Source organism: Carcharhinus amblyrhynchos, chromosome 18 (assembly GCF_965287045.1).
Source record: "Carcharhinus amblyrhynchos chromosome 18, sCarAmb.v2.hapA, whole genome shotgun sequence".
Classification (NCBI taxonomy): domain Eukaryota; kingdom Metazoa; phylum Chordata; class Chondrichthyes; order Carcharhiniformes; family Carcharhinidae; genus Carcharhinus; species Carcharhinus amblyrhynchos.
This window is the reverse complement of record NC_137341.1, coordinates 9,945,540-10,233,897: the sequence shown is the minus strand read 5'-3', so window position 1 is coordinate 10,233,897 and position 288,358 is coordinate 9,945,540. Positions and strand designations below refer to the sequence as shown.

Sequence of the window (288,358 nt, the reverse complement as noted above, 5' to 3'; positions counted from 1 at the left end):
CAGGGGCACAGTCTCAGAATGAGGGGCCAATCTTTTGGACTAAGATGTGGAGAAATCACTTCACTCAACGGTTTGTGAAATTTTGTACTCCTGAGGGTTGTGGATGCCCCATGTTTGAATATATTTCAGACTTGTTTAGACAGATTTTTGATCTCCTGGGGAATTAAGTGTTATGGATGGGCGGGGCAAGGGGGGTGCTGGTGGAGTGGCAGGCATGAAAGTGTAGTTGAAGCTCAAGACCAGCCATGATCATATTGAATGCCAGAGTAGTCTCCATGGGCTGGGGGTCCACTACTCTTGTTTCTTATGTTCTTACAAGCACCATGCTATCAATAAAATGATGCGCAGAATCTGAGTCTAGGAACACCATTCCACAGGAATGTTTCACTGCTCACCTCAAAGGTTATTTAAGTAGTTACAGATGGCATTGTACGATGTGAATATTGACCTAATCATCCATTCAAGAATCTAATCTGTGTCAGCATGATTTCATAATAACATATGATACCAACATCAATTCACATCTAACAACTTTGCTTTTAGTAACTTGATTAAATTTGTTGTACGTTTTTTACGCCCTTGGCAAGGGTTTGGTGCACCAATGTTCTTAAAGACTAACTAACTTAATAACTGACTCCTTTGCAGTTTGCCAAACTCTCTTGTTTGCTTTGTTCTTGGCACTGACGTACTTAAATCCTTGAGTGTGCAACAAGCTCTGGCTGTAATTGGAAAGTTTAACGAAGTCTGTGGGCCCAACTCTTCATCTAACGTAACTGGCAGTGCATCAATTCTAAGAGATGAAGAACGAAAGGTAAATAGAAAAATATCTTTGAAACAAATTAGTTTTGAATGAGTCGGTCTTATTTATATTAATATAGAAGCAAGGGCTGTTATCATTTAAAATTCGGGAAATTTGTTTCAAAATTGAAAATCCTTTTACTAAGCTTAAAATTGGGCTATTGGAGGCAGAGGTGGTAAAGCTTAGGTAGAACATTGTATATTCAGTTATTCATATTCAATCCCGAGATTGAAGTTGATTGTTCCATATAGTCATCTGAACCAAGACAGTTTATTGAAGAAACACATCTGAATGAGTGTAGCACTCATCTGATTAAGTTACCAGTTACAGCCTTTTTGGATAAAGAAGTTTCTCCTAAACCCCCCCCCCCCCCACTGGAAATATTTGTTAATACATTGTATTTATAGCCCATAGTTTGGCCTCCCTTCAAGTAGAAATACTTTCTCTAAAGCTATCCCATCAAACCCTTTCAAAATCTTAAAACTTCAATCGTGTCATCCTCAGTCTCCACTTCTCTAGGAGGTTCGGTATTTCTTGATGGGTATAACCTCTCAGTTCTGACACAATCTTTGTGAATCTTTTTTGCACTTCAGAAATAACCCTGATCAGAAGTTAATATGGGCACCAGAACAGTGTACAATGCTTCCAAGCGTGGTCTAATCCAGGTTCCATAAATGTTTAACAAAATTCTATTTTTCAATTCTATTCCAAAATAATTCTCCAGTATGCCTTTTTGATGACCTTATAACGTACATTTCTGCATCTGGTGATTTGTATTGAAACCAGATCCCTTTGCTGTCTGCCTCATTTAGACTGATTTTCGAAGAGGTAGTGACCTTCTTATTCTTTCTACCAAAATGTAGCAACTCATGCTTATCTTAAAATTCATTTGCTCTTCTCAAGTTTATTAATGACATACTGTATTTTTTAACGGTCCTCTCTGTGTTACCTGTACCCACAATTTGGTGATATATGCAAGTGTTGATATTGTACTTCTGAATCCTGACACCAGCTGTAATTGCTTGTTATTGGGTCTTAAACCTTTCAAAGCTGTAGTTGACTTGTAAGCATTTGGGTGCATTTTCAAAGCTGTTGGTCAGCTTTGACATGTTTTTCAGGTTATGATGTGTATGACCAGTGTTATTGCTAACCAACCTCCTGATTTTCAGTTTCATACTCCTACAAAATTTTTTTTAAAGGATTGACTGCATTGACACTGAAGGACAGCATGCGTGCCACCAATCTATTAATCTGATCGAGTTTCAATAGTTTATTTATTAGTGTCACAAGGAGGCTTACATTAACATTGCAATGAAGTTATTGTGAAAATCTCCTAGTCGCCACATTCCGGTGCCTATTCAGGTGCATTAAGGGAGAATGTAGCATGGCCAATGCACCTAACCAGGACGTGTTTCGGACTGTGGGAAGAAAGCAGAGAAAATCCACACAGACAGTGACCCAAGTGGGAACTGAATCCGGGTCCCAGGTCCCTTAAAGTTGCCTACACCCACTTTATTCTTCACATTGTAATATTTTCACATCCTTACAAAACATTATACTTTCTGACTTATCAAAAACAGTGTCATGGAAGATTCACTGGTACAAAGTAAGTATTGCCAGTTTATTCCCTGGAATAATCTCTGGAATTCTCTGCCTGTTGAAGTGGTGGAGGCTACCTTGCTAAATATGTTTAAGTCACGGGTAGATAGGTTTTTGAAAGACAGGGGAATTGAGGGTTATGGGGAGAAAGTGGGAAAGTGGAACTGATCCACTTCAGATCAGCCATGATCTTATTGAATGGCAGGGCAGGCTCGAAGGGCTAGATGGCCTACTCCTGCTCCTGTTTCTTATGTTCTTATTCGAAAAGTATGTTTTTCAAGACTACAAGTATTAATGTTATCCTTTTTTCTTGCAGCTTTCAATAATCTTAGTGAGCAAAATTGACAACTTTTCAGTCAGCATTCTGAATAGTTTGGGACAAACAGCAGTTGGACTGTCATTATCACAGATTAGTGGTATTGATGGGAACATTCTCCAGGAAGCTTTGCCAAACCTGGGTGAGGTCAAAGGGTGGAATCTTGGCCAGGCTAAAGCAATTGTAGACAAGTTACTCAAAAGTGGCTTCCAGGTAAGGGCTGAATCAACCGGAAACGAATGTATTATCTGATGTACAGTTCAATAAATTTGATGAAGATAACACATCTTTTTATTGTACTGAGTCTGATTGTATTATATGGTTAGTGCATTTTGATATAACTTGGGTATAATTTTAACTTGGAGTCATGATATAAAACACTGTTTTGCCTGATTTTCCTTTGCATAAATTTGAGTGAAAAGGAAAATTTGTTAGGGTTTTTATTGGTGACTATCAGCAAAAGTTTAAATTGCCCATTTTTTCCATATTAGGATGTAGTTCACTCAGCAGTTATAGAAAGAGATTGTATTTTTAATGTCATCACAATTTTCTCAAGCAATTCTTTATTTAAACAGTAGCACATGTTTTCAGAGATTGTAGATGTGCAGTCTCTGAATTTGAAATTTTTGGGGCTAAATGGGAGCAAATAGTTTGTTCAAAAGCCTTAAAGTCAGCAAATGGTCTTTCAGTATCAATTCTAAAGAACTCTAGGGAGCAGCTCACAAATATGACAACCATTGTGACTAGTATCAGAAGTGTGTCATGTGTGTTATTGATGCCATTTGAATATCTATTGGGACTGTAAACACCCATTCAGTGGTCACCCCTCAGATGAGGGATAGGATTTTCCACATGTCCCACTGTGTGTTTCATGGCAGATGAGGCAGCTCACCATTGCCAGTGGCGGGAGCTTCTGGTCCCACCATTGTCAATGGGATTTCCCATTGAATGTGTGATAACTCAGAAAACCCATCTGGAAAGGAACATACTTTATTACAGAATGCAAAGTAAAACCACTATTGTGGTGTACAGATACTAGCTCCTGTCTGGGATAGTTTAGTAGGCTCAGTCCTGGACCTGCCTTTGTAAAAGACTCAGATAATGAGTTCCAGCTAGGCAGGCCACTGCCTGTTACCAGGGGAACGCAACTAGCCCAACAGGGTGATCAATCAGTGATTTCCTATGGGCCTCATGGAGGTTATCATACCCCTCCCTCTGCTGAGTCCAGGGGTTCACCATCACTCCCTTCTGGTTTTCTGACAAGTTTTGCATGGCTTGACCAGATTTTTGACCTCACTATTCATGGTTGGCCAACAAGCATAACCCCTTGTGAGCACTTTCGTCTTAGGAGTCCCTGGGTGGCCATTGTGCAATTCTTTGAAGTATTTAAAGATCAAGAGGATAACCAGGGAGAGGGTTGGCCCACCCAAGGACAAGGGAGGGAATCTGTGCACGGAGCCAGAGGAAATGTTCGAGGTATTAAATGAGTACTTTGCATCAGTATTCACAAAAGAGAAGGACTTGGTGGATGATGAATCTGGGAAAGGGTGTGTAGATAGTTTGAGACATGTTGAGATCAAAAAGGAGGTGGTATTGGGGTTCTTGAGAAACGCTAAGGTAGCCAAGTCCCCAGGGCCTGATGGAATATACCCTAGAATACTGAGAGAGGCAAGGGAAGAAATTGCTGGGGCCTTGAGAGAAATCTTTGTTTCCTCACTGGCTACAGGGTAAGTCCCAGAGGACTGGAGAATAGCCGATGTTGTTCCTTTGTTTAAGAAGGGTAGTAAGAATAATCCAGGTAATTACAGGCCGGTGGTGGGGAAATTATTGGAGAAGATTCTTTGAGACAGGCTATATTCCCATTTGGAAATAAGTGGATGTATTAGTGAGAGGCAACGTGGTTTTGTGACGGGGAGCTCGTGTCTCACAAACTTGATTGATTTTTTTTTGAGGAAGTGACGAAGATGATTGATGAAGGTAGGGCAATGGATGTTGTCGACGTGGACTTCAGTAAGGCCTTTGACAAGGTCCCTCATGGCAGACTGGTGCAGAAGATGAAGTCGCATCAGAGATGAGCTGGCAAGATGGATACAAAACTGGCTCGGTCAAAGAAGACCGGGGGGGGTAGCAGTGGAAGGGTGCGTTTCTGAATGGAGGGCTGTGACAAGTGGTGTTCCTCACTGGGACCTTTGCTGTTTGTAATATATATAAATGTTTTGGAGGAAAGTGTAACTGGATTGATTAGTAAGTTTGTGGATGACACAAAGGTTGGTGGATTTGCGGATAGCGATGAGAACCATTAGAGGATACAGCAGGATACTTGGGCGGAGAGATGGCAGATGGAGTTTAATCTGGACAAATGTGAGGTAATGCATTTTGGAAGGTCTAATACAGATAGGAAATATACAGTAAATGGCAGAACCCTTAAAAGTATTGATCAGCAAAGAGATCTGGGTGTACAGGTACGTAGGTCATTGAAAGTGGCAATGCAGGTGGAGAAAGTAGTCAGGAAGGCATATGGCATGCATGCCTTCATCAGCCAGGGTATTGAGTTTAAAAATTGGCATTTGCAGTTGTAAAGAACCTTAGTTAGGCTGCACTTGGAATATAATGTTCAATTCTGGTTGCCACACCACACTACCGGGGGGATGTGGAGGCTTTGGAGAAGATATAGAAAAAGATTTACCAGGATATTGCCTGGTAGGGAGGGCATTAGCTATGAGGAGATATTGGAGAAACTTGGTTTGTTCTCACTGGAGTGATGGAGATTAAGGGGAGATGTGGTAGAAGTCTTCAAGATTGAGAGGCATGGACAGAGTGGATAGTCAGAAGCTTTTTCCTAATGTGGAAGAGTCAATTACTAGGGGGCATTGGTTTAAGATGCGAGGGGCAAGGTTTAAAGGAGATGTATGAGGCAGATCTTTCACACAGAGCAGTGGGTGCCTGGAACCCGTTGCTAGGGGAGAGAGCGGAAGTGGATATGGTAGTGACTTTTAAGGGGTGTCTTGACAACTACATGAATAGGATGGGAATAGAGGTATATGGTCCCCAGAAGGGTAGGAAGTTGTAGTTAAGCCAGGCCGCATGGTTGGTGCAGGCTTGGAGGGCCGAAGGACCTGTTCCTGTGCTGTAATTTTCTTTGTTCTTTGTTCTTCTATTGTTCTTTATTGGTCACTGCTCTGGAAGTGGAATTACCCAGGCCCACGACAAGATAATGCCATCTTCTATACTCAATTCCTGACACTTAGAGATAAGATTTCAAATCCTACATAGGAAGGCCTTGAGATCCGCAACTTAGGACAACTTGATGTAGTTTTCCCCCGCATAAAGTCCTTTTGGATCCATGCCTGGACTTGCTTGGCAGATACTGGCAGAGAGTCCATGCGGTTCAGTGTCATGATGATTTCATCCATCTTCAGAGGAGACAGTAGGCTGGGGTAGCGGGAGGTGGCTCAAGACATTTGTTTTGGCTATATGTCTCCCTGGATAATGTTCTATGCTATAATCATAGGCATCTAATAGCAGTACCAAACATTGGATCTCAGCTGATGCAATAGGAGGAATCGTCTTGTTTTTCTTGAAGAGGCCCGATAGAGGTTTGTGATCAGTTAGTCTGATGAAATATTGAATGTAGACGTACTGGCAGAACTTTTTCATGATGAATACCATGGCCAAACCCTGTTTTTTTTTTGGATTTGGACATACTTCCTCTCTGCATCTGCCAGAGTTCATGATGCATACATGATTGGATGTACTGTCTCATCATCCCAACAGTGTGATAATACAGCTCCTATCGTATAGGGGGAGGGATCATAGGTTACAATGAGTGTTTTCAGGGCATCATAATGAGCTAGTATATTTGTTGATAGCAATTGTTGTTTGACATTTGCAAAAATCTTCTTTTGTGGCGTTTGCCACAACCATTTCTGATTTTTCTTTAAATCGGATGCCATCATTTAAAAAAAAATAAAGACCTCCTCCAAGCTCTCCAATGTTTCTTCGCAGTAACTCTTGAGATTAAAATGTCGCCCAGACAGATTGCAATTCTGGGCATCCCTTGAAGGATGTCCTCCAACCCCAAGGGGAAAATCAGTATACTAATACATTGCTTTGTGAGTATTTGTGGTGACTACTGGCACAGCCCATTCAGAAAAATATACCAGACATATAGTACCAAGTTCCTTTAGATATTCTACTTCGGCTTTTCCTTCATGTAGGGCATAGGGGACCAGTCGTGCCTTGAAGTATTTAGGTTGGGCCTCGGCTCCACGTAGATCTTGGCCCTCACACCTCTAACCTTCTCGAGGCTTTCTTGGAGCACTTTAGAGTACTTCCCAATGATTTTGTATAAATTGCCAGTACTCATTTTAAAGTTCTGCTGCCAATCCAGATGGATTTTCTGTAAAATGTCCCTTCCCAAAAGGCTGGGCCCTTGTCTTACACCACTGTTAGGGGGATTTGGATTGTCTGTTGCCCATGCATAACTGGGCTTACACTGGTCCCAATATTACCTAAGGCTCCACAGTGTATGTGGTCACTATAGCCTTGGTGTCTCACCGTCTTAAAGGCAAGATGCCCAATTGGAGTTGCTAAAGGTTTGCTCCCCATAATACACATAGCGACTCCTGTATTTACAGCTGTGTCTTGGGTGGCCATTTGCCTGGAGTTTAATGTTCATTGGAATCACTTTGGGTGTGGCAATGTAATTTAGCTGCATCATCTCCTCATTCTTGAGCTGGTTTATTCACAAAGCTCTGTCCTGAGCTGACTTTGCCCTTCGGCCTGGATGGTACATGTTTTGGTAGCCTCGTCTGGGCTGATCCTATGACTACAAGTGATGACAGTTTCATGGTTACTATTACAAAGAATAGCTTTCAATTTTAAATGTTATTAATTGTAGTTAAATCCCACCAGCTGACATGTTACGATTTGAACCAATATCCCCAGAGCATTAACTTGAGACTTTATACTACCAATCCAGTGACATTGCCACTATGCCACCATTGCCCTTGTATTGGACAGTTAGAAGACACATGTTTCAAATCAAGTATGAGACTTGAAATTGGAAGTTTCATTACAGAATGATGGTATGCAACAGACTCTCGAGAAAAGGGACACCTGTACTCTGAGAATAAGTATTCAAAACAAGTCCTTGATAAGGCAGATTGTCATGTTTTGCAAAAACTTTGAGCAGCTTTTCTTTCCATGTTCTGTACTGACATCCAGGCTGTTTTAATTGCTTTTCTATTCTATGTAACTGTTCCATACGGAAGTCTAAAATCAAAGGGGTGCGAGTGATAGTTATAGAAATAGTTGTATGTCAGTAGCCCTTCTTGCATTTAACTGCAAAAACACTACTGCAGGTTCATTTGTGATTTGAAAATGCAGCTTTGACTTTAACTCTGGATTAATTTTAGTTGTTGTTTTGCATATATGTTTGGAAATCCAGGATCTACTTTCCTCAGTGTCAGTCATTGTCTTGTTGTGTTATGAATGATGTCCTTCATCAAGTTTGCAGTAGCTCTTTGAAATCCCCTTCTTATGATATTTATTTCTGCAGATATAATGTAAAGTGGAGACTAACAACATCTTTCCAAGCTTCAAAACAAGGACTATTTTATTGCTAATTGAAGTAAAGATACTTTTTATTTTGAATCTAATCCCTCACACCTGATCCTGATGGTCTTGATATTATGTATTGTGCCAAAGCTCCTTTAAATTGGAAGAATTATTTCATGTTATGTTCCATCAGTTTTGAATTGACTTTTCATTGTTCCTTTCTTTTTTTCAAAAATTAGGTCAGTAACACACAGAATTTGCTAAAACTGGGAAACTTGTTATCTGGTATTCCTAGCAGCGTATTCCAACGCATTGAGCCTAGAGTGTTCATTGATGTAATCTCAAATCCAACATTTGTTGCAAGTATTGGAGCAGCACCTCAACCTATACAGTTTATCTGTGTTATGCAGGTGAGTGACATGGAATGCGTTAGAGTAGTATAAAATTGATCTGACTTCTGCCTATAGTTTTTCAAAGTTAATGCTTTTGTGTCCAGACTGTTTTCATCTCCAGGTGGTGCTCACAGGGTGTTGCATATTTTAGTTTGAATTCTATTCTGTTTCACTTTAACTCAGGTGTTGCAGAATGTAGCTGACCCTGTAACAACAGTGAAGAACATTCCATCTGTTCTAGCCAAATGGGTCCCACCTGTGCTGTTAACTTCAAACTTGGGTCTCAGCAACATCAATAATAAAGAATGGCTCCCCAGTCAGGTAAATTATGATGCTTTCTTAAAATGTGAAATGATGCTTAGTGAAAAAAAAATTGAACTGTAACAGATGTTTCTTTGTTCATTTGAATGATTTCAGTCAATTTCTCACACTCTAAGTTAAATTTCTGCAATATGGTCATACAGAAGTAGTAAATGGAAAAAAGCAAATAATAAGTTATCAAGATTACATTGGTAACTAAAAAAGGATTTAAAATATATATACATATACTTCATGGCATCTGGGTGTCACTCGCTGGACCAGCGCTTATTGCCCATCCCTAATGGCCTTTGAATTGAGTGGCTTGCTAGGCCGTTTCAGAAGGCATTGTAAGACTCAACCGCATTGCTGTGGATCTGGTGTCACATATAGGCCGCATCAGCTAAGGATGGCAGATTTCCTTTCCTGAAAGACAATTGACAGTGGTTTCAGGGTCATCATTAGATTTTTAATTCCAGATGTTTATTGAATTCAAATTTCTCCATTTGCCATGGTGAGCTTTGAACCCTGGTCTACAGGACATTATCCTGGATCTCTACTCCAGTGATAATACCATGACCACCACTTCCCTGAAAGCAGTAACGTGGGAGCTGTCAAAGGTGAAACTAGGTAGTTTTGAATAGACAAAGCAGGAGGGCTCAAGGCAGATTTGATTGGAAGAGCAAAGTTCAATAAAGGCAGAATGTAAGTATTTTGTACTCAGAAGTGTTTATCCACTTCACCCCCCATCACTGGCATATAGTGGCAACAATGTATGCCATCTACAAATACTGCAGGAATTTACCAAGGTTTCTTAGACAGCACCTTCTAAACCCACAACCACTACCATCTAGGAGGACAAGGGCAACAGACACATGGGAACACCTGACTTGGAAATATATCATCATTTCTTCACTGTCACTGGGTCAAGATCCTAGAACCTCCTCCTTAACAACACTGTGAGTGTACCTAAAATTCAAGGACATCACCAGTCCAAGAAGGCAGCTCATCACCTTCTCAAGGGTAACTAGGGACGAGCAATGATATAAAATATATAAAAAAAACTTTGGTCTCCATTTTTGAGCTAGAAGATTCAATAAAATATTTGCAAAAGAGGGAAATCTCTCCAAGGATTGCTTTTATGCCTCAAAATCCTGCAAATTTCTGTAGGTTGTAAACCAATTGGATTTATTGGAAGAAAGAGCTGTATTTTTTATTTGCAGTTAGGACCCACATTTCATCCTAACCCTGCACCATGTGTGAAATAGTTACCTAATACAGTCCTTGCAAGATTGGTCATACAATGTCCAGTGGATGCTCATCATCCAATTAAGGATGCAGGTGAATTCCTGATGCTAGAGGTCCATTGGGAACGGCAGCCTATTGATGTAGTAAAGAGTGAGGGTGCCACAAGCTGAAGTGGAAGAACTTTGCAAGGTTTTAAAGTAGTATTTATATCATGCTTTACACAACCTCAAGACATCCTAAAATGCTTCATCACTGATTAAATATTTTTGAAGTGTACTCACTGTTGTAATGTAGGAAATGCAACAGCCAAATTGCACACAGCATTGTCTCTCAAATAGGAGTGAGTTAATGGCTAGGTAGTCTGTTGACAGGGCTAAATACTGGCCAGGACAATACAGACTTCTTTGAAATAATGTTGCCGCCAGTGTCCACCTGTGAAATTGTAAAGGGCCTTGTTTAATTTCTTATCTATCTTCCTGCTAGTGCAGCACCCTGTCAGTACTGAGCACAGCATCTGTCAATACAACATCGAAGTGCTAATCTAGAAGATTATGTGCTCAAGTCTCTGGAGCGGATGTTAATTCGCATCTTCTGACTCCGACATGATTGACAATCTTGAGCAAACCATCTGCACTTTTTTAAACCATCTAGTTTGAACCAGATCGTACTAGCAGGACCTCAGAAGCTTCAGTTTCATCCATATGCTTACAACTTGCATGTTGTGCTGTAGACATGGTTGTCCCCATCTGAGAAATTCAGGCATTTATCTGTTCAAAAACATGAAATTAATTTGCGTGAACGAATTCCAAGAGGTCTCAGTAAAACTTTGCATGCTAAATTCTAAAGTACGTATGTGCTGAAGTAGTGAATAATTTAGTATTTTAATATTTCTTATGCTTTGACCCTCAGGCTGCTGTGTTTTTTGAAAGCGTTGTGAAAAGTAGTAACAGTTATAACACGTGAGTAATATCTGCATGTATGTTTGTAGATTATATATCTGCCATCAGATATCTGCCATATATCTGGAATTATAGGTTATATGAACAAGAGCATGGAGTACAGAAATAAAGAGGCAATCCTAAACCTATACGGATCATTGGTTAGATTGCAATTTGAAAATTATGACCAAGGACATGGTGGGGATAGGGAAGTGATTTACTGAAGTGATAACATGGTAAAAAATCTACTGTTCTGTGGAGAAATGAATTAAACTCTGAATCTTTTCATTAGAAGTTACGTTAAATTTTTAGGACCCTGGTCGGATCACGAGATCACATTTAAGAGCATTGTACACAGTTCTGGTCTTCACACTCTGAAAAGGACAAAGTGCAAAAAAAATTTACAAGGGTAGTATTAGAACTGAGAGATAAAAGCTAATGGAAAGATTGAACAGCTAGAGGTTTTTTTTGAAAATAGATGATTTACAGGTGAACTGATCAAATTCTTTAGAATTATGAATGGGGATGGATCGAGTTCATGTAGAAATAATATTTCCATTTGTGAGAGAATCCAAAAGTATATCAATGGGAATGGATGGAGAATCTTGCACAAACCATTTGCACTTTTTAAACCCCCTTCTCCCCCACAACCACCCAAGATGCTGATAGTGAGGTTTTCAGTGATGGTAATATCATTGAATGTCAAGACATGATGATTAGATGTTCTCTTGTTGGAGGTCATTACTTGACATTCATGTAATGCAAATATTACAAGAGGGCACTAGATGATTAGTCAAATAGAAACAATATACAGGGGTATGGGGAAAAGGCAGGGGAATGGCACAAATTCGTAATGCTCAGTTGGAGAGCTGGTATAGATACAATAGGCCGAGTGGCCTTCTTCCTCACCATAACATTTCTATGATTCTGTGTGGGGTATAAGTATCAACACAGACCAGTTAGGCCAAAAAAACTGTTTCTGTGCTGTGTGTGCTATGTAATTTTATGTGCTATAGCAGACTTAAGTCTGACTAAGTTGTTCTGACTATTCTGGTGGGTAAAGTGCAATAAAGTCTATGTAGAATCTTTCAATGGATGAGTGGAATTAAAACTTAAAGGGTACTGGTGTTGTGAAGGGAGACAACTTGATTCCTGTTTGAATAAGTGTGATATTTAAAAATGACTTAATGATGCTATTATTTATTTCAGATTCTCACCCTCTGTCCTGCAAGGCTTCAGTTGTAATGCAGTGAAGGGCCTGAATTTTAAGACATTCCTCCTGCTTGTTCAAGCAATGAAGGGTAAAGGGGCCATGTTTGATCAAAGTCAGGTGAGGTCATTCATAAAAATCTCATTGAAAGAATGCATTGTTGCATTTGCATTCCTTATGTGTTAACTCTGGTTAAGTATAAAAAAAATTGTCGAAGTGAGGTTGTCACACAGGCACAAGATGGTGTGCTTGACAGATATGCAGATAGGACAGGAAAGTGAAGTTAAAGTAGGGGATCAACCATGTTCATATTGAATGACCGGCAGGCTTAATGGGCCATAAGGTGTAGTCCTGCTCCTATTTTGTTTTGAAAACTGGAAAGATGGGCTAAGACAAAGCACAAAGATGTATACAGCACACAAATAAGACAGTATATGTTTGCAGTTCTCTGTTTGGAAAGTTTGACATGAATAAACCAGTAACTAGATATTCCAATTAGAATGAAATCCCACCAGGTGGGATGGTGTTTGCATTGCCCATCTTCTCATGTGCTCAGTAAGGAATAAAAGCACTTAACAGTTTATTCAAACAATATGTAGTCAGGAGCTTGTGAAGGTACAATAAAAGAGATTTAAAATTCACAGCCATTTTTCTGCACTCCTGATATAATCAGATAGTTTCCACAAGACTTTGCATTTTTAAAATGTATTAATGGGATGTGAGCATCACCAGCTGGTCCAGTATTTATTGCTCATTCCCAGTTGGCCTTGAGAAAGTGAGCTGGCTTCTTGAAATGTGTGGAATGTATATATGCCCATGATGCTGTTAGGGAAGGAGTTCCAGGATGTTGATCAAGCAACAATGAATGAATGGCAATACAGTTCCAAATTAGGATGGTGTGTGACTTGGAGGGGAACATGGATAGTGTTCCCAAGCATCTGTTGGCCTTATTCTCTTAGGTGGTTGTAAGACCTAAGCCAGAACCGGCAAATTATTTCATGAAGTTAGCCTGGATCCTAAGTTTTACAATTGATTTTGGCATGGCATGGGTGAGCATAAGGTGCTTCATTTTACGTATGATTCAAGTGATTCAGCAGGAAGCTTTTATCAAACAAAGTTTATTTAAGAACATAGTTAAGATATAAGAACATAAGAAATAGGAGCAGGAGTAGGCCATTTAGCCCTTCGAGCCTGCCCCGCCATTCAATACGATCATGGCTGATCTGTCGTGGCTCAGTTCCACCTTCCCGCCCTCTCCCCACAACCCTTAACCCCCTTGCCTATTAAAAACCTATCAACCCGCATCTTAAATATATTTAGCGAGGCAGCCTCCACCACTTCAATGGGCAGAGAATTCCAGAGATTCACCACCCTTTTTTGAGTGAAGAAGTTCCTCCTCAACTCTGTTCTAAACTGCCCCCCCTTTATCTTGAGGCTGTGCCCTCTAGTCCTGCTGTCCTTTCTGAGCGGGAAGAGCCTCTCCACCTCTATCCTATCCATCCCATTCATCATCTTATATGTCTCAATGAGATGTCCCCTCATTCTTCTAAACTCTGACGAGTACAAGCCTAGTTTATTCAGCCTCTCCTCATAGTTCAACCCCCTCAACTCCGGTATCAGCCTAGTAAACCTCCTCTGCACTCCCTCCAAGGCCAAAATATCCTTGCGTAAGTGCGGCCACCAAAACTGCACACAGTACTCCAGCTGCGGCCTCACCAGTGCCCTGTACAGTTGCAGCAAGATCTCCCTACTTTTATATTCAATCCCCCTCGCGATGAAGGCCAGCATCCCATTAGCCTTCTGGACCACCTGCTGCACCTGCAGGCTGGGTTTTTGCGACTCATGCACAAGGACCCTGAGGTCCCTCTGCACCGTTGCATGCTGCAGTTTTTCACCCTGTAAGTAATAGTCCTTCCTACCATTATTCCTACCAAAGTGGACAACTTCACATTGCCAACATTAAATTCCATTTGCCAGCTCCTGGCCCATTCGCCCAGCCTATCTAGATCCTTCTGCAGACTTTCCACACCCTCCGCACAATTTGCCGTTCCACCAATCTTGGTGGAACAAAAAGAACTAGCATAACTTTTACCAATTACAAAATTTAATCAAGACACAGCTAGCTATCAATGTAGTTCCAAATTAAACACCATCCCACAGACACACCCTTCCCAAACTTAGCACAAAAAGTAAATATGCCTACGTGATGCTACTGGCTAATTAGCCACTTCATCCCTTGAACAAACAACAACATTACTTGCTGGCATGATTGGATCAGGCAGTAACACTGGCTTTTGTGATGGCTTTGGCCTTTTGAAAAGTTCTCCGTGTTTCTTTACTAACTTGTCTTGCGCTTTCACCTCACAAAACAGTGGCCCTGTTCTGTTCACCACAGCTCCTGAGATCCCATTTGTTCTGCTTCTAAAATTCTTCATAAAGACTGGATATTCTATCTCAAAAGCTCTTTCTACTTTTGCCACCCTCCCTGCCAAATTGGAAACGACCAGGCTCAACCTGGTTGTTAAGCTGTGTCCCATCAGCAGCTCAGCTGGAGTTATTCTGGTAGTGGTATGTGGGGTGGTTCTATAGGCTAACAGGAACTGTGCTATCTTAGCCCCTTGTGATGCAGGTGGTTGTTTCTTCATACCATTCTTGAAAGCCTGAACTGCATGTTCAGATGAAAACGTCCCAATGAGTTTGACAGGAGGATTATCAGACAAAATTTGACACCAAAACATATGATTATAATTAAGGGAGCTGACCAAAAATTTGGCTTAAGTGGTGGATTTTAAGGAGTAACTTGGAACAGATAGGCAAGGTATAGAGGAGAACAAGTTTACAGAGGGAATTCTCAAGTTTATGGCCGAGTGAGCAGAAACCACGGCCACTAATGAGAGAGCAGTTAAAATTGGCCATGTGCAAGAAGCCGAATTGGATGAGTCCAGAAAGGTTGTCGGGCTGGAGGAGGTTACAAAGGCAGGGAGGTCATGGCTATGGAGTGATTTGAACACCTAAGAGTGAGAATTTTAAAATTGAGGCATTGTCAGTACAGTAGCCAAAGAAGCACAAAAATGATGAATGATAGACATTTGGTGCAAGTTGGGATACAGGAAGTAAAGCTTTGTTTCATTGATTTTTACATAATAAGGAGAGGGTGCGAGTTACACTCTGATTTGTAAGTCTCCTCGGATAGTATAGGTTCTCCAGTAATCAAGTATTATTTTCTTTTCCAGCTCAGTTGCATGTTTTTTAGAATAACTTCTAATGGAAAACCATCAGCCATTGACACTTTACCTGTGGATGTTCTGCTGTATTTTAAGTAAGTTGTAATTCTTGCATGTCAAAGGCCTCATCAAGCGCATCCTGCTTGTATTCCAACTCTCCTATCTTAGCCAGTAGATAATCTAAATTTGTAATACTTGGAATGAAAGTTTGAGACAGTAAATATTTAAAATTTTGAGTTATTGTGTCATGCAAGTTGGTTAGAAAAAGAAAAACATTACAGCAAACTGAAAGTTAACTATAAGATTAATAATCGATACTAAGATATGGAGAAATAAGTTATGTGGCTGAAATGCAGAATATGGGAGTTTGTGGACTGTGCGACTATCCCAAGTGAACACATTTGCAATCAATCGATGTCTCTGTTCTGAATCTCTCTAGATCAGAGTCATTGAGGAATGGGGTTTGGCATGAGGGTGGAAACACCATGTGGACATTTGCTCAAGATTTCAATCACCATTTATTAAGAGGTTCGGGTTAGAATGGGGTTAGTGTGATTAGGAATGTGCAGAGGAAGCTGAACCCAGGTGAGATTAAGAACAAAGAACCACAGAAACTGATCCTGACTGAGATACAACGTATATCTGAATCATGTTGGCATCAGTGTCATAGCTATGACTGGGATAAGGACTTCAAACTAGTAAATTGAGAAGGTTGATCAGGTGGAACACACAATAGTTTTAAAGCAACATAATGGAAGAGAGTGGAATAACAGTCAGAAATTGTGAAATAAAAATACAAAATGTTGGCATGCTCAGCAGGCCAGAGAGAATCTGCGGAGAGGGAAGCTTCTTCACAAATGCTTTCAGATTTTGTTCAGTATTGCCATCGTTTTCTGTATCTGTTTCAAATTTCCAGCAGTCATAGTATTTTGCTTGAATCAGAAATTGTGCTTGGCATTATACCAGGAAAAACACAGTAAATGTGTGAGGGACGCAGTGTCACAGTGATATTATCACTGAACTAGTAATCCAGAGACCCAGGACAATGCCCTGAGGACCCTAGTTTGAATCCCATAATGGCAGATGGTGAAACTTGAATTCAATAACAATCTGGAATTAAAAGTCTAATGATGACCAGACAAAGCGTTGTTCAATTAAAGGCACATTATTAATCTAGCTAGGAAATTAGCTGAGTGGAAGGGGACATAGTGGAAGCCATGTGGCACAGTGGATAGTGTCTGTGCCTTTGAACCAGAAGCTCCGGGTTTCAGTACTACCCCAGGACTTATTTGGCCAAAGTTCATAACCTGGTCAACCAGGTTGTGTGTCAAGCTGCAAATACTTCCAAACATGCCAGTGGCTGACGGTAAGAGCGCAGGAGACTCCTGGTCACATTTGATGTGGACTGGTGCCCCTCACACTATAAGCCCCTGGTGACAGACTACCAACTTGTTCCAGGAATTTCTACCTATGGAAACAGATAGTAGTCTGCCGTAGTCACCATTAGGTGAGGGGAGAAAGTAAAAAAGAAGACGTAGGGCAGGATACTCTTTGTGAAGAAGCTTCCCTCTCCGCAGATTCTCTCTGGCCTGCTGAGCATTCCAACATTTTGTATTTTTATTTCACAATGTCTGACTGTTATTCCACTCGCTTCCATTATGTTGCTTTAAAACACCTGATCAACCTTCTCAATTTACTAGCTTGAAATCCTTATCCCAGTCATAGTTATGACCCGGATGCCAACGTGATTCAGATATACCTTGTATCTAGGTCAGGATCAGTTTCTGTGGTTCTTTGTTCTTAATCTCACCTGGGTTCAGCTTACTCTGCACATTGCTAATCATACTAACCGCATTCTAACCCGAACCTCTCAATAAGTGGTGACTGAAGTCAGGAGCAAAGTGTCCACATGGTGTTTCCACCCTCGTGCTAAACCCCATTCCTCAATGACTAATCGGTAGGAATTGACTCGTGATGCGCTGTGAGGACGTATGTCAACTCCTCAACTATTCACTATATTAATAACTTGAACAATGGAATAGAGCTAAAGTCCAAATTTGCTGATGATGCAAACATTTGCAGCGTGGTAAGTAATGTAGATGGATTGTAAATTCATAGAGGTATTTATAGATTAAGTGAATGGGCAAAACTGCAATGAATGGATTTCAGTGTCTGAAAATGAGAGGTCATCCACTTTGGATCTGAAAAGGATAGAACAGGATAATTTATAATTGGTGAAAATATAAAAATGACGGAGGCTCAACAAGGTTTGTTGGGAGGGGGTGGGAGCGGTGTTGTTGATCTAAATCATTAAAATGTCATGGACAGAAGATAATCGTAAAAGTGAACGGAATGCTGGCTGTTACATTTTGAGGAATAGAATATAAGAGAATAGAAGTCATGCTTTAGCTATACACAGCTTTTGTTGGAACACATCTTGGATATTATGAATGGCTCTGAGCACCAGGCCTTGGAGGAACTGCAGCACAGTCTTAATAGAATGATACTTGGACTTCAAACGTTAAGCTAAAAGGAGATATTTAAATGAACTAGAGCTGTGTCCCATGGAATTTTGAATTGTGGGGAAATTGGATTAAATTTTTCAAGATATTGAGGGGAACAGATAGGATAGGTAAGCATTTTTGCTATCTCTGAGCCAAGGAATAGAGAACACAGTGAAAAAATGAGAACAAGACTTTTCAAGACTGAAGTTAGGAAACACTTCTTTATGTAAATTGCAGGAGAAACTTGGAACTCTATTCTGCAAACAACAGTTAATGGTTGATCATTGGTGGAACACGCTTGAGGGGCAAATGGTATACTCTTGTTCCTATTCAAATGTTCCTATTGTATAAATTTTTGTTTCTTTTCCTGAAACTGGTTTTAACTTAAATGTTCACTAACTTAAATTGACATGCTGTTCTTCTGACATAAAGTAATATTCTGGGTATCCTTAGCATTTTAAGAAAAGCTGTCAATTATGTATAGTAAATGTAATTCAAATTTTTCACATTTAAGCTCTAAGGATTTCAGAACATCACAAGACTGCAAGGTGTTCTTCAAGGGTGTTGGAAAATCAAATATTCATATCCTACCAAAAGGATCATTAAGAAGACAAAATCTATTGGAAGATGCCAGAACCTGTTTGGTAAGGAAAGTATGCTCTATAGGTACAAACTAGGGATTGACTCTTCCAGTACCTTGGATGGCATTAATTGAAAAATGATTTAACTCTCCCAGTCAATCATAAATTGCCATTATTGTGGATATCTCAAGGAACAGTCTTCTATTTCTATCTTTGTTTTAAAGCGAAACATGGTGATTCATTACAAAATAAAATGAAATGCCGAACTGTAATGAATTAATCCTAATTAGGTTTTACTCGCCTTGTCTTGCATTTCTTTCCTCCTATGTACACACAGTTATTTGACATAGATTCATAGATATAGGCTGTTAGTCCTGCCTGGGGAGTCTAGAAGTAGGGGGACATGTGGTAGTTACAGGATAAGGGATGAACCATTTCAAAATGAATTTCCACATTCAGACATGAATCTTTGGAATTCTCTGTCCCTGAGGAGTCTGGATGAGTTGGATATATTGGAGGCAATTTTCCCAAAAGATTTCTAAGTGAAAACAGGAATCCTCATGCCAGTCTTTCGGACCAGCTTTGCACTCCAATCATCTGGCACTCTGTCAATTTCTTTGACAGCTGGGAGTTTTGTGCTGGTCTTGGAGATGGATGGAGCGTAAATACATAGGTGGAGTTGGCTTCAGAGCACTTGGGAGCCATTACACAGGGTTTCCCGATCTGTTAGTGAACTGGAATCAAAAATATCAGACAACATTGCTTCCAATAGGAAGCAGACCATCAAGGCAGCAGTGTAAGAAGAGATGCTTTTACTTGAAGGACAAACTTTTGTAACTCGATTCATGACCTGGAGAAGCCATTTTCACAATTTCTCACTAAATTTATGCATGTGAGTAATTAGATGCAATGTTAATTCATGGGACATAGGCATCAGTGCTCACCAGTATTTGTTGCCCTTGGAGGGCAGACCAGGTATGGACAGTGGATCTCCTTCCCGAAAAAATATTAGTGAACCAGATGGGTTTTCCAACATTTGACAATAGTTTCATGGTCATCAATAGATTCTTAATTTCAGACATTTTATTGAATTCAAATGCCACCGTCTGTCATGGCAGGATTCAAACCAAAGTCCCTGGAACATCAGCCGAGTTTCTGGATTAATAGTCTAGTAATAATACCACTAAACCATCACCTTCCCTGCTCTGTTTGGGTGTTTTAACATTAATGTTTTGTTAGTAAATAATGAAATGGATTATCAAAATTGTCTCTACCTTTTCAAGCCTGTTAAAGGGTAAAGGATTTATCCAACAGACAATAAAACTTTTTTTGAGCAAAGTGTACGTCTTCCATCATGTTTCTTGTTAAAACTTAAGAGCCAAACTGTTTAATGATGCCTCAACCTCGTTGTATTGGATCAAGAGGGTGAATTTATTTGAGAATTGCCTGGGCATTGTGTGAAAATGATGATGAAACCGCATTTGTACAATCCCTCTGTTCAATTTGGTTTCTGCTAAAATCGTTGCTTTTAACCTGTGTCCAAAATCCTAAAATCAATAATTCTAAAGCCAAAATGTCCTTTTGACTTTTTAGTTTCTGTAATACCTTACCAAATTTGACTCCATTGTCCCCAAATTGTAAATGTTTACGACTTTCTCAATAATGTCGATGAATTATGGCCTTGTCATTTCAAGCAAATATTATGGCCTTCAATGGTAAAAAATTAAATTGTGCTTTATGTGGTAAAAAAACTTTCAATTGTTGGATTAATAATACTCTTTTGAATCAACTTTAGGGAATTGATGGCAGAAATCTGACAAAAGAGAATGTGGCAGTTCTGGGTGGATTGGTGTGTGACCTTGATGGATCTGTTATCACTGAATCTGATATTTCAATCTTGGATGCCTTGAAGAAGTGTACCTCATATTCCGAGAATCAAAAGAGAGCAATTGAAGCTCTCCTTAAAAATGGAGACAACATCTATGGGTGAGGTTTAAAATTGTATGGAGGAAACATTGGATTTGCACTCAAAATGGGCAGCAAAACACTCTGGTCTGTGTCGGCTGGTGTCAAATTGGGCATCAGGCCTCATCTGAAAGATACACTGAGCTGGGATGCCAAATGATCCTGATGCTTGCTGTTGCAGCTTGATAAATTCTGTCCATTTCCAGAGTAAAACGATATTAGCGGAATGAAAGATGCCCCAAGGGTAGATTGGTGCAGGAACAAGCTGACTCTGGAACTAACCAATCAGTAATATTTTTGTGGTGTCAGTAAGAGCATTCTTGCTGCTTCTGGCTTCACAGAAATTTTGGCTTTAAGCAAGTTTTGTGGTAGATTTTTTTTAGCTGACCTTCAGTGGTTTCTTTAAGACCAGTGATTAGGCCACTCCAGATCTAGTACAAATTGGATGACGATTGTGCAACACAACGTCTGCCTATTTGTATCTTTAATTTTACAACGATACCTGATAATTGGTCTAGTACTTCAATTTACACGAAAAGGTACACTTCCACCTCTTTCATGCATGTGGGCCCATCAGAATATGGCATCAGGTAGACTTGGTCATCAGTGCTATAGGCTGAGGTGCTCACACTTCATTTGAAACTCTTGGCTGCCCATTTTTCAAGTGCAGTTGAAAATTACTTGAATTAATTTCCCTTTACTTTTTAAATGCATCCTATCATGCTTTATTTTTTCATGTGTTCTTATGAAATGCAAAACTGGAATTTTGGTACTATTTACACTATCTGTGGAGCAATAATATAGTGTGGCTACAGGTTTCTTAGTGAATCGTAGTAGTACTGTGGGAAAAGAATGGCTTAATCGGGGCAGCATGTTGGCATAGCAGTTAGCACTGCTGCCTCACAGTGCCAGAGACCCAGGTTCGATTCCTGGCTTGGGTCACTACCTGTGCGGAATCTTCACGTTTGCCTTGTGTCTGCATGGGTTTCGTCCAGGTGCTCTGGTTTCCTCCCACAGTCCGAAAGACGTGCTGGTTAGGTGCATTGGCCTTGCTAAATTCTCCCCAGTGTACCCGAGGAGGTGCCGGAGTGTGGGGACTAGGGGATTTTCACAGTAACTTCATTGCAGTGTTAATGTAAGCCTACTTGTGACACTAATAAATAAACTTTAAAATAATGTCAATTAGTGATCAATTTGCACAAAGTTAATGTGAAGGTTATATGACTTGCTGAGGCAGTACTGTAGCCATTTAAAATGGGCCAGTACACTGTCGCAATTCTGATGGAATAATTTCTAGATGGTTTTTGTAGGGAGCCATTTTTGTGTTAGAACATGGGTAAATTAATCTGCCATGTATAGCAATGTGTCCTTGAATACTGAGTTTCTTGTTTGCCTGCAGCATTCCTTCATCATGGTCATCATCCACAATAAATGAGCTTGGAAATCTTCCTTTGGCCTTGACCGACACATGGAGTCAGTTAAACAGGGTATGCTTTGCTTTATGTTGTTGTAAGTCAGGTAACAAGTTAAATCCGTGTCTATAAAACCCATTTGCACTTCACTGAATCTTCAGTTAAAGTTTTTCAGTCATCGCTTTTGACCTTTAAACCTCAACATTTTGGACAAACCTTCGGTTACCCATTCTAATGTCCCCTTTGGTTCAATGTCTGATGTCTTTGCATCTCTGAAATGCCTTAAGTCATTTTTCTACCTAAATGACGCCTTACAACAACTAATCAGTCACAATAAGCTGAAAATAACACAGGTTCACCTTTGGGATCGTAAATTACCATTTTTTTATTGAATAAGACTGCGACATCTGACAAACGGCAAGATTCTGTAGCCTCCCCCCAACATTTTTCTTGGCTGGGGGGAGGTGGTGCACCATCTGCTGGTGGCTGGATCCTCTCATTCTGCCACTGTCAATGGGAATTCCCACTGGAGCCACTGCACATTGCTGGGAAACCTGCGGCTGTGGGTGCACCGCTGGCGGGACCGGAGAATTCTCTTGGCATGAACGGCTGGAGAATTTTGGCCGAAGATTTGTTTTGGACTTGTCTACATTCAATATTATGATGTAGCTAAGCCATGAGTAAATTTGGTTTAAAACATGTAATTATTTGTTTTCAAAGTGCTTTCATATCAATTGAGAGTAAGATCTTTTCTCCCCTGGTTGCAATATAAATGTTTTTAGGGAAGTGTTTTTTACTCATTCTAGAAAATTGTATGGAATATATTTTGTCTTTCCTCATTGAGTATAATGCATAGCACACATCGTAGGGAAGAAATTAAGATGGAGTGGATCATGTACACATTGGGGTCTGCTGGATTTACCTCCTGTGTTCTATTCAGATAATAACTTTGGTACCAAGCAAATAGGTACCAAGAATAGGCAAAAATGAAGATATTTATATTTGTAATTTCACAAATTATGATATTGCTCTACATAGTGACCAATGAAAATCTTACCCCTGTTCATGTATATGAATCTTGATTTGAACTTGGTCTTCATAAGTAGGCTTGTGCCTCAGATGATCAGAAAGATGAACCTTAATGCATGTAACATATGAAAATACCTGTCTCAGAATTACCAGAGCAATCTCTCAGCAGTGGTATTATAGGCTAACCCATCCTCCCCTGATATATTTCTGGCCTGTCCAACAGACTGAAAGGACTATGGCTCTCAAAACCTGCAGGCAGACTCATCGTGGCGTAACTGTCAACATGTACTTACCCATTTGGTCTCCCAGAGATCCTGCCAAAGCCTCTGGAGACAGGGGTAACTTAGTCATAAATTCAACAGAGACGTCCTCAACCTCATCCTGATCCCTGACACCCAGAAAAGAGACTGTAAAATCTGCTGAAAAGTCTGGCCTGTGTGTCAGATTCTCATTTCCTTGAAAAACACTGAGGTTCCCTTGTGTCACGGCACTTCTTAAGAGGTCCAGCGCGTGATCCTGACCTGAATCCTCAGATGGGACCTCTAATCTGTACCTTAGCTGGATGGTTAAGTTGAATTCACCAGCTATGAAGGACCAAAGCATGGCCACTCTAATGTTCAGAGTTTTCCTTATCTAACCCAGTCAGTACCCTTCTAAGGGGCACACTGTCAACATACATAATCAGCCAAGAGTTCAGGTTAGATTGAACTAAAACCAGTAACTTTGGGCTTGTAGGCAGGCAATGGATGGTGAAATTGTGTCACTTTCCAAGATGTACATGTATTTCAATGCTCAAATCTCATTCCAAATGTACATCATGCAGTAAACTAGCAGTAACAGGCTTTTTACTGCTAGGAGCTGGAAAATCTGGATGTTTCTCTGTGGAGCTGGGCAAGATCTAAAGGCTTATATGGGGCATGCCTTTATGGGAGAGGGTCATTCCCACCAATGGGCAGATTTGGCTTCCTTTGTTCAGCCCTACAAATAATTTTTTTCAAAATCTCTTCCCACCTTTCTTCCAGTCCCTGCTGCTCACAACTGCAAGCAGGGTCTCATTTTTGTACGTAGTTGATCAAGACAACTTATAACTGTAACAATTGCTCATTACTTTGTGCTAGAATTTTCATTGAGGTTCCTGGCTAATTACATTTGTGATTAATTAGTAACTGCCTATGATTAGATTGTAATTTTGGAACATTTTAAAAGTGATTTGCATTGTGTTCTATACAGGCTGTCCTTAAAGAAGCTCTCCCAAGATTCATCAAGAAAATAAAAAGATTCATACCACCCAATGATGTGTTAGCGTTTATAAATCACATCGACATTTGGAAAAATTCAGACAACATAGCAAGTATGTAATCAGGATAAGTGTACAGTGTGTGATTGAAAAAAATAGCATTTCATTTCTACGAGGATGTGGGTATTGCTGGCTGGGATTGCATCTATTGCCCATCCCTTACCGCTCTCCATTTCAGATGGCATTTGAGAGTCAATTACATTGCTATAAATGTGTATGTGGAGCAAATGTTTCCATGCTGTAAATCTAAGTCCACGAGTCAACATGACTCTGACAGAATACATCATGCATCATATTTGTTGAGATGTTTTACCTACCTATCCAGTAACAAATATGAATGTATTGTGGGAGTGATGAAATGTTCTACTTTGCATCTTGATGCCCTAGGGGAATTGAGTATTTCCCTAAGCTGCAAAGGTCTGATAAACGGTGTACAGGTAGACAAAGAAAAACTATTCTCATTAGCTGATGGTATGGGGAATAGGGGACACAGATTCAAGATATTGGGCTAGAGTTGCTAGGGGAATGTGAGTAAGAAGTTTTTTTACATAAGGAGTAGTAATGACCTGCAATCTGAGGCCCATAAGGTGTTGGAAACAAAAACAATCAGGAAGAACTTGGATGGGCACTTGAAGGAAAAAAAAACTTGCATTGCTTTAGAGATAGAATGGGGAAATGAGACTGACTAGATTGCTGCATAAAGGGTTGGGATCGAATCAGTGTGTTAAACGGCGACTTATTATTTATTCATTCATGAGATGTCGATGTCGCTGGCTGGGCTAGTATTTCTGGCCTATCTCTAACTGCCCTTCAACTGAGTGGCTTGCTAGGCCATTTCAGAGGCCTGTGGATCTGGAGTCCTTCCCTAAAGGACATTAGCAAACCAGATGGGTTTTTACGACATTTACCAATGGTTTCATTGTCATCATTAGGTTTTAAATTCCATCATCTGTCATGGTGGGATTAGAACCTGTGTCCTCAGAGCAATAACCTGGATTTCTGGATTACAAGTATAGTGACAATATCATTCCACTACTGCCTCCTTTTCTGTGTTGTAAATGACTTTATAACCCTACGTTGGATGAAATAATCTACCTGTCTAGATATGGTATGCTTAACATCTGAACTATGTCGCGTTGGACGGATTAATATTACTGGTTCAGATTTTGTCACTATTGATTGCAAAAGTGTTGTTGCTTGCTGCCATTACTCCATGAAATTGATAAAACCTTCTATTGTCCACAATAGAAGGAATCCAGAAGATGTTGTCTGTGATTCCCTGATCCTCCAAAAGGTATACTGCAGAAGCCTACATGGAGGAAATCAATTAGAAATTACTGAATTGACACAAACTTTTACTTTCCACACTATTATGCCCATTGCAGAAACTCTTGAAAAATGAATGTACTGTTAAATAAAGTGTGATTTGTTTATAATAGCATTCTCAGTCAGGATTATTACTGAAAAACCTACCTGGCCTTGAAAAGCAAATTTTCCATTTGTGGAAAGTCATCTCCATTTCATGATAAAACTTCTATAATTCTAAAATAATAAAAATTATTGGCATTAAATGTTTATGATATTTCAGCTTCTTTCTTAATCCCATTTTTACATTCCAATCTTTGTTTTACTTTCTTTAAAATTATATAAGGGAATGATAAAATCTGCTTGTTTTGTCTTGGTTTGCTGTCAAAATTCTCCAAAGCAGTTGTAATTCGGTAAATTACATTACTACCACTAGATATTGGAGGTAGCTGGTGCCAAAATTATATTCCACAGCACAGAGTTAATTAGATCTTTATAAGCAACTTTGTTTGGGGTGACCAATGTCAATTCACTGTTGATCACAAAAATCCACGTCAACATGATTATTAAAGTTGGGTAAAGAACCTATGTTTATTTTATGTTTAGATTTTGGTAGCTAAAGCCTACCATGCTACATTTCTTGGTGGAGGCAATAAACTGAGACCCCTCTTAGGTGGGCATAACACATCCCATTTCGAAAAAGAGCAGAGGAGTTATCTCTGCTGCACGGCATAAATATCATTATTGCATGACTATTTGTGAGAGTTTGCTATGGGTAAATTGGCTGTTGTGTTTTCTGCATTACAGCAATGACCATACATCAAAAGTATTTCATTGGTTGTAAAATGCTTGGGAAATCCTGAGGTCATGAAGGGTGGCGTATGTATATGCCAGTTTTTTTTCCCTTCTGTTTCTCACCAACAACTTGTTCACTGAGGAATAGCCTTGTAGGAGTAATCTTATTGAGTATTAAGTTTAATCAGAAAACTGAAACACCAAATCTTTACACTTACACAGACTGTACAGCAGGACTATTAGCAGCAGAAGACATTAATGACCTGACGCCTGCAATATATGATGCAACACAGTTAAACCTCTGTTTGCGTGATGTTGTGCTGAAAGACAATGTCTTCCAACTGGGATCTCTTGCCTTTGATTCTACTCAGCTGAAAGTTCTGAAAAAGAAGCTATTGCAGGTAACAAGCGTGGTGTGATATTTCCACTGAGAAGCTACCATCATCTTTGTAATAGATCAATTGTAATAAATTCATACATTCAAAAACACTGATTTTAAAAACAGTAAGAATATAATTAAAAGCATTCTTGTCAGCTATTTGAATTATATAATGTGAAGACTGGAATGAAAATTTCCTCTTACCATTTTAGTGTTTTTCTCCATTAGTCTCTCTATGTTGCCTCCTGTTTTTACTCTGGCAGTTGTGTTTCCGACATTACAGCAATGATCGCATGTCAGAAGTATTTCATTGGCAGTAATTGCTTGGGATGTCCTGAGATCATGAAGGGTGGTATATATAAGCCAGTCTTTTTTTTCCCCTTCTGTATCTCACCAACAACTTGTTCACTGAGGAAAAGCCTTGTAGAAGTAACTTTATAGAGGATTAAGTTTAATCCATAACTCCATTCACCTATCAACTATCATAAAGGAAGGCAGAGAAGTATAGGAAGAGAACTTCAGAGCCCAGGACACAAGCACCACAAGTGGTGCAGCAATTTAATACCTGAGATACTCAAGAGGCTGAAATTAAATAAGCACAGGCGTCTTGGAACTCTGTAGGGCTAGAGGAATTCATAGAGATAGGGTGGGGTGAGGCCATGGAGACGAGATTCATTGAGTTACAAGAATGCGACTTTTAAAATTGAACGAGATCATTGAGCATAAGATGATGGTAAACTGGATTTAATGCAAGTTAGAATAATGACAGCAGAGTTTGAATGAACTGATGGTAGGCTGGATCTGAGAAGATTAGAATAATTGAGTTTAAAGTTAGCAAAGGAATGGATGGGAGTGATGTTATAGTGGCAGAAATAAGTTGTTTTGATGATTGAGAGAACCGGGTTGGAAACTAAGTTCAAGGTGAATAGAGTATTAAGATCGTAAATAATCAGGTTCAGCCTCAGACAGTGGCCAAGGAGAAGAATCACCTAACCCTAATCCCATGCCTCATCTGTGTTACATACCTAATATCATTTTGGAATGTATGTGCCCAAATTGGAGGTGACCTCAGTGCCCAACTGTTGGTGCTTAGTGTCTTCAGAAGGCAGATCTGTTGCAGAACAGGAGAAGCAAAGGCAGACAACAGGCATAGATGGAATCTGCCTTTGCCTTGCAGAAGAGTTAAGGCCACACTTCAGAGGTTCAGCAGACTCACCGAGCATCAAAGTGATCAAACAGTGAAAAAGAAGTTTGAACACACAATCTGGCGTAAAGTCTCCCATCTCTCAAATTTTTTGATATTCTAAAATGTTTAACCATTGCCTGCTTTGAACTTAACAAGTACTGAACTCTTCAGGCTCGGTGACTTTCACTTGGAAAATTACCTTATCGCTCTCCCTGGCTGATAAGCTCCTTGAGGTGCTTAATATGCCATAACTTTCACATTCTAACCACCCAGCAAAAAGGTTCCTTCTGAATTTTTGGTTCAATCTATCAGTAACTAGCTTAATTTATGGCCTGTAGTTCTAGTCTTCTCCCAGAAACATCTCTATATCAATTCTTTCATAATCTGAAAGATGTGTATCAACTCACCTCTGAGTCTTCTCCCAAAAAAAAATCACAACTTGTTCAATCTTTCTTGATAGGTACAACTTCTCAGTTGTGATGTCATCCTGGTGGATCTTTATTATGCTTTTTTTGTGCCTCTTCCATTTTCATCATGCAGAATACTGCAAATATGACAGGGTTCTGTACAAATATATCATCATATCACTGCTTTTCAATTCTATCCCTCTCGCAATGAACCCTGGTATGTTGTTTGCTTATTTGACTTTCCAAGTAACCTGTACTGTGTCAACACCTTTCCCCCATTTAGACTATTAATTTTTTAAGGGCTACATGGTCTTCTTTGTTCTTCTTACCTAAATCTTTTACATGTCTATGTTATAGTTAATTTGTCAAAATACATACCATTGGAGTGTAAGGAACAGTTATTGGGTCAATCGGATAACAGATATTCTAAATGCAACAAAATACCTAATTTTTATTCTGGAAATTTGTCTTATTAATTTACTGTGTTTTCTTCTTTTGGTTTTCCTGAAACAGATTTACCCCAATGGGCTACCAGAAAACCAAATTCAACTGCTGGGGAACATTTCCATTGTGTTTAATGTGACAGAAGTCAGCAGCTGGAATATCACTGAAGTTGAGACACTTTCTGCATTAATGATGCAAAAGCTGGAAAACATCACGGTACTGAAATCTGGAGAATGTAAAAATATTTATGATTTGCTAATCTGAGGATTTTGTTCTTAAAAAATTATTACCTGACTCAAATTCCAACTAGTTTTTGGTGCAGATTTGGTACAACTTGAACAAGGAGTGAGTAATTTGTTCCGACTGGCATTCCACCCATTTTTAGCTACATGGATTAATTTTAAAAGATGGATTGTGAACCCTTACTTCAGTCACAATGTTATTTTGAAGATGATTCTGGCAGATGTTAGGTTTCCTTGGAAGCTCTGCAAATTTCTCTAATGTCGTGCTTGTGATATCAGAGATTATGATAGCCATTTGGAGACCATAATATCAGGATGACATCAATAACACAATGAAAATTTGTGTTCAACATTCAGACCACATTGCCTTGTTCCTCATCCTCAGTGGAGTCCCACAGGCACCACCTCCCGCCCCTGAATGACTTGGTTTATTGAAGCGCTGGTCAAAAAGAAGGAGGAAACATATGACTGGCAGCTGGGATCAAGTGGATACCTTGAAGTGTATAGTGAGGGTTGAAGTAGAATTCAGAGAGAAATTAGGAGGGCAAAAAGAGGACACAAGATTGCTTTGGCGGATAAGGCAAAGGAGAGTCAAAAGAGCTTCTACAAATACATAAAGGGTAAAAGAGCAAATTAGGGAGAGAGTAGGGCCTCTTAAGGATCGGCAAGGTCATGTATGCGCAATGCGGATCCACAAGAGATTGGTGAGATCTGAAATGAATATTTCTCATCAGTATTTACTGCTGAGAAAGAAATGGATGTTAAGAAACTTGGGGAACTGCCTTGAAAAGTGTACATATTACTGAAAAGGTGGTGTTGGAAGTCTTAAAGTGCATCAACGTAGATAAATCTAGCAAAAAAATAGGGGCAACACAATGGTTAGCACTGCTGCTTCGTAGTGCCAATGACCCAGGTTCGATTCCAGTCTTGAGTGACTGTGTACAGTTTGCAAGCTTACCCAATAGCTATGAGAGTTTCCTCCGGGAGGTCCAGTTTCCTTCCACAGTCCAGTGGTGGATTGACTCTTAATGTCCAAAGATGAATAGGGTAAGTCGATTAGTCATGATAAATGCACAAGGATGGGGGGGGGCACAGGATAAGATGCTCCTTTTGGAGTGTCTGTGCAGATTCAATAGACCAAATGGCCTCTTTTGCATTATATGGATTCTGTGGTCTTCTACGGTCTATTGCATCTATGTCGTTCTGGTAGAATTCAGTTAATTTCTTACTGCAGCCTCTCTTAAGATTCTTATCCAAACTTCTGTTGAAAAGCACAGAAAATAATTCAATTGTTTTCTTCAGAGATGGACTTCTACTCTGCGATGCACCATTATAGTGTCACAAATAACACTGACAGTCTCAACAATAATGTTTTCTTTCCCTTCAAAAGTGATTTAATTGTCTCTAGTTCCATCAAAAAATAACTGCCTGTGTCTTAGAATCATAGTATCTCGACAGTGCAGAAGGAGGCTGTTTGGCCCATCAAGCCTGCACCAATGACGATCCCACCCAGCCCCTATCCCCGCTACCCCACGTATTTATCCCACTAATCATCCTAACCTACACACCTTGGAATACTAAGGGACAATTTAACATGGCCAATCTACCTAACCCTCATGTCTTTGGATGCTTCTCATCATCAGAGGGACCTGAATCCTTTGTTAATGTTGTGCCTGTGCTTCCACTGATATATAGGGCAATTTTCTTGTCCCACCTGTCACAGAAATCATAATGGGCTGTGGGGAGTAGTAGTGGTGGTGGTGGTTGGGGGGCGGTGGCGTGGCAGGGAAGAGAGTGGCGGCAGACCATGTAAAGGTCTGTTGACCTCAGGCGAGATTTTCTGGTTTTGGAAAATGCGCCACTGGAAAATCCACCTTTAGTCATTTCGAACTTCCATGACAAGAGGCAAATAATTGTGAAACATTCAATAAAGTTGTGTCAATATTTTGCAGCGATTTGTTGATGGCATTGATTCTGATGACAGAAATTGAGCCATGTGAAGATTTTCAAACTGCTTTTGGCATCAAACCTCAAATTCTTTTCTCAAATTTTCAACATTACCTACGTTCTCTGGTCTATTTATTACAAAATATTCAGTCATACTCAGTTTTGGCCATAAAGCATTGTCTTTCATGTAGGCTTCTTCCCTCATTTTAGTTGCAGAAGAATGAGCCTGAGCAGTAGTTTCATTCTCATTCAGAGTCCACTTCTAGCTCAAGACTTTCAGAGGGTGTGGTGACCCCAGAAATCGACAAATTGAAGTCATCAGACAGGTCGCCAAAACTTTTCATGAATGTGCAGTTCAAACCTTTTAAAGCAAAGTGCCAAACTGTCCCCTTGCCTAGCCTCAAATTCAAGCCTCGACTTCAACTTGGAGCTTTTGATTGCCAGATTCATAGTGTTGCTTAATATTGATTGACCTGTCGATTTCAACAAATATGAATTTTCAGCAAGATCAGGCTTCTACCCTCATCAGCCCTGGCTTCAAGTTTCCCGTTCTGACCTTGACCACCTCACCTCATTGCTGGCTTAGGCTGCCTAGCTATGTTTTAAGTTTATTTATTAGTGTCACAAATAGGCTTACATTAACACTGCAATGAAGTTACATCTCCTAGTCGCTACACTCTGGCACCTGTTCAGGCACACTGAGGGAGAATGTAGCATGGTCAGTGCACCTAAATAGCATGTCTTGGACTGTGGGAGGAAACTGGAGCACCCAGAGGAAACTCACATAGACACGAGGAGAACATGCAGACTCCACACAGACAGTGACCCAAGCTGGGAATCGAACCTGGGTCCATGGTGCTCTGAGGAGACAGTGCTAACTACTGTGCCATCCTTTAAAAGGAAGCGTTAACTATTCCTGAATTAACAAGTGCGAGTTCATTCTCCACCACCTCATCCTCACCTGCTCAGCCCTGCCCTTGGTAGTTGTCACCCCTGCAACTGCTCCCGTCAACTACCTAAGGTTTAGCGGTGGCTCATTGGCTGCTGTTGCTGGCCATCTGGCCTGTCCTCTGCTCTTGCCCTCGCTGATCTGGTTGCTCAGTCCTCCTCATTCTCAAACCTGGCCTTTGATCAAGTCACCCTGCTGCTCCCTGAAAACCATGGAGCACTTGCTTTGCTCTTGCACCTCCAACTGCTCACCTCTCATTTGGGTGGCTGAGTCTCGAGGCTCAATGACCACATGTTCTCCTGGCTCACTGTCTGGATGCTGTTGGCTTATCTGACCTGTGCTGGCCTGGCCTTTGTTCTTTAGTTAATTGTCCTCCCTCCCTCCCTCAGCCCTGGCCTGGAGGTCAAGAGTCTTTCACTGCTCCATTTGATGGCTGTTGGTCAGTGCCTCCTCCTTGGCCCTCGCTGAAGGCTTCGCAGGCCTTACATCCCAATGTAAGGTCAATGACTTCACTGTTGCCTTAAGCTTCTGAGTCCAAATGTTGGCATCCTCATTGCTATCTTACTAATGGAAAGTTCAGAAACTTCAAACCAGAGAATCAGTCTGAAATTTCCTCAACTTGCTCTCAAATTACCACCACCTCTCAAAACTGGGACTATATTTTACTGCTGTAAGGGCACTAACATCAGCGGAGCCTGATATTGCTCTGCATTGACTGTTGATGAGCCTGTCTGCAAATTCAGAGCTACCAGGCTGTCAGTATGGAATTCCCCCATTGGTTGCGGTCCTGCAGTACAAGTGTTGTTCGTTTCATTGCAAGTCCGCCTCTGCTGTGAATGACCGGTTATTGAGTCCTTTTTCAAAACAAACTGACTTAAACACTGATGGAGACAGCGGATATGGGGATAGGGTGGAAAAGGGGAGTTAGCCATGATCATACTGAATGGCAGAGCAGTCTCAAGGAATCATATGATCCACTCCAGCTAATTCTTTTGTGTCTTTTATCCCTGGGCCTGGACTTGAATCCAATCCCAACTCAATAATCAAGAGCTAATTTCTCTGTGGACTTTGAATAAATTGAGATAAATTTTGACATTGTAGAAAGTGTTAAATTGATTCCAGCAAATCAGCATCAATGTTCACATCTCTTCCAGTTTTTGTTTTGAGTGAAGTCAATACAATTTTAGGAATATATTGAAATATTATTCAGGTATATATTTGGTAAAAGTAAGCAATCAGAAAATATCTGTATATGCTCTTTGTAAAAATTGACTTTTGAATTGTTCTTTAAATTCCTCTCAATAGGTGAAATCTATCATTGAAAGATATCTCCAATTAGATGGAATTCTAAATGCAGTTTCTTTGAAAGCTATTGGTGGGGCAAATATATGTCTTCTGAATGAAAGCTCGTTGGTGAAAATTTCAAACTTAACGTAAGTGTTGAATCCTTCTTTTACTAGTTTGCTGATGACATCTACTTGCATTTATGTTGCAGTGTTTAATGTAGAAAATCATCCAAAGCACTTCACTGTTGGTGTTCAAACCCTAGCAGAGGTCTGAAGAAATTAAGGAATTGATTAGAGACCAGATCAAGAAAATGGGTTTTCAGGAAACTGTTTAAAATAGAAAGAGATGTGGTAAAGTGGAGATGTTCAGGGAGAGAACTCCAGATTATGGGGCTAAGATTGTTCAAAGTTTTATCAGTGATTGTGGATCAAAGTGAAATAAAAGATTGTACAATTGAACCAAATCAGAAGAATGGAAAATAAGAACCAGGATGGAGGCCTGGGAGAGATTTCTGAACAGCAAAATCATCAAAGGTTTTGTAGATAAGGATGAGTGTGTGAGAAGGCAAGAGGTATGAGTGCTAATTTGGGAATTTGGTATGAATCCAGTACAGAGAGGGAAGGAATGGTTGCATTTAATACCTTTTATTTGGCATCCAGCAGCTACTAAATGTTCAAGGCTTTAATTAGATGAACAGCTAGATGTTCATCTGGATGCTGATACAAGGAAAACAGAAAGTTAGCACAACAAGCAATTAGGAAGACAGATATCAAATTAGCCTTTATTGCAAGAGGATTGAAGTACAGGAATAAAGAAGTCCTGTTATAATTGCACATAGCTTTGCGAGATCACATCTAGAATAATGTGTGCAATTTTGGTTTCTATATTTATTTGCATTGGAAGTGAATATTCACTAAATTGGTCCCTGAGATGAGAAGGTTGTCCCTATGATGACAGGTTGCATAAATTGGGTTTGTCGTCTCTGGAGTTTAGAAGAATGAGAGGTGATTTCATTGAAACACATGATGCTGAAGGAGCTTGATAGGGTAAACACTGAAAGCTTCGCTGGTTGCAGAATTTAAAACATGGGGACGCAGCCTCAGCACAAGGTGCTGATACTTATGACTCCCAGTTGAGAAGAAATTTCTTTCCTCAAAGGGTTTATGAATCATTGTAATTCTGTACCCCAGCGGATTGTGGATGAATGCATTTAAGGCTGGGATAGACAAATTTGTTGGTGTCTCAGTGAATCAAGAGAAATGAGAGAGTTGAAGCCACACGTCAGCCATGATCATCCTAAATCATGGCACAGGCTTGACAGGCTCCTGTCACTCGTCCTTGGGCTATGGAGTGAATTTAAAATCACAAGCTCAAGGACCTAAGGATTGTCAGTCTGAGTCTTAGTAAGCATCCACGATAGGTCTTGAATCAGGGTTAAGGAATTAACTTTTAATGCTGGATGAAAAACTTGGTGCTTTCACCACCAAAGCTGATTTGCAGAAAATCTGTTCCTCTTTGCTTTAAGATCGGGCTGGAAGCTGAATAGTATAATGACCTACATGAATTTGAAAACGGTGGTGAAGAAGTACCTTTGCCATACATTTAAAATTTTTCTGCCTGCTGGGATAATTTGGGGATGGTAGTAGAAGCAGAAGAATAGGCCAAGGATACAAACATTTATGCAACAGTAGTGCCTGTGCAGTCATAGGAGAAGGAACAGTATCAATGCATGTTCTGACTGTGTTAGGATTGGAACCATGTGAAGGCAGTTGCTGCTGTATCAAACATTTTCATGTCACAAATTGTCACTTGCAACATTCACTCGAATCAAATCTAGCCATGTAACATGCAATACTAGAGTTCAGTTTTTATGCAGCATGACTTGTTGGAATCAGCCTTGAGCAATATCACCATTCTGAAATAGCCTCCATTAACTCGCAAAGGGCAGCATGTTTTCAAGAGAATTCTGTTGGGACTTGAGTCCCACAAATAACACCAAGTAATTACTAGAAGAGGCAAGTTGCAACCAGAGTTGGCAAGGTTAGTTGGTCCTTCGATAAACATGTTGAAATACCTATGCTGCTTTAGAGTCAAATTATTCCACACATATTATAAACCAAAATATCTCTGAAAAATGCAGTTTAGAAGTTAAACAATCAGCATTGAATATTCTTAAAAAAAAAGACATTGAAGGAGCTGTATTTCTCTATTTAATTGTATGTAAAACCTTTTAAATGCAAATATAATGTGTACTCACTTTTCTGGACAATTTTTGTTTTACTTTCCAGTTGGCCCATCATTTTTGTCTGCATCAAATAAGATGATTAACATGGTAGCGGGCCTATCTGACCTAACTGTACATAGATTGCTTGGGAGTAGTATCTTGGTGCATTTGAACTGAAATGTGGAACCTGGCTTATAAAGGTGAGCCTGGAGTGAAGTTTAATATTGTCAATTTTCTCTCACAGGGATGCAGGAGCCCTTGATCTATCTACGTGTACACAGTCAAAGAAAAATCTGCTATATCGGCGAGCGTTATCTGCACTTAGATCTCAGCAAAGTAACCCAAGCATGTACTTTCAACTAATGAAGCCGTATCTAGGTAAATAAAAATTGCTTGTCTTATTTACATTTAAACTTAGAAATAACAATTGATAGAGTCATAGAGGTTTACAGCATGGAAACAGCCCTTCGGTCCAACTTGTCCATGCTGCCCTTTTTTTTGAAAACCCCTAAGTTAATCCCAATTGCCCGCAGTTGGCCCATATCCCGCTGTACGCATTGTACCCATATAACTGTCTAAATGCTTTTTAAAACAAAATTGTACCCACCTCTCCTACTACCTCTGGCAACTTGTTCCAGATACTCACCACCGTCTGTGTGAAAAAATTGCCCCTCTGGACACTTTTGCATCTCTCCCCTCTCACTTTAAACCTGTGCTCTTAAGTTTTAGATTCCCCTACCTTTGGGAAAAGATATTGACTATCTACTGTGTCTATGCCCCTCATTATTTTGTAGACCTCTATAAGGTCACTCTTCAGCCTCCTACACGCCAGAGAAAAAAGCCCTGGTCTATTCAGCCTCTTCTTATAACTCAATCCATCAAGTCCCGGTAACATCCTCGTAAAAGATATCAACTGTTAATGTTAAATTAGATAAGGGGTTTTTTTTTCATTCATCCATGGGATGTGGGCATTGCTGGCCAGGCCAGCATTTGTTGCCCATCTCTAATTGCCCTTGAACTGAGCTCAGAGGGTATTTAAGAGCCAATCACATTGCTGTGGGTATGGAGTCACATGTCGGCCAGATCAGGTAAGGAGGGCAAATTTCCTTCCCTAAAGGACATTCGTGAACCACGTGAGTTATTACAACAATGTTTTCCTGATCACTTTAAACAGTTTTTAAAATTTAAGATTTTTTTTACTTAATTCAAATTTCACCATGGTGGGATTTGAACCTAGTTCCACAGAGCAATACTCTAGGTCTCTGGATTACGAGTGATAATACCATTATCATGGCCTTCTTTTTGTCCAATAATATTAACACCTGAAGTAAATGTTAGCATTACAGTAGTGGATGTCTTAGAGATATATTTGCAAATATTAACAGCAGTTCGTTGGGCTTTTGCCTTAGACTATTTGGACTTTTTAAAAAAAAATCCAATTCTTGCTAAATTGAGCAATTCCACTGGGACTACTGCCCCTTTAAAGGACAATACCCCACATCTAGGAATTAGTCACAGCAGCATCAACAGGAGCAGTGGCCATTCCTTTTGATTGTCGCTCTGCTTTAGATGGACGTGTAAGGTTTCGACTCCTAAGTCTCTTTTAACTTCATTTTTTGGTTATTTTTGCACCTCTCACGAAGTATATAGGTCTTCCAGCTTTTCTTTTTATGCACAAAGCTCCAGATTCGTTTGCCTTTAATGCAATTTCTGCCCTTATTTAGATTGTGGGGAGAATTTCTGCAGAGATATTAGATGCATTAATTATAATCATATAAAATTCCCTGGATTCCAGAAAGGTCCCAGTATATTAGAAAACCATAAAAAAAACCTCTGTTCAAGAAAGGACGGTGACAGAAAATAAGTCAACGTGGCTTTTATTAAAGGGAAATTATGTTTGACAAATTTATTAAAATTCTTTGAGGATGTAATAAACCGGGTGGATAAAGGAAAAGCAGTAGACATGGTGGCTGGAATTTTACCGCCACACCTGCCCCAATTCCGGGGCAGGCGAGACTCACAGAACAACGTTCTCCATTGGCCTCAGGCGGGATCTTACAAGCCTGAGGTGGGGCGAGGTGGTAAAATTTCATGAGTGTATTTGAATTTCTGAAAGGCATTCAATAAATTGTCACATGCAAGTTTACTATATAAAATAAAAGGTCATGATTTTTTTGAGTGTCATATTCATATTATTAGAGACGTGGCTAATAAGCAGAAAATCAGAACGACTGTGTCATTTTCAGCTTGGCAATTTGTAACTCGAGGAGTGCTGGAGGGATCAGTGCTGGGGCCTGAAATATTTACAATCCATATTAATGACTTGTATGAAGGGACAGAGTGTATTGTAGCCAAATTTGCTGCTGATGCAAAGATGGCTTGAAATCAAGTTGTGAGGAAGATGCAAAGGCTCTGCAAGTGTATTAAAAAATACTTAAGATAGTTGGAAAAACTTGGCGAAAGGCGTATAATGTTGGGAAAAAATGTTGAGGTTGTCCACTTTGACAGAAAGAATGGAAAAACAGGATCTTGGGCCATAAGCACAGCTCCCCAGCATCGGATTTAGGGGAATCCCAAAGATGGATTGTGGATGAATCCCACTCATAATTTTACAGTTAAAGTTTGCATGGCAGTTTCCCAGAGTGCCAGCTTTTCTGCAGTTGCTCTGCATTGGGAACCTCCAAAAACATGATTTACATCACAAATGTTTGGACGGCACCAACAGGCTTACATCCCCATGATTTTCCCCACCACACCGATTCCACCCCCCCTCCCCACTGCGTGCACTGCTAACCTTGATAAACCACTACCCCAACACACCATCCCCTGACTTCCAACACCCTCAACTACCAAATCCCATCCACTTACAAACAAACAAAGAAAATTACAGCACAGGAACAGGCCCTTTAGCCCTCCAAGCCTGTACCAACCATGCTGCCCGACTTAACTAAAACCTCCTACTCTTCCGGGGACCATACTCCTCCATTCCCACCCTAGTCATGTATTTGTCAAGACGCTCCTTAAAAGTCACTACCGTATCTGCCTCCACCACCTGCCCTGGCAGCGAGTTCCAGGCACCCACCATCCTCTGTGTAAAAATCTGCCCCATACATCTCCTTTAAACCTTGTCCATCGCACCTTAAACCTGTGCCCCCTAGTAATTGACTCTTCCACTCTGGGAAAAGCTTCTGACTATCCACTCTGTCCATGCCTCTTTAATCTTGTAGACTTCTATCAGGTTGCCCCTCAACCTCTGTCGTTCCAATGAGAACAAACCAAGTTTCTCCAACCTCTCCTCATAGCTAATGCCCTCCATACCAGGCAACATCCTGGTAAATTTTTCCTGTACCCTCTCCAAAGTCTCCATATCCTCCTGGTAGTGTGGCGACCAGAATTTAACACTATATTCCAAGTGTGACCTAAAAATCCAGATTTCTTTGCTCTTAAGGGTTCTGACATTTACTGTATTATTTCCTATCCGTATTAGACCTTCCAAAATGCATTACCTCACATTTGTCCAGATTAAACTCTATCTGCCATTTCTCTGCCCAAGTCTCCAACCGATCTATATCCTGCTGTATCCTCTGATGATCCTCGTCGCTATCCAGAAGTCCACCAACCTTTGTGTCGTCCGCAAACTTACTAATCAAACCAGTTACGTTTTCCTCCAAATCATTTATAGATATTACAAACAGCAAAGGTCCCAGAACTGATCCCTGACGAATGCCACTTGTCACAGCCCTCCATTCAGAAACGTACCCTTCCACTGCTACCCTCTGTCTTCTTTGACCAAGCCAGTTTTATATCCACCTTGCCAGAACACCACTGATCCCATGTGACTTCTCCTTCTGCAGCAGTCTGCTATGAGGGACCTTGTCAAAAGCCTTACTGAAGTACGTGTAGACAATATCCACTGCCCTACCCTCATCAATCAACTTCGTCACTTCCTCGAAAAACTCAATCAAGTTCGTGAGACACGACCTCCCCTTAACAAAACCATGTTGCCTCTTGCTAATATGTCCGCTTATTCCCAAGTCGGAATAAATCCTGTCTCGAAGAAACCTCTCCAATAATTTCCCTACTACTGACATAAGGCTCACCAGCCTGTAGTTACCTGGATTATTCTTGCTCCCCTCCTTAAACAAAGGAACAACATTGGCTATTCTCCAATCCTTTGGAACCTGACCTGTGAGGATACAAAAATTTTTCTCAAGGCCCCAGCAATTTCCTCCCTTGCCTTTCTCCATATGACTGAGAGGACACTTAGCCTCTCTGTGGCCTGCCAATTTCACTGGGCCTTGAAAGTTACCTGCTTTATGGAAGCTCGTGCAGTTAAAAACAAAAAGTGGGCATGGCTTGCTTAAATCTGCCAGAGCTGGACTTCGGTGGAACCTTTTAAGGAGTCTTTTGATGCAGGCCTCAAGAACCTCCAACAGAATGTTGCAATACAGAGGGGTCTAATGAATCACAAAATTATGCAAATACGGTAAATAAATAGGAAGACAAATAGAATGTTGACCTTTGTTGAAAGAGGATATAGTTTGAAGGAGTTACCTTATGAGGAAAAGCAGAGTAGGTTGGGCAAAATTAATTGGGGATAAAAGAATGAGAGATGATCTTACTGAAAAATTAAAGATTTTGAGGGGGCTACACAATTAAAGAATGTTTTCCATCGTGGGGGAATCTAGAACTATGGTATATAATGTCAAAATAAGGCGTGTCCCATTCATGACAGAGATGAGAAGGAATTTCTCTCTGAGGCTTGTTAATCTTTGGAATTTTCTACCCCGAGAGTCATGGCAGCTGGGTGACTGAATATATTCGAGGCTGAATTAGACATGTTTGATCTGCAAGTTCAAGTGGGTAAGTGGTGGCGATAGGCTAAAATGTGGAATTAAAGCTACAATCAAATTAGCTATTTTGTTGAAAGGTAAAGTAGCCTTGAAGGCTGAGTGGTTTATTTTTGTCACATTTATTACATCCTTATGAATGATGTCCCCTCTATTTCAGGTGGTAGCTCATTGAATGATCTTGAAACTCTTGCAAATTACACAGTAAACATGGATTTGGCAACCTTTGTCAGCCTGAATCCACAGGAAGTAAAGGTATGCACATTCTTCTTATTAAACTGCTGTTTGAGATCTGATTGCAGAGTTGCACATTTTCTTTGAGAAGAATTTTCACTACTAACTAGTTTCCAGCAGGGAATTGTGTTAATGTGTTAATTTACTGATTGTTAACATCACATGAGGTGTATCTGATTTTAACCACTGAGCCTTATTTCGTGGGCAGCGGTGATAAATAATAACGCAGATAGGTGATTGGATTGAGTTACTGGGATCTAATGTTCTGAAAGGTGGATTCTGAGGCTAGGGAGAGAACAACAAACACTCTCCTCAGTATCTTTTAGAATTGATCCTCTTCTGTTACAGGGTTAACTGTGCACACAAGAAATAGAAGCAGGAAGAGGCCTCCAGGCCCTTCAAGCCTTCTCCTCATTCAATACAATCATGGTTGATCTATACTGGCCTCAACCTCCTTTTCTGTACATCTCGTCATAGCCCTCTATTCCTCGCTCCATCGAGTATTTATCCACCTCCACTTTAAATGGTTCCAATGATCCAGCCTGCCCTGTGGGGCAGAGAATTCCAGAGATTCACCACCCTTTGCAGGCAGAAATTTCTACGTACCCCAGTTTCAAAGTTTCCCAGAGGGACCTCGGGGTCCTTGTGCATGAGTTGCAAAAACCCAGCTTGCAGGTGCAGCAGGTGGTCAGGAAGGCGAATGGGATGCTGGCCTTCATAGCGAGGGGGATTGAATATAAAAGTAGGGAGGTCTTGCTGCGGCTATATAGGGCATTGGTGAGGCCGCAGCTGGAGTACTGTGTGCAGTTTTGGGCGCCGCACCTGCGCAAAGATATTTTGGCCTTGGAGGGAGTGCAGAGGAGGTTTACTAGGCTGATACCGGAGTTGAGGGGGTTGAGCTATGAGGAGAGGCTGAATAAACTGGGCTTGTACTCATTAGAGTTTAGAAGAATGAGGGGAGATCTCATTTGAGACGTATAAGATGATGAATGGGATGGATAAGATAGAGGTGGAAAGACTCTTCCCGCTTAACAAAGACAGTAGGACTAGGGGGCACAGCCTCAAGATAAAAGGGGGGCGGTTTAGAACGGAGTTGAGGAGGAACTTCTTCAGTCAAAGGGTGGTGAATCTCTGGAATTCTCTGCCCGTTGAAGTGGTGGAGGCTGCCTCGCTAAATATTTTTAAGACGCGGGTTGATGGGTTTTTGATAAGAGAGGGGATTAAGGGTTATGGGGAGAGGGCGGGAAAGTGGAACTGAGCAGTGACAGATCAGCCATGATCTTATTGAATGGCGGGGCAGGCTCGAAGGGCTGGATGGCCTACTCCTGCTCCTATTTCTTATGTTCTTATGTTCTTAAATGACCGGCTCTTTATTGAAGTCCCCTCTCTCTCTCTCTCCGCATCCTTTATTGCAACCTCATTGCTCCCTCTCCTAGTGCAGTTTATTGAAGTCCTGTCCCTCTTTCCGTGCTCTTTATTGAAATCTTGTCTCTCTGTCCCTGGGCTCTTTATTGATGTCCCATAGATTGAACAGCTGGAAATTACAATAACTAGTCTAAAATATGCCAATTGCGTACCTTAGGATTTGTCCTATTCTGCAAGACTTTAATGAAGGACTCTGTTCTGTTGCAATGTGAAAACTAATGCTTGTTCGTTTATCAATTGTTTTTTCTTCTCAGAATTTGACTGCTCAGAACCTGATTGACTTGCTTGGATATAATCTTCAAGCTCTTCAAAGTGCAATAAATGAAACAGTAGTGTGGGTTTGGGTGAATGCGCATTTCGAATCTGAAGTCAGGAAATTGGGGTTGGCTGGAGGAATTCCAGATCCTACACCAAGTATGAATCTTGTTTAAGGAAACGGAAGTACTGTACACACATTCATTAATTCCCAGCTGAATACCTATTTATAGTAATGTTTGACTATTTGCATTCTAATTTGTTTTGAATAATATGGCTGTGCATAACTTTTATTATTAGTTTTGCCCCTTCAATCTATTTCCTAAACAATCCAATCGTAATTTCTAGTTTCATGCAGTTCAGTGTTTTTTATGTCTTGATTTTTTTTGTTTATTTTTGTGTCGTAAGTATGCATTTCTCATAGATATTTTTCTCTTACTTTTCAGGGTCAATATTTTGTGCAGACAAAAGCAGGTAAGAATTTAAGGGAAAGCTTACTTTGTTTCTTAGAAACCAATCCCTCTGTCAATGCATTTGTTCTCGCCTAGAAAATCTTTGGGAAACCATTTATCGCTCAGATTCGGTCAAAATGAAACCACAGCTGGAATGTTATGGCTGTTCATGCAGGTAGCATTTTCCCATCCCTCTGCAGTGAACAGAGATTTGGCTGGGCATCAAATTCTCTGACTTTGCTGCAGCAAGAGTGTCATGTGAATGGCTGCTAAGATCATACCCCACATAAGTTGTTGAATATTTAGGAATATTTTATTTTAGTTGACTACTGTTGCTCTGGTAGAGTTTGTGCACAGATCCATTTTATAATTCACAAATTGTATACTGTCCAAGTGCAGTCTGTGAGCTTAAACTAAGAGAATATATTTATTTTCAATGAGGCTATTATTGGGATATCTTAAGTAAATGTGCTTCCTCACAGAATGCTAACTTGTGAGATCTTTGCACTTTCCTCTTTCTAATGACGAATATTGGTTCAAAATGAAACATTTTGGTCGATCTCATAATCCAATTGCCTTAAGACAATAAAATCATCCATATAGTTGACCAAAATCATGTCAAATAAATCTGTATTTGGAAAATTGCCCTTGTGGAAGTCGCACTGTAAGCATTTTTGCACATACATTAATCACTGCAAAATCAAGATGGCCATTGTTCAGATATATCAGTTTCCATGCTCCATTCCCCTATTAAGTAAAACTCTGGGACTAAAGCCTTGTATCATTTATCTTAAAGTTCCTACAGGGTACTTACTCCTCTCAGGGCTGTCAATACATGTAATTCCCTGGACATAGTCCCTGCTTTTCATAAGTAAAGATAACAATGAAATGTTTTGAATATTTGGGTTTGAAGCTGAGATATTTTTAAAAATCCCAGTAGAATGATTTTGATTTCCTTCCTACAGCTCAGCTCTTAATACTTTCCTGGCTGATGTTAATCAGGACCGATTGTGCAACTTTGACGTTACAGAATATGCGTGCTCTGAGGTAAGATGTGTCATGGTGCAAAGTTACATGAGAATGAAGCATATGGATATATATTTCAATTGGTGAAGTAAATCAGGCTTATTTTGCACTCTTTTTATTAAGTTATTTTATTATTGGATTAACACTGCTTTAAAATACCACACAGAGATAAGCAATATGAGCTGTCAAGCATTCATTCATAAATTTTACTAATAGTAAAATATGCCCTGCAAGTGTTATCCATTCAACGTTTGTGTAAATTAAACAAGAATTCCAATTGTTTATCCCCATTTCAAAGAATTGTTTCAATGAGCATGACCATCAAATTATGTAACACTGTTTTAAGTTTAGTAAGTGATTTGTTGAATTTTATTGTGACGGTTTTAGTGATGTTTAATACTAGAATATAGGGCCCTGTTTCACCCTTATGATGTCAGTTCAGTTGCTGAACCTCTGCATCAAGAGTGTAGGACCCTGCCAATGACTGCATTAAAGTACTGTTAACATGCAATTACCATGATTATTGGGATCAATTTGTGGAATAAGATAATTGTGCAATGAGAGGAACCAAGGAGGATTACTTTAACCAATTTGGAATTTGGAAAAGTTGTGGTCACTGCCCATGATTCCTCAGTGTGCAATATGGTGGATGGGACTTGCCACCACCAGTCAATTGATCCCAGAAGGAAAAAAAACATGAAAACTGTAGATTTACAAACAGATAATGAAAATAATGTGATCACATAAATGTTATGACATATATTAATCATTTTAAAATGATCAATTATCATTCAATCAGCTAAGTTTCATGTGCTATTAGTTTGTGGTAGACATATTTTGACGGTAACAGTACTATTTTAGAGATAAACCATGAGTGTTATTTAATGGAGGTGATGGAGATCTCGCACAAAGCTCTGAATCACCACTTTCAGGGAAGTCCCACAAAATACACCACGCAGGCACATAACTGGACAGTGACAGCCCTTCAAGGGATCAAGGACTTTGAGAGCAGAACTCCTGTCCACTAAGAGGAATAAACCAATTCGTGACCAGCAGCTCAATTGAACAGCAGTGTTACTGGCAAGGTGGTGGCTGCTGCTGATATAACACCCACCCATGGCGTGGTATGGCTGCTGGATCCCAGACTACAGGCGAGTGGTAATGAGAGGGGTGTGGTGTGGGGGCAACTTCTCAATGGCATATCCCTCGATCGTGTGTTTGCTTATCATGCTCCTCATGACGAGCCCCTGCACAGCATTTGGTTAATATCAGCAGTGACAACATGAAGGCATTAATTGTCCATTTCATGGCCTAAATTATAGAGTAGCAGGGATTGTCTTCCATGGGCCTTCCTGTCACAAATGTAATTAGAGTGGTGACGGGAAGGCAACAAGGCCCCAACTGCCACCGCCTTCCTGATTAAATGCCCTCCCTTCACCAAACTCTTTGGGGAATAGGGCATTAGGTTCAAACACATAAAGAGCAATCATTGCCATAAACTACAATCCAATCCTGGGCACCACCTGTAGGAATGTGGGAACAGTCATAGGCCATTCACCCATCGAATCTGCTCCACCATTCAAAATAATCATGTTTGATCAGACAAACACTTCATTATCTTTTATCCACACTAAAATCCTTTACATCATTGTTAATCAGAGATTTATCAATCTCTTTCTTAAATACACAAAATGTCTAAGCTTCCAGAGCCCTTTGGGGTAGAGAATTCCAAGCATTCACAACCCTTTGGGTAAACCAATTGCTCCACGTCTCGGCCCTAAGTGGCATCCCGTTTTATTTTGAAATTGTGCCTTGGAAAAGACTCCCCAGCCAAGGAAAACATCTTACGTGTATCTATCCTGAATTTTATATCACCTCTCATTCTTCGAAACTGTAGAGAATACAGGCCCAGTTTGCCCAATCCCTCTTCATAAGACAGTCCCGTCATCCCCAGAACCTTTGTTGCATTCCCTCTGCTTTCTGAACTAAAAAGAGCAGAACTTGACATAGTACTCTTGGTGCAGTCTAATCAAGTTCCAATGCATTTGAAGCAAGACTCCTCCTGTACTTGAATTCCCTTGTTCTAAAGGCTAACATTCCAATAGCTTGCTACACCTGCATGCCGGCCTTCAGTGACTTATGGACACAGACACACAGGTCCCTTTGTACCTCTACACTTTCTAAGTTCTTACCATTTAGGAAAAACTCCGCACATCTGTTCCTTCTACCAAAATGGGTCATCTCTCATTTTCTACATATTTCCCTTCCTGTGGGACTTTATCGAAAGGTTTCTGAAAAACCAAATATACTACGTCCATCGACTTTTCTTATCAATTTTGTTAATAACATCCTCTTAAAAAAACTTGTCAAACATGATTTCCCGTTTGTAAATCCATGCTGATTATGTCCAATTAGATTCTGTCTATCTATCACATCCTTTATAATGGATTCTAGCATTTTCCCATGTACTGACATAAAGCCAACAGGTCTGTGGTTCCTTGTTTTAGCAACATAAGAACTTGGAGTAGACAATTTAGCCCCTCAAGCCTGCTCCACCATTTAATATGAGCATGGCTGACTTCATCTCAGCTTCAGCTCCACTTACTTGCCTGTTCAAAATAGCCCTTCAAACCCTTACTAACTAAAAATATGTCAATTCTATTTTTTACTTTCCGTTCCTTCTTAGACAGTGGGGTGACATTTGCTACTTCTCTATCTTCAGCAACCATTCCAGAATGAATAGAATTTTGGAAGATGATCACCAGTGCATCCACTTTCCCTTTAGCAACCTCCTTCAACACTTTGGGATGCATAACACCAGGTCCAGGGGATGTATCAACTTTTAGTCCCATTTAAGTTGTCTAATACAATCTTGTTATGCTAATTTCCTTCAACTGTCCCTAGTCCCTTGGATCTCTACATTTTGAAGATGTCCTGTATCTTCCTGAGTGAGAGCTGATGCAAAGTAATCAGTTAGCTTTATTCCCCACTGTGAATTCTCCTGACTCGTAATGGACCCATATTTATCTTAGCCAAACACTTATTTTTTGCAGACCTAGAGAAGCTTTTAAAATTTGTTTTATGTTTTTGCTAGATTGCATTATATTCCATTCTCCTTTCTTTATCAGTTTTTTGGGCGTCTTTAGCTGTATTCTAAAATCCTCCCAATGCTTCGGCTTACTACTATTTCTGGTAACTTTATAAGCTTTTTCTCTTAATTTTGTACAATCCTTAACTTCTCCTCGTTTCTCACTTTATTTGGCAAACCAGCTATTGGGCATCTGCCTGGCCTCTCAGAGACTAGAACTCCAAAAACACTGGGATTGGAAGTTCCTCCTCACATCTGATATCCTCTGGCATAGTGTCATGTTTCTGGGCAGAGATGCTGTCTCCAGAAGGCCACAGGAAACTCTCAGGCAAGATTCTGTGCTGCTGGGTCCCAGTCTAATTTGTGATGCTTCAATCCTGTTTAAAATAAACTGAATGAGTGAAAGATTTTCAGTCGCAGTGAACTTGGGCTGTTCTTTCTCATTCTGGATCATGTTGTATTTTGAAGGATTCACTAAATTTTCACAATCAGGATTGCCACTTTGGGGGGAGAAGTCGATGGCCCTTAAACTGGAGACTGTAGGGTGTTCTTTATTGTTCATTTGAAGAGCGCTTATTTTTTTTTCCCCCCGCAATAGTATGCTGCTGAATCCAGTGATCAACAAAAGGAATTATGTTCTGTGTGATAAATTAGATGAATAAAGTATTTTAACTGACGGCTTAATCCATGTTAATTTTCAAAATGATTTATTTGCAGACCAATCTACTGATGGCAGGTTTAAACAGCGATGCGTTGGCTCTTATATTTGACTGCTTCATTGGCCCAAAGGCTCTGAATACTTCAGATGAAATAGCATTGACCATTTTTCTTCAGCTGTTTGACAAAACTACACTGAATGATGCACTGGAGAAGTTCAACAAGAAGGTAACTAACTTTTAGTTGCTTACACGTGTTTGTATTTCCTTGAGGATCATTTCAAGGTATTTAAATGTTCAAAGGATTTGATAGGGTTATTACAGAGAAATATTTTCCTTGATGGAACGAACAAGAATGAAGATAATGTTAAGATTTGAATTGGCCATTTAGGGCACTTTTTCCACACAGAAGGAAATGGAAATTAGTAATTCTCTCTCCCTTTTTCCTGTAGCCCTGCAAATTTTTCCTTATCAGAAAATGGTACAATTCTCTCTCGATACCCACAACTGAATTTCCCTCCACTACATTCTCAGTGCATTCCAGATCCAGACCATTCCAGAGGTGAAATGTAGAATATGTATTGTTGGCTTATCCAATCCTTAGTCACAATTTACATGATGGTTTCTGGTAGCAGGAAAGAGTTCAACAGAAACTGAGTAGTCCATTCACTCCTGCCCGTGCCATCTCAATTCACCAATCAAGCATCACACGGGCAATTAGCAGCCATCTGGTAGGAATGTAGTTATAAAATTGTGATAAAATGGGGGCTTCTGCTCTCAATGTAGGCCAGAAGGTCAGGCTGGAGAGGGGTTACTCCATGAGCAGGAAGTCAGTCACAGCCCCAACTTAGAGGCTCCCTTGCCCCCACAATCTCTGTATTTCATATGGCAGGCTCAAAACAGTGAATTAATGAAGTCAAAAACAAACAAGCAGGGCCACTTTCACCAGTAGACTCTATGCAGAGCTATGGATTCTTTTTCAGCCTTTTTCTTCCTTTGTGCCACCTCCTCATACCTGGCGTAAAGCATGCTGAAAACCTTTCTTGTCTGATGCCTGTTGAAGTGGTGGAGGCTACCTCGCTAAATATATTTAAGTCACGGGTCGATAGGTTTCTGATAGACAGGGGAATTAAAGGTTATGGGGAGAAAGCGGGAAAATGGAACTGATCCACTTCAGATCAGCCATGATCTTATTGAATGGTGGGGCAGGCTCAAAGGGCTAGATGGCCTACTCCTGCTCCTATTTCTTTATGTTCTTATGTTCTTATGTTCTTATGAACCTGATCTAACCTGGGTGAACAGGTCAGGAGACTTGCAATGGATTTGACTCCCGGTGAGAATTTGATTTTGGGTGTCTCATCTGATCCAGTGGGCCAGCGGGAATTCCCAGTAGGGCTAACGACCCCAGGGAATCACCCTATTATGTCTGGATTTTTCCTTAAATGCGGTTTCCCTCCCAATGTGGTTAACAGGACACTCAGGACTACGATAGAGTTTCCCCTGTCCTTAATATATACCCCACTAGCCTCTGCCATTTCTGCCAGCTCTAGCATAATGCCCCAACTATACGTATCTTCCCCTCACCCCAACCCCTGTCAGCATTCTGCAGGGTCCGTTCCCTCTGACATCCTGGTCCACTCTTCCAACAAGGCCAACCTTCCCTTGCAATTGCAAAAGGTGCAATACCTGCCCCTTTCACTCACCGCCCAAGACCCCAAACACTCCTTTCAGGTTAAGCAGCATTTCACTTGCACCTCCTTCAAATTGGTTTCTTGTATTCACTGCTCCCAATGCAGTCTCCTGTACGTTAGGGAGACTAAACACAGACTGGATGACCGCTTTATGGAACACTTCCACTCAGTCTGCAAGCATGACCTCGACCTTCCATTTTAATTTGGCAGCTTGCTCTCATGTCCACATGTCCATCCTTGACCTGCTGCAGTGCTCCAGTGAAACGCAATTCAAGCTGGAGAAATGGCATCTCAACTTCCAGTTGGACATATTGTAGTCCTTGCGGTTTGACGTTGAGTTTGGCAGCTTTAGATTGTGACCATTCCCTACATGTATTACCTGTATGCAAAGCACCCCTCCTGCTCCTCACACCAGACCATCTGTCATTTGTTCTTAAAGTTGCTACTTTTCATTGCAGCTTCCTTCGCCCTAATATTCTCTCTTTTCAGTTCTTCAAAGGGTCTATGACTCAAAATGTTAATTCTGTTTTTCTTCTATAGATGCTGGCAGACCTGCTGAGTTTTTCCAGTGTCCTCTGTTCTTGATTCAGATTCCTGCAGCCACAGCATTTTGATTATTTTATACGTATTTTGGTTTGTTTCAGGTCTGGAACACATCATCAATTCCTCTGATGACTAAGATTACATTCATGAATGCTCTGTGGGAAATTGTGAAGGCCAATGAAAACTTAACCAATGCAGATTTCTTGAGAAAATGGTTCCAGGAGCATTTCCGGCCTTTCATTGCTGGCATTTCGGAGTCAGTACTGAGCAGCTCTCTGATAAGAAATATAACTTGTGATGGTTACCAAGCAATGTGAGTAAATCATTCTCTTTTACAATAATCCATTACTGTATGCTGAATTGGAAGAGCAACGCTGTCTCAATGTTGTATCATATTACCTATTATTAAATGACTTACAATATAATTATAAATTTTTGTTTTCATTTTAATAGTTAATAATACAAATTATTTTTGTTTTTGAGCTTAACACATTGAAGTCCTGACTTCATGCCTCATTGTTTTCATTTTTCTTTGTATTATAATATTACAGATATTATATTAAACATCTCAGAAAAATGCTTTAATTGACACAACTAGATTCCCCACCTATAGAATTGTGATTGTGATCGAAAATCTGGCCACAATATGCACTTTTGATCCCAGATATTTGGAATGTTTCAGAGCTGGTCTGGGAGTGACTGAAATGATTGGGCTTTGTCAATATGTCACTTCAAACAATTACAACCATCTACTGAAATTAGATCCACATTTAATTTTGAAATGCAGATGCTATACTGCTGTTCAAATCAGTGCCATTGTTTGGAGCTTTTGTTAGTTCTACGGCAACAACATTAGTCTGGCAATCTTAAGCTTCCAGTGCACAGAGAAGATTGAGAAGGGATTCAAATAGAAGGGATCAAACATATCTGTCGTGTACTCCTTTTTAAAGAATCTTATGAAATCCAGGGCCCTAATTAACAGGTGAACAAATTGCCACGTACTTTGAAAAAAATCAACTTTTTTGCACTAAAGCATGAAAATTATTTATTAACTTGAATTAAGCAGCTTTGAAATAAAGGTATATTGCACTTAAAAATGCACACCAGTGTTCGATTCCAAGGATACGGGATCACTATAGATCTGACATAAAATCAATGATTTTCTTTTTTTTCTATGTTAGTGTAAAAGGACTTCGTAATGGATTTGGGGAAATGCCACGGGAAACAATAATGACATTGCTGCATAAGTGGATCCCTAATTACCTCAAAACCACAGGTAAGCTTTAAAGCCAACCGTGAGCATTCAGCATGGTGCAAATAATTATGAAGTAAGTGTTGGTAAAATCTGCCATCATGTTTAAAAGTTTTCATTTTATTGGATACACGTTGAGTAAGTTTAATAAGATGGTATTTTATACTCTTGAAGAATTGAGGTCTTGTGGAAGAGTGCATAGTATCCCAGCCTCTGACTCAGGTTCACAGAAACATAAAAGATAGGAACAGGAGGAAGCCATTTGGCCCTTTGAGCCTGCTCCGCCATTCATTACGATCATGGTTGATCATCCAAATCAATAGCCTAATCCTGCTTTTTTCTCATAACCTTTGGTCCCATTCACCCCAAGTGCTATATCTAGCCACCTCTTGAATTACATTCAACGTTTTGGCATCAACTTCTTCCTGTGATAATGAGTTCCACAGGTTTTTGAGTGGAGAAATGTCTCCTCGCCTCCATCCTAAATAGTCTACTCTGAATACTCAGACTGTCACCTCTGGTTCTGGATTCCCCTACCATTGGGAACATCCTCCCTGGCTAGTCCTGTTAGAATTTTATAAGTCTCTGAGATCCCCCCTCGTTTGTCTGAACTACAGCAAAAACAATCCTAACCTAGTCAATCTCTCCTCATACATCAGTCCCGCTATCCCTGCAATCAGCCTGGTAAACCTTCGCTGTACTTCCTTGAAAGCAAGAACACCCTTTCTCAGAAAAAAGGAGACCAAAACTGCACACAATACTCTCGGTGTGGCCTCACTGAGGCCCTGTATAATTGCAACAACACATTCCTGCTCCTGTACTCAAAACCTCTTGCAATGAAGGCCAACATGCCATTTGCCTTTTTTCCTGCCTGCTGCATCAGCATGCTTACCTTCAGTGATTGATGCACAAAGACACCCAGGTCCCGCTGCACACTCTCCTCTCCCAATTCACAGCCATTCAGGTAATAATCTGCCTTTTTGTTTTTGCTTCCAAAGTGAATAACCTCACATTTATCCAAATTATACTGCATCTGCCATTGATTTGCCCACTCACCCAACCTGTCCAGATCATTCTGAAGGATCCCTGCATCTTCATCACAGCTCACCCTCCCACCCAATTTAGTACCATCTGCAAACTTTGAGATGTTACATTTTGTTCTCTCATCCAAATCAGTAATATATATTATGAATAGTTCAAGTTACTATCCAGGATTTGATGGTGTATCAATGTATGCTTATAACAAGGCCAAACAGATTGAGTATTAACTTGTCAATCCTACCAATGTATGTGACTGACAGGTGATAATTGACAGGGAAAGATTCTTGATCAGCCATATGGGGGAAAGAAGTTGAAGCCTCTACCATACCATCCAGTGCATTAAAATGTAGGTTGGTACCACAACTCTGACCTCTTGGGGGTCCTGTTGGCTGGATGGTTGGTCTGGATCAGATTGGTACAAATAACAAGGGATTTGATCCAAGTTCTGGCTGGGGTGGATTCAGGACCTGCCTCCTTGTCGGGCCCATCATGGAGATTGTGCACAATGGGTCAAGCCTGTCTTAGAGCAGAGAACTTGAGGAGAAGTAAAAATTTCCAGATGTTTTTATTAGCATTGAAAATTTATGGTCAGAAGAAAGCCATTTTACCTATTGTGTCTCCATTGATTGAAAAGAAGTTAGCCAGTTTAATCTGATTTTCCAGCTCTGGGTCCATAGCTCTGAGCTTAAGGCACTTTGCTCTTCAAAAAAAAACTTGGAAATGCACTCAATGGGGTTTCTGCCTCTACCACTCTTTCCAGCAGAACTCCACACCCCCATTTCCCTTTGGGTTATAACATTTTCTGCAAATATATTTTAATCCCTTTACCAATTACATTAAATCAATAGCCTCTTGCTATTGGCCTCTCTGCTGAGGGGAAATATGTATTTTGGGCCAATCAGATAAATTTTCATTCAGTGACTTCTGTTCTAAATGAAAGAACCGAGGCTTTTCCAATCTTATATCTAAAATTGTCCATTCCTCGCAGCATCTTTGTAAGTCTCCTTAGTACCTTTATTGCTTTAAGTTTAAAGTTTATTAATTAGTGTCACAAGTAGGCTTACATTAACACTGCCACAAAGTTACTGTGAAAACCCCCTTGTCACCTGTTCAGGTATACTGAGGAAGAATTTAGCATGGCCAGTACACCTAACCAGCATGTCCTTTGAACTGTGGGGGGAAACCAGAACACCCGCAGCCACAAGTAGAACATGCAGACTCTGCACAGACAGTGATCCAAGCCAGGAATTGAACCCAGGTCCCTGGCGCTGTGAGGCATTAGTGTTAACCACTGTGCCACTGTGACTGCCCAATTGCAATCACATCTCTCTAGTAATGCAGTGACCAGAACCAGTACTCTGGCTGCATCCTAACTAATGTGTGACCGATTCTAATGTAGCCGTCCTGCTCTTATACAATTTGCCTCTGCTAATAAAGGAAAGTATCCTGAATGCCTTCTATCTGTCATGCTGCCTCAAATGATCTGTGGACACACAGTCCATGATCTTTCTTCTACACTTCTCAATATCTTACAATTTATTACGTGTTTGCTTGCATCGTTTGTCTTCATCAAGCGCATAACTTCACTTCTTTGGAATTAATTCCATTTGTCACTTTCCTGCCTACCTGACCAGTCCATTGATAGTCTACATCGTTCCACCTCAATAGCAACGACACGGACAATTTTTGTACCATCTGTGAACTTCCTTAACGTGCCTCCTGCATTTAAGACTTACACTTCGAACAGCAAAGGACCCAATACTGAGTCCTGCAGTACCTGTTTGAAAGCAGTCTTCCAGTCACAAGTGCACCTTGATTTGATTTTATTATTGCCACGTGTATTAGCATACAGTGAAAAGTATTGTTTCTTACACACTATACAGACAAAGCATATTGTTCATAGAGAAGGAAATGAGAGTGTGCAGAATGTAATGCTACAGTCATAGCTAGGGTGTAGAGAAAGATCAACTTAATGCAAGGTAGGTCCATTCAGAAGTTTGATGGCAGCAGGGAAGAAGCTGTCCTTGAATCGTTTGGTACGTGACCTCAGACTTTTGAATCTTTTTTCCGATGGAAGAAGGTAGAAGAGAGAATGTCCGGGATGCATAGAATCCTTAATTATGCTGGCTGCTTTGCCGAGGCAGCGCAAAGTGTAGACAGAGTCAATGGGTAGGAAACTGGTTTGTGTGATGGATTGGGCTACATTCCCGACCTTTTGTAGTTTCTTGCGGTCTTGGGTAGAGCAGAAGCCATACCAACCTGTGATACAACCAGAAAGAATGCTTCCTATGGTGCATTTGTAAAGGTTGGTGAGAGTTGCAGCTGACATGCCAGCTTTCCTTTGTCTTCTGAGAAAGTAGAGGCATTGGTGGGCTTTCTTAACTATAGTGTCCGCATAGGGGGACCAAGACAGGTTGTTGTTGATTTGGATACCTAAAAACTTGAAGGTCTCAACCCTTTCTATTTCATCCCCGTTGATGTCTCCTTTTACACTTCCTGAAGTTGATGACAATCTCCTTTGTTTTTTTGACATTGAGGGAGAGATTATTGTCACTGCACCGGTTCACCAGATTCTCTATCTCACTCTTGTACTCTGTCTTGTCATCCGACCCACTATGGTGGTGTCGTCAGCAAACTTGAAAATCAAGTTGGAGGGGAATTTGGCCACAGAGTCATAGATGTTTTAGGAGTAGAGTAGGGAGCTGAGAACACAGTTTGAAAGGAGCATTAGGCTTTGATGGCAGATAAGTAAAGAAGGGGCAATTAAATATTTGAACTTAAAGTAAAAAATGTCAGGCCTGCCTGGAGAACTGGCCTGTCAACAGAAGACTATCTCCAGGCAGCTAGCTGTTTCCCTGCTTTTGGGAACCTTATGCTAATTGAAAACTCCCAACTGACTTTCTTTATTTGGCTCTGATAAGCTCTTCATTGGTATAATTAATTAGCTACTCACCTGTTGTCCTGCCAGTTGCCCACATCTTACGGCTGTGAGTGGCCTGAGGGTAGGTTGCAGTAGCCAGAGAACCATCATTACTATTTGTAGGACCTGTCCATGTCCATTCCCAGCGCCATGAGTCCTAAAGATTAAAACTCTGTTTCTGAAGGCACTTTAAGACAATTAAAAGTAAGCAATACATACTGCTCAAGAAAAATAACTAGTTCAAAAAAAGACCAGCTAGTTGAGCAGAAATTATCACCGAAACATTGCTTCTACTTGAAGTCTCAACAGAGGCTTCAAAACAGAATTTTAGAAAATCTTGGTTAATATTTCAAGCTACTTTAATGATTTTGCCATCCTTTGTTAGGAATTTGATTAATTTTTATCCTTTTGTTTTATCATTTTACATGAACCTGGCTTTCAGGTGTTCATGACAAGTTAATTTCTTTTGTGTAAGTGGGATAATTGAAAAATAGTTGAATACTTTCTGTTTTTTTTTATATAGCGTTCATTCTTAACTGTTATCAAAGCAACAGTTTTGTTCAGTTCTTGGGGAGGTTATTTCAAAGCTACACCCAGTTTCTAACTCTGAAGGATATGTCTGCATTGGTTCCTGCTGACCAAGTAGATAAGGTAAAATGATTTCTCTTCTGAAGTAAGGTGTATGTCATTTAAGACTAACTTTTGTTCTTTGATCTGCCTCTAGTTAGCATAATTTGGCAAATTTCGTAATGATTGTTCAATCCAGCCCTGGAACTCTCCAAATTCAATTGCAATGCTATAAAGCAAAAAGAAAAATACATCTTCTGTGTCCTTGTGTGTGCAATTTCCTCAGGTGGCATAGCTTAATTTCTGTAGCTGAATATGATTTCAATTACAATTCAGAGCCAGAACTCCTGTATCCACCGCTTGCAATGTCTGGAGTAGTGTTTGAAAGCTGCACCACTCTGACCCAGGTAGAAATGCTATCATTACAGCAAACAATAGGTACAGAACTTCTATTCATTATATTTAATTACTAAAATTATGCTATCCTGTCATTGGTGTTCTGACTTTGATATACAATAGAGATCCTTTCACAAATCTGCATCTGTCCAAGTGAAATAAGTATGAAAACTACAGTCATAAATACATACCTTTTTATATTACCTGCACCAATTTTTAAACAAAGCTATGTTGAGTAATATTAATGTGAGTAACACACACAGAAAATGCACCTTTGATAAACATTGAAGCAGAAACCAAAATGGAGAACATTTGAAGATACCTGGAAGCTGCAAATCATAGTATCGGCTGAATGTTTTTGGCATAGGAGTATGAATCATTTCTTCAAATACCAGGCAGTGTAAAATTACAGCTGAGCAGAGACTTTTTAAACCTTCTTTGCTGAGTAAAATTCTGGCTTCAACCTGCTGTGTATAAATTGTAACCATTACAAAACGAGGAATTTATTTCCTCTGGTTTCATCACTCTCAGTAGTCCTAGCTCCCACCTCCATTAAGCCCTGGCCACACTCTGCTAGATGCATGAATCGACTGTCCTGTTAACTCCAGTTGTAGCTAACATCAATATTTCTGCCATAAGCATCTCCCCCTCCCCTATAAGAATTGGTTGCCTTCTACGATCTGTTCTTCTGCAGATCAGTAGAAGTGACGATGATCATATTGGCTACAAGCAAGTGACCTAACGTGAAGAACATCAACCAGCCATCCAAAGGTCAATAGGGAGGGCCTCATAGCAGCAGTGGACTTGGGAATATGCCTTCTGGGCTGATCATTTGGGTGAAAGATAACTGGAAGACAATCATTCTGCCTGCAGTGTGGGTCTCAGAGTTTCAAGGTCTGCATTGACAGAATGCCATTGATATGGAAGATGCCTAAATTATTTGAATGTTTTTCAATGCTGCATTAAGGGAGAGGAGAAAAACATCACAAAGGGTTGATTCTTGGTCCCTGGCCTGGGCCTGGATTGGAGGCAGGAGCTATGAATAGCCCTGCTGTCCAGCATGCTGGTTCCCCAGCTCTATTCCTCTTCTGTGCCTCTTTTGCAGAGGTGAAATTGGGGATTGGCAGTGTTGTGTACCCATGCACCATGGATAGCCAATCTAGCCAATTCAAAGTCTATTTTCTTCACTCTAGTAATTTTAGATTTAATTTATTTCACCCAGTCTACTTCAAGCTATTTACATGTCATGTTTCTGCAGTTGTTGAATGGCACAGATCCCAGAGAACTGGCTAAAGCATTGAGCAGACCTGGATTCATTAATGACTATGAAGCACTGACCATCATTTTAATCAACATCCATCCCATCCAGAATCTGGCTACACTTCTAGATCAATTCATCATTGAAACCCAAGATGTGAGATTCAAATGTTATTTGTACTTTTGGGGAAAGCTGTATATTGCAGATTAGGTCTAGTGCATCTCCCAATATGATGTGTTCTATCAGAGCAGTGTACCTGCAGTTTGTGGTGCTCAAATATTTATCTAAAGTCTGAATGCATCATTAAAAGGAGGACAAGTAAATGAATCTCTCACCTGTACACTAAAAGGTAGATAACCTGACTGGGCACAAAGGATTGTGAAATTTTGTTCCTTTCTGCTATTTCAAATTCACAGCAACGTGAAAATGGAGAATTTGTGATGATAATTGGCTGCAGAGTCCAGTTTTCCAGCCAATGCATGTTTTAAACTGTTGATTGAATTATCAGGATCTTTGGATCAAATCAGTTGTTTACATGCAAATTGTGTGTTGACTGAGTGATCTAACCTGTAACATTGCCAGTGAGATCGCACCTTGACAAAGACTCACCTGCAGATGTGAGATGTCAATGGGTAGGAGGAGTTGATCATAATTTAAAATGGAGTATCATGATCATTGAATGATAATTTAATTCCCACTAAAACCTAACTCTAATTGTAACAAATGCTCAGATCTAGTTTCTTGTTAGGAAACCTGTCTTCACAATATCTAATTGTTAGATATTATGTTGCAAGCTGATGGAATTTGTGTTATGTAAAAGTTTAATATTTATTTTTAAACAAAGACTTTCTTCTTCCTCAGAGCAATATCTTAGCTGATATCGTAGAAGGATTGCAGCATGAATTCTTCAAAAACCAGTCTGGAAGCAAAGATCAAGCTGTGGAAAAATGGCTTAACATTACACTAATTCCATCTCTGCCATTAATTGCTAATGCTCTTTTCACTTCCAATAACAGCCTTAGATTCCTGTGTCCTGTTTTGGAAAAAATGTAAGTTTATTTCTCAACTATCATCAACTGAAATGCCTACAATTCTAAGTAACCTTAAACAGAGCCAATGTAATTGTCATTGCATTCACCGGCACAGTATCAGGTCATCTATGTTGCATATTGGTATGCACAGAAATTTTACCATTCCCTCACGATATTTTTATTTTGTTTTTCCTGACCCTACTTTCAAGTGTACGTGGTGGAATTCACTTGATCACATGCTGTCCATTATAATCAGTTGCTGTCTTGAAGTATTCTCTCACTCTATCTTTATGATCCAAAAATGTCACTCATTCACAGTATATTCCAGAATTTTACCAAATGCACATGATATGTACATCAGAATAGCGCTTTTACCCATCAATCAGCCTCCCATTTTTTTGATTCTATTATCCAATTGGAATGTCTTGTTTTAAAAATTCTTAATTTAAGGAAGGCTAAAAATGAGCACTGTTAATAGTATCTCTTTCTCTCAAACACACACACCTCTTTAACATTGTGAGGGTAATTTGATTGTGATTGATTGTGGTATTGACAAAACAGCAAATCCTTTAAGAGCATTTGGTGAATTTTCGCACCCTGTTACAGGAATTAGTAATTATGAAGGGATTTTATTATTTGAGGAAAAAAATATGTCCAAAGATATGCAGATTACACGGATTGGTCATGCTAAATTGCTCCTTGGTGTCCCAAGTAATGTAGGTTTGGGGGATTAGTGGGGTATGGGGATTGGGCTTGGGTAAGATACTCTGTCAGAGACTCTGGGCAGACTTGATGAGCTGAATGGACTCCTTCTACACTATAGGGAATCTTTGATTGCGTGTCGCAATTTTCTGATGGGTGGATGGGTATCAAATTTGTTAAATTACTTATTATTTTAAAATTTGTTCCTGGGTAGGATGCCACTAACCAGGTTGCATTAATTGCACATCCCTTATGAATGTTTCAACTCATTGAAACAAATATGTTAAATAGCATATGGGTGAATTGCACACATAGGCAGACGTTTCTCAGAAATACCACTGAGACCAATTTTAATTCCCACATTTTTGGAGGCATTGTTTGTTAACTCCAGTGATTTGTGTATCTGATATATTTTTGTTTATTTTCCATAGTGTCATGGTACTGAGCTTATTCAAACAGAAGCAGCATATCAATGATCAAGAAGTCATTTATGACCATTTATTAAATTATACACAAGGTAATGATGATATAAACAAACTCATCCTGTTTAATTGTCTCATGACACCTTCTGATCTGATCTTTAAACTAATGTGGAGAAGCTTCCCATAATGTTCTTCACTTTATCCAAGAGCAACAATAATTAATCTATTTATATTTTTCTATGTTCTTCAAAATGTCTTTGAACTTAAGTTCTTATGTTCTCAACCTTCTTGTTGCAAATTAGTTTTGTACTCTCATTCTCTCTTGTTTAGCACTGTAGGCTTCTCTCATAAGTGGAGTCTATATCTCTTGTAAACTGGAGTTCACCATTAGCTTTTCCTCCATTCCAAGTATGTGGACATTACTGAAAAGTGCAACATTTATCGCGTGTCCCTAATTATCCTTGTCAAGGTAATGGTGAACCACCTTCTCCAGATAACTGAGTGACTTTCTAGGCCTTTAATAGGGGCAGTTAAGAGTTAACCAAAGAGACCAGATTGGGGTAAGGTTGGTAGACTTCCTTCCTGGAAGAACTAGTTGAGATTTTACAACAATCCAATAGTTATGTGGTGACTGCATTCAGTATTGAACTGAATCATAGCTTTTTATTGCAGGTCTATTTAATTACTGAGCTAAAATTCTGCCATGGAGGAATTTGAACTCATGTCTCTGGAGCGTTGTTCTTGGTCTCTGATTTACCATCCTAGTAATGAGATCATTTAGCTACCTCACCCAATATCTAACTGGTTTGCTGCCCAAGTAATGAAGGTGAACATTACCTTGTCAAAATGCGAGGTTTATTATGATAGTTTGGAACTGTGTCATAAATTTTGGGTAAAATTGAGGAATGAAGGGGGTTATGTGACCTGCTCTGAATTCAGCTCACAGCAAACTTAGGTGGCTTGTGTGTTATAGGTAAAAATGGGTGGGGGAGGAGTGTGCATTCATGTTATACAGGAAAGAAGATGCAAGGTGTATTGTAAACAATGATCAAAGTAGGTGGCTGGAATTTCACCACCATAACAGCCCTGGAATTGGGGCGGGCAAGGTTCTCAGAACGGAATTCTCTGTTGGTCTCGGGTAGGATTTTCCGAGCCTTGCCCGAGCGATGTCGTAAGATCACAGCTGCTGTACTGAAAGTGAGTTGACTGTAAGTCTGAAAAGACTCAGGATGTTAGGAAAGTCAAATTTTGTGAATGGTTATATTTTAAACAGTCTATTTAGTTTCAAGGGAGAATGAAGTTTCGAGTCTAAAGGATAGCTAATGAGCTTTTCTACCCAGATACAAGTCCTATTTGATTCATATTGCTATGGAAATGGGCCTTGAAAGGGGAAAGGTCCATTGGAAACCATTGTGGGAATGGATGATTAATTTTTATCTTCATAAACAGGTTCAGTCTGCAAGAATTACAATGAGTGACAAAGACCATAGAGAGAGAGAGGCAGAAAGTCTTTATTGTTCGTCAGAATCATGAACCAAACAAGAAAATCCAGTCCATGTTTAGGACTGGTATCACAGGCAGCGACAGGTCTATCTGTGGGTGAGAGCTTGCATTCAAATTGAAAGGACATGGTCATGAGGGCTTAAACAAAGCTGAAAGATTTGGCTAGCTTTGACTAGGGAAATGGGTCTCCAGAGTAACCCATACTATGAATGAGGATTGGAAGATATCCATCTAGAAAAGGGAAAGAAAGGTTCAGAATCGCTTTGAACTGGTTCTTGGGAATTAAATGTTTACTTCAAGGACAGAGTAAAGAATAAATGTAGAGGGATATTTTCATTAATTTGAAATATTAAATGGGGTGCTTTCTGTAGTATACAGTATAAGTTGCCTACTGAAATACAATTCAGTTAATGTCATGCTGTGTGTTACAATAAAAGTCTTAAAACTTGAAATCATTTTAAGTTGGCCACTGGAAATTCAAATTACTTTTAAAAGTTATCAGTCTTTGCAAGGATCATAACATCCCCATCAAAGCTTAAAGCAGAAAAATAGATCAAAACTCAAAATCTCAAAACCTAACAGTTCTTAAAGATTTAAGTCAAATGAAGTTAGACTATTTACACCAAATGACTGTAGTTTACCAATAATACACTGGTCCATTAATACATTTTTTAGCAAATCTTTATTATCAATTAATGTACATTTTCTGATACAAAGCGCAAGATGTTGTTTTGGAAAGAAACCTGTTACCTTTGCCTTGCCTGAACTGTTTGTGACTGCAGTCCCAAGCTGGATTTTCTCATTTGGCTCATGATACTGACAATGGACTCAATTTGAGTTCGGGAATCTATGACTGACTACGGTGAAATATCTGCTGTTTCTGGAATCCCATCCAATGAGGGGTAGCCACTGAGTCTGGCTGTCGTTTCCCAACATAGTAGAGTGAGTGAGAGGAGGCATTGCTGGCCTGTCAGCCTGCCACCATGAGTCATTCTCCACTTAAGTTGCCCAGCCTCAGCCATGATCCATGATCCCAACCATGCCATCAGCTTCCCCAAAGGGTCCAATCCTGGGCTTAATCTGCTGGTCACTGCTGCCAGGTACGTAGCTGCTACTATGTTGACCCCATCTCTGGCAAGATCCTTCAAAGGTGCAAATGCATCTATTGATGACCCAGCGTGCAATTTTACTACTTTTCTCCTGGTTTGGACTGTTAGTGAACCTCCAGCTCTACTGACCAGGTAAAGCTTTGATTCCTAATGTGCTTGAAACAACTAAGGATGAACAATACACACTATCCACTTATAATTATTAATAGCAACTAATACTGTAGAAAATATCACTAAAGTATCCATAATATTTAAAGTTGAAGTTTCAGTAGAGTACTGACATGTTATTGAATGGCGCTTTTAGCTAGTTTAATACATTTATTGTAATTTTAATGACTTGTTCGTGAATAGCTTGACCAGTTTCAACCTGTTGCATTTTTGGGTCCTTGGATGTCTGTATTAAATTAACATTTTTTGTTTGTATAGGGTTATTGGGAAATTATTAAATATTTTTCTTTGTTTTCCAGCATTCCCTCTTCATTGTTATGGTAACAGCAGTTTTGTTCGCTACATGAAGAGATATTTCCAGGGTTTCTTCACCTTTCTAACTCTGAAGGATGCATTTTCATTTATTCCTTCTGATCGGGTAACTGAGGTAAGAAGATAATTATTCTTTTTGTGAAATGCTGTGAAATGTCTGTCTTTTCAGAGTTGATTTATTTATTCATTCATGGGGTGAAGACCAGCTGCGATTCTCGCTAGTGTGACGTCCAAGCAGCAAGGAAGTGTCAGTGAAGCCGGATGGTGCCTTGCAGGACATGTTAATGACATGTTTGGCAAGCTTCATGCCCTCTTTGAGTCCAAAGCCAATCCTACTGGCAAAACAACACTAGTAGAATTGTATTCAGCAAGAAACCAGGCATGAACCTAGGGCCAGATTCTCCCAAAAAAATTCTAAGTGCTGAATTGGCGAGAAAACTGGTGTGAATCATGATCGTTGTTTCAGTAGGAGTTCAGACTTGAATCTCCCACACCCAGGACAATGCGGAGGTCACAATTGTGAATATCATTAAAAGCTTGGGGGTCAGGGCCTATTCACGCCAGAGTCCGACAGTTCTGGAAGTCTGGCCCCAATCTGTCAGATTGCCATTTGCTCGCCAGCTTGATTGTTGGCCAGCCCTCAGCCTCCACAAGCATTCCTGGGTCAGCCCCTCTTTCTCTGCCTGTCCATCCCAGAATGCCCCGATCTCCAGCAACCCATCCTATCAATGGTATTTTCCCACTCCCCAAGCCCACCCTGATTGCTGGCTTCCCTCCAGCCCTGACTGATCCCAATACACTGGCAGCAGCAGGACCCCCCCCCCACCTCCACCAAAAGGCTCATTGGACCTGCCCACAATAGACCATGCCCCCTTCCTCTTGGCTGTGCCCATCTTCACATGGGCACTTTGCCCCTTGAACAGTACAAGGGCACTGCCACCTGAACCCTGGGGGCCCCAGTTGCCTTCTCCACCCCCCCCCCCCCCTTCACTCAGGCAGGGTCTCCCGCTCGTTCCCCACAAGTGGAGAGCTGCTCTTGTTGTAGTGGAGAATTTCTTGTTTCCCGAGTTGTGATAATTAAACTCAACAACGTTTGCTTTTCTGAAAAAACAACCAGTTTGTATTATCGCAAAACTGCATGCAGTATATGGCCGAATTTTGGAAACAGAGAGCAGTCCGCACTAACTGCTGATTCTATCCCAAGACTGTGCCCACTACAAGGATCAATTCAATAATTATACATTTTCTTATCAGCTTACATGATGTTAGTAATACAAGCAGTGGTACGTCGAACAAAACGAATTGTGTGACTCCCTCATCCCCGACCTTGGTTCAGTGACTCCATTACGCCTTGTTTTCTGTAATGAACAAATTCTGTGACTCCCTCCTTCCTGACCTTATCGAATGTCTCGTATGTTACTCATGGTATATGGAGTCAACTGTGTAAAGGCCGACTGAGGCGAAGCATTTGGTCTTCACTGGTTTCTTTGTTCAGAGTCAGTCAGCTTTGCAGGGGTCTGGCATTTTGAAATGGCTTGGTCTGCTGTCCTTTATACTAAATACTTGACCATTTTTCCCATCATGCCACTGCTTCGTTTGTACACTATCACACTCTAAACCCCACCAGAGTGAAATATTCCTGGTGGGGTGGGACATGCTATCAGGCCTGGAGAATCACATTTAAAATGCATGAAAACAGATTTAAACGACCTGCCTCTCCTCACCAGTTTCCAGCTCAGTCCCGAATGCACCTGCTCTCTGGCTATGCAAGATGTGCATGTGCTGGGAGTGCATGCGCGATTCCCATGAAATGGCTGGCATGCTATTCTCCCATCCCAACACACCAGGATGGAAGATTCGGGTCACTAATTTCTGGCTTTGCGTGCAGTCTTACCGGTGATCAGCATGCCAAGCTGGTCAGATCACAGCCTTTGAATTCCATCACAATATGACAGAAAATAAGCTGTCTGTTTTAGGAGAGCTGAAAAGGTGTATATGCATGTTATTGTGCAAAATACCTACTGATAGAGCATGGGAACACTGATTTTGTCACTTGTCTCATAAAACTGCTTCATGCCTTCCTTCCTTAATGGCTGAATCATCTCCATGTATGCCCTAGGATTAAACTTGTGCATATCATACCACTTTGCTTCAGTGGATACAGCAATATTACTAAGTATTAGAACAAAAATATGCTTTGTGTCATAAATTAACAAGGTGCTCATGTTAATTGGGTCCTTTATACACTTCCATTACTTTCTAGCATCTGCACATCAGTTTCCTCTTATAGTGAGTTTCAAATTCATGCACTTTCAAATCACCTGGCTGTTCATTTTTAGCAAATGCCATTTTTGCATTTATACACTCATCTCTTGTAGAACATTGTGAAATAAAGAAAGAATTGTCATGCTGGTTAATCATCTGATAGCTGGCAATATAAAAGTTTATTTTGTGGTCATACGCATATTTATAACATCCTCTAAAGTGGAAGAGTTTCACGTGCTCCCATATTCTATACAGAAAGTTGTTGTTGGGTAGCGGGGGGTGCTATGCTAGCTGTCATGAGTATTCCACTGGAGGCCAAATCATGGTGACTTTGATGTGGCCATAACATAAATAATTATGCCTTGACCTTTCTCTCCTCTCCCCATTAACTCTCATTACAAAATCTGCAGCCAATGTTGCTGGCCCATTGCATTGTGCTAACTTGTGGTGTGTGGCCCTTGCTCCTTTCTCAGATATACTTCTGACCAGCAAAGTTTCATAATTCCTTGTGGTGTTTTCTTACGGGCCCCAGTACACCTTTCTGTCAGACGGCACATCTGCAGCCCGGTCTCCAGCTTTGTATTGATCTGGCATTGCTGCCTACTTCCCACCCCAGTGGAAACTTTTGTGACAATACATGTGTATTAGAGTTGGCACCAACCCATGTGTGTTTCAGTGATGTACTCTCTGCCTTTGAAATACCACCAAATTATACAGGGCAAGATAGATACTGCAGGCCTCAGACACAATAGGTTAAAAGAGCAATGAGATGGCACTTAAGTGAAAAAGAGAGAGAGAGAGACAAAAGGTCAAAGACTGAAATGTTCACGAAGCTCCTCTGTCTGCAGATGTTGATAGACGTGCATTGTATTTCCATACTTCAGTTTTCTAGCATCAGCAGTATTTTGCTTTTGTACATTAGGTAGGGCAGGGAAATATTTGGAGAGAGTGATTGGGCAAACAAAGAAAGAAATCTGATGCTCAGGAAGGTTTGTGACAGCCTGTTTGAAAAAAATACTCTTCTGCATTGCACCTTCAGCTGGTGCTTAGAAGTTGATTCTTGATCACATTGGTAGACCCCTAAATGCTTTTGTTTCAGATAGGCCGAGGTGGCGGTGGTTGCTGTTGCTGCTCCTCAGCCACCCTGCTTCATCCAAGAAAGCTGATGAAAACATTTAAAATGTTGTAAAGCAACTAAAAATGTGTAATTTGTGATTGGGAAGTTGGTTTGTGGCAAACTAGGCAGCAAAACGTCCGGTGATCCACAGAATTGCAACTCAGAACCTCTGTTTCGGCTGCTATATAGGTTCTTATGCCAAGTGTATCAATATTTTTAGCTCATATGAAAATGAGTGCAGCCTTCCATTGTGGAATTAAAGTGCAGTGTGTTGGGTTTGATGCCAAAGAAGTATCACTGTGAACTTCTAATCAGGGCTCTTCATGCCTGTTAGGGGTGCCTGATCAGGGATACTTCTTAACCTATGTCCAAATGTTGGTGAGCTGGAATGGTGCAAAGACCCACCTAATATTATCTTAAATTGTATAATGCCCTGTTCCTGCAGTACAGGCTGGATGAAAGTTGTGCTAGTTAAAAAATGTTATACCTGCAGTGTTTCTTTTAAAGATTTAAAATGTAGTCACATTTATTGCTTTGCTCCAGAGGTACCTATACATTTATCTTTGCCAATTTGCTAGCTTCCAATTACTTTCATAAATTGAGAATTTTCTATTGTGTTTTACAGGTGTTGGGTAACATTGATCCCAGGGAATTAGCTGATTTACTGAGTAAGCCTGGATTTATTGATGACAATGCAATTCTACTCAACATCATAATCCACATCCAACCCTTCCAGAATCTGAAGTCATTTGTTGAAGAATTCATTGCCAAAACACATGTAAGTTGGAAGTATTAGTTGTACTTTTTGGTGTCACTGGATATAGCGCAAAGAAATTACTTCTTCCAAGTTGTGTCTATTTTATTTCAGAGCTGAGTGTGTGGGATATACAATGCCAGAATACTAACCTGAGGTCCAAGTGTCATCTTAAAAAGAAGTCAGGTGGATGGATCTCTTGGCATCTAGGCACACCAGGACTGTGGAATTTTGTTATTCTGTCCATTTTGGATGCACATGTCCCTCAGCTGGCTGAGAGCTGCAACTATCCAACTGCCACTTTTCAACCAGTGTATGATTTTTAACTCTTGTCAAAACTGGCCATGCCCATGATCATCTATTATGTGATTTTCTGCTGGCAAATACAGATGCATAGTGACTAAGTTAGTTCATCAACAGCACTGTCATGAGATCACACTATAACAATGGAACTCAGCAGCAGTGAGGAAAATTTAGAATCAGCATCAAAGAATAGTAACTTAATTTGAAATTGCTGGGCCTCTGACGCAAATCTTTGTCTCTTCTTTGGACACAGGTGAGGTCCCAGAGGATTGGCGGATTGCAAATGTAGTACCGTTGTTTAAGAAGGGTCAGAGGGATAACCCAGGGAATTATAGGCCGGTGAGCTTGACTTCAGTTATAGGCAAGCTAATGGAGAGGATCCTCAAGGATAGGATGTATGAACATCTGGAGCGCTGCAATCTGATCAAGGATACGCAGCATGGCTTCGTTACAGGGAGGTCGTGCCTTACGAATCTAGTGGAATTTTTTGAAGAGGTGACAAAAACGGTTGACGAAGGACAAGCCGTTGATGTCGTCTATATGGATTTCAGTAAGGCGTTTGACAAGGTCCCTCATCGTAGGCTGATAGAAAAGGTGAAGGCTCATGGGATACAAGGCCAGGTATGTAGATGGGTGGAGAACTGGCTTGGGAGGAGGAGACAGCGAGTAGTAGTGGAAGGCTCCTTTTCCAATTGGAGGTCTGTCACCAGTGGTGTGCCGCAGGGCTTGGTACTAGGACCTCTTCTATTTGTGGTATATATTAATGACTTGGAAGAGGGGGTAGGTGGTGTGATCAGCAAATTTGCTGATGACACTAAGATGGTTGGATTGGCGGGTACTGAGGAGCAGTGCCTGGCAATGCAACAGGACATAGACAGGCTGGTAGATTGGGCAGATAGATGGCAAATGGAATTTAATCCGGAGAAATGCGAGGTGATGCACTTTGGCCGGAATAATGTGGAGGGGAGTTATACGATAAAAGGTAGAACTATCCGGAGTATAGATACGCAGAGAGACCTGGGGGTGCAAGTGCACAAGTCCCTGAAGGTGTCGGTGCAGGTGCAGAATGTGATGAGGAAAGCGTATGGTATGTTAGCCTTCATAGGAAGAGGTATAGAATATAAGAGTAGGAGTCTGATGTTGCAGTTGTATAGAACGTTGGTTAGGCCTCACTTGGAGTACTGCGTCCAGTTCTGGTCGCCGTACTACCGGAAGGATTTAGAGATCCTGGAGAGAGTGCAGAGGAGATTTACCAGGATGCTGCCTGGTATGGAAGGGCTGTCTTACGAGGAAAGATTGAACGAACTTGGGCTGTTTTCCCTTGAGAGACGTCGGCTGAGGGGGGATCTAATAGAGGTTTATAAGATTATGAAGGGGATAGATAGAGTAAATGGTGGTAAGCTTTTTCCGCTATTAGAAATGGATAGAACGAGGGGTCACGGGCTTAGGGTGAGGGGGGCTAGGTATAAGACAAATATTAGAGGGCAGTTTTTCACACAAAGGGTAGTGGGGGTGTGGAATGCATTGCCGAGTAAGGTGGTGGAAGCAGGCACGCTAGGGTTGTTTAAGAGTCACTTAGACAGCCACATGAGCGGGCTACATATAGGGGGATATAGCAGGCCTTACTAAACATTGTAGGCTTGGGAATACGTTTTGCCTCAGGGATGTTAGTCTTTGCCTGTTTAATAATGAATTTTTTTGTCTCCACAGGCATTTAAGTCCAGCAAGGGGCATGCATGCGGCAGGTTGTAGTGGGCTGCTCTTGGACGTTGCTTCGGGAGTTGCCTATTGCTTCATGTCGTTAGTGTGCTTGAACTGGACCATCTCAAGGGCAACATGACAGCTCAGACTATCTCTGTTGCTGTGCAGACACATGGATTTGGGCCTGTGTCTGTGGGAGTTTGCACGTTCTCCCCGTGGTTGCGTGGGTTTCCTCCGGGTGCTCCGGTTTCCTCCCACATCCCCAAAGATGTGCTTTTAGGCTGATTGATTGGGTACTAAATTGTCCCTAAATTGGACCTCCCTGATCCTCGCACATTAGGCGTAGGCTAAAATCATGAATAGGACACTGACACAGTGGGATGGTGGCGCGGGCTCGTTGGGCCGAAGGGCCTGTTTCCCGTGCTGTGTTGTTCTTTGTTCTTAATTTCTTCCTTCTGATTGTAACAAATGCTGAGTTCTACATTCCTGTATAGGAAAACTGATCTACACTCATTGACCTAGTGGGTAGAAAAATGTTATGTGATAAGTTGAGGGAATTGAGCTGGATTTTTGTTCTCAAGGCAGATACTGGGATTCAGGAAGATTCCCGGCTCAGCAGCAGACATCTGGGAGACTAAGCTGCCAAACAGTGTTTCCTCTGGGAGATGTTTCAACAAACGTAATGGCTCTCTGTTTGGCTGAGAGTCCAGACAACTATTATGTTTCTTGAAATAAGTGTTTTGTGTTATTTGATCAAAAACTCTCTGATCACTGTTGTCAATTTCAGTATTTATTTACACAAGTCAAATGTGTCAAAGTTTTGTAGGTTTTAATACTTGAAAGGTTCGGGGTGAGTGACATACAGTGGCACAGTGGTTAACACTGCTGCCTCATAGGGCCAGGAATCTGGGTTTGATTCCGGCCTTGGCCACTGTCTGTATGAAGTCTGCACATTCTCCGTGTGTCTGTGTGGGCTTCCTCTGGGTGCTCCAGTTTCTTCCCACAGTCCAACGATGTGCAGGTTAGGTTGATTTGGCCATGCTAAATTGCGCCTAGTGTCAGGGGATTAGCAGGGTAAAAATGTGGGATTATGGGAATAGGGCCTGGGTGGGATTACGGGTCAGTACAGATTTGATGGGCTGAATGGTCTCTTTCTGTACTGTAGGGATTTTGTGATATCACTATACAGTAGAAATTTAATTGGTTCTTGTGCGACCATCCCAGTTGGTGTTATAATTGGACAGAAGGATCCAAAGCTGATAAGTTATTTTTATTCTTGGTTTTATTAAGTGTGGAGGAAACGGAGCCACAGGGCCACTAATTAATTTTAACAACAAAAGCAAACCTTTATTAAACGCAAGAAATAGATCATAATACAATATAGCTTTGACTCCTCCTTTGGTTTAACACTTACAGGTTTAAGGTTCTGAGGATAACAAAATACATTTGAAGCTACAATTGTCTCAACAGCACCCAAACTCAGTATTTGCAGATTTCTCCTCAGAATGGACCCCTCCTCACCAATGACTATCATATGACAGGATCTAAATTCCATTCCCAGATATAGGCTTTAATATCTTCTCTCGTAGCACTATTTTCAGTTAGCGATCAGCGTTCCAAATCCGGTTTGTGTTTTCCAAAGATCTGCCTGACTGTAGCTCTCTTTCCACAGTTAACAGTGAATCTGACAGGATTTGAACCAACTCTGTCTCTTCCATACTTAATGAAAATACCAAGTTTGACCACCTTTTAAATCTCAGCCACAACTTTACAATTTTCCCACTGACAGTAATAAAATAATTACTGAAGTTACTGTGCAAAAGTATTTTTCTAGTATTTTCCACCAATTGATCAATCTCAACTTTTCCTTGTTCTGGGAATAGGCCTGGGTGGGATTTTGGTTGGTACAGGCTCAATGGGCCAAATGGCCTCCTTTTGTACTGTAGGGATTCTAAATAATTTAGTATGAAAGGAGCAGCATGGTGGCACAGTGGTTAATATTGCTGCCTCACAGGGCCAGGGTCCCAGGTTCAATTCTGGCCTTGGGTCCCTGTCTGTGTTGAGTTTGCACATTCTCCCCATGTCTCCTTTCCTCTGGGTGCTCTGGTTTCCTCTGTCCAAAGATGTGCAGGTTAGCTTGATTGGCAATGCTAAATTGACCTAGTGTAAAGGCAATTGGTAGGGTAAATGTGTACGATTCTCAGGTTTGTTCTCCAAAGTTTCTGATCGTTTTGTTTCAGATGATCTGAAATCATCTTGTTACCGCACTCGGATGGTTCATTATTTCCATACTAGCATTCTCTGTGGAGCTCTTGTCCTGACTGCCTGAAACTCTTACCCCATTATAAGTTCCAACTTTAAGCAGACTTGAGACATGTATCCTTTCTCTTTCCCAGTCTTCAGCTCACCTGACCTGACTAGTTTTTTGCTGCAGATTTTGTGACAAAGGAAATTGTCTGCTCCACCCACAGGTTGTGAAGCAATCATCAGAAGTCTGCTTTCCGAAGATATAAAACGCAAGTCTGAGCTGGATCTTGAAATGAAACCCCCACACAGACAAATGTTGTTAATCCCTGCTTCTGCTTCCAATTAAACCCACCTAAACTATACCTTATTTTTAAATGTTTACCTATGCAAATCCCTGAAAATCAAATCTGTTTTTCTGACACTTGAGAATGTACAGTGGGACAATGAACATTGAAGTGCTGAGAGGTTCAAAGATAGTGTTGCCTCCCTATGTTATCTTTTAGACCATTTACTTGTCCTTGCAAATGGTAGAGCAATCCCACATTGTTTTACCATTTCTGAGATTTACTTCGTACTTACAGTTTGTGTCATAGAATCCCTACACTGCTGAAGGAGGCCATTCGGCCCATCACATCTGCACCGTAATCTCACATATTTACCCTGCTAATCCCCCTGACACTAGGGTCAATTTAGCAAGGCCAATCAACCTAACCCGCACATCTTTGGATTGTGGGAGGAAACCGGAGCACCCAAAGGAAACCGACGCAGACACAGGGAGAACATGTAAACTCCACACAGACAGTGACCCAAGTCCAGAATTGAACCCAGGTCCTTGATGCTATGCGGCAGCAGTGCTAATCACCATGCCGCCCTTGGGTTCTTGCTCAAAGTCCACTGCTTCTATGATATTCAGCTAAACCAATTATTTAATCCTTTCTATGAGTGTAATTATTACTAGGGCTACTATCCCCCTTTAAGGACCACTTAGGGTGAATGGTGGGGGCATAGCTTGTTACACAACAGGGGCACAAGGAGGACCTTTTGAACTTGCTTTTTAAAAGGTCCCCTCATGCTGACTTTGATTGATGACTCCACTGAGGAACCATGTTAAAAAGCTACACCAACTCCATGAAAATTGTAGAAGAATAGGACATGCTTATTGCCTCCAGTCAAGAACCAGCACTCACCCTTTAAAGACACTATTAAAAATTAGATAGCTTGGGAGCAGGGTTGGGAATCCCAGAGATGGGAACCATCTGGAATTTTTAGTTTCCCAACTTGGGAACTTTAGTTTCTCAACTTGAGCCCTTTGTGTTATCTTGACAGAATTATGATATTTTCTTTAAGACTATTTCCTTTTTTTCCAGAATGATGTCTTAACTCCCGCCATAGAGGGCGTACACTCTGAAATTATCAAAAGCTTGTCTGGTCTAAGTGAAATAGATGTGAAGGAATGGCTTATTGATACAATAAGTCAATCTCTACCATTGATCAATGAAACAATTTTGTCTTCCAACTTTTCCCTGAAATTCCCATGCATTCTTATCAGAAAAATGTAAGTATATTTTTCAACTATTTTGAACTGGAATCTTGTAATTTTTTGTAATTTGTCATATTTAGTAACCCTAAGTGGCACACGATGCACATTTTTGACTCGGAATCAGACCATATATATCGTGATAGAATTCGCAGAACTTTCAGTATCCCCTTAACGTAATTTTATCATGTTTTTCTCTCCTCTTTTGTATATACATAGCACGGGAAGTTAGTCACATCACTTTCTGTCCATTAGAAAATATTGTTCATTTGGATGTTATTTCACATTTTCATACTTGCTATCTAAGAACACAATTCATTTGTTGTGTTTTTTTCAGATTAAGTTAGTACATTTCATTTTTCCTAATGACATCTGTATATCAAAATTGAGCTTTTTTATCACAAGTCAGCCTCTCACTCCATAAGACCTTCCATTACCCGCTGCAATCTCTGTCATTTCAATCCATACGTTTGAGCCCTCATGCTACCTGTGCCAAGCTATGGCATCTCTACTGACACTCAGTGACCACTCATGCCCCCATGCCAAGCTATGCCACTTGAATGCCCTTTAACATCATTGATTATCAAAGCTCACAGGAATAATAGAAAGTTGGACCTGACATCTTTGGAAGCAAAGTTCAGCCCAAAAGTAGGTGAGGTCAGGAACGGATGGAAAAAAATTGATAAGGAGAGGTAATACCTGTACCAATGTTCTCTGTCCAAGATCAGTTATATATATATATTAATTTGTGGGTGATCCCTGTCTGTCCATCAGCAGTGGCACTACACCACCCGATCAGTCTCCATAGTTTTTGCTGAGGTAACTGAATAGTTTTTTATTACAACGTTTGGAATGCTGACCAGTTGCTGCATTCTCTCCCCCACAAAAGGGTCAGTTTCAGTTACATTCAGTGTTCAGTCATATAGTTTAGAATGTTATAGTGAGACAGAACAACTTCTCAGAATCTACCCTGTTAAGCTCTAGAAGAATTCACTAAGATAAAGCATTTATCTAGCATAATTATGGCAGTGCATGCATAGGTTTAAAAGCTTAGTGAGTGAGGTGTGAAATGCTGGGTGGTATTAACAAGACAACTTCAACCTGATTAACTTAAGTGGCGTTTAGCAGAGTGATATGTTATTGTGTGCTACTCTTGCAGCACAGTATCCAAGTTATAGGGATTACCTCACTGTTCACTGTTTCTATAGCTTCCAAACATGTTTGATTTGCAGGGCTGGCCTCTTCCATCTGTGGGAAACAGCCCTTCTCTGCAAGCCCTCACTGCCACCAACATCATCATCTTGTTTTGCTTCCACTGTTTTCTCCATCGTGGTTGGGAGGTAAAGAAGCAGGATGCTAATGCCGTGGGAGTGTTAAACAACCGTGGTACAGCCTGCGGCTGCAGTGTTCAGATTTATAACCAGCTGCTGTACCCCTCCCCCACAAAGGGGGGGCGGGTGTACAGTTCTAATGCACATATTTCTAGATTTTCCAGTGAGGAAAACCAGCCTCTCAGAATCGACCTTGTGAAGCTGTAGAAGAATTCAAAGAGATTATGGACTGAACTAACACAATTCTGGCAATACATGCACAGGAAATGCAAGTTTAGTGAGTGAGATGCAAAAGACAGGAACAGTCATTCCACACACTTTAGGAGTTTTTGATGAATTTTCATATCTTGACAATACAGAATGTCAATTATGAAAGGATATGGTGGTGTGAGAGAAATCTCGGCTGGAGTTCTCCCAAACAAATTCTAAGTGTTGAATTTGTGGGAAAACTGGAGTAATTCACCTGTTTTTTTTCAGTGGGAGCTCAGAGAAGAATTTCCTACACTCTGCACTGCAAGGCCACCAGCCTGAATATCATCAAAAACTAGTAGGTGGGGCTGATTCCCAATCAGGAGGCTGAAACCAGCGGACTTCTGCGCATGCGCAGTGGCCCCGAAGTTTCAGTCTCCCATTTGCTGGTCAGCCCTGACACTTCCCCACTGGTCCACCCCAATCTCCAGCTAGTTCCCCTAAGAGCACCTTCCCACCCCCCGCAGTGACAATTCCCCCAGGGCCAACTCCCAACCCCCTGCCCTGCTCCACCCACCCCAGAGGCTGACTCCCCACTGGCCTCCCCCTGCCCTGACCATTCCCAAGGGCAGAGTGACAGTGAGACCCCCCTCCATGTCCTGGAGCTATGAAGCAGCAATGCTAGCTACAATGCCACCGTGCTGCCCAACTTACCTGTCTTTCCGGCGGTTTGCAGCACGGATCTGACGGCACCGAAAATCTGGCACTGGGAGATGCTCTTGCGGCAGAAACACATGCACGAATTTTGTGCATGCCCAGCCATGAGATTCTCCCACCCTGCTGGAATGGAAAATTAGCGCAGCAGGATGGGAGAATCACCCCCATAATATCCAATTGTCTGATGGATTAATGTGCGAGTATATTTTTGATGGGATGTATGTGACACTGTCAAAGCTGCACTTGTTATCTACCCAAATTCCCCTAAGAAATGATAGGGTCTTATTCTAGACCTTGTCAGTCCTCCCATAATGGTGTTGGAATAGACAATTCAAATTTTTATGTATGTCGTGTATGGCTGTAAAGTTCTCAATATTAAGTTGTCAACAGACCTTGAAATGAAATTCTAAAATTCCACTCTGTTTATGAACTAATTTAGTGTAAATGGGTGAGCAAATATGTACAGTACGATACAGGTGAATTACTAACACATTTCTAAGAAAAGCTATTGAAAATAATTTCAAAGCTGTGTTATTTTCAGTAACCTGTGTACCTGATGTATTTCTATTTTCTATAGAATCTCAATCCTGAGTGTCATCAAAAATAGGCTGAGTAGCCGTGATCAAGAAAATATATATAAAAGCATGCGAGCAAATGCCAAAGGTAATGAAATAATACTTGATTTCATTCATAATGATAGTTCCTGTTTAATGGTTTATAACCCCTTATAGTTCAATCGGGGTTTATGAGGCTTTCCAAACTGTGATGTTTAGCGCTTCCAAGGGACACTTCTTATTCCTATCATCGCTGCAATAACAAAACCTAGAAGTTTATATATGTCTCTTTTTTTCCTTCAGAACGTCTGGTAACATGACATTTCTTGTTAAAAGTTGCAAGTCTGCACTAGATATGTTGGGTTGAATTAAAGTTAATCATTTACATTGAACAGCTGTGGCCGAACAACTAAAATTTACTCAATAAAATGTCCAATCAGTGTTCATTGAGTAATTGTAAATTCTCTGGCATAAAGTGTAAAATGTCCTTCAGGAAAGGGACATGCCTTGGTGTGCATATGTCCTGCACTATGTAATTGACTCCTCAATACATTCAAAGCAACTGAGGATGAGCGGCACACGTTACTCACATCCTAGTGACACCTCTTCTTTTAAGTATGGAAAGCATTAGTAGTAATAAAAAAAATGAAAACATTGTTAGTACTTGAAGCCTTAATGCTTCAGAATTAGTATGGAGTAGAATGGAAACATTTTTGACTGATATTTTTGATGATTGTAAAATAGATAATCCTTGTTAGAAATCATTGAATGACTGTTGAATGAACAGTTCCACCTGTTTCATCTTGTTGCAAATTTATGGCTAGTTAAATAGATTTTTTTAATAGGATTATTGAACATATTTTGTTTTTTTTCCAGTGTACGCTGTTCATTGTTATGAAAACACCAGTTTTACTCTCTACCTGAAGAATTATTCCCAAGGTTTTGCTGACTTTTTTACTCTACAGGATGTATATTCATTGATTCCTCCTGGTCGTGAAACAGAGGTAAAAGGAAAATCATTTATCCTGCGAAATTAGTTGGATGTGAGTGTCTGTTTTTGGAGATCAACAACCTCGACTTAACATGCAGCCAGTACAATGGACAATATCTCCTGCTGGCTGTGAGGCTGAGTGGGGACAATTTTGGGTCCTGAGCATCCTTGCTGCGTGGGAGATCTTATGGAAGTAGCCTATTAAGAGAGTGCCCAGGTCTATTATCCAGTTATAGATGGATGGGTCCCTGAGGCTGCAGGTTTAATCAGAGGGTCTTGAAAGGATGGCACCTGCCAGAGGTGAGTGCTGCCACTATTTGAGTGGGAGTACAAGGGTTGCCTCCATCCTGTGCCACTTTCTGAAGAGGTATTAAACTGAACAAAGAAATGGTCACAATTGTCAAGGCCACTCCTGTGGAAGGGAGAAGGTAAATTGTGGAGCAGCAGTATCTATAGTCTGCCGATAGCAACTGAGCCAACATGTATTTCTCTGATATTCTTCTTGATACTGCCTTAGACCCCATCCCTGAAGGATTGGGATGATTCCAACAGGTTTAATTGCATTTTTCACCCTGATGCAACATGTGTAAGGAAGGTATGTATTTAGTTGTGTTCAGTTATACTGAATCGGTGAAGCGAATCTCGACTGGGTAAAATGGATGACTGATACACATAGCCTTGTCTTCTGTATCTCCACTATTTCCAATTTTAAAAAACCCGCCAAGTCATCGTTCCTTACGCAATTGACCAACGAGGTCTGTTCCACTGGTTGCAAATTCAATTATTCTGGTGATCTCCTCACTGGCCTTAAAATTTATGCCTTCTGCAAACATGAGTTGCTCCAAAACTCTGCTGGCTGCATTATAAACTCGCACCAAGACCTGTTCACCCATAAATGTTATGAAAGCCAACCTACCTTAGCTCCCTGTCGTGCAGCATCTTAGTTTTAAAATTTTCATTCTTAACCTTGCCCTTATCTATTTTAGTGTCTTCTCCATTCTTAGAAGCCTCCAAGACCTCTGCATTCTTCTTATTCTGGCTAGTGCAATATGGTGGCACAGTGGTTAGAACTGCTACCTCACAGCACCAGGGACCCAGGTTCAATTTCAGCTTGGATCACTGTCTGTGCAGAGTTTGCACATTCTCCCCATGATTGCCTGGGTTTCCTCTGGTGCCCTGATTCACTCCCACTTGTCTGAGGGGCAAGCCGCTTAGGTGCATTGGCCATGCTAAATTCTCCCTCAGTGTACCTGAACAGGTGCCAGAGTGTGGCTACTAGGGGATTTTCACAGTACCTTCATTGCAGTGCTAATGTAAGGCTACTTGTGACACAAATAAATAATCTTTTCAAATAAATAAAATATAGGGCATCACTGATTTCGTTTGCCCCTATCTCAGCCTAAACTTTGAAATTTCCTTTCTAAATCTTGCAACTGCAGATCTTTCTGTTCTACTTTAAGATATTCAATGAAACCTTCCTCTTTGAGCAAGCTTTGGTCATCTGTCCAAGTGTTATCTTGTATGCCTCAGTGTTATATAAATACAATTTGTTCTTGCTTGACTTGGAGTTTTATTCACTCTTGTTGTGGCCAAGACCAATTTTGTTTTATCCACCTGCCCCTTCACCACCTCTCTTTACTGCTGCTAATACTTCAAGGTTGTTGCACCCTTCTGGCTCTTGGTGTGATCTTTTACTCCTTTCTCAAATCTGTTTTAGGCCAATATCCACATACCCCTTCAACCCCATGGCTTCTTGCAACTTTTTCTCCCTGCTTCCAATTCCCCACTTTCATAATTCTGCTTATCTATTGTCCACTATTTGCCTCTTTGTTTCCCTCCAAAGTACTCTCAAGCCTTTTTACAGGTTGACAGAGATCGTAGGACCTAGGGCCAACTTAAATCAAACTAAAGAGACAGACATTAGGGTAACTGATGAAGTAAACAGAGAGAGGGACAAACGTTCAGGAAAAAGTGTCCCTGAGGGGTCAGAAGGGAAAAAAAGGAAGAGAGAGAGTGTTTGAGGAGAAAGAGATTTGAGGGGTTGAGATGCATCTCAGGGAACAAAGAAAATGATGATATATATAGGGAAAGAGACACAAAAAAATTGACAGCACGAAATAAATGGAAAGAAAAAGAGAAATTATCCCTTTGAAATGAGTTGGATAACTGCCTGTTACCATTTTCCACCTTTAATCACATTGGAATTTCACTGTGTCTGTTATGCTTGAGTGGTAAGAGGCACAGTGGTTAGTATTGCTGCCCACAGTGCCAGGGACCCAGGTTCAATTTCAGCCTTGGGTGACTGTCTGTGTGGAGTTTCCACATTCTTCTTGTGTCTGTGTGGGTTTCTTCCAGGTGCTCCTCTTTCCTCCCAAAGTCTGGAGATGTGCAGGTCAGGTGGATTGGCCATGGTGAATTGCCCCTTAGTTTCCCAAGATATGTAGGCTAAATGGAGGTTACAGTGATAGGGTGGGGTGATGGACCTCGGTAAAGTACTCTATCAGAGAGTCGGTGTAGACTTGATGGGTTGACTAGCCCCCTTCCACACTGATTTTTGACATAGTAGTATGTATATATCCATTTGCCTTATGCAGTCAGCTTCTAGCTATACCCATGGTTGAGAAATTCTGCATTGTATTTTACAGGTGCTGAATAACATGAATCTAAATGAATTGGCTGATCTGCTCAGCAGGCCTGGATTCATTGATAACAACACGATTCTAACAAGGGTGTTAATCCGCTTACAATCCATTGAAAATCTAGTGACACTTGCTGATCAATTCATCAAAAAAAGCCAAGATGTGAGCTAATATTTCTTTTACTTTTGAAGTCATTGGATGTAACACAGATAAACAGTAGCAGTGGTCTCTTATCATTGTACTTGCAGTCTTCAGTGCTAAGGTTCTGAATGAAGGCTGTAAGTGTCTCAGTAAAAGGAGAGCATGTTGCCTGCATGCAAACAGAGGATTCTGTTGGGCTTATAAGGATTGGAAATTTGCTCATTTTAGGTTCACAAGTCCCTTGGCTGGCTTGAAACTGGTGCTGTCCAACAACATGGCTTCAAGAACCAGTTTTTTGGCCATAGCTTGATTTTAATTTTGTTCTCTGAACCGGTCATACCCATGATTGATGAATCAATTTTTTTCCATTGGCACTTGTAATAACCAGATGAATAATCCCACCCAGAGTCACATGCAGAAAAAGAAGCTCATCAACAGTATGTGGGGAGGGGAGGTGGGGTGATGACTAAAATTTGGACTGGAGTATCCGACTCAGATTCCTTCCAAAGCCTACTGTTAAATGTAACAAATGCTCAGACTTGCATCAATTTTTGGAAAAAATGATTTTCACAAATGGGTCTAATTAGCTGAAAGACATCATGTGATAGCCAATGGGATTAATATTTTGTTCCATTTTTCAGAGTACTATTTTAACTGTCGTGGAGGGGCTAGAAACTGAGTTTTCCAAAAGCCTGGCTGGAGTCAGTAATATAAACGTGGGAGAATGGCTTAATGCCACATTTGTTCCATCTCTGCCATTGATCACCACGACCATTTGGGCTTCCAACAACACCCGGAGGCTCCCATGCCCTCTATTCAGAAAAATGTAAGCCATTTCTCATCTACCTTTAACTGAAATGCTTATAATTTTGTGTAACTTCATATATGATTCAGCAACCATTTAGTACAAGCCCATATAATCAGCATGTGTCTTACCAGAAGACATTCTGATTCTATATCACTTGAGCCAGAATATCTATGGAACATGTTAGGATCCGCAGAACTTTTACCCCCCACGCCGCCCACCACCCCACTATATTCCTTATACATTTATAATTGCGAGGCCAAATTCTCCTCCAATTTGATTTTCAAGTTTGCTGACGACACCATGTAGTGGGTCAGATCTCAAATAATGACAAGACAGAGTACAGAAATGAGATAGAGAATCTGGTGAACTGGTGTGGCAATAATAATCTCTCCCTCAACAAAACGAAGGATATTGTCTTTGACTTCTGGAAATGTAAAGGAGAACATGCCTCTGTCTACATCAACAGAGATGAAGTAGAAAGGGTTGAGAACTTCAAGTTTTTAGGTGTCCTGATCATCAACAACCTGCCCTGGTCCTCCATGCCAACACTATAGTTAAGAAAGCCCACTAACACCTCTACTTTCTCAAAAGATGAAGGAAATTTGGCATGTCAACCATGACCCTCATCAACTTCTATAAATGCACCATAGAAAGCATTCTCTCTGGTTGTATCACAGCTTGGTATGGCTCCTGCTCTGCCCAAGATGGCAAGGAACTACAAAAGGCCGTGAATGTAGCCCAATCCATCATGCAAACCAGCCTCCCATCCATTGACTTTGTCTACACTTCCTATTGTCTTGGCAAAGCAGCCTGCATAATTAAAGACCCCACGCACCCCGGACATTCTCTCTTCCATCTTCTTCCGTCGGGAAAAAGATACAAAAGTCTGAGGGCATGGACCAACTGATTCAAGTATAGCTTCTTTCCTGCTGCTGTCAGACTTTTGAATGGACAATCAACTTGCATTAAGTTCATCTTTCTCTGCACCCCAGCTATGACTGTAACACTACATTCTCCACTCTTTCGTTTCCTTCTCTCTGAACGGTATACTTTGTCTGCGTAGCGCACAAGAAACAATACTTTTCACTATGTTAATACATATGACAATAATAAATCAAACTTTTATCATTACCTCGACTTGTTTCTATTTTTACTTTTCTCTTTGCTTCACAATATATTTGACGGAAAGTCATTCAAACAGATCACGTTCTGTCCATCATGATAATTTATTGACTAAGATGCAGTCTCTCGTGAATAGCCTAATGAATTGCTGAGGCAGTCTTTTTGACCTTTTCGACGCAACAGTCTCGTATTCTCATAAACAAATATTAGGAAAAGGAGGATTGACATTTGTAATGCCAGTGCTTGTCCCCTTTTCTACTGATTTAAAATGATTGACTTTTACATGGAGCCACATCTTTAGATATGATGGATAGTTTTTGCCAAATAAACACTTCTGTTTTACCAGCCCACCTTCCATCCCCCCACCGTGCCATAGCAGAGGACAAGAGAGGAGGATAAGAGCAAACTGCAGGACCCCCAAGATTCATTTTAAAATATTGTCTTTGAACATCACTGCAGTAGCAATGGGAGTTACAAGTTTAGTGAAAAGCTGAGTTGCGTTGACGAGGCAATGTGGTCCTTGTAATGTTGGTGCTCCCACAATGGTGTTCAGGAGAGAATTTTTTTTTTAACTTTGTGTTTGTTTGTATGTATTTGTATGTGGAGGAGGGGAAGCTGAAAATATCCTCACCTTTCATATGAAATCACTTTCTTAATACCATAACCTATTTTTGATTACATTTTAAGTTAACAGATTAATAAATATGTAAAATAATGAAAGGTGTTTCACACAAGCATGCCGACACATTTCAATTTCAAACCTTAAATCCAAAGAGAACATAGTAAATTCCGGTTATCTGTGTATATGATGTATTTCTCTTTATTTTGTTTAGTGTTGCAGTACTGAGCTCATTCAAACAGCAGTTGAAAATCGGTGATCAAAAGACCATATATGAAAATATATTAAGCTATGCTCAAGGTAATGAAATAAAATTTGACTTCTTTCATAAATATTTCTGTTCAATGATTTGTTGACATATTGTGCTTTAATCCATAGGTCAGATGAACCCTTCATGACTTTATATTTTCCTATCATAAAACTGCAATAGTTAATCTATTTACATTTGTTTGTTTTTGCTTCAAACTATCTTGTAATTTTAGGTAACCCTAACATTCAATAAAACTTGTTAGAAATTACACAATGGCACTAGATATTCTCTCATGTTCAACATTACTGGTATCTCTAGTAAGTGGACTGCATTCTCCTTTTAAACTGGAGTTTTCAGTTTGAGCAGTAAGCTAGCTGTCAGTGAAGGTGAACGCTACTTTTATTGTAGCATAAACCAAAAGTCTAGACCAAATCTTAAAACTCTTATGTTTTAATCAAGCTTCTGCCAATGAAGGTTTTAAAGTTAAATGTTTTGTTGAATGAACTAGATTATCTGCAGTCAACAATGGTGCTTTACCAACTAAAGCTTTACTCACTGTAACATTTTCTAACAAATCTTCATGCGCAACTAATTGTAAATTTTCTGAAACAAGGTGAAAAATGTTCTTTAGACAAGGGGATCTGTCACCATTACCTAGTCTGGCTTCATATAGATTTAGTCCCCCATTACGTAATAGCAACCAAAGATGAACAAAAATATTACTCACGAGCTGAGAATATGCTTTTTTAGATCAAATCATCAATACGAGCTAATTCAATGGAAAAATCTCACCAAAATATTGATTCTATTTGTCAACCTCAACCAGGGCCTCGAAGCAGAATGGAAACATTTTTTTGAGTGATACTTTTAGCTAGTTTAACATTTGTGTGAATCCTTGTTAGTAATTTAGTGACTATTTAATGAACAGCTTTACCTTTGAGAAATTTTAAATGTTTAGTTAGTCAAAGTATTGCAACATGCTTTGCTTTATCATTTTAGCCAGAGTTAATTTGGAGGAAAGGGAAAATGCACATATACCAAGATAGTTGGAAAACTCAAAAGGCATTTCAGTTCAAACAGTTGGCCTGTAGAAAAATAAGAGGGCAGCTGCTCAGAAGTCTGTCAGGCCACTTAGCCTACATATTTGAAGTATCATAAACAAAGCTTCTAGAACTACGATAAAGACATTAAAAAAACACAGAAAATACAAGCAGGAGTAGGCCATTCAGCCCTTTGAGCCTGCTCTGCCATTCATTTTGATCATGGCCAATCGTCAAATGAAATATATTGATTCCACCTTCCACCCCATTTCCTCTGATCCCTTCAACCCCAAGAGCTATGTCTAATTTCTTCTTGAAATCATGCAACATTTTGACCTCAATCACTTTCCATGGTAGTGAATTCCACAGGTTCATCACTCTCTCGGTGAAGAAATTTATGCTCACCTCAGTTCTAAAAGGTTTCGCCCTTAACCTCAAACTATGACCCCTAGTGCTGGACCCCACCATCAGGAACATGTTTTCTGAATCTATTCTGTCTCACCATGTTAGAATTGGATAAGTTTCTGAGGTCCCCTCTCACTCTAATGAATAAAATCCTAACCAACTTAGTTCTTCCTCCAATGACAGACCTGCCATCCCAGGAGTCAGTCTGGTAATCTTTCGCTATACTCCCTCTACTGTAAGGACATTCTTCCTCAGATAAGGATTCCAAAACAGTGCACAGTTCCAGATGTGGCCTCACCAATGTCTTATACAATTGCAGTAAAACATCCCTATCCCTATACTCAAATCCTCTTGCTATGAAGGCCAACATAACATTTTGCCTTCTTTACTATCTCCTGTACCTGCTCACTTAACTTCAGTGACTGTTGCAGAAGGACACCGGGCTCACGCTTGAGTATCCACCTCTCTCAATTTACATCCATTCAAGTAATAATCTGCCTTCCTATTGTTGCTATTGTAGTAGATGGCCTCAAATTTAACACCCTTATACTGCATCTGCCACGCATTTGCCCACTCATTCAACTTGTCCAAATCACGTTGAAGCATCTCTGCATCCTTCTTGCAGCTCACCCTCCCACCCAACTTTGTATCATCTGCAAACTTGGAGATAATACATTGGTTTCTTCTTTCAAATCATTAATATATAATGTGAATAGTTGGGGTCCTAGCACAGATCCCATCGATACCCCAGTCACTGACTGCCAATTGAATAAAGACCCATTTATTCCAACTCTTTGCTTCCTATCTGCTAATCAGCTTTCTATCCATCTCAAGACATTACCCACAATCCCATGTACTTTACATAATAGAGCAGAAGATCAGTCGTGCGAACACCTCATACTTGGCCTAATAAAGATGCTACTAATTAATTAAAGAAGAGGAATGATTTGCATTTATTTGGCACTGTTCATGAGTACCAGATGTCTCACCATGCTTCATAGTCAATGACGTATGCACGGAAAGATCTCTCAGATGATGACCAATTAATTTGTTTTTGTAATATCGATTAAGGGATAAGTATTTGCCTGAACACTAGGGATAGCTCCCTTGCTGTTCCTCAAATTAGTGCTGTAGATCTCTTGCATCCATCTGAGCAGGCAGATGGCCTAAGACCTCATCTGAGATGCTTCATCCATTGGCGATCCCTCAGGACTGCACTGGAGTGTCAGCCTTGATTTTTGTACTCCAGCCCTTCACTGGGACTTGAACCCAGAATCTTATGACTCAGAGATTAGAGTACTACCTATTGACCCATGGCTGATACTCGGATGTCTTCACTGAATAGTTTAAGAACAGAATTGTTTTCCTCTTAAAGTTAGAGCAACCTTAGGACATCTTGAAGTCTATTCATCTTGCTACTGATCCACAAAGATTACAAACCTGATCTCCTTGAAGAAGATTTTGTGAAGAAAACAGGTAGAAATTTATCACCATTTACTATAGAACAGTTGTATAAAAGGAATACTGTCATTAGTCAATGTATATTAAAGCTTGTTCGAAAGATCTTCTGCCTGAATCATGCAAGGATTATTGCTTCAAGAAGAACAATCCTTTCTTTTGCAACAGTGACCATGGGAAATCCACTATCACTACCTGTTTCATTCTGTTGCATAATTTGGGCTTTTGCATATTTATGAATATTTACAGTCTCTCCTGTATGAATAAAATCACTGAAAAGTAATTGAATATTTTCTGCTTTTCTTAAGCGTTTCCTCTTTATTGTTATGAAAACAACACTTTTGTCCTGTATGCGAAGATGATTTTTCAGAAATACTTCAACTTTATGACTCTGAAGGATGCTGATTTGATGATTCCTCCGGACCGTGTCTCTGAGGTAAAAAAAACTAATTATCATAGATTCCCTACAATGCAGAGTAGACCATTTGGCCCATTGAATCTGCATTGACTCTCTGTGCATCTTACCCAGACCCTATTCCAGTAACTCCACATATTTACCCCGCTAATCCCCTAACCTCACATCTTTGTGATATCAATTAAGGGATAAGTATTTGCCTGGACACCAATGATAGCTCCCTTGCTGTTCTTCAGTTTAGCACCTTGGATCTCTTGCATCCATCTGAGCAGGCAGATGGCTTGCTGAGATGGATTTGAGCGTCAGGGGCAGCACAGTGGCCCAGTGGTTAGCAATGTTGCCTCTCAGCGCCAGATACTCGGGTTCAATCCCTGGCTTGGGCCACTTTCTGTGTGGAGTTTGTACATTCTCCATGTGTCTGCGTGAGTTTCTTCTGGGTGCTCCGATTTCCTTCCACAGTCCAAAGGTGAATAGGTTAGATGGACTGGCCATGCTAAATTGCCGCTTAGTATCAGAGGGACTATCTAGGGCAAATGCATGGGGTTATGAGGGTAGGGTCTGGGTGGGCTTGTGGATGGTGCAGATTTGATGGACTGAATGGCCTTTTTCCGCACTGTATGGTTCCATGATCTTGGGACACCTAAGGGGCAAATTTTACCACGGCCAGTCAACCTACACCTGCATATCTTTGGACTGTGGGAGGGAACCGGAGCACCCGTCCTTATATATGCCCTGGCACACCACTATATTGTAAAAAAATTTGCGACACACCATTTTTCTGTCTTCTTCCCTTATTGGAAACTTTGTTTTAATTTCTCCCTGCCCCCTTGCATGTTTTTTCTTAAACCTCTCTTTCTCTCTTGCTTCACCCAAGATTTTTGTGCCATTTTTGAGTTTTTGCTTTTTGTTCAGGCCTTTGGGGGCCTTTGTCTTCAGCTCCAAGTCCCATTGGTCATGTGCATGGGCCTAACCAACTTAAACTAGCTAAACTATGCATGAGTGGTCCTTTTCCAGCTGGTACATGCGTGGGAGGCCTTAGATTCATTGGGTCTGGGATATACCAACCACAGAGCTGAAGACAAAGATTAGTTTTTGTTTAATTACATGAATTTTGAGTCATTTTGAAACTTTTTTCACAGCATACTTGAAGGGTTTTTATAGCACACTAGCATACCGTGGCACACTGGTTGGGATTCACTGACATAGTGAACTGGTAGAGGACTGGCTTATTTCCCTCCCACCACTGATTTGAATTTGAATAACATATTACACAAGCAGTGTGGATTATTTCCACATTCTTATCTCACTGGAATTTCAGGCACTTCAGGGGCAATTCTCCTCAAAAAATTTTGTGTTGAATTCACGCAAAACTGGAGTAAATCATGCTGATTTTTAGTTTAAAAGCGAGTCTCCTACACTCTGTGCACTGCAGAGTGCACTAGGGTGAGTCATGTTAAGAATTGGACTGGGACCTATCCCCGCTGGAGAGGCCAGCAGTGCAGTGCTGAGCAGGCCACTGCGCATGGGCTAATCTATCAGTGCCAAGATTAGTGCATGCACAGTGGCCCATGTCTGCCGGTCTCCTGATTGCTGGCCAGTTTGATCGGTGACCGGCATCGCTGGCTCTCCACCCCCTCATGGCCCGATCGCTGCAACGCCGACCCGACACCCGCCCCCCCCCCCCCCCCCCGAATGCTGCCTTCCTCCACGTCCCTCCCTTGATGACCACCCCGATTGCTATCCCTCCCTCCCCAACGACAGAGTGGAGGCAGAACTGCCCCACCGATCACCTTCACCGGGCACTGCCCCATGCCTGCTGGGCAGTGCCAAGGTGCCAATGTCCAGGGAGCACCCTCCACGTCGACAGTCTGGGGGGGCTTTGATTGCCCTCTCCTTCACTCCAGCAGGTTGTGCACCAGTTCCCCACAAGTGGGGAGCTATTGTAAACCCCACTGGGATAAACCACTCCTGGCTGGAGTGGGAGTGGACGCCTAGCGCAGATTGTGTGAATTGGGTGCCACTTGAATCTCCCAGTCCGCTGTGCTAAAAACTCAGTGCAGTGGGATGGGAGAATCACCCCTTTATCTGTTGTGATCTGACAGCTACAAGTGGACAAACAAACACATCAGATTTTTGGCGCGGTTGTTCGTGTGAACATATGTTTCACCCAGAAAATACCATCGAGCTATTCGCACAGAATTCAGAAATTCCCTATTGTGTTTTTACAGATTTTAAGTAGAATTGATCAGAAGGAATTGGCTGATGTCTTGAAGAAGCCTGGATTCATTAATGACAACCATATTCTAATCATCATACTTCGCAATATAAAACCCATCCAAAATCTGGGTATATTTATAGATGCTTTCAGGAATACAACCCAAAATGTGAGTTTCAAATTTTATTTATAATTGTGAGATCACAGGAATTAACATGGGTAAACTGTAGTATTCATCCGAAATGCTGTCTGTTATATTAGAGCCTGCAGTGCCAGAGTGTTTACCTGAGGTCCATGTGCCGCATAAGAAGATGACGATTAGGAGGAGGAGTAAGTCACCTGGTCCCTCGAACTTGCTCTGTCATTCAATAAGATCAGGGCTGATATTTTCGTGGACTCAGCTTCACTTACCCGCCCAGTTGCCACAATCCTTAATTCCTTTACTGTTCAAAAGCGTATCTATTCTTGTCTTAAAAGAATTCAATGACATAGCCTCAACTGCTTCACTGGGTAGGGAATTCCACAGATTCACAACCCTTTGGGTGAAGAAGTTCCTCCTCAACTCGGTCCTAAATTTGCTCCCTCTTATTTTGAGGCCATGTCCCCTAGCCCTAGTTTCACCTGCCAGAGGAAACAACCTGCCTGTTGCTATCTTATCTATTCCCTTCATAATCTTATATGTTTCTGTAAGATCTTCCCTCATTTTTCTGAATTCCAATGAACATAGTCCTGGTCTACTCAGTCTCTCCTCATAGGCTAACCCTCTCAACTCCGGAATCAATCTAGTGAATTTCATCTGCAGCCCTTCCAATGCCTTTTTCAAATAAGGAGACCAAAACTGTACACAGCACTCCAGATGTGGCCTTACCAACACCTTATACAGCTGCAACTTAACCTCTCTGTTTTTAAACTCCATCTCTCGAGCAATGAAGATCAAAATTCCATTTGGCCGTTGCACCTGCAGGGTAATTCTTTGTGACTCACGTGCAAGGACACCTAGCTCCTTCTGCACAGCAGCATGCTGCATTTTTTTCTAACCGTTTAAGTAATTTTGTTGTTGTTCCTACCAAAATGGATGACCTCACATTTTCCAACGTTGTACTCCATCTGCCAGACCCTTCCCTAGTCTCTTAGACTGTCTATAACCCTTTGCAGACTTTCAGTATCCTCTGCACACTTTGCTCTACCACTCATCTTAGTGTCACCTGCGAATTTTGACACACAACATTTGATCCCCAACTCCAAATCATCTCTGTAAATTGTAAACAATTGCGGTCCCAACACTGATCCCTCAGGCACACCACTGGTCATTGATCGCCAACCAGAAAAACAGTCATTTACCACCACTCTTTGCTTTCTGTTAGTTAACTAATCCTCTATGCATGAAATACATTACCCGTAACACCGTGTACCTTTAACTAATGCCTTTGGTGCAGCATCTTGTCAAATGCCTTCTGGAAATTCAGATATGCCACATCCACAGGTTCCCTGTTGCCCATCATACATATAATGTTTCAAAGAATCCCACCAAATCAGTCAAACATGACCTGTCCTTCATGAACCCATGCAATGGGACAACTTATATGCAGATGTCTCGCTATTTCTTCCTTGATAGATTCAAACATTTTCCCTATTACAAAAGTGAAGCTAACTGGCCTATATTTATCCACCTTCTGTCTACTTAGCTTTTTTAAATGGTGGCGTCACGTTTGCTGTTTTCCAATCTGCGTGAACCACCCCAGAATATAGCGAATTTTGGTAAATTACAACCAGTGCATTTGCTATTTCCCGCGCATCTCTTTTAGGCATTCCATCAGGACCGGGAGACTTGTCTACCTTTAGCCCCATTAGCTTGCCCAACACTACCTCTTCAGTGATAATGATAGATTCTAGGTCCTCACCTGCCATAGCCTTCCTGTCATCGATTTTTGGCATGTTATTTGTGTCTTCCACTGTGAAGACTGACACAAAATACCTGTTTAGTGCCTTGGCCGTTTCTTCATTTCCAGTTATTACATCCCCCTTCTCAATCTCTAAAGGACCAATGTTTACTTTAGCCATTCTTTTTCCTTTTATATGTTTGTAGAAAACTTTGCTATCTGTTTTTATATTCTATCTTATTCTCATAATTCATCTTTCTTTTCTTTATTTTTTTTGTGGCTTTCTGTTGACCTTCTAAAGATTCCCCAATTCTCCAGTTTCCCACTAATCTTTGCCACTTTGTATGCATTTTCTTTCAGTTTGATTCCCTCCTTTATTTCCTTAGATATCCATGGATGAATATCTCTTTGTCCACAGTTCTTCCCTATCACTGGTATATACTTTTGCTGAGCACTATGAAAAATTGTTTTGAATGTCCTCCACTTTTCCTCAATTATCTCACTATACAAATTTTCCTCCCAGTCTATCTTAGCCAACGCGTCCCTCATCCCATTGTAGTCTCTTTTGTTTAAGCACATGACACTTGTATTGGATTTTACCTTCTCACACTCCATCTGTATTTTAAATTCAACCACACTGTGATCACTTCTTCTGAGAGGATCCCTAACTGCAAGGTCATTAATTATTCCTGTCTCATTACACAGGATCAGATCTAGGATAACTTGCTCCATCATTGGTTCCATTATATACTGTTCAAAGAAACTATCATGGATGCATTCTATGAACTCCTTCACAAGGCTGCTTTGACTGACCTGCTTTGACCAATTGACGTGTAGATTAAAACCCCCTATGATAATTGCTGTACCATTTTTACATGCATCAGTTATTTCTTTGTTTATTTCTTGCCCCACCGTGATAGTATTTGGTGGCCTATAGATTATGCTTATCAGTGACTTTCTCTCCTTACTATTTCTAATTTCCACCCAAATGGATTCAACCTTTTCTTTACATAGAACCTATATCTTCTCTCACAACCAATTTAAGGATGACAATGATGTCATCCTTAAATATCAGAGATGCACCACCTCCCTTACCTTCCTGTCTGTCCTTCGGAACAGTCTGATACTCTCGGATATTTAATTCCCAGTCATGAGCATTCTGCAACCATGAGAGCGATTCTCCCGAAAGTGCTGAATTAGTGGGAAAAATGTTCCAGATCACAACTGTTTTGTTAGTGCAACTTCAGACCTGAATCTCCCAACTCTGTGCAATGCAGAGATCCCAACCATGAATCTTATTAAAAGCCTGTGGGGGGAGGGTGGTTCTATTCATGTCAGTGTCTGACAGCTCCGGAACTCTTGTGCATGCACTGTGGCCCCAATCTGTCAGTCTCCCCTGGCAAGCTTGCGACAAATGTAGTGCTGCCATCTGCCTCTTGCAGCCCCCACAATTCTTGGGCTAGCCCTGACACCCGCCCCCTCCCCCTACCCTGGAGCATCCCCTACAGCCCACCCCCCTTCCCAGCAGTGGCAATCCCCTTTCACCCTGGCAGACGACCCCCATTAAAACAGATTCAAATGACTTACCTCTCTTCTAGCACGGTCCCAACTGCACCAGGAATGCATGCATGAATCTCGCAAAATAGCCGACATGTGATTCTCCCTACCAGACCTGCCAGAAAATTTGCAAGTCCCAATGGGAGAATCGCCCCCTATGTCTTTGTAATGGCCACCAAACCATACTCGTTCACAATGACTTGTGCCGCCAACTCATTTACATTGTTTCAAATGGTACGAGCATTCAAGTAAAGCGCCCTTATGCTAGTTTTTGTACCTTCTTTCCGAATCCTAACACCTACATTAATAACACCACCATTAATAACACCTTCTGAGGCCCCCTTTATTTTAACTTCTTTCCTGACTTTCAATGTAGTTGAAACCTTCTCCCCGCATGCTAACCTGCTGCTTTCCTTTCTATTAACCAGTATACTTCCCACAGACTTACTCTTCCTCCCCCCCGCCTCCCACTTGCTAGTTTAAAGTCCATGTGACCACCCTATTTATTCTTTTCGCTAGAACACTGGTCCCAGATCAGTTCAGATAAAGACTGTCCCAACGGTATAGATCCCTCCTGTTCCAGTACTGATGCAATGCCCTATGAAATCAAACCTCTCTTTCCCGCACCATTCCTTTAGCCACGTGTTAACTTTCCTAACTTTCTCAACCCTATGCCAATTTGCACGTGGCCTGGATAGTAATCCAGAGATTATAACCTTAGAGGACCTTTTTTTTATTTAGTTCCTAGTGCTTGATATCTTCAAACAGGTCCTCTTTCCTAGTCTTGCCTATGTTGTTTGTCCCAATGTGGACCACAACAACTGGAATACTCCCCCTCCCACTCCAATATCCTTTCAAGCCGGTCAGAGACGCCCCTCATTCTGGCACCGGACAGGCAACATACCATGCGGGATTCACGATCTGGCTCACAAAGGATTCTTTCAATCCCCCTAATTATAGAATCATCCCCCCTCTTGAATGGCCTCCTGTACCATGGTACAGTGGTTGGCTAGCTGATCCTCCCTACAGCCATTAACAGGAAGACTAGCAAATGTTGACTGACAAGCTGTAAATTTTACTTGAATCACAAGGATAGTGGAATTTTGTTCTTTACTATACATTTCAGATCCACAGTGAGTGGAAAATTAGGTTTGCAAAGGGCAGTCTTCTAACCAATGCATTCTCTTAGCTCAGTTGCATTTATTGGTCATATCCATAATTGGTCAGATGAATGTTTTACACCCAAAATATTTTGCATCTGTGTGTGATTTGTCAACATGTTTCTGAGAAGATGTGGAAATGTGTGTTCTTGTGTTAGAATTTTAATATTTAGTTTTAAATAAGCTAATTTTCTTTTTCAGAGCAATTTTTCGGCTGCCATGATAGAGGGTTTGTGGCCTCTGTTTACTGAAGGCCTGATTGACCTCAGTGATAAAGAGGTGGATGAATGGCTTAATGTCAGATTAGCTCCATATCTTCCATTTATCACCACACATCTTTTGGTTTCCAACAGCACCTTGAGAGTACCATGCCTTTCCTACAGAAAAATGTATGTATATTTCTAATCTTTACTGAACTGAAATGCTTGTCATGTAGAATTCCATTTAGAAGTGATACATGTCCTACTGCAAGGACAAGTCAATATCTAGCGATCAGAATACATATGTTGTGTAACATCCACAAATTTAGTTCAATTTTGATACTGTTTTATTGAACTTCCAGAACTAAAGAGTGGTAGTGAATCGGATCACATTCTATCAATTATAATGAAGTGTCAATTTAAATCCAACCTCTTAATATACACTTCATTAGAATCACCAAAATACCGTTCAGTCAGAATATTTTCAAGACTGAGTACTCTGACCAAGTATATCCTCAAATATTCCTTCATGATGCCAGTAAATCAACAATGATCCTTTCAGTAATTATATTTGTTAATTTACACTATAAGTAAAAGTTCACTGGCTCTGAGAATGACAGTATAGACCAGATTGGGTTCTCCATATATCCTAAAATCATTGATTTGATACAGAACAGAGCATATTAGGTCTGTTAGGGAGCAGAAATGTAATCATCATTCTTACACTCATGCTGCAGCTTTACCTTTTTTTCATGTGTGCATTGATATTAGGAGTAAACTACTGGAGTAAATAATGATTTGTCCAGTTAAATAACCTCTGAACTCTGACTGTAAAAGCTCATGGACAATAATAATCAATTGGGCAAGGGCCAATTGGCCTTTGGAACCATAACTCAGCCATTAAAGGGATGGGGAGAAATTTGGCACTGAAGAGAAATAACAACATACGCTCTGATTTTTGTTGTCGGATGGTTGCGCAGACTCAGCACATTTTCTGGCTCTTTGAACCTGACCTGGATAAAGAGGTTCAAAAGGTTGGATTTTTGTTGGGCAAAGCAGTGGTTTGGCCGATCTCAGGCCAAACGCAAAACTGCCAGATATGGAGACTGCAGATGTGGAGGTTGGCTGGCTGACAGCCCTGCACCTGTGCCCCATCACTTTGTTAAAATTATTTTTTAAAAACATCTCTCCAACCCTCAACCCCCTCACCCCAAGCACTCCATGTGTTCTGACCCCTCCTATGGCTCCATAGCTTGATGCTATCTGATGACCCTCAATGCTGCTTTTGTGACGCCTTAGCCCCAATTCCAACAAATATCTCACTGCTTACTTCCATTGCACTCCATACCTCCTATGCTAATCCATGCCTCCCGCAAATCCTCATTGCCCTCTACATCCCCAATGCAGACTTAGGACAAACCCATGCCACACTCACCACCTTTTCCCTTACCCTCTTCATGCCAACTCACCAAGTATCCATTGTGAGCAAATCTCAGGAGACGTGCTGACATAAAACAGAACTGTGTGTTTATGGATGACATCATTATTTAAAACAACACTATAAAAAACATTTAATTCATTGAAATTCCTTCAACGAATCGATGATGAAAACAAATATTTTGATTATTACCGCCGCTTATAGTTCTCCATTAATCTGCTCACTTAGCAGGCATCCCACCATGATGATGTTAGATTGTAACATCAGTCATGCAGCATACATTCAATTAAGATGGTCACCATGCTTATGTTGACAGAGTGACCTATTAACAATTAAACTCCACACTTTTCAAAAAGTCCAGTGGAATTAAATCTCTTGACAACGTTAACAGTTCCAAAGATTTTTGACAGTTCCAATGGGGTTTGACAGTTCTTTCTTTCACAGCATTGACTATTCTTTGACAGCTTAGAAGCTCCAGTGAGTTTCTGCACTTTTTATGCACAATCTCAAAAGGCACCTGATCTCTCCCAAAAGATGCCTAACTCTCCCAGTGGTGTTTCAGAACTATTATCCAAAGGGTACTGTGCCCCCACAAAAAGGTACCCTCACTATCCAACAAATCCATTAAGGTTCCAACCTGCTCCTACCAGTTCTAATCTTAGGTTTCGGACCAAAACCACACTTAAGTGGAGGCAGTTGCTGATTAAATGGCCAAAATAAAGGGGAGGTAATGGTCTAGTGGTGTTATTGCTAGACTATCAATCCAGAAACTCGGCTAATGTTCCGGGTTTGAATCTCGCCATGGCAGATGGTGGAATATGAATTCAATAAAAATTATCTGGAATTACAATCCAATGATGACCATGAAATCATTGTCAATTTTCAGAAAAACCCATCTGGTTCACGGACGTCTTTTAGGGAAGGAAATCTGCCACCCTTACCTAGCCTGGCTGACATGTGACCCAAGAGCTACGGCAATATGGTTCACTCTCAACTATCCTCTGAAATGGCCTAGCAAGCCACTCAGTTTAAGGGCAACGAAGGATGGGCAATAAATGCTGGCCAGCCAGTGATGCCATGTCCCACGAATTAATTCTAAGAAAAGCTTTAGGAACCACAAATGCACTATTTAGAACCTGCCCCTATTACCCCATTGCAGAAAATGGTGGAGACTGGGTTCAGGGGCAGGACTTATGAATCTGAGCCCTACTGGCTTTTTTGTGCAGGTGAAGAGCCTCCCTGTCTGTGTGAAAATGCAGCCCACAATGTTACTTGTCCAGAATTGGATGGATATATGATGAATTGATGTGTACCTGGCCTTTTCTCCCAGCAAATATACATTCCAGAGCAAAGAGAAGGAAAAAGTGAATTAGCAACAATATTGCTAGGTTTTCACCCTCTTAATGTTGCTCCTGGATTTTTAAGGCTTTCTCAGTTGGGCTGAAATTGTCTTTTCAATGGGGCAGCAGGCTGTAGTTGTGCCCAGATATTGGAGCATATCTTGTTCTGCTGAAATGCTTTCACTAGATGACCACCTTCTATCCTCAGATTGAAGAACCCAGAGGGTATCAGCACTCCAACGGCAACCAAAAACCCCGACAATTCCTGCCTTGTTTTCCAGGGCAATGCTCAGCCAGGTCCTATACAAGCACCAGAGGTGCTGCCGTCGTGGGTAATGCCTTTGGAATATAAAATTGAGGCACTGCCTCAGCGAAATGCAGTTCCATTGTCTTCATGTCTAAGCTGCATTCTCAAAATCCTCTAATTATTCTGATACAATCCTTTAAATTTTGTTAGACAACTAGTTTGATATTATTGCTGTTCATTAGTTCCTTGTCAAGTAATGGTTATCATACAATGTAAGGTTCACTTACATCAGCCATTTACAATGCTGCTTCGCCTCAGGATCCATACAAGCTACTGAATTAATGTATTAAACCTTGCATGTCTGTTAACCAAAAATTGATTAGTCGAAGAGTTAATTACTGAAACAAGCAACCTAAAGGCACAGTTGTGACACAGTGATTCAGTATTAAGTACTTCTGATTATAACTTTTCAGTGTGGACCTGTATTTCGAGACTGTTACAAATTTGAGAGACTGATTTAGGATGAGGTTACTTACTGGCTTAGATAATTGCATAGAAAAGTTTATGGGCGAAATCTTCTGGCTGTTCACGCTGGCAAGATCTTCTGGTCTCACCAATGGCACACCCCGCCATAGGTTTCCCAGCAACATGTGGCAGATTCTGTGGGAAATCCCACTGGTAGCGGCAAGACCAGAAGATCACACCACCAGCCTCTGGTGGTCTGCCTCCCATTGCCGAAAAGTATGTTGTGGGGAGGCCAGAGAATCTTGCCCCAGATCTTTGAGTTGGCATTTTTTCCAGAATTTGCATCACCTTGCCTTTAGAACTGGTGAAGATGAATTGCTTGTCTTATCTTCCTCTCGATGATGGCAGTAACCTGAGATTTAAACAAAATCGGCTATCATCTGTAATGGTGCCCTCCACTCTCTTAGACTTTTTTGAGTTAATTTTTCCTTCCTAACTAGTTATCTATATTTGAACCAGCTAACTGAAAGCTCAATTTTCTTGATCAGAGGAAATTCGTACATCTAACTAACACATATATCTGTACAATCCTAACTTCTGACACCTTTCATTTTCTCATTGTGGTGTTGGAGAGGCACTTTCTGATTTTTACAAAGACTTCTACATTTGACAATAGAGTGAGTGTGACATTTAGAGGAAGACTGGGATTAGGCTTTCATTTGATCATCTATATAGCCATTTTTACTGTATTGCTTTAAAATGAGTTTTAGTTACACTAGAATGAAAATCAAATTTTAACATGTTACTTAATTTCACCTTTAGTATAGGTACACTGAATGCTCTCTACAGAAAATTAAGTTCAGAAAAACGGACTGAAATTTACAAGGGGATCAAAATTTACCTCCAACAAGGTAATGTAACATTGGTTTTAAATTACAGATGTGGGGTGATTACACCTGTTGCTAACTTCTTAGGTGAGGAAAAGAGAAAATTAGTCAGGGTTCTTGTTGCCAATCACCATCCAGTGACCTCTACTACAGTTGTTCCAAGAGTGGTTGACAGGTGAGTGAGAGATGAGGCATGATTGTGATACACATTCCAATTGAATATCCTGCTGATACTGAATGTCTAGGCTCACATACAAAGGCTGCAGTATCCTAGTAAAGAATATTTCTTTGAAGAATTGCAAAAATTGGAAAAGTAGAAGGAAAATTAGAAAAGTAATAGCAAACAAATCTGTTTGAGGACGTGGGTTTATTCTTCCTTAGGCATCATTGTTCTGTCAATTGAATGGAAATTGCTTGTGTAAACATTTGTAAAGGAAATTTGTAGGTAAAGCATTTTATTATTTCAAGTGGTTGATGAATCAATCAAATAACTTAAAATGCACTTTAAAGAAATGTTGCTCACTTCCCCTCCAAGTATCTGAGGTTTCTTGGTGTCTATTTTCATGGCCACCCCAGTGCAGGTCACCTGAGCTGCGGCACTTTAATCCAACTCCAGAATCATTGAAATTTGCTGCTTGGAGTAAACCCTTCTCTTCTTTAGCAAAGCTGTGGCTGTACAGTTTCCCCAGATTCTGTCACACACCCCCACTTCCCAAGAAATCTAGGGCAATGGAAAGAGACCCTTTTAACTTTTCTTTGAACTACGAACTATTTGTTTCTCCAGAGCAAATTTCAGGAAAATTACATATTTCACAATACTGTAATTAGATTAAATCATTCAAAGGTCCTTTAAATATGTTAATACCTGTTAATTAAAGACCTCAGCTTGTCCCATAACCCTGATTTTGATTACATGTTTTCTCCATTGCAGTAGTAAAAATGTAAAAAAAATCTTTATAATGCTCCTTTGATTTTTTTCTCCTGCATTGTTTGCAATAATGTCCAGGAGATTTGGTGCTAATCTTTGTTTACAAATCTAGTTCATGTATTGGTGTCGGTGTGAGGGAGAGCAACAATTAAATTGGTAAAATTTGTGTTGTAAATGTTGCTGTTTTGATCACTGATCTTGTCTTTATGAACTGCCAAACATCTCTGGTTTCCTAATTTGAACCTGCCCAGGAAACCTAATGGTGAATTAAAAGTGACGCAGCCAGTTACGACAGTAAAGACTCACTGTGATACTAAGCAACATCTCTGTAAATCACTGAACACAATGTCCAGAATGACAGATTTCTCTACTGACCAGCATTTTGTAAAACTGATATTATCCAGCAGAGTTTGAAGTGGATGTTCAAAACTTAGTGGTGAGAAAGAAGAACAAATTTGAACAAATTCAAAATATAGGTCCATTTTGTTGATGACTGTTTTAATATCTGTCTAGTTACTTGATTGAACAGTAACCCATTCCCTTTACCCCCATTGAAGTTTTAGGAACTGTAGACTTGTAAAATTCAGTTGCTCAAGCATTCTGCAATCCCTGTTTTTTCTGAGTTGCTATCAATATGACTAACTCTGTAATATTTTGTATGAACAGTAGGTTCTCATTAATTGTGTGAGAAAAGGAATATGGAATTCAGATATGGTACCCAAAAGCCTTTGGCCGTGATTTTCTGGCCCTGACTCTGGCAGGAAGATTCAACAGTGCAGCCAAAAGTCCATTGACTTCGGCAGGACCAGATGATCAAGGCAGTGGGTGGGGTTGGCAAATCTCGTCCTTTGTTTTTGTGAAAATTAAAAATGAAAGGGAATACTGTGGTTTAGTCATTTTGAAATTGGACAGGGGAAGAAAATAAAACAATAATAGATTTGGTTGAATATTTTGAAATACTGAACACGAGTGAAATTAACTATTCATGGAACCAATCTTAGAATAAATTGGTGCTCATGACTTGCTTTACTAACCTAGTTCCAAACTCTAATAATGTACCAAGACCCTTGAAATTTACAGGTCAAATATTTCCCTGGTGACGTGTAGCTATATGAAAACTGAGGGACAAAGCGCTTGTATGCAGTGTGGATTGAAATATGGGACAGAATTTTCTCCAAAAATTCCAAACCGGGCAAATATTTTGAGTTTGTGTACCATTGACTCCACCGACATGGACTTCATAGCCTTCAACCTCCCCCATTTGGAGTAGGCATCTATGACCACTGACAGCATTTGTCCTTCTACTGGCCCAGCAAAGTCAATGTGCATTCACTGACATGCGATCAGGGTCATTCCCATGGATGAATAGCAATAGCAAAAGATTCACACAATAGCAAAGTGCAGGATTCACACAATCCTGTTTTTTTTCTTGAATTTGCCAAAAAGAAGCTGCTTATAACGGAACAAGTCCCCGTGTGTGACTATCATTAGCAACGGTTGTGAATCCATCGCTACCACCATCTGCAGATAGGCCCATTTTAGAGCATCTTTTTCCTCCTGCTAGGTTACTAAGTAGGTCCCCCATGAGTGGAAGCGGGTACTGGCCCATACACAGGGCTAGGTTTACTGTCACTTTAAAATCCCCAGAGATCCTAACCAATCTGTCAGATTTTATGACTGGAACAATTGGGGTGCCCGTTCACTGGTGGTCATGGGTTCCAATGCCTCCACATCCACTAGCCATTCCAATTCAGCTTCTGTCTTATGCCCAATGGCATCCAATACTGGGCATGTCTTTAAATTCCTTGAACAAGCATCCGGCTCCAACCATAATTTAACCTTGGCATCCTCTTCAGGGGTTCCTCGGAAGGTATTCTTATATTTTTCCAACATGGGTGAAACATCATATTCAAGTCCGCCAGCCTATTTACCCCAACCCAGTTCAATATCAACTTCTGTAACCAAGAGCTGCCAAATAATGCAGGATATCTTTCACTACCTATAATGGCAAGTCTGCACATTGGTCTCTCAACTGTACCTTCACCAATGCACAATCCTTGAGGGGAACCGCTTGCTCAGTACTTGTTTGTAATGTGATCTTTGCAGGCTTCAGCGGCGGGGCTTCTAACTTAGCCCCATATAATGCTTCGGAATCAAAGACACAGCTGCCCCAATATCCAGTTCCATTTTCACAGTTTTCCCTTCCAGTTCAAGGAGAGCCCAAAACCGATCGGCTTCAGCTTGTACTGATAGAATATTTAACCTGTGCTCTTATTGCTCTGGATTGTCTGCTCCTTCTGCAGACTTGGCTGACTTCCTATCCTCCCCGTGGCTGGCAACATCTACTTTTTTTTCCCTTCCCCCTGGATTTTGTTGCATCTGGCAATTCCAGGCAATGTTATCCACTTGCTTGCACTTGTGACATTGCGCTTCTCATGTCCAACAATTTGATTCCTTGTGGCTTGTCTTGCCATATCGACAGTATTCTATTTGCAGTGCCAAAACTTTCAGGGTTATTGCTACCTTGTGTGCTTGGGCACTGACACCCAACTGTGCTGCTTCTCTGGCAGCTAATTCCATAGAAATTGCAATCTCTAACGCAGACTTAAACTGTAAATTCTCTTCAGTCGATAACTTCTGGCTTCATGCCAGAGGCCACAAACTAGCTGGTTGCATGAAGCATTTCCAAACTCAGTGCTCAGCCAGTCTTTTCGGAGTTGCATAAATTGCATAATGGACTCTGCTTTGAGTTGGTCTCGTTCGTAGAATCAAAAATGTTCAGCAATCCTTCATAGCGTTGGAGCGAAATGAGCCTTTAGTACATCACACAATTCCTGGTATGTCTTCTCAGCTGGTTTGTCCGTTTGTACCAGACTCCTCAGAATAGACAAGGTCTTGCTCCCTATGGTGCTCAAGAAGACCAGTACCACCCGGTTCTTAGCCACTTTATTTGCCACCAGATAAGCGCTGAAGCTCTCTGCCTCTTCATCAAAGAGCCCCATAGCACCGAATCTGGCCACCATTTTATTTTATTGCCGACAGGAAGTTTTCCTGCCACACGTATAAACCCGAAGCCGCCTCCTGCCATCATCAGCAACTACCTGCAACTGCTTTCCGACTCCCCTCAGCAGCCACTTCCGCATAAGTCTTGGCCCGCAAACCCATGTTTTCAGCTGGCTCCCAGGCAAGAGACTGTTCAGATTGAAGTAACATGTTTGGAATACTCCTACTCGTTCTTCGTGGGATTGCCATGCTGTGGTTCTTTTTTCCAGTGCTGTTATTCGAAGTCCTGGGCGATGCTAGATCTCCCCAACTTTTTCCAGAAGGAAATGCCAGCGGAAAGCATAGGCCTTGTCACCAGTTATTTTCTTGTTCCTCTAGATTAAGGGACATGAAGTATGGCAGGTAAGCTTGAATACTTCAATACTGGGAGCTATTTATTGAAGATATACACTATTCACAGTCAGGTCTAAGACTGCCCTAAAGGGCCCCACATTGGGTGGCACTAATAACCCAGGGGCCACCTGATCTGTACACTTAAAAGGGGCAATCTGCACCCCAAACCCCAATGTACTATATATGTATACGTACATCACAATAGATAAAAAGGTAGATGAAACGCAGTATATTAAACTCATCGATGTTTGAACATAAGATGGATTAATTTTTTTATATATTGATTCACAAATTGTCCTTTAAAAATTTTTTGTTCACTTTGTGTAACAGGTCCCAAACCAAAATGCTATAATGCGAGTGATCCAGTCCTGAACTCCACTGCTTGGTTTGCTCAATATGTGGGACTATATTTGAGTAAAATGTCACTGACTGATCTTCAGTCTTTTTCTGATAATGAAACACTGGTAAGTACTTTGCTTTTACCCTGTTATTATAATCGACATTTATGTCACTTGTGGCAACAGAAAGAAGAATCTTAACTATTGTTATTTTAAAATGTGGAAAGTATGGTGTCTCGTGGTAGCTAGCCTGTCAAGGAGAGTCTCATTCATGTGCTGCTGACTAACCTCCTGCCCAAAAAAGGAGTGAAGTTGGTGTGAAGTGGCATAAATTCAGGCAGTCTGGTGACCACCTGCTGGGCCTCAAGTAACATGGATATAGGAAAGATCTTCTGGGCCAGTGATTAGTGAAGGAGTATTCCTGTTTCTATTCCTGATCCCACACATGACGATTTGGCTTAGTTGGACAGGTCTTTAATATTTAGTTATAGTTGCCACTTCTGGATTAAGATAAAGTTGTGATCTAGTTGATATAATAGGATCCCAGTTTGCATGGCAGCCATTCTGTTTCAACTGTTTGCTCAGCCTGGTGGTTCAAGTTTGAATTGACATTGTTTTAATTGAAGTAATCTTTTTCCAATTTCTCACAAAACCTGCATAGCTTCAAGAATTTGCAGCAAATCCAGAAAATCTGGGGCTTCTCGAAAAGCTGACACTAATGAATGAAGTCGCAAGGGTCTACATTAACTTCCTGATTGCTCACAATTCAAATTTTAATGCCACAAGGTATGCTTCCAGTGATTTAACTTTTGCATAATTTCTGAAATGGAAAGTTCTGTTTGTTTATTTATGAATCTAAAATAAATGTACTGCATTCTAAAATTTCAAATGTATCAGTAATTCAGTACTCAAAATAAAACTTTTTGTTTTATTCATTGAATTAATCTATGAGAAAACTCAAACATGCTTAAATTTGCCTACCTAGAATCAGAAGCTGAACTTGTCTTTCTTGGCTCTGAGTGGGAATGATGCACTGCATTATAAATTGAGCTTAATAGGGTCTGACAGAAATCAATCTCTTCTGCTCCCAACAGAGCCAGGAAAGGATGGCTAGAAAAACACTTTTTTCATCTCTCTCTATATTGTTCAACAGTGTGTATATGTATGTTCCTCTCTTGCTTCCAGTTGATCTTCAATTGAGCAAATTTGAATGATCTCCCCAGGCCTCCCATAACCCCTTGTCATGTTACCTCCCATTGCACTTGACCTTCATAGGAATGCCTTTCCAATTCATTCCTCTTTACCTCTATCCTACCACATATATGCCTCTTTCTTCCCTCAGTCTCTGTTTCAAATTGGCGGCAGTGCTGCAGAAATTAAGTTGGGAGATTGTGCAGCTTTTCTTTTCTTTCACACAATCATCATGAAACAATTTTTTTGGCCCGATAGTAGAAATCCTGTTCGAGTCAGAAGGTGCAGTGATGAACTGAGCTCCAGCCTTGAATCCTGGATTATCATCCAGTGGGTGCTCACACTGGTATGTGTGGATGCCTTCCCCTCATCAAATGTGTTTTTGTAGCCCATTTAACTTTACAACCATACAGGACTAAGCATCCTATTGGCTAAAATAATGTTGGTCATGTCCTTGGAAGGTGTAGTCCCATTGCAACCTGACAGATTGTTAGTTAGGTTGTGAATCCTTCCAATACCTAGACTTTCACTAAAGACAGATGTGAAAAGAAGCAACCACCTTCATTTCAGGTTAGACTTTGAGGTACTTGGTTTAGTTTAAGTGCAAATGAGAACTTTGTAGCTTGCTGAGTATGGATAGGAAGCTGCATCCAGCACAAATTAACATTTCTGACTCGCACCTCGACATAGGAGAGGACTTTAAATAATCTTACCTTCAAAGAGTAAATCACAAACTACAAAACTGAAAATGTGTTTGGCCGAATCCATCCAGTTATAATCCAGTTCTCGGGGTGGCATAATGCTGTTGTCACTGGGCTAGTTATCCAGAGACCCTGGGGAATGCTCTGTGGACCTGAGTTTGAATTAAATAAAAGTCTAATGATAACCATGAAACCATTGTCAATTGTTGTAAAAAAAAAACCCCATCTACTTCATTAATGCCTTTTTTAGGGAAGGAAACCTGCTGTCCTTACTACTCTGGTCTATGTGTGACTCCAGGTCAAAGTCCAACCGACTCCAGGTCCACAGCAGTGGAATAGCCCAGCATGCCACTTAGTTCAAGGGCAATTGGGGATGAGCAATGAATGCTTGCCCAGCCAGCGATGATTACGTTCAGTGAATGAATTTTTAAAAGTTAAACTGGGAATGCGTCCCCTGGTTGCCGATACAAGTATAAAATAGTACACAGAAAATTGTACATTCAGCATACCCTTGCTACTTTTCTGTCAACAGTCACTGTTTTTTTTCAGTGTAGCAAAAGGCTTTGTGTCAGTTCGTGTGAAATTGATCACAATGGTATCCTGAAGGAGCCTGTGCAAAGGCCAAAAATGTTCAGAAATATATGACACCATCTGTTCATTCTTTTCTGTGAATGGTTAATCTGATGTGAAATTTCATTTTCTGTGAAGTCAGTTTACAATTGCAAGTCTCTCTTCAGCCCCCTTCTCTCCAACCCACCTCCCACGGCCAAACACTTTTCCTTTTAACCTTCATTTATGTTCAATATTCCCATTATGGGATGTGGACTTCAGTCACTCAAGAGGCTGCCTGGGACTTTGGGTTACATCTGAAACTGGGCTGTGGGTCATTCCTGACCCTCTCACCCTGGCTCTTTATATTCAAGCATTCATTCTGGTAATCTAAGGCAAATTGATAGGTTGCTTTGTGTTTTACTTTCTTCCATTCACCTATTTCTTGTATCTTTTTACACTCTTCCTCATGTTTAACTTCTCAATAAAAATATATCAGTTGTATTTCAGACATATATGTAAGTATTAAAATATATTGCACATGTAATACATAATTAGTATATAAGCGTATAATGAATAGTTACTGTACTATGTGTATCTTATTGCAATGTTCTCCTCTCGACATTTAAGCAATAAATGGTAATCTTCCAGCAATGAATTAAAATATAAGCTGTCTAGTCTTCCTGTTTGCCTTGCCTGTTCCTTTTTTCATGTTTGGGATATAAACTTGTTAATGAACCTTCTCATTTTGATAACAACTCCTTGAAACTTAAGCTAGTTGTGTTCTGAGCCATTCATCTCGTCTGATGTTTGCTGCCCGAGTGATAGCAATGAATTCACTGCAAACGTTCAGACAAATAAGGATCTTAAAAAAATAATGAGACTATATTTGCTTACAAGTGATTTTCTTATTTGTGTAACATCAGCAAAATAATGTACCAACTTGCAAAGTATGCACTTTCATATCTGTGAGTGTGTTCCAATATGTTGTGGCTTTTAGCAGTTGCAGTATTTACTTTAGATACTGACTTTTGTATATATTGTTTGTTTACCCTGGGGCTGTGCCATTAGCCCATCCAACATGTGGATATTATCATGTGTGGGGAGGGTGGGAGGTGGGTATACTTGAAGTCACACATCAAGATGTATCGTGCTGTTTGTGAAAGCGTGGGGAAAAGATTAATGAATTCATGTTGAAGGGTAAGTTGGTGAACTTATATTGCAATGTGATCAGATGGAATTTTATAGTAGTCTGTGATTGAGTTGATTTTTAATAGACTTTGATTGGATAAATTAGTAGACGCTTGGTAAAATGTAATTGATAGAATTTGTACATTGAGTGCAAATGTGTAGATTTCTTTGCTGCAATTTAGATTAGAATTTTGAAAATATGTGATTATTAGAACTAATGTTGGTAGAGCTTATTTCATTAGCAATTGATTTGGGTAGTCTTTACTTTGATCGAATGTCTTTGGGTTGAATTTTTGGTTGATTCATTGTATTTGGGAAGAAACTGAAACTTGGAAAGACTTTGAGTAATCTGATACTTGAGTAGTGACTGTAGATGCTTACTGAACTGCAGAGACTTAAACACCTAACCTATGAGGACGAAGAAAATTCAACCACACTGAACGATAATAACTTCTAGGACAGAGTCAATCTACAAAGCTAGCTTCAGAAACTTGATCATAAGGATACATCATCTCTACATTAGGCAGCTTCTTGACCAGACACTGCTGACTGACACTTTACTATGCATTTAGAAAACAAAATATTCCTTCAGTTGACAAGTTTAATCATTATGCAGGACATACTGCATAATTTTAAAGTGACAGGACTGACGGGAAGTTTCACGCTATCGAGTGAACCAGTAACATTTGATTTCAGGTCACCACTTACAGCATTTTAAAAATATAATATGACACACTGCAAAAAATCTTTAAAGGCTTTCTTATTTGTAGTATGTTATATCCTAACCTGCAGAATGCTGTTGTTCTGAAAGATATACTAACACACTTTATGATCAACATTATATTGCAGTCTTCCAAACTCCCTGGTTTGCTTCATTACTGATACAAATCTACTTCAGTCCTTGACTGAACAGCAAGTCTTGGCTGTAACAGCAAAGATAAACCGAATCTGTGGGCTGAACGTGCTACCTAATGCAACTGCCAATGGAACAGCACCCATTGAAGGTCCAACAGATGAACAACTGAAGGTAATTGGGAAAATATACTGCCAAACACTGAAATGCATCCCCAAAGGAAATGATGTACTCATGTTATGTTTATTTCTTTTTCAGCTATCGATAGTTATAGTGAGCAAAATTGACAACTTTTCAGTCAGCACTTTGAATACATTGGGACAGATGGCTGTTGGACTGTCGGTGTCACAGGTTATCGGTATTGATGGGGACACTCTGCAGAAAGCTTTGCCAAGTCTGGGTAAAGTCAAAGGCTGGAATGTCGGCCAGGCCAATGCGATTGTGGGAAAGTTACTCAGAAAAGGCCTGCAGGTAAGGGCTGAAACAACTATAAAGTATAAATTATATTTATAATGAAACAAATAATCTGTACAAACAATGTCATTTGATGTGTTAGTTTACTGCATTAGTAGCTATGTTTGAGCAATTGCTTTCTAATGTTGCAATGTCACAGTCAGTCTATTAAGATGATTCACTGGCAGATGAAGAATGCAGCCTTAGTGAAGGAAGCTGCAATCCCTGGAGTGGATGAAACTCTGATATAAAAATCCTGTGACACTGGGGTGTCTAAGCAGATCCAGCACGATGCAATAACTTTTTATATGTTTGTGGATGGGAAGAGTAACAAAAATACAGAATGCCATATTCTCCTCCTTTTCATCAAATCCAGGTTCAGCCAGTTTGAGAAGAGCTTTATTCATGTGGTCCAGATGGGAGTCTGAAAAGAATGTGAACAAGATTAAAACTTTCTGATTGCTGGCTTCTAAAGCCTGTTTTTTGTTTGAAGATTGCACCTGGAAAAATGGCTGGCAGCAAGTTTATCCCCAATCTACAGTGCCCCTTTTTGCTGAATTGAGTTAAATTAAGAAATTTCAGAGAAATTTTGACAAGATTTCCTAAGGTGCTGTTTATGCCATGTCCATTATTACTTCATTACATGGGCTGCAGTGATCTTCAGCCGGTTGTTATACACACACAGAAAGTGCTGGAAAATCTCAGTAGACCTGATAGTATCTGTATAAAGAGAACAGAGCTAATAGTTCGAGTCCGGATGACTCTTCATCAGTTTTAAGAAAGATTGGAAATACTAAGAGATTCATCCTGTTTTGAAACAGGTGATTGGATGGAGCAGCAGGGGCTGAATAGAGGTCAACGATAGGTGAGGTCTAGAGAGATTGACAAATATGTCATGGACAAAAAGACAAAGGGAAGGTAAATGGTGGTGATCGTGACTAAGAAATGGCAGCACATTAAAAGATCAGAATGTATAAATGGCAAAACAAAGATAAGCATTGTGACAGAAGGCAACCTGGAACAGGTAACAGTGGAGTTGGGGAGATGGTGGTAATGGAAAAAAATATGGAAAGTGGGATAAAAAGAGATGGAAACATGATTCAATGGAAGAAATGAAAATAAGTGAACAGAAATACAAAATGGTGTGAAGGTGGAGGAGAGAGTTCACAGTCTGAAGTTGTTGAAGTCAATGTTACATGTAGAAGGCTGCATCGTACCTAATGAGAAAATCACGAGCAACAGGAAGATGTGCCTTGCTTGTGGATGGACCGAAAGTGATCAGCAAAGTGGTCACCCAGTCTGCGTTTAGTCTCCCCAATGTAGAGTAGACGATGTTGGGAGCTGTGAATGCAACACACCTGATTGGTGCATGTGAAGTGTTGCTTACCTGAAAAGAGTGGCAGGGAGGAGGTAAAGGGCTGGGCATTGCAACTTCTGGGATTCCAAGGTAAGGTGCCATGGGAAGGGGGTAATGAAGGAGTGGAACAGTGCTTCCCGGAGGGAACAGACACTGCGGAATGAGGGACAGATGTGTTTGCTGGTGGCATCATGCTCGAGTTGGCAGAGGTGGCAAAGGATGATTCTTTCAATGCAGTGGCTGATGGGGTGACAAGTGAGAACAAGGGTGACCCAATCCAGGTTCTGGGAGGGAAGGGGAGGGGTGAAAGTGAAGACATGGGAGATGGGTTGGACATGGTTGAGAGCTCTGTCACCCACAATGTATGGGAAATGTCGATTAAGGAAGAAAGAAGACCTGCTAGCAGCACAGTTTTGGAAAAAGTCATCATTAGAACAGATGTAATGGAGGCGAAGGAACTGAGCGAACAGAATGGGGTCTTTGCAGGATGTGAGGTGTGTAGAGCTGTAATTGAGAGAGCTGTGTGAGCCTGTGGGCTTGTATTGGATAATAGTGGACAGACTATCACCAAAAGTAGAGACAGACAAGTCAAGGAAGGGAAAGGAAGTGTTAGAAATGGATCATGTGATGGTGATGGAGGAGTGGAAATTGGAAGTTAAATTGATAAATGTTTCCAAGTCCAGTCAAAAAGAAGCGGCACTGAAGCAATTGGTGAACAGATAACAGGGCTTTTTGGAGAGAGCAGAAGTAAGATGGGAGCAAGAAACGTTCCACATGTCCACACGAAGGGACGTGCAAAACCATGACTCGTACAGCTCATACATCAGGGTCAGACCTTTTTTTTTATCTCTAGAAACATAGAGATGTACAGCACAGAAACGGGTCCTTCGTCTATAGGGGAAGTGACACAAATTAAAAGAGAGAGAGTTCCGTGAGATGACAAGTTTAGTCTTCTCTCAGAAGAGGAATGTTGGATGTGGATTATTCAGACCTCTGTTCAAGGAAGAAGTGAAGAGCCCTCAGGGCTCTAACAGGGAATAAAGGTTATAGAGGAATTGGACATCCAAGTAAAGAGTAGGCGGTTAGTGATGGGTAACTACAAGTTGTTGATATGACGTAGGGCATCAGAGGAATCATGGATGTAGATGGGAATGGATTGCACAACAGGGAAGAGAGTGGAGTCAAGATTGGAGAATATGAAGAGTGAGGCAGAAACAGGCTGATACGATGGGCCTACTGGCACAGTTTTATTTTGTGGGTTTTGGGAAGAAAGTAGAATTGGGCTGCCTGTGATTGGAAAACTGGGTTTGGAAGCTGTGCAGAGAAAATCACTGGCAGAGATGAGGTCAGTGACAATCCTGAAAATAATGGCTTGATGCTCGGTGGTGGGATCATATTCCAAGGGAAGGTAGGGAGAGATACATATGAGTTGGTGCTCAGCCTCTGCAAGTTAGAGGCCAGAACTCCGGACTACAACAGCCCCACCGTTGTCAGCATGTTTGATGGCAAAGTCAGGGTTTCACCTGAGAGTAGAGTGCAGCATGTTAGAGTGGATGAGAGGAGCAGTGAAATTGAGATGGCCAATTTCATGTTGACAGTTCTCAATGAAAATATCACAAGCAGGTCAGAGGCCTGTGGGGAGGGGTCCAGATGGAGGAGAGTCTTCGAAGCAATTGAGCAGGCAGAGGTCTCGTGCCAAATGAAGGGAGCACTGAGATGTATAAATAACAGTATTAATCTCATCTTATTTCCAGTTTCCTTTAGCCATAACAAAGAGTCATCCAGAATTGAAACATAAGCTCTATTCTATTTCCATAGCTGTTTTTGGACCTGCTGATGATGTTTCGACATTTTTCTGTTCTTGTTTCAGATTCCAGCATTTGCAATAATTTGCTTTAAGAACATAAGAACATAAGAAATAGGAGCAGGTGTAGGCCATCTCGCCCTTCGAGCCTGCCTTGCCATTCAATAAGATCATGGCTGATCTGAAGTGGATCAGTTCCACTCTCCTGCTTTCTCCCCATAACCCTTAATTCCCTTGTCTATCAGAAATCTATCTACCCGTGACTTAAATATATTCAACGAGGTAGCCTCCACCTTCAGTGGGTAGAGAATTCCAGAGATTCACCGCCCAAGATGAGCGTTTATCTTAAGTGGTTAGACTGAGGCCAAGGGTAGAGTAATGAAGCCAATCGATGTGACAGCAGTATGTTTTACATATTCTTCATTGTGCCCAAATATGTAGGAAGCTGGAGACATTTGTAATTGTCCTGTTATGCGACAAAAAATGGCAAGATCACTGTCTCATCCTCTTGACAGGTTCTGGTTTTCTTTCTGCCTTCTAATTAGGTCAATAACGAACAGAATCTACTGGGCCTGGGAAGCTTGGTATCTGGAATTCCCAGCAATATATTCCAACAAATCAATCCTCGGGTGTTCATCAATCTAATCTCAAATCCAACATTTGTTGAGAATCTTGGTGGAGCACCGCAAACTTTACAATTCATGTGCATTCTACAGGTGAGTGACATGGAATGTATAATCAATGTTAACAACATTGATCTAAATCTAACTTGTTTCTGACAGCTGTGAATATTTTTTGAATGTTGATGCCTTTGCGTCAAGACTGTGTTTTAATTTCTAGGTACTGCTTGACATCAGTGTGTTCTAATTTAATTTCTATTCCTTTTCATTCTAACCCAGGTGTTCCGGAACGTGGATGACCCTGAAGCAAGAGTAAGGGACATTCCATCTGTTCTAGCTAAAGAGTTGCCGCCTGTGTATTTAAATTCAAATCTAAGCCTCAGTGACATTAACAACAAACAGTGGATTCCCAGTCAGGTAAATGAATTGCTGCTTTGACATTCGAAGATAATGCCTTGTGCGGTGTGGTGATAGGACAGGGAGAGGGCACGGGGTAAAGAGGAGAGCAGAGACAGTTCAGTTGAAAAATGTACATTAATTCCTAAATCAGTTCAAAAATCAGACTAGGTGTGGTGCTGTTGTAAATGTTGTCCTCGTCAGATTGTGTGTGTTTAAAATCACTCTAATTATTGAGCGTATTAATGCTTGAAATGCTTTTGTCCCACAGGCTGCCGTGTTCTTTGAGAGTGTGGTCAGAAACCGCAACAATTTTGCAAGGTTAACATTTTTTCCCTCTACATATCTGGCTGTCTGACAATTTTTTGTCTGTCTGTATCATCTATATAATTTAGTTGTGCTTGAACCCTGATACATGACCTGTAGAGTAGAAATATGTAGTTCTTTTAAGTTCGTTGCTAAACCTGTTGTGAACAGATGTCTTACTAACTTTTACAGAGCATTGTTTACAAGCTGAATATTTTATCCAGCACAATGACTACTAATGGGTTCCATCATAGAGAGCTCCAATTGGTCAATATTTGATCTAATAACCCTCAAAGGCCAACTTTTCTGTTGATATCAGTTCCGATCCATGTGCAAGTACACAACTTGTAGCGCATTACACCTGAAATTATTAAATAGATTTGGATAATTTGATCCATATCTGAATTATATTTCGATAAAAGTAGGACAATATTGATGTGAAAACCCTCGCTGCACAACTCAGTTCCTCATGATTGTTAAAGTAGTCTCAGAGCCTTTGGACAGAATTTTCCCATTCTGCCTTCCTTGCTTATTGTAGAGTGTGGGACACGGACCATGCAAAGGTCTGTTGACCTCGGGTGGGATTTATCAGCATTGGGGTGAGCACAGCCAAAAAAGATCCAGCCTTAGTGTTGGAAGAAAGTGAGGTGTGTAGAAATGAATTAATGATGCCATTATTGTTTCAGGTTTTCACCTTCGGTCCTTCAAGGCTTCAGTTGTGGAGCAGTGAAGGACCTGGAATTTTCTACCTTTCTTCAGCTTCTGCAAGCAATGAAGGGTAAAGGAGCCGTGTTTGATAAAAGTCAGGTGAGGTCTTTTGCAACAATCACATTGGAAGAAAAATAGAATATATTCATTGTAATATTTGGAAAATGCCGTTGGATTCAAGGACCTGCAGACTCCAATTCAAGACATTTTCACCAAGTCCAAAATATCATCACGAGGGACACAGATTTATTAATTCTACCCTAGACTGTCAGGGCAATGACAATAGATGACAAAGCAAGCACGGTGAACCTTGACCAAACAATTGTCTGAACTTACCTTATAGCATGGACATTTGATAATGTAAGGTGGTTGTTCAACTATCAAACTGTAAGAATGACTTGAGTTAACAAGCTTCCTAATTTGATATTTACGTAGACATGGCAAATTTCAAAGACGATAATATGAGCAAAATTCATTTTAAGTCTGAAAAGTAGCTGAGTTTAGTCACAAATTTCAATTTGATGGAGATAAAAGATTGGATATTGCAAATTTGCTTGTGTTCTGCTGCTCACCAGCCTCAAAAAAATCCATCTTCTAATCAACTGATAGCAACAAAGGCAACAGGAAGTAGGGAATATTGTTCGCGAGTGCAAGTTGTTTTGTTTCTGTTCTCAGTCTGTATTTGCGACTTATTTTTCAGCTGCGCTGCATGTCTGCTCGACTACCTTCTAATGTAACTTCATTGGCAATTGAGACCTTCCCTGTGGATGTCTTGCTGTTCTTAAAGTATGTTATATTTCCTTGTAATTTATCTCAATTGGTTTGTTGAACAAAGCTTTGGTGATGTTTATCTCCTGTGTGTGTAAAGACACTTGAGCATTTCCTTAGAGATGTGACTGGATTCCGTTGATCAGAAGTAAAATTGTTTTCTCCTGACGTAAAATTGAAAATATGATGAGTTAAGCTTACTAGCTAGTGAATTAGACCACTTATCAAAAACATGAGATTACATGAAGTTTGTAGAATTTTCATTTCACTGAGCGTATTCAACATTCCCTGAAAAACAACTTTTCTCATGAACCGGGGAGAGGGGTGGGGGGGTGGAAAACAATTAAGAATTTTAATTGTATTAACTTGACTCATAGGGTTTCAATTTAAATATTTGGTAATTAACATTGCAAACTGAGACACTGTAAAAAGTTTTATGGATGTGATAATTGTCCTTGGTGTTGCGCTTTAGGGAAAGAAGGAACCTGGGATCTTGCACTGAAGTGTATACATATTTGTTTCTATGTATCTGAATCTGCCTTTGTGTCTGTCCTTCCTTTGTGAAAAGAAGTGCAAAAGAGAAAATTGAGATTGGAGAAGTCACCAGTTAATGTGTTCATTCTCCTTCATGTTTCCCTTTGTAGTTCTGCACAGTTCAGGAGATCCTACAACTGCCAAAAATTCTTCAAATTAGTTGGAAAGTCGAACATCGATATCTTACGAAAAGGATCAGCGAGAAGACGCAATTTGTTCACCGATGCCAGGATTTGTTTGGTGAGGATGAAGCACTGATCCGATACGAGTTAAGCATTATGTAGCCAGCATTCTAACTGGTACTAATGAAAGTCTATTCCACAGTGTGGCAGTGTACAGTAATGAGGAGTGTTTCAACATTCCATCGTTGGGTTAGAGCAATAAGAGAGAACAGTCTTTCAAAAACTAGTGCTTGAGTAAAGCTGAAGGCATAATGATGGTCACAAAAATTTGCTGAATACTCTGTTCTTGGATGCCAATTTCATTTGTTTGTAAAAGCTACCTTTCAAAATGGAATTTTGTCCATCATTGCTAGAGGGATGGAGTTTAAAAACAGTGAGGTTATGTTGCAGCTGTGTAAGGTGCTGGTGAGGACACACCTTGAGTTCTGTGTACAGTTTTGGTCTCCTTACTTGAGAAAGGGTATACTGGCCTTGGTTTGGTGCAGAGGAGATTCACTAGGTTACTTCTGGAGTTGAGAGGGTTGGCTTATGAGGAGAGATTGAGTAGATTGGGGATATACTCACTGGAATTCAGATGAATGAGGGGAAATCTTATAGAAACCTATAAGATGATGAAGGGAATAGATAAGATAAAAGCAGGGAAGTTGTTTCCACTGGTGGGTGAAACTAGAACTAGGGGACATATCCTCAAAATAAGGGGAAGCAGATTTAGGACTCAGTTGATGAGGAACCTCGTCACGCAAAGGATTGCGAATCTGTGGAATTCTCTGCCCAGTGAAGCAGTTGAGACTACCTCATTGAATGTTTTTAAGGCAAGGATAGATACGTTTTTGAACAGTAAAGGAATTAACGGTTATGGTGAGCAGGCAGGTAAGTGAGGCTGAGTCCACAAAAAGATCAGCCATGGTCTTATTGAATGGTGGAGCAGGCTCGAGGGGCCAGATGGCCTACACCTGCTCCTAGTTCTTACGTTTGTATTTGTTCTTTAAAACATAAGAATGTGAGAATGCACAAATGAGTAAAGGCTGTTGTCATAATATTTGTTGAAAACAGTCGCCTGTGAAAACTATCAGTGACACACTATGAAGGCTGCTGGTAACTTCATCTGCCTTGTAAGCACTTTCTCCAGAAATGTTTCCTTCAAAATCGAGGTTGCATATCGAATAGGCAGAGCAAGCTCTGCATTTTCCTATTTACCCAGGAAAATGTGGAGGAAATGGAGGTATAAGAATTTAGAATAAAACCTATTCTACAGAGCTGTGGAAATGCCTGCCTTCTGATATGCCTGTGAGACATGGACTACCTATTCCAGACATATTAAGCATTTGGATATGTTTCTGTTTGAAAAATAATGAGCATCAAAGGGGGAGGACAAAATGGCCTACACTGAGGTTGAAAGACTTGAAATGTGTGAAATTGAAGCTCCCATCATTGATTTCAGTTCAAATGGTGGAGATATTTGACCAATGATAAAACCCCTAATGTATTCATAATTTTGAGATGTGCCACTGATTTGTTGAGACAGCAAAGAACGCTGGCACCTACAGAAAAACGACAAGCCAGAGAGACTGGTCTTTTGCAACAGAATCAACCGCATCATTGCCCACACTGTGGAACATGATGCATGTCTACAATCAGAACCCAAAGCCACATTGGAGCGTGCCACAGAATAGATTACACTATACATGCATGAAACAGCCTGATTAATTTATGGAAGGGAAACCAACAATGATGGCTATCATCTTAGTAGTCATAGAGGTTTACAGCATGGAAACAGGCCCTTCAGCCCAACTTGTCCATGCCACCCATTTTTTTAAACCCCTAAGCTAGTCCCAATTGACATTGCATTTGCCCTATATCTATCTTAAGTCATGCAACTGTCTAAATGCTTTTTAAGGGACAAAATTATACCCGCCTCTACCACTACCTCGACAGCTTGTTCCAGACACTCACTACCATTTGTGTCAAAAAACTGCCCCTCTGGATTCTTTTGTATCTCTCCCCTCTTAGCTTAAACTTATTGCCTCCAGAACAAAGAACAAAGAAAATTACAGCACAGGAACAGGCTCTTCAGCCCTCCAAGCCTACACTGACCATACTCCCCTCACTCTGTCCATGCCCCTCATAATCTTGTAGACTTCTATCAGATCTCCCCTCAACCTCCATCGCTCCAGTGAGAACAAACCAAGTTTCTCCAACCTCTCCTCATAGCTAATGCCCTCCACACCAGGCAACATCCTGGTAAATTTTTCTGTACCCTCTCCAAAGTCTCCACATCCTTCTGGTAGTGTGGTGACCAGAATCGAACATTATATTTCAAGTGCAGCCGAACGAAGGTTCTATAAAGCTGCAACGTGACTTGACCACCACAGCCCTACCCTCGTTGCTGTACTTTCTCCACCTGCATTGCCACTTTCAATGACCTGTGTACCTGTACACCCAGATCCCTTTGCCTATCAATACTCTTAAGGGCTCTGCCATTTACCGCACATTTCCTATCTGTATTTCCAAAATGCATTACCTCAGATTTGTTCAGATTAAACTTCATCTGCCACCTCTCCGCCTAAGTCTCCAACCAATCTATATCCTGCTGTATCCTCTGATGGCCCTCATTGCTATCCGCAAATCCACCAACCTTTATGTCGTCCACAAACTTACTAATCAATCCACTTACATTTATTTATATATATATTACAAACAGCAAAGGTCCCAGCACTGATCCCTGAGGAACACCACTTGTCACAGCCCTCTATTCAGAAATGCACCCTTCCACTGCTACTCTCTGTCTTCTACGACCGAGCCAGTTTTGTCCACACCTTGCCAGCTCACCTCTGATCCCGTGCGACTTCACATTCTGCACCAGTCTGCCATGAGGGACCTTGTCAAAGGCCTTAGTGAAGTCCTTATAGACAACATCCACTGCCCTACCCTCATCAACCATCAAAACTCGATCAAGTTCATGAGACATGACCTCCCCTTCACAAAGCCACGTTGCCTGTCACTAATACGTTCACTTATTTCCATGTTGGAATAAATCCCGTCTTGAAGAATCCTCTCCGATAATTTGCCTACCACTGATGTAAGGCTGACCAGCCTGTAATTACTGGATTATTCTTGCTACCCTTAAACAAAAGAACAACTTTGGCTATTCTCCAGTTCTCTGGGACCTCCTCTGTGGCCAGTGAGGATACAAAGATTTCTCTCAAGGCCCCAGCAGTTTCCTCCCTTGCTTCTCTCAGTATTCTGGGGTATATCCCATCAGGCCCTGGGGACTTGTCTATCTTGATGTTTCTCGAGAATCCCAATACCACCTCCTTTTTGATTTCAACATGACTCAAACTATCTACACGTTCTTTCCCGGACTCATCATACACCAAGTCCTTCTCTTTGGTGAATATTAACGCAAAGTAATCATTTAATACTGCGCCCATTTCTTCTGGCTCCACACATAGATTCCCTCCCTTGTCCTTGAGTGGGCCAACCCTCTCCATGGCTACCCTCTTGCTCTTTATATATGTGTAAAAAGCCTTGGGATTATCCTTAATCCTGCTGGCCAATGCTTTTTTATGACCCTTTTTAGCTCATCTTACTCCTTGCTTAAGTTTCTTTCTACTTCCCTTGTATTCCTTGCTTCATGTGTTCCCAGCCTCCTAGCTTTGACAAATGCTTCCTTTTTCTCTTTACTAAATTCACAATATGTCTCCAAGGTTCCCAAAACTTCCCATTCTTATGTTTCATCCTGATAGGAATGTGCCGGTCCTGAGTCCCTATCAACTTACATTTGAAAGGCTCCCAAGTGTCAGATGTTGATTTGCTGTCAAGCATTTTCCCCCAGTCTATATTCTTCAGTTCCTGTCTAATATTGTTTTATACTCCCCCATCTTTGGGAAAAGATATTGACTATCAAACTAATCTATGTCCCTCATTATTTTATAGACCTCTGTAAGATCACCCACCATCCTGCTACACTCCAGAGGAAAAAGTCCCAGTCTAACCAGCCTCTCTTTATAACTCAACTCGTCAAATCCTGGTAGCATCCCAGTAAATCTTTTCTGTACTCTTTCTAGTTTAATAATATCCTGTCGAAAGAGAGGGACCAGAACTGTACACAGTATTCCAAGTGTGGCCTTACCAATGTCTTGTATAACTTCAACCAGATGGCCCAACTCCTGTATTCAATGTTCTGACCAATTAAGTCAAGCATGCCAAATGCCTTCTTCACCACTCTATCCACTTATGACTTCACTTTCAATGACCAATGAACCTGTACCCCTAGATCTATTTGTTCTGTAACTCTCCCCAATGCCCTAGTATTAACTGAGTAAGTCCTGCCCTGGTTCAGTCTACCAAAATGCATCACCTCACATTTATCTAAATTAAATTCCATCTGCCATTCATCAGCCTACTGGCCCAATTGATCAAGATCCCATTGCAAATCGAGATGACCTCCTTCACTGTCGCCTATGCCACCAATCTTGGTGTCATCTGCAAACTTACTAACCATGCTTCCTATATTCTCATCCAAATCATGAATATGAATGATGAACAACAGTGGGCCCAGCACCATTCCCTGAGGCACACCGCTGGTCACAGGTCTCCACTCTGGAAACCAACCCTCTACAATCATCCTCTGTCTTTTGTCAAGAAGCCAATTTTGTATCCATTTGGCTACCTCACCATGGATCCTGTGAGATTTAACCTTATGCAACAACCTACCATGTGGCACCATGCAATGGACAGTGCTTACAAATGGGTTTCACTAGCATGATATAAATATAACAGCTCTCAATTTTATTTTCAAAGTACTGATCGGTGTTTTGACCCACTGTTTGAGAGTCCAGGGTGGAATTACCCGGTCCCACGCCCAGAGACTGAAATTCTATTTCAAAATCAATGGACTTTTAAATGATTGGTCAAATTTTCCATTCTGTCTTGACAATTCCTGTGGTAGCCAGGAATGAATACAGCATAATCCATTCTGACACTTGGTGCAATATTATGAAGATGCAGAGTGGTGAGAATTTTCTTTTACAATGGTGGCCAATCTGTGAAACTTAGATTCTATTCTAACAACTCGCAAAAGGCAAAGTCTTTGTTCAAAAAGATGTAATCAAAATTTATTTTAAAAACACAAAAGTCATATAAAACAGACAATACATTGATCTAAAGCAATGGGAGGCCTACGGATGGTAAGATAGATGGCCCAGCACTCTAATACCCATCCAAAGATCTGAGGCACTCAGCCAAATTACAGAACAATTATACCTTTCATTATCTAGGATACACCTTCCCATTAGCTTGGATTCAGATTCATTCAGTGTTAACATGTCAGTTCAATACAAGACAAATTACCTTAGCCAATCGCAATATGATACTTCATTTATCCAATTAATACTGGACATCTTCCCATTGCAAAACGCACTTCCTGGTTGTTATGTTGTCAGCGATGCCTCTAATGCTACACCTTTTCCAGAGGCACATTGCCAAGACAGTGAGATAAGCATCTCTCCGGGCGTGTTAGAAAGATTCTTTCTTATGCCTGGAGAATGGGTGCCTCTAATATTACATTATGTTTCAATAGCTGTCCTGGGACTGCAACTATTAATGCTTATTCTGCTGACTGATGGACTTCCAGCTGCTGAAGTTCTGATCTTATCATCATACTTCTGCAGCATTGATATTTTTGACTGAGATGAACAATACATTTATATAAAAAAAAATGTTGCAATATGTACTTGAAATCATGCTTCATTTTAATACTGGATTGCATTCACACATGAGCAAACTGTTAACATTATCTTGTTAGGTAGAGTCATTTAACCCCTTCTATGTACTCTGCCACTATTGACTAAAGAGAGTGCAGTGTGGTGTTTGGTCTGAAACACTGTTTGGTCTAACTTAGTTGATCTAAAATCCCGTTCCATGTGCAGCCTTTCATGTGTGCCTATTTTTATGACCTGCTGTCTAGCGCTGTGTAAATTGGCTCCAATATTGTCTCCATAACCCAACTGAAGAACATTTTTCATTATAATGACAGTTGCTCTTTGCTGAATTTTACACGTTTCTCTCTTCATATTCAATTAGCATAACAGGTTTCCTAAATGAATTACCCAGTTAAAGTAATGTCAGCTTCAACTTTCTTGTACATTTTGATAATGTTGATACATTGTGATAGTGTTATTTTGTGGGATTTGTGTAGTCTTCAATTGATAAAGATGAACTAAGTGTCAAGTGTTTCCTTAAAAGCGCACGGGGGGGCTCCGCGGCAGGCCAGGAGATTCAGCAGCAGCCATGTCATGGGTTTCCTGCTGAACACCGCAGCCTCTCCACATCTCCAACTGCTGGATTTGTGAGCAATTTATGCAGCTTTGCGACAGAAATTGGCACAGAGTTGCACAAATTATTTGAATACTCATTTTAATATAATAGAGATAAGATAAGCTGAGTGTCTAGTGTTTCCTTTTAAACAAAAACATATATTCTGCTGCTGAATTACTAATGGTTATTTTGCCAAAATTCAGGGAGGTTTTGGCATGAATCTGACAAAAAGGAGTGTGGAAATCCTGGGTAGATTGGTATGTGACCTCGATGGATCTGTCATCACGGCATCTGATATTTCCATTTTGGACGCATTAAAGACTTGCAGCTCGTACAGTGAGGATCAGAAGAGAGCCATTGAAGATCGACTAAATCGTGGAGACAGCAAATATGGGTGAGTGTTGAATGTTCACATAATTCCATACAGTTTACACTTATGTTGCTTAATTTCATGCTTCTTATATCGCTATAAATTTCCTGTGAGAATGTTGAACACTGTCTTTGCAAGAAATCACATGCATACCTGATTCAAAGCAGGTGGATTGCAATAGCATTGGACTTGGACTTGAAACTTGCCATTTCCCAGCATGGGAAGATATGTGCAGGCTTTGGAGGACCAGTTGATTGTGAAACTATGCCTACTATCATTGGGACATTCCTCACCTCAGGCTGGGGTCAGATGTAGACTAATTTTATAGAGGTTGATCACAGTCATTGGGTAATATTTTCATTACAGTTGTATCTAGAAACTGAGCGTAGCAATTCCTAGAATTTGAAGCAACCTGAGTAACGTATTCCTTAACTCAGAATTTCTTCTTTGTCTGTAGCATTCCTTCATCATGGTCATCATCTACAATTCGAGATCTTGGAAATCTGCCCTTGACTTTGACCTACACATGGGATCGAATAGCAAAGGTATGCTGTAACTTGTTGAAGATTGATTCAGGCTTCTGTATTTGCAAATCACAACTAAATTTCTTGCTTGGAGCAGAATAAAGTCTTCAGTCAGAGCATTTTCTGAAGAAACACAAAATGATCAAAATCCCATGTGAGGAACAAATATTTCCAATTATTTTGAATCAAAATATTAGCTCCCACATAAAAATGAGAGTTTGTGCATCACGTGATGACCTTTCCTTCATCCTGCATTCACCATTCATTTGCTTTGGCACTAATATATTCTGACAGTTGTTTTCATAATAGGAAGATATTTTCTTGCTGGTGTCCAGGAAGCATGAAATTATATTTTTTCAAGCATTGCACATTTTGTTCCATGCAGGTTGTCCTTATGGAGGCCCTTCCAAGGTTTATTAAGAAAACAAAACGTACAAGACCACCTCATGATATTCTGATATTTATAAATCAGCTCAATTTGCAAAGAAGATCAAACAATACGATAAGTATGTAATCAGATAAGTGTTAAATGTAATGTGTAGATGTTACCTTGTGAATAAGAGGACAGGTTTTGTCTTTTATGAATGTAAAACAGCTGCACTTCATGAGCATTAAGTGGAACAATAGGATTCAATCCATTGGATTGTTCAATGCACATTTGGTCAATGGGATATTTGTTTGATGTTTAAGTTCTGAATGCAATATTCAAATATACACAGAGCGAAACATATCACTTGTTCATGGAGAAGATGGTTTTAACATGGCGCAACAATTTGTGTGCTACTGACAGTGGTCTACAGAGGTCATCCATGAAGTGTTCTCTTGTCCGAAGGTGACAAAGGATCTCACCTGCAGGGTTTTCCATTATAGATTATGACAGAGATACTAAAAAGTCCTTTGTCTGATCAGTGTCCTCTTTCATTCAGCAGTTCAGAAATTGCCTTCTGAAAATGTTCATTTTGAAATGGAGCAAAATAACCAGTAAACTGAAATATTATATCTAATAGAAGCTTGTGTTTACAGACTGTACAGAGGGACTAATAGCAGCAGAAGACATTAATGATCTCACACCTGCAATCTACAATGCAGCCCAGTTGGACTTATGTTTGCGTGATGTTGTGCTGAAAGACAATGTTCTCCAGTTGGGCTCTCTTGCCTTTGATCCGACTCAACTGGAAATTCTGAAAAAGAGACTATTGCAGGTAAGATACGTTGATGTAGAATGAAGAACCTTGCCTCAATATGCCATACTTTACTCTCTCTCAAATTCCCACAGGAAATGCAGGTTGATTTTAATCACAGTGATGTGACAATGTATGGGAACCTGACAATCACTTCGCACGAGTATTACAATCAGACAAGTGATTACCTATTTTGTTTTAGTGATATTGACAGAGGACTGAGTATTGCCTAGGAATCTATCAGAACTACCATACTGTTCTTCACGTATTATCATAGAATCTTTTGCTTCCACTTGCAAAAGACCATCAGAAGCCTCAGATTGACTCCTCGTCCCAAACTTGATACCAGTGACAGTGAAGGGTTTCCTCATTGCTGCACGAAATGATCAGTTTTGATTTTGTGCTCTTATCACAACACAGTTGAGCTGACAATAGGAATAATGGCATAGAAGTTGCTGTGACCACATTTCAAAGTTAACTGTGCTAACATTGGTGATGGTATGGTCAAGGTTTTACAAGTGAAACTAGAAATCAATCATTGCTAAAGTGGAAACTGAAACCTGACTGCATATAAATTGTTTTAAGTCTCTAGTTTTGGTTTTCCTGAAACAGATTTACCCCAATGGGCTACCAGAAAACCAAATTCGACTGCTGGGGAACATTTCCACTGTGTTTAATGTGACCGAAGTCAGCAGCTGGAATATCACTCGAGTTGACACACTTGCTGCGCTGATGGGGCAACACTTGGGGAATATTACGGTATGAAAAGAATGAAAATATTAACATCTAAAAGTTGTTTTATGTGCAAATAGGATTACTGGATCATCTGAAGTGTCCAAGAAGGACATTTCTTGAAGCAAGGCCCTCCTTGGGTCAGTTTTAATAAAAAGCTGTTCATATCCAACTTCAAGCAATTGGTTGCAGTTTTAATCCTTGGGAGTGGGCAGTGGTGCTGTTAAAATTTTGAGAAAAACGATATGTGGGATACAATTAAAGAATTTTATTGATGGATGTTTTCTCAATTACAATAGCATTGTTACAGGATTTTACTTGGACATTGTATGGTTCTAAATTTGAAGTGCATTTCCATGAAGAAGAAACATCTTAACTTATGGATCCTGCTTGTAAAGCTGAGTTATGAGCTGTACTTCCCATCTCTTTTTGTAGGTCCGATCCGTTGTTACAAGATTCCTCCAATTAGGTGGCATTTTAGATGCAATTGCTTTGAAAGCTGTTGGTGGAGCCAACTTATGCACTCTGGATGAAATACAGCTTTCGACAATTTCCAACTTGACGTGAGTGTTGCATCTTTTCATTGCTAGTTCGATAATGGGTGAAATGTGATGATTTCCAACAGCATTAATGTTTGTTGATTAAACAGCTCAGTGCAATGTAATAGTGAAGCAAACAATGATACGATGATAGCAATTGATAGCACAGGAGGAGGCCAGTTGGCTTATTGTGTCTGTGCTGGCTGAGAAATGGGATTCCAGCCTAACCCCACTTTCCAGCCCTTGGTCCATAATCTTTCAGTTTACGACATTTAGGGCCCGATTTTACCAAAAACATGCGCCCGTTTTCGGGCGCAAAATTGTTGTAAATTCGGGCATTGAGTCTGTAATGCAATCTGCACCCGAAACCGAGTAGATCGCGTCTTTACCAACACCCGATTTTTGGCACGGTTCCGATCCGTGCCCCAATTGGGCGGCCCCATGATTTAAATGTATTAGTATGCATTTAAATCAACTTAATGAACCGCGCTCCCAACTCTACCGCCAAACCCCACTTTACGATCTTCTGATCCGTTTTCAAATCCGTGCTGCTATCCACCTACAGAATAAAAATCCAAAGTGGATTCCTGTTCTGCAGGGGAACCTTGAAAGCCCATCGCGTCTGCAGCACCTTCCTGGCCTTCTGCTGGAAGTGGGGGGGGTGGGGAGGGATGCGAATTCAGATGAATCTCTGGTTTGGGGGGTGCTGCGGGCTCAAATGGATCTCTGGTTGGGGGTGGTGTGGGCTCAGATGGATCTCTGGTTGGGGGGGGTTGGTGGAGATTCTCCCAAGTCCGTCCATCCTCCCCCAATCCCTCCTCCCTCCTCCTCCTTCCCACCACCACCACACCTCCCAAATCAGAGATCCATCTGAGCCCGCCACTCCCCGCTTCCGGCAGATGCCAGTGGAATGCAGGAAGGTGCTGCAGGCTCTCCAATGAATGCAGTAAGAACTCTCACAACACCAGGTTAAATTCCAACAGGACAGAGGTTTCAGCCTCTGCTACTCTTTCAGGCAGTGAATTCCCAATCCCAGCACTGTCTGGGTGAAAACATTTGTCATCACCTCTCCTCTAATTCTCATGATAATTGTTTAAATCCGTGCCTTTGTTCATGACTTCTCTTTTGATGGAAATAATTCCTGCCTGTCTGGGTCCTCATGATTTTGTGCAGCTCAATTGAATTTTCCCTCATCCTCCTGTATTCCAAAGAATACAACTTCAACTGATCCAATTAATCCTCCTGACCAAACATCTCGAGCCTTGGAAAACGTCTTGTCAAGTGCATTCACAACCTTTCTTTAATAAGCCTAAATGTACAAGGCACTCTGAATGTGGCCTAGATCCAATACTCGACACTGTTGTAGCATAAGCCCTCTGCTCTTATTGTCTCTGCATCAGCCAGTAAAGGAAAATGTATGTGTGCTGAAAGTTTCTCTGTTGTTTTCTCGCTGACTCAAACACTTCACAGAAGAAGGCCATCATGAAAACAAGACCTCAGCCAGGAGAAACAAAGTTCCCCGCACTGATTATTGGGGGAGTCCACCACAATCTCCTCCAGTCCAGAAAATATGCCATTAATCACTTCTGTTTTTGCTATTTTTTTTCTCAAGTGGGTATATATAATTTTCATATGTTGGTCCACGATTATGGGTAAGCTACTGCAGTAGTTTTCCATTGTGCACTGAACAAAATTAACATTGTGACCTTTCTCCCACAGGGATGCAGGAGCTCTGGATCTTTCTATGTGCACACAGTCAAAGAAGAACTTGCTTTACCGTCAGGCACGCAACCAACTGAAGTCTCAGCAGAGTAACCCGATCCCCTACTTCCAGCTGATAAAGGCATATGTTGGTGAGTAAAAGGGCTTACAAGGCATCACATTATCCTGTTTGAGTCTTCAAACTAAACCACTAAGGAGCTTCTCTCTGTCTGATCTGAGTCCACATCCTGTCATTGTACAGACACTTTCCACTGACTGAGATTCAGAGAATCAAATTGTAAAACGTTCAGGACCGTGGAGTGTATACTGAAATATTGTTGCAGTTTAACTTCTGTGACAATGAACACGATTTATTTCTTGTGTGATTTTTTTTTTGCTGGGTTGATTATACCTTGAATCATTTGCTGGTTGAATGTTGTTTTTGTTTAATGAGGTAAGTGTAAATATATCTTTTAATTCTTTCATGAGATATGGGCATCGCTGGCTCACCCTCATTTTTTTGCTAGTTAAAACTCCTTTTGTAAAACATGATGATGGATGCTACTGGAAAAGCAAGAAAGGCAAATGAATTATTTCGTCAGAATTATTTGTTTGTCATTGAATTTGATGGAACTGAACTCGAGCAACCTCAGTCTATCGCTGGACATTGCGTTAGAAGACCATTTCTGTCTGAGGCTGGTGTTAAATTTACCCTCCATTCTGGATTGAACTATTATATAATTCGAGGGAGACTACCCAGACTGCTGGGTAGCTATTGAAGTCTTAGTTCCAACATGAGGAGTACCAGTGAAAAGTAGTCTAAGTAATTCATAAGAAAGTATTCCAAAAAACTGTCTAAAGTTCTCCTCCTATATACTTTTAGCCTTTCTCCTCATTTCTGAACTTGCCTTATCCTCAAAAGTTTGCCTCCATTGTAATAAATGCCAAAGAGGAATGGGCAGCTGAGAAATGTCTCTGTTTTCTTTAGGTGGGGCTCCAGCTAATGATTTGAAGTCACTTGCTAATAAAAGGGTTAACATGGACTTTGAAACCTTTAAAGAGCTGAATCCTGAAGAAGTAAAGGTAACATCTGATTATAAAGCCTATTTGTATTAGCATGACAGTAGTTCCATATTTCTTTTCCCATCTCATCTGAGCTCGTTTTCAATCCTTTAACACTGAACCAATTCTGTTGTCCAGTGGCATGTCATTGTACAATTGACTCTGTGTTTTTAGAACCATAGAGAAACATAGTTGTCTTTACTGTTATACAGTTGAAAATACGATGAATATAATGGCTGAATGTTGAATACTGCAAATGCTACTGTTTCAAACTCTAAATCTCAGACCGTTGAGTAAAATAATATGGAGACAGTTCTGATGATACTGTGTCTTTATGAAATGTGTTTATATCATTTTTCTTGAAAGAGGCAGTGTTTTGTTGCAATTAAGAATTATATCTTGTCATGGTTAAGTATTGTTCAATTGGGAAATGTTGAGCTAATACATTAGTTATAGTTAAATCGTATTGTTAAATAATGTTTGTTTTGATCGAAGCTTTCCAGTTTGTCAGTCAAATTGTGCCTGGAGTAAAACAGCATATATCACATTAATGCCAAATCCAACTTCATAACATATCTCAGGTTGCTGATCCATACCCGGACAAAATGGATATATGACCCAATGGTATTTTTCAGTGGTTAGCACTGACAGTGCCGGAGATAAGGGGGTTGGACGATGAAGAGAGACGAAATAGATTGGGTCTGTACTCACTGGAGTTTAGAAGGATGAGGGGGGATCTTATAGAGACGTATAAGATAATGAAGGGGATGGATAGGGTAGAGGTAGAGAGATTCTTCCTGCTCAGAGGACAGCAGGACTAGAGGGCACAGCCTCAAGATAAGGGGAGGGGCAGTTCAGAACGGAGTTGAGGAAGAACTTCTTCACTCAAAGGGTGGTGAATCTCTGGAATTCTCTGCCCGTTGAAGTGGTGAAGGCTACCTTGCTAAAGATACTTAAAGACACCGTAGATAGGTTTTTTGTTAGGCAAGGGAATTAAGGGTTATGGGGAGAAAGCGGGAAAGTGGAACTGAGCCACTTCAGATCAGCCATGATCTTATTGAATGGCGGGGCAGGCTCGAAGGGCTAGATGGCCTACTCCTGCTCCTACTTCTTATGTTCTTATGTTCAGTGCCAGGGATCAGGGTTCATTTTTGGCTTGGGTCACTTTGTGTGGAATCTGCATATTTTCCCTGTGTCTGCATGGGTTTCCTCCAGGTGTTCATTTTCCTCCTACAGTCAGAAAGATGTGCTGATTAGGTGCATTGGCCAGGCTAAATTCTCCCTCTGTGTACCCAATCTAGAGCCAGAGTGTTGAGACTAGGGGATTTTCACAGTAACTTCATTGCAGTGTTAATGTAAACCTACTTGTGACTAATAAATAAACTTTACGGATAAATTCATGAGTGTGGGAACAAACGCCAGTAACCTGTTTTCTAACTGAATTGCTAACATGAGAAAGTGATGTGGTTTTTTTTTTCTCTTCGTATGGCAAGGTAGGCCAAACGCGTGTGAGCTACATATGTGAGATCTATCAACAGATTGCTCAGGTTATGCAATTCTGTAATTATATATTAAACACAACCGGAACACTCTGAGCATACTTTGTGGAGATTCATAGTTGTATCTTAATTATGTCTTATTGGATGGAGGTCATGGGCATTATCTAGGGATTCCCACTTTCTTTGTACATCTTGATTTCTTGCTGTCAGTTTCATCAAAAGTGGTGAGCTGCTTTGTTTATTCATTACATGCTTTTCTGTTTTAGCAACTGAATTCCCAGAATTTGATCGACTTGCTTGGATTCAACCTTCAAGATTTTCAGCATGGCGTGAATGAAACTGTGGTGATTATTTGGGTGGCCTCACATAGCGAGTCTGAAGTGAGGAAACTTGGATTGACAGGAGGAATTCCAGATAATTCATCAGGTAACTGTTTTGCTGAGGCAAGGAAGTGCTTTGCTCAGATATCAGTTTCATTTTTCCATATATATGAGAACTTCCATGGTATTTTCAAACTAATTTTGAGCTTATAAGAATTCTGATTTTTTTGATTTGATTGCCAGTGCATCCAGATTGCACTCCAAGTCAATGGCAAATTCTTTGTGCGGTTAACACTCAGGCCCATTCATTTTATAATATAGTTTATGCCAAATATTGAAGGATGAACACATTATGTTAAGAAAATGGATGAGCCTGAGAAAGGAATATGACATTTGAGAAATGTTTCTTCTTTCTCCTGAGATTGCTAACCGTAGTTCTATTTAACAAAATTATATGTTGTGCTTATTAATAATGTTAAATTACCTGGAGAATCTTTTAACAGGAATAATTTTGTTTTATTTTCAGAACCCCAATCAGATGACAGGGTAAGACAGATACAATAATTTATATTCAGAAAGGTCAATCATCAATCCAATTTGAAGCCTCTGTTTTGGTTGAATCTGTTATTTGAATTGTACTGTTAAAACTTTTAAATTTGTGAGGACTATGAAAAGGCCTTTGTTTTAATATCTTTTGAATACCAACACCAGTATTAAGTTACGTGCATAATTTGGTGCTACATTTATCACTGAAAATGGTTTAGGAGTAAACATACTATTGTGCTTTTTCTTCCTTTAGCCTGGTAACACGACAGTTAATGGTGAGTGTCTTCTCTAACTCTTGTGCTGATTTCATCAGTTATTTTCGGTAAAATAATTGGTGCATACTAAGTCTCTGCTTTTTCAACAGAAACAACATTGTGCTCGGCTGTGAACAGGTAAGAATTTGCGCACAGTTCCTATTTTCAGATGGGGCCCGCTTTAGTGACGCTGTCAACTTAGTGTTACAAGTCTGCATTTGACACAAAGACGACCAAAAACATCCTGTGGGATTAACCTCAAACTCAGTGGAAAGCAATGAATAATGGGACATGCTGAGTGCTCATTAGGAATTGTTTTTATTTGTTCCTCGGTATTGTTCACTTGCTAAGAGATGGTTTATTTCTCTCTGTGCAGTTCTGCTTTGAATAATTTCCTGATTAAAGTTAACATGACCCATCTCTGCAGTTTCAAGATTACAGACTATGCATGCGCTAAGGTAAGCTGTGTCGTGGTGTGGGTTTCCCACAGAAATGTCAGTAGCAGTGTTCACTCAGATAAAAGAAAGAATTAGTCAGCATTACCATTCTGAGACAGGGTTTTATTGGTATTAGGAGCACATTGATCAATGTACAACTGAATGAGTTGATTGATGGGAGCATTTGCCCCTCAGCAACATCATTTGGTAGCATCACATTTGCTTTCATGTGCTAATAACACCTAGTTCCACTTCATAACCATCCCTTGACGTCTGTGCTGTTGCAAAGTTATCAGACTGCTTATCCAACATCTCGTACTGAATGAGCAGAAACTATTGAGAAGACAAGACATTATTTTTAGCCCTGCTTCAAACTGCATTCCCAAGCTATGAAATCCATCAGCGAATTTGTTTGCAACTTTGGTGTCATTAAATCCCAGGCTGAGCTTTTGTCATCACCAAGACTGCCTTTTTCCACCTCCTTAAAATCATCTCTTTTGATCCACAACTCTGACTTTAGCTGCTGAAACCTTCATTCATGTCTTTATTATTGCTGGTTGTGATTATTCTAATGCATTGAAGTCTGGTATCCCACATTCTACACTTTATACACTTAAGGTCATCCAATATCATTTTTTGACTTGCAACAAACTCTGTTTCCCCATTACCGTTGTGCCTGCTGGACTATATTGCCTTCCGGTCAAATAATGTCTCTACTTTCAGTTGCTTCTATCGCCTTGCCCGCCCCTCCACCCCACCGCGCCCCCCTTTAGTGTAATCTCCTTCAACTCCACAACCCCTTGAGATAATCATGCTTCCCGAGTCCTTGCCTCTTTTCCATCCCAGATGGAAAAGTATGATGTCATACTTTGTTCCAAAAGGCTTTTCTGAGGTCCCTGTGATAGTTTTAAGGGCTTTATATAAATATAAGTTGTTTTTGATAGCTGACATCATTGTACAAGATGTCTTCAGCCAACAAGTGTTTTTTTTCTCAATACATTCTTTGCAGACTGATCGGCTTTTAAGTTTAAGCAGTGATGCCTTGACAGGTATATTTCAGTGTTTCATCGGTCCAAAAGCACTGAATAGGTCAAATGAAGTGGCACTGACTGTTTTTGTTCGGAAACTTGACAGAACCACACTGAATGAAGCATTGGACAAGTTCAACAACAAGGTAATCCATAATTCCCCATAATTAATTGAAAGAAGCAAAGCTATCTTCAACTGAAGAAATGGAGTGTCTCCAATTTATTTCACAGAGCTGTCAAATCTACACTTGGCAAAAGGTTTTCTCGCACTTGGTGTTTTTATTTCAGATCTACTGCATTTGTTTTTATGGTGATTTGAGTATTAGAGTAATAATAATAGTAATCCCCTGTCATTGGATTAGTTAAAGGTTTGAGTTTTTCTTGTCTGGATCTTGTGTGTTTAGGACAATTAACACTTTGAGCAAGGTGACTGTAGCCACACTAAGTCTTAGATACTTTGCCAGGACGTTATTTGCAATCTCCCTGGGAGTTGAAGAATTCTGCTGTTTAATATCATGAAATGGAAACGGGAAACACTGGGAAACCTACTCTCTGGAGTATGTTATGTTTTGAGTCCTTATGTTTTGAGTCGATATGACTCATCTTCAGAACAATTCTCTTGTTGATGGGATTCTATGCCATATAATACAGGAAGAACATGTTGGCAACCCAATTCCTAGAGGAAGAAATAAAATAACATAAAAATATCAAAATAATATTTCATAAGGTGAAGGAATGGAACTGTTGTGTTCCTTCGAATTATCTCTTGCTGCTCCATGATATTTTGAATTAAGATTATTCCAGCTTTTGATTTTAGTTCTTTCATGAGGATAAGTATTAATTTTGAAAGCTGTAATGAAATTGCCTTATTCATTTGAGTTTAAATATATCATGTTTCAGACCCTGAATGCATCATCAATCCCTCTGATGACAAAGATCACATTCATGAATGCCCTGTGGGAAATTGTGAAGGCCAATGAAAACTTAACCAATACAGATTTCCTGAGAAAATGGTTCCAGAAGCTATTCAGGCCTTTTGTTGCTGGCATTTCTCAGTCAGTGCTGAAACACCTTCTGATGGGAAATGTAACTTGTGATGGTTACCAAGCAATGTGAGTGAATCTCCCTTTTTTTTAGAATAACCCATTACCGCATATTGAATTGCAACATTGTTCCGTGTCAAAAACTTTGAATATTAATTGTCAGAAGCTCAAGTAATGCTAAATGCTTACATGGACTGGGAGAATTTCCAGAACTAAACTCAATTCAGTGCCAAGTGATGCTGAGTGTTTGATGTGTCAATATTGCTGAATCCAGCCTAATGCTAATTCAGAACACATTGAAGATACTGCGAGAGGTTGAACGTGATATGTGAATCTGTGCTTGCCATAAAGTTTGCACCAAGAATCAGCCATTTTTACAACTTGTCACATTGAAATGCTTCAGCTCTTGTCAATAGGTTTCTTCAGCAGGCTGAAGTATGTCCCATGCCGATGGAATTGTACTGCAGTGGGAGTAATAGCTTAAGACTGAAATACTTGTTGTTAAAAGAAGAAAGAATGACCTAAGAAAATAAGATACTTATCAGCCCATTTTGGCTGAAATCCTTGTGTCAGTTGCATCAGAATGAGATGGACACTGCATCAGCTTTAATTCACCAGGACTATACCTGTTCATTGAGCATTATTAGCAAAGGATCATAAAAGTGTTCTTGTTCTTCAACAGTTGAAGAATTGTCATGGATCTAACTTCTCAAAAGTAATAGTATAAATCTTTATCCATTTAGCACAAAAGGACTGAGTAATGGATTCAGGGATATGCCACATGGAACAAGAGAGACTGTGCTTAGGGTGTGGATCATTAGTTACCTCAACACTTCAGGTAAATATGGTTATGAGCAAAGCATGAAATTATTTTTTGGTTCTTACTATCAGTTACACAGTAGCTCTACCTTTGTTAGCGTGCTGTGTTATTTGGGTCACAGATGTTTGCACTGATGAGAAGTTGACATGCACGTTTACAAACATTTTCTCTTTTACTTCCAGCATTCCCACTTCATTGTTATGAAAAGAACAGTTTTGTTTTCTACTTGAGAATTTATTTCCAAAGATTTTCTGAGTTGTTAACTTTGACGGATGCATTTTCCCTGCTTCCTGCGAATCGTGTTGTTGAGGTAAAAGCAAAATGATATCTCTTGTGGGACGGGAGTGGATGTTTGTGGTTCCTGGTCAACATTGTCTACCTGACATTTCAGTAGAAGCTGCAATGAATCAAGTGTGTCTGACTGAAGCCCTCAAGGAACTGAGTATGGTTGGAAATGGGCGATAAAGCTAAGCATCTGCCTAGCTAATTCATGTAATCTCGAATTTAGTGAATGTGCTTGTGGTTAATACTTTACAAGTTTATTCTGATGCGTTGTGTGGTGTTGAATTGTGGGACACTGCCTGCTCCTGCTTATTTGAATGAAACTAAGATAGTCCCAATTGCATTTTGACAGGTGTTGAATGTCACTGGTCCCAGTGAATTGGCTGATCTGCTGAGCAGGCCTGGGTTCATTAATGACAACAATGTTCTGAGCGCAGTGTTACTCCATATTAAACCCTTCCAGAAGCTGGCTACATTTGTTGACGAGTTCAATCGCAAAAGCCAAAAAGTGAGCAGCAAACGTTTTCTTTATTCTTCAGGTGGAAGGATGTAGGGCAATGGCTCCTATAATATGTTACTGTTCATATTGGAAGAGTGTGCTTGTGTGGAGTCTGGAAAATCTAAGTTATTCTTTGACGTTTTGGAGTAAAGTTTATTAATCATTCACAAGTAGCCTTATATTAACACTGCAATGAAGTTGCTGTGAAAATCCCCTTAATAACACCTTAATAAGGAGTGAAAGGTGCCTGTGTATCAGGTGTGAATGCTTTGGCTATATAGCATGTGGACGCAGCTCTTGTTCTTTTTTTGTCCATTTTTGATCCACAGTTCCTCTATAATCAAGTCATAGAGGTTTACAGCATGGAAACAGGGCCCTCACTGTAACTTGTCCATGCTGCCCTTTCTTTTTAACATCCAAGCTGGTCCCAATTGCCTGTGTTTGCCCCATATCCCTCAATACCCATCTTGCTTATGTAACTGTCTAAACACTTTTTAAAAGACAAAATTGTACCCACCTCTATTATTGCCTCTGGCTGCTTGTTCCAAGCAGTCACCACCCTCTGCGTGAAAGAATTACCCTCTGGACACTTTTGTATCTCTTCCCTCTCATCTTAAACCTATCTCTCTAGTTTAGACTCCCCTGCCTTGGGAAAAGATATTGACTAGCTGATCTATGCCCTTCATTATTTTGTAGCCCTCTACAAGATCAGCCTAAACCTCCTATGCTCCAGAGGAAAAAGTCCCAGTCTATCCAGTCTCTCCTTATAACTCCTTATAACTGTCCTGGTTGCATCCTAGTAAATTCTTTCTGCACTCTTTGTCGCTTAGCTTTTCTGTAATAGGGTGACCAGAACTGTACACAGTATTCCAAGTGTGGCTTTACCAATGTCTTGTGCAAATTCAACAAAATGCCCCAACTCAAGTATTCAATGAAATCAAGCATGCCGAATGCACCTTTACCACTCTCACTGCCTCCACTTTCACTGAGCTATGAACGTGTACCCCTTGATCTCTTTGTTCTGTCACTCTCCCCAACACCATACCATTAACTGAGTAAGTCCTGCCTTGGTTCAGTCTACCAAAATGCGTCACTTCAAATTTATCTAAATTAAACTCCATCTGCCATTCGTCAGTCCACTGGCCCAACTGATCAAGATCCAGTTGCAATCTGTGATAACCTTCATCACTGTCCACTATGCCACCAATCTTGGTGTCATCTGCAAACTTACTAACCATGCCTCCTAAATTCTCATTGAAATCATTAATGTAAATGACAAATAACAGTGACGCAACCCCGGTCCCTGAGGCACACCACTGGTTACAGGCCTCCTGTTTGAAAAACAACCCTCTACAACTACCCTCTATCTTCTGTCATCAAGCCAATTTTATATCCATTTGGCTATCTCACCCTGGATCCCATGAGATTTAATCTTATGCAACAACCTGCCATGCGGTACCTTGTCGAAGGTCTTGATAAAGTCTATGTGGACAACATCAACTGCACTGTCTCCATCTACCTTCCTGGTTACCCCTTCAAAAAACGCAATTAAATTTCTGAGACATGATTTTCCACTCACAAAGCCACACTGACTGTCCCTAATCAATCCTTGCATCTCTAAATGCCTGTAGATCCTGTTCCTCAGAATACCTTCTAACAGCTTATCCACTACAGATGTGAGGCTAACCAGCCCGTAGTTCCCAGGCTTTTTCCTGCAGCCATCTTTAAACAAAGACACAACATTTGCCACCCCCCAATCTTAAGGCACCTCACCTGTGGCTGTCGATGATTCAACTATCTCTGCTGGGGGACCTGCAATTTTCTCCCTAGCCTCTCGCAACATCCTGGGGAACACCTCACCAGATCCTGGGGATTTATCTACCTTGATGCACTTTCTTCCAACACTTCCTCAGTTGGAGGCACACTCCTCAAGACATGACTGTTTATTTCCTCAAGTTCCCTAACATCCATGGTTTTCTCAACAGAAAATGCTGATGAGAAATATTCATTTCGGATCTCAGCCATCTCTTGTGGATCTGCAAATTGATGACCTTGTTGATCCTTAAGAGGCCTTTATCTGAAACCATGGGCAAAACTAAATGTTTTCCAAGAGTTCCATTGGCCAGTGGAAGGGTACGATGAATGGGTCAGCTATCTCACCCTTTATTGGTGATATCATACTTATTAAGTGAACTCAGCAATGGTATTAAAAAAGTTGGGTGGTGGTGGAGGCCAGAATAGCAGTCGGTATAACTTAAATTGTGGATCAGAATCCAAATGTAGCACCTTTATTTGTCCCAGAACCTAACTGTGGTTGCAATGAATGCTAAAACCTGGTTTCCTATTTGGGAAACGATATCTTTATGTATGTTTCTCATGGTAGGCTCACATTGTAGTTTGAGACAATCTTTGTTGTGACCCTAGGTTTTCCTTTTTAAGCCTAATTTCCTTTTCCATTTTAGAGTAATCTGCGAGCTGGTATTCGAGCTGCCGTCATTGAGATTGTGTGGCCTCGGTTTATCAACAGCTTATCATTACTCAATGACAGCGACATCGATGAATGGCTTAATGTCAGATTAACTCCATATCTTCCATTTATCACCACTCGCCTTTTGTCTTCGAATAACACCCTTCACATCGGGTGCCTTTCATACAGGAAAATGTAAGTTCAATCCAACCCATTCTGAATGAATCATCACTCAAGCAAACTCCTTCTTTATCCCATGTCCAAGGATTAATTTGCTTATTACAGCAGCAGAGTGCCAGAGCTGGCTGATTGTAGCAGAGATAAGGATGTTTATGGCTTAACAACAAATATCGAATGTGCATGCCACTGCTTGATATCAAACAATAATCAGGATGGGTCGAGGAAGGTAAATGGAAACAGAAAATGCTGGCAGTACTCAGCAGGTCTGGCACATTTGTGTGGAGAAACCAAGTGAACGTTTCAGGTCTGTGACTTTTCATCAGAAGAGTGAATATTAGAAATGAAATGGAGGGAATGAAAGAGGAGGAAGGGTGGAAAGAGGAACCAAAGGGAATATGTGTAATTGGGTGGAGGGCAGGAGTGATTCATGCCAAAAGGTTGCAGAATACCAGACCAAAGAGAGTGGTAGTGAGGCAAGTAAAACAAAAAGAAGTGTCCAGAGGAAGTACACATTGCAGGATATCTGCCATCCAAACACAAGGAAAAGGACTTTAGAAATAGATGAGAGGGAAAAAAAAACCAAAGCAACAATAAAGAATAAAACCACTGGAGCAGAGGCTACAGTGTAAAATTGTTGAACTCAATGTTTAGTACAGATGACTATGAAAGATCCAGTTAAATCATGAGAGCGGCATTCCTTGAGCTGGCCTCTGCCACTTTTGTTGGGGTTAGAATAGGGACTGGTTCTAAGTAGCTCATTGCTGGCTCACGGAGGCAGCAGCCCATATACATCAACAGTTTCTACACTCGTTTGCTTTTGATGAGGTCAGCGCCTGAAAGACAAAGTATGCAAATTGAAACAGGTAAGAGCAGGTCCAAAATTTGTGGAATTACTTGGATATCCAGGGCATCCATTTGGAGTGATAAGTTACCCTTTTGGATATGTTCCTTGAATATCCTTGGGAGAGGGATGGCATCCTATTGAGAGAGGTAAGGCACCCACTGGGAATATTCTAGGTAACTTGATCGTGCTTAAAAGGCCATACATTTTTCGAACTGTCCAAGGTGTCGACCTGTCAAAGAACTGTATGAAGTTAAAGAAAAACTTTCAGGTTTGCAAAAAAACTAACAAAACTCATAATCCATAGACACAACTCCATTTATGTCAATTTCCGGCATTTGCCTCTGGTGTATACTGTGAGTTGAATGGAAGGAGTAAGGGCAAAAGTTGGTGGGTAGAAGTAATTGGTTGGCATGAGTTGACACTAAGTTGTTCTCCATGTTATATAGAGCTTTGGGGATGAGTGGGGGGCACAAGTTTGTGTTGGGGCATAAGGGGCCATGGGGTTTGGGTGGTGGGATGAGTTGGAGTGAGGGCCTTGGGGCTATGTGATATGAAGTGGCATGCATTGACGTGGAAGGGGCATAGGGAGAGTGTGGAGGGTTGAGGGCTGGAGGACTGTTCTTGCTTTCTTCAATTTTTTTAAGTTCAACAAAGCACCAGGGCACAGAGTCAGGCTTTCTGCCATTCCATCTCTGTAACTGGCCATGTCTGCACTCATTCTGGGGTGTAGAGCCTGAGATGTTATCCAATCCCACGCTAGAACAAAAAGTCAAACTTCAGGTCCTCAGTTTCACCATCAGACATTCCTTCATACATTTCTTTGGCTTCTCATCCATGCCTTAGGCCTGCTTCACAAAGATTGTGGCTTGCTGCTTTTTTACTTTAGCTTTATAATGTCTTTATTTCTAAAGTGTTGTTTTAGATTTCTTTTACTAAAAGCATTCTCAAGTTAAATTCTGAAGTGGTATTAAATTTCACTTTTAGTGTGCGAACACTGAGTGCCCGTTACAACGATTTTACCTCAGACAAACAGAGAGAAATCTACAATGGCATCAAAGCCTATCTACAACAAGGTAAAGTTAACACACTTTTGTTTAAATTATGTAGAAGTGAGGATACTGTCAGTTGTGTAAGTTGAGGGAAAGGAAAAATCAATCAGAGCTGCCTCGGTCATCAGTATTCAAAGACTATTATTGAAATATTCACCTGAGTTAACGAGTATTGAAGACTGGTCATGATGTGATGGGATCAAAAGTCATGGGAAGAAAGCAGGGTTAGGCCATTGAGTTGGACGATCAGCCGTGATTGTGATGAATGACAGAGCTGGTTCGAAGGGCCAAATGGCCTCCTCCTGTTCCAATCTTTTATATTTCTATGAAGCTGAGGATCTCACTGACACTCCCTGATAAATAACAAAGTAATGCAAAACTGCTGGTTATGGAGGTTTACTAACCTGGGGAGGGAAATAATTCTGGACAGCGAAGTGAGAATCCCCATTAGCAGTAAAATTTGTGAGTAATTGCAACTTGTATTTTAAAGAAAATTACACTCCATTTTGTTTAGAATTAATGTAGAATTGTTTTACTTAACAGGTCCCAAACCCAAATGTTACGATGTGAATGACCCCAATCTGAACTCCACTGCTTGGTTTGCTCAATATCTGGGACCATTCATGAACCAAATGTCACTGATTGACCTTCAGTCCTTCTTTGATAATGAAACCCAGGTACCTGTTCCTTTTTTTTACCCGAGGATTGGCACAAAAGATGAATTGTTGAAATCTCTGCTTAGTATAATTTTAATAACCTGAATGCTTTATCTTAAAGAAGACTAGAAAGAACACTGCATCGTTGGGCTCAATGTACTAAATGTCTTCCAATTTTTGCACAGCTCCATGATTTTGTGGTAAACCCTGAAAACCTGGCACTTTTAGGAACTCTAACATTATCCACAGAAATCTCAAAGTTCTACCTCCAGTTGCTGCTGAGAAACGATCCTGGCATTAATATTTCAAGGTATGTCAATTTGACCGTTCATATTTGCCGAACATGAGTTGTAAAGCGGAAGATTCAGATCAAGTTACTGACATCTGTGAGACAGAAAGTGGGAGAGACAAAGGGAAAGAAAGATTTCTTCATGGTCATTTCTTATCTTTTTATAAAATCTGCTATTTCAGCTTTGAAACACAAGGAAATATTTTTCAGGAAATTAGAGGCTAAGGTGGGCAATGGAGAAAATAGGAATTATTTAAATGGAAATGATTGTTGAAGCCCTCTAAAATATTCACCAAGAGTGAGACAATTTCAAAATATCCTACTTGTCATGCTTTTTGATCAGCCTGGCATACTGGGAAGATTGTGTTGGAAGCCAAAAGATTGCTTTGCGCCGGTGAGAATCAGTTTTGTATCCTCCTGGTTCTGTTTTGCTGGTGTAAGCAGCATTGCGCCCATAAAGGGTGCGAAGCCTATTTGTATAAAACTAAGGTAAGTTAAAAGCACTTACCTGCTCCCATGCAACTGCTCCGGCTTCACAGCTGCTTTCCCCCTCGCCAGTGAGGCATAACGCCAGTGAGAATCATTACTGTTCTGTCGTGGCGGAGACCAGGTGCCAGGGTGACACAAAGGGATCAGAGCCATTGAAATCCCCGTTCACGGAAATGATCGGGCAGGGCCATCCTAGCAGTGCTCACCGGGCACCATGGCAGTGCCCATCTGCCACCCTGGCAGTTCCTTGGTGGGCACTATGTGTGCTGGGGCAGTGCAAAGCAGGTGGAGTCTGATTGTTATTGGGGCCTGACCAGTAGTTGGGTTTCTGACCAGCAGGAGCTATGACCAACGATGGCAGAGGACATAGCAGTCAGGTGCTTCATATGTAGGAGCTCTGCAATGTCGGGGGGTAGTCAACAGTGGAGAGCTCTGCAGTGGGGGTCGTATGCCTGAGGGAGTTCTGCAAGGGGATAGTTGCATTGGGGTCGATCTAAGGGAAAGGGGGAGTCATGCGGGGGGTCACGTGAAATGGTCGGCCAGAGATCTCATCAAGACGGTCCTTGATGTCCCGATACCGACGACTTGCGTTCGTGTGGCGGGGTAGCAATGCCCTGATGATGGGGTTGGAAGGCAGGTTCGATGTCTGTGGGCAAGGGGGAGTGGGAGGAGCTCTCTCTGTGCATTAGTTGATTGGGATCGCCCTACAAAATGGCACTCGCGCAGAACGCCAGCTTCCCCGACTTACTTCAGCTCCCCACCTCCCACTGGTGCAAAGCTCCCAGCTGTCAGAAAAACTGAGTGCAGGAAGATTGCAGTGCTTAACGTGCACAAAAGACTGGAGTGCAACAGTCCCACTTTCAGATTCCATGACACTTTGAATATTTTTGGCAAGATTGCACCCTGTATTTGGAGCAAACTTTATTGTATTTGTGAAATGTGAGAAATTATGAAAGATGTGTTAAATAAAGCAATTTGTGACCGCTGTTCTTTTGCAGTCTGCCAGACTCCCTGGTTTGCTTCATTACTGATACAAATCTACTTCAGTCTTTGACTGAACAGCAAGTCTTGGCTGTAACAGCAAAGATAAACCGAGTCTGTGGGCTGAATGTGCTGCCTAACGCAACTGCCAATGGAACAGCACCTATTGAAGGTCCAACAGATGAACAACTGAAGGTAAATGGGAAGATCTACTGCCAAACACTGAAATGCATCCTCAAAAGGAAATGATGTATTCATGTTATTTTTATTTCTTTTTCAGCTATCGATAGCTATAGTCAGCAAAATTGACAACTTTTCAGTCAGCACTTTGAATACATTGGGACAGACGGCTGTTGGACTGTCGGTATCACAGGTTATCGGTATTGATGGGGACACTCTGCAGAAAGCTTTGCCAAGTCTGGGTAAAGTCAAAGGCTGGAATGTCGGCCAGGCCAATGCGATTGTGGGAAAGTTACTCAGAAAAGGCCTGCAGGTAAGGGCTCAAACAACTATTAATGTATAAATTATATTTATAATGAAACAAATAATCTGTACAAACAATGTCATTTGATGTGTTAGTTTACTGCATTCGTAGCTATGTTTGACCAATTGCTTTCTAATGTTGCAATGTCACAGTCAGTCTATGAAGATGATTCACTGGCAGATGAAGAATGCAGTCTTAGTGAGGGAAGCTGCAGTCCCTGGAGTGGATAAAACTCTGATATAAAAATCCTGTGACATTGAGGTGTCTGAGCCGATCCAGCATGATGCAGTGTCTTTTATATGTTTGTGGATGGGGAGAGTAACAAAAATACGGAATGCCATATTCTCCTCCTTTTCATCAAATCCAGGTTCAGCCAGTTTGGGAAGAGTTTTATTCATGTGGCCCAGATGGGAATCTGAAAAGAATGTGAACAAGATTAAAACTTTCTGATTGCTGGCACCTTCAGCTTGTTTTTTGTTTGAAGATTGCATCTGGAAAAATGGCTGGCAGCAAGTTTATCCCCAATCTACAGTGCCCCTTTTGCTGAATTGAGTTAAATTAAGAAATTTCAGAGAAATTTTGACAAGATTTCCTAAGGTGCTGTTTATGCCATGTCCATTATTACTTCATTACATGGGCTGCAGTGATCTTCAGCAGGTTGTTATGTCACATGAAAAAAAGTCTCACAACACCAGGTTAAAGTCCAGCAAGTTTATTTGATAGTGAACCCACAAGCTTTCGGAACGCTGTTCCTTCGTCAGATGAGTGGAAGGTTCTGATCAGAAACAGGACATATAAAGGCACACACAGTTTACAGAATAACAATTATAATGTGAGGCTTTACAGCTAATCTGCTATTCAAGCCTTAAAAGTGCAGACAATGTGAGTGGAGATAGCATTCAGCGTAGGTTAAAGAGATGTGTATTGTCTCCAGACAGGACAGTAAGTGAGATGTTGCAAGTTCAGGCAAGTCATGGGGATTACAGATAGTGTGACATGAACCCAAGATCCTGGTTGAGGCCGTCCTCATGTGTGCGGGACTTGGCTATCAGTCTCTGCTCAGCGACTCTGCGCTGTTGTGTGTCATGAAGGCCGCCTTAGAGAATGCTTATCCGAAGATCAGCAGCCTCTGGTAAATGATGGTGATCGTGGCTAAGAAATAGCAGCACATTAAGAGATCAGAATGTATAAATGGCAGAACAAAGGTAAGCAGCGTGACAGAGGGCAACCTGGAACAGGTAACAGTGGAGTTGGGGAGACGATGGTAATGGAAAAAAGTATGGAAAGTGGGATAAAAAGGTATGGAAACATGATTCAATGAAAGAAATGAAAATAAATGAACAGAAATAAAAAAATGGAGTGAAAATGGAGGAGAGAGTTCTCAGTCTGAAGTTATTAAACTCAATGTACCGAATGAGAAGATCGCAAGCAACAGGAAGGATGTGTCTTGCTTGTGAATGGACCGAAAGTGATCGGCAAAGTCTGCGTTTAGTCTCTCCAATGAAGAGTAGATGACATACCTGATTGGTGTATGTGAAGTGCTGCTTCACCTGAAAAGAGTGGCAGGGAGGAGGTAAAGGGTTGGGCATTGCAACTTCTGGGATTCCAAGGGAAGGTGCCATGGGAAGGGGGTAATGAAGGAGTGGAACAGTGCTTCCCGGAGGGAACGGACCCTGCGGAATGCTGACAGGGATTGAGGGACAGGTGTGTTTGCTGGTGGCATTATGCTCGAGTTAGCAGAGGTGGTAAAGGATGATTCTTTGAATGCAGTGGCTGGTGGGGTGACAAGTGAGAACAAGGGTGACCCAATCCTGGTTCTGTGAGAGATGGGAAGGGGGAGAGTAAGGTCATGAGAGATGGTTCAGACATGGTCGAGAGCCGTCTCGTCCACTGTGGGTGGGAAACGTCAATTATGGAAGAACGTAGACCTGTCAGCAGCATGGTTTTGGCAAGTGGCATAATTGGAACAGATGTAGTGGAGGCGAAAGAATTGAGAGAATGGGACGGAGTCTTATTTCAAATCCAGTCAAAAAGAAGCGGCACTGAAGCAATCGGTGTACTGATAACAGGGTTTGTGGAAGAGAGCAGGAGTAGGACGGGAACAAGAAACGTTCCACGTGTTGCATTAAGAGACACCCAAAACCAGGACTCATACAGCTCATACATCAGGGCCAGATTTTTTTTATCTATAGAAACATAGAGATATACAGATCGGAAACGGGCCCTTCGGTCCTTTGTCCATGTCGAAGTGGAATTGTTCAGCGAGAGGGCAAGTTTAGTCTTCCCTCAGAGAAGAGGAGTGGTGGATGGGGATTATTCAGACCTCTGTTCAAGGAAGAAGCGAAGAGCCCTCAGGGCTCTGACAGGGAATGAAGGTTATAGAGGGATTGGACGTCCAAGGTAAAGAGTAGGTGGTTAGTGATGGGAAACTAGAAGTTGTTGATATGACGTAGGGCATCAGGGGAATCATGTATATAGATGGGAATGGATTGCACAATGGGAAGAGAATGAGTCAAGATTGGAGAATAGGAATAGAGTGGGGCAGGAACAGGCTGATGCGATGGGCCTACTGGCACAGTATTGTTTGTGGATTTTGGTAAGAATGTAGAATTGGGCTGCCTGTGATTGGAAAACTAAGTTTGGAAGCTGTGCAGAGAAAATCACTGGCAGAGATGAGGTCAGTGACAATCCTGAAAACAATGGCTTGATGCTCGGTGGTGGGATCATATTCCAAGGGAAGGTATGGAGAGATACATATGAGTTGGTGCTCAGCCTCTGCAAGTTAGAGGTCAGAACTCCAGACAACAACAGCCCCACCCTTGTCAGCATGTTTGATGGCAAAGTCAGGGTTTCACCTGAGAGTAGAGTGCAGCATGTTAGAGTGGATGAGAGGAGCAGTGAAATTGAGATGGCCAGTTTCATGTTGACAGTTCTCAATGAAAGTATCACAAACAGGTAACAGGCCTGTGGGGAGGGGTCCTGGTAGAGGAAAGTTCTGGAAGCAGTTGAGCAGGCGGAACTCTCCTGCCAGAAGAAGGGAGCACTGAGATGTATAAATAACAGTAATCATCTCACCATACTTCCAGTTCTCTTTAGCTGTAACGAAGATTCATCCAGGCATGAAATGTGAGCTCTATTCTCTCTCCACAGGTGCTTTTGGACCTGCTGATGATTTCTTGGCATTTTTCTGTTTTTGTTTGAGATTCCAGCATCTGCAATAATTTGATTTTATCTTAAGTCTTACACAGAGGCCAAGGGTAGAGAAGTAAAGCCAGTTGATGTGACAGCAGTATGTTTTACATATTTTTCATTGTCAGTTCTGTGCTCAAAATATGTGAGCAATGGGAGGCGTTTGTAATTGCCCTGTTATGCCACAAAAAGTGGAAAGATCACTGTGTCATCCTCCTGACAGGTTTTGGTTTTCCATTGCCTTCTAACTAGGTCAATAACGAACAGAATCTACTGAGCCTGGGAAGCTTGGTATCTGGAATTCCCAGCAATATATTCCAACAAATCAATCCTCGGGTGTTCATCAATCTAATCTCAAATCCAATATTTGTTGAGAATCTTGGTGGAGCACCGCAAACTTTACAATTCATGTGCGTTCTACAGGTGAGTGACATGGAATGTATAATCAATGTTAACAACATTGATCTAAATCTAACTTGTTTCTGACAGCTGTGAATGTCTTTTGAATGTTGATGTCTTTGTGTCAAGACTGTTTTAATTTCCAGCTACTGCTTGACATCAGTGTGTTCTAATTTAATTTCTATTCCTTTTCATTCTAACCCAGGTGTTCCGGAACGTGGATGACCCTGAAGCAAGAGTAAGGGACATTCCATCTGTTCTAGCCAAAGAGTTGCCGCCTGTGTATTTAAATTCAGATCTAAGCCTCAGTGACATTAACAACAAACAGTGGATTCCCAGTCAGGTAAATGAATTGCTGCTTTGACATTCGAAGATAATGCCTTGTGGGTTGTGGTGATGGGACAGGAAGAGGGCACGGGGTAAGGAGAACAGGGACAGTTCAGTTGAAAAATGTACATTAATTCATAAATCAGTTCAAAAATCAAACTAGGTGTGGCGTGGTTGTAAATGTTGTCCTTGTCAGATTGTGTTAGTTTAAAATCAGTCTGTAATTATTGAGCGTAATGAGCGTATTAATGCTTGAAATGCTTTTGTCCCACAGGCTGCCGTGTTCTTTGAGAGAGTGGTCAGAAACAGCAACAATTTTGCAAGGTAAGCATTGTTTTCCCCTACATATCTGACTCTGACAATTTTTTCAGAGAGTCTGTATCAACATCTATATAATTTAATTTTGCTTAAGCCCTGATATATGATGTGGAGAGTAGAAATATTTTACCTTTGGAACTGCAATGTACTTCTTTTAAGTCAGCTGCTAAACCTATTGTGAACCTATCTTACGAACTTTTACAGAGCATTGTTTACCAGCTGAATATTTTATCTAGTACAATGACTACTAATGGGTTCCATCATAGAGAGCTCCGACTGGTCAATATTTGATCTAATAATCCTCAAAGGCCAACTATTCTGTTGATACCAGTTCCGATCCATGTGCAAGTACATAACTTGGAGCATATAACACCTGAAATCGTTAAATAGATTTAGATAATTTGATCCATATCTGAATTATATTTCAGGAGAACTGGGATAATATTGACGTGAAAACCGTTACTCCGCAACTCAGTTCCTCATGATTGTTAAAGTAGTCTGAGTCTTTGGGTAGAATTTTCCTGTTCCACCTTCCTTGCTTATTGTAGAATTCGGGACATGGACCGTGCAAAGGTCTGTTGACGTCTGGTGGGGTTTACCAGCATTGGGGCGAGCGTGGCAAGAAAAAAACACCCTTAGTGTTGGAAGAAAGTGAGGTGTGTAGAAATGAATTAATGACGCCATTATTTGTTTCAGGTTTTCACCTTCGGTCCTTCAAGGCTTCAGTTGTGGAGCAGTGAAGGACCTGGAATTTTCTACCTTTCTTCAGCTTCTGCAAGCAATGAAGGGTAAAGGAGCCGTGTTTGATAAAAGTCAGGTGAGGTCTTTTGCAACAATCACATTGGAGGAAAAATAGAATATATTCATTGTAATATTTGGAAAATGCCGTTGGATTCAAGGACCTGCAGACTCCAATTCAAGACATTTTCACCAAGTCCAAAATATCATCACGAGGGACACAGATTTATTAATTCTACCCTAGACTGTCAGGGCAATGACAATAGATGACAAAGCAAGCACGGTGAACCTTGACCAAACAATTGTCTGAACTTACCTTATAGCATGGACATTTGATAATGTAAGGTGGTTGTTCAACTATCAAACTGGAAGATTGACTTGAGTTAACAAGCTTCCCAGTTTGATATTTACGTAGACATGGCAAATTTGAAAGATGATAATGTGAGCAAAATTCATTTTAAGTCTGAAAAGTAGCTGAGTTTAGTCTCAAGTTTCAACTGATGGAGGTGAAACGTTGGATATTGCAAATTTGCTTGTGTTCTGCTGCTCACCAGCCTCAAAAAAAAATCCATCTCCTAATCAACTGCAAGCAACAAAGACAACAGGATGTAGAGAATATTGTTAACGAAAGCAGATTGTTTTGTTTCTGTTCTCAGTCTGTATTTACGACTTATTTTTCAGCTGCGCTGCATGTCTGCTCGACTACCTTCTAATGTAACTTCATTGGCAATTGAGACCTTCCCTGTGGATGTCTTGCTGTTCTTAAAGTATGTTACATTTCCTTGTACTTCATCTCAATTGGTTTATTGAACAAAGCTTTGGTGATGTTTATCTCCCGTGTGCGTAAAGACACTTGAGCATTTCCTTAGAGATGTAACTGGATTCCGTTGATCAAAAGTAAAATTGTTTTCTCCTGACGTAAAAGCGAAATTGTGATGAGTTGAGCTTACTAGCTAGTGACTTATCAAGAACGAGAGATTTTCTCATGTCCTTGGAGGTCTATAGAATTTTGATTTCACTGAGCCTATTGAATATTCCCTGAATAACAACTTTTCTCATGAAGCGAGGGAGAAAAAACAAAGCAACTAAGAATTTTAATTGGTTTTAATTTGACTCAAAGGGTTTCAATTTACATATTTGGTGGTTTTGTGATTAAGGTCATCCATAAATTAACATTACAAACTGAAACTCTGTAAAGACAGTTTTATGGATATGATTATTGTTCTTGGTGTTGAACTTCAGGGGAAGAAAGAACCTGGGATCTTGCACTGAAGTGTGTACATATTTGTTTCTATGTATCTGAATCTGCCTTTGTTTCTGAAGTTCCTTTGTGAAAGCAAGTGCAAGAGAGAAAATTGGGACTGGAGAAGTCAGCAGTTAATCTGTTCATTCTCCTTCATGTTTCCCTTTGTAGTCCAGCACAGTTCAGGAGATCCCACAACTGCCAAGAATTCTTCAAATTAGTTGGAAAGTCAAACATCGATATCTTACGAAAAGGATTGGCAAGAAGACACGATTTGTTCACCGATGCCAGAATTTGTTTGGTGAGGATGAAGCACTGATCTGCTACAAATTAAGCATTAATATAGGCAGCATTCTCGCTGGTACTAATGAAAGTCTATTCCACAGTGTGGCAGTATACAGTAATGAAGAATGTTTCAACATTCCATCCTGGTGTTAGAGCAATAAGAGAGAAGAGTCTTTCAAAAGCTCACGCTTGAGTAAAGCCAAAGGGAAAATGATGATCACAAAAATTTTCTGAATACTCAGTTCTTGAGTATTCAGCAATTTCATTTGTTTGTAGATTTTTCATCACTCCGTTTTCCGAAGCTACTTTTCAAAATAGCCGGTATGCATCTTTGCATTCTGATCATTTGTGCATTGGTTAATACTAAGTGAGTGGACAAGGGTCTGGCTGATCGAGTACAATGGATGGATCATCCATTTTGGTTGAAATAACAGCAAAATGGACTATTATGTAAATGGTAAAAAATTGCAGTATGCTGCTGTGCAAAGGGAGTGGGTGTCCTTGAGCAACAATCACAAGGAGTTGGTTTGCAGGTGCAGCAGATCAGTAAGAAGACAAATGGAATTTTGCTAGATCCCTTCATTGCTAGAGGGATGGAGATTAAAAACAGAGGTTTATGTTGTAGCTGTATAAGGTGCTGGTGAGGCCATACCCGGAGTACTGTGTACATTTTTGGTCTCCTTACTTGAGAAAGGATATACTGGCACTGGAGGAGGTGCAGAGGAGACTCACTCAGTTGATTCCAGAGTTGAGAGGGTTGGCTTATGAGAAGAGACTGAGTCGACTGGGGCTATACTCATTGGATTTCAGAAGAATGAGGGGATATCTTACAGAAACATCGAAGATTGGGAAGAGAAGAGATAAGATGGAAGCAGGGAAGTTGTTTCCACTAGCGGGTGAAACTAGAATTAGGGTGCATAGCCTCAAAATAAGAGGAAGCAGATTTAGGACTGAGTTGAGGAGGAACTACTTCACTGCAAAGGATTGCGAATCTGTGGAATTCCCTGCCTAGTGAAGCAGTTGAGACTACCTCATTGAATGTTTTTAAGGTAAGGATAGATAAATTTTTGAACAGTAAAGGAATTAAAGGTTTTGGTGAGGGGACTGGTAAGTGGAGCTGAGTCCACAAAAAGATCAGCCATGATCTTATTGAATGGCGGAGCAGGCTCAAGCGGCCAGATGGCCCACTCCTGCTCCTAGTCCTTATGTTCTTATTTGTTCTTTAAAACATAAGAATGTGAGAATGCACAAATGAATAAAGGCTTTGTCACGATATTTGTTGAAAATAGCCGCCTATGAAAAGTATCAGTGACACTGTACGAAGGCTGCTGGTAACTTCATCTGCCTTGTAAGCACGTTCCCCAGAAATGTTTGCTTCAAAAGTGAGGTTGCACATCGAAAGGCAGAGCAAGCTCTGCATTTTCCTTTTTACCCACGAGGGTGTAGAGGAAATAAGGTATAAGAATTTAGAATAAAACCTATTCTAAGGAGCTGTGGAAATACCTGCCTTCTGATATGCCTGTGAGACATGGACTACCTATTCCAGACAAATTAAGCATTTGGATATATTTCTGTTTGAAAAATAATGAGCATCAAATGGGGAGGACAAAATGGCCAATGCTGAGGTTGAAAGACTTGAAATGTGTGAAATTGAAGCTCCCATCATTGATTTCAGTTCAAATGGCAGAGATATTTGACTGGTGATAAAATCTCTAATGTATTCATGATTGAAACCTTGAAATTGCCTGAGGTAGGCTGAGATGAAGTTGCAAAGAATGGCCAATTGTTGCATTCTTATTCACTGAATGGCATAAGTTCTCAAAGAATAACCAGGGAATTGATTTTGAGATGTGCCACTGATTGGTTGGAACAGCAAAGAATGCTGGCACCTGTGGAAAAATAACAAGCTGGAAAGACTGGTCTCTTGCAACAGTCAATCACATTGTTGTCCACACTGTGGAAAGTGATGCATGTCTGCAATCCGATCCCACAACCACACTGGAGCGTGCAACGGAATAAATTACGCTGCATGCATTAAACAGTCTGATTAATTTATGGAAAGGAAATCAACAATGATGGCTATCACCTTAGTAACCACAGATAGTCATAGACATATATAGCATGAAAACAGGCCTTTTGGCTCAACTTGTCCATGCCACCTTTTTTTTTTTAATCCCATATGCTAGTCCCAATTGCCTGCATTTGCCCATATTCTTCTACACCCATCTTACCCATGTAACTGTTTAAGCACTTTTTAAAGGATAAAATTATACCTGCCTCTGCCACTACCTCTAGCAGGTTGTTCCAGACACTCACCACCCTCTGTGTCAAAAAATTGCCCCTCTGGACCCTTTTGTCGCGCTCCCCTCTCACCGATGCCCTTGAGTTTTATACTCCCCTCCCTTTGGGAAAAGACATTGACTAACTAGCTGATCTATCCCCCTCATTATTTTATAGACCTCTAAAAGATCATCCTTCTGCCTTCTACGCTCCAGAGAAAAAACTCCCAGTCTATCCAGCCTCTCCTTATAACTCAAACCATTAAGTCCCAGTAACATCTGAGTAAATCTTTTCTGCACTCTTTCTAGTTTAATAATAAACTTTCTATAATAGGGTGACCAGAATTGCACACAGTATTCCAAGTGTGGCCTTACCAATGTCTTGTACAACTTCAACAAGACGTCCCAACTCTTGTATTCAGTGTTCTGACCAATGAAGCCAAGCATGCTGAATGTCTTCTTCACCACTCTGTCCACCTGTGACTTGACTTTCAAGGAGCTATGAATCTCTACCCCTAGATTTATTTGTTCTGTAACTCTCCCCAACACCCTACCATTAACTGAATAAATTCTGCCCTGGTTCAATCTACCAAAATTCATCACCTCGCATTTATCTAAATTAAACTCCATCTGCCATTCATCAGCCCACTGGCCCAATTGACCAAGATCCCGTTGCAATCTGAGATAACCTTCTTCACTGTCCACTATGCCACCAATCTTGGTGTCATCTGCAAACTTACTAACCATGCTTCCTATATTCCCATCCAAATCATGAATATGAATATGACAAATAACAGTGGACCCAGCACCGATCCCTGAGGCATACAACTGGTCACAGGTCTCCAGTTTGAAAAACAACTCTGTATAACCATCCGTTGCCTTCTGTCATCAAGCCAATTTTGTATCCATTTGGCGACATCACCCTGGATCCCATGAGATTTAACCCTATGCACCAACATACCATGCAGTAGACAGTGCTTAAAAATGGGCTTCACTAGCATGATATAAATATAATGCCTCTCAGTTTTACTTTCGAAGTACTGATCGGTGTTTTGACCCACTGTGTGAGAGACCAGGTGGGATTATCTGGTCCTGCTGTCCAGAGACTGAAATTCTAGTTCATGGTCAATGGACTTTTAAATGGTTGGTCAAATTTTCCATTTTGCTTTGACAATTTCTGTGGCAGGCCGGAATGAACACAGCATAATTCATCCTGACACTTGGTGCAGTACAATGGAGGTGCAGTATGGTGGGGATTTTCTTTTGCAATGGTGGCAAACTTGGAGTCTATTCTAAAAACTCACGAGGCAAAGTCTCTGTTCAAAAAGATGTAACCAAAATTTATTTTAAAAATATGAAACTCATACAGACAGACAATACATTGACCTATGGCTGTGTGAGGTCTTCAGATGGTCAGATAGATCTGGTCCTGAGCTCAAAGATCGGAGACACTCAGCCAAATTACAGATCAATTATACTGATTGCTATCTAGGATACACTTTCTCATTGGCTTGGATTCAGTTTCGTTCAGTTTTAACATGTCACTCCAATACAACACAGATTACCTCAGCCAATCACAATATGCTACTTGACATGGCCATACTTCATTTGTCCATTTAATACCGGACATCTTCCCCTTGCAAACCCCACTTCCTGGTTGTTGTGTTGTCAGGGATGCTTCTAATGCTACACCTTTTCCAGAGGCAGATTGCCAAGACAGTGAAATAAGCGTCTTTCCTGGCATGTTACAAACATACTTTATGCCTGGAGAATGGGCGCCTCTATAATATTGCATAATGTCTCTAAAGCTGTCCTGGGACTGCAACTATTAATGCTTATTCTGCTGGCTGATGGATTTCCAGCTGCTGAACTTGTGTTGTTATCATCATATTTCTTCAGCATTTGCATTTTTGACTGAGATGAATGATACATTTATATTAAAAATATATTTTAAAAAATTTAATATTCCAATATGAAATTTAAATCATACTTCATTTTAAAACTACACTGCGTTCACATATGAGCAAACTGTTAACATTATCTTGTTAGGTAGAGTCATTTAACCCCTTCTAAGTACTCTGCACTATTGACTAAAGAGAGTGCAGTGTGTGTTTGGTCTAAAACACTGTTTGGTCTAACTTGGTTGATCTAAAATCCCGTTCCACATGCAGCCTTTCATGTGTGCAATTTACCTGATGCCCTATGTGCCTATTTTTACGACCTGCCGCCTCGCTCTGTGTAAATTGGCTCCAATATTGTCTACATAACCCAACTGAAGATCATTTTTCATTAAAATGACAGTTGCTCTTTGCTGAATTTTACACATTCCTCTCTTCATATTCAATTAGTGTAACAGGTTTCCTAAATAAATTACCCAGTTAAAGTTATGTCAGGCTCAATTCGCTCATACATTTTGATAATGTTGATATATTGTGATAGTGCTATTTTGTGGGATTTGTGTAGTCTTCAGTTGATAAAGATGAACTGAGTGTCAAGTATTTCCTTAAAAGTGCACAGGGGGCTCTGTGCAGCAGGCCGGGAGATTAAAGCGGCAGCCATGTCATGAGCTTCCTGCTGGGTGCCATGGCGTCTCTATGTCTCCACCTGCTGGATTTCTGAGCAATTTATGCAGCTTTGCAACAGAAATTAGCACAGAGCTGCATAAATTATTTGAATGCTCATTTTAATATAATAGAGATAAGATAAGCTGAGTGTCTAGTGTTTCCTTAAAAAAACATATATCCTGCCGCTGAATTACTGTTGGTTATTTTGCTAAAATTCAGGGAGATTCCGGCAAGAATCTGACAAAAAGGAGTGTGGAAATCCTGGGTCGGTTGGTGTGTGACTTCGATGGATCTATCATCACAGCATCTGATGTTTCCATTTTGGACGCATTAAAGACTTGTAGCTCGTACAGTGAGGATCAGAAGAGAGCCATTGAAGATCGACTAAATCGTGGAGACAGCAAATATGGGTGAGTGTTGAATGTTCACATAATTCCATACAGTTTACACTTATGTTGCTTAATTTCATGGTTCTTATATCGCTGTGAATTTCCCTTGAGAATGTTGATACTCTCTTTGCAAGAAACCACTTGCATACCTGATTCAAAGCAGGTGGATTACAATAGCCTTGGACTTGGACTTGAAACTTGCCATTTCCCAGCATGGGAAGATATGTGCAGGCTTTGGAGGACCAGTTGATGGTGAAACTATGCGTACCGTCATTGGGACATTCCTCACCTCAGGTTGGGGGTCAGATGTACCCTATTTGATGGAGGTTGATCATAGTCATTGGGTAATATTTTCATTACAGTTGTATCTAGAAACTCTGAGCGTAGCAATTCCTATATTTTGAAGCAACCTGAGTAGTGTTTCCCTTAACTCAGAATTTCTTCTTTGCCTGTAGCGTTCCTTCATCATGGTCATCATCTACAATTCGAGATCTTGGAAATCTGCCCTTGACTTTGACCTACACATGGAATCGAATAGCAAAGGTGTGCTGTAACTTGTTGAAGATTGATTCAGGTTCCTGTATTTGCAAATCACAGAATGAAATTTCTCGCTTGGAATAGAATAGAGTCTTCAGTTAGAGCATTTTCTTAAGAAACACAATGATCAAAATCCCATGTGCGGAACAAATATTTTCAATTATTTTGAATCAAAATATTAGCTCCCACATAAAAATGAGAGTTTGTGCATCACGTGATAACCTTTCTTTCATCCTGCATCCACCATTCACTTGCTTTGGCGCTAATATATTCTGACAATTATTTCCAGAACAGGAAGATATTTTCTTGCTGGTGTCCCAGGGAAAATGAAATTGTTTTTTTCAAGCATTGCACATTTTGTTCCATGCAGGTTGTCCTTATGGAGGCCCTTCCAAGGTTTATTAAGAAAACAAAACGTACAAGACCCCCTCATGATATTCTGATATTTATAAATCAGCTCAATTTGCGAAGAAGATCAAACAATACGATAAGTATGTAATCAGATAAGTGTTAAATGTAATGTGTAGATGTTACCTTGTGAATAAGAGGACTGGTTTTGTCTTTTATGAATGTAAAACAGCCACAGTTCATGAGTATTACGTGGAACAATCGGATTTAATGGACTTTGAATCCATTGGATTGTTCAATACACGTCTGAACAATGAGGCATTTGTTTGTTTAAGTTCTGAATGCAATATTCAAGTATACACAGCGAAACATATCATTTGTTCATGGAGAAGATGGTTTTAACGTGCTGCAACAGTTTGTGTCTACTGACAGTTCTCTACGGAGGACGTCCATGAAATGTTCTCTTCTCTGAAGGTGACAAAGGATTTAACCTATTGGGCTTTTCACTTTAGCTAATGACAAAGATACTAAAACATTCTTTGTCTGACTTGTTGAGTGTACTCTTTCATTCAATAATCCAGAAATTGCCACCTTAAAATGTTCATTTTGATACTGAGTAAACTGAAATATTACATCTAATAGAAACTTGTGTTTGCAGACTGTACAGGGGGACTAATAGCAGCAGAAGATATCAATGACCTGACACCTGCAATCTACAATGCAGCCCAATTGAACTTGTGTTTGCGTGATGTTGTGCTGAAAGACAATGTCTTCCAGTTGGGTTCTCTTGCCTTTGATCCTACTCAACTGGAAGTTCTGAAAAAGAGACTATTGCAGGTAAGACAGGTTGATCTAAAATCAAAATGAAGAACCTTGCCTCAATATACCACTTTTTACTGTCTCTCAAAAGATGTGTGGTTTAGGTTGATTGGCTGTGCTAAATTGATCCTGTGTCAGGGGTACTTGCAGGATGTCACAGTAGCACAGTGGTTAGTACTGCTGCTTCACAGCACCAGGGGCCTGGGTTCGATTCCCAGCTTGGGTCACTACGTGGAGTTTGCAAGTTCTCCTCGTGTCTGCGTGGGTTTCCTCCGGGTCGTCTGGTTTCTTCCCACATTCTGAAAGACGTGCTGGTTAGGTACATTGACCCAAACAGGCGCAGGACTGTGCCGACTGGGGGAGTTTCACAATAGCTTCATTGCAGTGTTAATGTAAGCCTGCTTGTGACGAATAAATAAACTTGAACTTTTATATGTGTGGGCTTACGTGATTAGGGCCTGGGCTACAGACTCGATGGGCCAAATGGCTCCTTCTGTACTGTCAGGATTCTGTGAAATTCCCACAATGTTTCACAGTAAATGCAGGTTGATTTTAATTGCAGTGATGTGATACTGGAGGGGAGCCTGACAATCCCTTTGCACAAAGCATCACAAATAGCAATGAGACAAGTGATTACCTATTTTATTTTCATGACATTGATATGGGGTTGAGTATTGGCCAAGAATCTCCGAGAACTGCCATATTGCTCTTCGTATAATATCATAAGACCTTTTGCATGCATGGTGGTGGCAGAGTGGTTAGCGCTGCTGCCTCAGAGCACCAGAGGCCTGGATTCAATTCCTGGCTTGGATTACTGTCTGCATGTTCTCCCTGTGTTTGTGTGGGTTTCCTCCAGCTGCTCTCATTTTCTTCCACAGTCCAAAAGATGTGCTGACTCGATGTATTGGCCTTGCTAAATTCTCCCTTGGTGTACCTGAACAGGCACCAGAGTGTGGTGTTTAGGGGATTTTCACAGTCACTTCATTGCAGTGTTGATTTAAACCTACCTGTGATGGCAATAAATAAACGAAAAAAACCATGGACTTTTGAGTGAGTGTAAGAGGCCTCAGATTAATTCCTCATCCCAAACTTGATAGCTGTGACAATGCAGCATTTCCTCAGTGCTGCACTAAATGATCAGTTTTCATTTTGTGCTCTCATCACTGCAGCATGAGTTGAACAGACAGAAGGAATAATGGCACACAGGTTGCTGAGGCCGTTTTTCAACATTAACTGTGCTAACATTGGTGATGGTACAGTCAAGGTTTTATGAGCCTAACTAGAAATCAATCATTGCTGAAGTGGAAACTGAAACCTGACTGTATATAAGTTGTTTTAAGTCTCTGGTTTTGGTTTTCCTGAAACAGATTTATCCCAATGGGCTACCAGAAAGCCAAATTCAACTGCTGGGGAACATTTCCACTGTGTTTAATGTGACAGAAGTCAGCAACTGGAATATCACTCGAGTTGACACACTTGCTGCACTGATGGGGCAAAACTTGGAGAATATCACGGTATGAGAAGAATGAGAATATTAACATATAAAAGTTCACATTGGATGACTGGATCATAGGCAGTATCTATAATTTGCTTGCCAAAGTGTTGAAGACCATGGCCTGTCTTAAAGCAAGATCTTTCTTGAGTCGATTTTAACCTTAGGCTGTTTAAAACCTGCTTCAAGCAATTGGTTGCAGTTTTTCATTCTTGGGAATGGGCAATGGTGCCTTAAAAATTTGAGATTATATGTGGGCTACAATTAAAGAGTTTTATTCATGGTTATTTTTAAAATTGTAATACTATAATTAGAAGAATTTTATTTGTATATTGTATAGCTCTAAATTTGAGGTGCATTACCATCAAAAAAGAAATACCTTAACTTCTGGATCCTGCTTGTAAAGCTGAGTTATGAACTGTACTTCACATATGTTTCCATAGGTCCGATCCATTGTTACAAGATTCCTCCAGTTAGGTGGCATTTTAGATGCAGTTGCTTTGAAAGCTCTTGGTGGAGCCAATTTATGCACTCTGGATGAAATACAGCTTTCGACAATTTCCAACTTGACGTGAGTGTTGCATCTTCTCATTGCTAGTTCCCTGACGAGTGAAATGTGATGACTTCCAACAGTATTAAAATTTGTTGACTAAACAACTCAGAGCAACGTAATTGTGAAGCAAACATAGACCAAAAGAAAAAACACTGGGAAATCTCAGCAGGTCTGGCAGCACCTATAAGGAGAGAAGAGCTGACGTTTCAAGTCCAGGTGACCGTTTGTCAAAGCTAAAAGGTATAGAGTTGGAGATATTAATACTGCAGGGGAATGGAATGAAAGATGAGCCAGAGCCATTGAAACCAGGAGAAAAGACTGCGAATAGCTGTCCGCAGAGAGAATAAAGGGTGTGAATGGCTGGACAGCAGGGAAGCTGTAAACTCCTGGGTAAACTTCTCCAGTCCACGTAAATGCTTTTCCAAATGTGATTAAGTGCGACCAGAGCTATACCTGGTAGTCTAGATGTGTGCCCTTATTCGTGCTTTATGTGATCCTAGCATAAGTCGCCTGCTCTCATAGTCTTTACAACAGCCAGTAAAGAAAACTGTACCCCATGTCTTTTCGACCAGCTGATCTCTATATCTCACTCACTTCAAGAACTATGGATGTGAACTCCCAGGTTCACCTGTTCCTCTCAGCGGCTCAACCATTCGATTGTATGGAACGATTTCATATATTTCTTTAGTTTGGCGACTCCATAGTTTATTCTCCAGTTCAAACAGAAACTGAGAATTTGAGGATCACCATCATGAAAAGCCTTCCTTCAAATTGTTGGTGCAATTACCTGAAGCAATTTGATTAAAAGATTCAAATTTACTTAGATTTGTGTGTTGAGAGATCAACTTAAAATTGCATTTGTGGCTGTGGATCTGTTGATCTGGTATTTAATCCATGTACATAATAAATTCACATACAGCAACATTCTGTTTGATATTGCTGCGATTGAGAGTCATAAAATCCTAAACTGCAGAAGGATGCCATTTGGCCGAGTCTGCACCGACCACAATCCCACCCAGGATCTATCCTCATAACCATGTACATTTGCCCTAGCTGGTCCTTCTGATAGTAAGGGGCTATTTGGAATGGCAAATCCACCTAACCCGCACATTTTTGGATTGTGGGAGGAAACCATAGCAGACATGGGGAGAATGTGCAAACTTCACAGACGGTAACACAAGTTGGGATTCGAACCCAGGACCCTGGCGCTGTGAGTCAGCAGCACTAACCACTGTGTCACCATGCCATCCTTTTACCGAGTTATCTTATTTGAGGCAATCACTGCTGCTGTCTCTTTGTTGCCTCCCATCACTGCAATCTTGTACATTTACGAGTACAATGGGTGGGATTTAATTGCCTTGCTCACTTTGAAACAGTAAAATCTCGCCTGAGTCAATGGACCGCTCCGATTCCTTGGCGCGGGGGGGAGGGTGGTGGTGCTGTTGTGATAAAATTCCAGCCAACGTCTTTTCACAAGAACTCTGGATCAATTCATTTACTCACCCTATGTCTCACCGATTTTATAAAATTAACAACCATCTGAGAAGATGGCTTATCATTGTGAACAAATCTCATTGTCCACTCTTCATGGCTTTGATTTTTATAAAGCGTCTCAAATCAAATTCTAATATTTTTCAAGGTAAGTCAGGAGGCTCTCTTCGATGCAGTTATATACTTGTAGCTTAATTTCTTATTATCCTGAGGACTGTGACCTTTTCTGATATGTATTGTTATGCATTGGTGCCTAGTCCAGTGTGCAGATGATTTGACCATGAAAGGCATCACAATAGTAAATCTCTCAAAGTCCCTCAGTGAATATACATGCCCTTTCTAACATAAGTCACGAAATTAATATTCAGTCAAAGTATGAATTATATTAGCAGATGTATTTGTCAATTTGGCACTCTATCACGTATTGCAAAGAAGATTGGATAACTAATTGGGTTTGGAAATGACAATTGACAATCACAGATCCTTTGTGTAAAAACAAAAAGCATTGGAAATCTCAGTAGGTCTGGCAACATTTGAGCAGAGAGAAACAGAGTTAAAATTTCAAATGTATATGACTCTTTAGAACTCCTTACCTGGTACAGTTGCAGGGACACTAAAGTTAATGTTTTAACATCTTCCCACAGGGATGCAGGAGCTCTGGATCTTTCTATGTGCACACAGTCAAAGAAGAACTTGCTTTACCATCAGGCACGCAACCAACTGAACTCTCAACAGAGTAACCCGATTCCCTACTTCCAGTTGATAAAGGCCTATGTTGGTGAGTGAAAGGATCTATGAGAAATCCCATCATATTTTTTGATTCTTCAAAATAAACTACTTGAGTCTGGCAGGTTGAGTTTTTCTGTCTGATCTGGAGTTCACATTCTCTCACTGTAGGGACACTATCCACTTTTTAATTTCAGGCACTTAGATTGGCAAAGCTTCAGAACCCTCAAGTGCATGCTGAAATATTGTTGCAGTTTAACCATCAGCAACAGTTAATTTTGTAATTTCTTGTGCGATACTTTTGATGGAGGTCATTATGTCTTTAACTGCTGGTCCAATGATGTTACAGCTCAATAAAGTGAGCCAAAATAACCAATTAAAATGCCTTTTAGGATCTCATGTTGAACACAGTTGGAAGATCAACAAAAACAGAAGCATGAGTCTTTAACATTGATATAGCTGCAATTAAAGAACTGTTATTCCACTAGTAGACATTTCTGAGAGGGAAATTTATCTAGTCCCAGATCATGGCATTCATGTTATTTTAAAATTGGGTGAGGCTATTCATCTCAGTGGAAGGGCTGCGGGTGTGCTCTTTGAACTCTCCAATAGAAAGCCTGAACATCTCTCTGCCACTTTAGGGGGAAGCTAAGTACACTCTTGCATAACTTGTTTTTTGGGAACTGTCAGGTCCAAGTATCCAAGCCTAGACCCCCCAGAAAGTGTGGCAGTAGTACCAATGGGGAATGGAGGGTGAAAATCTTGGCACATCACAGAAACTGTCCTAAACTGCTGCTTGAAGATGGAGTACACCATCAAATGTTCACTCTTGACATTTTTTCCAAGTGGCAAATAGTGTAGCATCCCTTCCAAGTTTTCACTTTATTTCTCATACCCTCTCCCCTCTGCCATTTCTCATCCTATCTCTGTAGGTTGCCATCAGTATGTATTACGAGTTATAAAGTCCGTTATCATCTAAAAGAAAATGTCTGTTTTCTTCAGGTGGTGCACCTGTTGATGATCTGAAGACTCTTGCGAATAATAGGGTCAACATGGACTTTGAAACCTTTGTGAAACTGGATCCTGAGGAAGTAAAGGTGCGTACAGTCTGACCATGCATGCATTTGTTAGACAACGGTCTCAATTTCTTTACCCTGCATCCTATGCTTAGCCCACAGATGGTATTTTCTGACACTGCAGCACTACTCTTGATTCATAGCACTCAAGTTATGCAAAAGTGTATAAATTACAAATTGCATACCTGTTGCGCACTTCTAGTCAGAGGCGACCATTTTGTGTTGTGATCAGCAACACTGACGTTAGAATATAATTCAGACAAAGTTGAAATCTACAATATGTGTCCTTTGCTCAGTGACATGTAAATCTCATGGTAAGGGACCAAAATGCTGCAACATATTCATGAGTTTGCATCCAACAGACCTAGTCCCACCCTACAGCTTAGTTTTGTTTTTATGTTGTCAGGTTAGTTGAAGGCGAAGTCCTGATAAGATGTGAACTCTCAGGTGCTTTGTTCATTCATGACATGTTACTTCTGTTTTAGAAACTGAATTCCCAGAACCTGATTGACTTGCTTGGATTTAACCTTCAAGCTCTGCGGCAAGGAGCAAATGAAACTGTAGTAATCGTTTGGATAACCTCTCACACTGAGTCTGAAGTGAGGAGACTTGGATTGACAGGAGGAATTCCAGATAATTCATCAGGTGATTGCCTGCATTTTGTTGTGTATTTGGAAGCCTCCATAGCACGTTCCAAGATATTTTCTACCACAAACTTTATTTATTCAGCACCTTTACCATAATGAAATATCTTAAGGTGCTCCAGAGATGGGTTAGAAAGCAAATTTTGATCCTGAGCCACACACAATGATATTAGAGCGAAATAACCAAAAGCTAGGCCTTGGAAGTAGGTTATGAGAAACGTCCTGAAGGAGAACAGAGAGGCAGGAATGTTTATGGAGGAAACCTTAGGGGTCAGGAACCTGATGACTTGGCCACTAATTGTGAAGCAAGAAAGTCAGGATGCTCAGGAGGTCAGATTTAGAAGAACACAGATCTTGGAGGGTTGTGGGGTTGGAGGAGATTACAGAAATAGGGAGAGAGAAGGCCATGGATGGATTTGAAAATAAGAAAGAGAGTTTTGAAATTGTAATGTTGTTCGATATCAAACAACATGTAGGTCAGCACGTAGAGGGCTGGATAGATTAAATAATAACAGCAAATGCTGGAAAAGTTCAGTACGTCTGCAGCATCTGTGAAGAGAAGCAGACTTTGATGGTTAAATCCAAGCAAGTCTATCAGGTTCTGGGAATTCAGTTTCTAAAACAGAAGTCATCAAATTTCTCCTCTCTTTAGCTCCAGGAGTCATATGGACTTTGGGTCCATATGACTCCTGGAGCTAAAGAGAAGAGAAATTTGATGACTTCTGTTTTAGAAACTGAATTCCCAGAACCTGATTGACTTGCTTGGATTTAACCATCAAGCTCTGCGGCAAGGAGCAAATGAAACTGTAGTAATCGTTTGGATAACCTCTCACACTGAGTCTGAAGTGAGGAGACTTGGATTGACAGGAGGAATTCCAGATAATTCATCAGGTGATTGCCTGCGTTTTGTTGTGTATTTGGAAACCTCCATAGCACATTCCAAGATATTTTCTACCACAAACTTTATTTATTTAGCACATTTACCATAGTGAAAAGGCAGGGCCAGAAAACTGAACATTGTTGATATGAGCATCAGAGAAATTGCGAATGTAGGTGGGAAGAGACTGGACAAGTGGGGAGAGAATGGAGTCAAGATAGGAAGTCCTGCACTTTGTGGGGCAGGAACAGACTTGCACAATGAGTCTACCAGTACAATACTGTTTATGGATTTTGGGAAGAAGGTAGAAGCAGGTTGTATAAGATTGGGACAATGAGTTTGGAAATTGTGTAAGGAAGATTTTCTAAGGAGATGAAGTCACTGACAATCCTGGCAACAGTGGTTTGATGTTCAGTGATGGGGTCATAGACTAGAAAGAGAAAGGAGGAAGTGTCTGAGAACAGGCGCTCATCTTCTACAAAGTACAGCAAACAAAAACCGCACCAGCCTTGGTTGGACCTGAGAGAACAGAGGACAAGAAATTCAGGAGTCATGGGTGAGACGGACAGAGAAATTGAGATGGCCAATGTCACACCAACAGTTCTCAATGGAAAGATTGAGAACAGGAGGGAGGCCAGAGGGAGGGGCACAGATAGATGGAAAACTTTGGAGGCGGGTGAAAGGATCCATTTAACGAGGTGAGGATATCCGCCTAAAGAAGTGAGCACAGAAATAAGAGTGACAGAAGAAGTGTCCAGCGTTGTGCCAAGTCCGAAATCCATTAAGATGACAACACAAAGGGATGAAGTGGAATCCTTAGCTGAACACATAACATTCAACATCAGAGAGGAGAAGTCAGAGTATAATGAATGCATGGCAAGGGCTGGAATTAAAAGATGGGATGAGGTCAGAGGGATGGGAAGGTCTGGAGGGTCCTGGAAGGGCATTAGTATCAGTAAATTGTTGAAGTTTGCATTTCTTAACACCTGAAAGGAAGAGAACAAGTTTCTTGTTCAGATTTTGAATGAGGCGAAGAATGAAACGAAACTAAGGACAAGGGCAGTTTTGAAATTGCGAGAGTCAATGCTGCTGAAGAGAGAGGTCAAATGTGGGCACATGATGGCGCGTGGCACTGAGTATTAATCTTAGGATGCAGCGAGAACAGCAATCTGAGAGTGTCATATGTTCCAGACATTTCTGTAATTCTGAGTGGATTTGAAACATGAAGGATGAAACTTCAGTTGGAATCACCTATCTTCAGTGGACGGGGCCTTTTCCCATTGGAGAGGCTAGCAGCATAGTGCTGAGTGGCCAGTGTGCATGCACCGATCTGTCAGCGCTGAGATCACAGTCTGATTTTGCCAGCAGAATGGGGCCAGCAAGATTGCAAGAGGCGAGAAATTGGAGCGAACGCGATTTTTTTTTTGCCACTCACCCTATCTTAGTGATTCGATGTGGTGAGCCAGTAAGATCCTGCCTGTTATATTTTGGGATTGAATGAGCCTTACTACTGAAATATTTCTTATTACTTCTGAGAGCCGCATTTGTGGGTGTAATTTAATCTAGTAACGTGTGCAGTTTTTAATACTGACACATTATTGGGAGCGCCATTTTAAAGTAAACATTTTGTTTTATTTTCAGCACCCCAACCTGAAGATAGGGTAAGACAGACTCAGTGATTTCTACTCATAAAGATATCAATTTTCAATCTAATTTCGAACCTCGCATGTTTTTGAAGTCGCTATTTTGGATTCAATCCCCATATTTTAAAATTATACAGTTACTTTTCAGTTTATGTGGATTATGGAAAGCCATTGGCTTAATGCTTTTTCTAAACATAATGTTTGTAAAGATGAATAATTTATCACGTTGCATTTTTTCCATCAATTGAAATGATACCGTAGTGAACATATGATTGTGCTTTTTCTTCCTTAGCCTGGTAATACCACGGTTAATGGTGAGTGACTTTTCCTTCACTTTTGATGATTTTATCAGATAATTTTAGTAATTTATTTCTTACATAATTTTTTTCTACTTTTTAAACAGAAACAACACTGTGTAAAGCTGTGAACAGGTAAGAATTTGTGGCGCAAACCTTTTCTCAGGTGAAGCCATGTTTTAGCAACACAATGAACATAATGCACTAAACACTGAGAAAACCCAAAGTATCTTGTATAAATGGTGTAGAACTGTGCGGAAACTTAAGTCACAAGTTTGACTGGTTTCAAATAATTTGACACATTGCGCGTTCAGTTGAAGAAGTTTGGTTGTTTGTTCCCTAACGTATTTCCTTTCCTAAGAGAAGTTTATTTCTCTTTCCACAGTTCGGCTTTTAATAATTTCCTGATCAAAGTTAATTTGACCCATCTCTGCAATTTCAACATGAAGGACTACGCATGTGCTAAGGTAAGCTGTGTTTTCACTTAGATAAACAAAGGATTATTAGAGCTGCTCCAGACCAAGGTTGCATTTTAATCATTGGTACAACAACATTCAGCACAAATTGATAGACAATGCAGTATTCCTCATTTGTTGATATTTTATATCATTGTACTGGAGTGCTTTAGTCCAAGATGTTTTTTTTCTAAATATATTCCTTTGCAGACTGACCTCCTGCTTTCAGGTTTAAGCAGTGATGCCTTGACAGATGTATTTCAGTGTTTCACTAATCCAAAGCCTCTGAAGAGGTCAGATGAAGCGGCACTGACTGTTTTTCTTCAAAAGCTTGACAAGACCACACTGAATGAGGCACTGGACAAGTTCAACAGCAAGGTAATTAATTATTAATCAAAACTAATTTGCAGTGAAGCAAAATCTATTCAAACCATTATACACCTGCGATCTCAGAGACTTCTTACATATTCCTGTGAAAGCTTCCATATAAAGTCATCCTGATTTGACTCTAATACCTAATGATATGAAAGCTTAGAACAGGCTAATAGGCTGATTTTGCTTTCTTAGGCCAGTGTGTCTTGAAGGCTGCTAGTGCCCGGAAGATTATTGCATCTGCGCAAGATTGTAGCAGCACTGTCTCAATATGACGCAGCTACTTTAAAAGCTTAAGCAATCTTCTTTCATATACAGTAAGCTGGCTATATGGACTGTGTGTCAAATTTTACAATATAGGTATATTAAATTTTAAATTTATGTATTAGTGTCATAAGTAGGCTTACATTAACATTGTAATGAAGTTACTGTGAAAATCCCCTAGTGCCACACTCTGGTGCCTGTTCGGGTACACTGAGGGAGAACATCTTTTGGACTGAGAGGAAACCAGAGCACCTGGACGAAACCCATGTGGACATGGGGAGAATGTGCAGACTCCATACAGACAGTGACCCAAGTCAGGAATCAAACTTGGAACCTGTGAGGCAACACTGCTAACCATTGTGTCACTGTGCCACCCAATAACTAACATTTCCTGCATGATGGATTGTGTCAAAGCCAATCAAGTATTGGTGCTGCAGCAGACCCTGAGGAAATTCTGGTGCCTGCCTAGTAAGCTTTAAACTTCCAGTGGGCTGATTTGCATTGCCACGGATCCTCTGGTTTCAACATCAGAGACTTGGGCCAGAAATGTGGGACTTAACTGGACACTCAGCCTGGAAATGTTATGCTGGTTAATGTCTAAAATTCAATGATTAGCCAGCACAATTGAACGGAGCACCACAATTGACATCACCCCCCGATTCGTCTATCCCATTCCTCGACTGTCCCAACCCATCTACCCACCCAACGCATCTACCCATCTGCTGACTCACACATTCCCCACTTACTCATTTAGTAAAAGACTTGAGACTTTTACAAACCTACCTGAATATGGCAATTAGTGTTGAAATAAGCAGCATGTTCTCTCTTCCTTGTTTCTTATGCACGCCACACTGTCCCATTTCTTCTGCAGCCAGGATTGAAAGTCCCAGCTGAAAATGCATAATTCAGAAAACTTTGAGGGCAGCAGCAATGCTGAATATTCCAGCATTTCCACTGACTGGATTACCAATTTATCCTGGCTCCAGTGCCTAAGTGAGAGCTTTGGTTTCATCATTCCATGCCTTTGGTCTGATGGTTTCTGCTTTTATTTTCACATTTTTCATAAGTTGTTCCCTGGCTTCCTATAGGATTCTAGAAGTAGATAATATCATATTGACCCTATTAATCATCTCCTTCCCAACTTTATATCTGTCATGTGAACATGTTATCAGCAGAGATTGATAAACATATTTAACTGAGTCAAGTATTGCTGCTCGCTTAGACAATTACTTTTGTCGTATTAGGTTCTTCAACATCACTTGTAATTAACTTTGAGCAATATAGTTGAAATTTTGCTTAACAACAGCATCAGCAACTTGTATAAGTCATGTCAGACCAGGTAAGGACAGCAGATTTCTTTCCCTGAAGGACACTGGTGAACCAGATGGGTTTTTAATGACAATTGAAAATGGTTTCATGGACATCATGAGACTTCTAATTCCAGATTTTTATTGAATTCAAATTCAACCATCTGTTGTGGTAGGATTTGAACCCACATCCCCAGAGCATTACCATGGGTCTCTGGATTATTAGCCCAGTGATAATATAAGCCTCTGAAGCTAGGCCACCGTAACTAATGCCTGCTGAACCAACTGAGGCTCAGGCTTCATTGTTCCTTCCAACCTTCCTCCCAACACTTGGTTATCAAACCCCATGAAACCCATGCTCCGCTGTGCGCCACGACCTGTACTCCCACTCAAGTCGCTTGCCAAACCCTGCTGAGAATCTGTCGCCACAGTTTCCTCCTCCTCCATATCCTCCCATATGTAACCCTTTCTCCCCATGTGAGGTCCCGCATCAGAGCATGTGTTTTAATTCCAGGCTGGCATGAGGCTGAGTGGTAGTGGTTGGGTTTTGAGTCCATGCATGAATTGCAATGAGGTTAAAGTCAAGTGCGCTAACAACTACACAGAAGCAAAGGTTGGAAAATAATTTCCAAGCTCTGGGAGGTCACCCAGTGCCAGTGGCTCTTAAAGTTACTGCCGGTCTGCACTTCGTGCCAGTGGCTTGTTTCAGGGCTGCATAGGTGACCTATGTGGCATTTCCCATGTCTCCATGACAGCATGCAGCACCATTCATTAACCCCAAGGGAAACCACTCTTTCAATGTCTATCATCTATGACCACATGGCAAGCGTGCCAGCAGCAGCACATCTTTACTGAGTTATCAGTGTAGAGGTGGAATTTAAGTGGAGCAGGCTATCTACTGGGGGGACCAAGGAGTATGTGGAGTTTGGGTGGGAGGAGGAAAGAAGGCTGCATCAGAGATGTTGAGAACCAGTGAGATGCTTGGATGAGAGGTCACCCTGGATGTGTGATGGGTGTATTAAGGGAGACATGAGGAGCCATAGTTACCCTGGCTGCCCAAAGAAGGTCATTCACCTCTTGCAACGTTGTATCCCTGTCCTCTTCTGCAGCGAGTTAGCGCTCAGTGTTATCATTGCTCCCCAGGTGGGGATATTGGCCTTGATAGATGGACGTTTGCAGGAACGCGGGCATAGGATGTCCCGCCTCTGCTTCGCAGCATCCAGGAGTTTGGTCAGGTCTCCCTTGGAGAATCTCTGGCTTTCTGGCAGCGATCCTCTTGGATCTGGAGCAAATGCTAGAGAATCATTTAAAAGAGCACCTCAATGCTTAAAGAGATTCAGTTTTTCAAGAATGAACAGATCTGAGGTAAGCTGCCACAAGCGCAGCGTTATTCATACTGATAGGAAAGGATTTCTTAAAGAGGCCTAATATTCCAGTGGGATTTTCACCAGTTTTCTCACGAGCACTGACACATCAAAACAAAATGGTAAGATTGCACCCATTGATTTCAAACATTCGTCATGATTTGTTTCAGACCCTGAACACATCAATTTCTCTAATGACAAAGATCACATTCATGAATGCTCTGTGGGAGATTATCAAGACCAGTAAAAACTTAACCAATGCAGATTTCTTGAGAAAATGGTTCCAGGAGCGTTTCAGGCCTTTCATTGCTGGCATTTCTCGGTCGGCTCTGAGCCGTCTTCTGACCAGAAACGTAACATGTGATGCTTATCAAGCAGTGTGAGTAAATCACTCTTTTTTTTTCATTAATCCAGTACTACAAATTCAATTGGAAGCACAACCTCCATCAAACAAGTTAAATTATTAATAGTCAGGTGTTACTAAATGTCTTAGAAGGCTGGGAAATTTTGAGATTCAAATTCAAGTCAATGACAACAGAATCTCCCAGATATTGGGACTAAAACCTGTTTACTTGTTTGCCATGGGTGAGATACTTTCAGTTACAGGCACAAGACTTGATTATTGAGCATCTTTTGAAGGATCCCAAACTTGTTTTCTGTAAAGTAAAAGATTACTATTGATCTGCTATCTGATTAATAATGCCAACAATGTTTATCCATTTAGTATAAAAGGTCTGAATAATGGATTCAATGAGATGACACAGGGAACAAGACAGACTGTGCTGAGTGTGTGGATCTTTGGTTACCTCAACACCACAGGTAAGCTGGAAAAGCCCATTAATTTTTCACGTCCAGTGAAATGAGAACCCACAACAATGTAGAAAACTTAACTGTAAAACCACCCAGAGTAAGCATAGTTAAATGGGAAAACTAGTTTCATTGGATTATGGATCTACGCTGAATAAATTGGAGTCAAAGATTGGTGGGAAAAATAGCTGCTTTTGTGCTACCTTCAAAGAAGAGATCATTCAGGCACAAACAAGTTTTATTCCCTTGAGAGGGAAAGGTAGGGCATGGTGTACAGTGGTTACCATTGCTGCCGCACAGCACCAGGGACCCGGTTTGATTCCCAGCTTGGGTCACTGTCTGTATGGAGTTTGCCCATCCTCCCTATATCTGCATGGGATTCCTCTGGGTACTCTGGCTTCCTCCCATACTCCAAAGATGTGTAGGTTAGGTGGATTGGCCATGTTAAATTGCCCATTAGTGTCAGGGTGATTAACAAGGTCTATATATGGGCTTAGAGGGATAGAGTCTGGGTAGGATTAGTGTCAGTCCAGGCTAGATGGGCCAAATAGCCTCTTTCTGCACTGTCAGGATTCCATGAAACCCAGAGCTCCTTAGATGACATAAAGGATAAAAATAGAAATAAAGGGAAAAAAATGTGGTTATGACAGATGTCAGGTCGAAAATCCATTTGAAAACCAGTCTGAATATGGAAAGTTCAGAGGGGAGACGAAAAAGCATATTAGAAAAGCAAAGAGGGAGCATGAAAAGAAACTGGCAGCCAAAATAAAAGGGAATCCCAAAGTCTTCTATAGGTATATAAATAGTAAAACAAGAAGTAGCCTGTTGGCAGTAAATGAAGTGCTCATTCAGAGAGTTAGTGCGGACAGAATGGATCGAATGGCTGCCATCTGTGCTGTAACGATTCTGTCATTTGAATTTTTTTTAAATGCAATGAATGTTTAATTTTTTAAATGGTCACTGTCCTCATGTATTTCTTTTTAATGCATCAGAAAATTTGGGAATACTTTAAGTGTTACTGGAAGAAAGTACACATATGAAATGTTTGTCCAAACATTTTTCATTGATAGTAGCTCATGTTAATATATGGGTGTAATAATGATAAGGTTTTTTGCCAAAAATTCCAAATGGAATAATCTAAAACATCCCATTTTAGGTCATGTAATAGCAATTGAAGGGAGTCAGCTTGACTAATGGACTCAGGTCAATTGCATGAGTGCCCAAGAGTCTTATTCAAAAGTGGCTCTTGCAGAAGTGACTCTTCTGACAGAAGCACAATAAATTTTCAACCAGAAAATATTGAGTGCACGCAGTTAACTCTTCTTTTATCCTTCAACTCTAGGTGCTGCTTGTATCAGCAACACCAATGGATCCAGAGACTGGCTGCTGATGAACTGGGCAATGTTCAGCCAACTTGTTCAGATAGAGGATTTAACCAGGTTGAACTCAGGCTTCAATGCAGTAAGTTATAGAACCAATCATGAAGTTTTTGAATGCTGAATAAGATTATTTTGCTGATCAGAGTTTGTTGTGATAAGAATTAAATTATTCGATGAATGTTTAAGGTGAAGAAGATTTAAGTAACTGTAGTGAAATAACTATACCTCATGATATTGCAGTGTTTCAGTCTTAAGTTTCAACCTGGGTTTTATGAAGTTATGCTTTTTAAAGCTTTCAACAGTTTAATGAGATCCTGTTTTTAATAATCTCCCTGCTTAAAAAAAGTTAATTTTGCTATACAACAGTGCAGTTGCCTTTTATTCACTTAAGATGTGAATGACTGTCTGTAGTTCAGCTTCCCTTGTGTATCGTTACATTCACAAAGAAATCCTATTTTTCTTGTCATGAACAATCATGTAATAATAAAAGGGCTAATGGAACTTCTACATGTCCAAATTTAACTGCAGCAATTAATTAAACATGAGAGAATGGATGGCAAATAAATTGGCATATGGGTACAATGTTATTTTAAACAGAAGCATTAGTGAATTTTACTGAGGTAGCACGTCATCCTGGAATGTTCAGACAGTCCTCATGCTTATGACACAATGGATTTCTGAAAATCTTGTCAAAGGTCAAAACATTGCAAGTCGGAACTGATCTCTCCCTAGAAATAATGGGGGAACCATGGCCAGAAATCGCTCTTGAAGTGCCCAATGGTGTCAAATGCTCTCAACTGTTGCTCTGTCAAGTTACTGAGGCAGCTGTTGATGTCTGCATGTCTTAGCACAAGTTCCTCAGTTAGTGTGATGGATATAATGAAGCCATCAATCAGTCAGCTGCCTGTTTAACCTTGAGTCTGAGTGCATATTAGGAGATGTATTTTGGTTGTGCCACAAAATGTTGACATTGGCTTACAGGTGGATTAATGGAATAAAACAATCATTTCCAACTGAGTAATGTCAGTACAAAGGCTGGAGTAACATCGCCCAGTCATTGAAATTGGTGGTGCAAAACATCGAGGTGCACGTATGAACGTGCTACTGTGGTACCATAAAATCAAAACCAGCAATGTAAAGTCAAAACTGGGTGCCAAGTTATATATTGTCTAAGTGCCGTTCATGGTAACTTGAAAATTGTAAAGTCGAGGGTGATAATAAATTGGATGCCTATTTTGCAGTCTATGGAATTCATTTTCCGTTTATTAACTTGTGTTGAGGTTTGAAGATTTTCCATACCTCCAATTTGAAGCTCAATGATTACAGGTTGATAGAAATCAACAAAGAGAAAAAGCACCTAGGTCCCTGTGAAGATTGGTCATTTGTTAGTCTGCAGGATTATGATTTTATTTATAAATGTATTATATTAGTCTTCAGTCTTCAGGATTTTCTTATTTCACAGCTTGATGCAGTAGAATTGCTGACACCCTCCCAACTTGGAGAGTTTGCTGGTAAGAATGGAACATTGACGAATCCTAATGATGTGCAGAAGCTTTTAAACAGCATCACAAGTGCTACTGTTACTAAATTCATCGACAAATTCAGAACTGCTGTCAGTCAGGTAGGAAACAGTTTTAAGTAATTGTTTTTAAAACACTACGGATGGATTTAATACCGTCTGCCAAGGTGACTTGGGAGGTGGGAGGGCACTTAACTGGGTGGGAGAGTGGTGGGTGGGGCGCCACTGCCTTGCTGTGTTTGCCCCAGTTAAGTCCAGGATATGATGACTTGGAAAGATTCCTGCTCCACCACCAACTGAGGCCGTTAAGTGGAAAATTAATGTCCATTTGAGGGCCTCAAAAATGCTGCTGGTATTCACAGTCGGAATGGGAGTCGCTATTCAGGAAGCCTGAAAAGCAAGCTATATTGTGTTTGCTTGCGAACTCTTGGGGGAATGGGCCCCCTATTCAATGGCACTCAGTACTTGATCAAGGTATTTGGGGGTGCTTTTATTGAAAACCAACCCTCTTTCCCTCCTCTCCTGTGACTGCCATCCCACCCTCACTCAACTGTGGCTTGGGGCCTCCTGCTGATCCTGGTTCTCCGATGAGAACCTTGCCAGAAGCTGTCACCATTTCCTTTGGTGCTGCCTGCAATGGACAGCTGCCGATTTCTGACTGGGGGCTCTTGGGGGCTGGATATTTTGAACACGTGAAGGCCCACCACTAGCTACTTAAATGTCTGATTGGCAGTTAAAACAGTGGGTTTTCCAAAGGTAGATGACTCATGGCTCTCTGGTTGGTGAACATGACCCCTGTCACTTGGATTAAATATGCCCTTATAGGTTTAAAACACTCCAACTCCATAGTTTCCCCAGATGAATTCAAAGCAAAATACTGCAGATGCTCAAAATCTGAGATAAGAACACAAAGTGCTGGAAAAACTCTGTTGATTTAGCAGCATCTATTGGGAGAGAGAAACAGAGTTCGCTCTTGAAGAGTTTTGAAGAAGCCATATTTGACTGAGAATGTTAACTCTGTTTCTCTCTCCACAGATGCAACCAGACTTGCTGAGTGTTTTCTGCACTTTCCCCAGCTGAATTGTTTAATTTTCAAAATATGCATCATTATGAACACCAAGAGAATCTTCAATAATATTTAATTCTGTGAGAGATGTAATGTGTAGGTCTTTGATTGCAGCACAAATATATTGTTCTTTTGGCAATGTTCTGAATATTAGATGAGCTCACAAAATTCACATTGCAGTACATGTACCATTGTTTGTGTCAAGAATTTTCTACAAAATAGACGACGCCAGCAGATGATTTATCAGTTTGTACCTATTTTCGATTGATGCTTTTTTTTTCTATCCGCCTTCTGATCTCACCCGAATTTTTTTCAGAACAAAGTGGTTTTTGCTCCTGGTGTCAAAACGGCTTTACTGCAAGAAGTAATGAACCACACACAGTCAATTCTTTCAAATGCCAGCAACAATGAACTCCACTTCTGGTTTAGCACAAGGCTGAAAGTACTGCTCACGGGACTCACTGAAAACATGGTGCCTTTAATCTTTGTTACCGAGAACTGCAATGGATCCCATATCATGTAAGTAGAATTTTTATTTTGTTTTGGTGTGAAAATAGGAAAATTGATTGACTTGGCATTGCTGCTTTTGTTCACAGTGAAAAAAATTTTGAAATTGAATCCCAAAAGTTCATTCACCTTTGCAAAGGGATTTGTATTTCTCGCCCATTTATTCTAATTTGGTGAAGTCAATTTTGGCCAATTAAATTGGGCCCTTGGCCCTCTATTACTGTCAGAGACAACTGAGCTTACTGATGCCAGCAGTTTACAGACGTTGTTCCTTGGACCCTTAAAGTTTCCTCAATATATGTTGCTAGCCTGGCCATAGAACTGAACCCCTCTTGTAAATAACAAAACATTTGTTCCCTTACAACTGTAGCAGAGGTATCAGTATCCACCTTCTTTCTGAGTGGCCGACTGTTTGCTATCAATATAATCATAATTGGAGCCATCTTGTCCACTTTTGTTGTTTAACTTGTGGGCCAGCATGGTGGCACAGTGGTTAGCACTGCTGCCTTACAATGCCAGAGACCCAGGTTCGATTCCTGGCTTGGGTTGCTGTCTGTGTGAAGTTTGCACATTCTCCCTGTGCCTGTGCCAGGTTTCCTCCAGGTGCTCTGGGTTCCTCCCACAGTTTGGAAAACCGTGCATTGGCCATGCTAAATTCTCCCTCAGTGTACCCAAACAGGTGCCGGAGTGTGACAACGAGGGGATTTTCACAGTAACCTCATTGCAGTGTTAATGTAAACCCACGATGACTAAAATTTTACTTAAGGATTGTTGTCCAGGTTATTCTCAACACTGCACTGGGATCAGAATTTTTTTTCATTCCTCCCCCTGCAAGTAGGTGCTGCTTAGTCTTGCATTTGCTCATAATGTACCCCCTCCTATTGCAGGCATGTAACTTCCCTGAATTTGCATCTCTCTTGGGTGATCGCCCCCACGCTGGCAGCGTTCTTTATAGCTCCTGGTCTGTGAACCATATTTCCTATAACACTGCAATCTATTTTGTGCCGAACTTCTTTGTTTCTTATTTCCTGTGCCCTTCTCCCTGGTGCCTCAGCTCATCGTAGTCCATCAAACTTGGTGGATATCATCTTCATGCATGCTCCTTAATTCTATCACCACACCACCCCACACACTTTTGTCACTGTCTATGATCTGGACAACCTCTCATGCTTTTTAAAATAAATATCTGCCTGTGTTAGTAATTTCTTTTGTATAGTCATGTTGTTAACATTACAGACTATCCTGTTTTTCAACATGTCGTTGAGTGCAGATCCAAATGCGCACTGTTCAGCCATTTGTCTTAGCACTGCTTATCAATTCCCTCGGGACTCTTGACATTGAGTTAAATTTGTTTCACTGCATGATCACTGAGGGCTTTGGGTGATAATGCACCTTGACTAATTCACAGCCTCTTGAAAGTTTTGGAGTCGGGGTATCTGGAGAATTCAGACTCCTGAACAGGCTATAGGATGGAGGCCTGCAGGCTGTAAATAGGATTATCAGCAGCTTCTCTTCCCCACTACGATAGTCCTGCTAACCGATTTTATTGTCCTTAAGAAGAAGCGCAAGTGTTGGACATACTGCACCCACAAAGTTCCAGATGGATTTAGTTTTCCAAAAAGGGTCATTTTGCTACTCTCACGGACTGCTGAATGAATTTGCTCCAAAAAGGGTTCCAAATGAGGTTTGCTGTCCCGATTCTGCAGCAGTATGAAGGCATGTGGATTGATCCTCATCACCAAATGTAGTACCTTGTAAAGAAAAGCAACCACTAAGTAGATTAACGAATGAATGGTTTATTAAGGTAAGTAGCAATGTGCATAGAGTTATGTAAAGGCTAGTGTATCGCAGGACTCCAGATTCCTATTTGGCAAGGAAAACTCACACTCAGCTCTAGGATTCATGCGCTCTGGCCCGATTAGCTGACTAGGTCACATGACCCTTCAAGAGGTTACCCCTTAAAGGGGCATGCTACCAGTTTTCCAGAAGCAACCTGTTCCTAATTGCAAATAGACTTTTATAATTATTCCACCAAAATGCGATATCTTTTACTTGTTGATAACATGAAAATACATTTTATATATTCCTGCAGCAGGGCATGCTCGGATTTTGGCTATGGGACCTGCTTGAATTTTCCATCTGTGCTTTGGGATCTAATGGTCCCCATTTACAAATTTCCAGTGTATGCTTCCAGTGCAAATGACTCCAGACGAGGACCGCAGTTCTGCGAAGCCTATAGTTTCCAATTAAGAGAACATTGCTGTTAATTATGGTGATCAGTGCATCTCATTCATTTCTTTTCTTTTTGTAGTGTCTCAGCACTGAGCTCAATCAAACAGCAGCTGACTACTAGTGTTCAAGAAGCCATATATAGGAACATACTAAATTATACTAAAGGTATTTAAATTAATTTTGACTTTATAAATATGATTTTTTTCTGTTCAACAGAGACTGGTAAATTAAGCCCTTAGTTGGCTTTTCGTATGGTATAGTTGCCCAATAATGCTTTCAATTTCCTACATTTTCATTCAAGGTATATTTTTAAATTAGCCTACACTACAACTTTTGCTTTTGATTTTCTCATTATGGTGGGCATAAGGTATTTCGCTCCAGGCATGATTCAATTGACTCATTAGGAAGCTTTCATCAAAACAAACTTTACTTAAGAACATAGTTAGAATATAACCAAAGGAATTAGCATAACGTTTGCCAACAAAAGTAATTAAACATGCTAACATATAATTCTTAATATCTATCCATCTCTATTGTTCCAATTTAGCAGTGTCCCCATAGACATAAATCCCTTCTTCAGAACAAGTTAGCACCAGAAGCAGATGAGCTTACATGATTGCTGGATTTCCAGATTTTTAACACGACAGAGATCCAGTCAAAACCTGTCTTCTGACTCCCATACAGCAGACTCTCAGAAAAAGGTATATCCTCACACAGCAAAACTTCAGAGAAATAAACCTAGCCTCTGGTAGTCTCCAGACTTCAGAGAGGAAGAGAGGCACTGCTCACTAACAACTCCAAGTAGCATCTGAGTTTGAGTTCTCTGTGTAACTAGCTTTACCCAGTTACATGATTTGTTTCCTGTCAATCATCCCAGGATGTTTAGGTTGGTGGAATTAGTGGGGTACATACATGGGATATAGTGATAGGGCCTGGGTGAGATGCTGTCAGGGAGTCACTGTAGACCTGATGGGCTGAATGGCTGCCTTCTGCACTGTCGGGGTTCTATGATCCAATGACTGACAGTTATTTTTCTTTCCCTAGCAATCCCTCTTCGCTGTTATGAAAACAACAGTTTCAGCCTTTACCTGGACAGCCAGTTTGAAAATTTCTCCGAGTTTCTAACTCTGTCTGATGTATCATCATTTGTTCCTTCCAACCGTGTAGTGGAGGTAAAATTATTTGGAATAACTTTAAACACAAAGGGAATGAGAGAGTTTTGGGAGTCGGCCAAGAGGAGCAGGAACACAACTTTCCGGTCTACCAAGGCACCAAAGTTACTTTTCTGCAGCAATCGATCTCCCCCTCCCATGATCTGCTTTCCTACCTGTGGTCCGCCAAACGCTCGATGTACTCCAATTCCCTTCCCTCCCTACCACCACCAACCCCCACCTTGCAGCCGCTGCTGCCACGCCCCCCGCCCCCCCACCACCACCGCCACACATACACACACAATTCGGACCAGTCTTCTCCTTTCTTATTTACTGTTCTTTCTTCGCAACTGGGCTGCATCTTTATAATTGAAGGTTTATGTGCGTGGCAACTGGCCAGTCTTTTAATCTGACTGGGCAGGACGTGGAACACTAAAATGTTAGAGGTCCTACTGGACCACTTGCATTTCTACAAACACCTGCCCCCACCTCCTCTCCACTTCACAGTAAATATTGGGACCAGTGTGATTTTGCTTGTGAATTGATGTTGGTGTGTTTTCAGTTTGATATTAACTAACTTGACCTCCAGTCTACACCTCAAGTCAGGCTGTTTTAACCATTTTAATTCTCCGTACAATCAATTGGGTTCCCAAATAAACTCTGTAGAGTTCTGTAAATTTGACTAAATAAAATACACTAAGGAGAAAAGAAACCATTTCATGCCTCTTTACTCCCACCTTCCATATCATGTGAAACTTCCAAAGTGAAAAACTAATGGGGAGGCAAAAATCTTTCTACAGATCCTGTATTTCATCTTTATAGCCAACTGTTGAAGAGCAAGGATTAGTACATTCTGTAATAGGTGACTGAAGTTGGGTATCCAATTTGTATTTTGACTATCACATTCATAGAAAAATTTATTGTAAGCATGATGGTGCAGGTGTCATTAGATATTTGTACAATCAACGTTGAAAGCTCATAGTTAATGTTGAAATAACGAACCTCCCCATCCCCTCGACTCTACTTCACGCCTGCAGTGGAAAACTGTCCAAAATGTGCTCAAAATGCATTGGTTGCGGTGTAATGTTCCACTCTCAATATTTTTCTATATTACCAATGCAAGCAAAACCTGTCATGAATTAGCACAATCAGATAGCGAAATAAAACATAATTGTGGACTTTCTATTGAGAATGTTCCTTGATATATTCAAGCGTGGTAACCTGGTGCAGTATTAATAGTGTATCTGAAAATAAGCCTATCACAAAAAAAAGCATTTTTAATTAGACCATTCCTTTCCTTTAAACATCATTTAAAGTGATTTAACATAATTTAAAGATGTTTAAAAGTCTCTTTTTTTAAAAAACTGTACTGAATCATTTACTACTCGCAATGTACGCCACATTTTCAGTAAATCAATATTTTTGATATATGATAACTGTGCCTGAACAAAATAGTGCAACTTAAGGTCCTTCTAAACTAGCATGGTCAGCAGAACCAAGCAATGTTGACACAGGGTGTGACTAGTTGTGTAGGTGAGGTTTGATCTGAATCTTGAACCATCATAACAATGCAGAGACTTGAATATAAGTATATTTTGAGTATTAGTCCATTTCATTTTAAGTTTTCCAATCTTTCCCTCTGATTTCGTTGATTCCACTCAGAGATTACTGGGGTAAATGAGCAGAAATTGTATCCCATTTCTTACTTTTTAAGAAATAAGAGCTTTTATGGATTCGTATTGGGATAATACATGAACATGATGTTTCATTGGTGAATGCATCAACATTGCCCAATGTGTTCAACTTCCAGCGTGGTATTTAATTTTGTCCTGTACAGTCTATCACAAAAAAGTTAAGAATTTCCCTATTGTTTTTTTTACAGGTGTTTAACACTGCTGATCCGAGAGATTTTGCTGATTTGTTCAGCAGGCCTGGATTCATTGATGACAACAATATTCTGACAATGGTGTTAATGAATTACCAACCCATCCAGAAACTGGCAACATTTGTGGATCAGTTCAACCAAAAAACAAAAGATGTGAGCTGCCAGTGTTATTCAAACCTTTAAAATCACAGCAGTTCCACGTACCGTTTTGACTTCCCTACTTGCATGTATAGGAGACAATTCAGGGACAGTTTATTAGGCTGATTCCTGGGATGAAGGGGTTGTCTTATGAGCAAATGTTAGCCTATATTCATTGTAGCTTAGAAGAGTGAGAAGTGATCTTATTGAAACTATTAAGATTCTGAGGGGCCTGACAGAGTAACTGTTAAGAGGTTGTTTTCCCTCAATGGGAAATCTAGAATTAGGGGGAACAGTTTCAAAATAAAGGAACTACATTTAAAACAGAGATGGATTTCTTTTCTCAGAGTTATTAAGCTTGAATTATCTGCCCCAGAAAGCAGAGGAGGCTGGGTCATTGAATATGTTCAAGAGGGAGTTGTTCTTTGATCTGCAAGGAAGTCGAGGATTTTTGAATGGACAGGCAAGAAAGTGGAGTTAAGTCGCAATGAAATATTTAACAGAGCACCTAGAGGTTTCCAACCTGAACTTCCTTGTTTGATATGTCAACAAAGCTGTCTTGCACATGAATGGTTGGAGATGAATTCTCCCATTGAATGACTTGGTGTCATAATGGCGAGAAAACGGGAATGATCACCACCATGTCTCACGCGCATTCTGTACCGCAATTCTCTCACACTTGGGGCCCGATTTTACCATCAAGTTGTGCCCATTTTTGAGTGTGAAAATTTGCTGAAGTCAGGCGTGAGGTGAGTAACGCAATCCGCACCCGCCTCTGCACGGTTCCCCCTTTATCTAGGCCCGAAAATGGCCATGATAGGCGTGGCCGAAATGGCCACGATAGCCATTTAAATGCATTTGCATGCATTTAAATTGACTTGATGGGCCGCATGCCCAATCTTACTGGCACTTCCCCCTTTACCACCATCCAGATTCGGCATGAAACAGACATGTTTTACAAAATCCAATTTGGGTGTTCCAGCTAGTGAGGAGGTAAGTGCCAAGCGTCCAATGGCTCTCTGCTTGAGATTGGGTGCGAGGGAGTCCGCTGCCACTCTGCCTGTGATCAGTGAGGGGGAAGAGGGGGTCTGCTGCCATCTGCCTGAGATCAGTGAGGGGGATGGGGCAACCGCTGCCACTCTGCCTGTGATCAGTGAGGGGGATGGGGTGTCCACTGCCACTCTGCCTGTGATCAGTGAGGAGGAAGAGGGGGTCCATTGCCAGTCTGCTTGTGATCAGGAAGTGGGGAGGGGTCTACGATCATTCTGGGAGGCGCAGGGACCCGAGATCATTCTGAGTGGCAGAGGGGATGGGGGATAAGGAGGTCAGTAATGTTGTGGGGGTGGGGCAATGTTTGTGAGGGCCAAGGGAAGGCATTATCTGTCCCAGAAGGGATATGGCAAGGGAGCAGCATTGTATCTTTTTTTTTCTGTGAATGCACAGTTAGAAGTGCCAATTGGAGCAGCAGGGTTCTGGGCGTGATAAGCCCCGCCCGCAGGCTTCCGCAGCGCGATTCGTAATTGCTGATATTTTTTCAGGCAGAGTCTGTATGGGGGCACCTGAGAATGGGTTTAAAAGTTGGATCTGTAACTCTCCCAGTTTCAAGTCTGGCCAGCACTTAGAATCAAAATGGTAAAATAGCACCCTCAGTCACTTTATTTGAGAGTGGTGAATTGCATGCTCGTGCTTGGCTCTGGTGGGGATGGGTGTTGAGGGGTCTAAACATTTACCCAAAAATGCAAGCAAAACCTCATGAATTAGTATAATCAGACAGTGAAATAAAACATAGTTGTTTACTTTCTATTAAGAATATCCCTTAATACATTCAAGTGTGGTAATCTGGTGCCGTATTATTAATATACCTGAAAATAAGCCTATCACAAAATGTAAGCATTTTAATTAGTCCTATCTTTTACCTTTTGAGTAACATCATTTAAAATGATTAAGCTCCCCCCATCCACCCTTGCATGGTCTCTCGACATCATAGCCCCCAGCCAGGTCCTATACCCTTGGTGCTCCTAGCACACTAATGGTGCCCAACAGGCACTGTCAGGGTGCATGGTGGCAACGGCCAGATGCCAGGTGGGCACTGTCCAGTAGACATACCCCCAGCAACCCAAGAGCTTCTGTGGCCTCCAAGTCCCTGCGTAGTATCCACACCAGGTCTCAGCTAGTGGAGACCAGTAGTGACTTGTGCTGGCGTGATTCTCCCTCACTGATCACCTGAGAATGGGAGCATTCCGGGAGTGGGAGATGATTGCATACTGAATTTGCTAATGAGATTGAGATTCAATCAATCTCATGCAACGCGGACTCACTCCTAGAGGGACTGAGACGATCGTAAACTGTTTGGCACCAGGCACAAAACCAAGTTTCTGGCCCAGACTCTATTTTCCAAGATTGGCGTGATCTACCCCAGTCACAGATAGATCGGAGGATCGCCCCCATAAGTTTCAGATGCCACAATACATTCAGCACAAAATCATAATTATAACATGGCATATTTGGAATGAAGACCAGAGCCTCGCAAGAAGCTTCCGAACAAATGAAAAATCATTTGAACCTTTTCCTTCATTGTAACATACCTGTAACAGAAACTACATCATCAAGTATGCATGCATTGACTTTTAAAGTCCACAAACGTAGATGGACCAATGGGAGGTCCACCAGTATTGACGTGTTTGCAAATTGACCATCAGTGGAAGCTGCTGATGTAAATCAGAGAAAGTGTCACCCTCTGAAGACTGTTTAAAAAGTTTTGTGATAAGAAAAAGCCACAGCTGTCTGCATGAAGGGGGACTCTCTCCACCGAATTGCATATAGCATCTGTCTTGAAATCCCTATCACTGGGGGGGAGTGTTTAAAAATGGTTTAAGGCCCGTACTCTCTCAAACATGGCTAATTCCTGCAGTACTGAGTGAGAGCTGGTTCCTGTTTAGACCATTTGCAAAGAAAATGTAATAATTTGAATATAAGGATCTGCTTGAAACAAATGGCAAATGTGGTAGACTGAGGCCATTTGTTTTGTAATTTTATAGATGTAAAATGATAACATACCCATTTTCTTTCCATTTTTCAGGATAATCTGTCAGATGCTAAACAAACTGCTATCCTCGAGGGTTTGTGGCCTCAATTTGTCAACAACCTGTTTGTACTCAATGACAGAGAGCAGGATGCATGGCTTAATGCCAGACTAAGCTCCTATCTGCCTTTCATCACCACTGACCTCCTGGCTTCCAACAATACCCTTAAAGTCCAGTGCCTTCCGTACAGGAAAATGTAAATATTGTCTGATCCATTTATAACCCATTTTTGCATTAACAAGTTCTTTCAATTATTCAGAAATATCAGATTATTTAGTGCCATTAGAGTTACAATCAAATCAGTTTCACAGAGCTAAGCCATTACTGATTATTTGCATTGTAATTCCAAGTTAACTTGAACAATACCAGACACTCAAGACGAGTTTGCATTGCTACGTTTGGCATGTGTCATTCAATAACTGGAATATGTGTCCTCTACAAGAATTCAAACCACTGTCATTACTGTCTTGATTTAGTTCATGTTGAATTTATTCATGTTCCATTTTAAGTGTATGCTGTAGTAAGATCACTCACTATTCTCTCCCATAGAACATAAGAACATAAGAAATAGGAGCAGGAGTAGGCCAACTAGCCCTTCGAGCCTGCCCCGCCATTCAATAAGATCATGGCTGATCTGTCGTGGCTCAGTTCCACATTCCCGCCCTCTCCCCATAACCCTTAATCCCCTCTCTTATCAAAAACCCATCAACCCGCGTCTTAAAAATATTTAGCGAGGTAGCCTCCACCACTTCAACGGGCAGAGAATTCCAGAGATTCACCACCCTTTGAGTGAAGAAGTTCCTCCTCAACTCTGTTCTAAACCGCACCCCCTTTATCTTGAGGTTGTGCCCCCTAGTCCTACTATCCTTTCTGAGCGGGAAGAGTCTCTCCACCTCTATCCTATCCATCCCATTCATCATCTTATATGTCTCAATGAGATCTCCCCTCATTCTTCTAAACTCTAACGAGTACAAGCCTAATTTATTCAGCCTCTCCTCATAGCTCAACCCCCTCAACTCCGGCATCATCCCAGTAAACCTCCTCTGCACTCCCTCCAAGGCCAAAATATCCTTGTGTAAGTACGGCGCCCAAAACTGCACACAGTACTCCAGCTGCGGCCTCACCAATGCCCTATACAGCCGCAGCAAGACCTCCCTACTCTTATATTCAATCCCCCTCGCGATGAAGGCCAGCATCCCATTCGCCTCCTGACCACCTGCAAGCTGGGTTTTTGCGACTCATGCACAAGGACCCCGAGATCCCTCTGCACCGTCGCCTGCTGCAGTTTTTCTCCACGCGAGTAATAATCCTTCCTACCATTCTTCCTACCAAAGTGGACCACCTCGCACTTGCCAACATTAAATTCCATTTGCCATTTCCTGGCCCATTCGCCCAGCCTATCCAGATCCTTCTGTAGACTCTCCACACCCTCCGCACAATTTGCCTTTCCACCAATCTTGGTGTCATCAGCAAATTTCGACACCCTACACTCGGTTCCCTCCTCCAGATCATCTATATAAATGAATTGGTTTACTGACATAGTAATGTGCATATCCCTGGTCTAAGGAGATGGTTTACATTTTTAATACCAATTCTACTGACCAAATTTATTGCCCATTTTTATGGCTCAGTCCTATGTTGAAAAGCAGAATATTGCAGATTGATTTTACATAGGAATTTCTATATTATGAAAGATCAATATCCATCTAGATCACCTTCCACCACCCTGGTAATCACATGATTATCACGGTTGTTGTGTCCTTTTAACATTTCTGAATTGTTCAGTTCTTTGCACGATGGATTTTTAAAAAGCTTATGATGAGCCTGAAATTGTTGGGTGCATTCTTGGAGCGATTAGGGCATGTGCGCTGGAATACAGGATGAGACTCAGTTCTGTCAGATCGCTATCACTTTTTGTCTTCATATCAAATGATACAGAAAAAAGAAGCAATCATTTTTCCCAATTCTAGCCCTCCAGTTCGGAGTCATCAGAAGGGACAAGAATAGTTAATTAATGTTCCTCAAAAATCTTGCTGATTCTGATCCCATTGCACTCCCCCACCCCACCCCAATTCCCCCTTTCTTCTACACTGCCAGACCTAGATCTCAGTGGAACTAAGTGACTACGAGTAACTCAAATACCAGTTTCCCAGTGGCAAGTGATCACAGATTGGGAAAAGTGCAACTTTGAGTTGCTGACAATTTTTTTCATGCGCAGCATGGTCTAACAGCCTTAACATTCCCTTCCAGACTAAGTAGCCCTAGTTGTATTTAAAATAAGGCGAGTGCCCATCTTTCATAGACAGATGCCCTCATCACAAGATTTCAGAGAAGGTTGACCAGATCTCCTAACTTTTCACATTCTGGCAGATAGGAATTGTAGGACATGTGTATGAAAAGTGGGCTATGCAGCTTAACTCATTTGGATGAGTTATTCTTTTTGGATGATGTTACAGGGATAGCTTTGATTATAATGGCTTTGAAATTAATTTAAAAACTGAGATGATTAGATGTTAAAACATTACATTTTACATTTAGTGTGAGAACGCTGAGTGCTCATTACAATGACTATACCTCAGACAAACAGTTGGAAATCTACAATGGCATCAATGTTTACCTCCAACAAGGTATGTGATATATGTCTTGCATACTACATGGAATAAAGATGTGATGGGAACATGTTGTTCAGTAAGCAGTATGACCATCAAATGAATTTCAGATGTTAGCAATCCAATTTCTAGTTTCTATAGGGTAGAATTTAAGATTACATGTAGAGAAATATGTTTTATATTGCGTCAAACATGGTAAGATTTTGTTTGACAGTTCAGCAACACACCAATTAAGATCAATGCTCCCTGCAATTTTTCCTGTTATTCTAATAGTTCTGAGATGAGACTATTTTGTTCTAATGTATAGTCTTATGAATATCATAATGTATATTCATTGAAATATTTCCACAGCAAAAGAGTGAATAATACATTGACTAACTTCATATGATCTCTTTCTATGTTTTCCAGACCGCTTATGATTTTTAACCTCTATCAAATCTTTTCTCAAAACTTTATCAATCTATACATGTAACTGCAGTGCCTCATCCATGGGACCATGTTTGTGAATCTGCCCGGAAGTGAACATAGTGCTCCAATTAAGGCTAAATCAGTGTTTTGTATAGGTTCATCATAACTTTGTTGCTTTTGTACTCTGTATCCCTATTTATGACATATTTAAGACTCTGTTACACCATCACCCCCTCCCCACCCCACCTCACTGATCACCTGGGAAGTGGGAGCATTCCAGGAGTGGGGGATGATTACATACCAAATTCGCAAATGAGATTGAGATTCAGTCAACCTCAGTACCTCATCTGACTGAACCCAGGAGAGAGAATGAGTAACACCGTATCTAGCCATACCATGGGAGAGTTGGCAGCATACCTGGCTGTATCCAGGAAGGAGAGTTGACACCTCACCCTACTGTTCCCTAGGAGAAAGCCTGCACCTCACCTGACCAGACTCTGAGAATCTAGCCTTTTACTGCTTTTCCTGAAGCAACATTTTTACAACTTGTCAAGCATCTCAGTTCACTAAAACAAGATTTTATTTCCACTGTAACTACCGATCCATCACACACAAATGGCACCAAAAGCTAAATCTAAACCCCACCACAAACTAAACTCAGCAAGTTGTGCCCCTTATTGTAACATCATAGCACAGTGTGTATTGAACGTAACAACTTTTAATCTATTTGAAAGAAGTTACCTGGAGTAAAGGGGAAGATCCCAACTGACAAATTAACTCTTAAACTAACCAATCTAAACATTTCTGACAGGCAAAAGTATTATTATAGTAAATTGAAAGAAACAAGATTGCATTGAATTTTAATTTCTATAAAGCATTCTTTAATTATCCTTCTAACATTTTGTTTACTTTTATGTAACAGAGCCCAAACCAAAATGCTACAAGATAAATGATCCAGTCCTGAACTCCACTGCTTGGTTTGCTCAGTATTTGGGACTCTTTATGAATAATGTGACAACATCTGATCTTCAGTCTTTCACCAGCAATGAATCAATAGTATGTAGCTTTTTGTTTACTTCTAAGATTTAACACAGAAAGAGATTGAGTTCCATGAAGAATTGACTTCCCCTCAATTACCAGGTTATCTGAAGGTATGGCTGTGACTAATCTGTTAGAGTTTAGACTTGATGTGGAGATGCCTGCATTAGACTGGGGTAAACACAATAAGAAGTCTCACAACACCAGGTTAAAGTCCACCAGGTTTATTTGGTAGCAAAAGCCACTAGCTTCCGGAGCAGTGCTTCTTCATCAGATGAGTGCTCACCTGACGAAGGAGCACTGCTTCGAAAGCTAGTGGCTTTTGCTACCAAATAAACCTGTTGGACTTTAACCTGGTGTTGTTAGACTTCTTATGGAGTTTAAACTGCCAATTGGTTTAATATTTCAAAGGGATTGAAGTAATACAGTCTTATTAATTTCACATGAAAATCTACTACAAAAATTTGTTGACCCAACTCCAACAAATTGGTCAAAATCTTTATTAAAATAGGGAACAAAGTTTGTTACAGTGGAATTCTGATCCTTAACTAAATTTGAAATTGTATTTGCACCAGAAAATTTATTAGATTACTAAAATTATATGTTCAGTTAATATGTAAATATAAGCTCTTCGGACCAACCTTCTTTAGTTTAGCAGTTCTTCTGAATCAATCTTGGGGCTTTAGACAGAGAGAATTAGAGCGAGGTCCCCTTATGATGAATCTGAGTTTTTGTACGTGACACCCATTACCAAGGACATCCTTGACAATGAGCAAGAAACTTTTACCTAGAGTAGGAGGGAGCATTTAAAAATAAATGCAAATAATGTGGAATTGCATTATAATACTTCTCATGTCATAATCATTAGGGTTAAGAGTGGATTCACCCAGAGAAATTAGCCATTTGGGGTTCCCTAAACACTTCAGACCAAAGGATTGGCGAAGAAGCTGCCAGCAATTTTTTCAGATACCCAGGAATGTTTAATGATGCTGCAAGGAGACAGCTGTTGCTGGCAAGAATTCATGTCTTTAGCATTTATTATATCAGGGTGAGCTCAGAGGATATATGTAGCAGACATGGGAATGATGCGATAAAAATAGAAAGTGCTGGAAAACTCAATAGGTATAGCAGTATCTGTAGAAAGACAAGCAGAGACGTTTCAATTCCAGTGCGACTCTTAATGACAAGTACAGACTGACACTGTGTGGCTGGAATTGATGATGTAAATTGATAGAGATGGTTAAAATTATAAAGCAATGCAACGGTGTTTAGGAAGGACAGACAGAAAGGAAAAGATGGTAGAGTTGCATTGTTGATCAAAGATGATATTGATATGATTTTAGATGATGTGGAATCTGTATAAATCAAGTTAAGAAACAACAACGGGCAAAAAAAACATTGGTAGGGATGGTATACAGATCACCAAACTCTAGTGGTAATGCTGGGAAAGCACTAGACAGGAAATCAGAGATGCATGTGTTAAAGAAACATCTGTGATTATGGGCAACTTTAATCTGCACGTAGATTGGGAGAGTCAAATTAGTCACAGTATAATAGAGCAGGAATTTCTGAAGTGCATACGGGATGATTTTCTGGAACAATACTTTGAGGAACCAACAAGGGAACAGGCCATCTTGGATTGGTATTCTGCAGTGAGAAAGGATTAGTTGGCAATCTAGTTGTGAGAGAACCCCTGGGGATGAGTGACCATAATATGGTAGAATTCTTTGTCAAGGTGGATAGTGATGACGTTGATTCTGAGACCAAGGACCTGAATCTCAATAAAGATAACTATGATGGATATGAGACATGAATTGTCCATAATGGACTGTGAAACATTACTGAAAGGAAAGACAGTGGACAGGTAATGGCAGGCATTTAAAGAACAAATAGGTGAACTCCAGAAGTTGTTTGATCCTGCTTGGCACAAGAGTGGTAAGGGAATTCTGGCCAAACCATCTTACAAGGGAAATTAGAGATAGTATCAGGGAAGAAGCACACAAATTGGCAAGGAAAAGCAATAGGCCTAAGGATTGGGAGCAGTTTAAAATTCAGCAAAGGACACCAAGGAATGATTAAGAAGGGGAAAAACAGAGTATGAAAGTAAGTTAGTGGGGAATGTAAAAACTGAGTAAAAGTTTCTATAGGTACGTAAAGATAAAAAGATTGACAAAAACAAAATGTAGGCCCCTTATTTCCCTTATGGGGAATAAAGAAATGACCGAGGAATTAAATTCAAACTTTGCTTCAGTCTTTACAAAGGAAGACATGAATAATGTATCAGAAGTTCTGGGAGAAACAAGTTTTAGTGAGGAGTTTAAGGAAATCGGCATTAGCAGAGAAATGGTTTTGGGGAAATTGCTGGGATTGGAGGTGGATAAATCTCCAGGTCCTGATGATCTTCATCCCAGAGTTCTTGAGGAAGTGGCCTGGAAATAATAGATCCATTGGTGATTATTTTTTGGACTCTGGACTGGTTCCTACAGATTGGAGGGTCGTTAATGTAAGCCCATTATTCAAAAAGGGAGGTAGAGAGAAAACAGGAACTATAGACCAGTGAACCTAACGTCGGTACTGGGGAAATTGCTAGAGTCCATTATCAAGGATTTCATAACTCAACATTTGGAAGGCAATGGTATAATCAGACAAAGTCAGCCTGGAATTACAAAAGAGAAATCATGCTTGACGAATCTTATTGGAATTCTTTGAGGACGTTACTAGCAGAGTTGACTGAGGAGAATCAGTGAATGTGGTTTATTTAGACTTTCCTAAGACTTTCGACAAGGTGTCACCATAACAGACTACTATGTAAAGTTAAAACACATGGGATTGCAGGTAATGTCTTGAGATGGATAGAAAGCTAGTTAGCAGATAGGAAGCAAAGAGTTGCCATAAAGGGGTCTTTTTTTTGATTAGTGGGAATCTGTGCCAGGACCCCAACTGTTCGCATTATATATTGATGATTTGGGAGAGAGAACTAAATGCATTATCTCCAAATTCGCTGATGATACAAAGCTGGGTGGATGAGCTGTGAGCAGGATGCAGAGATGCTTCAGCGTGATTTGGACAGGCTGTGTGTGTGGGCGTCTGCATGGCAGATGCAGTGTAATGTGGATAAATATGAGGCTAACCACTTTGTTAGCGATAATAGAGGACATTATTATTTGAATGGGTGTAAATTGAGAGAGATGGGTACTCTGTGACTCTGTGTCCTTGTGCATCAGTCACTGAAAGTAAGTAAGCAGCTACAGCAGGCAATGAAGAAGGCAAATGGTATGTTGGCCCTCATAGCGAGAGGATTTGAGTATAGGGATAGGGGTGTTTTGTTGCAATTGTAGAGGGCATTGTTGAGGCCACACTTGGGAGTATCATGTACAGTTTTGGTGTCCTTATCTGAGGAAGGATGTCCTTTCAATAGAGGGAGTACAATGAAGGTTTACCAGGCTGATTCCTGGGATGGCAGATCTGTCATATGAGGAGAGACTAGGTTGATTTAAGATTATATTCACTGGGGTTTAGAAGAGTGAGAGGGGATCTCATAGAAACTTATAAAATTCTAACAGGGTTAGACAGGGTAGATTCAGAAAGAATGTTCCCAGTGGTGGGGGAATCCAGAACTAGGGGTCGTAGTTTGAGGAGTTAGAACTGAGGTGAGGAGAAATTTCTTCACCCAGAGGGTGGTGAATCTGCAGAATTCACTACCACAGAATGTAGTTCAGGCAAAAACATTGCCTGATTGCAAGAAGAAATTAGATATAGCTCTAAGGGCTAAAGAGATATGGGGGAGAGAGGGGAGGGTGCAGTCATGATATTGAATTTGATGATCAGCCATGATCAAAATGGATGGCAGAGCAGATTCGAAGGGCCGAATGGCCCACTCCCGCTTCTAGTTTCTAGGTTAACAAGTCCCATAAGTGCTTTTCCTTTTCTTTAATATTACTGAATTTTACTGCATCACTTGGATAACAGAACAGATGGTTCACAACTAGACTACTTCCAATAGGGAGGCAGTATAGAATGAGGGGATTGAGTATAAGATTAACTTTAAAAGATTTAGGATAGAGAACAATTAATTCATTTTAAAAGTTGAGAGGCAATGTAATGCATGGGAGGGAAATGGTAGCATATTAGTAATGTTTCTGGACTAGTCATTCAGAGACTTGGGCTAACGGTCTGGAGAGAGGAGTTCAAATCCCATTTTGACAGCTGGGGAAATTTAAATTGAATTAATAAGTCTGGAATAAAATGCTAGACTCCATAACAGTGGCCATGAAATTCTGATAGTTAACAAAAATCCCATCTAGTTCACTAATCTTCTTCAGGAGCAGAAATGTGCCATCCTTACCTGGTCTTGCCTACGTGTCACTCCAAATCCACAGCAACTTGGTTGATTCAACTAATTTCCACTGAAATGGCCTAACAAATCACTCTGTCGTATTAAACTGTTCCAGAAAAAAGTGCTCGGTGTATCTACATCTGCTGGACTGCAGCACTCTAGAAAATGGCTCACCACTGCCTTCTCAAAGTCACTAAGGGATGGGAAAAATATGCTGTCCTTACTAGTAATGCTTATATCTCAAGAACAAATTTTAAAAATCACTTCATGACTGAAGTAGCATTCCTGTCAATAATGGAATAAATACATGGCTGAAGGAAAGAAGGATAAAGGGATATTGCCATCAAGTCTCTGGGTGTGACTTGAACCTGGAGCTACATGCCCATGGGATTAGGATTATAGTTGTTGTAGAGGCAGAATATCAATACTAACTGGTTAGGCCAAATACTTGTTTCACTTTTGTAATTTCTGTGATTGCTGTGGCAAGTAAGGTTGAATGCAGCATTATTCTGATCCACACTGACATTAAAGATTAGCAGTTATAACATTTTAATTCTGATAGGTGCAGAATGAGAAACCTTTGGTGATTAAATAAATCCGTAATTTATATAATTTTTTTCTCATTCAATCGATTTGTTTTGTGCAGCTTCAGGACTTTGCAGAAAATCGTGAAAACCAACAGCTCGTAGCAAATTTGACATTACCCACTGAAATCTCAAAGCTCTATGTTAATCTCCTAGTGAACAACAATCCAAATGTTGATATCTTAAGGTATGTATTCAATGGATAATATGTTTGTCCAATTATTCACAAAAGTAATTGAATACAGTTTGATCATATGCCAGTTTTCAACATTCAATCAGAAAATGTTTTTGATTGTTCAGTTTCTGCTGTTAGCAGTTGATCGTACTTTAGCAACATGATCTTTGCCTGATTTTTAATAGCCAGGCATTTCCATTTTCCTGCGTTTCGAAGGTTTGTAAAGCAATCTCCAATTACTCTTCTGATTAGCTATTTTAAACTAATTTACATTGAAGTCCACACTCTGCAATTTATAAATAGCAGATCATAGTTTCAATTTACAGAAGGCCGTGGAAACTTTTAAAACATAATAACATGTTGCATCATTGCAAGATTCATGAGGAGAGATCATCACAAAGCTGTTTTTATTGAGTGGGGTTAAATTACAATGAGGAAATTGTAACAGTTAATGAAGTTATTCATGATGCCCGCATCTCCAGCTGATATTTGCATTAGACACTTGGGCAACTTGATGTTTTATATTATAAGTTGCATTGCAAACCATAGAATTAAAGTTTCATTATCTGTGTGTTTTAAGGGAAATACGTGCATATAAACAAGTGAATTAGGAGTGGAAATAGATCACTTGTCTCCTTGACCCAGCTCTGCCATTCAGTAAGATCATGGTTAATGTGATTCCACATTCCCACCTACGCCTATAACCCTTCACCCACTTGCTTATCAAGAATCTATCTATCTCTTCCTTAAAAATATTCAAAGTCCCTGCTTCCACTGCTTGTTGAGGAATATTCCTAAAAGCTCAGTACCGTCAGAGAAAGAAATTCTCCTCCTCTCTACCTTAAATGGATGACATTTTATTTTTAACAGTGACCCCTAGTTCTAGATTCCTCTACAAGAGGAAATATCCATTCTGTCAAGACACCTCAGGATCTTGTATGTTTCAAAACTCCAGCAGCTACTATTCCCTTTCCAGGTAATAGTCTTGTAAATCTTCTCTGAATTGTTTCAAACATATTTATATCCTTCCTTAAAATAAGGTGACTAATACTGTACATAGTACTCCAGATATGGCCTCACCAATGTCCTGTAAATTGAAGCATAATCTGTCCACTTTTGTATTCAATTTCCCCTCTCAATAAACAATAGCATTCTACTTGCTTTCCTAATTACCTGATGTACCTGCACACTAAATCTTAGTGATTCATGCTCTAGGACACCTCTGCATCTTGAAGCTTTGCGGTCTCTCAGCATTTAGATTTTTTTTATTTCTCCTGCCAAAACAAGCAATTTCACATTTTCCCACATTATACTCTATTTGCCAGATCTATGCCAATTCACTTAGTCTGGATCTACCCTTTATAGCCTCCTTATGTCCTCTTCCTACCTTTTTATCACTAAAATTAGCAACTATACCTTTGGTCCATTTATCAAAGTCAAATGTATAAATTGTAAAGGGTTGAGGCCCCAGCACTGTGGCACACCATTTGTTATGTCTTTCCATTCGGAAAATGAGCTAATTATGCCTCCTCTCTGTTTCCTGTTAGCTAGCCCATCTTCTGTAAAGCTAATAAATTGGTTGAACATGATTCCCTTCTTACAAAACAGTTTAACTCTGCCTGATTTTCCTTTTTATCTATATACCCAGTTATAACATCTTTAACATTAAAATTATTTGAAATAAAAACATATTTCAAATGTACAATGTCACTTTTTGTACACTGTTCTCACCATTATAAATGTTTAATCTATTAATTGTGGTAGCTAGGATCTAGCTAGTGTAAATAAGTTTTTAAAAGGGCTGTTTAACCTTACAGCTTGTATCAGGATTGATCACTGCTGAAAAATCCATCAGCCCTTTAAGCGTTAGAATCAGCAGTTTCTCAGTAACTACAATATGATTCCTGTAAAATATATTCAAAGGTCCGCCTTCTCAAACTTGCCCCTTGTTTAAGGTGTGTCCTCAGGTTAAAGCAAAACCAGTCAGCTCTCCCCTCAGAGGAGAACACCTATGGTTACCTGGGACATTGGTAACTTTATTTTTACCTTTATGCATGTAGAAACCTGATAATTTGTGATTCTGAAAGACTTATCAATAATCAATAACATTTTGTTCCAGCATTCCAGACTCTCTCATTTGCTTCATTGCTGATATAAGCGCAATTCAATCCTTGAATGGACAGAACACGTTGTCCGTGATTCGAAGAATAAACCGAGTTTGTGAATTCAGCCCAACATCCAACGAAACAAGCGACACATCCTCCCAAATAACTGATGAACAGATTAAGGTAATAGGGAAAAAATCCTCTTCAAAAAATAGAAGTAGTTCACTTTGCTTGCATTACTGTGTATGCGAACAGGTTGCATGTACATCTGTCATTTAAAATGAGCATGATCAAACCTATGAAGGCTTTCTACTTTCAATTAATGCTATACATGATTCTCTTTCTCAGATTGGGAGAGAGCTGAAGTAATTTTACTTTTGGCACTTGTACAAATTGGAGGTTGTGTAGCAATTTGGGAAGCGGAGCATCCCTGCTTCTGAACTGATAGCTCCAGGTTCAAGTCACACTCTGAGACTTGATGGCAAAAGGAGAAATTATCATAATGTTGCCAAAGAGGTTGGGTGGCAACAAACTAGTAACCTGTCACAAGAAACTAGTTGTGGGAACAGGCATGAGTATGTGCTTTATACCTGCCTCATGAGTCTGTAAACACCATAAGAGATGATGATAAGTTGAGTTGTTAGTGTCACAAGTAGGCTTACATTAACACTGAAATGAAGTTACTGTGAAAATCCCCTGGTCTCCACTCTCTGGCACCTGTGTTAGTGATATTGGATTAGCTCTCTATTAAACATCTTTCCTGATATTAGTTTCAATTAAAGCAATGTCATTTGGCCTTGCCAATATCGGTGCTTGTAAATTATCCATAGCTGAAATGACCCAGAGATAGCCAAGCATTTGCAGTATGGCTGTCTGGACAGATACAGTAGGCAGGATTTTCAAAGGTTACCTGCCACAGGAATCGTGTGGTACCCCTGAAAGTCAATTGGGTTTTGGCTGGGTTGTTGAATCTCCCGTGGTGGATCCTGCCACAATGAGGCTGGAAAATCCCAGCCTTTACATTTTCCAAAAAAAATCTGAGAATCAGATTTGAGCTGAGCGAAGTGAGCTCATTGCCATTACAACTTGCCAATTGCCTCATTTAATAACCTGTCATTAGCTATAAACATTAGAAGGTGACACATTATCTGCCGGCTATTGATGTGTGTTACAGTAAAAAGTCAAGATGATCTAATAATTATTCTCCTTTACTAAAGATGGCACAGGTCCCTTGAGACAACAGTGCTGGAGGTTTTTGATTAACATATAGCGAGACCATTTCAGAGTAAAATCTGGAAGGATTTTTCAAAAAAGGTGATAGAGAATTAGAACTTTCTTCCCAAAAGGCTGGGCCAATTGAAATATTTAAGACTAAACTGATTTAATTGTAATAGCCTGCTCAGTATCGGTGTCGCTTGAGTAATAAATCCTATGAGTGGTGGCAGGAACTGAAGAACTAATGGAACAGCACCCTGCTGGATTTTCCGCTCTATTGCTTTCATGCCTGGAAGTTGAAATAAAGCTCAAAGTGTCAGTGAGTGCTTTTGGAAAACATTTCAAAATAGCGTAAGCAGGACAAACAGGTCTGTAACTTCCAGGCTGTCCAGCGTTGGGGGATCCTCTTTGGATCTCCCAGATAGGCACTTGCATGGCAATTACCCAGAAACACAATCCTTTGACGACGACACTGTGCTGTGAAGCATCTGAAAGTGTGATTTTAAATTGTTAACTTTGGATAGTTCCAGCTGTATTGCATCAATAATTACTCCAAAACAATTAGAAGAATTAAAATTAAACTTCTGGGTCACTAAACGCCCAGACCAGACACCCCTCCTCTCCCTAGAGGACTGCACAACTCTCTGATTAACCAAATCCCAAAGTACGCCCAAACCCCCAGTGGAATTTCACCATCCCAGACCTGACCCACCCAGTGGTATAGGACTCTCTTCCCAACCTGATCCACCCAGATGTCTGAATACCCCACCTCACCCACCCAACCTCAAATGCCTCCCATCTCAACTAATCACAGCCTCTGAACCCTGATCTCCCCCACTCCCAACCTCTAATCCTCTAATTCTTCCAACCTCCAATCCTTCCTGATTCTCCCCGCACAACATCTGACCTGCATCTCCACTGAAATTTAACTCCTCCCATCTTGCCAAATCTTATCAACTTTCCTTTTCCTGGCCTGTCATTTTCAGTCACACTTAAAATTTACCTGCTTTGTGGTAGCCAGTGTGGTTTAAAAAAAGGGGCTGTGTTATCCTTCTTTCTGATTCTCTTAAAGTTTGACGTTGGATTTCTGAGACAGCTGCAGTGCCTGGATCTTGCCTGGCCTGAGTTGGAAGGTTGGGTGAGACAGGCATTGAAGGAACTTGGCATAGATAAATGAGCACAGAGAGGCAACCCGATGTTGATTGCTGCTCTGTGCAATTCATGGACAAATGTGTATCTAAATTAAAATTAAGAAATCCTGAGGTACGGTTTACAACCAGCTCCAGATTAAAAGAAATCTGATATTTTAAAAATTCTTTGTGCTCCCTTTTTAACATCTCCCATTGATTTGAGACCTCAGTTTGAACATACCAGGTGAAGGTAATCATGTATCTTATATTCCTTTGTATTACATTGAGGGTGGGAGTGGAGTGGAAGGTTACGGGTCTTATTAACTGATGATCAAAGGAAGCTCATGAAGCATCTTGAAAAGTTGCAACTCATCCATTTGTTACCTTTTACATGCATGGCCAAGTCAGCTGAATCAAACACTGCACTCTGATGTTTTGCCTATCTGTCAAATTTCTGTTCATTGAGCCTCTAGTTTTAATAGCATTTCTTTTTCTTTATTTCTTGCAGCTCTCAAAATCATTAGTGAGTAAAATTGACAACTTTTCAGTGAGCACTCTGAACAATTTGGAACAAACAGCTATTGGAATGTCTGTGTCACAGATTGAAGAAACTGATGCAAACAATTTCAAAGGAGCTCTGACAAGTTTGAGTAATGTCAGAGGATGGAACCTTGGTCAAGCCAAAAACATTGTGTCCAAGTTATCTAGTAGTGGTTTGGAGGTAAGGTCTGCATAAACAGGAAACTAACATTTTATAATCATATTCAAGTCTGAAATTTACAGAGAATGAGATGTATTTTGAGTGAGATCTTGTACACTTACAAAAAGTACATCAATAAATTCTCAGCTGTGGTACAGTTCCCCGGGATCAGACAGTTATTGGATTTTCTAATCAGTTTTTAAAATTCTTTAACTTATTTATAGGGATTCTGCATTTATTACCCACACCTCTGAAAACAAAGAAAGGATAAGAATGTTTCCAGTGGAAAACCACTGCATTCAATCAGTCTTTTTTTGTCAGAAAATTGCCAGAAAAATGAGACTTGGTGACTTTAACCTCTGGCGATTGTTACAATCTGCTGTTTATCCACTTCTTTTCAAGATTTGGTCAGCCTTTAGAAATTGAGGCACCCCTTGTCACCAATTCTCTAGAATTAAAATGAGTATTCTAAGGTGCTTGTGCCGGAGTGTTCACATTGGGAAAACTGAGGCCAATAAAGTCTAAAGTTTTATGTGGAGTAGGAGGTGCAATCCTTCTCTCCAGGTTCCAAAAAGAAAGTAAAAGAACATTCCTGGAGGCCCTCTACAGCTGCCTGACCCACTTCATGCTGGTTTTCACCTGGCGAGAAAGCTGCCATGGCTTCCCTGCTTGGCTTAAAGCTAAAATTGCTGTCAGGGTCTGTTTCTTAGCTTTGAATTTATTTTTTCCTTTTGCTTTTTATTAGTTCAATAACAGAGATAATCTGATCAGACTTGGAACCTTGGTGTCTGGCGTTCCAAGCAATGTGTTTCAAAGTACCGAACCCACAGTTCTTGTTGATGTGACCTCCAATCCTACTTTCGTCAAACATATTCTAGAAGCACCTCAACCAACACAGCAGATAATCGTTTTGAAGGTAAGCATAATGTGTATTAATGTCTTCAGAAATTTTAAATCTAGTTACTATTGCTGCCTACATTTGTACATTTTATTTCATCATCACTGGGAAACTTCAGCAATATTGATCCCTATCTCCTGCTTAGAGAGTGCAGTGCATTTTCTAAATTAAACTGCTTTTTATTCCTATCCAGGTCTTGCAGACTGAAACTAATCCTTCAAGAAAAGTGAGGAAGATTCCAAGAAGTCTAGTCAAAGAGATCCCACCAGTGTTACTGACCTCCAATCTAAATCTTAATGATGTCAATAATAAACAGTGGGTGCCCAGCCAGGTAAGTGATTGAATTCTTCAATTGCAAAGCTGACACTCAGAAGAAATGTGTTGGAAATTATTTAACTAAAATAGTCACCATGTACAATTTTCTCCTTGCTTGTTTTTGATTTTGATTTGATTTATTATTGGTATACAGTGAAAAGTATTGCTTCTTGCGCACTATACAAACGAAACATACCATACGCAGAGAAGGAAAGGCGAGAGTGCAGAATGTAGTGTTACAGTCATAGCTATTGTGTAGAGAAAGATCGACTTAGTGCGAGGTGGGTCCATTCAAAAGTTTGATGGCAGCAGGGAAGAAGCTGTTCTTGAGTCAATTGGTACATATCCTTAGACTTTTGTATCTTTTCCCGGTGGAAGAGAGTATGTCTGGGGTGCATTGGGTCCTTAATTGTGCCGGTCTCTTCTAAAGCAACAGTAAGTGTAGACAGAGTCAATGGATGGGAGGCTGGTTTGAGTGAGGGACTGATAAGTCTGTGTAATGAACGTACTTTTTCTGGCCATTGTGAGAGAATCAGGACCAAGCTGTGAGATGCATTTGTGGAGTGAATGACAGTAATTAAATGAAAGGTTTAGCACTTTTCCATATCGCCCAATATACGAATTAAGCCTGTTGATGAGTAAGCTTGAGATGTGGCACTGGAGTCGGATATAGAATGTCAGGCTAGCTAGTATGAGTCTTTGTTGTGCTTAAGGTTCCACAGCTGACAAAAAAATACTAGGACTTGGAACAATAGCTCTTAGAAGGCATTCCGTGGAAATGGGCATGAGATCGCATGCTTATTTTTCCAGGACCAAGTGCTAATAATGATTTCGTTCCAGAGAGGCAAACATCTACAGCTGAAATTTCATTTCTCCAATTTGAGGAACAACAATTTGAAGCAGTGTGATGAGTTCATGATATGGTCAGATTTAGTAATAATTCCTATATTTTCAGGTGAAATGTGCCACTCGCCCTACTTCATCTGAAGTTCCTAACACCTGCATAAAAAGGGAGGTCTCAAATCTATGCTTGCCAGATGCTTTATGACTAACTATCCTCCCATTGGTTTGGACTGAAGAGGAAAGCTAGATATCTTAGAGGTCAAAGTGGCTGGAAGGCAACATACGTTGGATTGGATGTTTGGAACCAAGTCAACCATTCGTAACAGACTTCCAATTTCCAATACCTCAGTCAGGCAGGCCCACGATCCTCCTGGGCTCAATTAGTTATTGACCAGTCAATTTGAATACTATGTTTGTACGTGTCCTTGGAGATCCAGATGTTCCCTACTCATTTCTAGATTAAATACAAAACAATGCTCCAGGGACGAATAACAGAAGTCTTAACAGTATTCTGTGCTGCCGAGCTGTGTAGTTTTAGATGGTTAAGTTCCAGCAGTACTTCTGTGCACAATTGATACCTTTCAAATGAGGTTTCTTCAAACTGCACCAAGGCTGTCTGGATTTAGATTAGCGAGCAATGTCCCAGTGTGGAGAGAGAGAGCTCCATATGGGACAGGCAGAAGTTTTACTGAAGTAAATTTAGCAGTTAAGAACATAAGAAATAGGAGCAGGAGTAGGCCATCTAGCCCTTCGAGCCTGCCCAGCCATTCAATAAGATCATGGCTGATCTGTCGTGGCTCAGTTCCACTTTCCCGCCCTCTCCCTATAACCCTTAATCCCCTCTCTTATCAAAAACCCATCAACCCGCGTCTTAAAAATATTTAGCGAGGCAGCCTCCACCACTTCAACGGGCAGAGAATTCGAGAGATTCACCACCCTTTGAGTGAAGAAGTTCCTCCTCAACTCCGTTCTAAACCGCTCCCCCTTTATCTTGAGGCTGTGCCCCCTAGTCCTACTGTCTTTTTTGAGCGGGAAGAGTCTCTCCACCTCTATCCTATCCAACCCATACATCATCTTATATGTCTCAATGAGATCTCCCCTCATTCTTCTAAACTCTAACGAGTACAAGCCTAGTCTATTCAGTTTATTTAGTTATTTGGTTCATTCTTAAACTCATAATGGGTTTACCAAGTGCCAAACACACAGTTAACCAAAGGGGAAAAAAATCATTCAACAAAAGGAAATCTAAGAATTTTGATAACTTTATCCTCACTCCTTGATGGAATTATGTTGGGCTGACAGACGTCTTTCCCATCAGTCAGAGAACCGATAGGGAATCCCTGTCAAGTCTGTGGAGCAGTCCGGATAGAATCAAATGCCTTAGCTTCAGGCATTTAAATGGCTGCTATTGGGCCTTGACTACAATTGAGGTATCCTGCAGATGAAGCCGAGAGCTACTGGCCAGTCAGATGCAAGAACAGTGACTGCTGGTGGCATTGCACCCAGGGAGGTGTAGGGTCATGGCGGAGCTACAGATAATGAAGGCAGAGTGAGCAGGGTGCAGGGGATGGGTGGAAGCAAGGACTCGGCGGGTGGGGGGGCTGGTGAGAGGAGGAGGGTTGGCTTTCAATGGCCACTTCCCTGACTGATGCCTGGTTCCTCAATAAATTTCCTTCCCAGGTTCTATGGAATGTTTGATACAATGAATCACTATCCCCCACTACTTCCCTGGTATCCTGGTACATGAACCAGGAAAAGTTAGTGTCCAGGTGCAGCAAGTGACTAGGAAGGCATATTGAATGTTGCCATTTACTGCAAGCGGAATGGAATATAAATGTAGGGATGTTTTGCTACAGTTGTACAGGGTATTGGTGAGACCACATCTAGAGCGCTGTGTGCAATTTGGTTTTCATATTTAATAAAGGATCTAAATATGTCAGAAGCAGTTCAGAGAAGGTTCACGCAACTAATGCACGGTTTCAGGTTCATCTTGCAAGGAAAGGTTCGACAGTTTGAGCTAAGTCCTTTTGGAGTTTAGAAGAGAGGCGATCTTAACAGCACACAAAATTCTGAGGGGACTTCAGAGGCGGGATGCTGAAAGGATGCTTCCCCTTATAGGAAAGAATAGCACTAGGACAGAGTTTAAAAATAAAGGATCTCCTATTTAAGATGGTTGAGAAGAATTTTCTCAGTCATGAATCTTTCGAACTTTGTTGCAGTGGAGGCGGGTCAGTGAATATTTTTAAAGCTGAGGTAGGTAGATTCTAACAAGGGAGTGAGGTAGGTAGATTCTAACAAGGGAGTGAAGGGTTATGGGGATAGGCAGAATGTGAAATTGGGGCCACAATCAGATCAGCTATGATTTTATTGAATGGCAGAGCAAGTCTGAGGAGCTGAATGGACTACTGGTGCTCCTAATTTGTATCTTTTGTAGATGGTGGGCTCAGAGATCATAGAACCCTGCAGTGCAAGAAGAGGCCATTTGGCCCATCAAGTGTATACTGACCACAATCCAACCCAGGCCCTACCACCATATCCCTACATATTTACCTGCTAATCCCTCTAACCTATGCATCTCAGGACACTAAGGGGCAATTTTCACACTGTCGATCAACCTAACCTGCACATCTTTGGACTGTGGGAGGAAACCGGAGCACCAGGAGGAAACCCACGCAGATACGAGGAGAATGTGCAAACTCCACACAGACAGTGACCCAAGCCGGGAGTCGAACCCAGGTCCCTGGAGCTCTGAAGAAGCAGTGCTAACCACTGTGCCACAGTGCCAATGATGAGACAAATTTTCCCGATCCATCTGCCACAGGAATCCTAGAGAGTGAGGGGCAGACCATGGAAATGTCCATTGACCTCAGGTGGGATTTTCCCATTTCGGGGTGAGCACAGCTGGAAAAGTCCCGGCCCAGGGGTTTCTGTTGACTCATAAATGAGCCTCAATGAATTTCCATTGCCAGTATTTGGGAACCCCATGCTAGTCTCCCCTTCACTCTTACTTAATCAAGGGTGATTTTCTGCCAGTAGATGGATGAATAGCCTCTTCTACAATTAAGTGGACTTACTGTGAATAAAATCTGTGCCTCCTGTAACTCACTGCACCCTCTCTGGTTTTCTACCTAACATGATATGAGCAGCTTCACTGACCTGGTCTATGAAACAACTGCTTTGCTTCTCCTTTGCATTCAACGCTTAAAAACTTCGGATTAGAGACCATGAAGATCGTTAATGAAGGTGGAGAAAGAGCAGAGGTGGTAGACCAGGGAGGTTGCTATAGAATGATGACTTGTGGATTGGCAGCCTTTAGCATATTTGGAGTGGCCAAGCTTTTCACGTGTAGTCTAATTTTTGTAAAATAGAATTTCCTGGAGGATGGACAAACTAAATTCCTCATGTCTATGACTGAACACTTCTTTGATCTGCCTCCTGCCAGTCGATCTGTCCACAATTGTTTTCAACCACAGGGCATGGGCATCGCTGGCTGGCCAGCATTTATTGCCCATCCCTAATTGCCGTTGAACTGAGTGGCTTGCTAGGCCATTTCAGAGGGTAGCTGAGAGTGATAGAGTTCAAGAGGACATGAACAGGCTGGTGAAATGACTGATCATATGACAACTGAAATTTAATACAGAGAGGTAGAAGAGACAATGTAAAATGAAGGATTCAAATCTAAAGGAGGTCTAGAGAACTAGAGGATGGGCAGATGGACTGCAGTGGTTCAAGAAGCTGTCTCACCACCACCTTCTCAAGGGGAATTAGGAATAGATAGCAACTGCTAGCCTTGCCAGCGATGCCCATATCTCATGAAAGAATGAGAAAAACATGCATGAATTATTAAAGGTTGCAGGGTATGTTGAGAAAGTAATTTTTAAGCATATGGGATCTTGGGGCTTTTTCAGAAGGGCAGACAGCACAAAAGCAAAAAAAAACTGATGATCTATTATTAAATACTATTATGGCCTCAGCTGGAGTCTTGCCTTCAGTTCTGGGTACCACAGACATGAGAGAGGGTGCAGAAAAGATTCACAAGAATGATTCCAGGGATGAGGAACTTCAATTACGTGGATAGTTGGAAAGCAACTGTTTGCTTTAGAGAAGCGAAGATTAGGAGATTTGTTAGAGATTTACAAAATCATGCAGGATTTGGACAGAGTAGTCAGAGAACAACTGATTCTGTTGTTATGAATTAGAGGGCACTGATTTTAAAGTGATTTGCAAAAGAAATAACAGTGACATATGGAAGAATTTTTAGTACATAGCACATTGGTAGGACCTGGAATTTATTGCCTGAGGATGTGGTATAGGTGGTGAGGTGGCTGTTAGCCTAACCACCCAGTGTTCAGTTCTGATCACCTAACTGTAATCCTCTCAAGTAACGAAGTTTGTACCTCACTTGTCCTTATTTAACTGCTTTAAATTGCATGTCTTTCTCCTTCATAGTACAATTTTCTAAAAGCAGTTAGTGCTGCAGAGTAATATTTTATAATTTTTTCTTTTAAGGCTGCTGTATTCTTTGAAAATATCGTAACAAGGAATAAAGACTATAAAATGTAAGTATGTTTTAGCTTTTGTTCATCTATTTAAAACGTTTTTTGAAATATATATCTATCTGGGTTTGACTTCAACGTTATTTGTAGAATTGCTTTTGTTCGTGTAAAGGGATATATTCCATGTCAAATATTGGTCCATAATATCCTGGTTCCCCAGCATTGGATTTGGGGGTATACCCTAAAGATGTGCTCGAGAATTCCTCTTGGGAGTTCTCAGGTAAGGGTTTTCATGGCAATTATCCAAAAGTGCTAACTTCCCCTGGACAAAGCAATTTAAATTGCTAACTTCTGATGGTTCTGCCAGTATTATACCAATAGGTGCTTTGAAAGAGTTAGAAGAAACATAAGCACTCTCTCCCAATGTCCAACAACCTCCCCCAAATGTCTGACACTCAAACTCCTCGAATGTCCAACTCCCATCCCGCTCTCCAATGCCTGACCTGCCTTTCGCTTATCATGAGCAATCATCATCTCTCCGGCCTGTTGTTTTTAATGGAATCTTCAAACTTTTCTGCTTTACAGCAGCTAGTGCCATTAAAAAAGTGAGCCTGTTTTGCACTGCTCCTTTTGGACTTCGACACTAGAGCCAGGGACCGGTTTTGCTGCCTGAATCTGACCTGCTCTGAGTCAAGAGAGTTGGGAGAGACAGGCACTTAAGAATTTTAGTGCAGTTAAGTGTGTATAGACTGGCAGTCTGATGCTGCTTGGCACTCTGAGGAACTTATGGCCAATATATATATTTTAAAAAATCAGAACTAGATGGTATTATTGTTGTCAAAAGGTGTAACCTGGTCCTGTTGAAAGAAGATGAGGTGTTTAGAAATGAATTAATAATGCCATTGATTTGTTTCAGATACTCACCATCTGTCCTTCAAGGCTTTAGTTGTGGTGCAGTGAAGAACATGAACTCTGATGCATTTCTTCAGCTTGTTCAATCAATGAAGGGTAAAGGGGCTGTACTTGATGAAAGCCAGGTGAGGTCATTCAGAAAGATCACATTGGACAATGTTTGTTTTGTTTGTGATATATTAATGCAAACCTTTTTTTTAGAAAAGCTCTACAAGCTGGTCATTCAGATTAGAATAGGTGGCCAAATTAATGCCAGAATTCTATTTTTACTCAATGGACTGAATTTGCTGATGGGGCAAATTAATGCCAGAATTCTACTTTTACCCAATGGACTGAATTTGCTGATGGGGGCATGAGTTGTTTTTGAGTACATAAGCAATCTCATCCTGCCTCAGTGTCCACCTCTTCAGATTGAACAATTAGATGGACATTGCTGCTGGCTCTCTGTTTGAGTCTCCTACTTTCCAGGTCATCCCACCATCCTTAATTGGGTGGGGAGGTCCCAGAGGTGACTTCTTAGTTGACTATCTCTGGGAAACCCTGACCACCATCCTGTCAAACCTCAGTCGAGAATTGAGGCCAAAGTCAGCATCACAAACCAATTGGGACAGTTCAGCCCAATAGTTTTGGTAAGTTTTCACAGTTATTCCCCTGTTGTCCACAATTTATGTAAGACCATATCATAATCTCCAGAATATTCCAAAGCACTTTACAAGTAATAGGCTGCTTTCAAAATTTCAGTAATCAATTACCAATCTTATCTACGTAGTAACAGTATAAATACGGAAACTCCCATAAACAGCAAGGAGACCAGATGATCAGTTTCTGGCAATGTTGATGGCATCATGATTACTCTATAGGGCTTGTTGGCTTTGTACCGGTTATTTTCTAATTATAAATATATTGTCTCTCTTTTCAGCTAAGTTGTATGTCATATAAACTAGCCTCTACTAGAACACCATCAGCCATAGATACCTTCCCTGAGGATCTTCTGTTGTTTCTCAAGTGAGTTTTTCCCTTTGTATTTGGAATTTCCTTGGAAATACTTGCTTGCCACCCTGCTGGGAATATGGTGGAAACCCTGTTTGCACTACAATTTAGACAGTTATGAAGGAGCAGCCCTGAGAAAATTGCAGACTGATTTTTTTTTCATTTGTCTCATTTATGCCTGTGTATACAAAACCTAATAATAAAGTTTTATCATGTCCGTCTTATTGCATTGATCCTTCGACAAGAACATGGATTTCATTGAAACTTGGTACACAAGGTATGCCCCAAGGAAGGACTAATTATCTTTCGACAAAGGTGATGATCTGGATCCTAGAAACTTTTGAACAATCTGTTAACATTGAACGATAGGATGAACTGACGTCCGTGGGTTATTTTATTTAGAATGTCATAGGTTGTGTTAGAGATTTGTGGATTGTCTCAGTTGCTGTGGTGGGATTTGTCACAAAGGAGCAGACTGTTAGATATAGATTGAGCTGAAGCCTCTGCAGTGATATGGAAGCTCTTAATGCAACGATTTACTTTTCAGTTTTGTAATTACGGAGCTTCAATACGGAAGGGATAAGGAAAAGCTATGCAATTGTAATAACGCTAATTTAACACAGTGTGATGGAGCTATGCACTCTGATAAGTACCTGTTTCATTTATGTATATTGTCCCCATTGGGTCAGATAAAATGGGGTCAGAACAAATGGCCACACTTATTTTGTGCAAGAACTTTCAGCAAACCGTAGTTCCTGTAGTGGAATGCAAATAATACCTGCTCTGATTGAAACCTCCAGAAATAATAAAATAATTTCAGCGATGGTCTGAAAGTTTGTCAACATGAACTTTTTAAAATAATGATCCAGTCCCACCTATGAACCATGTTCAAAGGGAGGTGGATCAGAGAATTGCTGCAAAAGCAGCTTTATCTCCAAACTTGCCTTCAATAAAGTAGATGTCCTTTTATATATACAATATACACAGCATTTAGGTTTTTTGTCTTCAAGTGCATCTGCAATGCAAAAGGAGGCCATTCTGCCATCAAGCCTGCACTGACTCTCTGACAGAACATCTTACCAGGGCCCACCACACACCCTATCTCCATAACCCCATGCTTTTACCTTGCTGATCCCCCCCCATCCTACACGTTTTGAGACACTAAGGGTAATTTAACAAAGCCAATCCACCTAACCTGCACGTCTTTGGACTGTGGGAGGAAAGCAGAGCACCTGGAAGAAACCAATGCAAACTCCACACACAGTCACTGAAGACTGGAATCGAACTGGAGTTCCTAATGCTGTGAAGTAGCAGTGCTAACCACTATGCCACTGTGCTTGAAGTTGGCTCATATGGATCCCTCATAATATTGAGTCACTTTTATAATTAAGATAGGAAAGAGCTGTTTCTTCAATGTTGGTCGAAGTGCCTCTAAAATACATTTATATCATGTTCGGCCATGTTCCTGGCTTTTATTTCAAGATGTTGTTTCCTTGTGTTTGATTTCCTGCAACTTGAATTATTCTTACTGTTCCCATTATTATTGATATAGCCTTCCTTCGTATTATCTGAAGAGTATTGGAGAAGAATTTAAAAATTCTACTTTAGTATTTAACCCGGTTGTTTTTGTGTTACTACTCACTAAATGGCAGTTTAAAACAAAACTGGCTCGTAAAACATTAAAATGTCAACTTCTGTCTATTTCAGTTCTAAGGAATACAGGGGATCTCATAATTGCAAGGCATTCTTCAAAGCTATTGGAAAATCAAACCTTAACATCTTACAAAAAGGATCTAAAAGGAGACAAAAACTGTTGAAAGATGCCTTTACCTGCTTGGTAAGGACAATTTGCTTAATGAGCACAAATCAGACACAAAAAATGCTGATAAACAGTCAGGAAGTCAGCCAATCCCTGGAGAAAGGAAGGAAGTTAATTTTTCTCATGCAACTGTTGGCCAGAATGGAAGATTATTATAATAGATCGAGGGCAACTGGATGTGGCTTGAATCAACAAAGGCTTTATTGCCAGAATAATATATATACAACAAGCTTTTTCTAAAGAGATTTTGATCTCAGCCAGTAATTTATTTTGTATGAATAGACTGTTCACACCATAGACCATTCTGTCTCTTAACTGTTCTCCTAATGCTGGACCGAACCCTGTGTTCAGCTGGTCCCCTAAGACTTGCCATGAAGCCGGAGACTGTCTTCCCTGGCTGATTGATTGAAATATGAAATTTGTATCTCAGCATAATGATTCAGGATGGTGTTAAAATTATTTTTGGCTAGCCCCTCCTCAGTTTGGTCAGAAGACTTTGTATCTGGAGTATCAGGCAATGTTAATGTCCTCACTAAACTGCACACCCTAAGCAAAATAATCTTTCGCTTTTCTTCAGCTGTTATTTAATTCGCTATAAGAAGTAATACTATGTACTGTCCCCAGTTCAGGGTCAAATGGCTTAATTTCTCCACTCCTGGGCACTGTGCCAAGTAAATGTGTCTTACTTCTTACTACTTTATATTCTCGATGCTCAAGTCTCCTCCCCCTCTAACCAGACACTACGACCCTTGACAATTTTGAAATTTTGCCTCATTAGCAGTGTAATGATGACTCGATGTGGTTTGAATCAACAAAGGTTAACACTGCCAACAATAAGAATAATGTATACAACAAGGTCATAGAATCCCTACTGTGCAGAAGAAGGCCATTCAGCCCATCGAGTCTGCACTGACTCACTGACAAAGTATTTTACCCAGGCCCTCTCCCCCAGCCTATTCCCATAACCCAAGTTCCCACTCCACCTTCCCGCCTACCCACCCACTCACCCTGACAACCTGCTCCACATTGCACTGGGCCATCCCAGGGCCACAAGTCTAAAAACAGTTGATGACTGAGCTTTCCTGATCCATACTTTCAAAATATCATACTTTTCAAATATTTTTTAAAGTTTAATGCTTTTTTAACAAACATATTGACACAAACAGAGTTACTGCTAACTATGTGAAAGTGAAGCATTCTACTGTTAAAATTTGTGCCTTCATCTTTTTGAATTTCAGGGAATTACTAGTGGAAGTCTGACAAAGGAAAGTGTTACGGTACTGGGTGGTTTGACCTGTGACCTTGAGGGATCCATTATCTCCAACTGTGATATTTCCATTTTGGATCCATTGAGGAATTGCATCTCATACTCAGAAGATCAAAAGACAGCAATTGAATCCCTGCTTAACAACAGAGTCAACAGATTTGGGTAAGTTTGCAACTATTGATCTGTAATAAATATGCAGAAATGTTCTGCTTACAGCTCCCACGTTCAATTCCCGGCTCGGGTCACTGTCTGTGGAGTTTGCACGTTCTCCCCGTGTCGGTGTGGATTTCCTCCAGTTTCCTTTCACAGTCCAAAGATGTGTGGGTTAGGTGCATTGGCCAAGTTGAATCGCTCCTTAGTGTCAGGGAGACAAGTTGGGTAAATGCATGGGGTTATGGAGATAGGGCCTGGGTGGGATTGTGGTCAGTGCAGACTTGATGGGCTGCATGGCCTCCCTCTGCTCTGTAGGCTGAATGCTATTTCTCTGTATTCCACAATATGTGAACTTGATCAGGAGAATATAGATATTATTAGATAAAAATCAAAGAAATATTTGAAGAAACAAATTGTAATGCTTTGAGCTCAACATTGCAGCTTTCAAAGGGATCCTCATACTATGTGGGTGAGAAGGCTGGCTATGCCATAAGATTTTTGATGAGTGTTGCCGTTCTGTGATTGTCTTTTAGAAAATAAAATTTACAAAATTCAGTCGCCCCCAAAAGTTGACAGGGATCTTTATCTCTTGCATCCCCAGCCTGGACCCTCAAGCCTGACCAAACGTCACCCCCACTCACCTTATAGCTTGCCTCATATGGGGACATTAAATTCAATCCATTATTGCAGCATGCCCCTGGCATGCTCTATCACATTTTTTTGTGGCAGCATGATTTTTGTTGTGAACTTGTTGCCCGTGAGTGCCTGAATCATGCTTGAGCAATTCCATCAAAGGATAGTCCTTAATTGTCCAGTAGGCACCTTCTGGTTTTTTAGTACAGCCGACAGAGCATCATGACTGCTTTTAAGATACTGGGCATTAACTTGCCTGATGCACTGCTTATGGTTGCACACCAGTTGTACATTGAGGATCTCAAGTCCCTTTCAGTTGCAGTGTACCTCAGAAGCTGACATGTGGCACCCACAAAACCATGTGCACACAGTCAGTGGGGAAGCATGCAGTATTCACAAAGTCATGTGCTCATTCTGCCAGCTTCCCTCCGGCAAGGGAAAATGAAAGGTATTCAGCATCAAAACTCAGTGACCTCCTTCATGTAACAGGGAATGCCAATGTTGGATATATTGTAAATACCACCTATTCCAGCCTGGAAGCATAGACACAGTTTGCTTTACTCGCACTGACAAAGCCCTGTTGTCCTGCTTAAGATTGCTGTTCTGGCAGCAACAGATATATTTTAGTGAGCACCTCATTGCAGAAGCACAGAGAAGCAACACATTGTTCGTCACTGAGGTCTGGGTGGACATAGCATCCTGCTGTGAACCCTTCTCCCCAACATCCTCTGCTGTTTTCAGCAGTTTGTCCTGATCTCTGTCATCTCTGCTCCTTCTTTCCTGTCAAGCTATTGTCCAAGAGGAATGTATACGGCTGCAACTACATTTGGGAACAAATGGTTTATATAGCATCCTTGAAGATAAGACTAAGCCCTTCAGCAAGTGCCACACTATTTGCTATAGATTCATCAACTTTCTAGAACTCCAGAAAGCATCAAAAAATCAACAATCAACAACATACCTGAAAGTAGTTGAAGATCCTTGGTGGAGGTGGGGCATCCTCTCTCCTGATCAAGATTTCAGTTGAGCACCTTTAACAGGCAACATTAGCCAAAGCATTGAGATCTAGAATGACATCACTAGTGTCAAATTAGCTTTACACACCTGCATGTGATGAGTGGGTGCATCCTAAGGCATGTGAATAACCTCACCAAATAGTCTCAAGCATAGGAAGCACCACAATTGTACACATACTGCAGACTCTATTTTGGAATCAAAACTGACGTTGAGTCCAGTTCCATAATCAGAAAATAAGGTATAGTTCTCCAGTTTGTGTTGGGCTTTACTGGGTTGGAATGATGCTTGTGGACTGGGTGATGGTGTCCTGCAAAGCGAACCCCCAGTCTGCGTTTGGTCTCCCTAATGTAGAGGAGAACACAAGAGTTCACTTAGTAACTTGGAAGAGGTTTTTTTGCCTACAGTTCACCTACATCATGGACATCCCGTACAGTGAGTGAACTCGGAAATCTTCCTTTGGCTTTGTCTTCGATATGGGAAAAAGTGAACCAGGTATAACTATGATTCAGTGCTAATTCATGCATGTTTGGGACTATTATCGTTCACTTAGAGATTTGCTTTTGGCCATATAATGTTACCTATCAATTTTAAAATCATCCCCATCCTCTTAACATCTGACTCCCCCCGCCCCTCATCTTCTGACCACCCACCCTATCAAACTCCCCCCGCCCTCTTGCCCCCTCTAGATTTTTATATTTCAAGTTCGCTTAGCAGCACGTGTTTCTTCTTCAAGTGAATTTTGTCAGATTCTTGTTGATCTTGCAAAGAATCTATAATATTTGACTCAAAGGGTGGGATTTTCCAGCCACTGACACTGGAAATTCCTGACCATGGTTAATGGACCTTTTAAATAATTTTTGTCTCAAGAAGTGTTTTTACTACTCAAGAGCTGCATGTAATTAGCCATGTACTAAGAATATTTCCATTTTTTATCCTGCAGGATGCCTTTAATGAAGCCATCCCAAAAGTTATCAGGAAAGTGAAAAGGTTTAGAAAACGAAAAGATGTGCTAAAGTTTATAAAGCAACTCAGACGACAACGAAATAGGTTAAGGCGAGCAACAGGTAAGTAACCAGTGGGAGTAAGAAAGAATGAATAACAAAATAATATTGCCTGTATGACGATCTCATTATCTCATTCATTAAAGACTGGAAATTTGTTGTGAAGTGATTTGACTTTGATGAATAGAATCTTTAATTGAGTGACTTTAATTAAAGTTTTACAAGAATCCTCTGGCTGGATTTTTGTCCTCATGTTGGTAGTGGAAGTCAGGAAAATTCCTGGCTCGGCCCCCCACCTTGGGGGTGGGGGTGGGTGGAGAAAGTACCAGGAAAGATGTGAGTGACAGGGTGGAGGGGCATGGATCTCACTGGTGTGACAGTAGTCAGGCCAGCCAACCCAGGAAAGAATTCCGAGGCAGCCACAAGGATTGCCGGATGCTGAGGTAAGCTGTTTAAATGACAGGCTTCAATGCTGTGGGGCTTTGTCCCTGTTATAATGAAAACAGTAAAACCCCCATAGTTCACCCCTCAAACTTTCTCACACCCCACAATATTCTTCATACCTCAGCCATGCCATCACATGCACCCTCCCCCATTCATTCCACCATGCCTTACTGTGGCACCTCTACGCCCATTCTCTGTGTAGGACCAATGAACCCTAGAATCCCTATAGTGCAGAAGAAGGCCATTGCCCCTTCTGCCAACCCTATCCCCATAACCCTGTGCATTTACCATGGCTAATCTACCTAACATACACATTTTTGGACTGAGGAAGGAAACTGGCTCACCCAGAGGCAATGCACACAAATATGGAGATAGTGTGCAAACTCCACACTGACAGTTACCCTAGGCTGGAGTTGAACCCAGGTCCCTGGCACTGTGAGGCAGCAGTAGTACAAACCACTGTGTCACCCGTGACTAAAGAAACCTTTTGGGGGTGGGGGGGGTGGAATCCTCCACCGTCCACTTCTTTAAAGAAACCTCTTCGTTCTACTGGCCAATAAAAGTGCCCATCATACATATCCTGTAAAATATCAATAACTGAAAATGCAAACACTTGAAATTTCTTTATACTATGTAAGTAAATACTTTGCAATTGACTGAAGCGGCCAGAAAACCGGAATTTTTCAATGAGCAGTATTTTCCCTGAGACTCAGATGTTTAATTATTCCAATAGCTGCCTGGACTCAGCCAATAATACATAATGAGGTTGTCCTTAATCACAACAAGTATTGCATTTAAGCCAATATTGAATATTCATTAGATTTTGCATGAAAAGTAATTTTTATTTCTTTGAGAACCAACTTAGTTGATGTATCGAATAACGTTTTATTTGCAGGGTGTACAGTGGGAGAGATAACATCGAAAGTGATTAATGAGCTGATCCCAGTAACTTATGATGCTGCCCAGCTCGAAGCCTGTTTGAGTAAAGCTACATTAAAAGATAACGTAGAATTATTGGGAACTCTTGATTTTGATTCTGATCAGCTTCAAGTTCTGAAAAACAAACTCAACCAGGTAAACAACGCGACTGGTGCTCTGCTCCCTCTGACACTCCTTGTGATATTTTATTATTTATAAGGTATATTTCCGATGCCTAAACATTAACCTGATAGGGTGAATCGCACCCAACCTTCCCTGTGGTTTTCAGCCCTTGGCTATTGCCTACATTAAAGGCACTACATAAATGAATGCTTCTTTGATCTCTGACTGAAGGTAATATTTTGCCCTGTTTCCTCATTTTCAGTTTTTGGTAAAGTTAGCATGCAGTAGAAAATATGCTCAGTCAAGGACTTGCAAACAGTTTAAACCCTGCAGTCATGGTTTTGTGACCTGTCATAATTGCACAAGTAATATGCATTTTGCTTTAATGTAGACTAAATGACAGTCTTTTTTTGGAGTATTGTGCCCACTATCTTTTGTCTAAGTGTCATCTACAGCGGGAAACATTGTGTGATTCGCTCCAGGTCGGTCGATGCAATCTTATTACAATCCTCCCCCAATTAGGCTTTTTTTTGGAGAGGGGGTTATTTGTGTTGTGAACGAGAGGGGCAGGCCTAAAGACACAAGCAACATCTGCTCCTCAGAAATCAGGGCACCATTTTTAAGGGCACCCAAATCTCAGATTAACCTTTTAAGACGCACCCCGCCTCACCCCATACATCCAGGGGGAGGGGGTCATCCTGACCTGGGTCCTGTCCAGCTCTATGCCTGACCACCCAGGCTAGAGTGGCCTTCTGATGTGGTCATCATGTCTGGTCTCTGTTTCTGGAGACCAGTAGTGATTCTGGCCAGCTTCACATCACACTAGCAAGTGGGAGAATTTAAGGAGGCTGGAGAATTGGGCTTAAAGCAATTTTGAATATTTAAATTAATATTTATATATGCACACCCGGTTTGCACCCTCACTGAACATACATCAGATTACGTAATTGGTCAGGGGCGGAGAAAATCTGTAAATTAGATCTCCCCATTACAATTCTCCCATTATGGCCTCTCTCACAAGATTCTTTGACCATAATGGGATTTGCACCTGCCAGAGAATTTTCCCCAGCATCTTATGCAATTCTGCAGCATTGACTTTATTTACTGTCCAGCTAATCAGCTCATATCAAGGTGTATTTTAACACTTTTGCAGAAGCATAGAAACTAGAAGAAACAAGTCAAACTATTAGGCCATTTGGCTCTTTGAGCCTGCTCTGCCATTCATTTTGATCATGGCTGTTCAGTGAATTCAATATCCTGATTCTCCCCTTCCCCCGCCCATGTCTCTTGATCCCTTAATCCCCAAGAGCTGTATCTAATTTCTTCTTGAAATCAGACAGTGTTTTCACCTGAATTACATTCTGTGGTAGTGAATTCCACACATTCACCACCCTCTTTATGGAAGAAATTTCTCCTCACCTCAGTTCTAAACGGTTTACCCCTTATCTTCAAACTGTAACCCCTAGTTCTGGACTCTGCCCCATTGGGAACATTCTTTCTGAATCTACCCTGTCTAATCCTATTAGAATGTTATAAGTGTCTATGAGATCCCCTCTCACTTCTCTAAACTCCAATGAATATAATCCTAACTGATTTAATCTCTCCTCATATGACGACCTGCCATCTCAGCAATCAGCCTGGTGGTAAACCTTCCTCTATAGCAACAACGTCCTTCCTCAGATAAGGACACAAAAACTGCACACAATATTCCCAGTTGTGGCCTCACCAACAAGCTATATAGTTGCAGCAAAACATCCCTATCCCTATGCTCAAATCCTCTTGCTATGAAGGCAACATACCATTTGCCTTCTTTACTACTTGCTGTATCTGTGGGCTTACTTTCAGCGATTGATGCACAAGATTCCAAGATTTCATTGATTATCCACCTCCCTCAGTTTACACATTCAAGTAATAGTTTTACAATGCTTACACTTTCTTCATGTCCACTGAAAATGCTGCACAATTCAAATTCAGGAGGCATAACACATTATTTGTTACAATGGCTCATAACGTCCTCGGAGTTGGCCAGTTCACCTCCAATTACCTTAGATTCCTTCTGGTAGGTCAGAACGGTGGGGGTGAGGCTGGAGGTTGCGGGGGGAATCGGAACTCAATAGGGTGAGGGTAGTGAGGGGATGATTGGAACCCAGAGGATGGGGCATGGTGGGGGAATTTAACTTTTGGAGGGATGGGGGAACTTGAACTTGGACTGGAGTTGAGGGGGGAAATGGGATGGCAGAAGGGTAAGAACTCAAGGGGAGAGCAGGATGGTGGGAGGGTCATAACTCAAGGTTTGGGGGAAAGGAATCGTGGGTGGGGTCAGAATTCGTTGGGGGGGGGATGGGTTGATGGGAAGATTCTGAACCCAGAGGTGTGGGGACAAGTTGGAGGGAGGAGTCAGAACTCGGTGTGGGGAATGGGCTGGTGGGAAGGGTCAGAACTTGGGTGGGCGAGGGTGGGGTAGAAATGGGATGGTGGCAAGAGTCAACTCAGAGAGAGTGGTGTGTCTCAGCTGAGTCAGGGGATTGGAACCTGATGAGGATGGTGGCAGACAGAGCGGAACCCCAGCTGCCGAGGGGGTAGGGTGGAGTTGGGGCTGATTGAAACTGGGGCAGTGGGGGTAGACAGGAGCTGGGTCAGGGAATCAGATCAAGTGATTGGCAGGGGGGTCAGATGGAGTTGGGGGGGATGGCGGAGGGGTCAGGTTTCAGGCTGGGATGTGTTGGGTCAGGGGTAGGTGTCAAATAGGAGTGTGTGAAATCCCAAGGAGAGCATCGGTGTGGTGGGGAATACCGTGGGAGAACGGTTAACTGGAGAGGTATAATGAATCCTGTGGAGGCATTTGGGAGAAGTCCCATTTTGGTGGTGTGGTGTGGTGTTGTCCCCTGGGGAATTGAGAGCGTGGATGGAGTTCCGTGAGGGGGTGGTCTGGATCTTTACAATAGTTAACCAGAAATTAGAAGATATTTTAGTTCTTCTAACTTTTTCTGAGTATCTATTTGTGTAACACAGCCAGGACCATCCAGATCTGTGGTTTAAATTACATTTTAGGCTCGTTCCCAGTGCCGAGCAAATGCTTAGAGAAAGTTTGCCTTGTAAACACTTATCTGAGAGCTTCCAAAGGAAATTCCCCAGCAATCTTTGGGGTACCCCTCCAAACTGACACTGGAGAACTCAGAGATTATGGCAAACATTTATTGAGAAGTCTGTTTTAGTTAATTCTTGGGAAATGGACAGGCAAGCACTAATTGCCCCTCAGAAGATGGTGATGAGCTACCTCCTTGAATTTCTGTAATTCATGTGATGTCAATACACCCACAGTGCTCTGAGGAAGGAAGATTTTCAGAGTCAAGATTCAAGATGGTAATTCAAGTTTAAGGGACTGATATGTTAATCAGACACATTCAATATTGTAATGACAGCATGCATTTCAAGCTGTACTTATACGTTGGGAAATAAATCCTCAGTAAATGAATGAATGTTATTACTTTGATTTTTCTGAAACAGATTTATCCCAGTGGGCTACCAGAAAACCAAATTCAACTGTTGGGGAACATTTCCATTGTGTTTAATGTGACAGAAGTCAGCAGCTGGAATATCACTCAAGTTGAGACACTTGCTGCATTGATGGGGCAACAGCTGGAAAATGCCACGGTACTGAAACTAAGAATATGAATTCTAAAATACTGCTATTATCAGGAGATTTGGTTCCAAAGGAAATTTGGACTCCAGGAGGAATGTTAACATCTATCACAATTCAACATTATTAGTTTCTTGGACAGAGTGGAGAGGGAGCAGCTGTTCCCCTTAGTTGAAGGATCAGTTACAAGGGGACACAAGTTAAAAGTGAGGGGCAGGAGATTTAGGGTATTTGAGGAATTTTTCTTTAATCCAGAGGGTGGTAATGGTCTGGAATGTGCTGCCTGGGAGGGTGGTGGAGGCGGGATGCCTCACGTCCTTTAAAAAATATCTGGATGAGTACTTGGCATGCCATAACGTTCAAGCTATGGGCCAAGTACTGGCAAGTGGGATCAGGTGGGCAGGTCAAGGCTGAGTGAAGGGCGTCTTCTGCACTGAAGTACTCTGTGACTGATGAAACCACTCGATTCAGGCAGATGGCTTATGAATATATGTAAAACAGAGTCCTGTGGTTTTTATTGTAATCTGATATTTGATTTATTATCACATGTATTAGTATACAATGAAAAGTATTGTTTCTTGCATGCTATACAGATAAAGCATACTGAACATATAGAAGGAAAGGAGAAGGTGTAGAATGCATAGTATTATGGTCATTGCTCGAAGTATTTGGCATTGCTGTTCCACTGAATAAAATGCAATGGGCAAGTAACAGATGCTGTAACAACCTTCTCCAGATCCCCCAAAGAAAGCTAGGACACTGCTGCCCTAGGTTTTTCCAATCCAGTTTCTCTGCCATCATTCCACCGAACCAATATTAGCCTCCTTGAGTGTTGGTCAGATGGCCTCTGAGTCACGGAGTGTTCACTGGGTGTAAACCAGTGAACTGTCTTTCAGCATATCATCTCATCTGTGTTAAGGAGGCCTGGCCATTCTGTTTGAACAGGCCTCTTACAGGACTTCCTGGGTTGCAGGCACCAGTAGCCCACAGGCTTCCCAGACAGTAACTTAAAACTCCACTTTTGTTGCATCATATTTTTGAATTATGCTTGTTGTTGGTACAGTGGTTCGCACTGCTGCCTGACATAACCAGGGGCCTGGGTTCAGTTTCGGTGTTGGGTAGCTATCTGTTTCGAGTTTGCACGTTCTCCCCGTGAATGCATGGGTTTCCTCCCTGTGCTCCGGTTTTCTCCCATAGTCCAAAGAAATGCAGGTTAGGTTGCTTGGCCATGCCCAATTGTCCCTTAGTATCAGGGGAATTAGCAGGGCAAATACTAGAGGTTACAGGGATAGGGCCTGGGTGGGATTGTTGTTGGTGCAGGCACAGTGGGCTGAGTGGCTTCTGTGCAATGTAGGGATTCTACGATTCTAATAGGTGATGGCTCCCTTGGACTAAGAGTTTATATGTCTCTTCAATGTCTAGAATGTTTTGATAGATAAGGAATTGAAGAACCTTAATCAACTGGTATCAAAACGTTCATGAATTGAAATTACAGTTTGAACAATTTTGTGGCATTAATTCATAAATCCATGTTAACATGTGGAAATCCTTTTTGTAGAAGTGTTACAAATGCTAATATTTGTTTCATATCCATTAGAAGCACAATGGAAATATTGTGTAATTCATGCATTGTCATTAAGCAGAAGGTATAAACCACCAATTGCAAAAACATTTATTTTTGAGACATTACTGAAGCAAAAGTTGCAGTTAATGAGTAAAACTGTATAAGACAAAACTGAATAGCTTGGCATACAAAATGAAGGGGTCAAATGCATGCCAAGTATCTGCAATGAAATTGCCATTTTACTGAGTTTAGTGGAGTCTGCAATTCTAAGGATTATCAATGCATTCAATGCAAATAGTGATAAATTATCACAATTCAAGATTATCACAAGCAATAATAGCTTATTGCTTTATGACCACAAATTTCAGGTCCTATTAAACCAAATTAGAACTTAACAGCTGGCAAATCTGATTCGGTTTTGTTGACTGTGAAGAATATTGGGAATACTTAGAATTGCTTTGGTAAGATTGCCCCCAAGTGCCGAATGAACATGAAAACAGGAGAAAATCATGTCCATTTTCTGGGTGAGGTCCCAGTCGCAATCTTAAGGCACTTAAAAAAAAAAGAACCCAGATATGATTCTCAGTAGCAGGGGAAGGGGTGGTGCGTATTCTCACAAGGAAGCCAGCTGCTGAGCTCTAGGTGTGCCATTGCACAAGTGCCCCAATCTTCCAGTGCACTGTGTACCCCACCCCTGATTGCTGCACCGACTGGTTAACTCCCCCCTTCTAATGGAGAGTTCCTCTCTTCTCTCACCCCACTCCCTACAGAGCTCCCCACCCACATCCAACCCTGCTTCCATTATGCCTCACATTCAACAGGTCCTCTCTCTTAGCACTGCCAGGGTACCCAGTGGACAGTGCCAGGCTGACGCTGCCCAAAGGACACTGCCTGGCCCTGCCCCTGACCACTTGGGGGGGCTTCAGTGGCAGCTGTTCCAACCAACTAGGCCATCATGCCTGATTCCCATTGGTGGGAGCCATACGTGATCCTTGCCAGTGAGGACCCCGACCAACGAGCCATGAAATGAAAGTGAGCCTGGAAGATAGTGTCTGTGATTCATTAATTACATTTAAATTAGGTTTTGAATATTGAAATTGGCTTCATGTCCTTTCTGGGTGAAAGCTGATTTCATTGGCAGAAAAGGGGCCGGTAACATCGAGAGAGTACAGAAACTGGGAGCAAATCCAGTTTTTCGCCTCTTGCCCAATCTTATCAGCATCACGCCGATCGACTGGTGTGACAAGCTGGTAAGATCACCCCCTTAAGATCTAGTATTTGAAACTCAGTGGTATGGGTCATGAGATGGTGGTTGATAGTCAAATGCTATTGTCTGCTGGAATACAAGTCATTGGAAAGTGAATTGGTGGAAAGGGGAAGCACCAATTAGAAGTGAAGGTTTTCTACCAATAGGATTGAGATGGGGAATAGGGTTAATTGTGAATTGCCACAGACTGATCTCAGCTAACTCTTCGTAATCAGCTGCAATTCAGCATTGATCAAAATTGGAAGTGCGGTAATGGTTACTTGGGGGAAAAGAAGGCAGGGAAAATAGACTAAAAAAGTGGAAGTTTTGTATGCAGTTGTATGGAGGGAATAAAAATTGTTGTGTGGTATTACATATTCAAGATAACATAATTTTAAAGGATTACGTAAAGAAGATAAACAGACAAGAGTAAACATGGGACTGGTATCTTTTGTTGAACAATTTATGAACTGTTCTTCAGGTTAAAAGCATTATTACAAGATATCTACAATTGAATGGGACTCTTGATGCAGTTTCTGTGAAAGCTGTTGGTGGGCCAAACTTGTGCACTCTGGAGGAAAGCCAATTGATGACAATTTCAAACTTGACGTAAGTATTTTATTGCTCTCCTCTTAGGTTTCTCAAATATAAATGACTCTTAAGCATTTCAGCACAATCCTTAACAAATTAAATAGTAGCATAGAAAACGTGGAAGGTACAAATATTCCTCCTTTCTTGAGATAACTAAACTTATTCTTTCAGTAAGAGCTTTCCTTCTATCACTAATTGTTTCCCCTGGTCAGTTCATGTGAGATTCAGAACTCTTACCTCCTAGGATTCCTGATTTCTAAACAAATTTATGAGCTCCATTTTGATTAACTGGTTAACAATAAACCAGACAATATTCACATATTGGGATGAATTTTCAGGTACCTGATTCCTTCAGATTGGCGTTGCCATCTTCATTTGAACAAACTCAATGCGCAGATAGTGCTAACTGGTTGGGAAGGGTGCATAATTTAGTAACGTCTTCTTTAGTTTTGAACCAAGCTTCAAGTGGGATCTTAAGTGGTTGTGGCAAAAACAGAGGGATTGGACTGACTATAAACATTTTTATGGAGTTGGAGGAGGATTAATGTGTGTCCTAACCGATGAAAATTAATTAAAAACCTTGTTTACATTGTTTTTTTTTTAAGCAACCATCTTTAGCCCTTTAAAGAATCACTGGATAGACCACTCTATGGCAATTGCCGACATGCAGGAATGCCAGCTACCATTTCATTGCAGTGGTCAGTCACGCACAACTGCTGCTTCCTGGTCTAAGGGAGTTTGTTTTTAAATCATTTTACTATTTATAGTCATTTTATGTACAGCTGCACTTTAAATCCTTGATAGGTATAAGATCACTCAAATCCAGTGTCCAGTAGCCTTAGTGAGCAGGCTACTGCTGAACTTGGGATGCAACGTGCCACTGTTTCCACAAGCACAACTCATTTTAACCCAAGTGACATGAGTCTTGTTTGTTTTATTGCCAAAAGCGACAGTATTGTTCTTTGCTTTATGGACGTAAACATATCTCTTGCCCATGTAAAATTCTGTTTCATTACAGCAATAAACACCCTCAATTATCAGGAGAGCAGTGTGCTCTCTTTGGTTTTCAAGACCTTGTTTATAGCCAGTAAACACAGCTTTGTATCATAATCTTCCAGGCATTCCAATAATGCTCGGGGCAGCTGGCTTGCCTGCCCTATTATCAAGAGTCATTGGTATCAATAATAAAAAGGTTAATTGCCTATGTGACTGTTGATGACAGAGTGACGATGTTGGCAGGAATGCCAAGATATATTTGTTATTTCATGAATTTCAAAAGATTGTTGCCATTCTACCACAGGAATGCTGGAGTTCTGGATATTTCCACGTGCACTCAGTCAAAGAAGAACCTGCTATACAGCAAAGCATTGTCTGAATTAATATCTCAGCAAAATAACACCATTGCCTACTTCAATCTAATAAAGTCATACCTTGGTAAGATATTTAATTTTTGACATTAACTATATTTGAAAAATGTCACTATTTAAGTTAGATTCAAATAATTAACCATTTTGGTTAGATACCAAATTAAATCTAAGCATAATGAAGGTGGTAGCTAATTTTTTCATGACTTGTAAGGCTGACCTCCACCGCAGTACTGAGTGAGTATTGAGTTAGCGCTGCGTTGTGGGAGTTGTCATGGTGGCACAGTGGTTAACACTGATGCCTCACAGCACCAGGGACCTGGGTTCGATTCTGGCCTTGGTTGACTATCTGTGTGGAGTTTGCACATGCTCCTCGTGTCTGCATGGGTTTCCACCAGGTGATCCAGTTTCCTCCCACAGTCCAAAGATATGCAGGTAAGGTTGACTGGCCAAAAGATATGCAGGTAAGGTTAAATTGACCTTTATATCAGGGGGATTATGCATTTGGTGACAGGGATAGGACCTGTGTGGTATTGATGTTGGTGCACGCTCAGTGGGCCAAATGGCCGCCTTCTGTACTGTAGGGATTCAATGATTCTATAAATGAAATGGCAAACCAATGTACAGCCTACTTGTTCATCAGGGATGTTAAAGATCCCATGGCAAATCTGAGCATTTCTTCAGATGTGTTGATCACTATTTATTCCTCAATCAATGTCACCAATGTAAATCATCTTTATTATTGATTGTTTGATGGATCTTTCTGGAGATTAATTTCTGTCAGAGTCAAACAGGAACTTCCTGCATAAATTCTAAGGTCCAATGACATCAAAAGTATTCAGATGGAATACTATAATGGCTGGTTGGAAAGGCCTGAGACAGGCTCAAAGACAAAAGAGGCATCTCAAATAATCATTACCTTTTCCTTCATGAGATCAGGAGGAGCAGGAGTACTCCTCTTGGCAAAAGATTGAAATATGTATTCCAGTTTTCTGAACTATCCTCCCCCAACCCTTCCTTCACGTGCAACTCTCCTGAAAGTTCCTCCCCACCACCAATGGGATGTGAGACAAGAAAAGAGCTGGACCAGTAACTTTCTAATGATGGCCTGGCGATTAAAAGTACCATGACTTCCTGTTGTATCAACAGGCAGAAGGTAGAGTTGCTGGTGTGGTGTTCTGCCTGAAACCAGCTCCAAGTTTAAATCTGGCCTGTTTGCAATGCTGGGTTTAAAAGATGTACTTTGGGTTGGATGAAATTGGACAATGGGCTTCGGCTGTTCTTCATGGGACAGAATTTCGCTGTTCCATTTTGGAGGAATTGGGACTATAAAATACAGCAAGCTGTTCAAATGTCCACTGACTTTGGAGGGACTAAAAATGCTACTGGTAGGAAGGGCCATAAAATTCTGCCCTATGTCTTCACCAGAAAAATATGCAAGTCATTTTAATCTTTTGTAAAAACTTGGTTGCTCATTTGCCTACTTAACAAAATGACTACACTTTAAAAGTAAGTAAGTAGCTCTTGAAGTTTAAAACATCCTGACAATGTTGAAGATGCTAGAGAAACCACAAGTCCTTCCTTCAGTGGTCCAACGAATGCACCTTATTTTAAAAATAAATAATAATTGTGTTAAAGTACTGTAGACCAGATTTTAACATAATGGCTTAGCCGCTAAGTTGAAATAACACACAAAGTCAATTCGCCATGTAATGAAATTATGATGTTTTTACAAAAGGTTAAAATTCATCTTCATAAAATTACTTGTAAAACACAATTCTAAATAGGTGCAAGTTAATGTGTGGAGACTGTTACTGGTATGTAATGTATCGATTTGTATGGTTTCTTAAGATGGTGCTAAAGCAGCTGATCTTGACATTCTTGCAAACAATAAGGTCAACATGGATTTTGCAACCTTTATAAAGCTGAACCCTGAAGAAGTAACGGTATGTATATAACGTAACAATAAAATGATTTGACCATCTCAGATGCGGTTCCTTTTGGGTGTTCAGGGGCTTGGGACCAAGGGGAGAGCAGTGCAGGGGACTTGTTAGCAAGAGCAAGGGGTGGGGAGGAGGCCCTCAGCAGCCACGCTGCCATCCTCCCACCAACTTCAGTTGTTGAGTTCTTCAGTCAGGCTAGCCTTTGATTGAGGGACACCTGGCTCCTCCAAACCTGCTGCCTCTCCTGAGGTGACAAGTTAGCCACCTTGTTTTGCCTATCATGCAAGCTGTATGGTGACAGGCCCACCTGCAGCTGGGTTAATATTAATGACAGCAGAAAGAGGTCTTTAAACAGTAACTAATTGGCCACTTGAAGGCTTCTATTGGCAGCTAGATGTGAAAGTCAGCCATGGGGCTTCCTATCCAGAACTTAATTCTGGTGGAGGCAGGAAAGAGCAGGGTTCCAATATGCCTAACTAGATACCCTCCAAGCTTACCACAAGATTATGACCATTTACTCTGTTTCTCTCCGCAATGCTGCCTGACGTGCTGGGTATTTTCAGAACTTTTTTAATTTCCAACATCAGTTGGAGCTGCCATCCATTAATGCATAGTAAGAATGAAACTAATAATGCAATTACCTGCTAGTAAGATCCAACACATTTAACAGTTCATCTTCATAAATTTGTAATGTGACCAAAACCAACTGACCACTGTTTTTTTAGAATTTACATTCACTTTGTTCTCAAACACTTGGAGCTGTTGGTACACAAATATTTGATTCAATTCCAAGGCAACTTAGTTCATTCACAGTTCAATTTTTGCTGTCGATTTCATCTTTCACAGAACTAAACTAAATAATGGGTTTATCTCTGAGAAGAAATGTGGATGCAAATGCTTTATGCTTATTCTTCAAATACTCTTTCTGTTGTTAGAAACTTTCTGCCAAACAGTTGCAAGACTTACTTGGAGTTAACCTCCCAGCTCTTCAAACTGGAGCCAATGAAACAGTGGTGTTAGCTTGGGTGGGATCTCATTTTCAATCTGAAGTGAGCAGTGTTGGGCTGTCAGGAGGAATTCCAGATCCTTCATCAGGTATGTGCCCCGATTTAAAAACAGGAATAACGTGAAGAAATATTTACTGTTGTACGATACTGCTTAAAGCATAATACAATACAATAGCCATATATGCAAATTCTTTGAGAATATTTTCTCCATTGTAACAGTGCTGCATGTTTTCATGTAAATGCATCAAGATGCAACATCAAGCACACAGGGTACTGGCTTTCAAACACTTGGTATGGAAAAAGCCCTTCACAGATATTGACACAATGTTGTAGTCTAGTTCATACCTCAGTGCACTACGAGAAAGCTATGCTTTTAAAAAAGAAAATAGCTTTTATTACTACAGTAACAAACAACATGATAGTGGGCCTGATTTTTACCATTGTGTTGCGCCCGTTTTTGGGCACGAAAACTTGGTAAAGTCCAGTGTGAGGCAAGCCGTGCAATCGATGCCATCCTCTGTGCTGGTTCCCCCGTTACCAAGGCCCGAAAATGGCTGCAATTGGGACCATGTCCAAAACGGGTGTAATGGCCATTTAATTGCATTTGCATTCATTTAAATTGATTTAATGGGCTGCACGCCAAACTTTACCGGCACTTTCCCCTTTACCACCGCATTTGCTCAACCAGAACCAGCGCAAAACAGACATGCTCTACAGAAGCCTGATTCGGGTGCTCCAGTTAGTGAGGAGGTAGGTGCCTAACGACCAATGGCTCTCTACTTGAGACTGGTGGTGGGGGGGAGATCCATTGCCACTCTGCCTGAGATCAGTGGAAGGAAAGGGGGGCCACTGCCACTCTGCCTGAGATCAGTGGGGAGAGAGGGATCCAGTGCTACTCTGCCTGAGATCGGTGGGAGGAAGGAGGGAGGGGCTTGCGATTGGTCTGGGTGATGGGGGGATGGGGGAATAAAGGAGACAGTAATGTATTGGGAGTGGGGCAGTGTCTGGGGTGGAGGGGGGGGGGGGGGGCGGTGGCGGCCAGAGGAGGCATTATCCAGCCCGAAGGGGTGTAGCAGGGGAGCAGCATTCTATCATTTTTTTTCTGCGCATGCACAGTTGGAGGTGCTGATCGGAGCTGCAGGGTTTTGGACACATTAAGCTCCGTCCACAGGCTTCTGCAGTGCTATTTGGAATCGCTGATATTTTTGCAGGCACAGTGCATATGGGGACGCCTGAGAACGTGCCTGAAAGTCAGCTCTGAAACACTCCCAGTTTCAAGTCCATCCAGCACTTAGAAGCAAAATGGTAAAATAAGGCCCAGAAAGTCAACAAATAGGAAACAAATGTAGAATGTGAACTTCTCAAGAAACGTGGTGTTCTTGGCCCCAGATGAATAAGAATTTGTTGGCCATATGGATCTCAGTTTGAAGATCAATGCCTTAGATCATGGCATTGGCTGTTGACCTGTGTGTTCATGACTAATATGCTCTCTAGAGGCTAAACTCAACATTTAGTGGAAGAAGTATAAAAAGCTGAGCTAAAATACTTTCCAGCACCCAAAAAAGTCATTCTCTTTGGCCTCAAATATCAGAAGGGTTTGACATAACATTTTGGCTTGGTTCAGAGTACCAACACATTATTACAAGTTCAAAAGCAAAGTTCTAAAATATACACAAGCTGTAAGAGCATCTAAAAGCAAGTATCCTTGAATAATATTTTTACTTGTTTTATTTTTTTCAGAACCTGGACTTAATTTCATGGTGAGATAAATTTCGTAATGTTTCCTTTAATTCTCTGATACAGAATTATGTTAATGGAAAAATTGTCAAGTTAGCTATTCCTGATATGATTCATTCAGCAACATTGAACTCTTGACATAGAACCTAAATGGATAAAGGCATGAATTGCAATTAAGTTACTTAATACCAAGACTCAGTTTGGTGATGTGTTTCTTCCCGGCCGATCTTTGAGTTGCAAATATAGATTCACAAAATTTATCTTGATATGGAAAGTATTTTTTGTGATTGCTAAGAAGAAACTTCTCCACTGAGAGGAAATTTGAGGACTTTGACAGCTGTTGTGCACCATTGAAGGATGTGGCCTTTTAACTTTTCATCTGCCTTCTGGTAGGATGTACCCTTGTTCTTTTTAGCAGCAGTAGTTGTTGATGACACAACAAGAGGAGAACCCTTCTTGGTGGCAACTAGTATTAACAAAAACATGCCAATTCCACCTGTGGCATTAGAATGCTGTCAAATTGTGCAGAGAAAAATTACCTGCTTTTAAAGGACACATAAATGGGTATTTTTTTTTTCAATCACTATTGACAATGAAAAATCAACACACAAATATGATGTGGAGATGCTGGCGTTGGACTAGGGTGGGCACAGTAAGTCCCAGAACAGCAGGTTAAAGTCCAACAGGTTTATTTGGAATCACGAGCTTTCGGAGCACTGCTCCTTTATCAGGTGAGTGGAAAGATAGGTTCACAAACATGGCATATATCCCCTGATGAAGAAGCAGTGCTCCAAAAGCTCCAAATAAATGTGTTGGACTTAAGCCTGGTGCTGTGAGATTTCTTACTGTGCACACAAATGTGAGTGAAAGGAGGAATTCTATAACCCAAACTGGTTGAAGTATCTTCATTATTTAATTTGTATGAGCCCTATTGCTTTTGGAAAATGTGTTTTCTGTAATTTTATCAATAATCGTATTTTTTACATTTTGACACTTTTTGTTCAGCTACAGTAGGGTGTGTGTATATACATACATATATTAGTTCTTTATTTATTGTGATATATTTTAATATGTTGTCTGTATATATGTGCATGTGTGTATGTTATATTTCCCTGTGTAATAGTAAGTACATATTTGAATTCATATTTACTTAAGTGTATTTATATGCACACTTAGTATATTTTTATTAACATATTTAGTTTATATTTGGCACTATGAAACTAAAATTAATTTATTTGTTTTTTTCTTAGTGTGGCAACACCACATTTAATGGTAAGTTCATTTTACGAAACTCAGTATCCAATTTTCTATATACATTTTCACTATACTAATATATATTTTTTACATTTCAAACAGAAACCACTTTATGCGCAGCAGTAAATAGGTAAGCATTTGAGACAAATCAATATTGACACTGGCTAATTTAAACTATTGATTCATCCTTGAAACTAGATTTCTACTTTCCTTTCGGAATTTCTTTACTAAACACTATTTGTAGGCAGGAGCCTTGTACATTTATCCCCTTGTGTTCAAAGTTCCCTCTAATTTATTTTATTGTACTGTGCAGTACATTCAAGCTTGCTTCATCACTGTGCATATATGCATTCTTGAGGGAACTTCAGGGTCATTGACACGTTGGTTAACACTGCTGCCTCTCAGCGCCAGGGACCCAGGTTCAATTCCAACCCAGATCACTGCCTATGTTGAATTTGCATGTTCTCCCCATGTCTGTGTGGGTGCTCTGGTTTCCTCCCACAGTCCAAAGATGTGTGGGTTAGATGAATTGACTATGCTAAATTGCCCCTTAGTGTCATGGGGACTAGCAGGGTAAATATGTGGGGCTAAGGGGATAGGGCCTGGGTAGAATTGTTGTCGGTGCAGGCTCGATGGGCTGATCGGTCTCCTTATACACTGTAGGGATTCTATGATTTTATGAATATCTGCAGATTTGGAGAGCTAAAATGAAAATAGAAAGTGACAGAAAAACTCAACTAGTCTGGCAGCATCTGTGGAAGAGAAACAATTTCTTTTCAACTCCAGAGTGAGTCTTCGAATGTTGGCTGTGTTTGGCCTAATTACGTGCAGTGGAATTTCGGGTAACTGCATGGCCGTGCATCCGCACAACTTAGAAAGGACATTGCTCATGTCTTCACAGTGCAAGAGTATGCCTTAAGTTGATTGGCCACGCTAAATTGATCCTAGTGTCAGGGGGATTAGCAGGGTAAATATGTGGGGTTATGGGAATTGGGCCTGTGTGGAATTGTGGTCAGTGCAGACTCAATGGTCCAAATGGCCACCTCCTGCACTATAGAGATTCTATGACAAAGTGTATCCACTCTTCAGTAACTAATCTAAACGGTTGTTCTTCAAGTATGTTGTAGGTATGGAATGTCAGAAGCACATTCGTCTATAGGAGAAATTATAGCTTCATCCAAACCTGTATTCAACTGACTTCCGCAATTCACTATGTTGACATACACATATATATATATACACACACACACCGTAAAATAATTAGTCGCAGGATAGAAGGAAACTATTTGAACCAGCATGCCTGTCTAGCTCACTGCAAGAGTAATTTGCCTGGTTCCACTCCCCTACTTTTTCCCTGTAGCCCTGCAAATTTGTCCTCTGCAGGTAATGATCCAATTCTCTTTAGAAAGCCATGATTGAATCTGCCTCCATGGTTGAAATTTTGTTTTGTTTGGCGGATAAAGATGTTTTTAAAAAAAATGATTGTATTGACTGTAAAACATTTTAAATCAAATTTCAACATAATTCCTCTCCTGATAATTATATTTCTCCCCAACAGTTCAGCTATGAACAATTTTCTGATGTCTGTCAACAAGTTGCAGCTCTGTAATTTCAGTATTATAGACTATGCATGTGCTCAGGTAAGCTTTGTCCAGAATTTCACCTGCACGTAACAGCCTGTTAAGATACTTCTGCTGTTAACATTCTTCACTTCAAGGTGGTCATACTCAAATGAATTTACTTGCAATACAAAATAATGCTGCACTGAGCACTATTTTAAGTGACATATATTACATACTTGGAGAACTCAAGTGCAGCAAGGAGGGATCTCACACCACAACGTTTCAGTGAACCTGAATGCCTTCTGAGTTATGCAGTCAGTTTTACATCAACATATACCCAACATTACTTTGAATTAAAACAAATGTGGTATAAATGCAGCCTGAGCATTTTAATCCAGATTATTTTCTGTGTAATGGTTGGTAAATTAATGAGTTTCACCATGAACATTCTTCATTACATATTTATCCAACCCAGAGTCTGCCACTCAATGCTTCGTGAACAGCTGATATCTGGATGTTCTGTTCTGTATTGATTTACTTTCCATTATTTAAATTGTGCATTTTTAACTTCTAAGGGTGTGAAAATATTCAATAAAGATTTTAAAAATCATGAATGGCTGTAATATGATGAATGAGAAAAGACTGGTTGGTTGATGAGTGAATGATAAAGGTCAACTTAAAATTGTCATTGAGAGCAGTTCCTGATGCAGAAAGTTTGTTAAAGGTTAAAGTTAAAGTTTGTTAAATACTTTGTCACTCAGCAGTGGAGGCACAAATGATTGCATTCTTTAGGAGAAGAGAAGACAGACATTTAATACAGAGGATTACACAGCTTTGGTGAAAGAGCAGAACAGTAAGATTAGTTTTGGGTTGCTCTGCATGAGGGCAGTCTGGGTTCTGATGAGCCAAATTGATTCATTCCATACTATAAGCTTAGAAAAATTTCGAGGGCCCGAGAAGAAATAAGTTATTTTTGTATAATGTTGTGGTATTTTGCTTTTAAAAAAATAAATTACTATCAAGAATCAGTACCAATTATGCTAATTTATCTTAAGTTACTTTACTGAGTAGGCATTTCAGACCTACGTTGGCGTTAAAGGACTGGAAAAAAGGGGTGAATATTAGTTCCAGAAGTGAGTTTGCTAATGTGTGTGGTGTTCTTTTCATTGAAGACAAGCTCTCTCCGATTTCATTCAAATATAAAAGAAGCATGAAATTGGCTATAAGAAATGTATAATATTGAGAGGGTAACCAAGGTGAAAAGTTGAATTTATGTATGTTATTTTACTCAGAAGCGTCTTCAGAATTTCACAGTTAATCAATTAGGGATCTAATGGCTAATTGGTAATGGCTGTCTAATTACCAATGTGCTGTTCTCTGTTAGTTTACTTTCTGCATTTCAGCTCCTTATATTACTGAATGCATTAAACATCAAAGCATAATTTGTGATTTTGAAAAATTAGTTAAATATGTTGAGAATATTACCCTAATTTTTTTTATGGATTTATTTGCAGAGTAATCTACTGCTGGCTGGTCTAACCAGTAATCACTTGACTTCAATATTTAATTGCTTTACTACTGCAAAGGCTCTGAATAAACCAGATGGAACTGCATTGGGTGTGTTCATTCAAAAACTGGACAAAACTATTCTGAATGAGGCACTAGACAAATTCAACAACATGGTAAATAATGATTAAACTTTAGATGAGAAAGAACATAAAGGAAATGATAAACATATTCTCATACAAAGAAATATTTGTATTTATATATATATAATTATTAGAAACATAGTGATATCTTTAAGTACAGTGACTATATCCAAAGGCTGCAGCAAATTTGCATAACCAGCAGTTATTTTGGTTCTGTTAATTGAAGCAGGATGGTATTCAATGTTTTAAATTCACCAGGGATAAATATCCAGAAGTATCTCCAGGTTTGGGTTCATGCTTCCGTCTGCAAAGCAAAAGGGCTTATTTAGATAACATATTTGGCCAGCATTCAGCAAATGGTGAGTTTAGGGAATGATCATGATATAATTTATGGATTTCAAAGTATGTTTATTGGATTTATTTTAAAGAACATGACATAGGTACCTGCCAGCTTTAGAAACTGAACACTGGAGGCTAAATTTTCAATTGCTGGTGAAGATAAGAATCTGTGCCGGTGCAATTTGAAAATCATGGGATGGAATGCTGTGGTCCCTCCTGCTGTCGGGATCTTCTGGTCCCACCAGTTGGGCTTTGAATGGCTTGCCACATTTTCCAGCTGTATCACTGCCATGGCAGAACCATAAAATTCCACCTGTGATCACAGCGATCATCTCTGAATCCCAACGTCTGCAGGACAGTCTGTGATTTCTAAGTTGAGGGCAGCTTGTGGGGCAGTAAGGTGGGAGGCTGGTGGTGACAGAGTGCATGAAAGAAATGGAGAATGCACTGTCTTACAATTATTGATTCCTTAAGCTCTTTTGGGACTGCTTGCTAACAGACAGGAAGAGAGATTGGGGGAAAGGCAAATTGTGCGGAGGGTGTGGAGAGTCTGCAGAAGGATCTAGATAGGCTGGGCGAATGGGCCAGGAAATGGCAAATGGAATTTAATGTTGGCAAGTGCGAGGTGGTCCACTTTGGTAGGAAGAATGGTAGGAAGGACTATTACTTACGTGGCGAAAAACTGCAGCAGGCGACGGTGCAGAGGGACCTCGGGGTCCTTGTGCACGAGTCGCAAAAACCCAGCTTGCAGGTGCAGCAGGTGGTCAGGAAGGCGAATGGGATGCTGGCCTTCATAGCGAGGGGGATTGAATATAAAAGTAGGGAGGTCTTGCTGCAGCTGTATAGGGCATTGGTGAGGCCGCAGCTGGAGTACTGTGTGCAGTTTTGGGCGCCGCACCTGCGCAAGGATATTTTGGCCCTGGAGGGAGTGCAGAGGAGGTTTACTAGGCTGATACCGGAGTTGAGGGGATTGAGCTATGAGGAGAGGCTGAATAAACTAGGCTTGTACTCGTTAGAGTTTAGAAGAATGAGGGGAGATCTCATTGAGACGTATAAGATGATGAATGGGATGGATAGGATAGAGGTGGAGAGACTCTTCCCGCTCAAAAAAGACAGTAGGACTAGGGGGCACAGCCTCAAGATAAAGGGGAGGCGGTTTAGAACGGAGTTGAGGAGGAACTTCTTCACTCAAAGGGTGGTGAATCTCTGGAATTCTCTGCCCGTTGAAGTGGTGGAGGCTGCCTCGCTAGATATTTTTAAGAAGCGGGTTGATGGGTTCTTGATAAGAGAGGGGATTAAGGGTTATGGGGAGAGGGCGGGAAAGTGGAACTGAGCCACGACAGATCAGCCATGATCTTATTGAATGGCGGGGCAGGCTCGAAGGGCTAGATGGCCTACTCCTGCTCCTATTTCTTATGTTCTTATGTTCTTAATTTTCAAATGGAGATTTTGGCAAAACCAAACAATTACCGTGGGGCAAAGGGGTTTTTTTTGTATTGTTTAAATTTATCAGGTTGTTAGGTATCCTACATGTGAATATGCACAGTATCTCGACTTTTCCTTATTGCCCTCCATTTCATGCCGTTATGCTCCTTAGACAGTTCTTTGGGATCAAGAATTATATGCTGTCATTCCATTTGATGAATGATAAGTCCGTTGCATGGTCTGCAGGCTCTGCCACGTGTGGGGCAGGTGGTGATTGTAGATGGGTTGTTTGGAGATGCCTTTATGCTGCTGGCCCTCGGAGGAACTTTTGGCTCTGCTGGGCAAGGCCGTGACAAGCCCCAACGTGCCTGCTGTCTGCCTTTGCTGTTGTTGCCACATAGGCAGTTCCCGCTTCATAGAGAGCTCACCCCATGCCCAATTAGTGCATTTTTTAAAACTATATTTTATGGGCCACGGGTGTAGCTGGCTGGACTGACATTTATTGCCCAGTCCTAGTTGCCCTTGAGGGGGCATTTAACAATCAACCATATTACTGTGGATCTGGAGTTGCAGGTAAGCCAGACCAGGTAAGGATGGCAGATTTCCTTCCCTAAAGGACATTAGTGAACCAGATGTGTTTTTCCTGACAATTGGCAATGGATTCATGGCCATCAGTAGACTTTTAATTGCATATTTTTTTGAATTTGAATTTCACCATCTAATGTGGTGGAATTTGAACCTGGGTCCTCAGACCATTATCCTGTATCTTCGGATTACTAATCCAGTGATAATACACTAAGTCACTGTCTCCTTTTGCATTTCAAAATAGCATTTCATGAGTGAGGCACAGGGTTAGGACACAGAATTCATCCAGCCATTGGTTTCCTAAACCCACTGATAAAATCTGGCCCTTGATTTCTAAGTAGGGTCATTGTTTTAAATAATCTGGATGTTGAAAGTTATCTCTCACTTTTGGAAGATATTTGAGGACAGGATGTCATGGCAACACAAATGTTTCTACTTTTTTTCCCATGAGGCCAATGTTGGAAACTGAAAATTTAGATGTAGGGGTTTTGAATCAACATTATGATTTTGAGATTCTAGTCCCTGATATTCATAGATTGGTATGTAAGCAATAAGAACTTTCATCAAGCAGCATTTTTATCTTTTTTTGACCATTTATAGTTTATTAAGTTACACTTCCCTTAAAATCTATGCTTACATCAGACTACGTACAAAAAATGACCCAGTCCTTAGTGAAAATCAGTAACACTGTACCAGACTTAGTGACTGTGTTGGTGCTGTGATGCTGTCGACTGCCAAACACCACTGCAAAAATGCCAAATCACGAGGTATGGCTTTTCATTCTGAAAATGTTTATGGCGGCTTTTCTTACATTAACATTCAAATTACCGTCTAACCAGATTGATCAGATAAAGGGTCAAAAGAAAATTTCAGTCATTTCAGGAGTCAGAGCAATTTTATGAATTGTATTTCTTTTAGCTCTGAAATGATGGAACATTCTTATGCCTGTCTTGGAATCTCTTTACTCACTAAGTTTAAACACATGACTTGGTTTATTTCAGACTTCGAGTACATCTTCTATTCCTCTGACGACGAAGATCACATTCATGAATGCCCTGTGGGAGACTGTGAAGACCAATGAAAACTTAACCAGCTCAGTTTTCTTGACAAAATGGTTTCAGGAGCGATTCAGACCTTTCATTGCTGGCATTTCCAAGTCAGTGCTGAGTTGCCTACTGATCAGAAACATAACCTGCGAAGGTTACCAAGCAGTGTAAGTGTAAGATTCTCTTTTACAATCACAAACAGAAGATTGTAGTTGCTAACAACCAGGGCTTGCAACATTCTTCAGCGTGTTCACCCTTGCCTTCAGAAATCAGCATTTTAGTTGACTTGGTAATACTCACAGTATTATTTGCTTGTGCAATGTTTGCCAAAAATCTGTAGAAAGATGTAATTCCAGTGAGTTGTTGCCAATGGAACTTCAACCTAGCACAAGCCACTGGTTTAGGAACAGAGGTAAAAAATGTGCGGAGGAAATGTTTCATATTTCACCTTGCAATGTGGTTACCTTCGGGAGGAAATTTGAAGCCTACACAAAACAGGCATAAACTTGATAAAGTTGAACTGGTGTTCAATGCCACTGAGTTGTGGGCCCCAAATGGGTAACCTATTGTAATTCAACAGTTGAGAAGGATGCAGAATGACCCAACTTCAATGCTAAACCATGCTAAACTTGTATAGGACTCCATTGAAGCCTCTTTATGCTTGGCACATAGCCCATTTACAAGCTGACCTGAAAATTAAACAAAATGAGCCTTGGGTATCTGTACGGTGCTGTGAAATGTCCCCATTTCTGACTTTCAACTGTCAACTTCCAGTGAAAAGCAGGTGGCCCAAAGTTAAAAGCTTTTCCCCTAAATCAAGGTCATGGCATTTTTACAGGGTTGAGCATTGCCCATTTTCCAGATGCTACATAGCCTGGCTGCCCATCATATTGGATAAGGCCAAGCAAAAGGTTCCTTTAACCGGGCATAAAGACATTTTCACATACAATTAAGAGGCCTGACACCTGTTTAAGGCATTCACTAAGGCATTGATTTCCCCTGAGGTAACTTGGTCCAATTCTGGCTGCATTCAATGAAACCACCTCAAATTTGACTGAAGTGTTCAAAATCATGAGGGGGCTGGGAGAAAGTGTCACCACTTGTAAAAGGATTGAGAGCAAGAGGACAAGGTTTTAAGTGATTTGCAAGAGAAGTGAATGGAATGTGGAAATAAATTTCTTCACACAATTTGGGTCTGGAATGTGCTGCCTTGAAGTGTGGTGAAGGTAGGTTTAATCAGGGCACTAGATGATTATTTGAATAGAAACAATGTGCAGGGATTTAGAGCAAACGCAGGAGAGTTGGTTCAGCTCAGTTGAAGAGCTCGTGCAAACATGATGGATGAAGGGTTTTGTTCTATGCCACAACAATTCTGTGATTCAGTGATGATTGCCTGAATAAAACACTTACTAAGTGAATACCTTTCCAAACACAATAAAGTCTTAAGTTGGAAACTTGCAGTAAGCCATTGGTCCAGTTTCAAGATGAGCAACTCCAGCCAATGATATGGGATAAATATCTCAGGTAACAATAGCATGTTTAGATTAGAAACAGATGTTGATTGACCAGTCCTGATTATTAAGCATATAGTACTATCAGATGAATACATACTGTAGATCTGACCACCTAATAAATAAAAATATTAATGTTTTGACATTTAGCATAAAAGGACTCAATAATGAATTCAAAGAGATGCTGCAGGCAACTAGAGAGACTGTGCTACAAGTATGGATCCTTACCTATCTTAACACCACAGGTAAGCAAGAAAGGCTTTTGCAAGATAGGGAATGAATTGGACTGACCTCCATTTATGTTGCTATTTTATATTGCAAAAGAGTTGTGTGTGTCCAAGATTTACCAAATTTTATACATCTTATAAACAATTTTAATGGCAACTAAGTTTTCTTATATTTTCAAAGACATGGGGGCAATTTTGAGACCACATTCTCTGCCTGCTGGAATGGTGGCACACACTCAAAATCCAGGAAGTGCAAGTTGCATTTGAAAGTTTCCAACTTCCAATATTCCAGGCCCCCCTCCAGCAGATTAGCGTGAAACATGCTGCGGGACCCCAGGAAGCTCATTTTAATACATCAGCATGTCATTAGCAAGTACTCTCTCCGGGATTATCCCCTCACCAGGCATTCAGTGGTGCCATAGTGTCACACCAGTGCCATTTACAACAGGTTCACCTAGACCTGAACCTGTCATGGGGTTCTCACAGGGGTGTTAAGGTGTGTATAGCCCTGGGATAGAGGCCCAGTGCAAGGCAGTGGCCTGGCACAATGCCCCTGGCACTGTCCCATAGCATAGGTTGGCACCATGCCTGTGCCAACCTGGCAGTACCAACCAGGCAGTGCCCACCTATGTCAAGGGGCGGGGCCCACTGGGAGTCTCATGGGGGAGGAGGAAGAATCAATTCAGATTTGGTTGCGGGCTGGGCGCAGAGAGAAAGAAATGCTGTAGTGGAGGTTCGGGGAGCGGGGAAAGTGGATGCTAACATCGACTGTGGGTGGGGTGGGGGGGCTGTGGAAGGGCTAATGATCCAGGGGCAATGGGCCAATGATCCAGAGAAGGGGAGAAGGGGTCAGTGATCAGGGGAAAGCAGAACTGTGGGGAGAGAAGTGCCGATTCCAATCCGGGCTGGGAAAGGGAGCCCTTGAAACCTCCGCTGTGGGCTGGAAGGGAAGTTTATTCCTGTTATGATCAGAGGGCCTTTAAACATGGTGCCCCAATCTCAGTGCAGCTGGCCTTCCCCCACCTCCCCCAAATAATAGCAAAACATGGCCCTTGATTTTTCTTTTAGGCAGTGTGTCATGAGACCTGGAGAGAAAATAGATCTCTGCTAATTAACTGTCTGTGGGAGACTTTACCTTCAACTTGCAATCCTTGCTGTGATTTTATTTTTAATTTACTTTTATCTGTCTGAATATGGTCTTCAGAATTGTCCTCATTTTCACTTAGCTCTGAAGGTACCATTTTTCTTGCATTCTTGCATGCTAATAAAATTAATACCAGGCCTGCTAACATCCAAGCATCCTTTCCTAGGATTTCATGTTTTTTTTTACTTTCTTCAGGCATCAGTCCTAAGCTTGGCATTACTTAACCACTGCTCCTTAATTTATTTCACCTTTCCCTCACCCTATCCTCGGTTGTTATCTTCTCTGTGCGCCTTGGTCACTTAATTTGGTTTCTCAGTGATAAAAATATATTTAGATATTACAATACAGTATTATTAAGAATTTCTCTTTCCCACTTTCCTATGAGTATATGTTAGAGTTAATTTCAGTCATATAATTTGTCATGTCAAACCATCATGCATCGGATATAATCCATGGGGATGGAACTATCTCATAATATATTTTTACAATATTTGACAAAGGATAACAGACAGAATTTTCCCGTTCGCCCACACGGGAATCAGAGCGAGCAAGGGACAGACAACGGAAAAGGTCCGTTGAGCTCGGGCAAGATTTTCCGGTTTTGGGGTGAGCGTGGCCAGAAAATCCCATCCAGCATATGGTGAACTTCTTTGCAACTGCTTCCAGCATTGTTTCATACCTTCAAATTTAAGCATTCTTCCATTTATCCCTTGGATAAAATCATATTACAATAATAACTTTGTCCATGAGGTAAATTTAATGGAAGGTAAAATATGTCACCCTAGTTCTCATAATTATAACCCGGTGATCTATTCAGTCACACCTACGCACATGCTGCAACTGGAAACAGACTCCCAATTTGATTGAACGTTGTTGGATGGCCGCAGCCTTCCCAAGGACAATTAGGGATAGGCAATAAATACTGCGTTAATCAGTGATGCTCACATGCCATGAATGAATGAAAAAAACCTGAAGATTTCAACACAACTCATAATAGATTTCAATGTAAGACATCATTAATTGAAGCACTGTGAATTTAAAAAAAATGTTATTCTGTATATGCTCAACGTTCATGGTAATTCACTGGGAAATATCCAGTGTACACAAATAACCTTCTTCATCCTTTAACTGCAGGTACTGGATGTATCAGCAACACTAATGGGTCCAGAGAGTGGCTGCTATTGAACTGGGGAATGTTCAGTCAACTTGTTCAGATAAAGGATTTAACCAGGCTAAACTTGAATTTCAGCAGCGTAAGTTATTGAATCTTTTTTTGGAAACTGGGAAGCTGAGTAAGAAATGTAGATTTGGAAAAAAAGCAGATTAGCTATAGGATGAACTACAGTGTTGCAAGGCTGAAGGTATTAGCAATTAGCATTTTACCAATAAGTTAGCTAGTTTAATGAAGTAAAGTTATCCCATGAAGCCATCCACTCGTTGTATATCAATGATTGTAAGGATCTCAATAGGTTAGTCACCTGAAATGGTCTCTCCATTGAAAGAAGTTTTTCTTCCAGTAAGTGCAAGAGTAATTCTAATAATTCAACATGGCAAACGTGAAGAGAAATTCTTATCTGACCATGACATTACTGCTTTTGTGCATTGTCTGGCACCAGTGTGGCGACCATTAGAGTTTATTTTTAATTGAAACGTCTAAACAAGCAGAAGACAAAGAGACTTGCACTGAAATAGTGGGTGGGATTTTTCTGCCCCTCCGCAGTGTGTTTCATGGTGGGTGAGAGGCAGCAGGATCTTATGGCCCCACCATTGACAACAGGGTTTCCTATTGACCGCTGTCCTCACTGCTGGGACACCCATGGCATGTGGGCATCATCAGTGGGACTAGAAGATCTCGCCAGAGTAAATGGTAGTAAGATTTCAGCGAATGTGTTTCACAGTAACTGGATATCCTAAAGCATTTACAGCAAATGAAGTATGTTTTGTAGTGCAATTGCTGTTGTCATGTAGGAAACGTAGCTGTCAAATTGCGTACAGCACATTCCTACAAAAAGTAATAATGACCATATAATCTCTCTTGACAATGATTGATGGATAAATATTTACCAAGATCCCAGAATAATTCACTTGCTCTTCGAAATAATGTCTTTGAATCTTTTATGTCCACTGAGAGGGGAAATGGGATTTCAGTTTAACATTTACTTTGCCAAAAAGGAGAACTGATGACACAGTACTCCCTCAGTATTATGCTGGAGTGTCAGTTCAGATTATTGTGCTCAGGTCATGGAGTGGGAAATAAATCTATCCTGACTCAGAGCCAAGAGTTCTATCAATGGTTGACACAGAGGATAGAAACACAGTAAGAAGTCTCACACACCAGGTTAAAGTCCAACAAGTTTATTTGATAATAAAACCACTAGCTTTTGTGTTTGCCCCTACGTCAGGTGAGTGGTGAGTTCTGGTCACAAACAGAGCATATAAAGACACACACACGGTTTACAGAATACTGATCAGAATGCGAGTCTTTACAGCTATTCAAGTCTTAAAGGTGCAGACAATGTGAGTGGAGATAGTATTAAGCATAGGTTAAAGAGATGTGTATTGCCTCCAGACAGGACAGGAAGTGAGATGTTGCAAGCCCAGGCAAGTAATGGGGGTTACAGATAGTGTAACATGAACCCAAGATCCTGATTGAGGCCATCCTCGTGTGCAGAACTTGACTATCAGTTTCTGCTCAGCGACTCTGCGCTGTCGTATGTTGTGAAGGCCGCCTTGGAGAATGCTTACCCGAAGATCAGAGCTAGATGCCTGTGACCGCTGAAGTGCTCACCATGAGGATGGCCGCATCCGGGATCTTGGGTTCATGTCACACTATCTGTAACCCCATGACTTGCCTGGGCTTGCAACATCTCACTTCCTGTCCTGTCTGGAGACAATACACATCTCTTTAACCTATGCTTAATACTATCTCCACTCACATTGTTTGCACCTTTAAGAATTGATTAGCTGTAAAGACTCGCATTCTAATCAGTATTCTATAAACTGTGTGTGCCTTTATATACTCTGTTTGTGACCTGAAATCTCCACACACCTGACGAAGGGGCAAACCCCAAAAGCTAGTGGGTTTACGATCAAATAAACTTGTTGGACTTAACCTGGTGTTGTGAAACTTCTTTCTGTGTTTACCCCAGTCCAACGCCAGCATCTCCACATCACAGAGGGTAGAGTCCAGGCCTGAAAAGCCAATCTGGCCCATCACCTTGTGTGGGAAAGATTATGGAAGTCTCCCCCTAATCTTGCCTTCCACTCTTTGGTGAAGTGCCTGGCTTCTACTGAGGTGGGCAGGGGATGGTGGATGTGGATTTATGGCCTAACATTCCCTGATGTAGCACATTGATACTTAGTACACAATGTTGTTGTGATATCCCAGAATATGCTGTGTACTTATTGAGTTACATCTTGTGCAATATATCAAGAGTCACTGTAAATAAGATAACTAAGGTAGCATGATAAAACTAGAATAAAATACACTGTAGATCTCGACACTGTTAAATATCAACCTTTGTTATTTTCCTTCATACTATAGTGCGCCTTTCAGTCCATTGTTGGGATCAGTGCCATTTTTCACATTGGTGCTGATTGTCATGTGATCTTGTAACATTAAACAATAATTGTAGAACCTGAAAGATCCAGAATTTGAGAATGAATATTTGGAAAAGAATAGAAGCCTCTTGATTTTTTTTTGCTAGTCATGAGATATTTTGCCATTTATACATTCCTCCATTGACAACAGATATCAGTGGAAGCTATGCATCACTTTGCATGCTCAGCAAAATGTTTCTCTTGTCTAGTCATATACCTGAAGCTGATGGAATAAAACAAATGGGTGGTTGATCGAAGAGGTACCTTTTGATATGCTGTTAATATATGAATGTTGTATCAGCTTTACTGTTTCAGCTGTACTGCTTGGAAGCATTACTCTCAAGTGCTTATTTCAACAATACTCCACTTTCACAATTTCAAATTTCTAGTTTGGCGTGTTGGACTTACTCACTTCGAAACAACTGTCTGAGCTGACTGCGAATGTAAATGTTCTGAACAATCCTGGAAACATCAACAAGATTCTTGATACACTTTCAAGCAGAAGCTTCAGTGAACTGAAGACCTACATGAACCATTTTGTCAATGACACAGAAACAGTAAGTTAGCAATTTTTAAAAATCAGTAATTCTCAGAATATGGATTTACTGGCAAGGCTGATGTTTGTTGTCCATTCCTAGTTTCCCTGATACAACTTAGCAGCTAACTCGAGACAACAGTTCAGAGTAAAACACACCGGCGTGGAATTAGAATTGTACGTTAATTAGACAGACTTCCTTTCTCAAAGGATATTAGTGAATTAGTTGGGTTTTTATGACACTCTCATAGCTTATTTTCTCATTTTGTTGATGCCATTAAAATCTGAATTTAATGGTGTGTGTATCACATTCCTATTTTAACTTTCAAAATGCACAGTGGGATTTTCTACCCAACTTGCCCTGCAGCCGGGGGTGGCAGGATCTTCTACTCCTGCCACTGTCAAGTGGATTTTCCATCAAATTCACCACTCGCTGCTAGGAAACTCATGGCAGGGACACACCATCGGCAGGGTCAATAGCTCCCGTTGTGGGGAGGAGTGGGAAATCCTGCCTGTATATTGTCTATCCTATTGTAAATGTTGGTGGCATTTAATATTAAAAACAAATTTTTTTTTTCCTTAAGTGGCTTACATTTGGTATGGTGTGCACATCACTATTATTTAAGGGAATCTTAATACATTAAAAATTATCTTAATTGGACTCCAGAAAAAATACTACTTGCAAGTTTTAAAAAAAAGGAGCCATGTTCAAACTTACTGGTGCATTCTTTAAATTTTCTACCACTACCAATTTCTTCTACACATTGGAATGGATAAGAAACTAGCTAATGGAAAAAAAGAAATTATGCTGAGGTGGGGAAAAGTGCTATCTAGGCCATCCCATGGGCTAGGGTCACTGTTGGCACCACTAGTTTGCCAGTGGGAAAGAATGAAATTACTGATAAAATTTAATGTAAATAAGCGTAAGGTACTGCACTGAGAAAAATGAACAGCACATATACAAAAATAAATTAGCTAAAGAAAAAATTTAAAGACAGCTCGGTGATTTAGATTCAGTCCTCAACAATTCCAAATGATGCACAGCAAAAATCAACAAAGCAGAAACTTTTAAGCTATATTATGAAATTTATATTTTATGAATTAAAGGATGTTGTGACCTAACTGGATAATGCTCTTGGCAGCCTGCACCCTTAATATCACATCGAGTTTGGCAACCAATCTGAACTTGTCCACCTGCAGTTTTAATAGATGGGGATTGGGGGAACAAGGTCGCAGACAACCATTTTACTTCCAGTAAATGAGAATGTCACTAAAATCTATTAAGAGACCAAGTGTGCCCACTTCAACCACACATCCCACCTGGTAAAAGGAGAGGGATAAAGGACCAACTTCACGAGGTTAAGTGAATTTACGCTACTACTTGTAGTTAAGGAGAAGCAGGACTTTTCTCCATCACTTTGCGGCCACTGCCGGCTCCTCAAGTTAACCATTGAACAAGTCCCATGATTGGGCAATATCCAGTGTTTAACTCACTCCCATCCTTTCCAACCCTAGCATTGTGAGAAGAGAGGGATAGATATATGTGATAGTTAAGGGAATAGGAAATTGTTCGGGCTTCATACTATGGATAGATTGATTGGATGAATTGTTTTCTCCATGTGATGGAAGCAGTCACCTAAAAATACACCCTGCCTGCTTATGCACAATAGTATAATAAAAAAATCACCAACAAGCTTTCAGAAATAAGGATAACTTTTTGGCCAGCAAGGTGATTAACCTTGTATTTAGAAAGTGCAATGAAAGATGATGACTCTTGTAGTTCAGGCACAATACCAATATTGCAAGAGAAAATTAAAAGAAAATAATGCTCTAGACATATAAAATTTATGTGAAACCTATTGTACAAATGTTGTTTTGAAATGTGCAATTGTTTCTGTAGTTTATCATATATTATGTGCATAATATAAGGATTTCAATATGTAGTAAACCTATTATTCGATTTAAGGAGTTTGCTGAAGACTTTGAGGATGTTTTCTAAAAAAATTTAATTTTATTCCAGATGGGTATTTCAGCTATTCAAAACACGGCAGTAAGGGATGTGATGCTGAGCAAGATGTTTCAACGTTTAGCACACCAGTTTCCAACATTTGAAACCGCAGACTATGCGGACTGGTTCCAGACCTACTTAGTGATTCTGCTGCCCAGTATTAAAGCTAATCACCTTGCTGTTATACCTACTAACATAACTTGTGAATCAAACCATGCAATGTGAGTGTACAGTCAATGATTTTTTAAAAATTCTTTCAAGTGATGTGAGCTTAACTGACATTTTCAGCAAAGGTTGCCTATAATTTCCCTTGAAAATTGGTGATGAAGTACTGGAGTCTGTCTGTTGTCATTAAACCCACACTGCTGTTAGGAAGTTCAAGGGTTTTTACCCAGTGACTGAGGGAACAGCGATAAAGTTGCAAGCCAGGATGGCATGTGGCTTGAAGGGATACCTGCTGGTGGTGGTGTTCACATGCAGCTGCTGCCTTTGTTCTTCTGGATGGTAAAGGTTACAGGTTTTTGAAGTACTGTCGAAGGAGGCTTGGTGAGTTGTTGCACTGCATCTCGTAAATGGTACACACTGATGCCTCTATGCATCGATGATGAAGGAAATGAATGCTTATGATGGTGGATGGGGTGGGGATCAGGGAGCAGCTTTGTGCTGAATGATATCTAGCTCGTTGAGAGGTTTTGATGGTGTACTCATCCAGACAAATGAAGAGTTTTCCATAACATTCCTAACTTGTGACATGTCAATGGTGGACAGGCTTTAGGGAGCTTGGAGGGCTCTTTTTGTAGAGAGGTTAGAGACCAAAGGACCGTAGCTTTGCAGAAAGAAGTTTGTAGACAAAAGAGGAATCAGTCTGTTTTTAGTATTTATTTATTTGACTATCTTGTCATGATTACAGCGTTTAATAGTAGCTACAAGGTCCGACATGCACATGTATTTTCCATAATAATTCCAAAGATGACTGGGTCTTTATTTCTCTTGTGTAATGTTGTAAATAGAATTGAAATAGTGTATGCCAGCAATCTACATTTCGGCACTGAGGGAAGCTTTCTAACGCTCACTAATTATAACAAGAAAATTCTTCTAGCACATCTTTAAAAATTTCACTACATATTGTGAAGAGCAAAACTTCCTCGAACATTTCTAAAGGGTGGTGCAGTCTATTGTTGTATTTTTCATACAAAAATGCTACTGAAGTTCACACAACATTGTCCAACTATTTTTTTTTCTAATCCATGCAGAATTAAAGGACTGGATAAAGTATACTCAAGCTTAATAATGTCGCAGATTAATGATGTCTACAAACTGGCATCGAATTACCTCTTGACCCAACTCAATTCAACTGGTAATATGAAGACATCAAATATAGTAATCAGTAAATTGCAACCAGGAAATGTACAGCTATAATCTTATACAATATCAGCCGAAACAGTATAACATTTCATTTGAATTATAGAATGGTTACAGCAAAAAAGGGAACCATTTGGCCCATGTGTCAGTGCCTGCTGTTTGCAAGAACAAATCAGCCATCCCACTCCTTATAGGATGTAGAGTTTTGAAGTTTCTAATTTTTAAAAAACTCTAAGATCCAAATTTTTAACTGCCAACACTAGGGTCTTCAGTGTACTTGACCTACAAGGGATACATAACTAGTATTTATGAATTAAGTCGAATTTATTTCGCAAGATATTAAATATACTTAACAAGAAACAATGAACACAACATAAACGTTTCCAATCTCTTAAGATCCCAGGAACTCTTGATGTTGTCAACACTCTTGGTGTTGTTCCTATTCTTTGTCTTGAAGTTATGTTGAACTGTGTCTACAAGAGTCATAACCCAGAAGCTCTGGTATCACTGTGCCAACAAGGAATATGATTTCTCAACTTATATCCCTTAAACTCCCTTTTCTCCTTCTTTATTTGGAGATGGTCCACATGTACTCCCCCTATTGGCTCTTGGATGCAAATCATCCTGTATTACACCACCCCTGACAAAGTTCTGTCAGTTATTTTCTTGAACTTCAGAAGCTTACCTTCCATCACAAGCAAAATACGTTTCCTTTTTATACCAAACAGTAAAAAATAAAGTTGCATTCTCTTGTCAGCATTTTTAACACAAACCCCACACAAAAGCTATTAAAGCAAACAGTTAAGGCTATTTTGTATCATAATATCGGTGAATAAAGGTTTTCTCCCTGGTGCAGATCAATGCATGGTTTGTTTAAACATAAGTGGGGGGTGGGGGGGGGGGGTTGATTTTACAGCCTCGCTCATCCTGAAACAGTAAAATCCTGCCTGAGGTCAATAGACCTTCCCATTGTCCACCCCTCACCCACTCTGATTCCCTTGGTGGAGAGGGTGGTAAGATTTCAGCCAAGGTGTCATTCTAAGTTCAATGCTATTAACCATTCCTTCAAAACAGAAAAACCAATGAATTCAGATTTTGCGGCACCTTTGGAGTCACAAGTTCATTAAGAATAGCTTCTTAGAATCAACTGCTTTCCTGTTCCCCAATTACCTTGACTATTAATGGTCCTGAAGAAAATCAAAACTGAGCCATTTAATTTTAAACTGTGGTCACCAGAATAAAATCCATTGATATTACAGATTCTAAAATTAATAGGATTATCAAGTTCTTGCATCCCTCCCTGAAATCTAAAATTTGTTTCTCTTCAAATACCTATCTAATTGTTTTGAAAGTCACAATTGAATCTTGTCTCATCATTTTCTCGGCAGTACATTTCCAACCCTAGCTACTCAGCAGAAGATTTTGTTCCTGATGTTGCCTTTGATTCTTGCATTAGTGACCTTAAATCTGTGTCATTTGTTCTCAGCCTTTTGGCCAGTGGGAACAATTTCTGTCTGGACTCCTCATGATTTTGAACACATTTCTCAAACCTCACATTGGCCTTCTCTGCTGTGAGGAGACAAGCCCAGTTTCTTCAATATAACTGAAGTTTCTCATCCCTGGAACTATACGAATAAATATTTCCTGCACCCTTTCAGAAGCCTGCCCATCATTCCTTGCATGTAGAGTCTAGAAATGAATGCAAAACTTCAGTGGCGGCTAAACTAGTATTTAGTCAAGGTTTATCATTATTTCTGAGCTTTCATATGCCATGCACTGTTTCTTATCCATGGAATCATTCTTGAGACCTCTTCTACACACACTCCCATACACATATCCTTCCTTTGGTAGTATCCAGAATATTCCAGCTGAGCTCTAACTGGTGTCTTGTATAATTTCAGCACAACCCCCTTGCTCTATGCCCATGTTAATAAAAAAAATCAGGACACTACATCCTTTGTTAACTGCTCTCTCCATCTGTCCTGCCAACTTCAATAATCTATGCACATATACACCCAGGTTCCTCTGCTCCTGCACTCCCTTTAGAATTGTAACCCTTATTTTACATGGTCTGTCCGTTCTTCCTACCAAAATGCATCATCTCAGATTTCTCTGCATTGTCTTAGCTGCTGCTGAGATTTAACAAAGCTTTCACTGCATGGACTGTTTGGGACAATTGGGAGTGCTCCTTTAATGCCACTCCCTTGCTCATCAGGATTTGCCAGCTTGTTTCCAGCTAGAGCTCCAGATTTATTTAAGAACATAAGAAGTAGGAGCAGGAGTAGGCCATCTAGCCCTTCGAGCCTGCCCCACCATTCTATAAGATCATGGCTGATCTGAAGCGGATCAGTTCCACTTTCCTGCTTTCTCTCCATAACCCTTAATTCCCTTGTCTCTCAGAAACCTGTCTACCCATGACTTAAATATATTCAGCGAGGTAGCCTCCACCACTTCAATGGGCGGAGAATTCCAGAGACTCACCACCCTTTGAGTGAAGAAGTTCCTCCTCAACTCCGATCTAAACTGCACCCCCCCCCCCTTATTTTGAGGCTGTGCCCTCTTGTTCTGCTGTCCTTTCTAAGTGGGAAGAATGTCCCAGCTCCATACAGCGTGACTTCTTGAGGCCTCACAGCAGTATGGCTCCTGGTGGTGTTGTTGGCATTGAAAGCCTGCCAGCCCATAACCAATAGCTCTTGGGAACAGGGCTCCACTTGTTCAAAAATGGAGAACCTGTCTCAAGCAACTTAACAAATGGCTGCAAGGTAAAGACAGTTAACTGGAGGTGGACTCCAGATTTTACACATGGGGACAGGACCACCTCCCCAGAGTAAAATCCAGCCCCTTGTTGCAGCTCGGGTGCTAAAGGGGAAATTCAGCATAGCTTTACCAGGCTGTCGGTGTTTATGCTTTCACCATATTGCAGAGTTGTGTGTTTCCCCACTACTGTTAAAAGTGTAAAGAGCTACTTTTGTGGTATGGTAATAATGCTGGTTCACCTTCCATTTGTAGGTTCTGCATGTACTGTGGACACCAGTGGCAGCCGAGATTGGATACTTAAGAACTTTGGCAGATTCCGGTCACAAGCTCAATACAGCAAGCTACTGTCCCTGAATAGTAACTTAACAGGAGTAAGTTATTCTGATCTCATAGAAAAATGCAAATAGTTTTAGTTTTTGCTATGCAAAGCTCTAGCAAAAGGAATTAGTGAAAAATCTAAGGATTGAAAATATTGATGTTTTCATTTTACATGAATTCAGATAAATTTAAAAAGATATGATATATCAAGTGGCTAATTAAGCCATTTTTTAAATAATAGTAACCTGTTACAAGAGTAAGCCTCTAACAGTAGAAGTCCTCTCTAGAGAATACCGTGCAAATTATTTTATGGATGCTTAAAAGTATAAATCCTATCAGGATTCTGGCACGACTTTGAGATAGTTAGAAAGATAAACAGCTGGAAGCAGAAAGCCCCAGCAAAATTTTGCTTCAGTGAACTGTCAGCCCATTTTATATCTCTGCATTGAAGCCAATGAAAAGAAAAGCAGAGGCTGTGCAAAACATGTCACCAATTTGTTGTGAACCTGTCTTACACTTCTGGCAAATAATTGTTTAACTCCCACAGTTCTTAATTCAAATTAACTCATCTCTCAGTGCTCCTCAACACCACAATAGTTAATGCTTCCTGCAGATGGATGTTAAATTAATGATTCAGCCTATGCTCGAATTGGATCAGTACTAACAATTCACCAAGCTACACTAACCTGTAGAGGAAATCCCCGCTCCAGCTGACAGTTTGAGCTGAATTTTCACCACAAATGCAAAAAATGTGAGCCAAGACTGTTTTTGGATCAGAAACCCTCCACCAGAGGAAAACTGACTGAAGTTAAAACTTGCACTTGCTGTGAGTAAGCCTTGAATTGACATGGGGCCAGGTAACTTCCCAATAAAAAGTGTTCTCAAAGTTGGAGAGCCAATTAGAGGCCTTCTGACTTGATGGACCATGTGGCTCCAGTACAGGAACATAAGAACTAGAAGCAGGAGTAGGCCATTTGGGCTTTCAAGTCTACTCTGCCATTTAATAAGATCATGGCTGATCTTTTTGTGGACTCAGCTCCACTTACCCGCCAGCTCACCATAACCCTTAATTCCTTTAGTGTTCAAAAATCGATCTATCCTTGCCTTAAAAACATTCAATGAGGTAGCCTCCACTGCTTCACTGAGCAGGGCATTCAACAGATTCACAACCTTTTGTGTGAAGAAGTTCCTCCTGAACTTAATCCTAAATCTGCTCCCCCTTATTTTAAGGCTATGCTCCCTAGTTCTGGTTTCACCTGCTAATGGAAACAACTTCCCTGCTTCTAATTTATCTATTCCCTTCATAATTTTATATGTTTTTATAAGATCCCCCTTCATTCTTCTAAATTCCAATGAATATAGTCCCAGTCTACTGGGTCTTTCCTCATAAGCCAACCATCTCATCTTCTGGCTAGGCACATTACAGTCTTCTGGTCTCAACAGATGATTAGCTCTACCCCACCTCAACCTCTGTTCTCATTTTATCTAGAGTTTCTAACTGTTCTCTACCTTTTAGTTTCTTTATTGTCTTTATTTTTCTCTTTCCCCTATTTAATCCCCATTTTCTTACCTTCTCTCCACCTTTGCTTCCTTTTTCCCTCCCTTTAGTTCTCTCCCACCCATAGTACCCCCTCCCCCACATCTTCATCTGTCACATTTTACCCTTTGATTTCAGCTTCTCTGCCATTTGGCCTTTCACACCTTCTTGTCTCTCTGTAGACTGCCATTAGCAGCCTTTCCCCTTGTATTTGTGGCTATGACTCATCTTTCATTCCCTCACCCTAAGTATAAACATCACTCACTTTCTATCCTTTTAGCTTTGACAAAGAGTCATCTGGACTCAACGTCAATTCTTTTCAGACCTGCTGAGATTTTCCAGCATTTTCTCTTTTGGTTTCAGTTTACAGCATCTGCAGTAATTTGCTTTTATCCAGTGGAGCATCCCAGTTGCCCTCCTAAATGTATCTTTAACTCTGCTCTTAATTAGTTTAATTGCTTGGCTCATGTGGGTAACGCTCAAAATCCAATCAATGAGCTAAGATTTATTAACAATAATTATACATATTACAGTGCAAGAAAATAGATCTTAAACTCCACAGGCCCAAAACTTCGATTCCTGGCCCAAGCCTAGGCAAATCTTACAGCCTCCAACTCAGGTCCCGATTAGACCAGTGGGTCACATGACTCTTTCAGGGAAATGCCCCTTAAAGAGCTGTAACACCACAGAAGGACAGCTTTGCTGTGCCCAAACTAACCTCCTCAAGAATGATCAAAGCTGGCAGTGGCACGCCATACTGATATGTGCCCAGCATTGATAATTTTAAGCACTTTTCCCCAGTCTTTTACTTCGGGGTGGGGCTGAAAATGTAGTCCAACATGTTCTGCAGCACACTATTACTTCTTTCTTTTTCTCTTTTAAAATTCATTTAAAATCTTGACATACCTGTAGAAATCAATTCTGCCACTGAGACCTCAATCCTGTTATTGTAGACTTCCTCTGTTTGCAAAGGAGTTAAAATAATTTTTTAAGAACACATTCCCCTGGGTAAGAAAGTAGCTTTGGAAAATACTAAAACTATTTTAGAACAGTAAAACCAAAAATACTGAATGAATATTAATTTTTCTTATTTTTGATGCTTTTGTTCCAGACTGATGTTGCAGATTTACTGACTGTAAGACAGCTTGCCCAGTTATGTGCTATCAATGGATCACTGAAGGATTCAGACAATGTACGGAAGGTTATGAGCAACATCGCAGATGATAATATTACCCAATTTATGGACATTTTCAGCTTTGAGGCAAAGCAGGTAGGAAATACCAACAGCTGCTACTTTAGCTTCTGGTCAGCCGTTGCATCCTGGAGGATGTTGATCAAGTAAAAGCCCCCACATTTATTGAGAGGACGTCTCATTGAAACGTCCCAAGATCTGAAGAGGATTAATGGGATAGATGCTCCACTCGTCAGGGAGTTCAAAACATTTGTGATCTTAGGATAAGGGGCCAATCGGTGATGACTGAGATGAAAAATTGTTTCACTCAAAAGGGTGTGAATCTTTGGAATTCTCTACCTCTCCATTATTGAATATCTTTAAAGCTGGGGTGGAGAAATTCTCGGTGGTCATGGAGTTAATGGATGTGAGGCCTGGGTAGGCATGGCAGAGTAGAATCGGTGGACTGTGTCATGTGCTCTTCAGCTACCTTGTCTCATGAGGTCAACACCTTCAAGCTGTGGTGAGTGGCAGGTTGGGAGATCCCACAATTAAGGTGGATGGTGGTGTTCCATGAGAGGATTGTCTGTCCATGCACAGGTTCACTGCTCCTTGCACAAATGGCTTCTTGGCTCTGCACATTTTCTAGGTGCATGAGGATGTCAGAGTCTTTGCCGATGGGGACGGAGAGTTGGGGAGCATGAGCAAGGGGAAGAGGTAGGAACTGGAAATCTTCCTGTACCTTGATTATTGCCAATTTTAGATTGCTGCTCCTCGCAACATAAATCACACCACATAGAACAACCAAGCTTTATTCACTTTAATGGAAGTTTAATATAATTTATGACTGTGAGTCAAGAGAAAACAGGTAAAAGCTGGTTGTGCAGAAGATGGCTGCTCAGGTGAAGGAAGTGGAGCCTGATCGATGCCAGCATACATGATAGATTAACTAATAGGCTTGGGGATCGAATCCAATGTGACAGGGCACAGAGAAAAAGGCCCTGCCAGGTGAAGGAAATGGATGGGGTACAGATGGACTTAGGAATGGTCAATCAGCTCAGTAGGCCTGAAGCAGGATGTTTGTGACCTAGGGCGCAGGTGCAAGGATGAAGTCATCTTTGTAGGATAACTAGAGGCTTATGGAAGCTCAGGCTCACCCATTCCAAGATGTCTCATGCCAAATTTGTGTCACATCTCTCAGCCCAGCATCTTCATCAAAGCATATTCCATATCATCTGGCAGGACCCTGTTGCCAGCTGCAACCCTGACGATTACTCCTGTCCAGCAGGAAATGCGTTGCCTCCTCTGCATAATGGTGTGTGTGAATGGTTACAGTCTGCAAACAAAAGGAGCGCAGCATTGGGGGATGGGCAACAACAACCCTTTCAAGGCAAATGATAATAAAAGTTACATTTCAATACTTAACATGGCTCCAATCATTGGAAGAAACAGCAGCTTGGACAAAGGTAACATGGACTGTAAGGAATCCTGACCTGCAAAACACAGCAGATTGAATTAGATTGAGATCAAAGCAAAGGAGCAAAATGGCTTCGTACCATTGCTTCTCTCTCTTCCCCTCTGCACTGAGAGAAATAATGAAGTTGCTTATCAGCAAGTAATGTTAATCCTATTTACTGACCTTCTGAAAAATTGCTCCGCAAAACAGATGCATTTCCTCTGAAACTGTAGAGAAAAAAATCAGTTTTCAGTCTCTTTGTAGCTTCAGCTGAGAGCTGAATGTTAACGTGAACATGAGCCATCCTTCCAATTAACACATGTATCTTCAGACCCAAGCAGTCCATACTGAGTGCATGTGTAAAGATATATGGACGTTACTTCGTATTCACTTGATGACATCATTCATGCATGCACAGAGGTGTACTGGTAGGCTGGACAGAGTGGAACGACCTAGTGGTACCAATCAAGTTGTGGCTTTGACCTAAAATGTGTTGAGCTTCTTGAGGTTAGCTGATTTACATGTAAGCATTCCATTAAGGACTAGTTACATAGATGTTGGCATTTTGATGTGATCTCCTGCCACATGGCGTGACCATCAGCTAATACAGGCAGCCTCCCAGTTACAATCCAGTCGGGAAGATATCGCAGGCCAAAGAAGTGGCCGTGGGCAGGAAAGACAGCATTCGTGTCCCCATGACCTCCATGAAGGTGTTTGTTCTCCAACATTGGCACAGTGGTGAGAACTACAGCATCAGGAACCTGCCTGCTGTTAATGTTGCAAGTGCTGTGGTAATTGAGTACATGTTTTGGTTTATGTTAAGTGTAGCTGTTACTAATTGGGGAAACATTAGGGCACAAAAGTTAGGGTGGCACAGTAGTTAGCATTGCTGCCCGAGTGCCAGGGACTCAGGTTCAATTCTAGCCTTGAGTGACTGTGTTGAGTCTCCCTGTGTCTACACGAGTCTCCTCCGGGTTCTCCAGTTTCCTCCCACAGTCCAAAGATGTGCATATTCGTTGGTGGATTCACCGTGCTAAATTGCCCCTTAGTGTCCAAAGATCTGTAGGTTAGGGGGTTTAGCGGGTGAACAGAATGGGGTGAGAGGTGGACCTGGGTAGAGATGCTCCGTTGGAGAGTCAGTGCACTGTCAGGATTCTATGGATGTTAAAGAGCCAGTTTCCACCTGTGGAAGGAAGCTGTGTGAAAGTAATAAGTATTCTGCACTTGGGTTTATTTATAAAGCCCAGTATATGTTGAAGGCAGATTGGTTCGAGCTCCTTCCATTTGCCAGATAAATACTCAGCAACTTAACACCTGTTGTCCTTAACTGGATGACAGAATCACAGGCAGCCAATTAGGAGGCATCCTGTGGTAAAATCATTGAGCAGGTTCTGCTTCTGGCAGCTGTGATTGGGACCCACTTTTTACCCCAATTCCAAGGTCTAAAACTTCTTATAAAATTCCGTCCCTGTTCTTATGGCTACAGTACTTTTATGGATTCTTATGGATGATCCAGTTATGTTTCTGGTCAATGGCAGACAGTCCCATCGCACCACCGCTGCCCCCCCCCCCCCCACCGCTCTCCACCACCCCCTTCCCTCTTTCTGCCCTCCTGTCTCTTCATCCCTGCATTGTCCAGCCATCTTACAATCAGACATGTGTATAACAAGTTAAGCTATCACTTGCTAAATGAAAAAGAACTTGATAATTGGTGACTATTTGATTAACAGTTTAAGAATTTATTTATGTGAAGAGTGCATATGTGTGAATTTAAGCATGTGTGTATACGGTTTAATCTGACAGAACTTGGTGCATTTGATACTGTTTGTTAACTTTTCCAGAACAACGTAAGATTGGTTCCAGAGGTGAGGTCCAGCTTGTTGAGTGAAGTTCTGAATCGTGCTGTGCCAATTATTTCCAGTTCAAATGAAATTGAACTCCAGGCCTGGCTTGATACCAGGCTGCAACTGCTGATACCAGGACTGAATGGAAACTTGACTGAATTAATTCTGACCAACGAGAATTGCAAGGGAGCTCAGATCATGTATGTTCACAGTGCTGGATCTTAATATGTTTTTCTACTTCTTTGAAACATTTGAAATATTAATTGGCAGAATTATTAATTTACTTAAGTGAGAGATTGAGAAGAATGTTGTTTTACAGTGTACTTCAGTCTATATTCAGTGATATTATTGATTTTGAAAATATCCAGATATTGCTTTTTACCTGATGTCCAGATTTTCCAAATATTGTTGTACCTTTTGTACGGAACTGTTATTCTCAGTATTAACTAGCACGGTGGCGCAGTTCATTGGAGTTCAGAAGGAATAGTTGGTTTGAGGTTCAGCTCTAATTCCCTTTGTGATTATTTGAACCTATTGTTATGGGTTGCGTCCAAATGAAGGACAAATGTTACTCACTGAAAAACATGAGGATTGCACCGTTTGGTGCAGTCACAGAGCAGAGGTGCAGAAGCTTAGTTAGCAACATGGAGATAGCAAAAGGACAATTAATTATGGAGTTCATTACAGAATTACCAGAACAACAATGATTCTGTTTTATTACCATGGCACTCATGCCATCAGAAAACTTAAAACGCAGACTTGTATTTATATTATGTTTGCCTTTACAACCAGAGGGCATCCCAAAGAACATTATAATCAATAAAGTACTTTTGAAGTTCAGTCAATGTGGCAGCTAACTTGCACACTAGATCCCAGAAACAGTAATCTATTTTTGTTGTTGAGTGAGGGATATTGTCCAGGCTGCTGAGGATAACTCCTCTGCTCTTTTCTACAATAGTGATATGGGTATTATATGTCCATTCACTGAGCCATGGCTGACGTGCTGTGCTGCTGAGTGGAATCAAATGCCAATCAGCTAGACAATACTGGATGAGAATGACATAGTTAGCCATAGTCTGGGCTATACCTCTTGGCTAAATAAGGCTGTGGGGAAAGTAATGACCAAAGTGTGATAAGATGAGGAAAAGTATGAATAAAAAGTTCTTTAAAATTATTAATTGCAGTAACCTTACAACTTCATGCTTTGGGCGGATCTTTCTCATCTTCGCTAAATTTAGACGTATGGAGCGCGCAATCTTTCTTACCGTCCAGTTACGTATTACGAAACTGATGCTTCGAGCAGTCAAGGCTGTCAGCTGGTAATCTAAAACTGGAAATACTACCCCTAGTGTGCAAACAAAGCAAGGAATAATTGTGACTATGGGTGACAATATAAAACTGATATTATTAATTTAGCAACTGAATTGATAGCGCCCATATCCCACCATCAATATTACCTCCAGGCTAAAGGTATATGTTCACTAAAAAATTTAATATTCACTTTTTGAACCTTTCTTTTAGAATACACACCCTGAATGCAAGGCTTTCTGAATTTACAACAAACATTCGGCAACAAATGTATAAAAGCATCAGAACCTATCTAAGCAAAGGTATTCAGCTTCTATTTTGTCTTATGTTGGTAACAGATTTTAACATTTGCATAGGGCTGCTCATGGTCATTTTAACTGCATCCTCTTTTGTATTTACCTTCTCTATAAATGCAATCACTGAATGGATTCTTGAGGATAGGAATTTGAAGTGGTTAACAGCTAAGAACTTCAGTATGTTCTGGCTCTGAACCATCTAAACATAGAGACTATTTTTATTCATTTGTGGGAATGTGGGCATCACTGGCAAGGACAACAGTTATTGCCCACCCCTAACTGCTATTGAGAAGGTGGTGATGAACTTGCTTTCTTGAACTGCTGTGGACCCTGTGGTGTAGGTATACCAACAGTGCTATTAGGGAGGGAATTCCAGGATTTTGACCCAGCAACAGCAAAGGAATGGTGATATATTTCCAAGTTGGGGTGGTGAAGGGAACTTCCAGGTGATGTTCCCATACGTCTGCTGCCCTTGTCCTTCGAGATGGTGATTGTAGTGGGTTTGTAAGGAGCCTTGGTGAGTTCCTGCAAACTTGTAGATGCTTCCACTGTGCATGGGGGGGAATGAATGTTTATGGATGGGGTGCCAATCAAGTGGGCTGCTTTGCCCTGGATTGTGTCAGACTTCTTGAATGTTGTTGGAGCCGCAGTCATATTGTCCAGGCCTTGCTGCATTTGCATGGACTGCTTCAGTCATTAAAACTCCGTATTTACCTGCAAACAATTCATAACACAGTAAAATAATGGTACAGGCAATTTGTAGGCTGAAATGAATAAAGCCTTATGTTATATGAGCTCCTTTCTGTACTCAGTCATTCCATTAACATGAATACAAACATGGAAGTGTCAGTGGAAAGCAATTTCTTAAAGGCCTGTTGTTCCTTATAGATATCAGCAACTTTGTGGCTTAATTTATCCATCTCTATGTAATGTATTGAATTTGCCATGTACATCACCCACTCATTTTGTTGTCATCATCATTCTGTATAATGATTATCCCCACATCTCTGCACTTTTTGCCGTGAGACAAAGCTTCCAAAAGCTGCAGATCCCCAAACTTACACCAAATAGCATCAGTAATACTTTCTGTGGAACATTCATTGACTTTGAAGGGATTTCACAGGTGATGCACTGACACTGGAGGAAGATAGGTTTCTAATTGCTGTTCTAATTGCACTTCATTTATTTACTTAGGTCCCAAACCAAGATGTTATAATGCAAGTGACCCAGCTCTAAACTCTACTGCTTGGTTTGCCAATTACTTGGGGAAATTTCTGATCTACACAAGCACAGATGACCTAACTGTGCTCACCAATGATGCAACAGTATGTATAACAATGTAGCTTGAGTTGTCTTCTCCTATCCTTACAAATGAATACATTGTCTTGTTTCTTTCTTATTGTTCCTTGAAATGTAATGGGTGCGGTCTTTCCATCCTGCTGCGCTGGTCAATTAGCATTGCTGGGCAGCAAATTTGATTGGGAGGATAAAAATGCAAATCACACCAGGCATTTAGCAGTTGTGATCTGCCAAAACTATTTCTGACACCGTAATCAGCCTTACACCCAGGAAGGGCAAGAGGCTGATTTAATAACTAATGTGCTGATTTAAATGTGACTTGTGAGCCCAGGACATAATTGTCCGGTCCGGGGTCACTAAGCTTTCTATCTTCGCTGGTGAAGGTCCTCATCAATGAGGGTCACAAAATGTCTCCACCAACGGGGGGGACCTGACGTGATGGCCTTGCCAGTGGGACCAGTGGCCATTGAAGCCCCCTGGCACTGCCAGCCTGGGACTCTGGCACTGTTCACTGGGCACTAAGCAGTGTCAAGGGGGAAGGGCCTGAGGAATCAGGGCATCACGAGGTGGAAACAGACAGGGCCAGAGCCAGACAGGAAGGGTAAGGGAGGGGTATCTCTGCATTGGAGGTGGGGGCTGGTGGTGGGGCTGGCGATCGAGACTCAAGGCTGCTGATTGGGGTGGGGAGAAGGAATCAGAAGGAAAGGAGTTCTCTCTGTGGTGGGGTGATGGGTGGCAATTGGATGGGGGTTTGTAGGGGGTTGGTGGTTGGATGGGGATCTGTGGGGGTGTGGCAATCAGGAAAGTTGTAGGGGTCTGGGGAGAGGAGGGAATGACAGATCTCCAGTATGCTGTGTACACTTATACACAGTATATGGGAGATCCGGGCACATGCCTAGCACTGCGCAGCTGGCTTCCCTGGTGAGTGTATGCCCCACCTGCCCATCTACCAGTGTGAAACTTCCAACTGCCAAAAAATTAACAGAGTGTGGGAAAACACTCTGCTTTTCAGACTTTTGACACACTTATCCACCCAATATTTGCTGTGGTAATTCTACTGCCTATAACAAGTGCTTTCTACAGTTACAGATATTTGCAGCCAACCAGGACAATCTAAATCTCCTGAAGGAACTTGAGCTTCCTGAAGGCATCCAGAGATTTTACGCCAAAGCACTCTTCCAAAATACCATTACTAATGTGTCAAGGTACAGACCATTTACGCTTTGAGAATAGTGAAACAAGTGACAAATACAACAGATCTGAATATTGACATGATTAGTTTTCTCTCATCTGGAGTAGGCTTGAAATCATTTACTGTTTTTTTTTCAATCATTCACAAACTTCACTGACTAGGTCAGCATTTATTATCTATCCCTAATTACCCTTGAGGAAAGTATAGTGTGAATCGCCATTTTGCACCACTACGGTCCATGTGATGCACCACAGAAGAAGAAATCTACAGAGCTTTAGGAAGGAATTCCAGGGTTTTGAAGATGATGATGGCACAATATGTTTTCAAGTCAGGACGGTGTGTGACATAAGAGGGGAACAACTAATTGGTGGCATTCCCATGTCCTTGTTGTAGTTTGGAAAGTGATTTTGTAAGAGCCTTGAACTAGACTGTGCATCTTGTACATAGTACACCTTGCTGCTGCTGTACACTGATGGTGGAAAGAATGAATGTTTAAAGTGGTGAAGGAGTGTCAGTCAAGCTGATTATTTTGCCCTGAATGGTGCTTAGCTTCTTGAATGTTGTTGGTGCTGCATTCATCCATTCATGCAAGTGGAGAGTATTCCACCACACTCCTGACATGTGGTGGTGGACAGGCTCTGGGGAGTCAGGAGCTGAGTTACTTGCTGCAGAACTCCCAGCCTGTGATCTGATCTTGCAGCCACAGTATTTATAAGGCTGGTTCAGTTCAGTTCAGTTCAACAATAAGCCCCAGGATGATGAAGATGCAGCATTTCAATTTGAAAATGCGCCCAAATCACTGATGTAATATTTTACAGGATACTTGCTATTCTATTGGAAAATTTGTGGCTTGTTATTTAATTTAATGCCTTGATCAAATGTAAATTATGTGGTAGTTGATAACAGTCTTTATCAAAACTATTGTTCCAAATATTGTTGTACCTTTTGTACAGAACTGTCATTCTCAGTATTAACTAGCATGGTGGCACAGTTCATTGGCGTTCAGAAGGAATAGTTGGTTTGAGGTTCAACTCTAATTCCCTTTGTGACTACTGACTGTGTAAGCAACCCTCGAACCTTGAAGCACAGTTGACCAGAGGACCTATCCTGCCATGCTCAGCTCTAGGACACTGCAATCCCCTTTATATTCCCCATCAGCCTTTTTTTAATTTTTAGATTTTAATAGCTATTCTGGGTTTTGCTTGCAGTCCTTTTTCAGCCATTCCATATCCTGACAAAACTGTATGAAAGAAAATCCTCTGACGTTCTTTTTTTTTTGCAAGGAAGTAGGAGCAGGCCATTCAGCACCTCGAGTCTATCCTGCCACTCAATAAGGTCATGGTTGATCTGATTGTGTCCTCAATTCCACTGCCTGCCTGTCCCCATAACCCTCAACTCCTTTAACAGTCAAACATCTGTCCAAATCAGCCTTAAATGTATTCAATGACCCATCCTCCCCTTCTCACTGGGGAAAGAGTTCCAAACACTAATGGCCCTCTATGTCCTTGACCCTAAGAGAGAATCCTCAGCTTCATCTTAAATGGGAGAGCCTTCATTTTGAAACTCTGTCCCCTAGTTCAAGAGTTCCTCCACAAATTAGAATATCGTCTCAGTAACACCCTGTTAATCCTCATCAGACACTTTAAGATCACACCTCATTTTTCTAAACTCCAGTGAGTCTTGGCCCAACCTGTTTGACCTTTCCTCATAAGATAACCTCTTCAGCCCAGGAGTTAGGATAGTGAATCTTCTCTCAATTCTTTCCAATGCAAGTGTGTTCCTCCTTAAGTAAGATGACTCAAAACGTACACAATTTTCCAGGTGCGGTGTCACCATTTGTTCTTTTTATGGTGATCTTAAATTTACACCCTCTAGCTAAAAACTCAGCAACCGTTGAAATTAGTTTGTCCTATTTTATCTTATTAATACTCCAGTTACTAGTTCTAACAATTCCAATCAAATTTGCTTTTAACTGTCTTTATTCTAATTAAAGCAGAACTTTCTAAAAAAATTCCTATCTTAGAAATACAAAGTCATTGCACTGAGTGGACGGAGCAAGCCCTTAAACCATCTCCTTGCATGCTCTGAATCTAATTCAAATTGAATGCAATTCATGGTCCCCACAAAATCGATCGGGTTGCGGACTGCTCGATCTGAGCTGACAAGAACGGGCACTGGGCTTGATCCTGCATATGATCTTAGCTAAAAGGCCAAGAAGCACATGTTATGTGGCTCTCCTCTAAATATATTAGATTGTTGTTGTAAATTTTAATCCCAGTTCAATCTCTTCAATGCACTTTTTAAAATCATTTTTAAGGCAAAATAGCATAGAAATCAAAGAACAAAGAAAATTACAGCACAAGAACAGGTCCTTCAGCCCTCCAAGCCTGCACCGACCATGCTGTCTGACTGAATTAAAGCCCCTACCTTCAGGGGACCGTATCCCTCTATTCCCACCCTATTCATGTATTTATCCAGATGCCCCTTAAATCTCACTATTGTATCTGCTTCCACTACCTCCCCTGGCAGCAAGTTCCAGGCACCCACCACCCTCTGTGTAAAAAAAAAAATAAAACTTGCCTCATACGTCTCCTTTAAACCTTGTCCCTCGCACCTTAAACCTATGCCCCCGAGTAATTGACTCTTCCACACTGGGAAGAAGCTTCTGACTATCCACTCTGTCCATGCCTCTCATAATCTAGTAGATTTCTATCAGGTCGCCCCTCCACCTCTCGTGAGAACAAACCAAGTTTCTCCAACCTCTCCTCATAGCTAATGCCCTCCATACCAGGCAACATCCTGTTAAATCTTTTCTGTACCCTCTCCAAAGTCTCCACATCCTTCTAGTAGTGTGGCGACCAGAATTGAACACTATATTCCAAGTGCGGCCTAATTAAGGTTCTATAAAGCTTCAATATTACTTGCCAATTTTTAAACTCAGTGCCCCAGCCAATGAAAGCAAGCATGCCATAGGCTTTCTTGACTACCTTCTCCATTTGTACAGCAACTTTCAGTGACCTGTATACCCAGACCTCTCTGCCTATCAATACTCTTAAGGGTTCTGCCATTTACTTCATATTTCCTATCTGTATTACACTTTCCAAAACTCATTAACTCACATTTGTCCGGATTAAACTCCATCCACCATATTTCTGCCCAAGCCTCCAACCGATTTGTATCTTGCTGTATCCTCTGATGGTCCTCATCGCTATCCGCAAATCCACCAAGCTTTGTGTTATCTGCAAACTTACCAATCAATCTAGTTACATTTTCCTCCAAATCATTTATACATATATTACAAACAGCAAAGGTCCCAGCACTGATCCCTGAGGAATGCCACTGGTTACAGCCCTCTAGTCAGAAACGCACCCTTCCATTGCTTTCCTCTGTCTTCTTTGACCGAGCCAGTTCTGTATCCACCTTGCCAGCTCATCTCTGATCCCATGCAACTTCACCTTCTGCACCAGTCTGCCATGATGGACCTTGTGAAATGCCTTCTGAACTCCATGCTTTTGATGCCAATGGTTTACTGTGTGTGAAGCATTTGCATTAATATGTTTTATATTGTATTGCATTTTCTGACTGCATCTGAGTAATAAATCCTGATTGGTGTTCATTTTCTCAATTTTTATACAGCATTCCTGATAGTTTGGTTTGTTTTATTGTTGGTACATCATCAGTTCAATCTTTAACAGCAGATCAGGCTGCAACTCTGCTCAAGAAAGCAAACAAAGCTTGTCAGCCTCCTAGTATAAATGGAACAGCACCAACAGATGAACAAATGCAGGTAGGAATTCGCTATCTGTCTTTGCTGTGGCAGGACCTCCACTTTTAGCAAAGATGTGCCCTTGATCCTAGCTAATTTCCTGGCCTATGTGTTATTTACAATATTTTGATGGGCACATAGTTTCAGCCAGTAGGGTCAATGTTGACCATAACAAACTTTATAAGAGCTTGTCACAGCATAGCATTGCCAGTGGCCACAGTGCCAATAAATGTGTCCCCCCCTCCCAACCTGTCAAATAATTTTATTTTTTATGCAATAAAAACTCAGCATGTCTGGCAGCATCTGTGGAGAGAGAGACAGTTAATGTTTTGGTTCGATGTAACTCTCCTTCAGGACTGCTTTCAATTTAATTTTAATTTTTGTGCCTATAGCTCAACAATTGCTTTCCTGTGTGTTGGGGTAATTTAAGTTTTAAATGTGGTACCCATAACAACAATGGATCAACAGGCCTTCCTTACATCCGTTGTTGCTAAGGTACAAATGACAGGAGGTTTATTGGATTTTGTATTTGTATATTGTATAGCTGGGAAGATACATTTTCCCTTATATTTGTGGGAAGGATTTAGGGGAGATGGGGAGGCCTGAAAAAGCTGTGGATGCTGACACCCTGCTAAATTTATGATTAACATTTTCTGCTGTCTCCTGCTCAACAGCTGGCCAAATTGACAGCCTGCAGAATCCCTCCTGCTCGGTAGCCAACCGACTTATCAGTCTGGTTCCCAGCAGTAGTGAGGAAGATTCAAGATTTGCTTTGAATGGTGGGTGGTGGTTGTGGAGCAATGTGGCAAAGATACCAGGCAGGAGTTGGGGGAGGTTGCCAGTTGTGGCACCGAGGAGAGAAGGGTCGAATTGGTAAAAGGGAGACAGAAGGCTTCCTTGACAGGTTAAGAAAGCATTCTGCTCCTTTTAGCTCACATGGTGTGTTATGAAAAGCACTTGCCAGCTGGAGTTGGAAGCCAGCTCCTGCCTTCAATTTTCTGCTACGTTTCCAAACCCTGGACAACATAGCTAATATTAAGTTTTCCAAATTGCAATTTGAGAGCCGGATTTAAATATATTGATGAAGTGTTCTGCCTCGTCAAACAGGATATTCATAATTCGCTGCTGTAAAATGGTGGCAGATGCATGGGTGGTAGACAGGCTTTAGGGAAGCAGGAGTGGAGTTAGTTGCTGCGGAAATCCCAATTCTAATATTTAATCAGGCTGTCCCTACTGCCTGTCATGGGAGATTTAATATTGGGACGGTTATACATTCTTCATACCCAACATCTCAAAAATAGTGGGGTGAGCACGGAACTGGCAGATTATTCACCATTGTATCTCCTGCCTATCAGTGTCCATATAAATTAAGTGGAAAATCCAGGGCCTGTTGGATTGGATCGTGTTATGTGCTGTTGTTTCACTATTATTTTCTAATGCTAATAATCCAGACTATTATAACTGAATACAAAAAAGACCAGTGTTTTTATTTTCAGACCCTGCCAATATACCACACATTTCCTATTGACTCCTCCCCTTTGACTTCACACTCAAGTTAAACCAGAATTCACAAGGCAGTAAAATCTACCAAACCTGCAAGTTATTATTTTGTAAGATCTCATGCATCAGTGAGGACAGTGCTCCTGCAAACCCTGACGGTTGTATTTTCTTGCAGCTTGCAGTTGCTCTTGTGAGTAAAATTGAGAACTTCTCCCCTGATACTCTTACTAACCTGGGCCAATCAGCTGCTGGACTGTCAACAACACAGATCAAGAAGATCGATGGGGGCAATGTCTTAAAATCCCTGGGCAGCCTGAGTAAAGTCAATGGCTGGACTTACGGCAAAGCTAATGCATTGATAAAGAGGTTGACCAGTACAGGTACCGACTTTCAGGTAAGGTTTACATAAATCAAAGAAAAACATTCTTCCGCAATTAATGAGCAAAATAGGACTGATTCCACATTGACAATTGGGAACATTAAAAGCACGTGGTGAAAACCTGCTGGGTGCAAGAAATAATCTACAGACCATTACAATTAACAGATGGCAATCAGGAACTGCATAATTGTCTACTATATACATCCCCTATAAGTTTCTCACCATGAGAGCACAGAACCAGTCCTTACATCAGAAAGTATGGGCAGAGTCATTGGGCTTGGTTTTCATTTTTGAGGGGAGTAGCAGGAGTCAGGAAAATTCCTGGCTTGGTCTGGCCACCTCAGAAGAAAGTGCCAGGAGAAACCCAAACCATCCCGTACCTTTTAAAAGGCACTCCTGGAAACTGGAAACTAGAAACCAGCAATGAGGTCTGCAATCAGGCTCTGGCCACCCTTTTCACTCTATGGAAATCCAGCCTATTTATCCCCATTGTAATGAGATTTTTACCATTGACTGCAATTCCAAATTGCTAATATGTTAAATTTCAGCTAAATAAATTTAAATGCAAGGCTAGAGAATACCTAGACCAAATCCAGTCCTAATATAATGATACATAAATTAAGATACCATTTATGAAATTACTTTAAAAAATTCTCCAACATAGTCAAGTGCCCTACAGTGTAATCACACACAGGCATTGGGGCTGCAGACTTAAGGGAATAATAGCCAAATGAGTGAAGTTTATGACATCTAACCATGATTTATGTTTTACTTACTAGGTTAACAATGCTACCAACCTACTGACTTTAGGAACCTTGGCAATTGGACTTTCAAGTGATGAAATAAAGAATATCAATAGCAGTGTGATTGCCACTGTTGCTACTGACACTATCTTTGTGGAAAGTATATCGCTTGCTCCTGAGCCTGTGCAAGTCCTTGTTGTCCAAAAGGTAAGTGACCGATAAAATGGCATACCACTATAGGATAAAAATTACCTTTTTCTTTTACTTTTCAGGGCATAGCACAGCTTTTGGGTTTAGAGTTATGCTGGTAACCAGCAAGATTTACATTTCCTTCAAGAGCCTCAAGATCTTTACTATTAATATTAGTACCTCAAAGAAGTTCAACCAAAAATGTTTGATCTCTCCACCAAAACTACCTGCACCCATCTCCGTTACAGGGCCATTGGTGCAGGAGGAACTGGGGTTGGGACACCAATCCTGAGAATTTGCACATCTTCACGCTTCATTCGTGCAATCTCAGATCTGCCATATCAGATAAAAAGAGTTGTGGCAGCCCATGAAATGGTACAACGGGGGCTGGGGGAAGGTGTGTCCACTCTTTGGGCAGAAAAAACCTCCTCCTGCCTCATTCCTGCTGACGCTCCCAGAGATTTTAGCAGAGTTGCTCAGGAACTTACAGGCAGGCACAAGCCAGCAGTTCAACTGGGATCCACACTCCCCACTGCTAAGGTTTTCATCCACCCAGGAAAATACTAAAGCTTAAACGTTTTTCATTTGTGATGAAACTAGATTTAGAGTTACAGACTTTTGCTGAGGTCTGATTTTTTGATAGACTTTATAGAATAATGCTGTACAATTAAAATATCCTTTGTTGCTAATTGTACCACCAAAGGACAAAAACAGCCCAGGAAACAGGCCCTTCGGCCCAACGAGCCCGCGCCGCCATTTTAACATTACCAGTCCCCCCTCCACCCATGACCCTTATCTATGCTTTTGGCATTCCACATTGAGGGAAAACTAATTTAGGGACAATTTATTACCTCCAATCAGCCTAATAGCCCATCTCAGCAGTTTCCATTCTGAAATTGAAACTGTAAAATGTTATTGCAATGTTTTTTAACACACATCTGCTTTGTATTCTGGATTGTTTGAACAGAACTTTGAGGCCCCACACCAGTAGCAATCTTTACGTGCAGTCTGAAGCTTATTGAAAAACTGTTAAATGATTGTTATGACCACCTGTATTATTGTCAATTAATGTCAAAAGCAGGAAATCACAAGCTAACTACCTGCCTTGTTCCTTAAGGGACTTGCAACGTGCAAGCAGTTTATGGTGAAGACAGTTAAAAAATTCCAGCCATTATACTTAGCTACTCCTGCTTTCGTTTTTTTGGAAAGGAGTTTTGCTATTTAACAACATAAATTCTAATTCAAAACTCCTTAAGCTTCTGGAAGAGGAGGAGTCCAGCTTTTAGACAGAAAGTCTTACTAAATGTTGTTTTCATGTGTTTGATTCTCTTTTAGATTGTTGAATCTTCAAATGATCCCATTACAGCAGTACAGATTGTTCCGTCTAAGCTTGCGACCAAAATAAGTTTGCCTCGATTGATTTCAAAAAATATTAATCTAAGTCTTGTGAATAATAAACAATGGACACCTGAACAAGTAAGTTGGTGAATTATTCAATGAAACTAGCTCAAATAAAAATTCAGAATATGTTGTGAAATTTCATACTCACCGAGATGCAATGAACCAAGGCTTTGGAGTAGATAACTTTTCCACTTTTGGAAGCCAGTTCTAGTATCAACTCAGGCATAGCACATGCCAGATGCAGACAAATCTCCAATTATTTGGCTCCAACTATATCACTTAACCTCTAAAGAGCACCGTTTACTACACCAATACAGATTTGCTATTTCTCTCACCTGCAATGATTTTTCAATGATCCCTTTACAGAGGATTTAAAGGGATGGCTAAAGCACACTCAGCTTTGTGCTAATATCCATGCCTATTAGCATTTGGGATACTCCAACCCTAAGAGTTAGAAAAGGGAGATGGATTAATTACCACTTCGATCTAGCAACAGAGAGTTAGATAGCCGTTGTTTTTATTTAAGGAAAATTGGACATTATGTATTGCAGACAGATAATCTGCTGCAGGTCCTGCCAAACTTAAAATCAGCTTCAGTGACTTTTATGTTTTAGTAAAGGTTGCTTTTCAGTCCAGATTGCAAAGGTGAATGGGCAGTATGCTATTTCATTACACCAACTTGTCCCATTACAGAAGTTTCTAACTACATTTGAAGTACTTGTTTATGTGCATATTCAACAGGAGGAAATTATTCATCCATGATTATGGGATTTAAATAAAGGAGAACCAGTGGATGTCATTTCTTTAGATTGCTAGAAAGCTTTTGACAAGGTGATGCATAGGAGACTGCTAAATAAGTTAAGAGGCCATGGCGTTAAAAGTAAGATCCTGGCATGGATAGAGGATGGCTGACTGGCAGAAGGCAGAGAGTGGGAATAAAAGGGTCTTTTTCAGGATGGCGGCCAGTGACTGGTGGTGTGCCTCAGGGTTTGGTGCTGGGACACAACTTTTCACAATATACATTAATGATTTGGAAGAAGGAACTGAAGGCATTGTTGCTACATTTGCAGATGATACAAAGATATGTAGAGGGACAGGTAGCATTGAGGAAGCAGGGGGGCTGCAGAAGGACCTGGACAGGCTAAGTGGACAAAGAAGTGGCAGATGGAAAAGTATGCACTTTGGAAGGAGGAATGGAGGTATAGACTATTTTCTAAATGGGGAAATTCTTAGGAAATCAGAAGCACAAAGTCCTTGTTCAAGATTCTTTTAAGGTTAATGTGCAGGTTCAGTCAGCTGTTAGGAAGGCAAATGCAATATTAGCATTCATGTCGAGACGGCGAGAATACAAGAGCAGGGATGTACTTCTAAAGCTGTGTAAGGTTCTGGTCAGACCCATTTGGAGTATTGTGAGCAGTTTCGGGCCTCGTATCTAAGGAAGGATGTGCTGGCCTTGGAAAGGGTCTGGAGGAGTTTCACAAAAATGATCCCTGGAATGAAGAGTTTGTTGGATGAAGAACAGTTGAGGACTCTGGATCTGTACTCGTTGGAGTTTAGAAGGATAAGGAGAATTTTATTGAAATTTATAGTATACTGCAGGGCCTGGATAGAGTGAACTGGTCTGTGTTTAAACCAGTAGGAAAAACTAAAAGCAGAGGGCACAACCTCAGATGAAAGGAACAAATCTTTAAAACAGAGATGAGAAGGAATTCCTTCAGCCAGAAAGTAGTGAACCTGTGGAACTCTTTGCCACAGAAGACTGTGGAGGCCTGGTCATTGAGTGTCTTTAAGATTCTTGATTAATAAGAGGATCAGGGGTTATGGGGAAAAGGCAGGAGAACGGGAATGAGAAAAATATCAGTTGCGATTGAATGGCAGAGCAGACTCGATGGGTCAAGTGGCCTAACGCTGCTCCTATGTCTTATGGTCAACGATTGAAATGGTGGCTGAGGCAGAACAATTTATTGCTTCCTTCTTGTTTAAACAGGATTAAAACAGCTTGATACTGATTTTGCATTTTATTGTAAACTTTGCGTTTAGCACTGGGATTGTTAAACTTTAATAATTTACTGATTAATTTTGTGCCTTAATAGCAGGTCTATTGCATAACAATTCCTAATAATGTGCTGATATGCTCTATGGGTTGAATTCTCCAACCTCACCTGCAGCTGGCATTGTCCCGTCCCACTGCAATGAATGGAGATTTGGCTGAATGCCAAATTCTTTGTCTTGCTGGCAGCAGCAACAGGACATGAATGGCTGAAGAATTTGGGCCTATATTTCTTATAACACCTAGCTAAATTGTAATGAATTGCTTATAAATATTCCCATTGGTATTCTATTCCACTGCATCACTTAAAAATCTCACCTGTTCCTAACCAACACTAGTGCGGTCAACCATCTAGCATTTGCAATTTTGCTCATGATTTATTGCTTTGTACTTTTGTTTTAAAGTATGTGATTGGTAATGATAGGAGGGAGAGAAAAACAGTCTTGGTCTCCCTGTGAATCATGTACCTTAAATCTGTAGTGCACAATTAATAATTTATGATTGATGTGAGTGTTGCCCAGGCTGCTAATCCCTGTGTATTATTTTCTTAACATTTAAAATTCAATTTGAATAATTGTGACTCAATTTTGTCTTTTAGATGAATAATAACTGCTCCTAAAGAGCTAAAATTCATGAAAACAGGTGTACAGTTTATGATTATGATTTGTTTTTTAGGCTGCTGTGTTTTTTGGCACTCTAATAAGAAATTCGACTCTAAATTTTGATGAGTAAGTATTTTATTCTCAAATGCATTGGTGTAACCTTTCACAAGGCATTGTTACCTTCATGTTAAATGTCTTAGCTGAAATAGCACGAAGGAAATTTGATAGGGATTATATAATACTATCATGGAGGCTAGTATTCTGTTGCGATTCAATCAGTAGTATATACAGAGAAGGCTTTTTTTTAGATCTCCAGCTGATCAAATTCCGCATTTGCTTCGGTGGAATATCAATTTCATCCAAAATGCATATTTACTTTTAGTTCCAGTATCACATTTGAGCCATGATAGTTTGAACAATTAAAAATGTGCAAGTTATATGGGATTGGCCATAATGAATTGACCCTGACTGTATCAACATGTGTAGGTTCGGGGGATTAGCAGGGTAAATACATGGGGTTATGGGGATAGGCGTGAGTGGGATGCTCTGTTGGAGAATCAGTGCAGGCTTGATGGACTGAATGGCCTCCTTTTGCACTCCTTTTATACATAGGAATTCTATGTATAAGGGCCTGGCACCTATAGGTATAATACAGGCCTGAGTACAGTACTACGTACACAGTGATTGAGAGAACACACCACCCGCAACTGGGGGTTAGTTAAGTGTTGGACAGCGCGGTGTGCACAAGCAAACATGAAGACTATATGCATGTACATAATTCTTGTAGTTAATAAATACATACATTTAAACAGACTATGAAGACTTCATTAAGACTACCGAACAGCATCCAACGCCCTACAATAATTATAATCTACATAAATGTCAAAAAAAACTATTATAATAGATCCTTATTACTAATTGCTAGTTTATGAGAGTCTCATTGCAAACATGTTATTCTACATTGCAGTGTTTCAACCCCTATTCTTCAAGGTTACAGTTGTGCAGCAGGAAAGAACTTGAACAGTAATCAATTCCAGAAGTTTGTTCAAGCCACAAAGGGTAAGACTTCACTGAACCATGATCAGGTAAGCTAATTTAAATATTAAATTATTTGTGCATCTATATAAATAGGAAGAAGTGACATATAGTTATTGTCTTCTGGTACAATTGAATTGAGGAGTGTAAGGATACCATCTACATCTTTAAGTTGAAATTGTGCTCTGCTACTAGCAATGAATGTTTTAATCATATACAAGTCTTTTGTGTATTATTTTAACAGAAGTCTATATTTTCTATAGATTAATGCCTTTTTAAACATACAGGCAAAGGAATTTCTTAAACAAATTAATTGATTCATCAAACAGCACAATTTCAATCCTTTTGTTTAACTTGTGGTTGCAACTTTTTTTCAAATTCAATCTAAAATTCTGTTTCAAGGCATTTGAAAATAATGAATGTTATTAAATTACCATTTTTGTTTGATACACTTACATAAATAGAAAGCAGAATTAAACACCCAAGATATTCACAGATGCTAATATTTATTATCATCCTTTGAGGATCTATATTGTAGAAATAAATTAAAGCTATTTGAATCTGTCAATTGCATATAATAATCTTTCTCAATATGGGGCATAAATCAATGAACAAAATTATTAAGGCTGGTATATTAGGTTTATCAGATCTTAATTAATGCCCTATGACCAATTTTTGAATAAGATAGAGAGAAGCAACATCAAAAATTTAAGTTAAAATTTACAACAATTCTGGCTTTGTGAACAACTAAATTATATGGACCTCCTTTAATGCTGTATATGTTTTTATGTGAATGGGCTATTTTAATAATTCACCATCAGTTAGAAAAGAAAACTATTTATTCATTGTTTGCTCTCAATAAAACTGTATTTAATACTTTCTTGGATAAATCCATATAGCCTGTAAGCAGGATAACGCTGATAAATGTACAAATTAAACAAAGCTCGGTCTCATTAGATGTTTTATGAATTTTATTTAACAATGAAAACTTGTTTCTTTAGCTGATTTGCATGGCCAGAAGACTGAATCCCAATGAAACACCAGGAAACATTTCTGCCTTACCCGAGGATGTCTTGTTATTCTATGAGTAAGATTTGCATTATTTTTTTCTTTTGCATAAACAGGTGATTAAACAATTATTTTCAATATAAGATACTTATCCTACTTTCATTCCTCAAGAACTGGAATATTTATAGCTTCTACTTGTTACTTCCAGACTTGACTATTCCAAAATTCTCTCTCATCCTTTGCCCTCCATAAACTTGAGCTCGTGCAAATTTCAACTGCCTATATCGTAACTTACATCAAATCCTGTTCATCATCATCCCTGTGCTTTCTGACCACATTGGCTCTAGGTCACCAAACAGTTCCATTTTAAAATTCTTATTCCTCATGTTCAAATCCCTGATGCCTTTGCCCGTTCAACTAACTTTCTTTAGCCCTAAAATATTCAACAAACTTTGTTAGAAGCCAGAAAGTGAAAATGTAGGAAGTTGGAGAAATGGCAACAAAACTTGTTTCCCTCCAGCAGCCCCACCGTGATCATGATCGATGAAAGGTCAGCATTTATAGTACAATGGCTAAGAAACAAAAAAAGAAGTGTAATTAATCATAAAGTGGAACTTAACTTGTAATATTCAACTTTTTAGCCCTGAAATATTCTCAAACGAAACCTGCACAGACTTTTATCGTGCAGTTGGTCGTGCCAACATTAACGTCTTGCCTCAAGGATCTCAAACAAGGAAGAATCTATTAGAAAATGCTAAAAAATGCCTGGTGAGCACAAACTCCAATTCAATAATAGGATCTGTATTTAATGAATTGAACACTAACAATGGGGATAGACATTTTTGTACTTCATGTGGTTGGCAGCACACTGCTGCTCGTTTGCTGTGCAAGAAAGCTGTGAGCTTGTGTTCCTTATTTGTAAATGTTTGTAACATAACACTGTGAAGTGTTTCTTGGTTAGTGTTACTGGTAATACAATTCCACATCTGATTATTGAGTAGGTTAACAGTTAGTAATTTCCAATTAATGACTTATATTTTGGAATTGTGATGTCAATAACGCCTATTTACAAACAGATTATTGGCGATACCATTACTGGCAATTCCATCATCTGTGGTTTGTATGTGAAGAGGGGTTTATACATCAAGGGGTAGGGTATACTGCCCACCCCACCATGTGTTTCATGGTGGCGGGAGGCGACCATTGGCTTATTGGATCTTTAGTCCTGAAGTTTCCCATATACTGCACCCCTCGACATCATGAAACCTGCAGCTAGGAGGCGCCATTGGCAGGACTGCAAACACCTAGAAAGTTCCAGCCATGGCTTCTGGTTAATCTGCAATTAACTAAACACAAATTATCTGACCTTTCCTGGCACCTAGAAAATATGCAATTAACCTTCATTGTTAATCATTCAGATCATGATATTGCAACATTCAAATGAAAAGGTCACTTTTGAGACCACGGAAAGTGGTATTCATGGAGTACGTTCTTCAAAAGTATCATCGCACTGAATTTTTTAAATTTTTGCAAATTAATTATTAAAAGAACACTGTCCATATTTTTCTTAAATGGATTTTATCTTATTTGCATGTAATAAATTGGTATGCAGGTACTCACGCTATTCTTCAGCTGGAAAAGATACTTGTACAGTACCTTTTCATTCTGGCACATCAAGCCCTTGGGATCAATAGACAAAAAAATGTTGTTGGTGCAAACTGAAATTAAAACAAGAGTTTCTTGAAATAATCAGTCCATTCAGTGGGTGGCACAGTGGTTAGCACTGTTGCCTCACAACGCCAGAGACCTGGGTTCAATTCCAGCTTTGGGTGACTGTGTAGAGTTTGCACGTTCCCCACTTTGTTTGCATGGGTTTCCTCCAAGTGTTCTGGTTTCCTCCCCCACTTCAAAAGTGTGTAGGTTAGGTCAATTGGCCATGCTCAATTGCACCTTAGTGTTCAAAGACATGTACGTTAGCTGGATTAGCTGTAGTAAATACCTGGGGTTACCAGGCTAGGGTGGGGGGTTGGGCCTGGGTAAGATGCTCTTTCGGAGAGCTCATGCTAACTTGATGGGCCAGTTGGCCGACTGCTGCATTGTATGGATTCTGTTAACCAGCATCTACTTTAATGGCATTGTGCGTCAACCCACAGAACATGTACTGCAGCTCACCACTACCTTCTCGATGGCAAATAAGGATGGGTAATAAATGCTGGCCATCCAGTGAGGCCCATGTCCCAAGAATGAATTTAAAAAAAACTTGTGAAGGGAACAGACTAGTAGTCTCTCCTTCAGAACCTGAGAACTTTTTAACTTTAATTCAAAGTAGCAGCTCCAGAAAAGCAAGTCACAATCAAAACAGAGGTTTCATTCACAGAATGTACTGAATAATCCCAACTGGGGACGAGATCCTGTGGCAGGGACAGGAGCCTAGGGAGTTACTTGTGGAGGCTGGTGGGAAAATATAGCAAATCCTCCTGCCCTGACCTCATTAATTATGCACCCAGGGGTTTTGCGCCACCTTCCATGGTGGAGTAGGCCTGATGCCCAGTTGTCTGCCATTCTGTTTTGGTGCCATATTGAAAAAGTACCCAACATCACTGACCCATTATTGAAGAAAGAACGTGGAGTTTCTGAAAATGATGGATCTCTGGGAGCACTCTGAAACCAGAGGACGATCCCCGTCAGTACACTGAACCTGTAAGGTTTCATCTGTAGATGATTTCCTCCCCCCACCTCATTCACTGCTGTGATGTTCCAAAGTCCAGTGTGGCTTCAGCTTCATTCTGGGCAACCCCAGGCATTGTTCAGGTGACTCCCGCAGGTCACATCGTTCCAGATGTTTTTTGTCCTGGTGCCGTCAGATATGGATGGTCAGACCTTCAGCTGCATCCTTTTAGTGGGATCAGTTTCACACCGCCCTCCAGTAGGCTCCCTGATCCGCCATTGTAGCCACCAGCGAAAGATCCCATTGTATGTTAGCGCTGGTGTGAAGCCAATTTTTGGGCCTCCCACTGAATTCTTCCCTCTTCCCCACAATGATCCCCCCCCCCCCCAACCCCATCTCCCTACACTTGATTGAACCTGGCATTGGGGTCTTCTGTAGTTCCACCCTCCATTTTTCATATAATGCATTAAAAGTCTATATAATTTTGTTCAAATCAACGTGACAGGAATTTTCACTGGCAGATGCGGCAGTTCGCTGGCCATTATGTTAAGCTTAGTTAGACTCTGTGTGGAATACCGTGCACAGTTCTGGTCTACATATTATCAAAAAGAATACAGTGGGACTAAAAAAGGTGTAAAATAAAATTCACAAGGATAATACCAGGCTCAGATTTCCAAAATCCATCCCCAGAACTTAAAGATACACTTCTCAGGAAAGGCTGAACAGAATAGATCCTTCTTTTTCTAGAAAAGAGAAGGCAGAGGGTTAACCTGATAGAGGTCCTTACAATTATGAAAGGAGTTGATAGAGTAGATGGAGAGAATAGGTTTCCTACTAATGGAAATGTCCAAATCTAGAAGTCATAAATATAGTATAAATGCATTTGAGAATTCAGGAGGAGTCTCTTTACCAACAAGTGGTAAAAATGTGGAACACATAGAGTCATTGAGGCAAATATTTCACATGTACTTAACGGGAAGCTAGAAAAGCACATACAGAAAAAATAAATGGGGTAAACAGATGCAGTTACATAAATTAAAACAGGAGGAGGCTGTTTTGGAACAGAAGTACCTACATAGTTAAATGGGGCCAAACAGCTTGTTTCTGTGTAAGGATGGGAAGAACTTTAACAAATGTGGGGGCAGAAGCGGTTGTTGGGTGTGTCGGGGACTAAACTCTTTAAGATCAGAATTCTAACCAAACCTGCCTCAAAGCAATTACTTCTTGTTTTGACTGAGAGGGGAAGGTTGGTGGGTGGGAAGGGAGCAGTGTTTGCTATTTAAGTGCGCTAATATGCTATGAGTGCCATTGTTATCCAGCTGTTTAACTTTAACTTTGGAAGGTCAGGTTCCCATCTTTGACAACTTGGCAGCTAGGTTCAAGCAAGAACTACAGGTTCTGAGAGCTGACTGCCTTGCACCTACCAGTTACATCCAGCGTGACTGTCTGGCCATCCCCTACCACCTAACCCTCTGGCCTATCCAACCAGGCTTTGACCTTCCAATCCCCTCCCGAATCCTAGACCTCTGATTATCTTCTTGGACCTCTACTCTTTTCAGTCCTGTCCCCGGGTCTGCAATTTCCACTACCCCACCCATAGGCAACTTGCATCACTCCCTTTCCCTCCCTTTGCTCCCTTGTGGCCTCCAACCTCCTACCTAAATGATCAACTTGTATGACCCATGTTCCCAGACCCTTGGATCGCCTGACTGAGATCACCTCCCCTACCGGTTCACCAGTCACTAACCTGGCTTGTTCCATGGCCTGCACAGTCCTGTTCCAGGACAGACCTGTTTCCTGTACAGGAAACTAAGCCTGTCAACCTGCTGGGTTCCAGGCAGGGAACCGTTTGGTGACATCATGCTATGGATTTAAAACTCCACAGTCTGTGGAAGAATCATTATTTTACAGATTTCTTGCAGTTTTCCAACTTCCTCTGCCACATGTTCCCAATTTACTTCTAGCAACTGTACTTAAATATCGAATGTTCTCATTTCCAGCCGCCCACTTTCCTTGCCAAGGAAATTACAAATACTTCAGAAAGGTACTAGCAGACAGATTAAAGAAAAAGAACATAATCTAAAAGCACTGCTCACTTCCTTATCATTTTATACTTATTCTTATTTTCAGAAAATTTCCAATGAAAGTCTGTCACAGAGTGATGTGACAATATTGAATAATTTGACCTGCGACTATGAAGAAAACATCATGAAAGCTGATATTTCTATATTAGAGGCTTTGAAAAATTGTGCTGACTATACATCCACTCAACAGAGAGATATTAATTCCCTGCTAAACAGTAAAAGCAGCACATTTGGGTAAGTTTCAACATTCCCAATTCTTTCACGTGGTAGGTGACACTACTAGAAATAACCTAAATATTTGTTCTCCCTCAGCTTCATGTTTTCTGTATCATTAAAATATACTTATTTCAAAGTAATTTTATGAACATAAATGGTTTGACTATCATTGATGGCACAAAGACCTGGGGAATTTAGTATTAATGTATTGTGAGGGATAGATTGTGTACAAGGCATTATTCAAGTTACAGAAATTGTATAATTGTCATTGTATTTTGAGGATTGGGACATTTTATTATAAGCAATTATTTCCTTTTGTATCATATTTTAAAAATGTCTAATATTAATATTCAAGTTTAATACAGTTTGGTTGTATTGTGCTTATCTTCTTTAAAGAAACTATTAATTACCCTACATATTGCTCTGCAAAGTTTAAACCAATTTTACCTGAATAAAATATTTTGCCTTGTATTTGTAATCTCAAACACTCTTAATTTTTCAATAACTTGCGCATTTTTAAAATTTGTCTTCAGTGATCCCTCTACATGGACAACATCCACACTAAGAAATTTGAATGCACTTGTGTTTGTTGTGGATAAAAATACATGGAATAAAGTCAACAAGGTAATTAATAGGCTTTGAAATTCTATTAAATGGATTAACATTTCTATTGTAATACCTGACAATAGTATTTGCTGCAATAAATGTGCTAAGCCCTAGTATAGCTGGCTTTTGGTATTTTAATTAGCTGATTTACAATATAGTAGGAAGTCTTGCAACACCAGGTTAAAGTTCAACAGGTTAATTTGGAATCACAAGCTTTTGGAGTGCTGCTCCTGTTGAACCTGTTAGACTTTAACCTGGTGTTGTAAAACTTCTTACTGTGCCCAGCCCAGTCCAATGCCGGCATCTCCACCAGATTTACAATATGTTGATGTGCTGGAATCTCCATTAATCGCATTCCAATTATTTACCTTCTTGATGACTTAACCAACCAGCATCCTCAGTCTTACCTCAGTTCAGAGCATGCTATTGTTCGCTTGATATTTATTTATATTATGTTTCTTTTCAAACTGGGGCCTAATGTGAGGTTTAGAGTTTTGAGGTATGAAACCCTTTGAATTAAAATAAACTCTAAAGTCCAAATTTTTAATTTCTAACACTCAGTTGCACTTGACCTACAAGCGACAAACAATTAGTATTTATGAATGAAGAAGAATTTATGAAGCAAGATTCATCCTATTGGTTATAGAACGAGATTCATCTCATGTCACCCCACCTTTGCAACAACCCCTACTTTATGGGTCATAAACTTCAGGTGTTTACAGTTCATCACAAACAAATGTATATCTCCGCCCAGATAGAGAGAAGCCATAAATAGTCACATTCTCCTGTCAATATATCTTAATCAAAACCCACACTAAAGCTATTAAATTCAACAGTTAAGACCACTTCTTATAATACGAGTGAATAAAGGTTTGATCTCTGGTACAGATCCATTAAAGTAATGCATGTTTAAGCAGTGTCATCTTCAATTCAGATTGCGTTAACTATGCCTTCTGATTTAAAAACAAACACTAATCCTATTTTGGCCAATAAAACAGCTTCAGCTCCACTCAACTGAACTTCATAAAACAATAGAACAAATTTGTTTCTCCTGCTTCCCCAAGTATCTTGACTATTAATTGCCCCACAACAAGTCAAAACTGAACCACTTAATTTTAGACTGTGCTTACAGAACAAACCACATTGATATTACAGTTTCTAAAAATTAGTAGAATTGTCAAAATCTTAGGCTGGGGAATTAACTGTACCATGACCAAACAAAAACTGAGGATATAGTTATTATCTGCTAATTCCCATACCCATTAGGCAAAAAGAAACCATTTTATTGCGATGAATAATGGTGATACTAGTGTAATATTTTCTACTTTTCTCATGACACTTATCAGATGTTAGTTATATTAATGAACACAGCCCAAAACTGAGTTTTCCAGAAATCTCTTGATATATTAGCCTCTTCCCTATTTATTGTCGCTGTTATTGCAATAGACAAATGTATGGTGTAAATGGCTGTGAGAATTATCTGCTGTTCAGCACAAGCTGGTTAATCCTATGGCCTAATTTTGGCAGAGGTGGAAGGACTAATGCGAAATGGCACTGGAGCTCATAATCTGTAAATTCTGCCCCTGTATGTGACAGGGAAGGGGGTATGGGTATAAGGAGAGGTGTCTTTCACACATCTATGTTTCACTGAGGCAGAAACATATTTAATGCAGCCGTCTTGCCTCGGAAGCAATTTTCATCACCCAGATCTCTGAAACACGATTTGTGGCTTTGCAGCTTGGAGGAGAATGTCTAAATCTATTGCCATTCTTTGGAGAGGCTCGATGCTCTTTTGGAAAGGTCCAGTGCTCTTTTGGGATTTTTATGCGTAGACCTGAACGTACATATGAGGTGGACAAGGTTCATAGACCTGTCCAGCCATCAAGTCATTTAAAGCCCATGTTCTTTCAATTATGAAAATAACCCAGCCTGCTGTGTATCTCAAGTTGAAAAATATCAGTGCTTTCAATTTCAATAGGTGGTTGTTGATATAAGCCTGAGAGCTCCTACTGCTTGACTGCTTCCACAACCTATCATTATCATAGTGGGGGGAACTGTAATTTCACAGTTTTTTTGACAGCTCCAAGTGGTTGTAAAGAGATTCAGTCGCTTTGATGTGAGCCTACGGATGCAGCGCTTTTTTTATATATACAAATTAAATGCTTCAAGGGATTTAAATGCCCTGAATGGGATTTTATCAACGAGAGTTTTTTTTAATAGTGAAGTCTGTAATAAATTCTCAGGACTTTATTTCATCTCAGCATGTCTTTTGTGATCTGCCCATTATGGATACTTATTGAATGGCATGGAGGAGGGTGTAAAGGAAAGGGGTAGGGGTGGGTGTATGCATTGGGGTTGGCAGTAAGTTGGCATAGAGGTTAAAAAGGACCATGGAAATGGGTTGAGGGGTCATGGGTTGACATGAAAGAAATGAAAGTCCATAGCAGTTGGTAGAGAAGCATTGGTTGGAATGGAGAATGTGGGAGGCCTCAGGAGGGTGAATGGGAGAATGAGTTGGCATGGGAAGTGTATGATTGGTTGAAGGGGAGTGAGGTTGAGATGGCCTCTGTTTTTATGATGTCTGGGACACCATTCCAGAGCATCAAGGCAGTCCTTTTAACCAGCCCACCTCAGCACTTGGTAGCCCTTGTGGCTGACTCTGAACTGTGTTTTTGAAGGCAGCAAGCCTGATTCCAGTTTGTTCCTGCACTTCCTGACGAAATGCAGGAAGGAAGGGCAGTACAACATTTATGGTGTGCCCTATATGCATCCCTGTAAATTTACCCCATGGAAAAAGACATTTTAAGCACTCTGATAAGTGTAAGCTTTATTGACATGCATCTAATCTAGTATTTTAAAGACTATTTTTCTGAAGGTAGCAATTATTTGTTTTTTCATAATGGTGTTTTTTCTTCCACAGACTGTTATTTTAGAAGGCTTGAGACCCTACGTGAGGAGACAATCTGGATTCCAAATCTTAAAGCAACGAAATTTACTCTCAAAACTGTCCTTAACCTCAAGATCAAAACGTGCAATTGGTACATAATCATGTAGTGTTGCAAACTCTGGTCAGAAGTATTCTTGCTGTTTTGATCATTTGCTGTTCTTATCACATTATTTCTGGCATGGTGACTTATTTGTTATTGTATCTCTCTCGAATTTGGATTCCATGTAGAGGTGATAATTCTGAACTGGAAGTCTGTGTCAAAGTTGATCTGCAGTTGTACTTAATGCCAAAACCAACAGCTACAGGCTGACCTGAACATAATAGAGTGTAATAGAACATAATAGAGAGGCTGCACAAAGGGCAGTGGACTTGTTTGACTTGCTACATATAGGGCACATCACCCTAAACTCAGCACATCAACAACAATTCTAAATTGACCCTATACTCTATTTCAATAACAAAGTTTTCATGGAATTGTAGAAATTACAATATAGGGAGGAGGCCACTTTGATTGGACTGATGTTTCCTCTATTTCTGCCATTCCCCTAGTAAGATCACATTCCTCCTCTTATGAACATTTCCATGTTTACTTTTAAATTCTTTTTATCTCAGTAGTCACGTGTCATGAAGCACTCAGTGATTTCTTCTTCTTTCTCTTCCCACACCTGTCTGTTTACATAGCTCGTAATTCTTGGAACAGGTCACTAGCCTGTCACCAGAGGCTTGTAGGGACACCACATCAAGCATGACTGATGAGGAGTCTCTCCCACACTTACCAGTGTGTTTGGAAAGAGCTTGGAGATTGACATTCAATCTTTTTGATATGAATGCACCTTCCTTGACCATTAAATCCTGAGGTGGGACTCTAAGCTGGAGCTTCTGACTGAGAGACAGGGCCAGAACCCACTGCGCCATAATTCAGTGGTTTAATTGCCTTTGATTCAAGAAATTCTTTCATCCTTCATTCTTAGTTCATTCAGTGAGAATTTTCCATCTCATTTTGCCCTTTATTGAAAACAATCCTTGACTGCGACCCGGAGTACACATGTTTCACACCTCATTTTACTAGCTGATCCTGTCAAGTCATTGCTCTTTGTTCACCATGATGCTGTTGCTTTGCATCATTTGAATTTTGTTTCGAATTCCTTCCCCTACCCATGTTGAAGATTGATGACATATCGGAGAGAAATGGCAAGGTTGATACATCAAATACCACGAAAATTGACATCTCACGTGGAAAGTCCCAATGAATACGAAAATATATAGAATGTGATCTTACCGCCCATTCATGCCACGCTCCCACTGCAGCAAAGACAGATAATTTGGTGCCCCGCCAAATTCCCGTTCACTGCAGTGAGATAGGAAAATCCCACTGGTGTGAACGGTCAGTAAGTTCCAGCCATAATGTTTAGATTGTCCTGTTATTCCTCTTGGGCATATTGGATTACCATAGCACAGCACTGTAAGGAAATTCAGCTGGTTTCCATGACTGTTAAGTGATCATCCTTGTTCGGCTTTCCTGCAAGTGGGGTACCCAGACAATGTAACATACCCAGATGCAATAACAGGATGATTTTCCCCAATGACTAGACAATCAACAAATTTGAATAGAGCTCTTCCAATGGCTTAGTGACCCAATGCAACAGCTAGTGTGTTACTCAGCCTTAGGGAGCTAGGTGACCTCTGGTGTTGAAGAACTTGCTAGTGCTTGGTCTCAGCTCACACATTAGGAAGACAAATTCTAGAAAGCCTTACCACAACATAACTCACTTTCAAGAAGGAAGACGTAAGTACGTCAGCTTTTGTAATAATGCAATAAATTACATTTGCTTCTCAAACGTAATGATCCTTCTATTTATTATTGCATTTGTAGGATGCTCACTTGATCAAATAACACCAGATAAGACCTTTGACGCAATGCTACCTGCACAGTATGGAGCAGCAGATTTGGACGCATGTCTGGATGATAATGTACTGATTGATCAACTGTCTCAGCTAGGAAATCTTGCCTTTTCTACAGAACAACTTCAAGTTCTGAAAAATAAATTGAATCAGGTAAAGATGCATAGTGTGAAAATAAATGTTGTCAGCTTAGCCAGGGGAATATTGAGATCTGTACCTGATGGCCTTTGTCTGTAGATGTAATTCAAATGAACAAGTGTTTTCTCTGTCGGTGAAGGGGAAGTAATCTTGAAAAAGATCCTACACAAATTATGAGCTTTAAGTTTAAATGATAATTACATTCAAAAGTTTGCTTTATCCTTCTGTTTACTTATCTTAATATGTGCTGTAAAATTTTTCTTTTCTGCCCATTCTGCTATTTTATTCGATGAATTATCTCTGTCAGTATGTTTCAGATAGATGGGTGCAGACAGAATGTTCCCTTCATAGGAGAATCTAAAGTTGCTATTTAAAAGTAAGGGTTGATCATCTAAGATGGAAGGTTGTGAATCTTTAGGACTCTTCTTGGAAAGGCAGTGGAACCAGAGTCTGTGAATATTTTTAAGGCAGAGCTATATTCTTGATAAGCAAGGGGGTGAAAGGTTATTGGAGATTGGTGGGAATGTAGATTTGAGGTTGCAATCAGATTAGCTATGATCATATTGACTGGCAGAGCTGGCTCGAGGGGCTGAGTGGCCTACTCCTGCTCCTGATTTGTATATTTGTACAGTAAAACACTTTTTTTGGTGGAAATTATTGTGGCTCCCTCTCGCAGCAGTCAAACTTATTGCTTGAAGTATTTGGGCATAAGTCATTAGGACAGTGTGGGAACAGAAGACCATTCAGCCCCTCAAGCATGTTCTACCATTCAAGTTGACCGTGTCTGATTGTGACCAAACTTCACTTACCCACCTTTGGATAAGTGTATTAATGGATATGGAACAAAAATGTATGTTAGGCTGGAATTTTCTGGCCATTCGCACCAGCAAGATCTTCTGGTCCCACCGATGGCAAACCCTGGTGCGGATTCCCTGGCGATGGGTAGAGGAGGGGGTGGGAGGGAGGATGCGTACAATGGGGAACTGGTTTTTCAGCACCAATGGCTGGCCACCTCTACTGTTGTGAAACACTGCAGGGAAGCATGGAAAAATCCTGCCTTTAACATCAATATTAGGAAGAGACCTGGAATCCACAGCCATTGGTGGCGAGACAGGTCCAGATTTTCACCCCACTCTTTCCATTTTTCCGTTATTAGCTGAGATAACACAAATGGAATTAGAGTTTTTGTAAAATGGCACATCCAATCGTAAACATAACTAAATTTCTTCCTGGTCAGAATTACTATTTCAAAGGTGAAATTATCCTTTTGTAAGCCAATTGCAAAAAATCAACATAGCTGTTATCCCAGAGTGACTATTTCATTGAGCATTCTTCGTAGAGAATGAAGCTCAAGAAGCATATCCCAAGAAATCATGGGCTGCGGGCTTGTGATGTTGACCTGCACTCCCTGCTAGTGTCAAATAGCTGAATTATCCCTCTTCATCTCTCTGCTAGTAGTAATCTGAATACTGCCAGGTCATTTCAATATTTAAGGCTACTCGTTACCAGCCGGAGAGCAACCTTCACTATGCAATAAGCAGGTGAATTCTGCTTCTACAATAATGACAAACCACGGCAGAGGGAAGCGTTCATGGCAAGTTGAAACACGAATATTCCGTTGCAAAGATATCAAGATTCTGATATCAGATTTTACCTCCGTCAATGGACGAGAGATGCAGGCATGCAGCTACTCATGTACATTTACCAGTACACTGATAGTTAACAACACTGTATATAACAGATAATTCTAATGGTGTTTGGCAGACAAGCGTGCATGAAAATGAAGGGGACATATAAATATGTACAAATAGAGAGCTTCATTCAGTTATAGAGGAGAGCATCCCTGTTGTACAGAGGGCACAAAGTTAAGAGCTCATCAAGTAATAAGATCTAGGACCTTGATGAAGCACATGAGATTTTTTTTCCCCAAAATCCATTTGACTTCTCTCCCTCTCAGTTTTCACAGAAGAAAATAATGCCAGTATTAAAATATGTGTTTGTATTTATTTTGTTACCAATAAAGTCAGGCTCTTTCGGTACTATAGTGTCCATGACGGAGAATATCCCAGAGTTGCTCCAACACGAAGAGAAATGTGGAGCTACTGCCGGCTAACTTAGAATTGCCCACCACAGAAACATTGTATTTCCCTGCTCTTAGGGCTTCCCAGTAACTTGCCCTGGTGAAGAAGGTGCATCGTGGCATTAGTGGACCCACCATTTAATTTACATCACCAGATTAGCCAGACATGGTGAAAGATCTTTATCGAGCTTCTCCTTCTGAAAGATACAATAAATAGAAAACGTTCCTGTTACCCTACTATCAAAAAGGATCAGTAGTTTGGTCCTTTTTATTCTAAATCATGTACAATGGTATGAACAAATGTTATAATTCTGAGTGTTTCTCAAACAGATTTATGCACATGGGCTACCAGAAGAAAAAGTTTTGGCGCTGGGATACATTGCAACCGTGTATAATTCTACAGAAATCAGCACCTGGAATGTAACCAAACTGGAGACAATTTCAGCTGTACTGCCAAACAGCCAGAGTGATGACACGGTACGACAAATATAAGGAAGCTTGTAACAAAAATCATTCCATTGAATTCACTATGATTCAAAGAAGATCTGCCTTAAAAGTCGGACAATTTAGGCTGGGATCTTGGTTGTTCCTGGATACGTGGAAATATAGGACAATAAGAGGAGACTGGAATGGAGTCATTTGGGTTGATGTTATGGCAATATTCCTTTGCTATCCTTTCAGCATTTAACAAACAGAAAAATTGCAAATTGCGAAAGAAAGCATTAATAATCTATTTTTATTAATATCCCATCATTGAAAAACAGATGTGTTTTAATATTTTGCTTTTGGCTTAGTGACTGCAGCAGGGAATTTTACTACTTCAAAATCACTCCTTTAATAGTGCTCCCAACAAAGTGTTTACAATTGTGGAAATGGGTAGGGCAGATAGAAGGTGTGATCTGCTGGCTGAACACGCCAGCGGGATCTTCTGGTCCCACGGGTTTCCCTGTGGCGTGGGGTGGATTCAATGTGAAATCCCAATGATGGTGGCAGGATCAGAAGATCTTGTCACCAGCCAATCATGGGCCTTTCCTGGTGTCAGTGGCAGAGTGGTTAGTGCTACTGATTCACAGTGCCAGGGATCCAAGTTTAATTCCTGGCTTGGATCACTGTGCGGAGTCTGCATGTTCTCCCCTTGTCTGCGTGGGTTTCCTCCCGCAGTCCGTAAAAGGTTAGGTGGATTGACCATGCTAAATTTTCCTCCACGTACCCAAACAGGTGCTGAAGTGTGATAACTGGGGGATTTTCACAGTAACTTTATTGCAGTGTTAAAATAAGCCTACTTGTGACACTAATAAATAAACTTAAACTTTAAAGAGAAACACAGTGCAGGGAGGCTAACAAATTTCAACCAAAGCACACAATTCATTGTCTCATAGGTCTAAATTCAAATCTAATCCAAGCTCTAAGGATTCTTCGTTAAATTGATTTTGGCATTCTCAACTTTTAATTCTCAGCGATATTCTGCTCAAAGATGCTTTAACTTTGAAATAAGTTGATAATCTCAACCAAACAGGCAATCCAGGTTTGCTGCTAGGAGAAATGGAAATGTTCTGTTAATGCTGCTTTAAGGTTAGGATTAGAAGACATTTAATGGAGCTGGACAATGGAGCAGCCTGGACGAAGTCTCTATTCTGCAATTGATCGTTACTGTCGGAGTAATGCTAACAGAGTCATAACTAAAGTACACTGGCATGACAGCCCTAAACAGTATTAATAACAAACTTAAATACTATCAAAAATGTTAACTAAGAAATGAAATCTGCTGAAATGCTTGTCATATGAAATTCACTTTGGTACAAGATGATTTGCTGCAGCTAGTCATTCCCTTAACATTCTGCTCTTCTATTTAGAGTAAAGCTATTATTTCAAGATACTTGAACTTATCTGGAGTGTTAAATACAGATGCATTGAACGTTATTGGTGGTAGCGTGTTGTGTCTTCTTGAAGAAAGCCAACTCCAGACAATCAGTCCTGCTGACATTAGGTAAGTGTTCCTTCCCTGAAGAAAGACATCCAGGATGCTGAGAGGCAATTACCTGTAATCTGTGTTTAAGTAGACACATCCTATGTATAAATCACACTTTAAACTTCACACAGGATAAAATATCTAATTTTACACTTATTTCTCTTTGAATCATTGTCCAATCTGCAAAGTTCCACTTCAAAAAAAAATTAACCTTTGAATTGATTTTGAGATCTTGCACTTCCTGTAGCAAGACCTGGTTGCCCTAAAGGAACGCTTCTATTTCAATACAACTGTATCAAAGCTGCAGAATAATAATAACGTGCAAAATAGATTAGTGCAAGCAAAGTCTCTGATGCCATCATTTACAAGTAAGATGACTCTTTTTACAGATACTGTAGATCACTGTACATGTATTGCCTGTTAATATTTATAAAAATGATGGCTGTATACATCTGTTTCTGTATCCACATTTATAATGGTATCTGTGATGTTGCCCTACTGTAATTGCACCCTCCCACTACGATTGATGCTACAGCAGCTGAATTTTACACCTCATTCTTCATTGTCATGAATCTCCTTTGTTCTAACCAAAGGAAAGATCTATTCCTCTGCTTCCCACATTGCCCTAGTTTTTTTCTATAACAAATAGGGCAGATTATACAACTTTAAAATAGAGACTAAATGATTCCTTTTGATTCCTTTAAAACAAATCACAAAGATTTTGTGGCATAATTTGTTTGGTATAAAAGCTTGATAAAACTTGAACCTTTTATGAGGAATTTCTGTGCATTTTATGGAAAGCTAAGTACGGACAGGATAATCCTGCAAATAAGCTAACATGGCATTTGTGGGTCAGCCTACAAATCCATGAGAAAACTGTGCACCTCCCACCCATTATTTGATATGCTGTCATTTTAACACAGAGAATATAATGGTGATATACTTGATAATATGAATATAAAGATTTGAGGGATGGTGTAATGGTAATGACACTGGACCAGGAATCCAGATGCCAGGCTCATCTCTGAAGACGTGCACTCAAATGAAACCAAGGCAGCTGGTGGAATTTAAATTCAATCAATAAATCTGGAATTTAAAGCCAGTCTCAGTAATGGTAACCATGACAACTATTATTGATTATTATAAAAACCTATCTGGTTTATTAAATTCCTTGAGGCAAGGAAATCTGCCACCCTCACCTGGACCCAGATTTTCTGCGCCTGTTTGCAGCAGTTGGAAGAGCCAGTGGGGGCAAAGAGTTGAGAACAGAGAGCCAAAACAGCTTCTATGCCAGCAGGATTTCTCTGCTCGATTTGCCCCCTCTCACTGCCCTTGCCATGATGCAATGGGGATTTCTGCCATGAAGGTTCAACAGGAGCGGCATTACCACACATTTAAATATCATGAGTGGGTTTCCTTGCTGTATTATTCCCCACATCGGGACCTATCCCCGATCCCCACTGCTGACATGATGTCATGTCGGTGGGGTTTACAATAGGTGCGGACTAACTGGAACTGATGAACAGTCCCTGCCAGAGATAAGCAGGTACGTATAGCCCACCGGAGGGAGAGGGCCATGCCTGGGCACTGCCCAGATAGGGGCTTACATTGGAGAGGTTGGGTGAGATGAGGTTCCATGGGATTAAGAGGGTCCTCTTGGGTGGAGGAAGGTGTCCCATGTCTGAAAATAGGATGGTTTTTATTTTTATTTATTTCGTGATCTGGGCTCTTTTAATCCTGTCAGGATCCAAGGCAGGGCAGGCTCATTCATGGATCCCACCTCTTCTGTTTTGTTTTTCAAAGTGTTCGAAAATTTGGTGGAAAAGCCTGGCGTGCCAACTGTCATATTGCCTTTCACTTTTCACACTCACGACGACATTATTGGAAAACAATTAGAAAATTCTGCCCCGATTAGGCCTAGTGTGACTCCAGATCCACAGCAATGTGGTTGAGTCTTAATTTTTCTCTGAAACAGCCTAGCAAGCCACTTAGTTCAAGGACACTTAAGGTTGGGCAACAAATGCTGGCCTTGCCAGTAACACCCACCTCCCATGAAAGAATAAAGAGGGGAAAAAATGAAAAATTTGATGATGAACAAGTGAATAAGGATGCATGACATCAGGGGAGAGTTGATGGTTTGAAAAGGAAAGCTGACCATCCTTCCCCAGGGCAGCACAGGGGTCAGCACTGTTGCCTCACAGTGCCAGGGACCCGAGTTCAATTCCCAGCTTGGGTCACTGTCTGTGCGGAGTCTACATGTTCTCCCTGTCTCTGCATGGGTTTCCTCTGGGTGCTCCAGTTTCCTCCCACACTCTGAAAGAGACAGTACTGGTTAAGTGCATTGGCCATGCTAAATTCTCCCTCAGTGTACCCAAACAGGTGCTGCATTGTGGTGAGTAGCAGATTTTCACAGTAACTTCACTGCAGTGTTAATGTAAGCCTATTTGTGACAATAATAAAACAAAAGCTTAAAAATCAAGTGCATTATATCTTAACACCTCCAGTTGTGCCAGAACAATCCCCAGTGCCTCAAGTCTTGTCGAAAGTCTGAATCTCACTCTTCAATCTTCTTTCACCCACAAACTTCTATTTCACATTCACAATGGCCCCTTAAGAACTTCCTCCTCAAAGCCTCCAGTGCTTCTGGGCCTTGGGTGTCTACTCAAGATATTATTAAATCCTAACATTCTTTCCCAGTGCCACCATACCCACATCTAATGTTGATAAATCAGCAGCCTAGAAGTGACTTCCTCACGTGGAATGAAACCTCCAACACTGCATAATGCTTTGAAAAATTCACTGGTTGAGTGTAATATTAGACTTCTAGAATATAATCTTCCATCAGTAACGCAACATAACTATTGTAATGATTTTTCCATAGCAATGCAAACCCACTGGATATTTCTTCATGCACTCAGTCAAAGAAAAACTTAATATACTCCAAAGCAAAAAGCATAATTGAGCCACAAAATAGTGAACCAGCCATGTACTATAACCAGATGAAAACATACCTTGGTAAGTAGTACAAAGATTGTGGTAAATAACATTAGAGAAGTTGTTCTGAATTCTGGATTATTTTCTGCACTAAATTGTACAAATTTCAGGAGATAATTTAAACATTAAATTGAAGATTTTCTCCTTGAATCAGCAGAAGACTAATAAAATCCGCAAAACAATTAATCAGAATGTTATGGACTGTCATTTTTTTCATAAGTGAATCCGTCTCTCCAACCCAATGCTTGTCTGATTGCACAGTTATAATTATTGTAAAGGTAAAGTCGTCATAGTCCCAGATGACTAAAGGCTTACCTGGTGCTGATTTAACCTGAAGATCGCCACACTTCAGGCAAGGCGTAAGGTTGAGAAGGTGGGCCTTCGTGAATAATCTCAGCCGGTAGGAGAATTGAACCTGCGCTGTTGGCATCACTCTGCATCACGAACCAGACGTCCAGTCAACTGAGCTAAACCGACTCTCCAATAGTTACTGTAGTGAATTAAGCAATAATTGTTACTTGAGGTTGACTGTAAAATACTGATTTAACCAAGACAATACTGATGTAAGCACTAGAAATGAAACTCGAGCGTTCTAATATGAGATTGAACTATTATTCCCAATTGCTGCTTTTCAATTTTGCACGTGTGTTTATTAGAATTTCGTATCTGTTTCTTTGTAATGCTAAGCAGCAACTGTCAGTACGAGTCCCACCATGCTTCATCTCAGCATGAGAAGAGAATCATACTAAAGAATTAATGATTATCACTGTCATTACTGATGCTTATTATGTATGGAAAGTTTTGTATATTTTAATGAAGAGTTACAGTGCCATTCTTTAATAAGTTCTTTTCATTTTCTGAAGGTGGTGCAACAACTGCTCACATACGGACCCTTGCTTTCAACAATATCAATATGGACCCCAGTGTATTCCTGGCATTAAATGCTGAAGAATTACAAGTATGGAGAAATAAAATATTTATGCATAATTGTGTATGGGTGGAGAGGGTGGACATTGGCTGAACAGGAGTGAGTTTGCCCTGGTAAAATGTTCTGCAAACATTTGTTTCTTGACATATGAGCTTGGAGAATGGTTACTCAGTTCAAATAATTGTGTAATCTCTGCATAAAAAAGTGATATGGGAGCGTGGAACACAATGGATGGCATTGACTAAAATTGACCACTAATAGCAGTATCTTTATTAGTTTCATCATGCCATTACTTCATTCCATATTATATCATATGTGAAAATTAGGTTCAAATTATAACTAGAGTTTAATAAATTAGTTGTGAAGACATGTCAAAGTTGTGTTTCAATTGCTGAAAAGCATGATGAGCTATCCTGAGGTCAAGAAGAGCTCTATATCAGTCCAACGGTTTATTTTACTTCATTTTATTTCTTCCTCGTCTTTTGATTATTTTTCAGTATTTGATGCAGCATTACTAAGTCAAGTTGTGGAGTACATAAATTACCATTTTTCCCAAAGTAATACAGAGTTTTTGTTTCAGGAACTCAGTCCTTATGAATTGAAAAGTCTACTTGGAGTTAATCTTCAAACTGTAAAGGATGCTGAAAATTCCACCCAAGTGCAAGCTTGGATTTCACAGCATTCAGAAAGTGAAGTGAGGAGCCTGGGAATTGGACTGTCTGGAGGGAAGCCTGATCCGATACCACCTGGCTTAATAACGATCCAAGGTAAGTGGAGTCCGTTTCCAGTCAATTGATGACAACAATGCATTCTGAGACTTTCAAAAGCAGTCAAGTCATTGAAGGGTTAAAATCATTTTGTTTTTCTTTTCAGAAATAGTCTCCTCGTCATCTTCTATCAACAAAAACTGTCTTCTACGTACAATCCTATCTTTATCTTTCAGCACAATAATCATTGTAATTCAACAGTGGTTATAACAGGGGTTGTGAGTTAGTTGTATTTTGTAGTATCCATGTCAGTGAGGAATTCAGTGATGTCTGTGTGCAAGTACACAATGCTTTTTGTATATGTAAACACAGCCTGAGTATACCGTTCACAGACATTTACTATATGGTTTAAATTGTGTATAAATACTTTAACTTACAATGTAAATCCTACATAAGCTAAGTTCTATATATTAGAAGGTGGTTAAATGGAACCCTATTAATGATTAATAAGCTTGCCAGATATGACTTTGAATCAAGCAAAACAAGTCTTACCAAGGGACATAAATTTATATCAGCAAAAACTATTATAAGGAAGAATCTATTTAATCAGTGTGTTTGGAATACCATGTCATTTCGCCTAATAAAGACAAAATCATTGTTCAAGATAAAGCTATCTTATAATAGGAGATGGAAGCTCCTACAGAAATTAAATATATTAGGGGAAACATCATTTTCTTTTTCTTGTTCTTAAGTTATAATATTTTAATATGAAAATAATTATTAATATAAATTGAAAGATAAACAATGATGTTGATATATTTTTCATTAAATGATAAGTGAACAATTTCTATGTGATTAATGAATTAAATATTTTTGATCTGGATGGATATAATTACTATTTTGTTAAAACAGGAATGGAAAATAAATGCATCAACTTGCATTTAATGGTAACTTAATAATTCATGACAATGAAATAAAATCTGCAAGTATCTTTCCTAAAATAAAATTTTTAAAAATTGAGCTCCAGACTTGTGTTTTCTTTCAGACATGGATGTACTGTAGGTGTTACTTCTAAAAGTTACATCATTGCAAAAAAAAAGTATATAAAACATTTTGAGACATTTCAGACAGAAAATGTAAGTTCTACGGATTCTAGTATTTGTTCGTAACTTTGTCAAGCAGAGTCATGAGACCAGTGCCTTCAAATTCATTACAAACAGCTTGTTTGTCAGCTTTTTTTAAACTGAGCTGACAATTATTTAAAACTGCTTAGACATTGTCAGTTTTTGAAAAAATTTGTTTTCTTTTTATTCATTTGTGGGACGTGGGTATCGCTGGCTAGCCAGCATTTATTGCCCATCCCTTGTTGCCTTTGAACTGAGTGGTTTGCTAGGCTGTTTCAAAGGGCAGTTGAAAGTCAACCACATTGCTGTGGCTCTGGAGTCACATGTAGGCCAGACCAGGTAAGGATGGCAGATTTCCTTCCCTAAAGGGCATTAGTGAACCAAATGTGTTTTTCCAACAAGCGACAATGATTCTTAATTCCAGATATTTTTATTGAATTCAAATTCCATCACCTGCCATGGAGGGATTGGAACCTGGGGACAAAGAACATTAGCTGAGTTTCTGGATGAATAGTCTAGCGATAATACCATTAGACCATTGCCTATTGATTGCTTCTGTTGTTTCAATGAAATCTTTGAGGAGAGATAATACACATATATCTAACTGGCAGAAAAAAGTGGATTCACTGCAAGAAATGATTTAAAAAAAACAATTCATTGTAGTTAAATTTCCCTCAGCTTACAATAAATAGGAATGATTGCCTTTCCTGCCGTCACCACCCCCACCACCGCCGCGATAGAACAATATAAACCAGAGCACAAAACATCAGCTCGAAAACTGAGAGAGCCAACACCATTGAAACACAGTGGAACAATCAATAAAGGATGACATTCTTTGTGTACAATCTCCGCTATCCATTTTGCAGAATGGTTAGATTAATCATTCAGTCACTGAGCACTCACACTAGATGGCAATCTAAGACTTGCTAGTCTTCTGTATATTACTGTACAAGTGAACATTGTGAACAAGGCTAAGTATGTAGGAATGAGAGTAGGCCATTCAGCCTGTTCTGTCATTCTGTCAGATCATTGGTGATCTGTATTTCAACTCCATTTACCTGACCACTCCTAAACTTTTCTGGCTATGTAAAAGGAAGAGTCACAGACCACAGTCAGTCAGGGCTTGAATCAAAAATCACTCAGGTAACAACAAACAAATGCAGGAAAGGATAGTGAGAAATCTACTAAGCTTAATGATCTACTGATGTGCAAGAGGATAGCTTGATTATTTTTTATATAATTACTTCAAATCAGGTTTTATTAATTGAACAAAATGAATCCAACCACAATTAGTCACTTAGCTGTAAAATAAAGCAGTTTCACAATTCATTGATCCTTGATGAACTAAGTGCTCACTTGGTCTGCTCTCAAGCAGATTTAGAAAACACATAATGCAAAAACACAGCTACCGAGTTCATGTAAGAGGAGGGTAACTATCGTTACACATCCAGGATATGTTCCTGTGCAGATAGGTAAATGACACTGTGAAACACTTATGAGCAACTAATGCCACAGAACTATATTTGCAATAAATATATTTTAGTATCCATCAAAATATTTTTTTATATATATGTAAATACACATATAGTGGTTAACACTGCTGCCTCACAGTGCCAG

At 40.5% G+C, this 288,358-nt stretch overlaps 3 protein-coding genes and 1 pseudogene across 3 annotated transcripts; 3 read left to right on the top strand and 1 right to left on the bottom strand.

Annotated features, from left to right (window-relative positions):
* The first annotated feature begins 81,709 nt into the window (after positions 1 to 81,709).
* On the top strand, positions 81,710 to 223,668 carry LOC145355177 (uncharacterized). Its single transcript, XM_080207090.1, has 62 exons — positions 81,710 to 81,771; positions 84,933 to 85,060; positions 87,268 to 87,423; positions 92,053 to 92,240; positions 96,364 to 96,452; positions 101,083 to 101,216; positions 101,752 to 101,876; positions 105,572 to 105,749; positions 105,834 to 106,046; positions 109,735 to 109,905; positions 110,089 to 110,226; positions 110,477 to 110,526; positions 111,198 to 111,318; positions 111,920 to 112,005; positions 112,632 to 112,761; positions 150,859 to 151,049; positions 151,484 to 151,571; positions 151,936 to 152,056; positions 152,572 to 152,750; positions 154,100 to 154,246; positions 154,668 to 154,795; positions 156,913 to 157,046; positions 157,997 to 158,091; positions 158,556 to 158,715; positions 159,495 to 159,605; positions 161,233 to 161,252; positions 161,527 to 161,548; positions 161,638 to 161,665; positions 161,916 to 161,997; positions 162,196 to 162,363; positions 165,463 to 165,671; positions 166,017 to 166,111; positions 167,442 to 167,560; positions 168,941 to 169,099; positions 170,380 to 170,582; positions 172,882 to 172,967; positions 173,847 to 173,974; positions 175,836 to 175,991; positions 179,056 to 179,255; positions 181,598 to 181,686; positions 182,999 to 183,132; positions 188,097 to 188,221; positions 190,329 to 190,497; positions 193,168 to 193,380; positions 194,105 to 194,275; positions 194,451 to 194,588; positions 199,925 to 199,974; positions 200,828 to 200,948; positions 201,743 to 201,828; positions 203,521 to 203,650; positions 204,871 to 205,061; positions 207,107 to 207,194; positions 207,643 to 207,766; positions 209,043 to 209,221; positions 212,696 to 212,842; positions 216,120 to 216,247; positions 217,530 to 217,663; positions 219,445 to 219,539; positions 220,472 to 220,631; positions 222,284 to 222,303; positions 223,531 to 223,552; positions 223,637 to 223,668. The coding sequence occupies exons 2-62, from the start codon at positions 84,983 to 84,985 to the stop codon at positions 223,666 to 223,668; spliced, it is 7,632 nt and encodes a 2,543-aa protein (XP_080063216.1). The 5' UTR covers positions 81,710 to 81,771; positions 84,933 to 84,982.
* Positions 117,875 to 131,211, top strand: LOC145355149 (mesothelin-like protein). Its single transcript, XM_080207069.1, has 17 exons — positions 117,875 to 117,892; positions 119,225 to 119,415; positions 119,849 to 119,936; positions 120,301 to 120,421; positions 120,939 to 121,117; positions 121,709 to 121,855; positions 122,264 to 122,391; positions 124,087 to 124,220; positions 125,057 to 125,151; positions 126,896 to 127,055; positions 127,476 to 127,495; positions 127,749 to 127,770; positions 127,860 to 127,887; positions 128,126 to 128,207; positions 129,196 to 129,360; positions 130,115 to 130,326; positions 131,001 to 131,211. Exons 1-17 carry the CDS (start codon positions 117,875 to 117,877, stop codon positions 131,209 to 131,211), a joined length of 2,001 nt encoding a protein of 666 aa, XP_080063195.1.
* Positions 217,019 to 217,351, bottom strand: LOC145354646 (large ribosomal subunit protein eL33 pseudogene; annotated as a pseudogene).
* Positions 223,669 to 225,093: 1,425 nt separating the features above from the next.
* LOC145354828 (otoancorin-like) lies at positions 225,094 to 285,916 on the top strand. Its single transcript, XM_080206336.1, has 32 exons — positions 225,094 to 225,174; positions 226,611 to 226,778; positions 230,096 to 230,307; positions 231,802 to 231,896; positions 234,157 to 234,275; positions 237,012 to 237,179; positions 239,178 to 239,386; positions 240,419 to 240,522; positions 243,537 to 243,655; positions 246,251 to 246,409; positions 249,608 to 249,810; positions 251,132 to 251,220; positions 252,409 to 252,539; positions 253,597 to 253,718; positions 257,342 to 257,492; positions 259,147 to 259,365; positions 260,130 to 260,300; positions 261,618 to 261,758; positions 264,409 to 264,461; positions 265,303 to 265,420; positions 266,372 to 266,457; positions 267,020 to 267,146; positions 271,177 to 271,364; positions 271,880 to 271,970; positions 274,873 to 274,990; positions 276,773 to 276,954; positions 279,350 to 279,496; positions 280,873 to 281,006; positions 283,870 to 284,003; positions 284,846 to 284,940; positions 285,491 to 285,677; positions 285,784 to 285,916. Exons 1-32 carry the CDS (start codon positions 225,100 to 225,102, stop codon positions 285,885 to 285,887), a joined length of 4,419 nt encoding a protein of 1,472 aa, XP_080062462.1. The 5' UTR covers positions 225,094 to 225,099; the 3' UTR covers positions 285,888 to 285,916.
* Positions 285,917 to 288,358: the final 2,442 nt, after the last annotated feature.

Excerpts from the sequence above, each read along its gene's own strand:
- LOC145355177 (XM_080207090.1), top strand. The coding sequence starts at position 84,983 with ATGATTTTTCAGAAATACTTCAACTTTATGACTCTGAAGGATGCTGAT. Across the intron at positions 200,949-201,742 it reads CTGTACTTGATGAAAGCCAG|CTAAGTTGTATGTCATATAA; the intron begins GTGAGGTCATTC and ends CTCTCTTTTCAG. Across the intron at positions 217,664-219,444 it reads TCTAATAAAGTCATACCTTG|ATGGTGCTAAAGCAGCTGAT; the intron begins GTAAGATATTTA and ends TGGTTTCTTAAG.
- LOC145355149 (XM_080207069.1), top strand. Across the intron at positions 122,392-124,086 it reads TCGACAATTTCCAACTTGAC|GGATGCAGGAGCTCTGGATC; the intron begins GTGAGTGTTGCA and ends TTTCTCCCACAG. Across the intron at positions 130,327-131,000 it reads TGTGATGGTTACCAAGCAAT|CACAAAAGGACTGAGTAATG; the intron begins GTGAGTGAATCT and ends TTATCCATTTAG.
- LOC145354828 (XM_080206336.1), top strand. The coding sequence starts at position 225,100 with ATGAACAATTTTCTGATGTCTGTCAACAAGTTGCAGCTCTGTAATTTC. Across the intron at positions 264,462-265,302 it reads TCGACTCTAAATTTTGATGA|TGTTTCAACCCCTATTCTTC; the intron begins GTAAGTATTTTA and ends TCTACATTGCAG. Across the intron at positions 274,991-276,772 it reads AAGATCAAAACGTGCAATTG|GATGCTCACTTGATCAAATA; the intron begins GTACATAATCAT and ends TTGCATTTGTAG.